Here is a 261,609-nt window from a genome sequence, read left to right on the forward strand (position 1 = left end):
AACCTGTTTGCTTTTTGTAACAATAGCACATTAATAATGTTCCGACTATGAGCATTTGAGCATTTGTGGTAAATCAGAAATTGATATTAATGATAATGGAGTTGCCTTTTACAGTACTATAGGTGTCATTGTTCTGTTCTTCCTGTCTCCTTCTGTCTTGTCAGCTACTTGCCCATTGGCTAAGCTCAACATGAGGGCAGGGTGATTAGACAATCATTAGATCCAATAAAACATTGCTGGTTAGCCCTTGGTTAACGTTTGACCAAGACAGGATGGGACTGCTGGAATCACTCTGAAGTCTGAGGAGTGAATCGCTCGGTCTCTCCAGTAAGGTAAGTCTCCTCACTCTCCTGGCTCCCAGTTTTGGATTTGTTTGGTATTTGGAGAAGATTTCTGGGGTGTGAGTATGGCACAAACTGGACTACATCTGTTGGTTTTCACAGACTGTGTTTGACATGTTGGATGCTTTAAGTTTGTCGAGGGGGTGCTGTGATCTTGACTTGACTTTGGCAAGCCATTTGTGTCGGGTGTTTGCATGTCTGACAACAACCATTGCTTCTTTTTGTCTTCCTTGGATTGTTCTTGGTGCCTAGCATTGTGTGAAATTTACCTGCATTGTTTTATTTAGATTTGGTGTCAAAGAAGCTGAAATCTATTCTGACAAAGGTCATTCAGTCATTAAAGGAGAAAGGGATGGCCTTCCAAACCACCACCCAAATCAGTGTGTCATAAAACTTTGCAACTTTGTCCATCAATTCTTTCTTGGACAAATACAGTAAATAACTCATTTTATAATATATTTCCCTCACTGTAAGTCAGTTAAATCATTGTAAGTAGAAGTCTGTCAATTGGTTAAGTCAACAAAGACTTGTTAGTTAACCATATGTCTGTCAGAAGAGGTAATATGGGACCAGAAATTAAAAAAATTATAGAAAAAAATTATAGTAACAAAGTAAAATTCGTGTTTCGCTAATAAAGAGTTTCAGTTGATGTTGGTGGGCTTTAAAAAGCGTGTGGTGCTACAAAAAGGTCATTCGCTACCACTCAATGTCACCTTCACTTTCTGTGGCGGCTGACTTCCCCCTTCTCTCTCGCCAAGTTCAGGAAATCTCAGACTGCATCAATATGTTCCTGATATATTTGTACAACAAGGTTATTTTATGTATGTTGTGTTAGTCTTGGTTGACATTAATGACTATCAATATCAAAAGCAGTGCCAAAAGTAAAGGTTATTCTTTTGGGTAGCTGTTGTCATGTCCACACCCACTGGGATCTGAGTTACAGACGGAATAAAGTCACAGAGGTCAGACGTTGTAATAAAATTCAGATTTTCAGTCAAATTAAACCCAGACACTCACACAAGTTTAATTGTTTTGGGATCAATTGAGTTTTATTAATTCCTATCCATTCTTCATTATTTCTACAAGCACAAGATGTGAATTTAGCAGCAGCGCAGAGTGAGTATGATGCTTTGTAAAATTTAAATGCGTAATTTAAATCCTCCTTTTCATGTCACCTCTCTGCCTCCTCAACCTACTTCTTTCAACTCCAATCTCCCATATCTCTTCTCCTCCTCCTCCTCCTCGTCCTCCTCCTGCTCTTCCTCTCCCTTCCCAGCCTGTGATCATGACACCCATGGTGCATCTGTTGTTGCTCCCACTCCTGTTCAGCATTGTGAGTACATAGCATTGCCAACTACTGCTGCAGTCCTTCATATTCATAAATACTCAGATACATGAACCTGTTAAAAGATCTGTGAAACAGTCAGTGTGGATTAATCCTTAGGTGTAATCATACACAATTTGTGGGACAGGTTTGCGACATAGGAAGCACAAGAAAAAAAAGAAGAAACCGTCTGTAAGGTTAAAGAAACATGTCCAGGAAACAGTTTCATAACTGATTTAAAAAACTAAAAGGGAGTGAAAGTTGTTGCTAAACTGACTGTTAGTGTGTCTGTAGACTTTGCTCTCCCGTCCTCTGGTGGGATATATGATTTTCCCCACTTGTCCTGTAATTTTGGTTCAATAAATAACTGGCCCTCGATACCTGACTGCATTCAGTTGCAGTTTCACTGAAACGAAAAGGGCAAATGTGAGCGTGAGTGTGAGACGTTCAATTTTACCTCAGCCTGTACTGTATTCAGTGACCTTTGACCTTTGTTTCTGTGCTCTGATAGGCTGGTGGGAAGAATCTGGAGGAAAAGAAAGGCCCGTTTAAGAACACGGTCCTGGATGTGCCAGAGGGGACACCAGTGCCATATCCCATGTATCAGGTATTACACAAATGCTAGCAATGGTGCAAAGTAACAAAAGTACAGTTACTCATATACTGAGTATTTAAATTTTCTGCTACTCTATACATCTACTCCACAACATTTCAGAGGGAAGTATTGTACTTTTTATTGTACTTAATTTATCTGACAGCTCTATTTTTCAAATGAACATTTTATATTAAAGAACATGTGATTAAGTTTTAAAATGCACCATTAAACCCTTTTCAAAAAAGCAGTGTCTGATTTGGGTCCCTTGTGTCACGAGTCACAAGGGCCAGGTACTTTTTCTTTTGATACTTTAAATATATTTTGTTGATAATACTTGTGTACATTTACTTAATGAGGATTTTGAATGCATGGTTTTTGTTTGAAATGGAGTATTGCTACGCTGCTGTATTAGTACTTAACAAAGTAGTCGCAGTTTTGGGTACTTCTTCCATGACTGCATGCCAGCCAAGAAGGACAAGCTTACTATCGTGTACAGAAACATTATTCAAGCATAAGAGGTTTTAAGGATTTTAAGATCACTTTTTAAAGAATATATCTGTTTGTTTCCCCCTTAAATTAAATCTTAAAAAGCTACCAATTAATCTTATTGCGTTCACAACTTTCTTCAATTTTCTTCCTCCCATCTTTCATCCCATAGTTTCAGGTGACCCATCCAGGTGTGAATAATTTCAGGCTGAGTGGAGAAGGTAAGGAAGACATTCAGATTTCCAAGGATGGGTGGCTCTACCTGGAGAGTCCTCTGGACTGGTCTCGAGAAGACCATTATATGATCAAGGTAACATGGTCTGTCTTCATATAGATAAACATACAGAAAATGATACTCATGCACTGCAGTAGCAATAAAACATGTATTTATATATATACTGGTGTGTGTGTGTGTGTGTGTGTGTGTGTGTGTCTGTGTGTGTGTGTGTGTGTGTGAACATATCCAGGTGGAGGCATTGGCAGATGATGAAGTAGTGGAAGGTCCAGTTTATGTGACCATAAATGTGTTGGACGTCAACAACAACGCTCCACACTTCAACCAGAGTGCCTACACAGCTTCGGTCAGAGAAAACAGCGCGGCAGGTGTGTCTATAATTACTTAAACAAGAGGAGGAGAAACTCACAAGAAAACTATCAAAGCTAAAAGTGGCATATAGATTAAAATATGCAGAGAGTTCGTGGAATAATTGGTTTAATTGTACAGTATATGCACATTGAAGGCAATGAATTTTGAGCATATACAATCCACCACTGGCAACAATGATGGTTTTTTCCTCTTGAAGTGTTGCTTTCTACAATTTTTTTTCCTTTTTAGAGACCCTTTGTACTGTAAAGTACATATGATTAAATTTATTTTCTACATGTTTTATCCTAATAACTGCAGAGCATGTACTTAACTTTACTGGCAATGATTCTCTAAAGCAGAGCTAAGATTTTTATATTGTTTACCTACCTTCAAGGCAACCCAAAATTTCAATGTGTTTCACTATAATATCAAAATAAACCTACAGAGATGGGAAAATGTTAAAGGAAGGGAATCCATCACTGTGATTTTTTTTCTTTCTTTTTTTTCATTTTTATTATTTTGCAATAATCTGCTGCTGTTTTGAAAACTGATCTCCACTGGTGCATTCTGGGCAAGTGCTGTGGAAAGGAAAGCATTGATTTGGTGCAACCTTGGATTAAGCTCTTTAAACTCACAGACACATCGATGCGTCAATAATTATAAACTCATCTTATCTTTATTATAAATTCTAATGAATGAATGATCCCAAAGCTTCTAAAGATACCAAATATATAAAGTTGAATTTTTGAGAAATGATGCACATCCAGTGTATTTACATTTTATAGAATGAAGCTTTAATTAATACAAGCATATATGAAAAAATATATTTGTGATAATGTCAGGCAGCATCGAATAAGATAAACTGTCCACTCCTAAGCTATTCAAGAGTTAAAATGATTGTTCAGAAATGGTCTCATGTATTAGATGTAGGTGCTCTCTAGAATGCATCAACAAGAAAGAATTGTTCCCGTCAATAAAAACAAAAAAATAATGAATAAATGCTCATTGTGATGGACAGCTCAAGCTAATTTTCACTCTCTATGAGCTTATTTTTATATTGTGTTGAAATGAAGGGAAACCAATGACTGCTTTGAATGTAGGACACCTAACCTAAAACCCCAAAACCTGTAGGCCTATACTTTTGAATATGATTGCCAGCTAAATTAAGTACAAGCAATATGTAGCTCATAGGCTGAGTGATGTGAGAGCACCATTGTGGTTCTTTAAGACGCTCTACCTGGGTTAAGCAGTATTTCTGTTTGCTGTCTGTGTAAGAATGACAAACCAGCCGTGTAGCATTTATGCATCTCTGTTGTGACCGACTCAGTGCAAAATCCTGTAAAACTGAAACATCTGTTCGGGCTGTTGTTCCAGGTGTCCCATTTACCCGTGTGTTTGGGCTGGATCAGGACGACCCTGAGACTCCTAATGCTCGTCTGGTCTACAGCCTGGTCAGCCAGATCCCTAACAAACAACACATCCTCCTGTTCCAAATCAACCCCATCACTGGCGAGATCTCCACCACAGAAGAAGGTGCCACACGCACATGCCAGTTCACACACACACACACACACAACCAAATGCACAGACATAAACCCAGACATAGATGCACAGAACTGGGTGGAGTGTCCGTGGGAAAGTCTATAATCTGTCCATCTCTGCCTGTAATCTGGCAGTATAGTGACACTGTAAATCCAGATTACACAGCTCATCTTGTGTGCTCAAGATTAATGCTGATTGGAGGCAGATTGCCTAAATGTGTCGCGTGATGTTGATTACTTTGAGTGTGTGTGAGCATGTGAATGAGTCTGAAGATGCCTGTTCACACATCTGTGCACTGTGAGGGAAAGCTTTATCACATTTCTCAGACAGCAGACCCTCACGAGAGCAGGGATGTTCTTCCACTGACTCATACGAAAATACATATGTAATGTGCGGAAGCATCCTCAAAGATATTTGATGTATGTTTGTCCTTCAACAGGGGAACGGATGCTTAAGGCCAGAGAGGGCATCCATTATGGCAGGGAAGAAGATCAGAGCATTGATGCTCTGAAGACAAAGTTTAATGACTACTGTCCAGTGCAGACGATCCCCCATGAAGAAAACCCCTTCTTCACCTGTGTGGAGAGAGCAGGTCTGTGTCCAGATGTGTTGAGCATAGAACTGCAATGATTAGTCGTCTATTAATTGATCAGTCAATCGACAGTTATTATTATACTATTTTGATAGTATATACATTGTTTAACTCATTTTTTTTACCTGTTCCATCTTCACAAATCCAAAGATGTTCTGGTGATCTTAGGCTTCTACGATAGACAAGTAAATATCTCTGGATAGCTGTGATATTAAGACTTTAAAGTGTCACAAAGAGTTGAGAAATACTAATCTACAGCACGACCTGTGACGGATTAGTTTATTGTGACACGTGTGTTTTTAAAGTCTTAAAAGCCATAAATGTATTAAGCTTAAAAGCTGGTGCACTTGATGACAGTGAGTTATGGGTAATGTTAATGTAGACAAACACAGGCTGTAATGAAGAAACGACTGTGAGAGATCAGTGCTGGCTGTGTGATTTGTTGGGTGTTGAGCTGACGAGGTCAGCGGAGGAGAGTGGTTCAGCCAAATCTATGTGACTCAGTTTTCCAAATGAGAGATCGACTGAAATGTTTTGGTGATGTTCAACCCTCTAAACTTTTTTTGCCTGTGCAATGGTCCTAACTGCAAGTTTCATCTTCCTCTGTGGCGTCAGAGGTAAGGAGGAAGAATGTGGACCCCCTGGATGACCCAGACTACACCTTGATTGTGCGTGTGCAGGACCTGGGAGGACAGTCAGAGACCGCGCTCAGTGGAAATGCCAGAGTTCACATTGTTGTGCAGCAAAACCTGTGGGTCAGCCCAGGACCGATACATGTTAAAGAGAACTTGCAGGAAACGTATCCTCTGAGAATTACACAGGTGTGGTGGGATAAGCACGCCAACTCTGCACAAACCTCACAAATGCAGACATGTGAAAATACAAACTCTCACTATACCTTCTCTATATCCATTCATTAATCGCCCCCCTTCTCCCCCTCTCTCTGGATCCAGGTCCGGTCCAATGACCCTGATGCCATCTACAGCTTAGTGCAGAAAGAAAGAGAGATAAAATTCCCCTTCCAGATAACAGAAAACGGAGAAATATTCTTGACAGAGTCGCTGGACAGAGAAGAAAAAGACATGGTACATGACACATGCTTAGTTTGCTCAGTAAATCTCCCTTAAGTGATGTTGAAATGCAGACTATCATCTAGGAATTATTCTTGAACTTGGTTCTGTTTTCAGTACATCCTTGTGGTGTTTGCAAGGGATAATAACGGCAAAGAGGTGGATCCGCCCATGGAGATTCAAGTCTTGGTGGATGATGTGAATGACAATAGCCCAGTGTGTGAATCTGAGGAGACCATACTTGAGTTGCAGGAGAATGAGCCTGAAGGTAAGATGCATGTGTGATGACTACATAACCCATTCATGGGCTTGAATGGCCTCATTCAACCAAAGTGTTTCTTTCTCTCAATGCTGCTTCTCATGTTTGCTTTGTTTTCTGTTCCCTGTTTTTCTGGGTCATATTGGCCATATTTATCCAACTTGTAAGACTCCTCTGTAGAACAAACGTCAGAGGTCTTTGATGAGTGTGAGGAATAACACACATTTATCTCCTGACTCCACTCAGGTGTGGAGTAGCCTTTAAGAGCAGTGATCACGTGATCAATTGCATGTATTCTCAGAGCAGGGATATTTTAAATTGTATTCAGTGATATTCTATTCTGCAAAAACATGCAACTTTGTTTGTGTTAAATTCCTGCTAGTGTTGGAAAACTGGTGTTGGGAAACTGGCTGAAATGAGAAGACAGGAAAGGGGTGTTTTAGAAAAAAAATTACAATAAGGAGAATTAGGTGCCACATTGACAAGTGCAGACACTAAACATACATGGAATATGAAATAAAACAAAAGAAACACCAGTTCTAATCTTGATATTTCCATAAATAAAAAAAGACATGAAAAAGTGGTGTAATATCCTATTAAATGTTCAAATGTTTTGAATGATAAATATTGATTCAGTGAACATATTATTCATTAAGACCAATGATATGTATTCACCTCTGCTTCTGTACTGCAGTCATCTAGGACTTACTCTTAACCAGCTTAAGAGACCTCTGGAGCTCACTGAGATTCATGAACATTTACAAGTCATCAGGAAATTGGTAAATAGTTTTTATTCTTAAGTTCTGGCTTGTGTGGTTGCAGGCAGCCTGGTAGGAGATCTGAGAGTCCATGATAACGATGACTCTGAGACACAGAACGCTCAAATGACTTATACCATCATCTCCCAAACTCCACCCACCACACCCGTCTTCTCCATCGATTCTGCTTCTGGAAGAATTCAGGCACTGCGCTCACTGCAGCGAAAAGAACAGCAGGTCTATCACCTCAATGTTAGAGTCAGCGACCCAGGTAACACACCCATACTGTACACCTGACAGTACTGTAGAGGCAAGTCAGCATTTACCCCAAGCTGTAGTACTCACAGTATCTGTCTCACAGATTTCAGCACAGAGTGTCAAGTCGTCATCAAGGTCATTGACGTCAACAACGAGATGCCCCTGTTTGAGAAGAATGATGTGAGTACTTGAACTTGTCCCCGGGCTCTCATTTCTCATGCTGATTGGCTGGTTTTCTTCATGTTCCTCTGTTTGTTTGTATCTCTGTGCAGTATGGAAACCACACCCTAGCAGAGGACACCCCTGTTGGACACACAGTGGTGACCATCAGAGCAACAGATGCTGATGACCCAGACAGTGGCAGCTCTCAAATCGAGTTCCACATCTCGGCTGGCGACGATGAGAACATTTTCACTGTGGAAACAGACGGCAACGGCGTCGGCCACCTGCTCATAGCTAAGGTGCAGCATCTCCATTCTCTACATCTCCCCCATAAACACACGCACATGATTTCACGCAACACATTGATTGTGATCTTTAAGTTTTCTTGCTGTAACATTTTAGGTCCCTATACCTTGATAAGTTCACAATTTTTCTCCCATGGTTTACGTTTTGTATTTGTGTGATGACCTCTTGTACTTGGTTTCAGCTAAATACTAATTTACAATATATTGATTCATCTGGCAGTTTTTTTTTTATTAATAAATGTACCATTTATTTTGTAAATGTAATAAAAAGCAAAAAGCTCCCAGAGTCCAAAGGAGCATCTTCAAAGAGCTTGTTCGAACAGTCCAAAACTCAAAGATATCAGACTTATAATAATATAAAACAGAGAAAAGCTGCAAATCCTCACCTTTGAGAAACTGGAGCCAGCAAATGTTTGGCCTTTTTGCTTGATAGATGACTTAAACAGTTGATTGATATTCAAAACAGTTGATTCATTCTCTTCTGATCGACTCAATTTTTCAGTACTTCTGAAGTTAATCACAAAAAGCCGAAGAGCAGCCCAGTTATTATATGTCTTGCTGTTATAGATTAACAAGGAGAAGTCAAACATTTATCACTTCATATCTTATTATATTATATTTCTGAATACTGTCATAAGAAAATATACTTGGAAGCCCTGATAGCTGTTGTTAATGTGATGGCTGTCTGCCCTGAGGTTAAATGTTAAATGTCTGCTCAGTCCAATCATTATTTATTTTTATGTCACTTCACAAAAACCTCAACTGGCAGATAACTGCACATATTTCATGGCAACATTCTGGTGAATTATGACTCTTCATGATCTTTCACAGGACTCTGTTGTATTCACCCAAAAATATTCTCTACCTCCCTTATCCCAGCTGCTTGTTATAACCAGCCTGTTTCTCACCCAACAGCCTTTGGACTTTGAGTCCTCTTCCACCTACAAACTCCAGATTGATGCTCGTAACCCAGAGCCACTCATGACAGGCCTGGAGTATGGCAGCGAATCCACAGCCTTCGTCTCTGTGTCTGTCACTGATGTAGACGAGGCCCCGGAGTTCAGCCTGGACATCCTGGATGTGACTGTGCCTGAAAACACCACCAAGGGATCAGTGCTGCTCACTGTGGAGGCAAAGGACCCAGAGGGCAAAGAGATCGGGTAAACACACACCAACAGCTGCTCAGCATCCCAGTCAGAACAGCTTTTAGTTCAACAGCTGCATATATGAGACACTTGGTAATGTCAGTTCATGATGCAACGCATGCACACGATGGCGCAAACAATAATAAGATGACACAACTATAGACTTTTGGACTCCCATAAATTTGGAATAGTTTTAATCACCCCATGTGCATTAAAAACAGTTATCCAGGAATAACATAATTTAAGAATCTTTATATGAAGTTATGCCACAACCAGTCACAGTGAGATGGCTTGACTGTTCAGCAAGCTGAAAGCCTGTGGGAGGAAGCTGTTTAACAGTCTTCTGGTTTTAGCTTTAAGGCTGCAGAACTTCCTGCCTGATTGCGGAGGATCAAATAATTTGTGAAGTGGGTGTGAGGGGGTCCCTGACAATGCTCGGTGCCTTGTGAAGGCATTGGCTCTGGTGAAGCTCCTGAAGAGCGGGAAGGGAGATGATCCTCTCAGCTCCTCTGACCATCCTCTGCTGGGCTTTAGTGTCACTGTTATTGCAGCTCGTGTACCAAGTGGGGATGCAATATGTCAATGTATGTAAAAGGTTGTGAGAATGTTAGGGGGAGTGTTGCTTGCCTCAGTTACCTAAGAGAAGTGGAGGTTTCTCCATTAGTCTCTGTGGGATGATAGTATTGTGGATGCTGAAGTGAAATCTATGTAGCATAGCCAGCATAGGCGTCTTTACTGTCCTGGTGAGTGAGTAGTTAACAACTTAACTGTTGAAATACAGAGCTATTGCTTTCTTCCATAAGATAATGGTCTAAATATGAAATTAAACTTCCTTTGTAGTGTTCCTTCAAAACAAGATAATGAGCCCTGAATACAGGGATGTTAGGAATCTCAGTGTATTACTTTTTTGGGGGGGTGCATTTTTTGCCTTTATTGACAGGACAGTAGAGAGTGACAGGAAAGGGGCAGAGAGAGAGAGGGGGAATGACACGCAGGAAAGAGTCGGGCTGGTTGGGAATCAAACCGGCCTGCTAAGAACATCTGCTCATGTGGTACGCTCTCTAACCACTCCGCCATTGGGCCGCCTCTCAGTGTATCACTTTTAACCTTGGTTGCGACTTGTTTCCGTCAGTTCCATCCAACACCCTAGTTAAGTTTTTTAATTAAGTGATGTATTTTGGCTGCAGTAACTGCTGAGATAGCTGGAGCCTGTGAACCTAAACCCAGACTTCAGAGCATCCTCTTAGAAACCTAATGAAGGCACTATGTTCATGCTCTCTTGTAGTTTATGGGCTGGACTCTAACAAGATGTACTGAATGATAGTAGAGTGAACACAAACAGCCCACATGCTCAGGCATTGTTCCACTAGCTCAGCATTGGCTTGGTTGTTAATGTTACTGCCCCTGTTTGGACCATCAGAGTTACCCAAAACAGACTATCGATTTGTTCTGGCTACCAATATTTCCCCTGGCCATCAGTTCAGCGTCTGCTGTATTATGGATGATTTTCGCTGTGTGCGTGTTGCTTTGTGTGTAATTCCTGTTGTGTGTTGTGCAGTTTCAAGTTGGACGGTGACACTCATGGCTGGCTGGAGATCGATGCTGCCACAGGACAGATCAAGACCAAAGACAAGCTGGACAGAGAGACCGTGGAAAGTTTCGAAGTCACCGTTACTGCATTTGAGAAGGGTGAGATAATACAGAGATTCATATCACAGCTCAGCAGTTATTATATAGGCCACACAATTTCTCTAAAATACTGTTCAAAGAAAGAGCAAAAACAGGTACAGAAGTGGAATTTAATCCCTTTTAATGGCGGTAACAAATAGTTATTTGTTCACATGACAAAATTCTAAACGTGTTGTGGCATTTGACCATAAGACCTGACCACTATTTGCCATAAGAAGGTATGAGCCAGTTCACCTTTCTTCATGCTGGCTGACTTCTGTCTACAGCGAACCCAGAGAAGTCTACTGAGCACGTAGTGTCTGTGAGGCTGCTGGATGTGAACGACAACGTCCCCAAACTGACAGAGTCCAAGGCCTTCGTCTGCATCGCGAGGCCTGAACCTGTCATCCTCAAGGCTCAAGATGGAGACAGCGCTCCCTTCTCCCAGCCCTTCACCTTCACCTTAGCCCACAACAAGAAGTCACCCAACTGGGAACTGACCACTGTTGACGGTACGTTAACATACTGTAGCAGTAAAGTCATAGTGTGTATTACAAGATGGGGTTCAACTGAAAAGGTCTCAATTCACACATATAACACTCTCCTCGTTTCCTTCTGTGTGTCACGCAGGCACAACAGCTAAACTGACACTGAAGAAAAAAACAGCTGAAGAGAAAACCTTCACACTCCCCATTAACATTAAAGACAATGCAGGCATGGGAGTCACACAGGCATTTGAGGGTAAGTCTGACAACCAATACCATGAATAGATGAAAACCAACAATAAAATTGATCATAACGATAATTTCAAAGATTCCAGGACTAAGCAGCTCCACTGAACCTATGGATGAACCCGCAGAGAATTATCACCTGAAACTACAGCTCCCTTAATTTTTACACAGCTTTACAGCAAGTTTCAAGTCATTCTTTCATCACTGTCCAGCGCACAACTGGGACTGTTCTCATCGTGTCTTTTAGGGCTGCAGCAGGCAGGAGAAAACGGTTGTATTGACAGATGGACTGACACGTTGTTAGTTTTGGTCTTTTCATGGGATTTGTTGACAGTTAGAAAAATAGATTAACACCAGCCTTATCCTTTAAAGTCCAACCCCTTAACACTGCACAGCATGTGTCTAATGCACGTGTGTGTTGCTCTCTCCCTTCTACATGCCAGTGAAAGTATGTAACTGCACAGAGCTGGGCTACTGCTACATCGCACCAGAAGGCCGTAGCTTCAAATACGGAATTGGACCCACCATCGGTATCCTGGCTGGCGTCCTGGTATTCTGCAGTAAGTCAGACAAACATATAAGGGTCATACCTAGTAAGACCAACTCACACGTGACGTAGTATCCATTGTACTGTCAGATGTTATTGTCCAGTTTTATGTGGCTGGTTCAGACTCCAGTGTGTTGCCTGCTGTAATTGACTTCTGCCTCTGTCTTCTTGTAGCTATTATCTTCATCATAACGATCAAAAAAAATAATAAAGGGAACAAGAAGAAAGCGCATGAGGAAGAGAGGAACGCCATGATGTAGTGACTACTATACACACACACACACACTTACTTTAGCTTATTTTATTTTATTTGCAAGAGAGAGCTTGATTAATAGGTGCTGTGCATACTTAATTAAACTGTCAGGCGGTCCCATGCTAATCAAACATTAATGCACCTTCTTGACTTAATTTATTAAGATGTGGCTCCCAGACTTCGGTTGTTTCATTAGCAGTTTCATCATCTCACATAATTCAATTAGTTTTTGGCCCAGAGCTTGTTTTGATATTGTTGTCTGGTTTAATGTAACAGCCAAATGTTGAATATTGTGCAGCCGTTGAGAATATCTGAAATGTTCAGCAACATTTTAAACCCCGAATGCCTCTGTTGTCACAAAATAATGAACAATGTGGTTTGTAACGAGCAATCACTGCTCTGTTTCCCAATAAATGAACCCACGAACCACTTTGATTTTCACATCATCTTTGTGTGTGTGTGCGTGTGTATGTGGGCGTGCGTGTGTGTGTGTGTGTGTGTGTGTGTGCGTGGATGAACGTACGTGTCAGACCAGACGCATGGCGCTGCAGGTGTTCTGTGACATCAAACACGAGCACTCCTCAGCTTCATACTCACAGCTTCCTGTCTGCTGTCTTTCTTCAGGTAGCCTTCTGTTCAGATTTCTGACGAGCGTTTACTCTGCGTTCAAAGTCCTGTCCATCTTTCTCTGTCCCCCTTCCTCCCTCCATGCCGGTCTGCCACTGAGCATTCGAGCCCACGGTGCTGCCACAGCGAGTGATGCTCTGAGTCATCTCTTTGACAGTGGGAGACAGGCCACAGATTGTTAGTGGTGCTGAAAAGAGGATGGCGTGATTGTGGGCTTTTATGCAGCACAAAGAGGCAGTGACACAAAAAACACACTCTGAGCAGCAAAACACACACATGTTGAATGCGGGTGCCACATGTGCTGCCATGGCCACGCATCCTTCCAGTCCATGTGCCACGTGTGTGAGTGTGTGTGTGAGCGTGTGTGTTTGGGATGAGTCATCAAGCGGCCTGCTGCAGCTTTCAAAAGCCAAACAGGAAAACAATGTCAGAATCAGAGGAGCACAGCTACAGCCTCATAACAACAAACCCAACATGAAGCCTCTCCAGTGTTTATGTCTGCACTCTCTCTTCGCCTGTATCCCAGCAACACTTTCCACAACAACACACACACACACACACACACACAGAAAGTCCTGGAGGGCTGGTGGGAGAAGTTGAAATGTTGAGGGACAGAAGAGCAGAGGTGGAGGAAAGACAGGGAGAGTAAACTGTGAGATGGATGATGCGACCACCTCAGAATATCGAACCTCACCATCACCACTGCACATTACTGTCTGTTGGAGAAGCGTTTTATCCTAATATAGAAATACTAAGGGAGTTTATTGACATCACAATCACAATCAACAATGATTGCTTGACGTAACACCAGGCCCGATTGCGTAGTTAAAGGCCAGATGACTAAAATTTATTGGATAAAATGTCCATGTTTCCCAAAAACAGTCAGGAATTAGTCAGCTTATTAATAGTAATAAACATTCACCCAAAGGACGCACACGTAGGGTGATTGCTTTGCTATTTTCAACCTTATAAACACTGACAACTCTAATAATACAAACAAAGCTCTGTGGCCACTGAACATCCATCCTATAACAGGGATACATTAGTGTGATGTACAAAGTATACAGCATATAACATATTCAAAGAGAAAATTACACAATCACCTAAGTATTAATGTGAAAATATAGCATCTTTATGTGAGGTAAAGAATGGAAAATAAATAAAATGAATGAAGAAATCTTAAATTCATATATGTAGGTTATAAACCAAAACATTTTTTATTATTGCAATATTTCATTCCTTTTATTACAATATTCAAAAGTCTTTTATCTGTGTATTTAAAGAACGATGCCTAGTTTAAAAAAGAAATGCAGTTTACATTTTGATCTGTATGTAAGATATAAATTCTTTATTTATAGGTTATTACCGGTAATTCATCATCAACAAAATCTTTTGTTAATTCCTGTTTTTTATTGTCCCATTAGATATAATTAATGAAATGCTTTGTAATTACTTCCATGACACTTGTGGTCCTCCATAGGCATCAGCTCAGCCGCCCTTTTTCCACAGAGCATCCGACTGAAGTTCAGTGCAGGAGAAATGAACCTTCCTCTTATTTACTGCTTTACCATTTGCTCTGTGGAATAGAAAACACATAAAAGATCGAACTAGACATTCTGTATTTTGTAAAATGTTAAAAATGTGTCAACTGAGGACTGAAATGATACACTGCTGTAGAAACTAGCAAAAGGTGTCTCTTTTTAAATGACAGTTTCTAATCTAATCCTATTAAGACCTCAAGCGCATCAAAGACTGACAAGTTGTGGGATAGCTTTGTTTAACTGAGTGTTGAGCTGCTCACTCTTGTAATATTTTATCTCAGAGAGTCAGTTTAGTTATGTGGGATGATTTTTGTTCTTAATCCCAAATGTAAATAAATTCCACAAGCAGTTGTCACTCTGCTTTTACGAACTAGTCCTGGAAAAAACAACTGTGCTGCAGCGGAAATGAGGCACGTGAGTGACCAAAATGTGATGCGGAGGTGTGTATTTTCAGTAAACTGACTGAGAGAGTCACCTATAAAGCAAACACACCAGTTGTTCTGGACGCTTACAGTATGTCAGTGTGATGACGACCAAAAAGAGACGAATAACAAAGTAGTACCCTCTTCCTCTTCTCTCTGTGATAGAACAGAGTAAGTGAGGTTACTCCATAGTCCCCAAGGAGATGTGCAGGATAACAGTAAATAAAAGTATTTTTTTGTCAACAGTTGTGTATCAGGATTTGAGCCCAAGTAATCTTTGTCAAATCTTTCTTTATCATGTTGCTATAATAGTTTGAACAATGAAGATGATGTCCGCAAATGTTTATAAAATAACTAAAAGACCACTTGGCTATGTTGGTCAGCTACTGATTTGTACTAGATGTTGTTGTAAAGACGTTATAGCTTGTTGAAAAAACAGACAATTTATATACTCTTTTGAAAGAATAGGCTACAGTATTAAAATCCCAACTTTTCTGTCTTTAGAGGTTTGAAACTTTATAGAAAAAAATTGATATTGAATGAACTTGGATCTGATTCCAAACTCACAGTTATACAGGTACAAAACTAAAATGAATTATTACTGAAATCCGACTTTTATGGAGTCCCTAACCAACTTACAAAACCTAGATACATCAGGCTAGAGAGATAGTAAAGATCAATAGGGAGCTAAAATACATGATCTTTTAAGGTTAAGGCCTCACCACCACTCATAATTTCCATGTAGACATTGAAACATTAAAGTGCGTTATGAAGCATTTATTTATGTTCATATTTATGTTTATGTGCTCCCTATTAATGCTAAATAGAGTGGGTTAATGTACTAGTTTGAATTTATTTTTATTCAACCCAACTGACTGAAGATTAAAGGAAAAGTATAAAGTACTTTTTTTATGCTGCATTGAAGTTATTTAACTAACAATGTTATATATGGATGTATTCAGTTATATTTCGTTATGACGCTGTTACACAATACGTCCACTTGAGGGTGGTGTATTTCCAGAACTGGTATGTGTCAAGGTTTAATCTCCATTCAACTCTTGGTCTTTCTGGTAGTGCAGCATCATCTGGTGGTGGTGAAGTAACTGCCTCATGACACTAACTTTATGGATCAAACCGCTATTTAACTGGCGCATGTAACATTGAACACACTGATGTACACTCAGTAGTGAAAACACTTAACAGCCTGAGACTTGCTGATTTTCCAGGTGTTACTGGGAAGTCCTGCTGCATTCCTGTGGTGTGGCAGTGCGTTCAGATCCAGGAAAATTGTGTCAACCAAAACATACAACAGCAGTACCGGGTGGTGTGTATTCAGTGTTTTATTAAACCATTCCATATACAAAACTTAATCCACATAAGTTACAATTTATACATACAACTGTAGATATACATGTGTAACATAATGCTAAAGCTGAATAAATAATCTTAATAATATTCAAACAGCTTGTTTCAAATTTACATTCTGCTCATTCATTTGGGTGAAAATACACACAGGCACGCCCCCATGAATAGTGTTTAACTGTAGTATCAGGACAGTGGTCTGCGTCTACTTTCATCATTACTGTCATAAATAATAAAATCTGTAAGAAACAGTTAACCACACTGCTAATGACCTGTCAGAAAAAAGAACATAAGGCAAGATGAACATGCTTCCCTTTTAACCCTTCTAAGTCATTTTACTCCAGCCCCTCGAAAACAGAAGCTTCACAGCTGTAACCAGATGAGCAGACTGTGGTAAAGTTCTGTCTGCGTAGAGGTTCACTAACACACACTAACACTCTCTCTCTAGCCAAAGTAGTGCTGAGAAAAGGAGAATACTTCACTGTTAGTCCTTTCAGCAAAGAAGCACCACAATAATCAAGTGACAGTGTGACAGAAAAAGCCAGGAAATACCAGTCCACCTGTAGTGGTAGAGTTCATAACCTGATTTAAAAAAATTCTGTAAATATTTGCAGTTTTGTTTTTGCTTTGTACTCCAACCAGTGCACTGGGTTTGATATGAAAACAAGCCCTAGCTTGGTGGCTCCCAACCTTTTTTTGGCTCGTGATCCTTTAAAATGAAGTGTTGTCTGTTTGTGGTCCCTCCTTCCAGGTTACTGCTTGCTCAAAATAAGAGTTGTGAGCAGCTGAACCACATTCCGTCTTAGCTTGCGTCATTTCAAGAATTTTTAAAAGCCCACAGAGGAGACAGTTTGCAGTATTTTTAAAATAAGCAAACATTACAGAGAAAAGTCTGAGAAATAGAAAATAGATAAAATTTTGTGTAACAGAAATATTTTTTCTCAACGATCCAATATGGATGGGAATGTCCTATGGATGTGAGCTCAACGTTAGCACTTTAATTTGACACTTTTACACCTGAAATCCAGTGTGCTGGAGTAGAGTAGATATCATCATCCTAATACTCACTGCAGGGTAAATACTGAACAAAATGTGTAGGTTTGGACAGAACTAAAAATATCTCATACAATGAAACACACAAAGAAGTAAAAACGAATGCAATAGTTGTAACATCAGTCCCTCAGACAAAGAAACAGCCCACAAAGTGAAAAAGATTGTGCCTGGGATACATATGACAAAACCAGACAACAGAAAAACAGAGTGCGATGTTATCATGGCACAAACCAGTTAGAAGTCCACATCAGAAAAAAAGCAGGTCAGTACTGCAAGGCCTCTTCACTCATAAAGTCACAACCTTCACCCTCTTTGGAATTCCTGTCATTTCAACCCCGCTGAGTATTTCAGTAAACGAGGTGGTTGAATCTTTTGGCACAAAAACCTGTTAGTAACTGTGTCTTATCAGCCTTGCAGATAAGCGGGTGTGAAACGTTGCTGGAGAATATTATCATAAATAACATGTTATATAAGAGATTTTTAACTTCATAGGAAACTGGATGTTCTGAAGCACTGCATAAAAACATATAAATTCTGTACAGAAACGGAGTTACTGTAAAACAAATTCATTCAGATATTTTCTTAGTATGGCCTGTTTATCCAGAGAGTGTGCTTACGTGTAGATCTGCAGTGCACATTTACAGAAGTATGTACTCATCACCGTGACACCAGTGAATGGATTTTGAGCAGCTCAGGACTGCCCTTCCTGTCTCTGTGCTCCAATCACATGAGGGTTGAACTGAGTGATGATGATGGTGATGTCATCACGGTACATGCGAGCCAGCTCCTCAGGCAGCGACAGCATCTTTGACAGCCTCTCGTGGTCCACCGTTCCAAACTCGTTGTTTCCAACCGCGTGACGCATCAAGTGGGTCGCCACGTTCTGATCCTCGAAAGCCGAAGACACGCGAGCCTTCCTCTCTTCGAGAAGCCCCTGCATCTGTCCGAGGGTGACCCTGTAGCCTCCAACTTTGAGTGGCTGATGCTGGTGCATCCCTGTTAGATACTCCCCCACGATACGAACCACTTCTTGTCTGTGGAGGGTCTCCCATAGGCCATCAGAGCCAATCACCTGCAGGGATAAACAGGGAACAGTTGGAATCAATAAACACATGAGAGTAATATCATACCCTATTTATACCAAGATTAGCAGGTAAGAAAGAGTGGGGAGAAAGAGGGGAGAAAGAGTGAGCTGTTAGCTGCCGTGCAGACTCTCATCCACAGACTGGAGCTCTTGTAAGTGTTGGAGACTCAGTGTGCGACACATTAATCAGGGATTGTGTGTTTTTAAAACTCATTTCGGAGCTGTGCTCACTCTTGCAGGCCCGAATGCAGCGTGGCTGCAGTGTTACTTGTTTAACAGCACTGTGCTGGTGTCAGGTGTGTTTACGGTGTTTTGTGTGCTCTTAAAGATGGAAAGGGATGAAAATTAGCACATTCACCTGGGTGTTGTGTTTACATCACTGCCTAAGATCTCAGAATTAATTAGCTATGAGTGATAAAATCTATTGGTCATGGTTGTTATTAACCGGCGCATTTAATGTTTCCCATCTTAAAGTGAGAAGCCAGGTCCATAATGTGTCTTACTTTCATTCTAGCATTTAGTAGAGGGTATCAATCTCCTAGCCTGGTCCCCGACCTCTGAATCACCACCTGACTTTCGTCAAACCATTCAAAGATGTCTCATGTTATACCCACTGACAGCTGTGTTGCAGAAACAGTCTGCCAAACAAAGCTTTATAGGCAGAATTAAGAATGGGGACTCAATCTTCCGAGGCTAACTCTCCTAGATATACTTTTGTAAATAATGCAATGCAGCTTTTATCTTTTGGTAACAAAGATACAGGACGTATACAAGTGATGAAACCGGTTACTGCCTCTTCTCTCACCAGAAAGCGATCCTGTGGCCGCAGTTTGTGGTATGTGATTTCAGGTTCGGCCGTCAGGTAGGGTGGTGTGTGATAGTTGGGGGGGATAAACTTGGTGTGTTCATTTTCATGGAGCTGATCGGGTCCAGACTCCAACACGCGCTTCTGCAGTTCAATACTCCACTTGAACTTCACATCACCAAACGCACGGAATGGCATGAGGAGGCCGAGCAACCGCTCCTGATTTGAAAAAAAAAAAAAAAAAAGTTTTTAATAAATGCTGTAATAACAACCACACTAAGCGAATTAGTAGGTGCAGTACCTGTCGTATAACTGTCTTTCTCTCTGATGGAGGATGTTCACCCCGTATCCGAGCCACCTCATCATCATTCTGGGCGTTGTGGTCATTAGAGAGCGTGTAGGCGCTGAATGTACCATCCTCCTCCTGCACCCCCAACACTGCCCGAGCGTCTCCTGCATTGGCTATAAATCTTTAAGAACACAAAGGAGAGGAACAAAGGCACAAAATATGCTTGAATATATGAAGAACTATTTTACATCAGGAAATATCTGTTTTGTTAAAATGCATTTATGTATTGACTCTCCGTACAGGTCTGATCCGTCAATGTGAGCCACACAAGCTGTTGCTCCAGAAAAGGCCACTCTCAGAACCCAGTAGTGCAGGAAAGCATTCGGGTCTCCAACCTGCAGAGCAAATAATGCTGTGAGCCTCCACACATTATATGGTACATAAGGGGGGGTTCAATTAAAATTCAAAGAGGTCCAGTTAGACAAAACTGTAGCTTGAGTTTCCCTTTTTCTTCTTTTTTGATAACTCCACTTCACATCTTAACAGTCTTAACCATTTTTATAATAAACAATCTCAACACATCTTAGCAACTGAACAGCTTTAACAGCTTTTCTCTTTCTTTCCCTCTAATATCCCACTCCTAAACTTTCCACGCTTATTTCCCCATTGCCTCTTTGAGCATCTCACTCACTGACTCCAGTTGCAAAGATTGGCTCAATAGCATCATGTGACCACTGCCATAAAGGCTAGAAAAGCTGTGCTAGTTAAAATAGAAACATTTTAATTCTCAATCATTTATAAGTTATAGGTCCAGGTCCGGATAGGACAGCGTCTGGGTCCAGGCCTGGACCACGGTCCATCTATTAGTGACTTTGGTGGTACATAGTTTAAATTACACACAGGGCCAAGGACACCTGAGCTCCTCTTTAGACCATAAAAGTTTAAATTTGGATGCTCACAGTTTTTGCTCGCTGGCATGGGGCAATATTGATATTCAATATGTATCTTAACGTGTGACAGAGAATTCAAGTCCTTCACTCGGAACAAATTTAATGACATGTAATATGATTCAGACAATTTGATATCAATATGACTTAAGAGTCCATACCTGCATTTGACACTGGCAACATATTTTTAAGCATCTTGAATTTGCGCCTGGACAAATAATTTTTTAACAGTATAGGATTTACAGTATGCTATGAAAATTTACCTAGTGCAACATGTATGTAACAACACTGTTAGTAAAGTGGCAGATGGATTTTACATTAATTTGTTTTAAAAGTAGGTCCAAATGGGAAACAGGTCAATGAAAACTAAGGGAGAACCACAGCAGGTCTACAGGCAAAAGTCATCAAAAAATAATAAAATATTTAACAATATTAGTCAGAGATACTCAGTCTTTGACATGAGTAGACTACTCATCCAGAGTGTTGCTCCAGGGCTAATTTCACAATGTAAATTTGCTGAGTGAAATAGAGGAGGTCTAGACCTTCTTTTTATAGCATTTTTTACAGAGACCCAACAATTCCCACCAAGAGCAAGCACACAGTTCTCACCTGAGCCTCCAGAGAAATGTCATTGTCCAACCTCTTGAAGGCACTCAGCAGCGCCTCGTGGGTGTCTGGAACCTCGCCTGGGCTGAAAACAGAGACAGAGCACTATGTGTGAAGCAGACGGAGGAAGTCACAGGTCGAGAACAGCACTACTGGCAAAACAACAGACAGCCCAATGTTGGTGTGTGCATATTGCTACAAGGTACAGTTGAGGAAACCCATGACCTGAAGTCCCGTTTAAAACGTTAGCAAAAGCTAAGAAACTGGGCAGAAATTTATACTCCACTAAAACAGGATCTTAAATCTCAAAACTTCCTTTCTCTGTCTTGATGCCTAGCAAAAGGCCACAAGGTACAATGGCATTTTAATGGGCCAAAGTAGTACATTGCACAAAGGCAAACACTGAGCTGTGGCAACACAGTGGTGTAACCGAACTGAATTAGAAGACACACATTGTTTTGCCACATCACTGCTGTCCATCTAAAAGGCCTTTAGACTCTATCATGCAACCTCCATGCTGTTTTGCAGCCCTCACCTGGTGAGATCTATTAACTCCTGCCAGTAGGTTCGGAGGCTGTTGAAGTAGAGCCTCTGAGCTTCCCTGCTGAAGTAGTCGTTGGGGTGTTTGTGCCACTGCAGGATGGGACTAAGGGCCCGGCCAGACTCTACTGCTGCCTCGAGCTCACACAGTGTGTCGTGGGGCAGCAGAGACACTGCTATGTAGTAAAACAACCTCTCACTCAGGGCCTGGCAGAGAGGAGGAGAGTTGGAAACTTAAACAATTCCAGGTAGAAAATAATGCCAATGAAAAAGGGTTATACACAAGCTGAAAAACAGAGAATCCTCTGTATGCTAATCCTGACAGATGTGCATCTTAACACCTGTTTACATCTTATAGCCTAAAACTTTACAAAGTATGTAGCAAGTACCTGTATATTTTGGTCATTGTTACTATGGCATATACAATGGTTAAGGTGACGGTAAATGTTAAACAACTTAACAATGACAGAGGAAAATACCTTAAGTAATCTGGTGTTAAGTGGATTTGAAATGTATGATTAATTTCTAGAGTATAAACTGGTACATTCCAATTACTAAATTCCCAGATAACCTCTAATAACCATATGGGAGAAGTTCTTATGTTAAAAACATGAGGCATGATAAGAGGTTGTTGGATTTACCACCATTATGTCTTATGTCAATATTTGAAAGTTCAACGTTCTCAACTCAATAAAAGAAAAAAATCACTAGATGTCTGTGCATCTTGCACAGTGGGACATCACTGCAGGAGAACTGCTAACATAAAATGATTATTATCAAACAATGCAATAATCTGTAAAATACAATCAGAGTAAACTGAAGATTTAAATGTCAAGTAACATAGTCACACAGTCAGCCCTACCTGCGCACAGGCACAGCCAGCATGGCCATCAAACACACCCAGCAACATTCCTCGTGTCTGCAGGCATGTGGCTGCACTGCGACGGTCCTCTATAGGGGCGTTGGCTGGCAGCTGATTGCTCTCAAAACCCATGACTGATGACACATTCTTCCCATCAAACTCTGGCACCTATAATCACAACATACAACATACAACAACAACATACAAATGGCAAGATGGAAACTTGAATGTAGGAATGGCGATAAGTGTTTTTTCTGCATGCATGAGGGACCCCACAAACCTTGAAGCTGTACTCGTTGGCTTTGAGAATGGAGTTGACCTGTGGAGGCGTGAGGATGTAGCTGCGGAGGATTGAGGCTGTCTGGTAACTTCTTGAGTGCTGGTGACTCTGCCACATGTGGGACGGCCGTCGTGAGGCAGGTTGGTGTGTGATAGGAGCTAAATGGGACTGGTGTTGTTGGCATGGTAACAGACTGGAGGCCAAGACCTTGGTGCGGGGCAAACCCCTGAGCAGCTGGGATGTCACAGGCATGGCTGACGGTGCAAGGAAGGCACACACACAAACAGCACACCACAGATGTATTTACACCTATTGAAGAGGCAGTACAGACACAACTCAGAGAAACAGCAGTCAGAAAGCAACATCTGGATGTGCTTTTAACAAGATCAATTCACCTACTGAGCACAGAGTGTTCTCTCTACGCACCATTAAGCAAACAATGTGCAAACGGAAAGATTATGTGATGAGGTTTTGAAGGTGGGACAGATTGACAGTAACAAGGCCCTAAATAACCACCTGCAACAACAAACACAGTAACCTATTACACTGGCCAGTAATGCGATATTTAACCATAAAATCTGAATATTAATATATATTGCTCAATCTTTGGTATCCCTCCATCCCTGCTGGCCACCGTTCACATGTTTTGCCCATGAGCAATTTGGATTAAATCAGATCAATGGTTTAAACTGGCTGTTCATTAACTCCATGATGTAAGGGCTCTGTAGAAACCTAAACCATTGGAAATGTCCATCTTATTTCTCTGCCCCCTCAGTGGTTATCAAGCCAAACATTAAATGAAACTTAATATCATTCCCATGTGGTGAAATTTAGCAGATCTGAGGCCACCAAGTTGGGTATTTAAGAGTAAGACAAAAATGATCCATAGGTATAAAATGTGTGTAGATATCAGTGGCAGCAATGTAAAATTTATTCAAATGATTTTGGGCAGTAAAACACTATCGCTGGCAGGTAAACCTTTTTTTCCCGCCCTTTAAGTAAAGTTTCTGACACCAGATAAGAAGAACAGGAAGGGAAAGGGAGATCAGGGTTAGACAGCATGTTGGTAATGTTTTGTGGCAATGTATATACAGTAAACTGACCAACAATGTATATGACCTCAGTTGCTAGTTTATTAAATTTTATTTGGTAGCTTGAATCAATCAGGGTAGGCTCAATAACAGAAACATCTCTCTGTATAATGCAAAACTGTTCAAAAGCACGGAAAACTACATCAATCATATGTAGTTTATATCCAAAATGCTTATAAAGTTGAATCAGCACCTCTCTAAAACAGTTTCAACTAACACTGAACATTATAACCTTCATGAAGGTCGAGGTTATTGCAGGACTGTTGTATTAGACTGTTAGTTTTACCTAAGCATATCTAATAAACTGCCAACTGAGTGTATTTGTAAAAGGAAACTGGGAATGCTGAACCTAAGGTATACCACTGTAACTCTGTTGAGTGTTGACATGCCATATTAGAGCCTTATGCAAAAAAAAAAAGACTTTTTTGGTTTCAGGACAGTTCGATTTTGTTGTCCTTAAGTCTGAAGAAAATGTGTATAAGAGACAGCACCACCAGAGGATGTACTGGCTTGAGTTACAACTCTGAACTCCTCTCCAACGAGAGGTCAGCAGCGCTGCACGCCTTGCTAAAAATAGCTTTAGCCTGAATTTCAGCCCTGACATTTGGATCTTGAGAAATGTTCTGTCTGGTCATGGCCTACTGAACTGGATCCTGGCTGCGTCTCCCCATATAATGTGTCCTCATTGCATAATCTAAGTATATCTGCAGCCCCTCAGAGTGAAATCTACTTTTAGTCAGTCTCATGCAGCAGCAGCACAGATGATGATGATGATGATGATGATGATGATGATGAATCTACGATGCTCAAACGTTTTACAGAAAGTATCCAAAAAAGGCTAACCCCGCTGCGTTGGAGTAAAATGGACAGCCAAAAACCTTCCCAAACACAAACAGTGAATGAGTCATACAGACCCCAGGGGGCCCATCCCAGCTCTGAGCTCTGATAGTTGCCATGTTTATTGACATAACTAGCCTCCCCTTGCTAGTCGCAAAGCAAGTCTATACAACGCAAGCTAACCTTAGAGCTGTTAGCTGGACTTGCAGCACAGTCTCAGAGCTGAGCGGGGCTTTTAAAGGGCGCCACCATTTGACATTAACAGAAAATTAACAAATTAGTCCTCAAACGGATACGACGTGTGTCTGTCAACTGGGCAGAGCAGCCACATCCATGCTAACGGCGGCTAGTGGTGCCTGGGTTACACCCACCAACTACCGTCAAACTGACTGATGTGTGCTCACACAGGAGATGACTGCAACAGCTGAAATCCCACCAGACTCAACTACAAATCAACTAAAAGTATGAACACAGAGCAAAAACTCAGACTCACCTTAACTGATGGAGGTGGAGAAGTTACTGGAGTTCATGTCTTGACACTGATCCTCCGGTTCGTGTCATTCTGGAGCGCCGCACCGCAAACTGAACGCTGATTGGCTGAGGGCTAACAGCCGCCGTGACGCCACTCAAACCCCACATGCATGGACCGATGAGAGTTCAATTTTTAAACATCCCACAAAAATATGTTTGTAGGGGTAGAGGTTAATGCTAATGTGGAAATGATGTGAAAGTGTGTGAAAGCATGCAATAGGGAAAACTTCTTATGATTCTCATTTTGATGTATTCGTTTTGTCCTATTATTTCCCATTAAAGGGTAAGATGGCTTTGAAAACAGTTAAATATTTTTTATCAACCACAAAGAATTTTCTAACATATGACTAAGCTGTGCAAACCAATCACACACTGAAATGTGAATCCATCTGTAGCCAACACATAAAAATGTGTTTCTTTATGCAGAAAAAAATAAATAGCTAAGAGAACAAAGAGAAGAAAATTATGGTTCTAACATTTTGGTGCTTTTCAGATGTAAAAAGAGAGAACAATGCTTTCTTAAAAAATGAAGTCAAAACCTGTCTTTTTGTTGACTCTACTCAACCTGACCTCTGCTCCATCAAGGTATTTTTTATCACAATATTGATATGAAATGTTAAAGGTAGTTAAAGTTAAAGTATCATGATATAAACTTGATTAAAAAAGTTTATGTTGTCAGTTTATGTTGTGGCACACTTGTAGCACAGATTTTTCTTTATGTTCCACATTATCATGACAAATTTGGAGAAGTAATTGTATTTTATTAAAATGACCTCAAAACAAAACAAGACTGTCTTCATATCAAAAAACTTTTTAATCAATAAAAACAGCAAAATCTTTATAAAAATGACAATGTTTACATCATGACAGCAGTGAAAACATTGTATATGTAAACAAAAGTACAAAAAAGAGCTGCAGAAGCTGCGAACAGTAAACATGTTTGAGAGAAATGTTGCTAGACAACACTGACACTAGGAATTACTCAGCAGGGAATTTTATATCAGAAATCTCTCATCCACCAGAGTCTTGTTGACGAGGTTCTTCCTTCCAAGAAAGTTACGGATCAGGCGAAATAGCTGTAATGAATGAGATTGTTTTCAATACATGCTGTTTTTAGCATAGTGAAGGCAACATACTGTATGCACATTATATACTGACCATTTGCTGTACATATGTAAGCACCGCTGCAAGTACAAAGCTCTGAGATCCGAGGTCGACAACACAGAAGAACAAAGTGTCGAAGATCAGCAGAGTGGCCTCGTTTCCATAAAACAGCACGTCACTGAAAGAGTGGGCCTCATCTGAAGAGAGAAACACAGACATTATGTACACACACATACATATATATAAACAAACAGAAATGTACAGCCTATCTAGGCCAAGAGGTCATTACCACTGTAAAAGATGCTTTTTTCATTGGGTTCAAGAAACTCCATTCCTATGACCCTCTCAAACACCAGCTTGTCCTTCACTATATAGTCCATGTCAGGGTGGGCCTAAGGTAAAAAGAGTGACACAATAGACACATTTGTCAGTAAAAAGTATTTCAGGAAAACAACTGGTATACTTTCTAATCTAACAAATATTAGGATATACATTCAGACCAAATCAAACTGGACTGGGTCCTTTTTTTTTTAAGTGCACTAACGTGGTCTAAAATTGATCCCAGGAAGTGGTTCATGGTGTGGTAAGCTCTGATGTTCTGCTCAAATGGGTTTGCTGTTGACGCGTCCATCAGCCGTGATGGCCCGTTCCTCTGGAGTACAGCAGACAGTCAACCAGATAAATAAATATTAATTAATTAGAGCTTACAAGAGAGTTACAAAGATGACAAATGAGAAAGAACAGACCCTGGTGAGTGGCTCCCGTATCCTGTCATACTGTGACCGCAGACGATTGGTAAGAGACACCTGAAAGGTCTGCACATCTGTGTTGGGAACCAGCCCTCTTTGACCACAAAGGGACTCCTTCAGACAGAAAAACATAGAAATCAATAACACTGTAATTATACTACAGACAACATGCAGTCTCTTGGTGTACATACAGCTTCTCTTTTAAGATTGTTGTTCATCTCTTCCATGTTTGTATCTGCATGGCCATGTACTGAACGCCCATGGATATAGTAGCCAAAACAACGATGAGATAACAGCAGCACAGAAATCTATAGAGAAACAGGAACAAAACCCACCTATGTAAAACATTTCAGACAGATGAATTGTTGAAAAGAAATTATGCGCATTGCTACTTACATTACTGATGGAGCAGAGATCTACAAACTGACGGATTTTGTCCTCCACAAAGTGCTCATGAAACACAGTGAAGAAAATCACCTGTAGGAATTAATGATTACCTTTTAAAGGAGCTCTCCACACTTGTACTGTATATTTTCTTCATTTTTTCAAAGGACAGACAAGAAGTGAGGCAGTTTTACCTGCAGAAGTCCAATGCAGAGCCACAGTGTGGCTGCCAGACCATAGCGCAGTGTCAGGCTGTATGAAGGGGTGTATGCCTGTGAGGATCGCTGCAAAGTTGACCAGGGGTCCCTGAGGGCCAGGTTAGAGAACCCCAGTACCTGAACAACACAGGGTGATATACCAGTTACGAGGCAAAGGGACATAAAAGTTGCAAAAAAGAGTGTATGAGCTGGTGCAAAATGTACTTCAAGAAAGAAGAGCACAGCCATGATCTGAAAGGTTGGGCTGATCTTGCGGATGGTCTGGATCTCGTTCCATTCATTGGCCACAAAGTAGGTCCTCCAGATGCTGACTGGAGAAGGGTCGCGTTTTGGCTCACCAGAAGCTGAAACAGCAGTGAATATGGTGAATAAAACAGCTGTAAATTATTTTTTATGAAAACTGCAAAATATGAGCTCAGAGTAAATATGTTTGTACCTGGCACAGTTCTGCTAGCTTTGCTTCGTGGCCTCTCCCAGTCAATAAGGAATATATCGACAGACACCTGAAGGATCAGCTTGTGGAGAAACTGAACAGCCTGGGGACACAAAACAAATACTCAACAATACTTTCTAATAGAAGCACACCACCTAGCTTTCAAAAAAAATACTGCAAATTTTTACATTTGTTTTTCAGGTATCTAACCTTGAGAGCGAAGGCACAACCAATGTACGTCACAAACTGCTCCTCTTGAGCAGGCAGTGGTAACAGCACTGATACAAACTGTTGGGCCTAAACAGACACATACAAAAATAAATACTAAAATGCAGCCAACAAAAATCACATATTAATCTATGCATTTAAAAAAATGTTGCAGCAAAGATGGTAAAGAAGGGGAAAGACTTGCCTTTAATGTCTAAAGAGTGCAGAGAAGAAAAAACAATTGAAAATCCATGCAAAGACAAAAGAAACAGAGTTCGGAAAGGCAATCAAGTTTTAAAAAGGTTCAAAGGAAAAAGCTACAGAAAGGAGATTTTGTTACAAACATTAAATACCACACAAGTATGAAAATCATCAACCCTATTAAAGAAAGTCCCAAAGGATGAGACTAACCTTGTAAAAGATAAGCCAGTGAAGTCCAGTTCCCACAGTGACAGCAAAGAAAACATTGGCCAGATCTCCAGCATAAAACAACAAAAATTTCAACATTGTCTAAGGCAGGAGAAAACAGAGAGATTAACATTATTTATAAACTTTACACCAACATATAGATGGCAGTGGTTTAAATTCTGACATGTTGAAGACGCAGTACCTCCACATCAATGAGTGGAGAGGCGATCCTTCTCTTCCAGCTGACGGTCTTCAGCAGAGAGTAGAGCACGGCCACACCACCCATCACACCCAGAGCAGTCTGTGCACACAAAAGGCATTGAAAGCCACAAGTGATACCATATCATTGTGTGCTCTGACATACATAAGAACTTCTTAACATTTCATTCACGCTTCTACTCACATCTGTCTTTATGCGAGCTTCACTTTGATCCATCTCATACTCCACAGCAAATGTTGTCTAGAAACAGGTAAACAAGTTTAACACATAGTGTATGTCAACCCATAAGATGTTTTTTAGATAAAGACAGCGACTCATTTAGCCATTTTTTCTCTTCGAAAAGGTGACCTGAAAGTGTGTGTGTGCGTGACCCACTCACAGACACAGTTTGTGTATTAATATCCGTGATGGGAATATCTTTGTAGGTCACAGTCATTAAAGGGGGAAATACTTGTCCTTCCTGGGTTCTTGGAACCAGCTGGAACCTACCAAACACACACATTGGATCAAAAACAACATCACAAAGCAGTTACAAAAGGAAGCTTTCACTCTCTTTATTTTTATCATGATGGTATGCACGTTGGGAGCCCACCTAATTTTAACACTACTGGCCACACGGATGACTTTAGGCAAGGAGCCCTCCTTCTCTCTTCCACTCAGCATGTCGACAAGAAACATACGTCGAGACAGATACCAGTTCTTCATGCTCTCTGTACAAGACAAAATATATTAAATAACGCACACATGCATGTGCGTGCACACATGCAAATACAAAAAAATAAAACTTTACCTTGGTTGATGAACCGTCCATTGTATTGCTGATTATACACTAGTGTGGGCAGGGGGAGAAGCTTTCTATTCTCTTCTCCACCAAGTTCCATAAACACATCATAGAACAGCGGCTCAGGGTGGGTTCTCCACAGCTCTGCTACTGAGAGGTCACACTGCACACACACACATGCAGCTTTTAATACAACTGGGCTTTACAAGAAAGTTTGTGCGAAATCTCTAAGTTAAAGAGAGGCAGAAACACTCACACTTTCTTGGTAAGCGGTTCCAAAGCTGAAGGCTGCCCTCTGTCTAGTTGCAGTTTCTGGGCAAACCTTAAAGACAGGAGAAGAAGAGGAGAGGTGTGTGGAGTATTTATCAGAATCCTGTAACTTACTCTGGCTGTCACAGTGCTAAATACACACAGCTGATACATTCGTATTGTTAACACGCAAAAGAGTAACAATGTGTGTGATTTGGCTCTACTAGCAACCTATCCAGGTGAACCAAGCAGTTCTATATACAGTACACTCATTTGACATCTTACCTGGAGATTACTTTCTCCTACTGGTTCCCATCTGAGGAACTCTCCTCTGACATTATAGACAGCAGCACGCAGCTTAATGTCAGTGTTCTGTCAGATAAACAGAATATGTAAATTTTCTGTACTGTTTTTCTTTAAATGTTATTTTTTTTTATAATAACAAAGAAATGAAAGTGACAAGGATTTATCACTTACCTTCTTTTTTCCTCTGAAACTGAATCCAATAGGAACTGGATCGGTCTGAAGCACTCGACTGGCCAGTCCTGGCTCATCCCCATAGTAAAGCCACGGGAGATTTGCTCTCCTGGAGAAAGTGTAATGGAAGTGCTTAATGTCCACTCTGGGTGAAACTAAATTACAGTATAGGGGATTGAAACCAGCAGAGATATCACAATATTACACATATATGCCATGATAGTGTTAGATACCAGTAGGAAATGTCTTGAGTTGAGCTCGCAGCAGCCCTTGATCTGAAAATGGAGTTAAAGAGACCACAGGCATCCGTAGACACGCCGCTAAAGGAGTGCATGTTCATTACACACATGTTCCCAAGAGCCTGGCACGCCGTCAGGTTAGAAAAGACCTGTAAGCACACAACATATTTTCACAAAACGGCTAATCACACACACGTAATGGCTCAGAAAAATCCTAATGCTCCCCTAATAAAACCATTGCACATCTGTCATTATGTGCTACAGTCTCACTGCTCAGCATATTCCACTTGTTTTAAAGGTAAAAAAAGAAATATGGAGTTACAAGGCAGGCTGCAGCTGAGGAGTAGAGGTTTTTCACAAACCAGGCAGACTGGACACTGTACTTCTGCAAGGCAAACAGAATAGAAAATACAAATTAGAATATATCAGAATGGACAAAAATAAAATGAATAAGTGAGAGAGGAGAAAGAGACTCACCAGCTGAGCATAGTTGACACTGGGATTCACATTGGTGGAGAGGGTGTTTGGAGGGAAACATAATCCTCCTGCCTGGAAAACCACATACGAACCACTGATGACACATGTTCAGTTTAGTGAGTCTGTTACTGAATGGTGTGTGTAGAATGTTTTGGAGGGTACTGAGGGAAGGGGGTTGGCTGAACTCACCAGGACATTAGGGGGGTAACACTGACAAGAGGTGTTAATGAAGGAAGCCTGACATCTCTTACACCTGAAAGACAATTTTGGAGACTGTTCCATCTCTCATATAGTATACATTGAATAGCAGGCCTCAAGTCAGCTATTCTTTACACATTGTGTCAGAGATGTTAAGAGATAGTAAGCAGGCATGGAACAAATAATGTCCTTACAACGATGAAGGTCATGGGCGAGTGCTTATGTAAAACATAGAGGAATTAAGAGAGGGAAGATACACTTCAGATATGAGAGGTGGAACAACAATAAGTTGGTGCTCAAAATGATAATAAGTATCAGAGACAAAAGAAACACAACTTTTGGCCTTCAATCCTTATTAGGGGATTCTGCACTGCTTTAACTTGCTCAGTGGTGACTGTGCTGTGCTATATTATCTATTTTATATCATGATAACACCCTAAAGGGGACTATTCAATCTTCTTCTAGTGTTGTTAACACAACTACAATTGGTTTGAGTTTGAACATATTCAATAGTATAAACATAATCATCAATATTCATCATTTCAAAATTCATATTATTCCCTTCTTGCTTGTGTTTGCTATGCTGCAGATCAAATAACTTGTATACATAACATATTGATTCTATCTATTGATATACTGTGACTTTTAATATATAAATATAACAAATGTTACAGAACAGTAATATAAATTGATTTACACTGTCTATACTTTGACTGGCTTTATTCATTATATCCTGATGATCTTCTCTTATGTTGAGAGTATGAAATATTGATGATGTAATTTCTAAAAGGTATAACCTCAGATGCCGTGCTCAACTTCTGAATCTGTATGAAACAGCTGAATATATTAGTGTTTACATTGTATGGTGATGATTAGTACCTGTCTCCATTGCTGTTTGGTACAGAAAAAGCAGGGCTGTTTCCATCACATGTTTCACACCTGGCCTCATCCAAAAGATTTCCATTCACATCTCTCTCCACTGGAAAAAAAACAGGTCATATCCAGTCATATGTACATAAAATGTGCCTTTGCCTCATTGTGCTTATTCAACAATAAAAAGAATGTTTGTTAAATTCATTTCCTGCAATTCATAAATTAGTCCTGTCATTAGTGACTCACCCAGGATATTGCCTTTTGGGCACTTGCAATTCCCCTCATCAATGAGACTGCCTGGACAGCGAATACACCCAAACCCGTCTTTTGTTACTACCTGTAAAAAAAAAAGACAGCTTGTCAAGAAAGCATCATAATAAATACAATTACAACGTGTGTAGGGAGTGTGACAGCAAATAAAGATATTAGAGGTAAACTCTACATACAGGCTTCTCAGTGGGACATTGCTGACAAGTAAGGGATGCCTTGTCTGTGGTGAGACTTTGGTAGCCAGTTTTGCAAATACAGCTCAGTCCTGCAAAAGGAAGAAAACCAAAATACAGTTACTGGTCACACAGGATGTTTTATAATGTTCAGTTCAGAGATATTAGTTTATTACTAAATCCCAGCTGCATGTTCCTATCTAAAAGTAATAAAAACTAAGGCACTCCCATGAGGGTGTAACCTCATCTCCTCCAAACCAGAGTAAAGTCACTGCACAGTATCTGAAACCATTTCCTAGCTCAGTTTGAACACGTGGTACAAATATTGTTGCAATATCTGGCCTGACATTGTAAGTGCTGTTTTTGTATGAGATCAGAGAGCAGAGGTAATGAGACACTTTTTGCAGTAGAGCCTTACAGAAGAATAATGTGAAATGCAGCTTCCTCCTGTCAATAAGGACCATCCCAGCTTTTCATATAAGCCACAACGGTGAATGAGGAATTTATCACCTGGGAAACAGGAGTGCTACAAAATGGAGGTAGACGCATGCATATACACAATATTACTATAATCGAGAGAAATTATAAAATGGTCTTCTGACTAGCAGGATTTGTTTCTATACAAAAATCCAATTTTGAACTTCAGTTTGATTGTCATGCAAACCAAACGATTGATAGAAAAACAGCTGGCAAATGAAGTGATAATGAAAACGATCAGCAGGTTTTGGAGAGTATGAGTTGATTTATGCATAAAGGTGGAGTACAGTTTGTCTCTTTAAATATCTGTTCAACTTGTTTTATATATGATTTTGAATATGATGGCCATAACATGTTATCATTATCAAAATACGTTATGTCATCAATATTATAATAACACTCTATAATAATCCAAACAGCACACTGTGCGTTCAATTTTAGGGGGAATTACCCTTAAAAGATTTTCTTAAATGTCATATTACTCTGGTTGTGAACCGATCTCTAAATTGTGTCTGTATTATCTGCCATCCTTTCCTAGCTAACTGTTACCCAGCTCATTGTGGCTCCTCTGCGTCTTGTATGGTTGACCACCTCACAGATAAAGTTAATTTGTTTAAAAGTAAGACTAATAACAGTTTTTGTCGACAGAGTATGGTCTATCAATCAACTCTTGTGATGTGGTGTGATGTTAACCGACCTGTTGTGCTCCGTCGCTGATTTGGACCGCACCTCAAACACGATAAACTCGAGATATCGAAAAATTCTTCCACACCACACTCTGAAGGAGCCTTAAAGGGGATAATAAACAGCTGACAGTGAAGCAAATCTATGTATGTTAAAAGAATTAACGTTAGAGGCACTTTGTGTCTGTTAACAACAAATGGTAGCGTCCCCGTCGCCATGGTAAACAACGGTCTTCCTTTTTACCCACAATCCTTTTCTTTCAGCGTGATGACGTAGCGATCACGTTTATGCGTGCGTCACAGAAGCCTGATAAAGAACGAAGGATAAACAAATGTTTCACGAAAACTTTTCTCCGAAGTCTGAGATAATGGTCTTGTTAATTCAGAAAAACAGAGCGGATTTTTTTTTTCTGAAGTGAATACATTACACCTCCATAGGCGAGAAATGTTAGACCTGTAGCTTTCTTATTGATTTATTAGGTTTGGTAACGTTGTGGCTTTTCTTCTATGTTCAACAGATGATATCAAACATTTACATCTGGTTTTAGGGGGGAAATCGAAGACACGGGAGGAAATTAATTTATTACCGAATCACACAGTGTTTATTCTTTGAACAAGGAGTAAAAGTTTAAATCTGACATGCAAAGGGTGTACAGAACCAGAATTTTTTCTCCAACATGTTCTTTTAATCCTCTCACTCCATGCTCTTCCTAGAGGGATGCAATACTGATTGGTCAACAGTCACCCATAGTTTTGTCTGACTGGTCTATTGCTGAGTCACAACTTTAGTGGTTGTTAGGGAGGAAGTTTCCACTTGGGGAGAATGCTTGTTTCTACTCTCCCTAACCTGGCTAACCTTGACAGATAATAAATTTGCCTTCCCGAGGGCTTTAAGAATCTACAGGTCAGGATGACCTTTTTCTTCTCCACTACTTTGTTCGCACTTATGATTAAATGTACCACTTCAGTCTAACTATAAGTGATATGTTGTATTAAATGCACATCAGCGATTTTATTAGGAGGAAAATGCTTTTTTTCATTTTGACATTTTGACTCGTCATAGCAGGAAAAGCATGGGGATTTATGACTTATGACAATGTGTGTGTCCCATGACAGTATGACAGTGAGTCAGCATGCACAATGCCAGGACTCTGAAGCTGATGAAGGTCAGTGGAATTCAGCCATCATTGATTTTATTATTTGCACCAGTGCTTGTGACATATCAAAATGTCCCCTGTGAAAAAGAAGGCAAATGACACAGTCCCTGCAGATGGAGGGAAGACACCAGGGACTGCACCTCAAGAATCACTGGCCCAACCACATAGCACCACATAATTTATAAACAATCCCCCCTGTGCCCAGAAAATATGCCTCCCTCTGTCATGCTGACAATAAAAAGAAGATTCACAATATCACAGATGGGCATTCTGGAGCAGAGTGATATGTAAAGTACATGAATAGATGACTAGAAGCAAGATATTTGAGAACATGACTGGGAGGATGAGAAGAGAGATAAATAGAGTATTTTTTTGTTGCAAAGGCAAAAGCTGCAAACGCATATTCACATAGAAAAGAATACAGTGTTAGTTAAACAGAATATATGATCTTTCTTGAGGTGAGTAAGTAATCTTCTTCAGAGGAGAAGCTTTTTCAACTGGGTTGACTGTAGAAAAATGCATCTTTGTAAAGAAACAACTGCTTATCTTCTTTTGGGTTATCTGAAGTCATCACAGAATGTGAATCAGAGGGGACTTTTGGCAGGAAACGTCAGCAACGTCCTTGCAGCTGTGTCTGACTCACTTCCTGACAAAGGTAGTACATTTGCATAGTCCTCCAAGGGAGAGAGACCCACGTTCTTTAATGAGATCAAGTAAGTAAGATTTTAAAATGTAAATATTCAAGTGAAAGTGAGCTTAGAGGAATAGAGTAGATCAAAAGGTGTTTATTAGATATCTTACAAAGCCAGTTTAACTTTTTCTTTTTATGTGTGTGGATCACTGACTGTGACCCAAGGGGCACGACAGAAATTGTGAAAAGACGAACATCCTGTGTGGGTGAACCTTGCCCTGCTTATAATCTTTTCATTATTGATTGCTAGATGTTTTGGCTGAGGATTGTGTTCAGTTTTTGGCTCTTGGATCTAGCTCTTGTTGACTGAAGAATTTTGGCTTTTTATGGGGATCCCCCCACACATTTCTTTTTCTTTTTTTTTTTCCTAATTTTTAAAAATTTAATCTAAAGGTTACATTATATTCATCATGTTGAAAACCACAAATTTTGTTTATTATTATTATTATTATTATTATTATTATTATTATTTCAACTGTAACTGGGAAACTATGAAGGATGGGGATATGAAGGTTTTTAATAAAATAAGACAGTGTTCAGTTAAAATGTGTGAAAAGCAAAACATCGTCGCTGTCACGAATAGAGCAGATTCCGTGTGTAGGTCATTAGCACAGCGGTGATCACTGCAGGGATCGACATGAAATGCAGTTAAAAATCACACGGGCGTCAGACTTTAGACGTCCTGGGTGTAGCGCACACTCCGGCCCATTAGGGGGCGGGAATGCGCCTCCCGCTACATTTCAAAGTCCGCGAACAGAGAGGGAGGGAAAGCGCGCACTCCGAGCATGGGTCGGGAGAGCAGAACAATAAGAGGAGCGGATAGATAAGACCAACAACTACTGCACTTAATCACAGCGAATCTGAGACAGAGAGACAGCGACCGCAGATCCCGCAGAAACCATCTGTTAACTGTTATACTTTGTATCCGGCTGTGGTGAGTATTTGCGTGTGTTTCATGGAGACAGAAAACTTTGTCTTTCCATGTTTCCTCTTTCTTTTTTTTTTTTTTTAAGTCGTCCCGCATGGCGCACATGCTTTACTCTGGCTGAGAGTCCTGTATAGTCTACTGCTGAACATAAAACTGCTGGTTTTGCATTTTATTTTTGACGTGACCATGTTTTCCTCAATTTTCAGAAACCTTGCCTGGTATGACAAAATGACAGTCATCCTGCGATTACGAGGCCTTGATGTGAAAGCAGGCACAGAAGATATAAGGAAATTCTTTGAAAGCCTTCACATACCTGATGGTGGAGTGTACATAGTGGGGGGAAGTCTGGGAGAGGCTTTTATTGCATTTACCACTGAAGGAGATGCTCAGCTTGCCATGCGGTACAATGGAAATTCACTGAAAGGGTCTAAGGTGACTCTGCACATAAGCAGCATGGAAGAGCTGGAGCACAAATTAGAGTCACTGATAAAGAAGAAGAAAGCCTCCCCCACCAAGCTTACAGTCAAGAGACCTCAGCTATGTCCTGATGCAAATCTGCCATCTTTGAACGCCTTGCCTCATGATCACAGTAATGCAAATCCATTGTCTCCCACTGCAAGACCAGTTGATCCTCGCCCTGCAAGTTTGCCACAGTCTCTGTGTCCCAATACTGCAAATCTACAAACTTCAGCTGTGGATGCACTTGATTCCAATACTGCCTTTCTTCTTGGGATTTGTACTGTCCTTCAAGGACTCCAGTCATCCCATCAAAGAGAAAACAACGAAGTGGCGCCAAGAGTTGATTTTCCCAAGGCTGATAGCACAATTGTAGCGTCTGATGTTGTGAGGACCTCAGAACTAACTCTGAACTCAGAGCCTGGCTATGTCAGGCTCTTTGGTCTGCCAGCCTCGACTACAAAAGAAGACATCTGCCATTTTTTCAGAGGGTTGGCAGTACAGGAAGCCATAGTGAATGTGCAGTTGGGACGTGGCCATGGCTGCCTTGTGAAGTTTGCAAACATTCAGGATGCTCATGATGCTCTTTGTTTCAACCACCAGTCACTGGGCCCCATCTGTGTCGAGGTACGTGGAGCCACTGAGAAGATGTGGACTAGTGCGCTACAAGAATGTGAAAAAGCGCTAAGTGACGGGGAGAAGGTGAAACCCCACCAAAACCCCCTGAGGGAAACTGCAAATCACAAACAAAAATGCACTTCTGCACTGCAGATGAAGAGGCGATCTGTCAACCTGTTGTCATATGAATCACCAAAAAAGCCAAGACCAGGCTGTGACTCGGCAACTACCTTTTCACCCACTATGGAGTACATTGTCATGGTCAGTAAACTATCCAAAAAAATGACCAAGACTGAAATAAAGGAATTGTTTAGGTGTCCAAACATTGTACACAAAAATGTACTACATTTGCTTGACAAGGAAGGCAACAGAACAGACACAGCTTTTCTCATTTTTAACTGTATTGAGGATTATGACTATGCAATAAATCTCAATGGGTGCCATGTCGGCTCTGACACCATTGAGGTATCATCAATCACGAAGGAGATGATGAGGGCCATGATGTCCAAAACTCGTCCTAAGAATCTTAAGCATCCTCTGAAGACGGACACAAAGAAACCAAATCGAAAAAGGAAATCAGATCCACTTGAGACATCAGAAGAGGCACCAACCACGAACCCAGACTCAGCTGCACAGACGTACCTGTTTGTTAGAAACATGCCCGAAAATGTGCAAAAAAGTCAAATCAAAAGCCTTTTCCATGAATACAAACTGAGAAAAGATAATATCACATTGCTTCGTGACAGTGATGGCAAGGGTACTGGTGAGGCTGTGGTTCAGTTCAAGTCACGGAAGCTTGCGGCTCTGGCTCATAGGCTCCATGGGCAGGACTTCCTGGGGACACAAGTGCTCCTTACCCGCATAAATATGAAGCAGATGGAGGACATCTTGGCAGGAAGTGTTTAAAGAAATTTACTATTAATGCTCCAATGCAGACACTGTGGCCATGGAGGGATTCTTAGATCTTCATTTTCTCCTCAAAAAGTTTGTCTTCCAACTATATTTCTGCTCGACTGCATCAACCTACTGACTCCTCAAATGTAATTATATTCACTTGTCACTGTTAAGAACTTCAGATTCTCTCTGAACATTCAGTTCATTTTAAAATAAATTTTGTTTAAACACTGTTGTATGGCTCATTCATAAACCCAAAAAAACTTCAGTGCAAAATCCCAGCTATATAGTTGTATATGGCTCTATCTCTGCATCCAGTGTTGGATCAGGACCCACTTTGACACTGCAGCAGAAATCTAAGATGACTGGAAGGAAATCAACCACAGCCACGCACCCAGGTGTCCACTGACACTTGTTCCAGCAGGAGAGGCTTCCAACATGTCTGAAACATTTCTGGAAGTCCATTCATTACCGGAAGAACATCTTTAAAGAAATAGTTCAACTGCAGTCTTTTAAATCAATGAATTTCATATTTCAAAAACATACAGAGCATTTTTCTCCATTACTTTTAATAGAACTGAACCTTGGGAAATGAACAGTTGTCATACACTGAAATTATCAGTTGAAGTTGCTGAGAACATGCACATGTCATTTTGTGTAAAAATTTACAACTTCTAAAATCATTCCATATTCTAAATTCAAAAACATTTTAAAAAATACTACTAGGTAGCAACAGAAAAAATGCCTGAAAGCATAAAAACCAAAGTTTTCAACTTTTGGATGTCATGACTGATGACTGAAGGACAGAGAGCTGAGAGGACTGGTATCAGATCATCTGTCATTTGTAATACCTAGGTGGAACATCGGAGTATCTGGATGGACCTGCAGAGAGACAACATGCCAGAAACACATTAAAAATGGTAGAGCAAAGAAATATGCTCTTCTCACATTTTGACAAAGTTACTTTAAATACGAACAAAAGTAAGATGAACACTTTGTGCTTGTATACCTGAGAGACTACTGGAGTATCGATCACTACTGCTTGACAATCTGGAAGGCGTAGATGAGAAACCTGAAGAGCTCATTGATAAGCTGCTCAGACTAGAACCCTAAGGAAGAAAAGAAGAAAGAACAGATAGTAGGAGACAATACACATGTACACAAGTTCCCAGCTGAAAAGTCTGGACACATACAAATATGATTTTGCTCATATTGTTTTCAGATATTCAACAGCAGGTGCTGAAACTGTTACTGATGGATACTATGAAGAAAATATTCCAATAAAAAGGTGTAATTACAGTGAAACTGAACTAAGACATGGTAGGGTAGCTAAGATTACACTGATCTTAAAACCGAATGTTAAAGATTTGAGAACAGTGTTGTTTTCTTACATACCGCTGATACGCTCCGCAGTCTGTACTCCATCAGCACATCTGTTAGTTTCTGCGTCACCTTCAGCACCAGCTGTGCATCATTCTCATTTTCTATCCGGAAAGTATCCTAAAAACATTTTGTGAAGTTACTGATGGTTTGAATACAAAGAACAGTAACATAATTAACTTTTCATGATTTGGGGAGGAAACTATTGTGAGAAATGAGACACATACCAGGTAAGTGAGCAGTGTATTAGGAAGGTTGCTACTTTCTGGAGCTGCTCCCATCAAGCCTGGCTTGTCCATTGGTCTGTCCATTGGTCTGTCCATTAAGCCACTCCCCATTTGGCTGCCTTGGTACTCATCAGGATACACTCTACCTGGGTTCTCCTCCAGCAGTCCACTCCTTCCATAGCCATCTCTTCCACCAACTGGTCCAAAACCATCTCCACCCCTGCCTGGGCGATGGCCCATACCATCTGGGAAAGGTCTCCGATCCATACAAGGGTCAGGGAAATCTTGCCTGGTCGAGTACCCTCCAAAACCTGGCTCCCCATATTCTCCCACTGGGTAGTCGGAGAGAGGACCGACATGTGGAGGAAACTCCCCTGGAAACCTCGGGTCAGAAAATCTGGGAGCTGCAAGAGAGGCATGTTCATTAGATTCAAACGCACAGAATAACAGTATATGGGTGTAATATGCACACTATTACCCAGAATATTTCAAAAAACTTCAAACAAAAATAACTTACCAAAGGGTGGTCCTTTTAGTCCCATCCCTGGAGGTGGTGGAGGCATAACCTTGGGAGTAGCAGAACCTGTGAAAGGACAACAGACATGTACAGTACTCAGAAAAGCAACACACAGGAAATCCAATATTGCTAAAGTAAGTCAAAGCAGTGTAACTTACGGAGTCCTTTAAAAGCAGGTACTTCACAGGGCTCCTTCAGAATCACCTAAAGACATCAGTAACAGAAAAATGTAAAATCTGTAATCATTATGTACAAAATAAGTAAAACTCAATTCTGAAATATAAACTATGGATGTTCTTAGGAATTTCATATAAATCTCACCATTACCTTTTTGCAACACCCCCAAGCCAAAACTAGAATTATCGCCTTGCGGTTGTATGCCTCCATGACTCAGGCTATCCAGAGTCAAATAATAACCATTTCTGTGAAATTTTGTCATAATTGCTGTTTGAAATCTTGAGTTATGGCTCCGAAAACAATATGCCACTGCCATGACACAAAATTACATTTCCACTGATCATTATACCAAAGAAAATCTTGTCAATATTAAGAATGCTTTTTGATACAGAAGGGTCTGACACTCACTTTGATTTGTCCCCTCCCCTCTGATTTCTCCACCTCAGCAGCGATGTCTTTAATGGTCTTCCTTACAGCAGGGTCTTTGATGGCTTCTTCCTCTTCACAGGTGACCTTGTCAGGGTGTACCTTTTTCTGTGTACAAGGCAGACAAAAAATACAAATGTGACAAATAAATTTGCAATAGCATGTCTTTGCAGAGCTGGGATTGGCTCCAGCCCCCCGTGACCCGATTTGGATAAGCGGTATAGAAAATGGATGGATGGATGGATGGATGTCTTTGCAACAAACTAAGAAACCAACAATACTCACCAAGTACCTGAAGCTGTGTTTCCAGCCTTTCACATGAGCAACCATATCATGCTGCAGGCGGTACACAGCACAGAGTTTGCACTGGTAGTGTGGTGGTACAGATTTACTGGGGCTGCGGTACTCCCACACATACTGAAGACCTGTAGACATGTGATGATGATTGATTATGCATTTCAATATAGGATGGAAGGAGAGGAGGTAAATGCGAGGGAAATGGCCCTTCTGCTTACCAATGATACACTCTGTGACCCCCTTCAACTGTTTGCTGAGACAGGGCATGGTCTGGATAGATGTCCCTTTTGTGTACACTGGGAAAACACAACACAAAGCAAGCCTAAATAATTTCCCATGACTGAGAAACAAGTGAAACAACAAGGTTCATCTCCAGCAAACTAGTTCAGCGAGCCACTCTCTTATACATTTCTGGGGAGTAACCTGTAATCAGAATAAACTCTGCAAAGCAGATAGACAGTGTGTTGTGTTCTTACACTATCGGCGGTGTCTGATGGCCAATAAATCTTATTCTGCCTGTGTTAACTCAGCCATCATTACAAACCCAAACTCCTCATGTGTGCTTTTGTGGGCTAGGGGAAAAATGGGAGCAGCAGTTCTCGGGTACCACGACCACCATTTAGGCCCAAAATGGGCTGCAGGACACAAGCTCCTCTCCTGCGATGTTTCTCACTGTGCCCAGCCACAGAAGTATCACTTCTGTGTCGCACTAATGACGCAGTCCAGCTGCGAATGCATGATTTAAAAAAAAATAACAAAAAACAGCATAATTTGAAATATTTTGGTAAGCAGGTAAGATTTACTCAGATTAAGAAATAATGTAATCCAAGACATTATCACTCAAGCCAGTGTAGCACAGGCAACTGAAGAAAAAATAAATACTGCAACCAGCAGTGTTAAAAATGTTTTATGGAGAAAATACAGTGTTTATGCAACAATCACAGCACAAAACGTGCATTAAAAGTTCATCAGCAACCATTGCAGAGGCATGGTTGCTTTACTATATGTCCCGCTGTTTTAAGACCATGTGCATTTCTAGGGACTAATTGAGCTTATGGTGCTGGTCTTAAATGTGGCAACATCTTAGGAGAATGGGTTGTCATTTCTGAAACTGTTCAGTATATTTAAAAAAAAAAAAAACAACTAAATGTTGAAAATTGGATGTTCTAAATAGGAAACTTGTGGAAAGACACTGGAAAATGTTTTGCAAGATTATTTCTGCAGTGGCAAACACTGATTTCCGAAGACCAAAACCATGGGTGGTGCCACAACATCCCCCACCTCGGAGAGTGAGCCTCTAAGAGTGGTGAACATGTCACCACCAATGACATGAAGCAGTGAAATCAAGATCTCAAGCTTCAACTCTCAGCACTGGCAGTAGCACCGTGTGTGCAGGACTTACCTATATCAGCAGAATGCTGCGGCTGCTTTCTCTGTCAAAGAAGGGAATAAACCCACATGAAGGAGAGAGACACATAGAGGCATTAGTGACAGGATGACACTGTGCAGAGGACTGAACTCCTCGTCCATGTCCACTGCACTATAAATGCCACACAGCCATTATTTTCCTTATTGTCCATGACCCCCGCATCAAGCAGTGACAGTCACAGACAAAAATGCATAAAAGATTTTCTAAATATTATAGTTGGGAGATTGGTTAATTCTCATGAAATGAGAATATAGAACAGCAACGCTTAATTACTTGTTTAATAGGTAAGAAAGATAAATAGCGGATACACTGAATGAAGGAAAAAACACAAAGTTCAATATGCAAACACAACTACATCGGTCACGATAAAGACAACTGAGGTCAAGACCTCAGTAATTCACTCAAGAAAATGAAACTAAAATGTTGCACCAAGTCTACCACTGTGTGTTGTGGCCTTACACGCAGTGTGGTGTGTTTGGGAGCCCTGAATCTTAATTTAACAGATGAAAACAGCACACATGATGCGATAACAATTAAACATTCAAGAGGAGAATGATGTCACTTTGACTCATAAGCTGTATAAAATTTGGGGGTCGTTGCAGCTGGAGAGAGATGCTGATGTAGCAATCACTTGGGCTGGGGGCACCTGTTGAACAAGACCATGTTCTCCCAAACATACCCTTTAAGCCTTGCAGTAAACAAGCGGAGACAGTAGACAGAAACAAGCAAGTAATCACAAGGGAAATTCAACATGCTGCATGTAGCTCACACACGTAAATTATCTGAATTGAAATTAACATTCCCTTGTGTGTTTTCACTTATATTTTATTGGTGTGTATTGATCACAGCAGTTGTACTGTTTTGCAGCCAATTTATATGTATGTTTTCTGTAACAATGCAAGTAACTGCTTTTGATACAAACATTTGAAGGGATCCCTCCAGGAGACCTGCTACATGTTAGGCCTTCTTGGTTTTGAGCATGACAGTACTCAGATATAAAAACTGAGCAGCCTGCCATAAGATACTGGTTCAGAGAACCAAGTCCACATCAAACATAAACCTCAATGTCAAATTTAAAGAGAGGTGATACAGTTTCTTAACAACACAGAAATCCTTGCACCCAAAGAATGGGTGCCAAGAAATTCCTTGAAACCACAGCAGCACTAACAGGCTGCAATTGAGAGGTCCAGACCTCTAAGTGTGGTCTTCAAAAGCCAAAGTGCAAATACAACCAGGCCTGAAAGCACAAAAGCTGGCATCAAAGTCCACCTGCCAAGGACTGCTGCCACCTGTCTCTCCATCAGGCATCACACAAGCCAGTAAACAATATCAATAACAGGAAAACTTGGAAAAGAAATCACAGGTTTCCTTCTTGAGCGGTCAGCATCACACGATTGAGGGAATATGAGTCATATCATTTTAATGTGTTATCCGGGTTGTTTGAATTGTGAATTGTCTCATGTGGTGTTGGCACAGCCTCGGTGTGAGACTCACCCTGGGCATCCTCCGTTGAGTCTGCTGCGGCCCATTTTTTGGTGGAGCCTGGTTCACCGGAGCCTGAGCCTCCATTCTTCCGTTTCACCTCTGTGGGACAAAGAGGGTGCCCGAATAAAAAAACTGTTCACACACCAAGTCTTTATCCTTCAAGACAGAAACACATTTGTTTTACTTGCGTTGTTTCGTTTCGTCTCAGGCCCAGACGAGCTTAACTTTAGACGACCCCCCCCCCCCCCCCAACATTACGCTAGCTGTGAGAAATATCGATGCAAGTCCAAACGCCCAATAACATTAGTATCTCCACTAGTTAAAATATAACAAAATATTATCTAACTTACCCCGGATAGTTTAATGAAAACTGTGCGGTCCTCACCGAACAAGGTCGAGAGGCTGAACGCGAGTAACTCGGATGTAAAGACACAATACCGAAAGCACCTTCGGCAGCGTGGGGAGCAGTGTTTTCGCCAGTTTTTTAATTTTTTTATTTTTAATTAAACGTTAGATTTAAACGTTATTTCAATAGACTCCAGTTTATGAAACTGATTTTAAATTAGTTATCTTTAACGGTGAACTATCGGGCTTTAGAAAGGAGTGATAATAATAATATTTAGAAGGCACTTGTGCGGACAACTATAAGGTGCGTTCGTTTTACACACCGGAGTTCACCACAAAACCTTGCTGGGCCAAAATAGGACAAGTTGTCGATATTTCCCAGGACACCTGGGGAAAACGTTTGTATTTTATTCGTTTCAGCTCCAAGTTGGTGTTTTTTTGGCCTCTATGGAGTCGGAGTTTAAGTCATAGAGGTTTTATAGCCCCGCCGCTGTCATGCTCTGCACATCCGCCCAACGAGCTGTCGGGTTTGCAAACATGTACACACACGGTTAGAGGACCCACTGCATCCACACGAGATTGTGTACAGAATATATTTTTATATGTATGGGTTGTTGTTAGAGGGGTGGTATTCTTTCTCTGGACACCGATGATAATTTGATCCCAGGGCTTTTTTTATTGTGGTAAGTACAAGACAGAGCTTCCATGCATGATCTGAACCAGGGTACGAGATAGTTAGCTACAAGCTAGCTAACTAGCTTCACTTATCTGACAATACAGAACAAAAATTTAGCATTGCGTTAAGTTTGTGCCGCAAAATGTATTTTTTTTAATGCTTCAGCGGCCCAGCACTACTGTCCAAACTTATGCCAGGGGTCAGTTTTTTTTTAACTGAGATGAATACTCTCATTCAGTGTCATTATCTCACCTTCGTGTCTGGTAACAGAGACAGCAGTGTAGACAGCAGAGATGAAAGCCAAGAAGAAGAAGAGACAGGATGACTTCCAGAAGGTCAAGTTAAAGGTGGGAAAGAAGAAGCCCAAAGCAGATAATGCCACCAACACTAACTTCCGCACAAAGGGAATCCATCTATCTGAACAGCTCAAGAGAGACACAAGTGGACCCACCACACACAGACAGCTTGGAATAAATGTAAGCACCTTATCTATTTCTCTCTGTGTTTCAGTTGTCAGACATACCACCCTGTGTTCACTGAAAGTTGGTTTGTTTTTAACTTCACAATTTGTGTTCTTTCTTTCCCTGCATTTCACCAGGACCTCCTGTCTCAGCTCCACCATTACAATGCCAATATAAAACATAGTGCCTTGCTGGGTTTGAGAGAGTTGCTGTCCCTTAATCCATCTCTGTTAGAGCAGCATCTCTCTCGCCTGCTTTCGGAAGTTGCAGCTGTTTTCACAGACAAGGATGGCAGCGTTCGAGTGGCAGCTACACGTGTGCTCAGGTGAGAGGAACAACAGAAATGCAGAAATACAACAATATATTACAAACTAAAGACCGCCTTGCATTGCGACCACAACAGCTGGCACACTTTTCTAAATGTTGATGTTTTGACCTAGAAGTACATAGTAATCATTACTAAATTATTTCTACATTATTACATGGCTACTCGGTACCCAGGGGTTGGACCACCCCCTTGCTGGACTTGGCCTTCATTTTGATCTCAGCTACACACCTGTGAAGTTTCCTGGCTGCATCTTTCTCAGTTATGAGACTATTGCACAAAAATCTTTCCACAGACAGACACACACACACACACACACACACACACACACACACACATTATTAACACCTGCCAAAGTACTTAACCCTGCCTCTGTGGTAGTTCCTGCTACAGTAGGTGTCTCCAGGACCACATTTTGCCATGATGACACACACACACACACACACACACACAAACACACACACACAGACACACAAGGTGAAAATAATACCAGCCACATGCTGTCGCAGCTGGTAATGATACTCAGCTTTTGTTTATTATATCATATAACACTCTGTCTAAAATTTCTTCCAGGTTCATTGCACAGTCTGTGCCCGCAGAGCGAGTGGCCCCATTTTTCCCCCTCCTCAGTGCCCACCTGTCTTGTGCCATGACCCACATTGAGACAGGCATTCAGGAGGATGCAATGAAGGTCCTTGATGTGCTGCTGGAACACTACCCTGCTCTGCTAGCAGCACGGCCTGCAGTACTTCTCACTAACTTCCTAGAGTTGATCTCTCACAGACAAAACAGTGGAGGAGCCAAAAAGGCCCAGGATGCCAAGGGGCGGACCTGGGCACTATCAGTCAGTCTTAACAGGGCTGTGACTAGCCAGCAGTGGCGGCTGTCTGTGCTTCTCAGGTATGGAAGCCACATGTACACAGATTAAAAAATATTCTGAAATCATAATTTTTGCTGCCAACCTTGTGGTTTGTTCTGCTTGTGTTTCAGGCTTGGACGCTTTCTGCAGGCAGTAGTCGAAGAGAGACCGGTGGAGGAAGGTGACATGTCTGTTGCAGCTGAAGGAGTGTTTGGTTCCAGTGGAGAGGGACGGCTTACACCTCTACTGCTCAACTGGGAAGAGCTCACCTACAGTAAGGTTGGAGTTAAGGTGTATGAGCATTCTGGGGCCAAACCAACTCCACGTTCCTCCTTCAGACTCAGGTACAATACCACAAACTCCTGTAACCATCCAGAAAAGAAAATCTCAAATAGAATTTATATGAACACAAGGTGTAACAACTTATAATTTTCTTTTATTATCTCACTGTGTAGACCTGAGGTGGATCCTGGGGCTGCAGTGGGTGAGAGTCTAGACTCAGCTGAGGCCGTTCAGAGCTTTGCAGCTACACTGGTACCTCTTCTACTTGAAGTTTGGGTTGAGGCCAGCGTTAGTGATTGTTCCTGGAACAGCACTGAGGGTGCTCACCTGCTCCCCCCAGATGCTATGTCGGTAATGTTCCAGGTGTTGTCTATTCTGCAGCTGCTGAGAAAACTGGCACCACAGCAGGAGCACCAGGATTCGCTGGTAAGATGAGAAATGCACAAATATCAAACTGTTTTTTGTACAATAAAAGATTTGCTAAGAAAATGACAGAGTGCCTTGTGTTTGTGTAGGATGCATGGTTCCGTAAGGAATACTTGGGAGATTTTAAGCAGCACTTCATGAAAAACTTTCCTTATGGTACTCAGGATGTACCCAAACACAAAAAGAAGGTTGACCTCAAAAGGTAAGAAGTATCAGTTTTAATATGTCAAGCAGACATTCATCCTCCTGCTTCTGTTCTTGATAAATATATGTATTGTTATCTTTATGATGTGAGAGGTGGTAAAAATAATTTGAAAGTTTTGGTAAATTTCTAATTTGTCATCAGTAACTACTGTAAATGAAGATCTAAACTACCTATGATTACCTCATCTTACTGTCCTCTCTTCAGGAGTAAACAAACTGCAGCTGTTCCAGGTCTGGCTGTGGAGCCTCTGGCCCTTAATATCACACTTTGCCAGGTCATGGTGTCCCTCAGCCAGAGGCAGGGACTCAGCCGAGAGACAGATGGAGACTGGCTGACGCCACTGAGGACGTTTGTCCGAGACACTCTGAGCAGCGGCGTGAAACTGAGCTACAGGCAGCTCCACATGCTGCTGGGTACTGTGTGGAAGATGGTGCTCACGCAGAGGAGCAAAAGTAAGCATGTACAATGTATTTGTCAAGGTGTGTCTGATTCAATAAACTCTGAAGCATGAGTTCAATAAGGTTAGAGGAGTTTAGTGTTATTAATGAGGCAATGTGAGACACAGAGCATACTTGCATTTATTTTGGAGCTCGATGACAAGATTCTGGGTTGGAATCCAGATATTAGTTTGTGAACCATATAAAGACATTTTTAATGTTAAGTCATTTTTAATATTAAATCAACGTGTATGTGTGTGTGTGTGTTTATGCAGCAGTGACAGAGGACCTGTTGGCAGCAGTGTACATCTACTATAAGCAGAAGCACCTGACTCTACAGACACGATCTCTGCTGCTGTCTTTCTACAGCAAGCTCTACCTGCAGGAGCAAGGTCATACACATATAGCCAGGTAACCTCAGTTTGGTTTTCAGCATGTGAGATCTTCAACCTGAAGATGTACAGTTCTTGCATGCAACTGAATGGTCTAACAATAATCACAACAGTAGCCTCATATTGTAGCATTTTGAATATTAAATGAGACTTTTTATGTACTAAAATCCAACTTGTAGGAGAAAACATAATATCCTTGCACAGTAGTGTAATAGCACAGCCAGACCACGTGACACTAGTTTAGTTTTCACTACAGGATTTTAGAATCACTTGAGAAGGAAATTTGCAAAGATGAATACCAACTGATTCAGTGAATATTTAGACAATAACAAAACTCACTGCCTCTCTGAACTCCCAAACCTTGTTTGCAATTATTAACACTCAGCATTGTTGATGTACAACCCCATTTCCAAAAAAGTTGGGACACTATGTAAAATGTATTTGTAAACCCATCTTAACTGAAAATAGAACAAAGACAACATATCAAATGTTGGAATGCTGAAATTTAATTGTTTAATAAAAAAATATATGCTCAACTTGAATTTGATGCCAGCAACACTTTTCAAAAAAGTTGAATATCTCATAACTAATTAGGTTAATTGGCAACAGGTCAGTAAATGACTGGGTATAAAAAGAGCCTCCCAGAGTCTCTGTGCAGTGAAGATGGGGAGAGGTTCACCACTCTGGAAAAGACTGTGTGGGGAAATAGTGCAACAGTCTAAGAATAATGTTCCTCAATGTAAAATTGCAAAGAATTTGGCTGAAAACCAATATTGGATGGCTGTGATCTTCGGGTCCTCAGGCAGCAACGCATTAAAAACAGACACGATTCTATAGTGGAAATCACTGCATGGGCTCAGGAACACTTCTGAAAACCATTGTCTTTGAACACAGTTTGTTGTTTGTTATCAGCGCACAGTTCAAAAGCCAGCATGGTGTGGGGGTGCATTAGTGCCCATGGCTTGGGTAGCTTGCACATCTGGGAAGGCTCCATTAATACTGAATGATATGTAAAGGTTTTGGAGCAACATATGCTGCCATCCAGATGTCTTTTTCAGAGATGGCCTTGCATATTTCAGCAAGACAACGCCAAACCACATTCTGCGCGTATTACAACTGCATGGCTCTGTAGTAGAAGAGTCCAGACGCTAAACCGGCCTGCCTGCAGTCCAGACCTGTCACCCACTGAAAACATTTGGCGCATCATGAAGCTAAAAATATGACCAGAAGACCCCGAACTGTTGAGCAGTTGAAATCTGATATCAGGCAAGAATAGGACAACATTTCACTTTCAAAACTCCAGCAACTGATCTCCTTCGTTTCCAAACGTTTACAGAGTGTTGTTAAAAGAAGAGTTGATGCAACTTTTTTGAAATGTGTTTCTGGCATCAAATTCAAATTGAGCAAATATTTTTCATAAAACAATGGAATTTCTCATTTTCAACATTTGATATGTTGTCTTTATTCTATTTTGAATTAAATATGGTTTTTACATAATTTGCACATCATTAGATTCTGTTTTTATTTACATTTTACACAGTGTCCCAACTTTTTTGGAAACAGGCTTTTAAGATAGAGCATGATTCTGCAGCTGCACTGCCTATTCATCACATAATTCATCTAGAAACTAATTTGGGTGGGTTGTATTCGCCAAATTTGACATTTCCAGAACACCCACCATGCTTTTTCCTGTTTGAAAACTATAAGCACAGACCAGTGATTGTTTAGAAAACTTGTTGTTGTGCATTCAGTCATTCAGATTTATGATGACCATTTGTTGTACTGTCAACATGAAATGACGTCTTACTCAAGCTAATTTATCTGCACCAGTGCCAGACCACATTGAGCATAGTAATTATTTGTTAAATTATGTGATTGCTCTGCCAGGCTATAACTTCTCTGGCTCTTAATGCTCATAAGTGAAGTTGAAGATACAGAAATTGGGATTTATTAGCCGCAGGGTTTTACCAGTAAATCGTGTTCCTTTTCTTATTTTCACTAAAAAGGGCCAAAAACAGTTTTCTAATCTCCCTAATTATTTTTTAGGCCTATAAAGATATAACAACAATATATTTTACACACTTATTTATGTTTGGATGCAACAATTGATCTATCAAAGCTCAAGTGAAAATTCTTAAAATTAAAAACCGTCAGTTGTGCCTATCTCACAAATCTGTACACATCATTCCTTAATGAAACTCATTTGGTTCAAGTGCACTTCTGTGTATTATCCCTCCCTCTGTCTCCCTGAAGGAGTAAGGTGCTGTGTCGCTGGTTGGCATCTTTACCTGTGCAATTGTCCCAGCTGGGCCACCGTAACCCTGCTCTCTCTGCGCGACTTATCCTGTCCATCCAGGCTGCTGCTTCTCGAGGAAACAAGGATCTGCTCAATAGTCTGCAGACACAAGCTTGCAGGCTCTATGGTATGCACACTCAATTAGACAGAAGGACAAAGAGAAATTGATCATAGAGGTTTGGGCAACAACATCTGTTGCTGCAACCTCACTTAATATTAGATATAATTATCACATCTGTACCTCAGCCATGCTTACAAATCAAAGGAAAGAAAACTGCCATTTCACTGATCTTTGTGATTTCAAACTTGTTGCACCCCTGACTGCACTTCAGTCAGCAGCAGTCCATCAGGTGTCTGCTGGTAAATACCTGATATGCCAACCATGATTAGGGTTATAGTTAAAGGCAGAGCATGTTTACAGATTTAAACCCACAAAGAGCAGTGCAGCAGTGATTTTCTTCTCCGTGATTTAGTGTTTACTTGCTTTTTTCTGGCTCATCAAACTCAATTACTGCTCAGTTCCAGCTTGTAATTTAGTAACATTTAATTCAAGGATGCAGTAAGAGCAAACTTACTACTTAGGTGTTCACTATCTCCAGCATTGACTGAAAAAAAAAAAAAAAATTCAAATATTTAAAATGCACTTAATAAACAGTGCATAAACAGTATGGTACATGCAGAAACAATATGGCCTGATTACGAAAGAGAAAAATCTTTGACACAAGGTACACCCTGGTTTCCCTAGGAGGCGATATAACTCCATCTTTCCCAGCCCAGACAACTTTGCAAAAGTGAACTTCAACCAGAGGCGGAAAGCAGTAATAAGAAGGGCTGGAAGCCTGTCCATATCCACTGCTCAGAGGATGGTCAGATACTTAGGCTGGTGTGTGACAGGGGGGGCCAGGAGAGGAGAGAAGAGGAGGGGGATGTCAGTGTTCTCATAAAAACTGCCGCAGAGCCAGCAATTCACCATCACAAGACTCCTTTTGTTTGAGGGCTTCTGACATCAGCAAGTGCGTCAGAGACAGACAGAACACCACACACACGCACATTATCAGAGCCCTCACTGTAGTGGCCATGCCTGTCTGTCTGTCTGTCTCTTTCTTACTTGTCCAAGATACCCTCGTATTTGTGGTATCATTCAAATTTTCTTGATAGAGCTTTATGTTTTATCCTCAGAGGGTGCAGTGCATTGCTGTCTATGTGTAATAACATCTGAAGCATGTATCTGTGTTTGTGTGCGTCTGTGTGAAGATCCACAGGAAGGAGTTGTGGTGCTGTTACCAGCAGAGTCCCAGCAGCGAATGGTGCAATTGCTCTACTTCCTACCCAAGATGTCCCAGGCTCTCCTGGCCAACCTTAGCTGCTGCTGCACTGCTGGACGAATCTCTGCTGGACTCGCTGCCTCTCTGATTCGTATTGTACACCTTAGGTGAGCTTGGAAGCCTCCATAGAGAGCAGACAAACTCACTTTATTGGCATGTGTGTGTGTGTAAGGTGACATTACTGTTTAACAGCCGATGAATGCCTCAAATTTTGTGATCACAAAGCTAAACCCATCAGGCAATGGTGCTGGACACACAGGAAGCACTCTAGACAGCCACCATCAGATGGCAGTGTTGCGCTTTCAGAGACGTATCCCTAACATTTTACCTGATTTTTGTTTTTTCCCCTATCTGTTGACAGGTGCTGGTGTGGATGTATATTTGATATTCAACTTAGAAATGACAATAAAAGCATTTTTTTTTGTTCTATTACTCACCCGCAGACTACCTGACTACTGTAATAGTTTGTGTGTGGTAATGTGCATTTGTGTGTCTGACCTTTTGCTTGTGTCAGTGGGGCAGTGTTATGTATGTAATTTTAGTGGAGGGAGCGCTGAGTTCATAGTGGATTGGATGTGTGTGTAATGAGTATGATACAAAGAGCTCTTTAGGAGGCTGGAATGCAGCGTCGTCATGGAGTATTGGGAAGACTATCTGCATTTGCCTCCTGGGCTTCACAAAACGCACTGTTACTCTCACATATTTCCCACTGTTACAGATCTATCATCCCCTCAGGACAAGGAAGAATTTTTCATAACTGTGTTTCTGTGCACTTTTACAGTCAATATTATGCTCTCACAAAACTCAGCATCACAAATAATCCTAAGAAATGTGAGAAGGAATATATAAGTGAAAGATTATTATTAAAGTTATAAAATCATCAGCATTGTGTTTCATGCACAGTTTGCATCAGTAATCATATAATTGTTTACTGATTATGTTTCCCAGGTCATCTCTGAGTAGCTGGTCAGTTGGGAGCCAGGAAGCGGCTCTGCAGGACGTGGACTACATCAGCTTCCTGTTCTCCACCCTGACGGGTTTCTCATCCGACAAGCTTGCCTCCCTGCAGCAGGCCGGTGATGAGAGCGCCCTGCCTTCCTCCCCTCTCTCACCCCTCAGTCTCTACCCCACCCCACTGGAACAGTTCACACACCACTGGGACATTGTTGAGGTGTGTTCACTGACTTTCCAATTACCCCAAAACTCACATATAGTATCACTTTTTACCAAACTGCTGCCACTAAGCAACCCGTGGACACAACATTAAAAAAGAATCTAGAAGGGACAGCGAGTAGGAGGTGAGGAAGAAAAGACATTGTTTTGAAAATTAAAAAGCGTTGATATTCTGGACACAGCCGTGGTCTTTCAGTCCCCCCTGGTCTCTCTCTGTCTCTCATGTAGAGCTCAGAGGGTGGAAGCTTTATCGTGGCACTCCGGCTGAGAGGGGAACCTTTATCGCGTTGCGCAGGTTGGAGATGCGTGGTTATCGGGCATAGTGGATATGCACAAATGCTAATGAGAGCCCATGGCATGATGGGAGTGTGACATTTCTGCACAGAAATTACCGTTAACGTAACTATGCCCTGGGGCAAGTGTGTGTGAGTGTGTGAGCAAGTGGGGGGCTTATAATCACTAATTCAACTCCTCAATTAAGGCCTCAGATCCTGCCTCTCTCATCTCCCTGTCTGAGTCAATCACAGGCAAGTGGCGGGAAGGAGGAGGGAGGGCACATGTGGTGGCAAGGGGGGTGGCGGCATTAAGGGACGGACTGTGTCAACTCCGGTTGAACTAATGAGACTGTTGGATTGTTTTTAATGACGGGTAGAATGCCAACAGGTGCACAGTCCCGACACACACTGGCTCGCTGTTCTGCACTTCGGCACGCACACACATCTCAATTTGATAAAAGCTAATGAAAAATTTGATTTGGATTTGAAGTTAATGAGGAAAAGCTGAGCCTTATTTTTCACTTTTAAAAAGTTTGTAGCGTCGCAGCTTCTTAGGCCTGAAACCAATCTTGTCTCCATCCCAGGAAAAAAAAAATTAAAATGTTGGACGTTGTTAATGACTCGTGTCATTGGTAAAGACATGATGAGCCGTGAAGGCCTCACCTCATCCAGGCAGGAATGTAGAAATACTCTGTTCATGTACAGCAGGAATGTGGTTTTTCTGATAACTGCAGGTTAATGTGGTTTTAGACAGAAGATTTTCCTTAATTTGCTCCTTAATCGTCTCTTCATGATATCATTTGGGGTGTTTTTCACTGCCTGCCATTGGAAAGGCTCTTGGAAACTGAGAACAACATAGTTTCGGATAATCCATCAGTTACTGATATATGAACATTATCCCAGCAGTGTGACAGAAACCTAAAGTTAAGTTTTGGGCCTTAAATTGTATTGTATACAGAAAACAATTATATACAATTTAAATTGTATTTGAAACTTATTACACTGTATTTTTATATAGAGATTCTGCCATGTAGACCTTTATAGTCTATCGCAAAGAGTTAAAAGAAAGAAAAGAAAAATCAGAGTAGAAAACCCAATGAAATTCACCAGTTTTCATGTTGCATTGATAAGTGTGACATTTTGTCACATTTTATTTTAGAGCAGTATTGTAGTGAAGGATTCCTAAACACAGAGATGCTATTATATTAAACATAAAATCTCAGTAAGGGAAAAAGCACAAGTCTTTAAAGTTATTCATAATGTGCCTGGTTCATTCACAGGAGGTGTGCCACTGTCTGGAAACTCTGGGTTCAAAGTCTCAGTGCTTTGACATCTTGCAAAATGGCATTTGCAAATACCTGGTGAGAAACAGTTTTCATTGATTGTTACTCAGTTAGTACTATTTCCTATGCTTTATTCCTTCAACTGCTTTTCTGCATTCGGTGGAAAACAAACAATGATCCTGTATATGCTCTGTGTGTGTGTGTGTGTGTGTGTGTGTGTGTGTGTGTGTCTGTGTGTGTCTGTGTCTGTGTCTGTCTGTCTGTCTGTCTGTCTGTCTGTCTGTCTCAGACCAAGTTAGGAGTGGTTCCTGACAGTATGGCGGCCGGTCTGCTGAGAGCAGTGTCCAGATTACTGGACCTGTCCGTCCTGCCCATTGAGCCTGTGCTGCGCTTCTTGTCTCAGTGCTGCCTCAGCCTGCTGGCTCTGCTCATCACCCTGCAGCAGGAAGCACCTGCTGAAACCAACCATAAAAGGTGTGTGTTGAATGACAACAACCATTTGCTGATCTGTGTGTGGAAAAGATCCTGTTGATATGAAATCTTGACCTTAATAGCAGCAACTCGCTGTTTGCCATTGTGATGAAAGTCATGAGGATTTACAATAATCCAAAACGTCTTCTCATCACTCATTTGCAGGGAGGCGATTTGGGGTGCTTGTGTGTTAGCGTTGAGCACCGTTCCCCGTCTGCTGCAGATGGTTCTGCAGTTGTTGCGTATTGGAGATCTGAGTGAGGAGGAGCTGCCACAGCTCGGACAGATCCTGTCAATGCTGCTGCAGCACACACCGCTCCACAACCAGCTTCTGGCCAACACCGCTCTGCTGCAGGAGATCATACAACACCTCACGGTAAACACAGCAAATTCGTGTAATTGATAAAGATGCATTTAAGGCTTTTGTAAAATTTGGATGATATATAATAGTATAAGTATGATAACCTGTCATGGAGGCTGTTCACTTGATTTCTGTGTGTGTGTCTGTGTACTCTGTGTGTGTGTGTGTGTGTTTTTCAGAGGTACTCCCGGGGTGCAACCAGGGAGCAGTGGCTGACGGATTTGCTCTACTGTTACAGCCTCACTGTGGCCCATGGCTCCTCTGCTCATCGTGGAAACCTGGGGCTTCGAGACATGTACTGACCAGCGCACCCACCAGACAAGTACCTGGTGTGTTCCTCAGTTCACCCCTCGAACAGCTTACAGTCACTTTGACAAACAAAACAGTCACAGTTCTCAGCACTGATAAATACATAAGACGAAACTTTCAGACACACATACAATGGAAACTTTTTTTGAGTGACTTGATGAATACTCATATACGTAGTTGTTGTAAGGACTTCAACTGTTTTTCCTGTCTTAAGATGCCTCTACATTGCTTCATCCTTAGCCTGTTAATTGACCTTTAGCTTCTTCTGAGTGCTGTTGTTACTGTTGTTGCAGAACATTGCCCAGTTGTTATTGGAGTACCTGGTGACTTTTGATTAAAAAAAAACAAAACAAAACTAAACTTAAAGGAAAAAAACAGAATAAAGGCAAAATAAAGTTAAATCAAAGTGCACTGCCCTCTGTTTCAATTTTATTTTTTATAATGCAATTAAAAAGCGACAAACACTGAGGTATATTTCTAAAATGACACAATGAGGATTATTTTTGTGCAAATGCATAAGTAAATAAAAACTGCAAAGTTCAGAAATACACTTTTGTCTTGAGAGGGAAAGCACTTAAAGACCATACTGATGTGTAGTGAGTAACTTGTGTGTGTGTGTTTGCGTGTGTGTGTGGGGCTGCAGGTGGGCTATCTGTATGACCGGCTGTTGATAGACTGCCTCATTCTCCACAGCAGGAGGAAAGGTTATCTCAGTGTGTGTGCGAGAGCGATGGAGAACGAGGGAGATGGAGTGTGTATGTGTTCCTTCCACAATAGATGAAAGGTTATCTTTTACACACACCATTTCTGTAGACTTAACCCCACCCTGTGAGGTCATGGCTCTGATGTCATATGGCTTAATTTTAGAAAGCTTGGCACATTGAGTGAACAATGTGTATCGTATTCTATAGAGGTAAGGCTGCCAGCCAGCTGAGAAAACATCAAAGAGCAGGAGGTGTGTGTATGTGTGTATAGCTTCAATGTTTTCCCCGTCCTCTGCTCCCCTGTCCAGCACTATGTGGTCTTAGGTGGTAAGAAAACTGCTTGGCCTGATCCACCGCGTCCGTCAGGTGAACACAGTCTATACCGCTCACTGTAAAATAAGCACATGAAAGTTCATTTTCAAGACTTGAACTTGATTTTAAGTGTGTGTTGGTGTATGTACACACACTTACACTGGCTCTGGGTGCGCAGTGGCATGTCCAGGAGCAGCTGAGACTGAGAGCCCCGAAGTGAACGCCCTCGTCTGGCCATAGAGTTGCCTAAAGGACAGTAAAGAAATGTGTTTGAATGATAAATCCATTTAGTCACACCATGGTTACAGTCTCTCAATTCAACCAGCTGGTGCTACATAACAAAGCTTGGGACACTCCTGCAACTGGTCGATCTAGTCAGGTCACACACCCATGATTGCTCAAGGTGTTTTCTTTATATTGCCACCTGGTTTTCACCTGTATAACAATGGCCCTATAGCTCAGTGGTTAGAGCACTGGTCTTGTAAACCAGGGGTCGCGAGTTCGAATCTCGCTGGGGCCTAAAATTATTGTTTTGCTGTATCTTTGGTGATCACAAACAAACACCTAAATTAATAAACCACTGCCCATGTATCAGGGGAAGTATTATCACCAATTTAAGACACTTGCAGGTATTCTACTAGAGGTACTTCATTAGATTTATTTGATTTGTTTAATTTAGAGTGCGCCCTGTTTAATTATTTTATTATGTGGCAGAACAGAACAATCTTCCAACAAGTCTGAAGTTCATCATGTCACAGAGCTTAAAAATGAACTCAGTAACTCGGTGCCTGTTTCATGTTAAGAGAGCTTGGAACATGTAAACTTCAATTTGTATGTACAGTCTAAGTGATTTTCTAGTGTTCAAGTCCACAGTGGATATAAATTATTTTGGCCTTATTGAGTTTTCACAACAAATATTTGCACTGCAGTGCAGTTACAGTATTTATTTAATTAACAAATCAATCAAATTTGCACATAGCCATTCTTTAACATACTTTTATCTGTGATGTTAAAATAAAATTTTCTCCCTCCATGTGTGTTGCTATTAGTAGATGAAGAGATATTAAATATACATTTGTGATAAAATAATTAAATGCAATTTAAAAATGCTTTATGATGATTAAGCGAGCGGTGTGATCCAGTCCAGAGTTGAGTGTCAAATCTCTGTCGACTTCTCCAAAAAAAAAAAAAAAAAAAAAAAAACATGAGCAAATGTGAGCATGAGTCTCATGAATGTGTGTGTGGAGGTGTGTTGGGGCTTCTGTGTGTGTGTTCTGCAGATAGCTCTACGCAGTCGTTTGACATTCCCCCTGACAGCTCTGAACTTTTCACAGTGCCAGGACTGTCAGAGAGAGAAGGAGAGAAAGAGGGAGGTGAGGTGAGAAGGGGGAGGGAAAAACCACGTCAGAAGGTTGGGTTGGAGTGAGGCGTTTCTTTTTTCTTTTTCTTTTGGGGGCTGGGGTCTGTCTATCTGTCCATCTGTGAGCAGGGACGGTGTGCGTGCTTATATGTTTTGGCGCAGCAAGGTTTCTGTCTGTCCTGCCATCATCACCTGGTGATGTGTGATGAAGGTCAGGCCTGTCTGTGGGGCAAAACCCTACCAGAGGTTCCACACATGCAACCAGGCTGATTCTGTCCTGGTATGTGGATTGAAGCATCACCCAGACATTTACACAGCTTCCTGTTCTCAGAATTAGTCACTTACAGCGTCTTCTACACTGGTATGACAACCATCCTGATTTCCAGCTTTAGTCCCACAAAATCTCAGACACCCAACTTATAAGGGGTAAACCATCAGTGCATCACACAGGGTGGAAAACTGCTTTTGCTGTGTGATGCTATGTGATTCAGTAAACACCCTGGTGGCCTAGGGGTGTAACATGCCAACCAAGAACAGCATGGTCCCTGGTTCAAATCCAGTCATAGACCTATGATACATGCCATGTTCTGGCCACTACCTCACTGTCAAATCTCTACTGAAAGCATGAAAATGTTGAAAAACTCTAATAAAGGCACATGAATACCACCAAAAAAGTGATTCTTCACAGTACTTTAACATTAGCACCAGTGTCTGCAAGTCTTAGCACTGGCTCCCTTTCCACTTCCACTGACACTCATGCTTGAGAACTGAGAAGTCATTATTCTAGCAGTGTACCATAACCCAGATTAGTACAATATTACACTACTTGACTATTACCTGCAGCATAATTTTCAAATACCGTTTACCCTGTTAATTATGGATTTCCCATGTTGTTGCCATGACATCACTTCCTTTTTCAGTGCAGAGTTCAGAGTGCTTTCATTGGACTGAAGTAAAATGAGACCATAAATTAAAACATGCATTTAAGATAGAGAGATACATAATATCAAATAATATTAATTCATTGGTTCAGGAGGGGCGGGTGTTTTGGGAAGGGGGCTCAATGCTCTGGGGGAAAGGTGTGGGGTTCTCTACATGTGATGTTTTGTGTGTAAGTGTAATTTTCTTTTAGTGTCTAAGGATGTTTTATTTCATTGGCCTATTTTTCCTGTTGCTCCAACTGCCTATTTATAGTTAAATCAGGACCTCTTGGATTCTTTAATTACAGCCTTCGGGAAGGCAGGATTTAATGCAGGACTGTTGTATGAGACTACATTAGTTTTAGCTAGCCCTACTTAGTAAACTGACAAGAGAGGTGTGTGTGTGTATATATATATATATATATATATATATATATATATATATATATATATATATATATATATATATATATATATGGAACACTGTATATATATATATATATATATACAGTGTGTGTATATATATATATATATATATATATATATATATATATATTTATATACACTGTATATAAAGTTCATCACAAATATGGTATGCAAATTATCTCACCATAGATACTTTGAAGCACAGAGCTCTTACTCGTAGCCAGTTTAGCAGGTAGAGCTCTGATATCCATCTTCTTCTTGTTTTGGGCATAACTTGACTCCACCTCTTCGCAGGCCTTCACCTCTCTTCTTGTTCGTGTGTGAAACCTGCCGATGCATATCCATGCAAGAGCATACACATGCACGCTGTTCAATAAAAAACATCTCAGACGGTGTTCAAAGGTCCAAAAGCTGGCAAATCCTCACACTAGTACTCACTAAGCATAAACAAAGTAAACAGAGTTTATTCAAGGCAGTTAATAGGCAGCACATACAGAATATAATTGTGAAGCTGAATGGAAACAGAGGGCCTCCTGTGGTGTACTGGCAGTGTCTAAGAGAAACACAGAGTGTGTAAGAAGGGGAGAAAAGCAAAGAGAGGCTGCTGGTAGCTATTAGAGCAGCACGGCTGAACTTTTCGCCTCTTGTTAAACCAGTATGAAAGCTCTAGATTATAGCCCGTCTGTCCCCTGCATCCCTGTCTCACCCATCTCCCACGCTCTCCCCCCCACTGCTCAAGTGTTGATGGCATCCAGACCGAATATGGGGCGGTGTTACAGAAAGATGAGAACCAGTTGGCATGTATGAGGGCGAGGGCACATGTGGGCACCACATGGCAATCTCCCACAGCCACAGAAGCTTCAGCTACCGAGCACCCCTCCAGGTACGAACATAAACGCAAACACGTAAACTCACCTTCGCCAGGCTCGCTGGATGATACGTGCAGCCTCGTTCCTCCTCCTGCGCTGCTCTTTGTCATGTCCCCTGTGTGTGCGTGTTGAGATTGGTGCATGTGTGCCAGTCTTTCTGGGGGGGCTTTTGTGGTCTAAAGATGAACTACTTCTTAATGAGGGAGTGTGAGTTTGGTCTTTGGTGGCAGCCCTCTCTGTAGTCTGCTCCTTGTGGTTTCTGTGCTTTTGTGTAGAGGTGTGGCCATCGGTATTGCCGGGGGCAGGCTGCACACTCATGTGAGCGTCTCTCTTTTTTAACGGGATGCATTCTCTGGAACTGGCCTCAGTTTGGTCCACAGAGGAGACACTTGTAGAAGGAGCGCTTGTGATCGGGGAAGGTCGTTCCCTGACTTTGGGCATGGAGGGGGGTCTGGGTCTGAGGCTGGGTGGCTGGCTGCAGCTGGCAGGAGAGAGAAGTTCCTTCAGCCTGGTGGTCTGGGGAGCACTGGGCAAAGTGTCACTGGTAACATGACTGTTGTGTCTCGAAGCCTGAGGAACCTCCTGTGGTTCAGCTGCTTTACTTCTTCTGGAGGATCTGCTCTTGTGTGCTGGTGGGGTGGAATTAAGAGGCATTTTGATACACAAATTAACAAAATTTCTCAGACAAAAGTTTATTTTAATCTCTAATGCTCAGAGAATATCATAACAACGCATTATCATCAAACTGGAAGTTGCTTCTGCATTTGTACCTTTGTGCCTCTCCTCTTTGCTCTTTGTGCGCTCAGCTTTGGATGATTTCTTTGTTTCCACCACATTGTCATTCATGGATAAGTCCTCTATCATGTTGACTAGGGAGAGCTTTTCCTGCTCTGCTCTCACCAAAGAGACCTTCCTTTTCTCCGAAACCTGTTGCACAGCTTCTCTTCTCCGCTGCTCTTCTTCTCGTTTCCTAAACACAAAGAAGGTTTTGAACTTATCATGGCATTTAGGTGTGTGTGAAATGCACCACATGAACAGCCAAGGTTTGTTTTAAATATATGCACTTTTTTTGTTTTTGAAATTTGATTGTCAGCTACATTGACACTGATGGGTATATTTAGGTTAATACACATCATCATCATGGCAACAATCGGAGCAATACAAAAGTTTAGACATTTGGTCACAACTTGGTTTTCTATTGGGGAGAAAAAAAGGATTAGAAGGCAAGATGTGGTAGAATATTTTTAGTACTTTGCAAGAAAAACATCCCACAAGATTTCCATCTCAATAAAACTCCCTGCTTAAAATACCAAGAAGAAAAAGTTGAAGTCAATATGCCCTCTTAAAGCAAATTTACTTCTCAAAAGCCTCATGAAAGACAATAAAGCTGAGACTGTTGAGCAAATGACAAAAGGAGAACAAGCTAAAAGAAAAAGACAGGGGGAAGACATATGTGTGTGCTGGGATGACAGAAAGAAAGACAGATATGGAATGAGTGTGACTATTCCCGGAGAGGTGAGAGAAGAAGGACAGAGACAGATAATGAAGACAGAAACAGGAATACATGTAACGGAAAAATGCAAATGGTGTTGCGACACAAAGAGAGGGATGTTAGTGAGTGCTTCACGATGAATACAAGCATCTTCAAAACACAGGAACAATGACAGAGGCTTCAGTACATGTGTGGCTCTGTGTGTCTCCGTTCATGTAAATATGTTTGTGTGTGTGTGTGTGCGTGTGTGTGTCTGTGTGTCTGTGTGTGTGCGTGCACTTGTCGCTCACTTGGCTGCATCCTTGCGTAGCTGCTCGTGCCTCATGAGGAGCTGCTTTCTCTCCCTAAAGGCCTTACGGACGGTGTAGCCCTTGTACACAGCCTGGATGGAGGCAGCAGCGATGTCCTGGATGGCTGCTATGGACAGAGCGCCGTGCTCCAGCATGAACTGAGTCACCTCGCTGTGCCCCCCCAGCAGAGCGTAGTCCAGAGGGGTGTACCTGCTCAACACAAACACCAGTGTCATTTGCAGATCTGTTTTCCCACTTCCACTTCACTGTCTCCTCACCTCTTCGTGAATGACCCTCACCTCTCCTCAGTGTGCTCCATGTGATTAGGAAAGGCATTGTAGCCCAGCAGCAGTTTCACAGCATCCAGGTAGCCATTGTTACATGACCAGTGGAGAGCAGTCCGCCCCTGTGCACCCATAAAGAAAAGCATCCATTCACGCTGCAATTGTGTCCGAAAGCTCAGACAACATAGACAGAGGTGTTGTTCCATTTATGGCCATATGAGAAGATCCTCACCTCCTTGTCCTGTATGTTTGGATCAGCATTATTCTCCATGAGAACAGCCATGCATGTGATGTAGCCCCCATAAGCAGCACACTGCAGAGGAGTCCGCCCTGCCTGGTCCTGGTACAGCAGGAGTCAAATGTATTTAACAGTCAAGTGCAGAACAATTAAAGAGTAGCACAGGATTTATGAGGCAGATCCTGCTTTAACACTCATTGCTTGTGAAATAAACAGGGAGATTAAATTTCCACATTTATCCTCACTCAACCTTTGATTCAGCCATCCAAATAAATGGTGTTGCAATTAGTGGTGGACCAATCCGCTGTCCTGGATAGAAAGCTCTCCACAGTGTAGCCAAAGCTAACCAGCTGTGCATCATAGCAACCGTGAGTGTATATTTAAAAATATTTATATATGTAGTTGTATTTTTCCCAGTCTATGCAAGTGTGAACAGATGAATGCTGATAACATATCACGTCTGACTTTAGTGATTTAAAATGAATTCTCTGGTTTAGTACAACAGACCGCTGTTTTATCATGTTAGGGAGTGCATTAAATGAGGATTGTGGATAGAAAGCTACAGCTACACAGCCCAGAGAAACATAAGGACCGATGCTGAAAATATTCACTGAAGAGAGCTTCTGTTGTTCTCTAGGTGTATAATACACATTTATACCTGCACATTAGGACTAATCCCATTCTCCATCAGTATCTGGCAGACCTCAGCATTTCCTCCCAGGGCAGCCCAGTGCAGAGCAGTGTGACCATCCACATCTACCAGGTCCACCTGTGTAGAACCTTTATTCAGAACATTTACATTTTAGTTTAGGTATTTATTTGAGGCATGTAAAGATTTATAGTGTGCAACACTCAAATAATCTTCATTTTCTTTCTCATGGACAACAACACTGCTGTGACTCTAAATGTGAAGACTCAGAACACGGTGGCACATATGTACCAATTACTCCCACCTTTGATGAGTGTGAGTATGACGTCTCTGTGTCCCATCTCGCAAGCGCGAAACAATGGTGTGTGTTTCATCACGTCCAGAGAGTCGACCATCGCTCTCTTCTCCAGCAGCAGCTTCACTGTGCTCACATGGCCTGACAGCGAGGCCGCATGGAGCGCTGTGTGAGGACACACACACACACACACACACTTACAAAAATACCCTGAGATAAGAAGACGAGGTCCTGAATCTAACTGGATGATAAACACCCTCAGGATAACTGCTCCTCCCTCATCTGCCTCCTCTCTGTTCATTCATCCCCTCAACTGCAGGTTATCTCCGGCTGTGGTCTAAAGCCTGGTCAATGGAGGGTTAAACAGACAGAGAAATTTAATGAGGAGCTGTACACTTAAGCCTCCTCGTGGCCACTGCCCCACCCCCACCTCCCTCCAGTCCCCAGACAGTACAGACTAAAGTCAAGTGCATGGAAGTGATCTGGGCACCAGTCAGCTCCACTGCCCTTCACACCGTCTCATTAGCATGACACAACCATTGCATGTTATGCATGCATAAACAATGACTGCCTGGCTGAGCAGAGGGGCTATCGCCATGGAGATTATACGTTCAAACAGCCCCAGGGGGTCAGAGTGTGTCTGCACGAGTGTGTGTTTGTCAGAGGACAGTCCTGGCAGTGGTGGGAGTCTATTCAGCAAGCTCACACTAATTTTGCTGACAGTATCACTTCCCTCTCTCCCTCACTCTCGCAGTCTCTCTAACACCTTGGGGGGAACCCCGTGTGAGATCAGCATCATCATCATCCCTAGCCTAAAATGAGAGGGAAAGCCATGCTCTGAAAAGATAAACAGAACAAGGATAAAGGTGCATGTGTGTGTATGTACAGTAACCATGATGGTTCATGTCACCATGCCCTGGAAAAAGACAGAGAGGTGGGGCCAAAGCAATTAAAAGGAGCCTCAGTTCCTCCTCTTGTTTCTCAGGTGCTCACCTGTGCCTCCGTACTTGTCAGCCATGTTGATGTCAATGTGCGGGGTGAGAGCCAGCATGGTGCGGATGACATCATCACTGCCCTTCCCAGCGGCCCACATAAAGGCCGTCCGCCCCTCCAGATCAGGTTCATCCTTCACCGAGGGGTGGGACAGAAACACACCAACTGTCTCCTTCTCACACATAGACAGACAATTACATTTAGTTTAGTTTATCTTACTGGACATTATGAGAAGGGAGACACACATCAAGGATGAGAATTATTTCAATTGGGGTTCTTGAAGTAAAAAGAATAAATATGTTATTCCACACTAATAAGATAAATACAAACATAGATTATCATTACTAAAATCTTGCTTACTTATACTTACTACTTCTTTTTAAAATCATTAGACGTGTAGAACCGTAACATATCTTGGAACATACACAATGAGACAGTGTGTGACTCACAGCATTGTTGCTCTGAGCTCCATAGTGCAGAGGTGTTGCTCCTTGGCTGTCTGAGGGAATAGTGCCTGATGTGTTTCTCTCCAGCAGCAGGTGGACGATTTTGGCATGGCCTGAAAAACATGTTTGCATTAGTGGGGCATCAGTAAATGAGGAAGTGGGGCAATTGCTCAACTATACTGTCCCACACAGACACCTTACGCTGATGGCCCCTTTACCAAACTGTAAACAGACCAGGAGGAACCGCACATTAAGTCAACATTAGTCAACTGTCACTATTTGCTATGCAATTACTAACTATTTGTTTTGTGCAGTGCTATAAAAAGGGGTTTTAAGAACAATGAACCCACAGATATAAGACTTGTTGCTTTTTGAGCAAAATGCTAACATCACCATGCTTACATGCTAACAATGACCACATATGAAGATGCTGATGCTAAGCAGGTAGAATGTTGACCATGTTCACCATCTTAGTTTAGCACGTTAGCATGCCACATTAGCACTAATCAAAAAGTACAGCTGAGGCTGATGGGATTGTGTTTAATTTTCCAGATATTTGGTCATGAGCCTAAGTGTTGAACAAATTAAAAGTTTGAGGAAACATTAGTTGGTGGCACTAAGAGAAAAGTCAGGGAATCAAACCACCAGGGTCATTAGGAGTCCGTCTGGGCACAGTGAATGTCTATATAAAATTTCATGGTAATCCACCTCATAGTTGTTGAGTGCTGGACCTACTGACAAACAAACCAACACTGGCTAAACAGAAGTAAAACATAATTTTGTCATATGGGTAACAACTAGTTACTAATAACATTTTGGCTTTGACTCAACTAACCAGTGTAAAAAGTCTTTAAATTAGAATTTTGTTTATGAGAAAAGGGGACATAATTTTCATATAGCCTGAAATCTTTAATTTCAGAGCATAGCAGTCATTCAGGCTGCAGCAGGTCACACTCAGGATGTGTGTTCACTCACCGAGCAGAGCAGCCCAGTGCAGCGGTGTTCTGAAGAGGTTATCATAAGCTGTCACATTACAGCCCTCGTAAGATGTCAGCACCTCCACCACTGCCTCGTTACCGTCAGCAACAGCAAAGTGCAGGGGCGTCCGTCCCTCATAGTCCTGCCAGTTCAGCAGGGACTCAGTGGGAGCTGCCTCCTTCACACATGAACACACACACACACACACAAGACAACCGCAGAAAAGAAAAAAAAGACATCCAGACTGACAGGTGAGGATGATGACAAATTCAGCTGTGTGCATGTGTGTGTGCACAATGGTGTGTACCAGTATACAGCGGACAGTTTGTGTGGCGCTGGGCTCCTGACTGTGTGCGGCCCAGTGCAGGGGGATCTTGCCCTCGCTGTCTGGGATGCCGATGTTGGAATCATGCTTGATCAGGAGGCGGACGTGTTCTGGTCGGTTATAAAACGCTGACCAGTGTAGAGCAGTTTGCTATAAAAAGGGACAGACGGAGATGATGAATGGAGTTAAAAACAGAGGGGCTGTTGTAACACAAGGTTTTGATTTACGTTCACAAAATTACTCCACTACAACATGTCCAGGAAATATTTGCACAATGTGCTACACAAAGCTCATACTGAGCTATTCTGAGATTTTCTGCTGAAACCACTGTCATCTGACATGATGATGCATATTGGATTATTACAAAACTAACTACTGATGTCAGATACACATCAGCTCCAATGAGACAGAGGAGACTGTGTGTTTGTGTGTCTGTGGTCTTATCAGAAAAACACAGGACAAAGCCGCAGATTGTTACAGCGTTAATGCTGTGTGAGGGTGCCTGTGCTTGTTTATGTGTGTATGACCTCAAATTTCTACTGCTTCTAATGAACTATTTTCAGTCGGTCAGTTAGCTTTTTGCGCATTATTGGTCAAATGCCCTTACTGGCTGGTTTCTGACTGAGAACAAACTATGGGCTTTTGTGAAGACAAATAAAAAAAAACATGTATTTGAACAGCACCTTGTTTTTGTCTTGTGTGTCAACTTCTCCAGGACCAATGTGTTTGAGAAGCAAGGCGAGGGCTTTTGGGGAGGGGTGTCGGGTGGCCAGGTGGAGTGGGGTCATCTCCTCTAAATCTTTCTGCAGCCAGTTAGCACGCCTGGACAGCAGCAGCTTCAGGAAACGCACATTCCCCTGCAACACACACACACACACACAAACATTTGAAAGACTGTGCTAAAAAGTAGCTCAGAAACCACAAAATCTCCTCAGCATTAGTCATGAACCAGCAGCAATGACACACACACTCCCACACACACAGACTCCCCAGGCTTTTAGAGGTGTCTGGTTCAATCCGCAGGTCATCCATCTTCGTTCCCTCCTCCTGCCTCTCTGATCAGCGTGTGAGATGAGCTGTTAAACAGTAAACAGCGGCTCCGTGGCCTGACAGAGCAGCCGCTCTCCACCTGTCGTCCCCTCCACATCATCATCATCATCATCATCATCGTCATCATCCTCACTTTCGGTCGCTCACCACCAGGCCGCTGGGTGATGTATTGTGCAACAGCTGTCAGAGGACGGCGGGGCGCGTGCGTCCACACACAGACATGACCGTGTACACGTGTGAGTGTGTTTTGTATATTTGCCATCCTGTGACCACAACGCCACAGCCTGACAGATCTATCTTGTGTGTGAGCATGCATCCAGACTGCGAGTGTGTGTGTGTGTGTGTGTGTGTGTGTGTGTGTGTGTGTGTGTGTTCCAGTCCTCCCTATTCTCAGTCCAATTAGATCGGTAATCCCTGGCCTCTCTCGCTGTCTCAGCCACTTATTGATCAGATGTCAAAGAGACAGGGCTTCCCATCACTAGCATCCCCCAACACACACACACACACTCCCCATCTATGAGACAGACCCCAATAACCTATTACCTCCCCTCTTTCTTCAATGATATTATGATCCTGTATCAGTACACTCCCATAAAAGAAGGCACCGATAAATAACTGAGTTGTAAAGAGATATCATTAGAACCACATCCCACTGTTCTCCTGCTCTGTCCCTCTTGAGAGAACACACCACCCTGTCTAGAGCTGTTCTCATTAATATTGTCTCCTCTGACTGGTCCTAAATCTAGACTCCAGTGAAAAGTGCATTAAGCCCCTCTGCCTTCATACGTTTCAGTGGGCAAAATGCTATGAAACACTTGTTTCTCAAAGCAGAATAATTGTTTATTCATAAGAGTGTAAGTGAAAGTCAAATCTACAGTGTTTGTGTGGCAGGATTATAAGTAAGTTGACATTCCTCACCACAAGCCCTAAGGCCATAACTACAACCACTAGGGGGCACTGGCTTCCTATTTAGCTTATGGCCTGTCAAAATTTCTCTTTGCCATGAAACCTGCGAGAGATCACACCTTGTGTACATATTCATTCCACCTTTACATTGCCACCATTAAACTGTCAACTTCATGCCTAATGGGTTACCACAGCTATAATACTCAGCATTTGTGTGTGCTCTTTTGTGTGTGTGTGTGTATTTATGGACGTCCATACCTTTTGTGCCGCGAGGTGCAGAGCAGTGCGCTGGCTGTGGTCAGTCTTGTTGACCGAGGCCCCGGCCTTCAACAGAATCTCTGCACAATCCAGGCGGTCAGCCAGGACACAGTACATCAAAGGGGTCCGGCCAAACTGGTCCTCACGGTCCCGCAGTGAGGGCTCTGCTACACACACACACACATACAAACAAAGGACAGTTTAAGGTTTAAGTCAGAGTGTAAGTGTAAAATAAGAATTTTCAACACAAAATATCAACATAAAGTACAGTTATGTGGCTTGTGATAGAAGCTGTTTTAAAAAGGCACCTTGTTGTACTTAAAATGCAGTCTCTTTTAAATACATCAGTTTATTTGGAGCAGCTGAAAGTAAGGAACTACTCTAAAACTAATAACCTGGAGGGTCATGTTGCCTACTTATGAAAAAGAAACCTAAAACTCCAGCGTCTGCATTTAACCCGCCACTCTGACATTTCTGCAGATGGGCTACATGCAGTGAAACTTTCCTCATAGAAATCAGTCGTGGTGGACTAGTGGTTAAGATGCATATAATAAAATCACAATGTCCTGCCCTAATGTCCTGATGCAGACGAGAGAGTGAATGAACGAGTAGTATGTTTTTGAAGGTCCTTGCTTGTCTGCTGCTTACCTGTGATGAGTTTGAGGAGGGTGCTCCTATCGCCGTTGACAGCTGCAGCATGAACCTGCGAGCCCAGAGAGGCAGGTCCCGGGCTAGACGTCGCTGAGGCCTACAACACAAACAGATGGAAGGTCACAACTCAACCTGCAGCAACATACATTCAGCTTACTTATCAAGTTTAATACGATGACATTAAGCTGAGTCTAGACAGTTTCCTTTCCATTCATTTAGCCAGAAGCACACCCCACAAATGGACACACTTAAACTTAAGTAGTTCATGCATAATAGTATATTGTAGGCTGTAAAAGGGAAGTTTTAATAGATTCTCCTAATGATTAAAAGAAATATTCATTTAGTGCCACATCCACAGTCCCCATTTTTAATTTTGCCAAATAGTGTCATATGCACCTCCAGCTCAAGCAGTTAGTTTACACTTTTTCTGTAGCCTATGCTAATAGATAAGAGCCAGAAAGGAGCAAATATAAAATGATTATTCTTAAACACCGATCACATTTCATATTTCTCTGATAGAAGTCAGCTACACAATATAACAGAAACTTTCTGATAATGTAATAAGAAAGCTAATATTTCCTGACAGTAGGGAGTTTATGTGTGTACGCTTGTGTGTGCACTTGTGTGTCTGCTCCTGGTGAGGGGGTTAAATCTCTTCCTGGCCCCACTTAACCAGAGCCCAGTGAAAGCTGGGTAATCTGCAGACAGGAAGCAGCTGGGGAGGGGGAGACCCTGTGTGAGCGTGTAAGAGGGGGGTCTCTCTTCATGTCTTATTCATGTCTCATTAATACTGCAGCATGCCTTGCTGTGTGCGTGTGTGTGTGAATGTGAGTGTGTGTGTGGGTTTAGAGATGTGGGACAAACCCTGCGGGGCACAACACAGAAATCAATTATTGCCCCTAAACACATAAACGCTGGAGGCACAAACTCGCACCACAATCTGAGATTTCTCCAAGACATTTTCATTAACGGTCACACAAACAGATCCGATTCACTACCTATGAAACCTACCATATAAAGTGATTTTATGCAATACAACAGATAGGAATTATTGATAAAGTATTGGCAGGAAGATTACTTCAGATTACTTCACTTGAGAACTTCTAAACTCTTGATAGGAAACTGAACAATCTAAAGGGAGGAGAAAATACTCCGGTGTCCTCCATCCTTCCTTCTCATCCCCCTCTCCCTCCCCACCACCACCTCATAAAGAGTGCTCCTGTAGACACTGCGTGCAGCATGGCAATTACCCATCATACTCGCTGCTTTCTCACGCTCTGCCAAGTAGCGGCGGACACTTAATACAGGTTAGTTACTACATTTACCACAAAGTAGGTATATGTGTGTGTAACGGGGGGGGTAGGTGCGGCACTTTAAGGTGTGTGTGAGTGTGTCTGTGTGTGCGTGTTTGGCACATGTGCCATGTCATGGGAAATGATTTTCCGTGAGAGAGTGTTTTTACGGGGGCTTTACCAAAACCAACCACAAACATCTCTAAACATCTCTAATTTACAACGATTACTCAGTCAGTAATGCACGTGCACGCGCACACATACAGTCTGCAAATACTAATATCTAACACATGCAGGTACAACAGTGATGCCATAGCTACACTTCAGAAAGAGTAATATCCTGTTTCTGAGATAACATCCTGTTACACAGAGAACTAAAGGAAACAATCAAATATTTTCTTAGCTACATTTCAATCATCTCAAAAGCTCATTCCAAACTTTTTCTTTACGTTTGTTGACATATTTTGATCTTTTTCTACATTTTTTGAGTCAATATGCAAGCCCCCAGTGGTCAGAATAAAAATATGAATTGATTTATGAATAATCTTAGATGCAGACAAAAAGTTATAATTTGGCCAAACACTGGCAGGGAGGGACATGAGTCGATATTTGACCCTGTGTGAGGGACATTCATGTCGCCGAGAGCAGGCAATTAGAGTTTCATGAGGACGTGAGTGTTTTGGAAACACCTACAGTGCATCCAAATTTGGCTAAAAAGGCTTTTGCGATGCAGTGTCTGAAATCAAACAAAGGAGGGTGCAAAAACAACACCAGGTCCTGTTGAGAGGTGTGGAGTGTTCTCATTTAGCCATTCATATGTGTTCCTCAGGGAGCACTCCACTTGTTAATATGAAGACAATAACTCAGAGAAAAGCATTGATCATGGGCTGAGGTCCAGACCAAGTGATTGTACATCTGTATAAGTATTGATTCATGCTGATGCTGACATTATTTAGTCTTTATTCATATCCTGCCTCATATAACCACAGCGAGTTTAACAAAGAACCTAGACACTCCCACGAAACCTTTCAGCAACACTACAGGAGTGCCGCGCATGCACACACTGCTGCTTCCTGACAGACACAGACACACACACACACACACACACACAAACGCACACACGCACACACACACACACACCAGACGCTCGCTGTAACTAAGACTTCAGTTCATGCCATTGAGACAGACAGGCAAAGAAACCAGGGAGTCCAAGTTTGTGTGTGTGTGTGTGTGTATGTGTGTATGCTTGTGAGTGGTGTGTTTGTCTATATGTTTCTCTAGCTGTCTGTCACTCTGAAGCTGTCTGCTTTTGATAGAGGACATACCTAGGGCATGCTGGGTAAGCAGTGGGGAACAGAGCCTGAGCCTGTGGCCTTTATTTCAATTCTAGACAAGAACACACACACGTACACACACGTACACGTACACACACACACACACACACACACACACACACACACACACACACACACACTTTCTTTACAAATATGTTTTATACCATTTATACATTTATAGTGTGTTTAGGGTGCACATGGAGTTATTACAGGTGCATATACCACCTACATGTCTGTGTGTGTGTGTGTGTGTGTATCTATGTTTCAGATAGGAGATCGCGGCTGCAGGGATCGGTCCCTGGGTTTTGACTGACAGGTAAAGAGGTGGGAGGAAGGATAATATCAGCCCACAGGGATGCCCAATCTGTAAAGCCCTATTTCTGGGGGACTTCCTGGTTCCCCAAGGACCAATGAGCTGGCTCCCTCAGCTGGGGGCTGAGTCCTGGGGGCACAGCGGGGGCCAATCAGCAGGGGGGGAAAAGGCTGAGTGACACACAGATCTGCTAATTTACATCATTACCACAATGCATTCTGACAAATGAGCCCCCAGGGTGTGAGCCAATCACCTGGGAGAGTAATGCAATTAGGCGGGACCACAGCTGTCAATCTCATAGCCATGGGGGTCAGGTAGTGATGCCTGTGGCTAAAACACCCCTGCTTGCTGCCTGTCGTTCATGCACGTACACTGTCTATATATGCACACACATACTGTATATACGTATATAGACATAAAGAAAGGGAACACACAAATCAGTCACGCTGATATGAACCGTAGGATGTATGAGTGAGTGTGTGTGTGTGTGTGTAGAGGAGGAGACACAGTCTGGTATCTTTCTCTTGAGGGTGGAGGGTAGGAGGAGGGGTGTGTGACTGCTCCAGGGACCCAGAGATTGACTCATGTCCTCTGAGGACTTACACCTGAGCGTAATTGTGTGCATATCCGCATACATCTGGGTGTGTGTTAGTGTGTGTTTACATTTGCCCATGTGTTTTCACCCACTGGGGCACAGTGTTGTTTATGCTTTGAGCCTGAGCTCCGTGCAAAGACTATGACAACAAAAGGGGGAAGAGGGCGGAACCATAAGGGAGCTAAAACTGGTGCAGAATAGCCCTGCATTTGACTAGCATGTAAGGGAGCGCTGTTGGTAATGAGGCTTATCTTAGTCTCATTAGGTGTAGTGATATCATACCGGAGCACTCCACTGAGTCGATAGGGTTCTGCTCAGCATGTCGTTAATGTTTGTGGGGTGTGTGTATGTGTGTGTGAGTGTGGGCTAGTCGATGCTGCTGTGACTGGCAGACTGTCAGGCGGTGCTGGAGATTAATCAGAGGCACTAATAACACCCAGGATCTGTCTCAAAACACTTTCGCTTACCCCTTCATGGCTTCTGTACCAAATGGGAGGAAGAGGGCAAGAGTTTATAATGAAAAACTGCCTTAAACAAGCACACAAGTTCTGCAACACTGAGCACATAAAGTTCCTGTCAACTGTGTGTGTGTGTGTGTGTGTGTGTGTGTGTGTGTGTGTGTGCGGCTGCTGCTGGAGACACTCTGAGAATTAGGGGCTGTGTGTTTTGTGTCATCCCATTATATCACTAATGAGCCGCCCTCAGGAGGGAGGGGAGAGAGACAGCAAGACGGACAGAGTGAGGAGAGGAGAGAGGGAGAGAACGAGAAGGGGGAAGGGAGACAGAGAGACCAGCTTGGGGACTTTTGCCTCTTCTCACTTCCATTCCCCCTTTCCCCCACACTTCTCAGTCTAATTGGACTAAAACTGTGATCTAATTAAATGTCCAATTAAAGCGCAGAGAGCAATGTGCCCATCGGCGAATCAGAGTACAGGGACATAATCAGCTGGAAAAACAAACAAAAAAATCAATGCGAGCAATGTGAAATGGAAAAAGATGGAGAAAACAGAAAAAGGAGGAGAGGATAAAATAGGGTGAGGATGGGCAGATGAAATCAGAGTGCAGGGAGAGTGGTGTGGGTGTGTACTGCACGTCGTGTGATAGGGCACAGTGTATTACTTCTTCAGACAAGGTTACTTCAGAAAATAGTGTATTGGACAATGCACACAGTTTGAAGACGTCACATTAATCTGTCAAATGCATCTGACATTATTTATAAAGATATTTATAGACTGAACAACCAGTTAATCAAATGAAAATCATTATATTAGTCAGTAATGAAAGAAATTATTAGAGCCTTTTAAAACTTATCAGACTTAAACTCCTGACAGCTTTTTGGCTTCATTTATCTCATTTTTTATCTTCAGCTGTAAGAGTTTCTGACAGAATGATACACTTCCAGATCAGAGTAAAGGCCTTTATATGAACGTTTGACAAATAAATCAGCCAGAACAATGCTCACATCCATATCCACTAATTCATGGAATAGCTTAGAGGGCTCCTGTGCTGTTCAGTGCATTTTTTTTAAATTGGCAACTTTAGCTTCAGTTAATTACCTCAACAGCTTTTCACTTATTTGATTATTTGAAAAATAAAAAAGGTGTTTTTCTGAAGTTCCATCTAACTTATTCAAGTGCTATCTATCCAGTTTGAAATTAAATTCTGCAACTTTAACTAGGAATAATTTCAAATTGGCTGCTTTTTACTTTGACTAGATCTTGCCACCAATACTTATTTTCTACAAGTAAAATAAACTTATAGCAGTAACATACTGCCAGTTTAAGGCAGACGCCAGCCAGCTAAAACTAATGCAGTGTAATGCAATAGTCCTTCAATAAATCCAACCTTCATGTAATGCCGAGTTTTCAGAAGAGATGTGTTGATTAAACTATCTGGTCATTTTGGAGGATATACCGTAGTTCCTCATGCTGTTGAACTGTATTGCATTATACTGACAGATGTTTCTATCATTTTGTCCACCCACTTAAGTCAGTGAGGATGGACTAAATATCAGAAATACCTCTATGTATACTGCAACAGCAATATCGCTCTATAACAGTTTTTAAGAAAAACTAAACATTAAGACCTCAGAACCTGGCAGCTAGGTGTAAACTGTCGGCCTGGGCTTTATATTTGTATTTGACATCTGTATTGTGTTTTTTTTACTTGTGATATATACAAGTTTGTTGTCTAAATTAAAAATAAAAGTCATTTCTGAAATACTTCAGAATTGCACCAAAAAAGTGCCAGTTTGAATTTGAATTACTTTACACTTCAAGACAATAACTCAACAGGTAATTTTTCATACCACAGCAGCTAATGATATAAATTATACTGGAGAAAGCAATTTTGTGGTTATTGGCGTTTATTTTGTTCTTATTTCCTAACATTAACAACTAAAGAAGGACATTCTGCTCCTCTTTCTCTCCATCACTGATATTCAGACAGGGAGAAAGAGAAATCTTTCTCTGACTCCATCTGTGAGTTGCACACACACTGTGAACCCCCTATGGACAGCTTTAGCCCATAAAATATTAATGCTGGGATTCAATTCAACATTCCACCTTAATCTCCTTAACAATTAGGCTGTGTTGACTCTTGAGAGAGAATTACAAACCGGTAGTACAGGGGAGACACCAAATTAACCAACAGATACACCGGGTAACATCAGAAAATAAAACTCTTCTGGGATTTATAACCCTAAATGAGATCTGGGTAGCTGCTCTCTGTATGTTGGATTCCTACCATAGCTGCGTTGAAGGGGACACTTCAGCAGATGTTTCCCTGTTCAGTGCATCCTTGGTGGCTATGGATGCATGTCCAGGTCCCCCACCTGCCCTGATCCTGGCTCCTGCCGGGGTAGAGAAAGAGGATCACTCACATACTGAGAACTGCCCACCTGTTCACACAAATAACTGCCAGCATCATACTGCTACTGTAGTGGTTACAGACAAAGGGAGGATGCCTCAGAGTGATGGATTGTTTTTGTTAGTCAGTCCACTCTAATCTGATGAAGTGCAACAAACTTTTGTTTAAGTAATAGTCTTTGTTCTGAGCTGCGGAGCCTGTGTTAGATTAAGTAGCGACTAAACAATGGTAGAAAGTGAGTAAGTACATTTTCTCAATTACTCTTCTTAAGTACAACCTTTAGGTACTTGTAGTTTACTTGTGTTTTGCCAATTATACTACATTGTACTTCTACTCCTCTACATTTTAAGGGAAACATTATACTTTTTACTGCACTAAATTGATCTGAAAACTATAGTTACAAATACTTTGATTTTACATAGACAACATATAATAATCTTATAAAATACAATGCATGATTATAAATAAAAGGCCCTGCACACCCACACAGGTGTTTTCAGTTATGCTTTATGCTGCCTGAACCTGGTGATGGTGGAGTTGTTAAAAGCTTGGCTGGGATTTACATAAGCTCATAAATAAGATAAAGTTGTAATTTGTCCTACAACAAACTAACAGGAGCTTGAAAAAGAAGGCCTGAAAAATTACTATTTTTGACATTGTTTTACAAAAACGATATCTTTTCTGCACATGATTGTGTCTTTTAGGATCTTGGGGGATCCATAATTTAACACACTAAAGGGGCCATCATGCATCTTGAGTACTTCTTTTCCCAGCAATACATTTACACTTTTACTCAAGTAGAATTTTAAATGCAGGGCTTTTGCTCATTTCATAGTATTTTTACAGTGTGATATTGCCATTTTCACTTAAGTAAAGGATCTGAGTACTTTTTCCACCACTGCAAGTAAACACACAATTTTGCTGGATTTAGGGACTAAATTGGTTTTAGAGAGTTGTGCATCAGAGTAGCTAAAGGTTCTCTGTCTCAACTTTTGTGCTAAAAAGTCCAAAGTATGTTTTTACTCAGTGCCATAAAGCGCATTGCTAGACGGTGAAAAATAGGACGAGGAGAGTTTTACAAAAAGTCATAATGATGCAACTCCCCCCTCTTCAAGAGAAATCAGTTATTCATAAACGTAGTAAAGAACTATAGAGAGTGTGACATTGAATAAACTAAATACGACGTTAATGCTATTGTATTTTAATGGAGTATTCCCTCCACTCCTCCTTTGTTGGTGTTATATTTACCGTTTGTTTCTCTTCCCTCTCGGATGAAAATCTTTGGAAAGTTTTCTTCCCAGGCGTCCCGTTGAATCTCTCCACCGTCTGGGTCGCAAAATACTACAACTCCCATCAATTCTGCATAGTAATTAATAGCCATGATTGCAGTTTCCTCCATCGTCCAGCTCAGCTGTTTGACCGACTAAAAGACTACATTACCCATCAAGCCAAAGGAATAACAGGAAGTTTCGCTCGCGTTTCCGTGGTCACAGTGAGATTGGTTCGCCGTCGGTTTCCTGCTGCGGCGAGAAGAGCGGCGTCGAGATAGACTGGGAAGACTCAACACCACCACCACCTCCAAAATAACTCTACTGTACAATGAAACTGTTTGCAGTATCTCCCTCCCTGGATATCCGCTTCGTCACGGTTATACTGCTGGTAAGCCTCCGTCTCTCAGTTTTGTATCTCATTCTAACAGTTAGCCGCTTTAAGCTAACGCTGGTAGCTGCTAGCTAACCGATGAGTCTCTGCTGGCATGAGACGTGGCTCTTTAAAGTGGCAAAGGTGACCAGAGAGCCGGCTCACTCTCTGCTAGAGCAGCAGGCATTTACCAGATTCACCGAAGAGGCCATTGAACCGTGTTTCACCCATCGACCTCCATAACTAATCGAGTTATCCAGCTGCAGTGTCAACTCAGCCGGTAGTGTTGAGTAACGTTCGCTGTGGTGTTATAACCAACATTGCTCCATCTTATATAATCGACATGTCTGTCATTTGTATATTCAAAACTTTAAAAAATTAGCTAAAGTTGGGCAAACTTTGTTGGAGTGAAGCAGCTAGCATTAGGTGCCACACCATACTGACAGTAGGCAGATAGAGGCTAATTGCTAGCATGGTTAGTTAAAACCTTTAACGTTTATTGAAACGTGTATTGAGTTACCCTAAGCTACATTCGCTCAGGCTTGATATTTATTGTTGTACAGATTCTCAAAGTTATTGTTGGACTCTTCGTGTGTCTCTGAATGATGTTCGCCGGTTGGTGAATTCCTCTGTTGTGGCTCATTCTTATTGGCTGACAACCCGGAACTAGACAGAGCGCAGTTTGGGCCTGTCATGAAAACTTAAAACTTCTCTCTGAGCTACAGGGAAGTGTCTTCAAAGGTGTAACCGCGTCAACTGACATTTCATGCCAGTCTGCAGCTGTGTCATTCTGTATGGTGAATGAGGACTTCACAGACTTTTTGTCCTCAGTGTTGAGAAGGTTGATGTTGCAAAGGGAATCAAGAAACATTTTCTGCAGAACTGCAACAATAAGTGGATTAATTGCTAGGTTAGTCAACAGAATATTTATCTGCAACTATTTTGATAACAAATGTATTGTTTTAAGTCACTCTAAAGAAAATGACAATATTCTCTAGTTCCAGCTTCTTAAATGTAAAAAAAATAATGCTTTTCTTCATCATGCATGACAGTAAACTGAAAATTTGGGGGTTTTGGACTGTTGGTCTGACCAATTTTACAATGTCAAGACAAGTCGTCTGAGGACACCACCTTGGGTTTTGGAAAGTTGTGATGGGCTTCCGTCACCATTATCACTAATTAACTGACAGAAGAATAATTTCTAACTATTTTGATAATCTATTAATTTTTCCAGAACATTTTTGAACAAATGTTCAGAACAAATGAAGCAAACTGAAGTCATACTGAGCTCTGAGAAATTGAGATGAGGAATTTTTTTTTACTATTTTGAAATTCTGTATCAGGACACATTTAAACAACACTAAACTAATTGACATTGCAACAGTTAAACTTTGACTCCTTGCATGTGTAAAAGTTAAGTCACATATTTAGGTAACCCAGCAACACACAAAGCAGCACCAGCTCTGGCTGTGTCACTGTTTGATAAATTGCAGCCTTTTTTTAGAATCCGTGTTGATTTTTTTTTTTATCACACCCTCAAGGAGGAAGACTGTCATATATCCTGTTTGAAGAGGATCTCAGCCAGGTCACAGCAAATAGATAGTGCAGGCACAAGTTTAAAGTATTGTAATGTTACAGGGCAGTGGATGTCAACATGAAGCAGAAAAACATGGGATTGCACTTATAGCTTTGATGAAAAAATTCCGTTACAGATTGATGGTTTTAGTAATACAGTCTTCTTCTGTCATGATGTCTGCATTGTTAAACATAGGCTCTTTTAATAAGAGTTAATTCAAGCTACAATTGCTTTGTTTATTCGTGCCTCTGTTTTTTCAGTTGGCAGTCAGCACCTCTCCAGCTTTGGTGTTCCGTCCCCCATTTCACCCTCCAGTGAATGCCACTTTAGGCCTTAAATTTTCTCTGGGCTGATCTCTTTCATACAGGATTCTTTTATATAGTGCTAAAATCAGAGCAGGAATTCAGAAATCCCCAGTTTTTACATCATAATTATAACCTTTGAATGGTCCAGCGAGGAAGATACAGAAAAGATACAGGAAATAATAGTGCAAGATATCATTTTTTAAACACAAAATAGAGTTCCCTAGGCAATGGTTAATGTTATGTCGGTGAAGATAGCAACTGTAATGTGCCTTTTTTTTTTTATACATTTTTTCTGTTTTGACATTAATCACACATGAGATTCTGTGTGTGCTATATTTATGACCAAACCTCAGTTAATTTCAAGGGTTCTGATAACACAGTGGAAAACTCTTTAGCACCCTGCCCAAGGTGTAACTTGGAATTTGATTGGAATTCCATTAGTTTCGTTAATTACTATTAGACATGTTGTAGTTCTAGCCCATGTTTATTTAACAGATAAGAGAAACTAACAAAAAGAGGATGTTCTGGAGTGACTTAAAAAGTAAGATTGTAAATACAGTACATGCAGTCAAAATGAAGTTTTTGGGATGGCTCCATTGCAAACATACATCACTGCATTCTGCTAGAAAATTGATCTGTTGGCTTTCACTGTTCTACATTGTTAGTATTTCATGAAGAAATATCTTAGTTTCCTATGGGTTCTAAGGCATTTGATCAGTACTATGGGTGATACTTCACATTGTGAAAGCTGAGTCAGTTTGTAGATGTGCTAATTGACAGTATGCTGAACAACGTGTTTGTTCACCGGCTTTAGTCAACTAGTCTGTTGTCTCCCTCCCCCGCTGTTGTCTTAACCAGCATATCTGTGTTTTATCTGTGTGTCTGCAGGTGATGGGCCTCTCTACTCCAGGACTAGCAGAAATCACCAGTCTGGACTCAGGCAACATTGATGATGTCTTAAGTAAGATGTCACACTTTACTCTTTGGAAGTGGCTGAAAGGAATAGTTTGACATTTTGGAAAAGGTGCTTATTTGCTTTCTTGCTGAGGGTGAGAGATATGAAAAGATACCACCACCATATGAAGCTATGGCTAACAGCTAGTTGCCTTAGCATAATACTTATTTCCTTGTATTTCCTTCTCCCGTCAAGAAAGCAAATCAGCTTATTTTCCAACTATTCCTTTCAGGTGTTTTTGGGAATGGGAGACACCCATTCATTTCTCCATCTTTGTTACTTCTGCCAAGGATATTAAGCCCAGTGTTTCACACCGTTAACTGTCAACTAGTCTGTCTCTCTGTTAGTTAGCAGGCTATCACAAAAATATCATTTACCAGACTTAAGTGATATTTGGCTGTTAAGGAAGATCTTGGCCCATAATGTAATTAGTTGTTGGTGCAGATAGCACCATTATACCTGACACTTATAACTCCTAAACTACAAGGTCGAGAAGCAAAGTCCTGGTTTTCCCTGCCATCAGACATCTGTTCCTACTGGCCACATCTACTGCTGGCTTCTCGTAGTTTCACCAGCACTCTTACAATTTCATCCAATATTCATCATGGTTATTAACATATTTGGGATGACATGAAAGAAACGTATTCATTCTTTTTTCATTCGTTTTTTGATGTACAGTTCCCTTATGATCGCCACACAGTTTGATAGTCCTTTTCACCAAATGAACATTTAAGACATTCCACCACATAACACACACTCATTCACTGTGTGCAGATATGATATGATAGATAAATTTATGTCGCTGGTCATATGTTTCTGCTACTGAAAAGGTCTTTATGTACTTTGCTATTTTCTTTTTTTTCTTTTATTGACAGAAAACAGGGCAGTTTATGATTTATTAATCTCGTATATATATTTTAGAAGCAAAATATACAGAAATGAATGCATTCGGTAATGTGTAGAGTCTTACATTCACCTTTGTTTGTGTGTGTGTGTTACCTTGCAGATAATGCTGGGGTGGCATTAGTGAATTTTTATGCAGACTGGTAAGTGTGTTGTTTCTCTTCTAAGGTCACTCAACCTATATGTTTATTATGAAAATGATCTTTAAATTGAGTTTTGCTCATGATGCCAACATTTCTTATGGATGCCACGTGGTGCCATAAATATGATTAGATCAGTGTAATTTGCGGCAGAGATTTTATTGAGATTGAGAGATTTCACTTAGCATGTCTGTCTGGGCAGTTCTAATCAGTGGGTAATGGATCTGTTTCTGGCAAAAATCATTCAACAACATAGTCAACTACTGCAAAATTTAGTCTAGTGGAGTAAAAGAAAATTTACTTAATTTACTTACAAATTATGGAAAGCGTCTTGACCTCAGACCACTCCCCTACCCCCCTGCAGGTGTAGGTTCAGTCAGATGCTCCATCCAATTTTTGAGGAGGCATCTAACGTAGTGCGGGAGGAGTTCCCTGATACCAAGCAGGTGGTGTTTGCCCGTGTCGACTGTGACCAGCATTGTGAGTTTAACTTACCTATTTACCAGTATTTTGTTTTTTTTCTAACATTGTCAACAAAAGTTCCAAACAGCAACCTACAGATGCAAGCAATACATGTTTATTGACCCTTTTCAACGTATAACATGAAAAAATGGGACATGCTTTTCAGATTTATGTCATAATGATTTGAAACAAACACAAAGTAATCAGTCATTTTGAAGCTCAAACTGGAAAATGTATGTATTTTACATTATAGCTGATATAAATGTTGAGTCTGTTGTCCAAATTATTATAATTGTTAGTAAATGTATTCTTAGTATATGTGGTGGTTATTGTTTGTGGTGATCTAATGCCCTCAATTGCACACACCCTAGTTCTATATACAGGAAACAAAAAAGACACATGCACACGCTCTTACTATATTTGATGCACATATGTACACATAGATGCCCAGCACACCAAAGCACAGACACATAAACCACCAGCCTCAGCCTTTTGAGATAAAGCAAATTAAAGAGAATTATTGATGACCTGCAAACTGTTTGAAGACTAATGACAAAACTGCTGCTTCCTGTGAAGGCTGGAGGCTTAGAGACACCCCGCAGGGAGATTGACACCTGCCACATGCACACACAAACACACACTCATTCACTGTGTGCAGAGAGAATATTTACTCTTAGCGGGGGGCAGCTTTCATGTGGGAGATCAGAGCCCCGAGCTGACTGAAGGCAGTGTTTTCAGACTGAGGTTTAACTGCCGTCTCTGTCACTGCTCTGCTCCTCATCCACCCATCCCCATGTGTTTTTACTCTGCTTCTTCCTCTTCATCAATTGATTTGTCCTTCTTTACTTAACTTCTCCTCTGCCTCGGTGTGTAGCGGACATCGCCCAGCGGTACCGCATCACCAAGTACCCGACGTTGAAGTTGTTCCGCAATGGGATGATGATGAAGAGGGAGTACAGGGGTCAGAGGTCAGTGGTGGCCATTGCTGACTTCATCCGCCAGCAGCAGGTCGACCCTGTAAAAGAAATGCACTCAATGGAGGAGGTTAACACTCTGGATGTAAGTGGGAAATACACGTGCTGGCTGTAAAAATACTAATTTTCACATCATGAAATGAAATTGTAACAGTTATTTTCTTAACACTTTTTCTGTCTTATTGAACAGAGGGCCAAGAGAAACATCATAGGTTACTTTGAAAAGAAGGACTCCGATAGCTACCACTCATATGAAAAAGTTGCCAACATCCTTCGAGATGACTGCACGTTCTTGGCTGCCTTTGGGTGGGTCACTACACCATCTTTAAATCTGAGTGGAGTTCTTATACTAGCCATTGTTTCAATGGTCTTGCTCTGTTTATATTTGTCATGTTAAACTTTTCTTAACCACCTTTTTTCTAGTGCTGTCTCTGAGTCTGAGCGCTTCAGTGGAGACAATGTGATCTACAAACCTGTGGGCGAGGGCATACCTGACATGATCTACCTCGGCTCACTCACCAACTTTGACCTGACCTACGCTTGGGCCCAGGACAAGTGTGTGCCTCTGGTCAGGGAGATCACCTTTGAAAATGGAGAGGTTTGTTGTCTGATTTTACATATAAAGCATTGTCAGCATGATGATAATCTGTAGCTTTATTTGGGCTTTTTGGGTCTGGGATTAGATGTATAAATTTGGATATGTCGATGTACATAGATATCTAAATTGAAAAATAACCTGGGAGATACTCATGAAGTCCATCTGCTGAGCCACCGAAAGGCCCTGGTTCCATCTGTTTTTGACACTTAATGTGTTTATTGGTCTGTGTTTTCCAGGAGCTGACTGAAGAAGGGATCCCTTTCCTCATCTTGTTCCATATCAAAGAAGATGCAGAGAGTTTAGAGAAATTCCAACATGAAGTAGCTCGCCAGCTCATCAGTGAGAAAGGTACGTTTTTGTGAAATTTTGTACGTGTCAGGATTGTGATTTTCAGTAGAGAACCAAAAGCCTTCTGTGCAGAAATGGTGCTTGTGACATTGGTGATAATGTTTGCTCTCTCCTCCTCAGGGTCTATAAATTTCCTTCATGCAGACTGTGATAAGTTCCGCCATCCTCTGCTCCATATCCAGAAAACTCCAGCTGACTGTCCTGTCATTGCTATAGACTCATTCAGGCATATGTATGTCTTTCCCGACTTTAAAGACCTCGCGTAAGTACTGCTTTTTTTTAACTATGTCTATAAAATGATGTTGTTGTGCATGTGAATGCACTGTGTATGTGTGTGTGCAGAGATTTAGTTCAGAAAATAAATTATTTACTGCATGGTCTTTCAATAAAGTTTCATATGTTATGCCACTATGTGTGCCCTTCCTTCCAAAACTAGAAATTATGGTAACTGTTAATTGCAAAAAGAAATAACCAAATATAAATGAAAGCTCACCACAGATGCAGCTGTGATTAACAACATGAATCATCCACGTGTCAAAGAGCTGTGATATATTCAGCACTTTTGGACATTTTTGAACAGTGATTGCTTGATGGTGATGAGCTAAATGATATCATTTACGACTATGTGAAATTGTTCATAACAGGATCTCCTTAAATAAAGTTAATTTCATTATGCACACACAGACACACACTGCAATCCACTGCGCATTGAACACCAGAGAAATGTCACACCTCCTAAAATCTGTCCGTTATGAATGGGCCAGGGCACCAGAGCTAATGTGACGTGATTTGGCACGTGCAATAAATGCTAAACTAATCCAGTCTAATCTAATTTAATCTTATTTATTCTGGCCCCCTCCACTCTGCCTCCCCCGAGTCCCCAATCAGAGTCTGATCAGATAGACAGAAGCCCCGAGGACTGACCAGCCTCCACAACCTAATTGCATCACATCACCACTGCATGTGGCACACAGCTTGTAATTACATTAGCGCAGTGTATGTTATATATATATATATATATATATATATATATATGTGTGTGTGTGTGTGTGTGTGTGTGTGTGTGTGTTGTGTGTGTGTGTGTCTGCCTGTCTGCATGTCTGCATGCTGTCCTGACACACAGGGTTAGCTGTGACTGGGGACCAGCTCCGTCTGTGTGATATGACAATGGCACATGACCTGTCGTTAATAAGCACACTTCACAGGACACCGTTGATATGGATTAATGCTTCTTCATGACACGTCCGCAGGGACTCATGTCCTCTGCTGCTGCCACAAACTGTTTTGTCTCATATCAACGGTTAAGTCTGACCTGCTCTGTAGTTTGCTGGAATGCCTTTGTCAGGCACACAGTTAATGTGCCTCGTGCAAGAATCACTTACAAACAGATTTGTTTTTAAGTGGCAGGTATGAGTGATTTCCTTGTTTTTAGTTACTACACACAAAATTCATGAGTGGCCAGACCTGTTGTATGAGTAATGTACACATATACAACACTTGATAATAAAAACACAAATGAATAATTATAACTATATAATCTATATATATAAACTATATAATCACTATAATGTCTTAATCTAATTTGTTACCTAAACTTTCTTACATAAAAATAGATATTTAAACCATATCATCATGGCTTTCTAATTTATTGGAAGGTTTGACAACATCTTATTTATACTGTACAATTTTTAATGGCATATTTTGACATGATGACTTGTATATTTCAGAAGCTGTTTAGAAAAATTCTCCCAGTCCAGCATCTGCCTGACAGTATTACTATTAGTATTACTACTATATTTAAGAAAGACCTTTTGGTATTTAGCTTGTCAGGGAAGTGAGAGCTCAGGGGGGAGCGCTTCATGCTACTATCATAGGAAAGCATGTGCAGGCACATTCACCATGTCAAACCATTGCCTTTCTTTCTTGCTTGCTTTCTTGCTTTCTTTCTTTCTTTCTTTCTTTCTTGCTTTCTTTCTATTAAAATCTCACAAAAAAGGTGACACACAGGCTGAAATGAGCAATCTATAACAATGAGTTAAGAGAGTTTGGTGAATCCAGCTTGTCCGTAAAAACATGCCTCACAGGAAAAAAAATCAGGGAGATTTACAAGAATATTCTTGCATGACATTCACTCTATGTTTCTGTGTGTTTTTTCCAGTGTCCCTGGCAAGTTGAGACAGTTTGTGTTGGACCTTCACTCTGGAAAGCTTCACCGAGAGTTTCACCATGGTCCTGACCCCACAGACAGCACGCCTGGACAGGTCAGACAGCACCAGATGCTACAGACTCACTGAAAGTTTGGTTTGCTATGTCATGCCCAGTTTGATTTGAATTTGACTTCTACCCTCAGGAGGAGACAGGAGGAGAAGTGGCCAGTAGCCCACCAGAGAGCTCGTTCCAAAAGCTAGCGCCCAGCGAGACTCGCTACACCATTCTCAGACGGGACCGTGACGAGCTGTGACCTCTACGGCCTTCAAGTGAACCTGTGACTCAATGCCACGCCCCGGGGTCAGGGAGGGGGTTAGGGTTGGGACAGGCCAGTGGGACAGAACAGCAACACCCAACACCCTTACTGAAGAGTGAAAGATAGAGAGATGGAGAAGAGGAGGAGGATGAAGAGGGAGAAGGAGGAGAAAAACAAGAAAGGAGGAGGAGAAGAGAGGAGCACAGTCCATGACACAACTATGTTGGAATAACCTATATTTTCATAACTCTTTCACGTACAGTTTTTATTTTGGATTAGAAGGAAGGGGGATAAAGAAGAAATGTGTGTGGGCAGGGGGTTGGGGGCATTAGAACATCAAGAGAAGTGTTTTTACTTTTATTTTTTGGAGCTTGTAAATATGTTTGTGCTACATGGGAATCTCATTGTTGGTCTAAATTAAATGCAGAGTTTTCTTTATTTTATTCTTTTGTTTTTCATCACCCTGCTATTTGTAGGAAAAAAAAACAGAACAGTTCCCTCACTCCAGTTGTACGGTTCTTATCTGTGGGTAGTCCAGTTCAGCCTGTCTGCTAGGAGACGCTTATTTAGTCTCACTGACCTCATGGCTGCATCTCAATATGACCAACTCTAGTCTAATTCAGTTGTATAGCACAAGTTATAACAATATGCCTGTTTGAAGTAGCTTTATCTCCATATCTTCTCCACACACACACACACACACTCAGAGTTCTGAAGGAAAAGAAAAATGTTTTCAGATACTTGTTAGGGTTAACATAATTTCAAATCATGACTTGAGAAAGAAGATACAGAGACAGAGCTACTCCAGCCTATTGAGATGCACCCCTTCTCTCCCTGGTACTAAATGATAATAGATTATGATGTCTCTTACAGTGCCTGTAAAAAATATTTGTCCCCTTGGCTCTTTTTATATTTTACTTTTTTTTTTACAGCACTGAAACACAGAGGATGTAATTATGATTTTTCTTGTCACTATTCAACAGAAAACACTGAAATGACAAAGTGAGTGAGCTTTTCCATCATCATACTAAACACTAGTCTAATGCTGCAATTATCAAAAACACACTATCCCCACCATGAAGCCTGCTGGTGGCAGCATCATGCTGTGTGGAGGCTTCTCTGCAGCAGGCTCTGGGCAGCATGTAGAAAGGGTCAAATGGAAGCATCAAAGAAAAAAATCTTTGTATATTAATCTATTTAAGAAGAAGACAAATCTCAAACATAAAGCCAAATTAACACAGAAATGAAATGAAAACAATAATGATCTGGATTCTGGACCTAAAAGTCCAATACAGAATATGCTTGCATGACTGGAAAATGGCTTTCCACTTGAATTTCACTGAGCAAGGACAGCTGGAAGAGTCCACATAGACTCGAGGCTGAAATTACTCCCAAAGGTGCCTCTTTTGAGAATTGTCTTGAAGAACATGGAAACTTATGCAATCCCAAATATTGTCAATTTTGTCATTAATCTGTAGAAATTACATTTGACATGAAATTAATTAGTTGATCAGCATCTAAAAGTCTCATTACATCCACAGCTATAAAACAGTAAAATATGAATTGGTCAAAGGGGGATGGGTATTTCTTATAGGCACAGTATTTGCCATAACACCTATGAGTTGTGTTCCTGAGGTTCAAAGTAGAGGAAACAAATGTTTTGAAATTGTGTACTTTAACATGATCATGAATTTATGAAATGGCTGTTGTTTTTGCTGTCATCTGTTGTCAAATGTGTCATCATGCTGGGGGAGAAAAGACTGCATCCCTCCCAGTGTTTTAAAAAGTCAAGATACAAGAGGGGAATACCCGTGTGATGAATGGTGGAAATTTACCGTCTGCCACTTTATACAAGTCCTCTTAAAACTGGTTTTGTCTCTTTATATGTCTTTGAGGTTTTTGGTATAAGTCTAGATCCCTGAGATCCACTGAATGAAGCGCGAATGAAATCCAGAAGGGGAAGCCAGATTTTAAGAGTAGGGGACCCATTGCTAAGTTTGTACCGTGCATCCTGCCCTTCCATAGAGGCCAACAGATGCCTGCATAGTGACATATCAGCCTACATAGGGGAGAGCAACAGGGGGTAGTGTGATGCCATTTCTAAACCAGTCATCTCAGAGAGGAAGAGGAGTAAAAAAGTAAATTAAAAACCATTTTACAGGATGTTGTGTCGTCTGATGCTTTGTACATCCATTTCTTGCATATTTACTGTTGTTTGCTGGTCTCTTTATCTAATGAATGACATTACTGTTGGAAGGAAACATTTTATTTGGCAGTAAACCAGCATTAGTATAATCAATACATGGCAGGTTCATAACTTAAGTCACTGAAATTATCTTGACGGTGGCACTTTGGCGCTTTTTGTGCAATGTTTGCTCTCATACTTTGCAAAAACAGGTTTGCATCTATATAGAGTATAATTTATATAAACTCTCAAGCAGTGCCACTTTAATTTACATTATTAAATAAATGTAACACCGCAGTTATGTTAAGCCAAAAAAAAAAAACATTGCTCTTATTGTAGTCTAGGTAGTACAGCTGTTCAAATTGGGACGTTATTTTCTTCATAAAAGGATATTGAGTCATGATTATAAAATTGTAACTAGCAAACCTTGGTAAAAAAAAAAAAAAAAAGTGTCAGTTTGAGGAACACATTAACTTGCATTTCACAGAATAATTGGGTCTGTTAAATTGACTTAATTTATTTGGTGCCAAGGACTTCTTTTAGTAAGTGGTGCTCACAGCTATGACCCAGCAGACCCAACCATTCACCAAGAGCTGTAGTGTAAATAGCTTTGCTGTTTTCAGAATTGTGTACAAAATTAGATTTGTGTCCTCAGAGAAACACCATTCACATCCAAACATCAAAGTATCCAACTCAGTTATTACATAACCGTTTCACAGCAGTGCTTGGTAACAGCAAAGCATGGAGTCCAGTGTCAAATACTGAGTCTCTTTGAGTCTAATTTGTGCTTCTGATTGGTCGGCCAACACAGAAGCCTCAGTGATTAGCCAGCAGCTGAGGTCAGAGGACTAACCACAACCGCTTGGTCATTTGTCCTTGATGGACTCTGTTTCAGCTGGTGGTTCTGGTGGTGGTGCTGTCAGTTGTTTCATCTGTAGATCCACGCGAGCTTTGCGGTGCTTCTGGACCAGGTTGCCCCCTGCATACCCGAGGGCGCCCCCTCCCACAGCAGCAGCCACTCCTGCGGCTTTGAACCCAACCAGCAGGCCAAGTGGACCTCCTAATACACCGCCCAGCAGCGCCCCAGCAACCGGCAGCACTGCCAACTTGTAGCCCACCGCCTGGAGAGACAGCAGAATGAGATATGTTCTAGTTTAATTTAACACACACACACACACACACACACACACACACACACACACACACACACACACACACACACACACACACACACACACACACACACACACACACACACACACACACACATTTTAGAGGCATTAGTACTTTGTGGCTTCAAGACAGTTTGAGATAGAGTTTGGATGTGTCTATCCTTTCATGATCACACATCGACCCACGGAAGGAAGAAGAAAAAAAAAATCTACACAAACAAGTCTGCATGTGTAAATGTAAACCGACACTTCCATAGCTGCATCAAAGCGTTTTCATTATCTTCATTTAGGAGAAATCAGAGAGATGTGGCCTGTGTGTTATTACAGCTGTTATCATCAGAGTGGAAGGTGCTCTTTGCTGATGGCAATTAATGACTGATTCTCTGACCATCCTCACACACACACACACACACACACGCACACACGCACAGGGACACACACTTGATTAACACTTCACCATTAAATTAATCTAGTTCAAAAGCTAGCATTGCTTGTCCCCACCCCTGTGGCAGTTGAGGGAATTTAAATTTCATCTGAGCCGAGTTAAAAGGACTCTGGGTACAGGTTGTAGATGATGGGAGGAAATGCGGGTTATGTGTGACTGCACACTGCGTGCGCGTGTGTGTAATGCTGTTTGACCTGATGACAGATTACAAGCTTTCAAACACGCGAAAACATCTGACATCCCTCTCATCTGCTTTATCTCTCCACACCCCCCTCGTCTAATGTGCAGCCCACTACATCTACCAGCAACCTTACAGAGAGGTCAACCTTTGTTTGTGTCACAATTTGGGCGAATTTAATTTGAATTAATCATTTAAAAAGACTATTTTATTATTTGAGGCATTTATTCTATAAATGTTAAGATTTTAACTGTTTAAAGGCCAGTACACCTACATTACAGAAAAATGAATTTCTCACTTTCCTTCACTGGTATCTAGCCATGCAGATACTTTTAATTGTATCTGTCTGGATTTTTTACATCAGTGAGATCAGAGACTCTTGCTGCCAGCCTAGAATTTTGATGGTAAAGCTCACACCGTAAAATCAAAATCTTAATAAGTGAAATTATATTAAATAAATTTTTTAGATGGATTATCCAGAGCCAAGGATCAACCTGCTGACCAACAATAACCAACCTACCACATGAGACACATCCACATAACGAGAACTGAAAATAATATACAGTACAGTAACGTGTCTTTCTTTAAAGATCAATTTTCACTGGCTCTACTTTCTGACAAAGAAATAGTCCCAATGAAAGTTATTTTATGCAGTATAACACGAGCACAGCTTCTGGATGGGATGTTGCTGTTAAATTGGTAAAATATAATTTTTCAATACTTTGAGCATCACTAAAGAAATGTTACTCACCTCCATTGTACTTGGGTTGTGGCAACAAAAGAAACAACATGCGCAACTCAAATGTCTTAAAAGTATAATGGGTGACAACCCAAAAAAATCACAAAATTGGCAGAAAAGTCGTCTGCACTCACAACTTACTATAAATGCACAGCAGCAAACAGAAACAAATTTGTTTCAGTGTCTTGGCCTTCTCCAGGGTTTTTTAGACGCGAGTGTGACCCACCCGTTTTCTTTGTTTGAACTGCGTGAATTGGGTACTTGAAGTGATCTATACGTACTTAGGTTGTGGCAGAAATCTCACTAACCAGCACATGGCTAGATAACACTAGAGGTAAGTGAGTAAATATGTCTTTTATATGAATTGAAAGCTGTGGTAGAAGATGGCTATGAAAATGCTCTTTTTTGAATTTCAGTTGTCCAGTGTTAGTATTTACAGGTTTTCCTCAGCACATAGGAATCACAACTCTGTGTCATCACTATCTCTGATTGTCTGTAATTACAGTCTGCTTTCCACCTCTATTATGTTCCTAAAAATGCGAGCAAGACAAAGATCAAAATAGATTACCTCATCTGACAGATTAACATTTCTTTCCATTCCTTTAATCCCAAATGAAAAATATTGGAAGTTAGAAAAAACATTTCTTTAATAAACACAACACCGGAAAATAGCTTGAAGTGGTGTGTGAATGTGTGTGTGTGTCTTACAGTTTGAGAAAAGAGCATATCATTCTGGGTATTACAGATCAAAAGTTCAACATTTCAAGTGTGTAATATGTGTGAAAGGCACTGAAGTGTCCTTCTGAGTTACACTCAGAGCAGAACAGTGCAGTGTATTGAATTGACAGTGGAGGCCCAAATGCTGCTCCTGAAAAACTACTAAACAGTCATTCAAACCTCTCCTTAATGCTACACACACACTCACACATAGACCCTCTCTTGTCTCCCCTCTCGTCCTATCTCTCTATCACTCTTCCTCCCCTCCACTCCTCTCTATCCCTCTTCTCTCTCTATTTCCTTAATTGCAGCTTTCCTCCGTATTCGAATGGATCAATAGGGACAAACGCTGTGGAATGGCTGGGAGGCAAAGTGCCATCGATCCCCCTATCTTCCAAACACCACGCACACAACACACGCACATCAGATCATCAGGACACACACACACATATACACATACACACACCTTCCCCAGGCTCTTGGTCCCCTCCTCCACGTTGGCAGCGGCTGTGTTGACGTTGTCCTCTATGCTGTCAATCTTCTCCTGCTGGGACTGATGCACAGGGGTTAGACACACAAACACATATTAACATACTCACATACACACACACGTACAAGCGAGAACCAATACATACAGTATGCATGTGTGAAAGAGCAACCACCTGTCGTGTACTAAGTTTTCTTATGTGTCCAGATTGTGCTCCACGGCACAAGATAACATGGGAAGGGTGTGTGTGAGTGTGTGTGGAGGCTGTAGGTATATTCAAGAGAGATTACACTGGGGGTGGGGCCATACGGTGTGTGTGTGGCATTGTGTAGATCTCATGAAATATTCAGAGTGGCAGCTGTCTCTCTCCGTGTGGGGGCTAGATAGACACAGTGACCAAACAACAACCAGAGCACTTTTCTTCTCCTTCTCCGCTTCTTCCTCACCTTTCTTCAGAACCACTTCCTCCTCTCTCGCCTCCTCTCTCTGAGTTTACAGATTCAGCTCCGTCCATTTTACCACTCCTCTTACATTGCCATGTAAAAAATGCCTCTTGCTTTTTGGTGGTGGTTTCAAGGATTTTAAACCTATTCTGAGTGAGGATGTCAGTTTTGAGTCTTGCAACTCAGATTTATTTGCTGATTGTTTTCTCTTAATCTTTTGGTAAATAAAATGTCAGAAAGTCGTTAAATAGTGAAAAATTCCCACAGCCCAAGGTGTCATCTTCAAATGTTTTGTTTTATTCGACGTCAAGGATATTCAGTGCAAATGCACTGGAGATGCTGGAGATGTTTGGCATTTTTGCTTTACAAAAGACATAAACAGGGTGTACAACGAATATGAGCCAGAAAATCAATTCAAGTTCAGTTAGGGACCTCTGCTACATCTCTCTCTCTCTCTCTCCATATTCTTGATCTTGAAAACACTAGTTAACAAAACAATCACAATACATCTCATCCTTTTCAGGAGCTGTTGGCTCAAAAAAGGGAAATTTAACACCTACAATTCCATGACAACTGGGTAAACTCCATCTACTGAGGAAGACAGACCTACAAAGCAACGTAAGAAATTAATTTGCTTTCTCTTTTTGGTGAAAGCTAGAGCCGAAAAAATCGTTTGGTTGACTGATAAGTGGATCAATGAAAAAAGCTTGGTTTTGCAGCTATGGTGGTCTTAATAAATGGAATGAAATAAAATAAACTGAATTTTTTTCTTAGCTTTTAGTCGGACTGAAAAAGAACATTTTAGAACCATATGTCACATTCACGTAACTTGTAGTGGGAATTTGCACACTGTTGAGATTTTGCACTGTAAATAATTAATAGAAGAAATACTTTAAAAAATATTATGAGATAATTTAATACTGTATGTTAGTTTTAACCTTATTAGAAACCCCTCGAAGACACACAAAGAAAGCACACAGATAAGCAAAGAAGCACTGGAACAGCCACTAACATGACGCACATACAGACACAACCACGCACTCACACACACTCAGTATTTCCACTGTGGCTGAGTGCTGGAATATTACTCCCCTAACGGCGTCTTTCACCCTAGAGACACCACAACAACATGTCTATGCTCTTTCTGCCCCCCCTCCAACCTCCTTGCCTCTCTCTGTTTTTCTTCACCCTCACTATATCTTCACTATCACTCTCTCTCTCTTTCTCTTTCACTGTTAATCTCTCCTTCCACCCTGCCTCCGTGCTTCTCTCCCTCCATCCCTGAGGATAGAGTGATAATCTGAGCCGTCTGTTCTCCACCTGCTCCGATGCATCCCTTGTTCCTCTCCTCTCCCTCTGTGGACAACCCGCTGTCCTCCCCCAAATCCTCCCTCTCTCCCCTGTCTACTCCTCAGCCTCTCCTCTTGCCTGGGTGAAGGGCCTCTGGGGCCCCAGCAGTAGTCCTGAGCTGATCTGTGTAACCTTCTCTCAGAGGAGCCGTACCAGGCAACAAAAGCACACACTGTCAAATACACACTACTTCCTGGAAACGCTATAGGCGAACTGTCTCTGTCACATTGTTTTTGTTCACAGGGGTAGCCGTGCACACATGTAGATAGACGAATGCATACAATGTCAAAATGCAAATGCAGCAGCCTAGGAAGTATAAGGCAGAGTTGAGTGTTTGTACTCACATGGACAAGCAGACAGAACTCTGTCACCATACCACTCAGCTCCTTCAAGTCCTGAGAGGAAAAAAATTACTGTATTTATTTCATTATGATGCTTATCACACAAATCTACAGCTACAGTATGTCAACAGTGTCAGTGTTGGAGAACAACAACAGAATTAACTAATGAGAGTAAATATTAATGTGTGTTATATGTATTACAGTAAAGCAGAGTGAAATAGGTGCATCTGTAGGAACAGGTAAGAGGGGTCAATTACATTAGATGATCCTGCAACAGCCATGAATAATGTATGTAACCATAGCAACAGTTAGTACAGAGCGTACAACTTTCTTGTACTTAATGTTTAGTGCTTTAATTTGAATTCAACATAGGCCTTTTTCACAGACAGTGCCTCGGTGGGAAGAATACAGGTGTAAGCAATACAATTAATGATGACTAAATTCAATTTAGCTGCTTCAGTTTCAGGGTACTACTATTGTTCAGGCTGTCACACTGTCACACTGTCACACTGCCATGGCTTACTGGGACACTTGAACAGAAATGAGCCATCGCTAATGTTGTAAGTGACACCCTGCAAAACAACTCAACAAACAGATGGACTTGAAAAAGGCCTATCGACTGCAATTTTTGTCAATTACCTCTGCACGTAATGTAGGTTTTCAGATGGTATTTAAGAAAACCCTCATGCTATGCAATATGTCAAATACCAGAGCTATAGATAGATAGATAGATAAATATTAATACCATATTCAGCACTGATTTGTTTACTATGATTAAAGCGGGTACCGTGGTGGGTGCAGGGATGAAACAATACATTCACTTCCTTAGAAAAGGGACAACAAGACAAATCTAAACATGGAGGGTAATAATACACCACAAGAACTAAGATTTGAGTAGTACCTTACTAAATTTAACACAATTTTTTGACAGTTTTCACAATTTACACAATGAGGTGAAGCTTGACATTACTGAAGCTATTTGTAAACTCTGTCATGGATGTCACAAATACACTGTACACCTTTCACCTCCATGAATACTAAAAAGTAGAGTTTATCCAACAGGGTTAGGGTTAAAGTTAGGGCTAACCCTAACAATAACATAAAAAAAGGAATAAAATAGAGAATGATTGCCAGACTACATGGTAGGGTACTGTTAAAAAATGTTGTGTATGGAATGATAGAGTCAGCACATGTATACCTCTTCCAGGTTATCCCAGGACTCAGCTGCACTCTGATCTGCAGGGATTTCTGGAAGGTAAAGTTGTATTTGCCTGCCAGATATCAGCTCATCACCCACATCATTAATAGCATGGCAACTGCTGGACACACAGCTGGATGGCTGAGCAGCAGGTGGTGGTGATGGTGGCGGTGCGGGCTGTGGCAAAGGGTTAGAGTGCAAAAGCAAGAAGTCTTGTGCAGCGGCTGACGCTCTGTCCCTGACTGGCTTGACAAGTGCTTCCAGTGCATCAGCGTCTTCGGCACGCACCCGAGCGCACAGCTTCTCCATCTCTCTGATGTTAGCTCTCAGCTGCTGCAGGGAGGCAGAGGAGAAGGGGGTTTGCCAGTGAGATTGAGTGTCACAAATATTGAATAAAATGCATGGAACTGGGATCCTTAATTAGGGGACATATGGACAAACAAACCTGTGGTTAAATCCAGACGCACATTTACAATCGATGTCAATGGTATTAATTTGTGCTGCCGTGTTACCTGCTAATATATCAACACAGGGCATAGAAATTTTCTCTAAACTTCATTTTGCCTGTTGCCCCAGTAGGAAAGAAATAAACTCTTCTAGTGATGGGAAAGGTGTGTGCGCGCTTTGGCAGGGGCTTAATAAGGTTCAGATATGAGGCTGGGGAAAACAAGCCCCCTCATCCTGCTGTGCCCTGAGGGTGACAGGAGGATTACATCCCAGCCATCAGCCCTCCAGGCCGTGCCACGACCTGGGCTCAGGGGGTCAATGGGCTGCCGATAACGCACTCTGCTAATTACAAAACATGAATAAACAAACATGCATACACTTGGCCTCACGTGCATAAAACTGAAAAACACACTGATTAACAGCAAGACAGGCAGGTCAGACACCTGTCAGCTTGCAAATTAACCGTGACCGTAAGTAGCTTGAACACACACAGACAGACCAACCGACCACAGACTCAATAGCAGATATTCATGATACAACAGTATTGACCACACTCCCCTGTCTCACAGCATTTGCTGGAGGTGCTGTGGTGAAGGTGGGGATACTGAGTCTGCCTGTGCACTCCTCCTGGGGGTCAGCTTGGTGTTAGGCTAGTGGGAGTACATGTCAATCATCAGCAGGGGGAGAGACTACAGTCTGTCTTTCCGAAAGGAGGGACAAAGGATAAAAAAGCAAAATAAAAAGCCTAAACAGACTGACAAACATACTCAGCCATCTATTTTCTATATATCTATTGTATCTATCTATGCAATACACATATGCACACACATACAGTATATACACATCTAAAGCAGAGGAGACTAACCCCTACTCTGGATTAACACCATGAAGACATGAGAAAGCACTCTGTGTGTGTCCCTGGGATTTGTAGAGTAATGGTGAGAGAATAGGTGTGCGCCTGCTTGGAGTTATTTCACCTTCAGAGACATGGTGGCTTCCAGGCAACAACATCCCCTAAGGCATTTCACACCCACCATGTGAACAAGTACACAAGTCCTTACACACACACAAGAGATGGTCCGTTTGAGGTTTGGTAACGGTTCTTTTCTTGTCCTGATTTTTTTCTTAAGTACATGGAATTTCTATATAGAACATTCATAATTCAGTTCTTAATAACTAATTCAGTCTTTTTCATATGTATCTAGCTGTTTATGTATAAAAAACAGAAGGTAACATCTTCTGGGCAAGCAAACTCTAAATAAATAATTGAAACAGATTTATAATATTATTTTCAACCATATCACATGGCCTTCCTCAGCAGATGGAGTTGCTTAGTTGTCATGGAGAAGATCTAGTTGTTATCGTGTGACCTGGTAATGTAATAACAGTTGGTTGTTTCAGACAATACAACATTCACTTTGCTCATTGTGGTCCAGCAGGATTCAATAGGCATTTGTCTGAGTCACGTGTTGATGACTGACACTTACCTCCTTCACTCAAACATCATCATGAACACTGTCTATATTTGACTGGACAAAGGCACAACTTCCTGTCCTGCCACTGGTCATCACTTTTGATTTGCAAACTCGAAAGCACTGGTCTCTCACATATCATAAACTCAGCTCCTAATTGTCCGGAAAATGTGAGTCACAAATCATATGCTACGCTGTTGCAGGGTCATGCTTATTCAGGAATTTTGAGCCTGTGAATCACATCGTTATTTAAACAATCCTCACATTCACATATCTGCCAGGCTCAGACTTGAATAATATAGGTAATGCCTCTGTGATGACATAGTGGAGGGTGGTTTTTGGTTGAGAAGTTTAGTGTTATAGGGACACTGGAATATAACGAATAGCTTAATGGTTAACAAAATAACAATATGGCTCATATCTTATATCTATTCTAGAGAATACAATGACATTGACGGGCCAGTAACCTCTCTCTATCTGTCCCATACACAAACACAAATGCCTTTCCAGTTTACTGAGTATCTATTATTATACCTGAACAGTTCTGCTGGCATTGATATGCTCCTGATGAAGGCGATCCCATTGCTGGCTGTGTTGGTACTGTGAAAATGAAAGAAAAATTATCAGTTGTCCATCTGTTGACCGGAAGTACGAGTGTGGATGTGAGGGTGTGATCATGTGTCCAGCCAGATTTCAGCCGTCACCTTCAGTATGTTATTGTGGTGTTTCTGCAGTCTCTCCAGGTCCGTGGGTAGAGCCACTTTAATGAACTTGTGGATCGGTGCCTCTAGGCGCCTCAGTGTCAGCTTGTTGCTTTCCTCTGCCATGTGTCCTGCTGACTGCCCACAGCCAACACCTCTGTGTAACTTTAGACACTGCACCTGCTCAGCTTTATCTATCTTCCCCCACAGACACTGTAAATACCAGCAGAGTATGATTTTGATAAAATACATAAATCAAATTAATAATTTCTGTGACACATGCGAGTCTGCCCACACATCTAAAATTGGCACCTCCTTAAGATGAATACAATTTTTTTCACCATCTTCTCAGTGAAAAGAGTAAGTGAAGTATTACTTGCACATACGACATCTACGCTGAAACAATGACAGTTAGCCAACAGAAAAATGTATTGCCAATAATTTGTATGTTTGATTTATCATTCAAGTCATTTATCAAACATAAATGTCCAAAAGTCTCTGTTTCTAGCTTCTCAAATGTGAGAATTAGCTGTTCTTCTATACTTCAGATCACTGTAAATTAAATATCTCTGGCTTTTTTAATTGTTAAGGTTAGGCTGGAGAATTGTGACATGCATTTTTAATAATTAAGCAATTAATTGAAAAATAATTGACAGATATGCGGTTGTTGCCCTATATAATACTATGTAGATGTTTATAATGGTGTCAATTGATATTACTGAACTATATAGTCAGTGAGGGTTAGTTCAATGGTTATTAGAAGCCAATAATAATCCTAAGCTTCTCAGACAGTAGTATTAGGGGGAGTCGGGGGTGAGACCCAAACCCCCCAAAACATGAATAGGGTTTTGTTAACATGTTATACATTGTACATGTCAAAGAAACAGTTAAGGTAGCTAAATATTAGCGCTTTAATCTCGAAGCACCAGCCTACTGCTAACCACCTCTGAGGTAAACGAAACTTACAGGACATACGGCGACACTTACCAGTAAAAATATAATTCAAGGATATATTTTTTATTCGCTAAAGACTGATGTGAGCCTCCATCCTGATGTGAAGATCAACCTTTGCATACGGTCGCTGATTTACGGCAACGCTTTCGTTTTTGTTTCTGTCAGTTTCGTGTTTGTAAACAACTCTCTTCCCAGTGCGTCCACGAATAGTTTCCGACGTCAACCAACACCCGCAGCACACTGTGTTCCTCGTCACCAGGTCCCGTGGCAGGATCCTTTACGAAGTTAGTATGATATTTATTTATTTATTTGATCGTGTTGTGTTGTAGCAGAAAGATGCAGCATTTGACACAAAAAAGTTGGTATGTAACAAAAACATCTTACAAATCTAAAATTCTGTTTAATTTAAATTACAGATTTCTTCTGAGGACACAGAAGTAAAGTCGTAACATATCTCAAAATGTAGGGTTGAATGACATGAGTAGTTCATGTTGTGCTGTAGCACACATATAGGCTATATTTTAGGTATTCTGACATAATATTTAGACTAAATATCCCTAAATTTCACTTTTATTTGACAAAACACTAAACAAATTGCAATAACATTGTTTTTGTGTTCCTCACTTTGACTAGAATGAAGAAAGTTACAAGTTACAGAAAATATAAATGAATGGTTAAATTAATAAATAAAATGAGATATTTCTTGAGATTTTAATTTTTTTTACCTTAAACATTTTTTTTTATGGCAAGTCAAAATTGCCTTAGGTGGGTGGGGTTTTGCTTTAGGTCTTTGGACTTTCCAAAATCCTTGCTACAGCTCCGCTATGGGGTCATAATTCTTTAAATGAAGGGCAGTTATGAAAGTGACTGTGGGGTCACTATATGTCACGATTACTCATAAAAACTACACTGACGGAACATCAAAATAATGTGACCATGGTAACATTTCAAGCTGTGGCAAAACACAACAAACTCCTAGCCCAGGCATCATTAAATAACAGATATGAATATCATATACCATTAAGGTTATAGAAAAGAGATTCGCGGCTTGATTTAATGTGACATATTTTCTGTTTTTTCCATTTAGCTTTAAACAGTTGGCAGCAGATATAAATAGCATCAATCCTGTGGAAAGAAACATTAAGTACGATATTTTTGTTTGTGCTGTGTCTGGAAGAGAGACAGAGAAAGAAATGGGGTTCCCCCTCCTCTACTCTGAGATTAGCCTACGTGAGTGGGTCTATTGCATGTTTCCATTTCTCTTCTTCAGCACCTTTTACCTTTGACATTTAGGCCAACCCCCCACACACTCTTCCCTCAGCGGATGCTCCATGCGAGGGGCCACAGTAAAACACACAGTCCCCAGCTACAGGGGATTTCCCCTGGTGCTGTACACATGTTGTATATGTGTGTGTGTGTGTGTGTGTGTGTGTGTGTGTCTGTCTGTCCACTTCCAGGGGACTCCCAGATTTGTTGCAGACTGAGGGGGAAGAACAAAGCTGACAGCAAAAGTCTAAACAGCAAATCATCAAAAATGTTTGGGTTCGTATATCTGCCCCCATGTTTGTGTGAGGAAGAGAGAAAGTGTGTGTGTGTGTGTGTGCGTGTGTCAGGAGGACTCAGGTGTCCATCGTTTCAGTCTAATCCAGGAAGTTTGTCAGCAGGGAACGCCATTCATGTCTTACCTCCTGCATCTTACTGTTTTGAAAGCAGGTGTGATCAGCACATCCTGACGTCTCAGTGGGCATTTTGACCTGTCATAGTGGGAAAAGCACAGAAGCACAGGTCTTACTAATAACATTAACGGTGGCTTTGTTTTAATACACGTGTAACAGTGTGACAGGGGGCCAGCATACGTAATACCAGCACCCTGAAACTTGAAGCAGCTAAATGGAATTCAGCCATCATTCATTTTATTGTATACGCCTGTGCTGTGACATATCAAAATGTCTTCCTTGTACAAAGTCTGATATCATGACAATTTGACAGAGGTCATCAATAAGAACTACATATCAACATTACAAATGGAGATTTTTATTTGCTGCCAGGGTATTTTTTTAAAGAATATATTTGGAGTCTCAAAGGAGCCGTTCGACATTTCTGAATGGATTAGGATAAGTTATGACCCCACAGATAGAAAAATAGCTGCTTTAAATGTATGTGTGCATATGTATTTGTGTGAGTGTATATGATCTAACGGGACCTCTAATTAAGACTCTGGGTGTATCTGCTATCTGTCAGCACTGATCGATTAGCTGGTAGACTGACAGCTCACTGCACGTGTGTGTGTGCATGTGTGCAAATGCACATTTTGTGTATGTATTTCCCTCTTCAAGCAGAGCTCTCTGCTTTGTGGTCATGTTGTTTTACCTGACACTCAGAAATGCCGCTGTTGTAGCAGGAGGATTAACATGTAATCATTTGCACGCACGCACACACACACACACACACAACACACACACACACACACACACACACACACACACACACACACACACACACACACACACACACGTACACACGGTGCATGCATGCTACTATAAAAAAGGTGTGAATCGTCTTTTCCTGCATGCTGATCAAACACAGACATCACAATCCTCAAAAGGGGCATGAGGTGCTGTCTGTCAGATAAACCCACACATGCACATGCACAGCATCACATGCAGAAAACATGCCCACGAAGTTGAGGTGCGCTCTCTGGTTATTCTTTATCACTAAAAACCATTTGTGTTTCCTTTTTTTATTAGAAAGGGACAAATGTTAATATCTTGAGACAGAAGCTTTGGTGTCATGTGGTGCCACATCATTGATTGTATATGGAGAATGTACAACATGGTGCACTCCACACTGATGTACTCACTCTGAACTTTACTCTGGTACACTCTTCTCTCTCTCTCGCTCTCTCTCTCTCCTAACACACACACACACACACACACACACACACACACACAGATAGAACTCCTTCACAATTTCACTACCACAGTTACTATCAATCACCTGGCTGTCCTAGAAGAGTGTGTGTGTGTGTGTGTGTGTGTGTGTGGTGTGTGTGTTAGTGTTCACGCTGTTGCGCAGGAGGGCAAGTGAGTGATGGCAGTGACAGTATAGACGGCATGTGCTGTGAAATGTCACCATGGCGATCGATGGTGTTTAACGAGGCTGGAGGCTGATCTGGACCTCATGCTAACATGAATCTCTCCTCTCCTCCCCCTTCCTCCCCCTCCTTGCTCTCTTAATCCCCCTCTACTCTCTCTGAGAGCCCAAGGGTCCCTTGGGAGAGAGACGAGGCCTTTTACCTGCCAAGAGGCTTTTGTGTCTGAGCAGACACACGCGCACACACACACACACACACACACACACGCACACACACAAACGCACACTGTATAAAATCCGCTCAAATTTGCTAGATTACTTTTAAAAAGTCTTTAAATGCTCTAATGTTAAAATGTTTTTTTTCATTTTGTGTGAAAGAGTAAAGTCATTTTAAAGAATCAAAACACAGGACAAGGTCAGGCAGATTAATCAGAACTAGTTTATGATTTCAAAGTGCTGAACATAAAATCCAGTGAACCAAAGAGAAAGAAAAACGAACAGGAAACTCAAACCAAAGAGGGACATTGAAAAAACAGCAACTTTTTTTCTTTTTTGTTTCTCTTCTTCAAAAAACAATGCACAACTCGTACCACAATATTTGAAAAAGCTAAAAACACTTCAAAATATTAGTTTTTTATATATATATATATTTATATTTATATTTATATCTATATAATTTGCTTTTTTTCATATTTCAAACTGCTGCCATGAGTGTGTGAGTGGGTGGTGGAGGCCCAGGGAGATCCCCATAGAGCCGCAGTCTGAGACACAAACACAGGTCGAGCTGTTTTGACAGGCTATGGCAGCTCTTAACAGCTTATAACACACCATGCATATGATCCTGGCTTCTCTAAGCGTACACACAAAGACAGTATGCAACCATGTCCTCCACACTCTCACACGGCCTCTACAATAGAAACAAATAGAAAAAGAGCATGACTGCGGAATGTTCCACCCCTAGACGTACAGCTATCTGTCGAGCACCCTCCTCTCCCCGACTCCCTGCTGTCCTCCAGGTGAGCAGGTAGGGTGTGTGTCTGTGCCTCTAGCCCTTCTCAGGGTGTAAGTGCTTCAAAAGCCAATTTCTGTCCATATTCATTCCTCCGTACTCCTGTTCAACCTATGATTTCAAAATGAGTTGATAAAAAAAAAAAAAAAAAAAAACGAAACAAAAAAAAAAACATACTAAAGCAAGTTCAAGTCTGGGTGACTCAGTCATCAATCGTTAGTGCACAGTATCTCCACTGCTGTCTAAAGCCAGACGGAGACTGTCTCTTTTTTCTTTTAGCTACTGACAGTACAGGACAAGTCTTTGTATTAAAATAATTTAGAGTTTGAAATTAAACCATTCCTTCTCCATCTCTCTTCCTTTTGTGGTGAGATAGCACTTAAGAAATTGCACTTGGAATCAAGAGCCCAACTCAGCAGCCACTTCCACGTGTTTATGAAATATCTGTGTCCTGCTTCGTGATGTTTCTGCATGTCTATGCTTACACTTACTGAACTCTGACATTTCAGTACATTTCGCTATATGAAAACGCCCTCTTCTTCCTTTCAGCAGGAGGAAGTAGAATGCACAGCGACTTGTGTTTCACTGGGACATCTTCAACTTTGATAACATTCGATCACAATGACCTCCCCTTCCCTCTGTACGAAAAAGAAGTCCTCAGACCAGATGAGCCAGGCCAAAACACAGATAAACAGTACTTGATGTTCTTTGTTTTTTTGTTTTTTTTTGTTTTGTTTTGTTTGTTTTGCTTTTTGTTTTTTGCTGGATGAACTGCCACCCAGACGGTGAGAGGACAGTAAAAAGTCATTTTTCTGTCATCCATCTCAGCCTCATCGTCCTCCCCCATGTGAGAAAAATAGGAGGATCAAATAAAAAGTGATAAAGCGTTTGAGTAATTGTCTTTTATACTGGTGAAAAGCATTTAGTCGGTTGTCCGTTTGAGTGAAAAGGCGTTCTTGATTGGTTGTCCTGTTGAGTGAAAAGCATTTGATTGGCTCTCTCTGCTCTGCATCAGTCAGAGGGGAGTGAGTCTCTCTTCTGGATGTGTGTGCGTGCTCCTTGGGAGGGAAAAAGGCCTGAACAGGACATGACATGGGTCTTTCTCTGTGTGGTCATCTCAGGCTGTCAGTAGGGCAAAGTGTCCAGGAACCTGTCAATCAATGGTGGAGGCGGTACCAGATCCTCCAGCTTCAGGTAGAAGATTCGTTGAAGGCCCTGGGTTCTCTGGGAACGGAGCTCTGCCCTTAAACCCAGAATACGACTCAGGGGGGGTGCAGCCTTGGACGAGGAGGAGGAAGGGCCACAACCCAGGTGGTCTCTGAGACAACAAATCACTTTATTCTGCAGCTCCTCAACCCGCTTTGAGTCCTTCAGACCTGGGACTTGCTCTGTGGAAAGACGGACAGAGATGTTAGGAGAATAATTCATTAAACGGCAAAAATTAAGTCAGCAGAAAAAAGAAATACACACACACACGCACACACATATACATCAGAGCTCATTCAGCTGAAAAAGCATTAGCTACATCTTCTTTTATATTGAATTCCACCTCATTAGCCTGTATGGCTCATGTTCTTAACAGGCCTTAACCTGTCTCACTCACTACAGATCAATACACAGTCTAACCTAATAAGCCCCCTGCACACTGTTTACGTACTCACACACACACACACCATACATATATATAAACATTTGCACAAACACACTCACACAGACACACAAATAGTCCCTGCAATTTAAGACAATGACAGAAACAAAAGTGCTCAACAATTAGCTGATTATTCGGCCCTGTGAGCAGCCAAATGAAATTAGACACACACACACGCACACACACTGCTGCCCATAGCAACTCCAGTGGCACCCGCACCAAGCTTAATGTGACACTAACTCATTCTGTAGAGAACAGGGTGTCCAGCCCCACACACACACACACACACATACACACACACATAAGCTGGTTCATACTGCAGGGAGGCTGTCGCTAAGACCAGTCTCACTTTGAGGTATCCATTATCTGAAGCTTATTTATTGTTTGTTTATGGGACTCTTTTGTTTGTTCTGTGTTTGCGGCTGCAGAGTCACTCCAGCCATCCTTTCACTGTGGCTTTTTAGACCTCTCACACACTCTCGCCTCCCTCTCTCTTCACTCTCCCTATCCCCTCTTTCTCTATGTACGCGAGCTCCTGGGGAGGGATCGATGACTGCCTTTCTGCACAGGCCACTCTGAAGTGGTCGATTGCCTGGTGGCTCTGGCGGCTCTGTCGTGGTAGTGCGCTGTGTGCTTTGCCGAGGTGGCAGAGCGCCACTGAGAACATCGCAGACGCCATTCCGGAGCTGTGCTCCACGGTGGGCTGGTCGATCAAGCACAGAGTTAAGTGCTCCCCCAGAGAGTGAGGATGGGGTTGGAGGGCTTAGACAGAGGAAGAGGAGGTGGAGGAAGAGGAGGAGGAGGTGGCGGGGGGCATGGTGAGGTAAGGACGCTGAATGTGGGGGGAGGCGTATTTTACCCATTACACATTTATGTACAGATTCACTCTGATGTGAAGGTGCAAAAAATGAAATGTGAACACTTAATTGCGCAGGCGTCCTCTGTCACCTTGGGCTACACAGGTAATTGACTATTTCTAATGCATTTCTAATGTGCTTCACTGACAACTAAACTCTTGTCTCTTCTGTTGCGTCTCAGATGTGTGTTCGCAGAGGAAGCTGTAACTCTCCCTCCATTTTTCACACATGCACACTGATTAGAGGGCCAGGTGTGTGGCAGGTGCAGCAGGTGCTTCTGGGTATCAAGTTCTGGTTTCAGGCAGGGATGTGTGAGAACACACATGCACGTGTGTGTTTTTCAGCGAATGTGTGACATTAGTGGATGTGTCCACCTGATCGCTGTCACACTGAATCACCCACAGACAAAGCGCTGGACAAAGGGAAGAAGGTGTGTGTGTGTGTGTGGATTTGTATCAGTATATCTACGTAAAAACAGCTCGTATGATTGACAGCAGTTGCTTGTGTGTCGTAGAGAGGGACGGCTTGGTGCGTTTTAGCAATATGCTTTTAAAGGCTTTGAAAACAGGCTGCTATTGTTGTTCATTTTATTTTCTCCTGATGATGAAATCTGATGTTATTGGCTTGTGTTTTTACCTGTGAGCAGTACGAGGGCGGCCAGGCAGGCGAAGGCAGAGGCATCCAGGTTTAGGCTCTGGAGGTGGGTGGAGAAATCCCGGATGGAGTCCAGCCACTCTCCGAACCCACGAAGGCACTGGAACCTGTGCAGCACCAAGCCGTTACAGAACACTAGTTTATCCTCTGACAACATCGACCTGAGAAACAGGGGAAAAAAGGAGATGAAGACTCTGGTTAGATCTCTCTTCTAATGAAATGCTGTATTTTCCCTCATGTATTGTAAATATGGCTTGAGATACTGGGGCAAGGAAACAATTACAATAAAAACAATGAGAAAACCTGCCAGTATGCACACTCACACACAAACGGGACACACATCAAACACAGGCATGCAGCTGATTAAGGTTGTGTTTTCCAAATTATAGCATTTTAAAACATTCCTGTGTTTCCTTCTGGCAGGGTGGGGTGAAGGGTTAGGGCAGAGGGCTGCTCTATGTGTGTGTGTATTTGCAGATAGGTAAACTCTTATGGCTTTAATGTGCCCAGGCTGCGGTGTGCAGTGGAAACACAAGGCCTTAATGAGGAAATGAAAAGGCTTCTCAGATGTATTTAACCATCAGTTACTCACGACACACAACATCCCACTCCTTTACCATCAAGCAGGGAGGGAGAGAGAACAAGCAGTGAATGAGGGAGGGCTATGACTGGCCTTTATTAGAGCCTGAAAGAAGAGCATGGCTTTCTGCAGAAAGCTGGTACAGTGTTTAGTTGGTGGATCTCAACTGGACAACAAAGGGCTGCATGAAGCTTAGACAGAGTGAATATGCAGGACAAAGGCGGAAAGGCCGAAGTGGGTGGTTGGAAAACAGCTGATGGTGAGAATAGCGAGAGAGCGAGAGAGGGAGAGAGGAGGGGAAATGGGGGAAAAGAGGGGAAGCCTCAAATTACACCCTGCACAAACATTGGTTTAGCAGTTATGAGGAGAGGATGAAATACCATTTGTGTGCAATTATCCTTACTACAGTTTAAAAGACGTACTCCACCCACTCTCAGCAGAACACAAGCAGATGGATGCTTGCACATCATCAGCTCTGTCAGTCGTACGTGTCCGTAAGAACAACAACACCAAAACCAATTAATAATTAACAACTAGCTATCAGGATCAAAACGTTAAGCCCTGAACTAGAGACAGTGGAGAAAGATGTAAATGTCGAGAGAAGAGATCGAAGAGGGGCAAAGTTCATGCAGGCGAGGATGTATAAGGCAGGAAGAGACCCATCACCTGTTACTGAGAAAGACTAAAAGATGATTTTCTTTTTTTCACTTTTACTCTCCATATCCTCTCCTAGGCTGAGGGTCAAGTCAGAAACCCACATTCTTGACTCCCTCTCAAACCACCTTGCATTAAGTATAAAGTATAATATTTTTCACTATTTGTAACAGCTGTATGGCTCCTGGGAACGCTCCCTATTCATTTTCTTATTTGCAAACTGTCTCAAAGGTGTACTGTATTCTGAAGCTGCCCATTGCTTTAGTGCACTTATATTGAGCAAAACTAAATCAAGTCTGGCATCAGTTTTATGGCTGTATCATTATTTTACATTTTAATGTCAAAGAATCATATTAGTCTGCATGTTTTAATACACTTCCTTCAAATTTAGTATTAAATAGTTTTTATTGTACGCAACATTATGTATGAAATGAAGCCATTTCACTATGTTTTAACTGACAATGTCTGCATTGTCCTGATTAAGTAAAACTCAGCCAGCAAGCACACTAGGCAGGATAAAAACAATGTTAAGAATTATTTCAAAATAATTTGACCCGTGTCTGATAGTAGCACATGAGCAAAACTATACAGACAGACTGGCAGACAAGCAGCCAGGCAGATGCACACACACACAGCTGGATGTCTGCCACACATTCCACTCACCCCTGACGACACTGTCACCACGGTAATCAACCAATAACCACAGAAACTGTTTGGTAACGGGGTGCTTACAGCAATGCCGGTCCAGAGGAGCGGAGCAAATTTACTCTACACACACACACACACACACACTCACAAGTATACAGACATACGCTTGCAGGGGCAAGGGGGGGGGGGGCATCTGAGTAAAACACGGGGTCAGTGCAGGGCCGCGTCAACAGTGAGATGGGAGTGTGGACCACATCCTTTGCTCTCACGGAACAGAGAGAAAGTAAGACAGTGCTGTGTTTGTGTGTTTTCCTCTGTGCCGTGGGAGTTTGGCTGATGGGAAGATGAGCAGTGTGTATCAGCATGTGTGTGCTTGATAGAGGCCCCTATGAGTCCACCATTAAGCATGAGTCAGAGTCCCAGCCGGATCCCCCTCCTGCTGGGACTGTGATGCCACCACCCATCCTCTACCCACCCTGCACCTGGACCCGCACTGGGAGGAGGAGAGAAGGTTGGGATTCTACATCATCAGTGTGTGTAAGTGCGCTTGCGTGTCTGCCTGTGTTAGTTTCTGCCCTAGATGACAGCGTGGACAAAAGGATGAGCTTGTAGCTCGACCCCCCCTCCTCCCCATAAATTTAACCAGCCACATGCCTTACGGGAGCAGACTGGTAACCCAGGGCAGCTCTGAAGCAAAGATGGGTTGGGGCAGCCATAAAGGCACCACAGGTATCCACAAGCGAGACACACATGTGCTTTCACACACACGCACACGCACACACACACACACACACACACACGCACACTGGATGCATGAGGTAAATTAAGTGAATTCCTTGTTTATTTCAGTCAGCTGAATTGAATATGTATTTTCTTCCATTAACAGTCCTTTTCAGTTCCTCAGCTGACTACCTCTCAGATGAAATTGATCCTGTCAATTCACAGTTCACAATGTCAGCACAGTTTTAGCCTGCACAACACACTGAGCTCTCTCTGCGTCAGATATCAGACGAGCCGAGCGGAACTCTGTGGGTGTAGCTGCTGTCATAGCTACAGACTCCATTCATAATTTGGTTCATATGGCGATTACTCAGCTCCACTCCTCCTACTCTGGAGATACACCAACACAGCAGCACACAGCTCTGCCAGCACAGTTACACACTGTACTGTAATGGTAAAGGATATCAACTGCCTGTTGGTACTAACACAAAGTGAGATGCCAAATGAAGTTAAGATGCTGATAAAGTCGTAAGTGTGTCCAAAACTGTTTAGAGGAGGTGTGTGTGTGTGCGTGTGAGCGGAGACTTGTTATAAAAAGTGAAATTCAAAGTGTTAAAGTTCTCATCCATTGTATCAAGATGCCACCATCTCCACCCTCGTACCTGTGAGCCAATCGCAGGACGAACAACTCCAGAAAGGCAGAGTCTATGAGCAGGTTCTGATCGTCACGCTGGAGTTCAGAGAAGCCGGGCAGCCGGTCAGCCCAGCACCGCGTGGTCTCCATCGAGATAGTGAGCAGCCTGTAGAAGAGCTGGATGTGCTCGGCATCTGAGGAGGCGGAAGGAGGGTCGGCAGCACTGAACTGAGGGACGTAGAGAAATAAGTGAAAAAACAATAAAAATGCTGTAGTTCTCAATAAACACATACATTTCTGGCGGGTGTCGGGTGTACCTGGCTGTAGTCGAGGTCACGGGGCGTGCAGTGGGAATAAGCTCTGAGCAGAGCGGAGAGCAGACTGAGGGGTGGAGAAGGAGGGGATGCTTCTGTCTGCAGGGGGCTCTTTGGTTTGGAAGGCAGACGGCCTCGGCGCCCCTTCAAGCTATCAGTACGTACCACTGTGAACCAGAAATGATAGAAGACAGGACGCATTAATGGAGAGGTTGTTCAGTTGAAGCTGGTATTAATTACGCGTGCATGTATAAAGACCATCTATTCTCTCACTGATAGGCTTGTTATCAGTATTATATTGCAGTGGAATTATGTCTGAAGGGAAGCTCTTTCCACAAGGAGCTCTCCAACATTCCCACAATACCTACACAGGTGGCTACTAGCCAGCAGATGGCAGTGAAGCTGTTCTAACTGCAGACGTGTTAATGGGAGAGAGAAGTGTGTGTGGTGTGTGGGTTTGTTTTGCGTTTATGTGAGTGTGTGTGTGTGTGTGTGTATGTGGGTGGGGGTATTACATGATGTAAGACAGGTGAGAAACCTCAGGGAAATGAGGGCAGTATGAGGTACCACGCTGATTTTACACATCCCCAAAACATCTCTATGCAGCAAGTCAGCTAAATGAGGCCCGATGACACAAATGGAAAGTTGGGGAGTGTGAGAATCTTTGAACTTGACGGCCATCTCTCTGTGTCTTTACAACACTTTAAAATCATCCCAGGTTCAGAGGTTTGAACAGGTGATGGGCATGGGTGGATTTGCTACTTTGCTTCCTCCGCTGGGATGTGTGTGATGCTGCCACAGGCCAGGTCATTACTGGCCTATTAAACCGTGATTGCGGAGACAAACTTTCTCTTCATGGGCTGGAAGTCAGATTTGTGCTGCACCATCCTGGTATGTGTTCTCCCTGACCTGGCTTAAGTGGGTATCAGGAGCGTGGCCTCTTACCTTCTTTCACCATGCCCACACTCAGACACTTCTGAAAGCGGCAGTACTGGCAGCGGTTGCGTCTCCTCTTGTCCACAGGACAGTTCTTACTGGCCAGACACACATACTTGGCGTTTTTCTGCACGGTGCGCTAGAGAGAGAGAGGGAGAGAGAGAAGAAACAGGCATACCGATAATCAGCCTCCAAACACAATCATCCACCTAATATGTGATTTGTTTAATTCAATTTCAGTTTTTTTTTCACCCCCCCCCCCCCCCCCGCCCCATCAAAGAACGAAAGCAGAAGCTCGCAGGTCAGATTTTAATTACGCGCTGAAAGGCGGCGGTGACATCAGTATAATTAGATAAAATTAATTTTCCAACAAGGCTCGCCTGCAGGAGGGACGGTTTTATTCATTCTATCAGCGGCGGAGCTGACAATGGGGAGCGAGGGTCCCAAGAGAGGGGCGGGGGTGGGGGGGGGGGGGGGGGCGGCATCGGCCGCACGAGCTGCGTGATCAGATTGTTTGTGAAGCTCGCGGGTCAGCTCGTGGCACCTCCGGGCTCCTCGCGCCTCTCTCAATGGGCCTCGCGGGAGCTGTTTTCTCCTCGGCTGGCTCGCGCGATTATTAGTGACCTTATTAAAATGAAACGTGGAGGGGGGGGGGGGGGGGGGGGGGGGGCTCCACGCGTGGATGAAAGAACAACAGAGAGTCAAAGCCGGTGACGCGCCGGTGACGCGCCGGTGACGCCATGAAAGTTGGCGGACACCTGCTTGACCCACAGGCCAAGCGTCAGCCCTCCTTGTTGCCTTTTTACCAACTTTACAGGCGCATCTGGCTGAAGCGTTGAGACTCTTGAGCAAGCCTTAACTCTGTTACACAGAAGAATTTCATTTACAAAAAAAATAAATAAATTAATTATAAAAAAAAAACAAAATAAAAAAACTGTACATTTCATACGTTGTCAAACCGTGACTCTAGTCCAGTCAGGCGAAGCAGCGCCACGACCGACTGTAAATTAAACAAACGGAACCCACGGGAAGTGTTGCGGCCTCCCCTCTTCTTTAACGCCTCTAAAAACATCAAAATAAATAAATCCAATTAGGAACCCCGGGCGCCACACATGCCCGTGCCCCCGGGAGACCAATAACACACCAATTATTTCATATGCTCCGGCGCGAGTGCGGAACCGGCGCGTAATGGGCGCCTGCGCCGGATGAGAGTGGTTGCCATGGCAGCGCAGATCACTGTGGATGTCTCCCGCTCATCCCTTCAATGGTCAGTGACCCGTGCGAGCGGGGATAAGTTAGTTATGGTCATTAATGTGGTTGAGGGGGAAAATAGCATCCGTTTAGTGGGAGTCCGAGAAAGAGAGGTTGGATGACGCACAAAGCCTCAACATGCCAGCGTTTATTTACACCTCTGCAACTCTGAGGCCAGGCCGGAACAAAGTTTAAAGACGTTAATGCTGTCTTTCTTGTTGTCCAGCAGAAAAATCTAATTAACACGCCTTGAGCTCTGTCAACTTTTTGTGTGGACTGATACTTTGAGGTTTAGATTTTAAGGATAGTCTGTTCATTTTTTCTCAGCTCCACTTTTTGCAATAAGAGGTGGTGTTTTTCCTGCAGGGTACTGGGGGTTCAGGGGAAAGAGGTGCAGGCTGAGTTAAGCTGGTAGTTGTTTTAGGAGGAGGTTTCCCCCTCAGTGACCTCAGGGTCTAATTTATAGCTGGTTCCCAGAAAAGACTGTGTTTGAAATGATCAGTTAAGGTTCTGATAAATTAAGCTCTCATGAGTGAGTGCCAGCCTGTCTCTCCACTGCTGTGTGTGTGTGTGTGTGTGTGTGTGTGTGTGTGTGGGGGGGGGGGGGAGGGGGTGAGATGCTTGTGACTTTGCTTTCTAATAAGCAGCGTGGAGCATGACTGGCATCTGAGCAGAGACACCACATATCAGAGCTAATACTGTGTAACTCACTAGTCTGTGATACTCATCAATGGGCTCCCTCCATATATATGTCGGTGAACACACACATGCACACACACAAATCAAATTATCTCAATACAATTATCAAATCTGTAGATCCCTCTTGTGCTCTGTACATCGTCTGCTATTTAGGCCAGTCTAGAAGTGCGTAGAGTATACTTTAGTCTACTTTATTTAATCTCATCTGTCCTGTAATTTTGTCCTCATGCCAGCTACTGAATTTCACTATGGGGACAAAATATGACAAATTTCAAAACTGCTTGCTCACAGAAACTGGAATTTTAGGGTGGCAGTAGCGTTTGTGCGGGCAAGGACTCAGTTCAAGTGAAAAAAAGAAGAGTCAGAACTGCAGAATGAGTTGTACGCACTAAAAGCACATTCACAAATGAACACACGCGTAAAGAAGCTCACATGCTGCGTGTGTTGTGGGGGCTGGACGGAGGCATGCAGAGGCAGATTCTTGACATGTAACATGTGCTAATAGCCTTGGCTTAAATTAAAAGCCTTTAGGGACTTTGTTCCTCCTCCTCCTCCTCCTCCTCCCGCTGTCTCTTCTTTCCCTCCTCTCTTCGGCTTCTTAATCAGAGGTAATCAGACTCTCTCTCTGTTTGTAGAGAAAGTGTATGGGTGGTTTGTAGTAAAAAAAAATATGTGTAGGTATCTGTGAGCTCATTTTATTGTTTCCTTTAGGGAATAACCTGATTAAAACTGCACATACACATACATACATCTGTGTCTGTGCATATGTGTAGGTGTTATCTTGTCGTATTATTTCCTGAATGAATACAATTATCAATGTTTTTCAGTGTTCTTTCACCACCAGACTGCCACCTTCCAACCTTTTTCTGACTTGTATGCTGTGCAAGCAATGGAAAATAAAAATCATGTGTAATGAACTGAGCTGAGGCTGTGTTTTTACTGATAAAAGCACAGCAAAACGAACTCACTGGTTAGGACCGTGGATGCATAAAAACAGGTCACATTTTAATGTTCTTTTTTGTTTCTAACACAAACATTGTATTACACTAACAGCTGACATCTAGTTTTTAATTTTAAAAATTCAATTCTGAATAGATTCACTGAATTAATGGAAACCAGTGAATGGAACACATTATTCTGCCAAAATAATTAAGAGGAAAAACTAACTACTTGTTTAAGGGCTAAAATTAATTCATAGTGAAAATGTGTTTCAAATTGCACAAATGAAATAACAATAATTTACAGCAAACCTCTACTAATAACTATTCAGGAATAATTAAATATAATCAGGAACATATTTTTAGGGGACAATAAAACCATCTGGATAATGGACATAATGTGCCTGATAATATGAATATGGAAAAAGGACACGTGTGAAAGGCGTGTTTTAGTTTCTGCTGTTACATCCTGTATTCAGGTTGTAACAGACTGAAAAATATGCACAAGATACTGTATGAATAAACATGTTTTTCTATGTGTGGATGTGTGGTTGTGTGCATATGTTGGGGTGTGCATGGCTGGTTGCATCTGCATGTGTGTGTAAAGGAAACATAGTGAGGTTTGACAGGCTGTGTGGCTGCCGAGTGCTACAGCAAGCAGACAGCCCGCGGCCTGCTGCCACCAGACGCTGCTTTCATTAATTACTAAATAAAAACAAATTGTGAAACTAATTGAAAAGAAGGATAATTCATTTCCACCTACCAGAGGCATTATTCAATTACCTCTGTGTTTGCACCCTCCTTCTTGCTGTCTCTTAATTTCGCTCTCTTGTCTCATGCAACCAATAGAATGCTTAACAAGTGTGCCAGAAAACTTTATAATTCAAAAACTGTGCAAATAAATGACTTCAGTGCCCTTGAGTTTGAGTTTACTGTAATCTGAAAGAAATGCTGTACCACTTGCACATGTCAGATAATTTTGTTGATGTCTGTCGTGTTATATGACTTGCTCAAGGAAATTGAAAAACCTGTCTGACTAAAAACTGTCTCTTGGTGATGTTAAACTGAATGTTGTGTGTGTGAGCACGTGTGTTGTAACATGGGATGTGAGACGCCTAGATGACAAGTGTTAGATTGAATCACTTGACGGACCAAATTTCAAACTGACTCATATCATCCAGAGTGTTATGTCAGCGGATTGTGGTCAATTTTGTGGCCACTGATTTACTACAAAGACACTGAAAAGAAAATTTAATTTCAAGGAGGATTCCTTTTTCACGGCACTCTCACTGCACTTTATTTCTGAGTGGCTGAGCATCAAGCATGGAGGGCAATTTTCCCTGGTTGTCTGAGAGAGAATATATGTTTTTATCATCCTGAGTTCTCAGGCAACACAAGCAATCACACACAGACACCATGCATACGCACACTTTGCCCACTTGGTTGCTCGGAGAGATGACCCCTGTGGGTGTGTTGTGCTTTCGTAATGACTTTAAAGATGATTTAGAGCACGGAGAGAAGGGTGTAGAGTGGGAGCGAATTGTTTCAAATGAAATACGTAAGTTAGTTTACAGCCAGTTCACAGATACTAGGTGATATTTTAAGGGGGAATGTCAGTTATGAATGTGAGTGTGAGCGTCTGATTGTGTGTCTGTTGGTGGGACTGAAAGCACAGAGGTCAGAAACAAGAGGAGCGGACTCTTTGAAAGAGCTTGGGCCACATCTTATTAGAAACTACAAGATCCACTTATATAAATGAGTTAGCCTACTCCAAAAAAGGACAGAGTCACTGTTACAGTTTCAAGCTTCGATGATAAAAGTAAAAGTAAAAGTTTGAAAGTAAAGGTTTTTACCTTGAAGAAGCCTTTGCAGCCCTCACAAGTGCGTACGCCGTAGTGCTGGCAGGCTGCATTGTCCCCACACACTGCACAGGTGCCCTCTCCTTGGGGGCCACGTGGGGGAGGCGAGGGCAGGCTGTCTCCTAGTAGGGGGCCACAGGGCCCAAGAGCCAGGGAGCGGAAGGCGAGGCTGCTGCCCCCGGCCCCACGGTGCAGCTGGTACATAGGTTGCTCCAGGGGTGGGCCGTGAGGATGGGAGACTGAGGATGAAGAGGAGGAGGAGGAGGAGGAGGTTCGAACCAGTCCTCCTGCCAGACTCTCATAACCGCCGACGCTGCCGCCACTGTGGGGTGGCGAATGCTGGTAGAAGTGCGGAAAGCGGGGCGACTTGAGGGGGCCCGTCTCCAGGCCGGAGCCCAGAGAGTGGGGATGCGATGGAGGAGCCAGGGGGTGGTCCTCCCACAGGAAGGAGGTGCCAGGCTGGGGAGGTAGGGACGGGGTGGTGGGAGTGGAGGGGGGAGACTGTTTAAAGTACATGGTGGAGGAGGACATGGCCTCCAACGCTGGAACTGTCGGGTAGCTCTCCTCCTCCTTTTTGATGGTGGGCCTTTGTGTAGGCATCTGGTAGAGGCAGGAGGACTTAGGCTCGTAGCTCCCCTCCACAAAGACGTTAAAGCTGGGGAGGGAGGTGGTGGCAGCGGCGGCAGAGATCTCACCCCCGCCCAGGTCCAACTTGGTGTAGTCAGGGGTCATGAGGTCAGAGCTGTAGCTGTCGCCCTGGTAACTGAAGGTCTGACCAGAGTAGGCTGAGCCTGGAGGGGCGGGCCCATACTGAGCCTGCACACAGGGCATGTCTGCCAGGGAGACAGAGCACACACGTAGGTCAGAGCTGCGTGGCACATCGGACCACATGTATTCCAAAACCTTTCAATCAAAAAGCATTTTTATGGTGTTAGTAGGGTACAGCTGTACGGCAACAATCATTAGTCAGAGGAGAAAGTTTAATGACACATTAGTTAAACATTGATTTGAACAGAGATGCAGGACTTCAAGAAGGAGACTGCCCACAGACACACAGTCGAGGAAGAACCCTACAGTGAATCTTCAGGATAAAGACTCTACCAGTAGCACATGCACACAAAGGTAGTGCTAAACACTGCCAACAATTAAACAGTGAATGACATAAAAAAAAAATCTGCACAGCTCTATTGGAACAGGCAGTTTTTTTCAGCCCATCACAGATTTTGCAATGTTGTAAAAGTTTTCTGAATACACCTTTCAAGGAATAAAAAAAAAAAAAAAACTTTGAACAAATCTTTCCATTTACTGCCATTTACTCAATTTCCTGCTTTAACACTTCAACACTTCTTGCACTTCACTGAATAAGTATAGCAGAAATATTTGGAGCACACAAACACACACATTCAGCCTCAAACACTGTTGATTCTCCCGCAGTTAGTAGAGTTAGAGAAGCTGAAGTTGATCAGTAACGCAACAACACAATCCAAGTGTGTGTGTGTGTGTGTGTCTGCATGTATGGTTGGATGTACTGGTTAGTAAGATAGCAAAGCAGATGAAATAACATTAAATAATGATGGAACCCCATGGTGGTGCTGGATGCTTACAGAACCCACACATACACAGATACACATACACAAAAATACATTCACGCACACACTGATAAATGCAGACACACACACACACACACACACACAGACATATATAGTCCCTCTAACTGCAGCAGACGCCAGTCGGCATGTCTTGAGTTTTCCCCTTGATTTAATTCTGGCACAGTCACAGCAGCAGGCCACCACCACCACCACATCATCTGTGTGTGTGTGTGTGTGTGTGTGTGTGTGTAAGTGGACTATATGGTCTTCCCTTATCAAACCTCTGACGTAATACACTCCACTTGCATTTACGTGCGTGCACGTGTGTGTGTGTGTGTGTGTGTGTGTGCATGCTGAGTGTGTGCGGGCTAATCAGTGATGAGTGTCAGCGCAGTCAGGGTTTGTGGTGTTTGCTCGTCGCTCCTGAGCAGGGAACTGTCAACACAGCGCTGCTCCCATTGACGCCCAGCATGCGCGCTCTCTGCCGTAATCGCCCCTGTTCCCTGCGCGTCATGTTTGTCCAGTCAAATACGGGCCATATCGGCCCCTGCTGTTGTTAAAGCGCTCACAAAATACCTCCATCCAAACGCACTCGCACACACTCAGTCTCAGAGGATTCAAGCCTATTACCTTTTATTAGCGGCTCGAATCCGGTTTCAACTAAATAAAAGTCCTCTAACCCTCGTAAAACCTTTTCTTCTTACTTAAATAATTTCTACTAATAAGATAATAATAAAATATTTAAAAAAAAAAATAGCCTACAACTTTTAGTTTTAGTCATATGAGGATAGTGATCATAGTGGAAGCAGACAGTGACTCAAATTCAATTACCTAAGGCCAGTGTGCGTTTTGGCTGTGGGGGCTCAAAAAAAAAAAAACAAAAAAAAAAAAAAAAAAAAACCAAACCCAAAAGGATGACTCAAGGCTTTAATTAATCTCGCTCATCTAGGCAACATAAACTTTATTTATTCATTTTTTCGTTCCTTTATTTATTTGATACTTCGGTAGATCTTGAGTTGGTGTATTTGTCATAACTAAGAGAGCGGACATCTCAGAGTGGTGCTAGTGAGAAAAAAAATATAATGATCCCACAGTTATTTGAAAAGAATCCCAGTCTAAAATCATACATTTCTTGGGTAATGTTAAAGTTAAAGCATGATTATTTTCTAACAATTTACTCTTAGGCATGTGGGACATAGAGAAAGAATTGCAACATGTCTCAATGGGGATATTAAGATGCAATTTTTTTTTTTTTTAATTGAGGATATGAGTCAAGCTGCAGGCCTACGTGTGTTTGACGTCATGAGGTTTTTTTTTTTTTTTCTTCTACGAGTGACCAGCGCTTCAACCCACGTGGAAAAACACACATGCAGCATTATGGGCGTCATGGGGCCTTTCTGGGCTATACCTAAATACTTTTACATCTGATTAGGCATCAGGGGAAGAAGAGAGACACATGAGAGAAAAAAAATGAACCGTGAGAGGAGGGGAGTGCTGTGGCATACTTTGTGGTTCTCTCTGTGCTATGTCAGTAGGTCAAGCCTCAGATCAGTGTTGGTGTATTAGTGTGTGTGCGCTGTGGAGTGGGGGGGGGGGATTGTTCAAAACTTTTTGCACCTGTCATTTACAGTATGTTATAAGCAGCTACATGCACACATATATTTTCAAATACAAAGGCTTCAAGTTGAGTTTGTCTGAGACTGAGAAATGTTGTGAGGCAAATACAATAGCCTATAGTTGACAGTTGGGCCTACTTCAAATGTGTGGATTATGATGTTTGTCCCTGCGTGTGTCAGGTGAGGAAAGAAGCTTTTGATGAGTTGTTTTTTCATACACACAGGTATGCACACACACGCACACACACGCACACACACACACACACACACACACACACACACACACACACACACACACACACACACACACACACACACACTCACACATACTTTCGTCACTAATGATCAAGATGTCAACATGAACCTGCATATGCTCACTCTGCCAATAACATGCACCCTTATCCTGAGAAGAACCTGTAAAACCACTTGCGTCGGCAAATATATCATCCTCCTCTGTGCTTTACATTTGGTGGTGTGCCTCGCTTTCACTCAGTAACCCACACACACACACACACACAAACACACACACACACACACACACACACACACACACACCCACCCATGCAGCCTGTCTCTCACACACAGTCATCTCATCAATACAAATAGAGTTGTATCAGCTGAGCATCTTTATTTTCACGTCACCAAAGCAATTCTGCAGGGGGACCTTCTACACTCCAACACCACCATCAGATTACGTTTTTGTTGCACTTGCATGCAGAGAGGTGTGTTCATGTGTGTGTGCAAGCAAGAGGACAGACAACCCAAGCAGAGGCAGACACAGGTGGTGCAGCATAGTGAGGCGAAGGGAAACAGTCTCTAACCTCGAGGTGTGCATTTCAACTGGACAAACTGCAGCTGTTCCAATAACTGAGTGCGCTTGTTCATTGTCAGAATGCCATAGATCTAACAAATAAAAACATGAAGGTGCAGACATGAATACAAAAAAAAAAAAAAAAACACAGGATTTTTGTTTTCTTTTTTGGTCAGTGATTTGGGAAATAAATAGTTGGAATTCACTGGCCTCTCACTCAATGAGTAAAGTGATTTTCACACATAGACACACACACACAAATACACACACACAAAGCACAGAGACACAATTAAACGTCCCGTAAACGTAACGTTAAATGGCCTATTTATAAACATCTACATTTCTATAGTTTGGAGTGTCTTATTTCTGCCAGTTTGTCTAATGGTTGAAATGTCAACTCAGTCCGCACTTGCAAGCCGACACACAGTAAAAATATCACCAGCATGTTCTTCAAATGTATCATTTCTTATTGAATTTTAATAAGAGTAAACAGGGGAAATGAGGGAAAATATAGGCTGTTATCTAAATTCCGATTTAACAACCAAGTCGAAAGTAGACTTTCCGGGACGATTAAGCATTTTTTTCCTGCACTAAAACATAACCAAACAGCTACCACACCACAATAAGTGCACAAAAAGAGACCTGCGCCACAACAGTCTCTCTCACTACAAAGCATCATCTGAAAAAAAAAAGAGATGGAGTGAAGAGAGAAAGAAAGAAAGTAAGAAAGAAGGAAAGTAAGAAAGAAAGAAAGAAAGAAAGAAAGGCGGAAAGAGAAAGTAAAAGAAAGGGAAGGTCTCAGGTCCCGGTCTGTACCTGGTGATAGGGCTTCGCGCTGAATGGTGCTGGGTGTCCGGGATTGAGGGGTGGCGTGGCTGCGGCCGGGACAGGGCTCCTGGAGCGGGGAGGGCTCGGCAGTCGTCGCAGAGGAAGTGTCCGATCGCCGGGGCTCCGAGCTCGGCTGGGCGCGCTCTTCCGAACCTGTGTCTGGAGGAGAGACGTCTGGGTTACAGCCAGTGCTGCGGTGGCAGGCTGAAGAAAAAGGTGGGTATCGCCCTCTCCACCCAGCGATCATCACCGCTCAGAGACACTGTCGGCAAGTGATACTGATGTTTTAGTATTTTTTTTCATCGGGAATCATATCTTTACATTGCTTACCCAAACTTGACTTAGGAAATTTTAGGTGAGGTTGGACTTAACAACATTCCCAACACCCGAAAAACATTTGGCTCATGGAAAGGTTACTTCAATTTCAATAAGCTACTGTTTAATTTTACAGTTAAAAAAAAGTGAAAAGTATTTTCGAAAAATCTAATCTGGCCGATCAAGACAGTATGAAAAGAAGCAGACAGATGAAAGGGCTTGCAAACTATTCTGCGCACATCAGAACCAAATGCCATTATACCGAAGCGATCATTGCAATTATCCATGCAAACTCATAGGATCACAAAGAATGAGGAAGATTTACACGTTTAAATTAAATATAGAGCAGTTTTGACACTAAATATGACTTTGAATCCATGCTACAAAGAGAATATTAAGAACCACAACTGAGGACTTTTTGCTCATTTCAAGACTTACACTTACGTGGGCGATAGGTTTCATTCTAACACTAAGCAGCGCTCCGTTATTATTATAATTTTCATTTTGTGCTGCAAAAGCCCAATTCAACCCGGCTACAAAACTACACACATATTCTACAAATACAGACCTACAAAAGTGCTAACTTTTATAAAAGCAGTCTGTGCCAGTGGATCCAGGCCATCGCTTTTCTTGCCTCTGATCACCACCGTATTCGCCTGCTCAGGGTTCATCCAGAGGGAGCGAGTAATGTGGAAGTGTGGAGAGTCGGACCCGAAACCAAACCAGCGGACTCCTGTGCGCCGTGCGCCTCCAACTCCCTCTCACTGCAGCAGGGCGCACCGTGGCCGGTGGATTTCAAGGCCCAGAGCGCCCCCTTTCTGTCACACACACACACACACACACACACACACACACACACACACTCTTAGAAAGAGACTCTCTCTCTCTCTCTCTCTCTCTCTCTCTCTCTCTCTCTCTCTCTCTCTCTGTCTTTTGCCAGAGACCCTCCAGGACCCTCTAGGATACGGTCAAGCCAGGAGACCACTCAGTCTCCCAGTATGCATCTCAGTACCGACTGCTGACAAGACGCGGGGGCTACAGGCACCTGCAGCCCTCTGTCATTTCTTAATCTTTGTGTCAACTGATCAAACCTCTCCACTTTGTGTAACATAGTGGGGGCACTTCTCCCCATACTCTGGACTTGGAGACCCTCTCTGAGACGGAACATCAAAGCTATGAACTCTTTAGATGGTTCTTTGTGCAGGACACGTCTGTTATACAAATCGAAAGCTCCACAGAGGCTCCCAATATGTTGAAATCAAGAAAAAACAAACAAGTCATGCTGCATAACATTTATTTGATTAAGGATGATTTGGAACAGTTAAGTCATTATTCAGTTATGTGTGTCACTTGGATGCAGAAAAAAGCAAAAAAAAACAAACAAACAAACAAACAAAAAAAAAACATAAAAAACAACTAGTTGGTTGTGGTAGCAGCAGAAATAAGATATTATATTATTTGATGCAAGCCGAAGTAGCCTCGTTGTCACACACTAAACAAATGAAGAGCGTAACTGCACGTAAAGGCGCTCCTGTCAAAACCTTTGTGGAGGGTTCAAAACTTCCATATCCACTTGTAAAAAAAAAAAAAACAACGCATTTTTCTGCAAAGTGAGACACTCGGTCTGTTTGTTTTGCTCTAAATGAACAACCCCCCCCCCCCCCGGCTTTCTTCTCAGGCCGAGCCGGCCGGTGGGGCTCTGGCCCTGCGCGCACCGGTAACCAAGAGAACGACGTAAGAGCTGCAAAGCACGCCGGTAGCCCCCGGTAGCCCCCGGTAGCCCCCCGGCCCCAATAACCGCGGACAGCGCGAAGCTTCCAGCAAACAGAGGCAGAGAAAAGAGAGGACATAAAGGAGAGACAGGAGAAATATGTGAGTACTGTAAATCAGCGCGGAGGGGGAAGCTGTCAGAAAGTGCCTGCGTAAACCTGCGTGTGTGAAAGGCAGAGATGTGAAATCAGCAAGTTACTAAAGCGCCTTAACGCAAATATATTATATGTATTGGCTATTGGCTCTGGAATATAAAGTACGTGGAGAGCCCGAAGGCTTGGCAGCAGCTATAGAATACAGTACCTGTGTTGTCCTCTGATGTTTCTAGGAAATAGCCGACTTCACAAAGGATTTCTGAAATCTGATGTACTATGGCTTTCTCGTGAATGGCTATGGGTGTTTTTCCTGCGATCCATGGGAGGAGAGGCCGTGTCCCCTCAAAGACAGGGGGGCTGCTAACATTTACAACTGGCCACCAGTCATCTCAAACTTTATATGAAGCATTAAACCCAGGAAAAGTGGCCCCAAGGTAAAGAGTCATATGGCATATGCTTAGGCATAGACTTGCCTATCAGTGACATGGCATATAAACACAAACACACCCACTATCCCACAAACACACTCCACCATGTCATACTTAAAAATCCCTCATTAACAGCACGACCTCCCCAGAAAATCCTACATGAGTCAAAAAACCCCACATGGCATGAAATCAAAGGGCTTTAACTCTCCTCTCTCTCGGCTGCTGTCTGAATGTAGGTTAGTCTATTCTCCACTCAGACCATTAGTGCGTCTGACTCCACTTTTCATTGTGCGAGTGAGAGGCATCTCATTTCCATGACAACCAGAAAGGATATGATACCTTCCCAGCACAAATTAAATTGGATTTCAGCTTCATTTGCTCTTGGTGACAACACACACACACACACACACACACACACAGATATACAATATGAGCCGCTGTACGCGCACAGGAGCCTGACATATCAACAGGTTACAGGCACAAAGTTGGATGGACCAGACGCCGATGATGAGATTAAAGTAGCCTATAAATGGACCATGACACAAGGTTTAGGAAATATAAGCGAAACTATGCATAAAGCTGTGCGTTAATGTTTGGTTCCGTGTCAGTCCGACAGTCTAACAAGTGTGCTGTACGGCAGAATATCACCGATTCATTCATTCACGGTTTACTTACTGGTTTGCTGTAGCGGTTCCGTCTTTACATGTGGTAATAACCTCGCATGAAGTATCCTATTTCCATCCAGAGTAATCACCAAGAGTCGAAGAAATGAGGAAAAAAACTATTTAAAAAAAAAAACTCTTAGTCGTATTTGAGAGGTACAGGATGCATCGGTGGCAAAAAAAAAAAGTTCTTCCTCTTACTTTTCTCTGAAGTAGCCTAGGACAAAGTAGAAAAAAAAAATGAAATAACATCAAAAAAAATGAAAAATAAAAAATAAAAAAAAAACTCCCGAGCGTATGGAGTGTGTCTGCGTCCGTGAGCTGAGCGTGTCAGTGCTGATGGGTGCTTTGCAAAGTGTGGAGTTGTAACGCGGGTTTGTTTATGTGCGCCGTCTGAGGGGAGAAAGTCAAATAGTGCATTTATGTGGGCTCTGCCTCCACATAGAGCGGTTGGTATGCGCTACGTCAATGTGACGCCATGGGAGAGGTGACGTCACTCAGACTAGCGCTCTCCCTCTCTCTCTCGCTCTCTCTCGCTCTCTCTCTCTCTCTCTCTCTCTCTCCGTACAGTACCAGACACATAAGCCTTGCGCGCCGTGCCAGAGACTGAGAGAGAGAGAGAGAGAGAGAGGGAGGGAGAGAGAGGGAGAGGGAGGCAGTTGGTTTGATGGTTGCAGGGGAGGAAGTCGAGGGGGATCCGGCAGGCGAGCTTGCACAATTACTGATTATGGCGGATATATCCCCGAGCATTTGCCAGGCTTTTCCCTCAAATGTGAGGCTTAGCATTACAATCTAGAGTACATTTTAAAGCTTTAAAACAAAAACAACAACATCGAAATATTAATTTGCTTGAAAAAAACAAAACAAAAAAACAAATCTTATCAAATCAAATAGGCAAAATAAAAGGTCAAATCACCTACTTTGTAGTACAATTTTAAGGTACTTTACTTCAGTATTTCCATTTTAAGCTACTCTATAGCCTACTATTTTAGAGACAAATACTGCACCTCTAACTCCACTACTTTTAGGTGAAGTTGCTAATTTGCAGATTCAGATTCTACAAAGGATTAAGTATAAAATTTGATGTATTTTTAATTAGCTCCACTAGGACCAACTACAACATTAAAATGCTACTTCCATATGACCGCAGAGCAGTTGACCTCTCTCTGACCTGATGACCTACTGAAGCGTCCCATCTCCTTGTCCTGCTTTGTGTGTTTTTCATGTGGTGACAAAGAAAAAAACTATTATTCTTACTCATATTTAGAAAGACTCTTGCCTGGAGCTCATGTCATAGTTCCTGGGTCACATGAGCGTGTGAGTAAAGATATTCAATATAGTCTCTGTTTACCTTGAGGCCATATTAAGAATCTCTCTCGTGTTATCTTGTCATGACAAATACCATTGTTTATATACATCAACCGATAAGACATCTGAATTGCTTCTTTTAGGTTAATGTAATGATCTTTCTTTAACCAAAGTTATTTAAAATCACTTAATTATTTTACTTTATTATTTGTAATTTAGTCTTTATCAGGCCTTACAATGTTATTTGGGTAAGTCAACTGATGCAGCTGAATGATTTCACCCTTTTATCAATGCAAATCAGCCACAGTCTGATGCCAGTGTCCAGTGTGTCCTGGCACAAAGGAATTTGCAGTGTGACCAAATAGGATAATCTCATCCTATTAGCAGAATAAGTTTTTAATCCAAGAGATTACATATTGGAACTTGTCAAAACTTTGTTTTTGAAATTTCAACATCACATTTTAGCCTCCCACATGTATAGTCTATAAAATAATGAGGGAACAGTAAAAGTCCTGAAACACAAACAAACCGTGACTAAAGTTAATTTGACTCTGTTAAGGGCCATCGCAACTCGCTAAAAACTGGTGGTTAATCTTTTTGTGATCGCACACACATGTGGTCAAGAGGATAAATCCTGCCAGCAACCACGTACAGCAGACGGACAGGTACGAGAAGAAACAAGCCTTGCAGCGTTCTCGGCAACCTCAGAATTAAAAAAAAGTGCCTCCGGAGCCGCCGAGAACAATAACCCACAACAGCCAATCAGGAGGCGCGTATTTTTCACTCGGCGTCCTAATTCTGACCAATGATGAGCTCCGGGGGGCGGGGAAACCCTTGACGCACTGAGGCTCGTGATTGACGCAAGCTTTGTTGCTAAATTTAGCAGCTGGCGGACGGAGGCTGAGTGAGATAGCAGAGAGCCCATTCATTGTGCCGGGGCGGGCCCGACTATTTTAGCGTTGTGATTGTGATCCAGCCAAGCCAAATATAGTCGTAGACAGGTATTTTTAGCCGTAAACCGTGCCCCCGATTTCATTCGGCTAAGGCAACCTGAGCGGTTTGGGATACAGTTTGAGCTGAGCCCCGGCTCCACAATCATCACACTTATTGTTAAACTGTTATCCAGAAGGGGGATAGTTTTACAGTCAGCTGACAGAGAGAGAAAACAACTGTCGGAGCTGACGAGAGTAAAATCTGACCGCCACTGGCTCTCTTATCTGTCTCTCTGCGTGGAAAAGGCTGGAAAAGCGGGGAATGAAAAGACCGTAGATCCGAAGATATTTAGCCTTCGGTTCGTCAAGCAGACACATACAACAGGTTTGTGAATGTGATGCCTTGCAGCTTCGCACAGTCGCGCCGCTCCTTCCTCACCAGCTGCGCACAGACCCGAGGCGTCTCTAACTGAGAGGACCATGCGGGAAGAAAGTGTGCAACTGAAGTCAGGCTACAGTGGGATTTTGTGGCAGTCAGGACGAAAAGTTTTAGCCTGAGTGCATTTTGATCATGAAAAACGAGCCGTGAAAGGCGAGTGTGTACACTTTACTCACTCATAGGTAGGCTATAAAGTACCCGTCCTCCCTGGGAATCCCCTCCTCCTAGTGTGTTACACTCTGAAACAGATAACTCTCTGGACTTCAGATAAGGAAGCCTCACATTTGCTTTTGCGTGTGTGCAGAGAAAAAGCCCTTTTTGACCAGCAGAACACGCAGTGACCCAAATTCTCCCTGTTTTTCCATGAGGCAGCGGGCTGTATTCAGTGAAATGTGCAGGGGATCCAGCTTTCCAGTGACTTCCTAAGTTGGTTTGTAGCGTGCTTTAAGTGTGACTGGTGACTGCTTAACTCTGTGGCCAGTCTGACTGTGCCAGGATCAGCTGCAGGGCATGCAGATCACATGCCACCAGGCCTTACACTGTTGGAGCCTCAGAACACTCCAGCATTCACAGTGCACATTTTTGTAATTTAATTTAAAACATACACTCTCACCTCAAATCTGAACACTATTAATTAAAGCAGTCTCTTCCATCTGATGGTGGTTACCATCGGATGTCATCTTAGGTGCACAATCTTTAGGGTGATATGCACCCTTCAACCTGACCTCATCACTTAGTTTTTTTCTGCTTTTTGATGTGTTTCATATCTGTTTCTCATGTGCCATCTAATCTTGACAATTTCCTATAAATGATAAATTCCCCCCCCCTACACAGTTTTTGTTTTTAGGGCAAAACATATCCTATAGGCATAGATCACAAGTTCTTCTGCATTTCCCTCTTGTCAGAACTGTGAAGCAATATCTGTGTCATCCAGGGTAATGTCGAAATAGATCATTTATTTTATAAAAGGACCTTTCATAATTTTATTATTACTGTGACGTATTGTTTATCATTATTGTTCCTCGCATGTTGGTCATGTTTCCTGCCAGTGTCTTGGTCGTTTTAGGGAAAGATTTTGTGAATTGATCATTTATCTTTAAAAGTGAAGCATTCAGAATGGTCTAACTCCTCCTCTTCCCTGTTTGTCTTCTCTCCTCTCTGTGTTTCACCTGTCTCTCTCTCTCTCTCTCTCTCTCTCTCCCTCCCTCTCTCTCTCTCTCTCTCTCTCTCTCTCTCTCTCTCTCTCTCTTCCTGGCTGGTCAGGGTATCAGCTGCCTCGGCTGTGACCTCACCATGGTGACGTGTAAATCCAGATTAACCTGCTCTCTTATTCCGCCAGACGTGGAAGTGATTAGAGATTATGACCGTGTCCTTTTAATAGAATTGGACATGTGGGTAATCAACTGCGTCCACCAGCGTCTCGTGTCAGGTGACTGACTCACACACACACACACACACGCACTCCAGCGCTTATTTTTGTCACAAAGGAGAACATTACATTGATTTGCACAAATTCCCTGGCGACTCACCCTACTCTAAACCATGACCAATACATGCCTAAGCCTAACCTCAACCAAACACCAAGTTATGAGGCTAAAATTGAATGGTTTACCTTGTAGGGACCAACTTTTTGTTCACAAATGGGCGGTGAGTCCCAATAATGTAACTGTGATTGTGAGCTGAACAAAAGCAAAACATTCTGACACCTTTATGACAGTATTCAAATCTTGACCCTGAAGCAAATGTATAACATATATTTTCATACTGTTATATATCAGTGAATTTCCTCGTGTGCGTGGTGGCTCTGTTCTTTAGTTTTGCTTCACCACAGCTGAAAATATATTTCCATACTTCAGTCGATGTGCTATCTTACCACCTAGGTGCTGAAATGAGAAAATGAAATGAAGGAAATGTAAAAGATAACCCAGCAGCAAAAATGCGTTATTGGAAAAGCCCATAATCTGGTATGTGTGAAGAAAAACCACATGCCTAAACTTGAATGAAGTGTGTGCTCCTCTTCTTTCTCTACGTAGTCAGTACCATGTCATAACACTGGGGAACAATTTGAAAAAAAATTTCTGTTGAGTTAGATTTTTATGCTGATTAAAACTAAAATTGGCACGCTGATTCAAAAATTGCAGTCAGTTTTTTTCTAGCACGTCAAGCTTTTTCTCCACAGCTTACCCTCCAGATAAGCAAAATTCCACTGATTAGCTGTAGTAAGACTTGCCAGCTGATTACGATTGGACTCATCAACAGCTACGTGGCAACTTGTTTGTGCAGTCACAATTGAGACAGTGCGGTGAGAGGTGTGTGTAGCTTCCAATAGGTCAGTGCTATCAGTATCTGCAAACAGAAAGCTAGCATAGTAGGAATTAAGAGGATTTGTGCTGGCTTTTCTCTTAACCTTGTAACCATGGGCATACCGTTGTAAGTTCTATTTCGTTTTATGCTGTTTTTTTAGTTTTCAAAGCTTGTAACTATTACATCTTAGTACAGTATTTTTCATATTTTTTAAGAAAACGGGGATCCTATAGTTCAAAAACTTGACATGATAGAGAAAAACTGAGATCAGTTTTGGATTCTGCACCCAAAAATTAGTTAAAAACAGCTGTCAGACCTAACTCAACAAAAATTGTGTTCCCCAGTGTAATTCATCTCTTTTTGTATGAAACTTTAAGGACACCTAGATCCTTAAATATTCAAAATTTTCTTTAATGCTTCCCTAGGTTCATTCCCCATTTATGCATTACACTGTGGTCAGAGCAGAATTGGACAGGCCATATTTCTAAACATATTTTGGTGAGAGGCAGGTTGAACTTGAGAAACATAACCTTTCCACAAGTTAAAAATCATTCACCTATTTATCAGACACTTTGTTCTCTTTACCCTCTGTCCCTGTTGGATCCACCTTTCTGCTGCTGGCATTCTTCCTCTGTGCATTTATATTGAATTTTAATTGAAAGCTTTATTGTCGATGCACCAAATAGTACAACGAGATTTGCTGCGCAAAACCCAGAGAAAGGCAACAGTCAGAACTTGCTGAAAACAAGGTCACTCCCATTGGCAATGGGTTTTGTTTTTTTTGTTTTTTTTGCAGGTTGAAGTTCATTGAGACTGAGTTCCTCACAAAGTGAACAACATGGCCAATTTGTGCCAGACAGCAGGAACATCTTGGGTAAATGGTGAGTGAATTTTGGTATCACTATTTTCTGCCAGACAAATTGAATCTTACAAATCAAATCAATTCTTTTTGTTCTTGAGCTTCTTTTTCTGCCTCTGTTTAAAACTAATTATCCAGCAATAAAGAATCGCACTGACAGGTTGAGTGTCTTGCTGCCTCTGTGCAGAGCTGTTAAACCTCTGCAGGCTTGTCAGTGTTGTCAGATTTATGACAGAGGAAGTTAGGGCCTTTGTGTAAAAAGTGCTTCAGAGATGCCACCTTTCACAGCAGTGCAGGGCTGTAGTATATACAGTGGCGTAGCACCTTTTAGGCCTCTTGTACAAAGCTGCTGACTGTATGGTGGAGATAATGCACCGAGACACTCTGATCTCTCTCTAATCACACGGCAGAAGTGAAAAGTGATTGTGTCAGTTTGAATGAGCTCTCTATGTCTACGGCAAAGGCACCAGCACTCAGCACTCTGGTGACACTGGAGAAAGAGGAAAGCAGAGAAAGAGAGAAACAGAGGAAGGCTTTTATCATCGTGTCACCAAATCTGCTCCAACTGTACGTCAGAGTGCAAGCGAGGACGGGAAGGGGTGGGGGTGTGGGGGAGAGGATTGCTGGCGCAATGGCAGGGTGCTCAATGGTGGCATTCTTCCCTTTCTGTGGGGACACACACACACACACACACACACAGATTAAGCTCAAACACACACATACACACACACACATAAACAGCGACACCAGGGGATTCCCCCCGGGAGTACCCAAGTGAAGTAACACAACCCATCACTGCCTTATCACACCAGTGCCCAAAGACAGGAGAGAGGGATTGTGGACCATTTTATGTTGTTATCATGAAGCATTTTTACACTTTTTCTTTTGTATTTTAATGTGTGTGTGTGCGTTAAAGGAGGGAGAGAAGGGTAATGCACAGCAGCTTGTGTGTAATGTTCTGTAGTTTCCCTCGCTTGTTTGATGGCAGATTTATCACCTTTCTTATTATTACCCTGCACTGAAATGTTACTGCGTGATTCACCGCTTTGTGTAAATTTTGGAGGGTGTGTGGCAGTGAGAGTAAAACCCACTGGAGTGCTTGTTTCCTTTGTGTGTGTGTGTGTGTACTTGTCTGTACCTTTGAGCATGTGTTTCTATACAGTATGTGGACATATTTATGTATATGTGCTGCAGTGGCAGTTTTACAAGACCACCACCGCGCATCCATACATTTTTCTCCAGTGTAAAGGTTGAGCAAGCACATTAAAGGGGACGTCTGCAGTGACTTCATTTGCATGGGGACAAAGTGAGATACTTAGTAGACTCATGCATTTTTGCTGTCAAGCCCACATCATCCTCTGTGCACATGTGCATAGTCAGGGGGTGATTGAGTTGCAGGCTTGCTCTGGCAGTAGTGGGAGGTGAAAGAAGAATCACCTCTCTTTACATCAGTTCAGAAATCTTTCCTGAGGCACTTATGCACAAGTTTCTGTGTATAAAAAGAACAGTATATATATATATATATATATATATATATATATATATATATAAAAACCCTGTCTGTAATACATACACAGTTGAGAGACGCAGGTGTGTGTCAGGCAGGATCCAGCATGTTAGATGCTATTTCATACCTTCTTAAGTGACCTTCACTAGTGCCACCTGCCAGTAGGAATTTCTTGTGTTTCAGCTTGATTTATCAGATTAATAAGTGCATTATATATTGGTATGATTTAAGAGCGAAGTTAAGAGGTGATACAAAAACTTTAGCATTGCCAGGCTTTGTGATACAAAGCTGTAATCACTAATCAGTCAAACTGGCTTGACTCCTTTATAACTGTAATTCTGACTATTGCAAGTTCGTCTACACCCTTCAAGCCCGGGCAAACTGGCCGACAAGGCAGATTATCTCCATTATTAGCCAGTCTGCAGGGCTGCCATGTGTTGCGGTGTAACAGTTGCCAGTTGCAGAATGCAGATGCACAAATATGCAATCAAATGGTAAACAGTATTTGTTCCACATTTAATGAGACACTGCAGCAGCAGAAGATCAGTAATTAAATGTAAGATTTGTATTGTGAGGATTGGACCATTGATAGATGTGTTTATCAATCATGTCAGTCATACGTGGACCAAACAGGTTCTGTACAACATGGATCCCCATATGGGTGATGCTGCACTTATGATGTGCAGATGTTGACTTTAGAGAAACACAAGCAGCTCAAATATCAATACATAATGCAAATGTCAAGGCTGCTTATTCATATCCAGGTGTCCCTGACAAAGCAGAGATCTCTGGCACCAATGTAGACCCATCAATGCTTATGCAGTCTATGTTGTCAGCCTGACTTAGTGTGGCACATATTGTTTGCCAGGCTGCAAAAAAAAGAAAGAAATTAAACCCTGCAGACATTGAACCCAATGGAATTTAGACGTTAAGCAATTTTGGTATTGAGCAATGGCATCAGATGAGACATTTTTTTTGAGCACATGCCTCCTTGTTCATGGTTTTGGATTCTTTATTCCAAATGCGCCTGGTTTTCAATTATCATTCTGTGTCTGTTTTCACTTGTGTCATCTTGGATTAAAAAAAAAAAAACCCAACTCTCAATCAGTACCTGTGTACCAGTGAGAAACCCAGCCACTGACCTGTTATGTACTCATATCACTATTGTAGGTATTAAGTTTACAACTCAACTACCAGTGGTGAATTTAAGTGTGAGTGGGTGTAATTTGTAAGATAGTGTGTTGAAATATGTGAACAGTGGGTGTATGAGTCACCTTAGTGTGGGCAGTTGTTTAAAGGCCATTTTCTAGGAGATGTCAGAAACAGGAACGTGTATTAGTACAAGTGTGTGTGTGTGTGTGTGTGTGAGAGAGAGAGAGAGAGAGAGAGAGAGAGAGAGAGAGAGAGTGTGTGTGCGTGCGTGCGTGTGTGTGTGTGTGATGTGGTTTCGTCGTTTGAGTTAAAACATTGCAGGACTCCCCCTATTACAGTGTTTAGATCAAGATAACAGCCATTAAACAGACAGATTCTCTGTAGCGATATAGTAGGTGTCCACTTGAAAACACATGGTGTGTACTACAGCAAGTGATCGAAGAGTAACCAAATATTTGCATGCAATCTATAAATAAACTTAATATAAAACATGCTGTTGAGGATCTCGAATGATACAGTGCATGTTATTTTAGAAGAATTTCAGCTGCATGCAAAAGTGTGTATATGTATTTGCAGACTGATTGAGGGTGTACTTGTACTTGTGTGAGAAACAGTTGCCCTTTAGTTATTCACATCTGGGTGCTGCTTTGGGAAGCCACTTGTGCCATCTGGCTGGATGCCCTGCACACCTTGACTAGTTTCACCTCTGCTCCAGTCCCACGACTTCAGCCCAGGTATCTGTTTGAGAACTTGTAATTGCGGTTCAGGCTTACTTTGTATAAATGCATGACATTTTGACATTTTAATGAACTGAGTCAGTGTCTTCATCGCCCTTCAGATGTTCAACACTTGAGAAGAATATGTGTTTTTGTGTGTATATTGTGTGATTTTTACTTTGTGTAAAAAGTAAAAATCCAAATATGTGAGGTCTAAATATGTGCTAGCTGTTTGACGCTTTGCTGCGTCTCAGAGTAATGTCATTCTGGGTCACGCATTGACCATATTGGCATTCACACTGGCAAACAGGCACACACACTTGCACATACACGCACACAAACACACACACACTCACAGAGATAAACAAGTGGTTGCATTTCTGCATGAGTCACAGTCGTGGGCAGAGGTGGAAAGTTTCCTTGTTTGGGCTATTCCCCCCTGCTGACACTTTTGATACTTATTTTGAAGTATCTGATGTGTTTGTAGTGGACAGCAGATTCAGCTCATACCTTCTTAGACTACGTATATCCTATCCACACTCCCTCTCTCTCTCTCTTTATTGACACACATGTACATCACATATCACATCACTGAATATCAGCACATTGTCATAGAGCCATACATACCACCTCTCTGTGAATGGAAAGGTCGGATACCCGATCCACCTGTAGTGTGATGAGCTCAGAAGTCCGAAGGGAACTCGGAGCAGAGTAGAGCCGCTGCTCCTTTGCATCGAAAGGAGCCCGTTGAGGTGGTTTGGACATCTGATCAGAACGCTTCCTGTGCACTTTTCACTGGAGCTCTTCTGGGCATGTCCAACTGGTAGGAGGCCCTGGGGTAGACCTGGGAGTGGAAATTCCTTGGAATCCCCTAGGGAGGCATTGGAAAACAATGCTGGCGAGATAAGAGGGACATTGCTGTTTCCAGCTTCTCAAACATATGGATTTGTTGCTAGTTTTATTATATGATAGTGGAATATTTTTTGGTTTTGGGCTATAGGTGAAATCAAACGTTCAGACGTTTCATAGGCTGAATCTTCTTAAATTATAGCCTGGTTAATCGGGAAAATAATTAGCAGATTACTTTATAATGAAAGAAATGATGCAGCACTACTTTTAATTTCTGAGAAAATAAGTCTTTGACAAATCTGCATTATTCAAATCTGCTCTCTAGGTGTGAAAATGTGTGTATGCCAGGCTGAAAAAAAAGAAAGACAGATGGGGGGAAAAAAGAGGGCGTTCTCGTCTTGCGGTTACACACTTTCACACCTGGAAAAAAAAGACAGACTTAGTCTCGGTGAAACTTCTTTTAATTAATAAAGGTTATAACATTTTGCATTATAATACCATAACGCAGTAAAAGGACAAAATCATCTTCTCTGATGTTAAATTAGCATAATAAATCTTTATGTTTACATGTTAATTGTCAGCATATTAAAATGTCTTTGACTTTCCATTGAAAGTATTTGGTTTTGTCACTAAGTTTGGTAATTATTTATATTTGCAATATGGGGTTATAAAGGTGTTCATGATTATTCATCTATTTTTCGATTATACACCTAAAGATTAACAACACTACCAGTCATGCTTGCATTCACCCTCTTTCTCGCAGTGTGTGATGAAATCTTTGAGGGGCTGTGCAGTGAGAGTATATAGTTAATGAGACATAAAAAGTTCATGCTTTACAAACCTCAAACATGTGCTGCTTTGCATGAAGACAGGAAACAGAAAATGCTGGCAGAAAGGGAGAAACTTGTCTAATCATGTCTTTGCCCGTGGCAGTCTGTGAACACACGTGTGTACTTGTGCGTGGATGCTTACGTGTACATGTATCATAAAAGCTGACCGTATTTTACAGGTTGACTCAAAGTATGATCCATTTGTCAAAATCCTGTTAACCTTTGATATTTTGGATGGTGTGAGTGGATAGGATTAAGACAATTTTTCGGTGTTGTGTCACAGGTTTACTTTACCATACCTTACCTTTATTAAAGGTCAAGGGTGATTGATTTAGAAAACTGCCCTTTGGGGCTCTATCGTTATTATTTTTTTGTAACTGTCGATACATATATACATTTGTAAGGACAGTTACATTTTTCTCCATAGAAAAAACAAAAAACAAACAATCAAAACTTTTAAGTGATAAAAACAAATAATCCTTTTCAGGTTTGTCAGTAGGGAGTTTTCACACCTGCATATTTTGGTACACATGGATCACGTCCTGACAGCTCATCACACCATGAAGCTCTGGTGAAGCCTCATTTTTTCTAAATTAGGCTGTAGCAGATATAAAGAGAAGAAACCAGAGAGAAAATCAATGATTATATGAAGAGTTGACATTTGTTGATATTCATCACAAAATGTCCTTGAGATGATTGACGTTAAAAACATCCCAAAAATAACTGTGAATCAGTTATGGAAATATGCACATTCTGGGATAGACTGAGGTTAAAAGAGAAAATGTGCTTCAGAGTGATTCCAAACTTTCTCTAGTAACATCACTATCACATGACCTTATATGACAGACAGCCATTCAGTCAAAGCCAGAAACAAAGCAACATTTTCCCCTTTTATCCAGGTCACATTATGAGAGGTGCTGGTCTTCTGGTCTGCTGGTTTTCAAGATGAAAACTCAAAAGTCATATTTACTGTTGGTAATGGAGCATTCATGTTACAGGCAGAATTAAAACATCATGGTAAAATATGTACTGTAATTAGACTGATCATAAATGTCAGAAAAACATGTATTCAAATGCATAATAAAACATTAAATAAAAAGTAAAGAAGAGTTTGTTCTTCAGCTAATTCTTGATACCTAAAATATGTATTTCTTATATGAATGAATTTATAGTGATTAAAGTGTAATATCTCTTCATTAAGTATTCAGTGATGTACTAAATTACACATTATACACCGTAGTAGGATACTTTCAGTTCATCCAGGACTGACCTTGAAAAGCCTCATGCAGTCGCTTTTATGACTGCCAGCCTTGTCATCATTAACACCAACACAAGTCTATAAGTTTAACAGTATTTCATTCTTTATTCTTCATTTTCTTGTTCGTTATCTTTTTATTTTGCAGAAAATAAAAGTCATTGTGCTACTATGTGATAACATCAACGTCTCATTTGTGAGTAACATCTCATTATAGGTTACATGAAAGGATTCATTTTGTTATTTTAGTTGGCTTCCCCTCAGCCTTGACCTTTTCTTTTAAAAAGTTCACCTCTTATGAATCACTGCATCTCAACTCTGACATTTAAATTTCTTCTCCTTCTCACGATAGAAATCTGGTGCTAAACGATTACCTGAGTATGAGAGGCTATATGCATCATGGCATATCCTGGCTGCTGCGTGGGCCCCAACCAGCAATGATCTTAACGCACCCATAGTTGCCATTGTGATATTCCCAGAAGTCCTTAGTGTGCAGTGAGAGACACTCCCAGATATTTCCATAAAAAAAGATTTCCTCAGGTGAGAGTGGAGCACCAGGACTTCCCTTCTGATGCTCGGCCAACTGCATACCTCAAGAGCAAGTATTTACGCTTGCCACTCCCTATGACTGGAAGTGCTGACATTGTGTGGGAGTGTAGCGCCCAAAAAAGCTGACATAATCTCATGCTGATGTAAGATATTCAGAGGGAGTTCCAGCATCATGTATAATTTTCAGGAATATTGGAAATCAAAAATCTGTTTAATTGTAAGTGTACCCACATCCAAACACCCACCTGGTTGTGCAATGACAACATAGAGAATTATACTTTAAAAAAAAACAAACATCTTTTTGATCTTTTTGCATCATTTGGAGACTCTGATTTTCCACTTACGCTCTCAGCGTCCTCCCCCACACACACAGAGATGACCACATAACAGAGCTCCAACCAGACTGAGGTTCCTGAGGTTCGGAGTTCTGCCATGTCCCAGACCACCAAGGTCCTGCTTTCTCTCTTCAAGCCTTTGATACTTGCACAATGCTCTGCTGCAACTACCCTTCACTAATCTTTTGATACGTCATGACATAAATCTTGGGACACATTGCTTGAAGTAGTGACTGGGAAATTGAAAGTGTGATAAAACAGGGGAAATTGGGCAACCACAGTACATCAAGTGAAACCATCTTATTTGGTAGATAAACCTTTATTTTTTAAATTATTTTTTGGTTAGTTTTATGCATTTATTTGACAGCCACAGTGAGGACTGAAAGGAAATGTTGGGAAAGAGAGTAGGGGAACGACATTCTCAGGGCATTTACGCCCACATGGTATGTGCCCTAACCACTCTGCTGTGGGGGCACCCCAGATAAATCTTTTGAAATGTTTTTCTTACATTAGATTGAATTCTTTTTAAGTACAGGTTTTGAATAGGATCAATAAAAGTTGCTCTCCAAAAGGCAGAGAAATGCACCTTCTTCAATGTTAAAATTAGTTTTTTTATTCTAGCATTAACACTTTCTGGAACAAATATTTTCACCTTTACATATTTATTATCTTATCATTTGGAAACACTACGGCTGTGAGCGTAAGGAAGCTGCGGATTAGTCATTTGATATAATCTAATTTTTGATAAATGGGTCCTTCATCCAATTATCATTATTCCACTTCTATAATGTTATGGCACTTGCAAGAGAATGGTTGAAAAAAGAGCAATAAAAATCAAAGTAGCAAAGGTCAAAGTATTCTGACTATTAGCTTCTTTTAAGGGTCAAGCTCCAAAATACTGGATCCTACAATTCCCATAATGCAACTCAACAGTGTGATGACAGGGGTCAAATGGGTTGTTTTTTCAAACCTGAGAGAGCTTCTTTCCGAGCCACAGGAGATACCAAAGAGCTGTTTTCACAAGCTGAGTAAACTCAACTTCATTGTAAAATTTGCACCTTTAAAAATATGGAAATAGAAGCCTGTAGTTTAGTTTGCCCAGATATCCATCTTTAGAGAAATGTAAAGGTGTATCTTCCTAACTTTGAGCTAAAATTGTATTTCATATACCCAAATTACCTAGGAAGCAACCAGTGATTTTGATGGGTAATAGTCATGCCACAGTGAGCTGTTTCCTTGGAATTAACCTGCATATTCATGTGTATCTGTGAAATATCAGTGATTGTGTGCTGTTAATCCTGCGGTGATAGTAGGAGGGACTGAAAGAGCAGCTTTAGTGCTGTCACTGGAAGATGGAGACAGCACTCTTCCCCTCTCTTTTGGTTGAATAATCTGCTTACTCACCGGATGTGATTCACCGAATTAATGCTGTTAGAAAGAAGGTTCTGTTGTCTAAATGTTTGGTCAGTAATGTTGTGTAATGTTTGGAAAGTTGTGTGCTTGTGAGATAAATTCATTTGAGCCCTCAGTCTCACTGGCTGCTGTGCTGCTTTGAAATCCTAATTCAATAAATGGCAGAGGGGTCATTACAGAAGTACAGATATTTTTGCACACGCAGTTATTGTTATTATGTTAAATTATACTGTGACCACAGTTTTTGAATTAACTTATATAGAACTGGAAGGATCTAATAATAGCCATAATAGCTCCAAAATTTATATGTAGTTAAAATATGATCCCGGGATATTAGTAAATGATAATGTGCTTTGCACATTTTTTTTTCTTTGAAACCAGCAGCACCATTCTTTCTTTAAGGAATTTGCTGGTGCATTGCTATGGTTCTTGGCGCATTGCCACCATAAGCACTATTCAACACTGCTTTCAGGCTTATGTTTTTTACCGCTGCACAAGGAATCGGGCAAAACATTGTTAAATAAAAACCTGGATGAACTTTAACTGGACCATGACTCTGTGTCGTTCGATAAGGCAGTGGCCAATCAAATGTGTGTAAGCGCACATTTTTTTGTAGGTTAATTTGCATTGTATTTTAAATCACTGTGCAGTGTTTTGCCATCTGAAGCCTTAAAACTCATGGATCTGTTTTGCTACATTGGCTTTGTAGGTGCAGGGTTGTTTTCAGTCTGAATTTCCACATTTCTTGTCTGACCTGTTTGTCGTCTTAGTGTTTTAGGCTTTGCACACAAGGCAAATTTGCATGCACCACACACCCTCTGCAGTCATCAACAATGTGTATTGAGTCACCCTCATCCTCATGGAGTGACATGCTTGTCAAAACATTGCTCCATAGTGCCACCGGTGGTCAAAAACACCAAAGGGTACCTTTAATTTACTTTCTATATGCTCACACACATGTTGTCTGAACATGGCAGCATGAAGCAGAGAGGCTGCTCTTATAATCTCTCAGACAGTTGCCAAACCAGACTTGGGTCAATGGCAGGTCATGACCTCAGACTAACCCTCTTAGCCAGTGTCAATAGCCCCCTCCTCCTTTCCCACAGCACCTTCACCATCACCGTCTCTATTACACTCTCCTCCATACTCTCTTGCTGTGTCTTGCGACAGTTTCCTCTCTGTGTTGCCCTCTCTTTACACTCAGTGCTCACTCCTTCTTCTGCTCTCTCTTTCCTCTTTCCTTCTCTTCTTTCCCTCCTTGTGTTCCTTCGCTCCATTAGGGGGGAACTTCCACTGCAGCTTCTATCCAGGAACAGGCTTCCACTGTGGAAACACAGCTACATAACATTGCTCCGATTCGCTTTCCACACCAAGCAGGGGAGGGGGAGTTGGGCTTCATGTCACTACATCCACACACACATGCACACATTTCCACAAGTACATGACTATAGAGGCGCATGTACAGTACATCTCTGTTATTTGACTCACACCACACTGTGATATTATTCTTTTTGTTGATTCATTTTCTTTTTCTTACAAATAATTAAAAATACCTCAGCACAGTATGATTTTATGGAAAATAAAGAAAGATCTCCTTTTATCTGACCGTCCATCATTAGCGGCACTCCCATTCAAATGACAGAGTTGAACGTCCAGCGAACATCTGAAACAACTGCAGCATGCAAAGCAGAGGTCTATATCTGTCACTGTGTGCGTGTCGCTTTGGATCTTCTCCTGAAAGACAGCTGCTATAATTGGTCACTTATCAGCATTAATGGATGGACAAGACACGTACGTAGGTAGGTGCTTTAGAAAGAACACACACGTGCATACACATACCCAGGAAACACAGAGAGTCACCATATTCAAAACAGACAGGAATAGAAACAGACCACATGAAATAACCACAGTGGCGTAAGCAGTAGCCATTACCTCAACAATAACCATGACCAAAAGTAACCCTCATTGTGTCTGTGTATGTGTGTCTGAGTGTGTGTGTGAGTATACAGGAATATAGTCTACAGCTGTCAAAGATGCCTTTTCCACAGTCAAGATATTCCTTTTCTCCATGAACATATCTGGTCCTTATATAAGGTATGCCTGGGACTTACATAATTCTTGGCGCTTTAAGTTTCTGTGTGTGTCTGGAAAGCTTGTGGAACTGCAATTGTGTGATTGTATGTGTGTATGTGTGTCTCTGTGACACTCTGGAAGCTCTCCTGGCCACGGCTGTGGAAATGCTCCACTACCCCACTCTGCTCAGTGGAGACTGGGTTTGGAGAGGTGCATGGATGGAGAGATGGATGAATGAACGAATGAATGGGGAGCGGGGGCTTTGATGGTTGGATGGTGAAGAGGAACAGTTAAACTGTGGCAGTGGCAGAAAGAGAGTGGCAAAATGAGTGGGGGAAAGTTGAGCTTATTCCCATCTTATGCAAACCAGACCTCTGTTGTCACTTTGCTTCAGGGTTTGACTTGATGTGACAGACTTATGTCACTGTCACTGTCACTGTTCATTATGTTTCTTGTTTTTTTTTCCATCGCAATGTATACAGTGCAACATGGTGTATATAACCAGTCAAAACAAGCAGATTGAACTTTAAACTCTCTTATTAAGTAGCAGCGAGTTATGATTTTAGTGGTCGGTCCACCAGTTTATTCCAGACAGAAATTTCTAAGCTACTAATGGATGGATTTTTTATAACATCACCATGGGGTTGGCATCGTTGGCTTTTAGTGACACGTCTTTGCTCTGAAACTTGGATTAGATATCCATGATGCCCAGAGAATGAAAGTGAATAACTTTGCTAATACTCTGAACTTTCCTCTAGCGCAGCCAGTAGGTCAAAGTTTTCACTTTAACTTTTCACTTGAAATATGCTAATGGGTTTAGTGATGTCCTAAACTTTCCTCCACATGGTTGATATTTGTGATTCTTAGTGACAATAATTGAATGAGTAGTGTGAACTGTGGTGCAGACATTCTGGATGAATTGTAAAATCTTTGGTGATGACTTTTAATCTAGTGTCATCATCAGGTCAAATTTTTAATGTGTCTAATACTTTAGTTTATGGCCAAATACCCGCAAAACTAATGACATTCCCATCAGCCTCTGCTGTGCTTTGTGTTTAATGCTAATTAGCAAATGTTGGTGGATGGTTTGTGTACACTAGACGATAGTTTGTTCATTTTGACTGAACACTGATTTTGTAATTATACTGTATCTAAATGTTTAACTAAGTCAGTGCAGAATCTCATTACTCAATTTTATATTTATGTTTTGGTCTCCAGGCCCCATATACAACATGCTGTGTCGTAAACCTGTGTGTTAAAAAACTTAAATTTCCTTATAAATATTATTTGTAACACCTTCTCCATACTTTTTAAATATGTTTTCAGTACACTGTCTAATTGGTATAATACTTGCTTGGAGTCTCATGCCAGGTCATATGACTGTGCCTGTGATATGTAAATAAAATATTTGATGAACTAGTATCTATTTTCTCTCTTCTCTTATGTTTGAGGAAGCGTGACAACATAGGTGTTAAAATATTCATCTACTGTATTTTAGTGTGCAGAAGTCACTTTTTCTTCTGTATTGGAGGGACTGCCCTCACTTTGCATTATGGGAAGCCCCATTTGGAGCCTGGTATGGATTTGCATGCTGGGTGCAGGCTGCGGTAATGTGAACTAGTTCACTGCAACAACCTGCCCGACTGAGTGCTTGTCTGCCACTCTTCATGACACTAATATACCAATAGGTTATTATTTGTCAGATTGTCTGTGCTGTGCCTCTCTTAAGTCCTTGTCTTCTGTTTCCCATAGTACATTAGATAGGAATTCATCTCGAGAGCCTGTGTGTGTGTGTGTTACTTGTAGTGGAAACTCTTTGGGAATCTGTGCCATGGAATGTCTGGGCAGGATTCCCTCTTTTCCCCAGCGGAGCAGACCATTCACACACGACTATCTGTACGCAACAGGAACACGTAGCACAGCACAGCATGGAGACACATGTCCATTTGTGAGATCCTTGCTTTGGGCTACTCAGTCCAAAATTTGATTTACATGTTACCAAGGATGTGTTACCAAATCACTAAAACATAAACTGCCTCTGTCTGCCTGATTTTTCCCTTCTCTGTCTGACTTCTGACTTCTTCGCTCTCACTTTCTCTGACTTATTCTTCTCCTCTCGCTTCCTCTTCTTCCCCCTTCATTGGAATGTAACTTCAGATTGACCCCGTGACTCATCTCTCCCACGCTGACCACACCAGTGCTGTCTGTCCTATACAGACGCAGTGCTGACCTAGACTCTCATACGGTACACGCATGCCAACACACACATACACACACGCAATCCTACACACACACGCACTGTTGCGTCACTCTCCTGTGGTGTGGTCTGTAACTACTAGACAGCTGTTCCTGCTTAGCTGTCATGTCAGCCATGATGTCAGAGCTTTGTTGTGTGTGATTGGCTGACGTCTGATTGTGTCCTGTGTATGTGGGAGACTGTCGCTCTTTGTGCCATAGAGAGTCATGGTCACGGACAAAATGGTCAACTGGTCTGCACCCTCTTACCCTACAGTAGAGCACTTACGTCTTACTTGTCACCACATTTTGAAATGTGTTGCACTTCTGTCACGGGTGAGTTTCATTGAAACAGATACATTAGTGAGCCAGAACTCAGATGGGCATGTGTGTGATAAAATGAAAACATTGCGCTTCAAAGTGAAACTGTCTGTAGTTTTAGAGGTGAAAGATCAGAACACAGGAGAGAGGGCTGAAACCTACCGGTCTTGTTTTAAAGGATAAGTCCAGTTTAATACAATATGGGGCTAATTTTTGTAGTTTTGGCTATCATTTATAGCAGTCATGGTAAAATTATACTCACTGAAGTAATTTCAGTTAAGACAAGCATCAAAATCATTGTGGAAGAACCAGTGATATTGACTTTGTTTATTCTTCCTCCTTGTTGAGACCTGGTGCCTACATTACCCACTATGCAACTCAGTCACTGACAGTTTGATTGGAGATTTGGGTGTGTTATTCTAGTAGCAGCAAATGTAGCGTTGAGCCGCTGGCCTCAAGCAGAGATGAGGAGTCACCTACAAGTGTCTGGTAACTTCACTTCTTTCTAACTTCACACTCCCAGATTTTTTTTTTAATTTATCGTCAAACCTGTAGTCTGCTGCTCCAACCAGTGCCGACTCAAGTGGCATCACTTGAGGCAATTTATCAGACTTCCTCTGGCGCCACAGAAGGTTTTATACAACTATCCTCATATATGCAGTAGTACTCCCCAAGACCTGCAAACAGACTTTGATGGGTGAAATCTGTGGAGCTCCCTTTAAAAATCAAAAGTGAGCATGTATGAAATGTCCGTGATAAACAGTGACAGCAAAGGAAATTTGTATGTGCAAAACTATGGCAAGTACATTAAGTTTAAAGCTGAACCAGAAAGTTGGTCTGCAAACTGTGATGGATGTTTACAACAGACAGTTTGTGTAATCATTTTACAGTTACAATTATGACGCCCTGTGTGATCAAAGCTGATCAAAGCTGATAGCTTCACTAGGATCTAATCAGGTACTAGATATATTGACACAGACCTGAGACCACAGCAATACAATGGGATCCAATTATTCTTAGAATATTTTGGACCTGGCTCTGACTCTGGTCCTGACTTAGGTTAATTAAAACCTTCAGTTCATATCCAAAGGTTTATAAATAAAAGTGGCTTTTAATATGGGTTGAAAAATATCAATGGTAGGTGCTGAAGCAGCAGGAGTTACTTTAACAAAAACCTTTTTCTTCTCCAAAAAATGGTCAGAGACAGTGTGTAATTCACTTATTTAAGAAATACTCCATTGCGCCACATTAAAAGTGTGTGCACTTGTGTGTGTCCAGTCATGGTCACCATGGTGAAGTCCTACTAAAAATCGTCATGGCAACTCAAGCCATCGACAGCCATGTTGTAAGCCAAAACACGTAACTGTCTCCTACGCATCAACAACATTCACACATGCGCTCATGCACACGCTTGTGCACACACACACACACACACACACACACACACACACACACACACACACACACACAACAAAGACACCCACGCGCACAACGACGTATATGACAGATTTAAAACTGAGTGTCAAAATAGAGTTGCTTGTTTATGAGATAAATTAATATGTTGTTTACTCCACTCAGACTGATGTAAGACATGAGAGATCCTGAAATACAGCTACTCTTACTGTCATCCACTGTTTTTGTCTTCTTTTTTCTGTATGTTCTTTACGCTGCTTGTTCTTTTAGCATGTACGCATTAACAAAATATAAATCAAAAGCCAAAAGATGATAATTCAGGATTTTTTATTTTTTAAATAGACTGTTTTTGACATTAAAAAAAAAAAATCCAAACGTATCTGTGAGAGAGAAGTACCAGCAGCAGTATGTGCCTGAAGGTGATGACGTCCTGAGGGCTCTCACCACCAGCTCACCCCAGTCACCTCTAAACACAAACACACACACACACACACACACACACACATACACACCCTGCCCCCAGCTTGCGCACTGCTTGATGGTTGAAATAGACATACCCCCCCCCCCCCATCCGCTCCCGTATCTGACCCATTTTCCTGTGTATACTGTAGACGCTGGTAAGCAGACCTGCCACCCACCCCTCCTTGTTTCCAGTGGGGTGGAAAACACTACTGGAGTGGGGAAAAAGAAGGGTGGGAGGACAGGGGCAGTGGAAGATGAGCAAAGGGGGGGGGGGGGGGGGGGGGGGGGGGGGGGGGGGTGAGTACGTCCATTAACCCTCCCAGAGGAACACCCCAGGGGTGCTACGGGACTGGCCTTGCGCCTGTGCTAAATGTGTGTGTGTGTGTGTGTGTGTTTTTGTGCGCTTGCTTATGTGTTAGTGGAAGATTGGAGTTGGTTCTGAAAAAATCCAACTGTGCATCGAAAACATCCTCTCTGTTTCTCTCTGTCTCCTGTGCCCAAAATATTTGAAAACCTTTCTGTTCTGTGTCCACTTTCCCTCTACTGGTTCCACCTCGTCGGCTACTGACTTACACTCTACATTCTGCTGTTATCTATGTTTTATTTATGTCTGTTAAAGTGGTACTGCAGCAGTTTATATGTTTTTGGGACCTGTGTGAAAAAGGGTCAAAATTGTTGTAGAAGAGGCTGCGGTATCTTGACTTTTAGTCCTTAGTATGAGTTAAACTCCCAAAACACTTCGTCCCACATTTCCCAAACTCTTGGTTGGTTATGCCAACTTTTATTCCCCAAGTCCAAGCTTAGATCTGACGTCACTTAGTAATTGTTCTCAGATTTGACAAAGCTCTTCCACATAGACATTATACAGCTGTTTCCCCAGGCTGCATGGGTACTCTCCATGTTGTGTAAATTGACTTTGACTAATTGTTGGAATGCTCTTTATCACAGCACATTCAGACTGATTTCCCACCCTCCAAGCAGCCGTATAAGCAGTTTCCATTAATTTCGTTATGCTAAAAAATAATCACCTCGTAGTGTCATGAAAAGTTAATGAGACAGGAGCCACCATAGAAAACACTGGTCTGCCTTTGTTGTGTTATCACAGCTGCCTCGGCATCATGTAGTGATGCATCTCTGAAATGGAACAGTTTGGAAAACTCCTTGTTTGTTGATACATTCATGTGCTCGTAGGGGAACTCCAACTCTCAATCTTCTGACATCAGATACAAAACAACAACCTTAATTTGGCACCATGACGTAGGCATTTATTCACTGCTTTGTGATTCCTTTGGTTTTGATTTTCTAACATTACAATGCTTTTTTTGTTTTGCAGCCAAATGTCAAATCTTAGATTTTAGAGCTTCCTTGAATGCAGTATACAGAGTATTTAAAACAGCGTGAGTTTGGAACTCAGCACTTACTTTGAAAAAGACAGAAAAGCAGTTGAATTTTTATTGCAATAGATTATCTGCAGCATGTACAGCAAGTATGGACAATTAGATTTTCCTATTATCTTGAAATAACAAATGGCTGTCTAGCAAACACAAAATTGATTGAAAATCATATGGTATATCATATGGACAAATACTTTTCAACAATATAATATGGGACAGCAGATAAAGGCCTAAAACATGGTATGGTTTTAAACAATAACAAAACAGCACTCAGTGCGTTATTGAAGCAGAATGTTGAACTGTGATGTTTCTTCTAACACGAACATTAAATGGGCCTAAATTTTGAGTTTGAGTGGAAAATGAAAACATTGAACAGATTGGGTACCGCCTACGTTTCACTAATCACGTTGCACGAGAACCGAGGCCAGCTCTGTCGATACTCACACAGTCCTGTGGGGATTGAGGTTTAAACTGTTGGACTGGCAGCACCCAGACAATGTGTCAATTCGCTGGTCACATAGTGAGCAGACTTTTGGTCCAGTGATCAAGGTAGTGACAACGTCGCCCACTCCAGTCTCACTTGTTAGTTTCAACCTGCCACCATGTGATGTAAATGGAAGTGAGAACACCCACTCTCTTCTCAGTGCCATGACAATCATATGACATCAGTATTGCAATGACACTGCTTTATTATCACCTGGACTGTCCTGTGAGGGGAGATTTCAGAAGGCAGGATTAAAACGTTTCTGATTGACTGGTTAGGTGACGGAGACTTAAAACAGTGTGTCGGTGTGCCTCTGTGTCAGTACACATGGAGAGAAGATATTTTACCTCTTGACTTCATATATGACATTTTGTTCTACTGCATGAATGGAAACAGGTGGAAGTTCTGGGAGGTCTGCACGCCGTTAAAAGAACATTACCTGCAAGTGATGATTTCTTTTTTTTTTTTTTTTTTTAAACTTTGACACATTGCATCATATCTACCTCCGTGTACCTCTGGAAGACTGTGTGGGTGTTTGTGGCAAGGAAGTGTGCACTTTCACTGGTTTTCAGTGTGTGTGTGTCTGTGTCTGTATTTTAGGTATGTGTTAATCCTGGAAAGAAAAGTAAGATGGACACTTCCGCTCTTTTCTAAAAATAGACCTTCCATTGCAGCTTTCATCACTTCCTCTTTCTGACACACAATGCATACACTCACACTCACACACACACACACGCACACACTCACGCACACACACACACGCACACACACACACACACACACACACACGCTTAACAATGTCCTTATCTGGCATTGCATGGTAACCGTGTTCTGTGTGCGTTTGATTGTGTGCGTTTGATTGTGTGCGTGTGTGTGTGTCTGTGTGTGTGTGTGTGAGTGGAAAGTGGTTTGGTGTAATAGCACAATGTGTGGGCTGAGAAACAGCTGGTGACTCTAGTTAACGTGCATGGATGCATAGAGTGCTGTGTTGCAAAGGCTCACTATGTAGGTACATCTGTGATAGCACATGTATATGCATTTATGAGTGTGTGTGACAGTGTGTACGTGTCATTGTGTGTGTGAATTACTGAGAAAGACTGAGAGTTGGAAAGTGGCGTCTCACCACGTGACGTAGGTTTCTGGTGTTTTCCAAACCAAAGAAGTGGAACCAGCAGTGACGAGGATGTGATGTCATCATCAGGCTTTCTTTCTCACTCAAACTGCGGCCCCACGTCTCACGCTACTCTTTTGTCACTTTCTTTTTGTCTGTGTCTATACTTCCGTCAATCTTTGTATCTGTCTCTGTACAGTATCTGTCTCTCTGTGCAATTTTCTGTCTGTTTCTCTCCCTGTCTTTATCTCTTGCTTCCCCTCTCGTTACACTGTAGGGGTGTAGGCGTTCACTGTCTCTTTTTTTTTTTTTTTTTTTTTTATGAATGGGATGTGTTGTTTACTCTGACAGAGTTATTTCTGTCAGCGCTGATGATGAACACATACAGTGTCACCACACTAACTTCCTCCTCTATCGCCCTGCTTCCTCTGATTGGCTAAGGCTCTCCTCTCAATGGCAAAGGCTGTGCGTCTTTGAGGTAGCTGTGAATGTGTATTTTTTTTTGTGGGTGTATGTGTGTGTGTTTGTGTGTTTGTCTGCACGTGGGCCAGAGTGTTGAGGGGTCTCTTTTTCAGAGATAATTGATAAAAAACATCCTGTTTCCAAGGGAGAAAGAAACAGCTACATTTTTTTTTTCCAAATGATGTCACCCAGCCCACACCAAAAAGAACAAATTTATATTTCAAAGTATGACTGCTCAGCCTCACAGCTGTCAAGTGATTTGCGTCTTTCTTGAAAATAGGGAACAGATATTTTAACCCAAATGAGAAATGTTACATTATGCAACCATGAGAACAAAAATGAAGCTCTGTTGTTTTTTGAGTGCATGCCTTTCCCTGTTGCAAATTTAAGGTTTGTTGTTGTAATTTTCCCTAATTCTCACTGAAACAAGGTTTAAATAGATTTTCATCCAGATTCTATGTTCCCAACTAAAAGTTTATTGTCTCCTGCAGGAATAAGCTGCTGATCACACCGGTTTAAAGTAAACATAGCTGTCTTGGGCCGTGATTGCCAAAGTATTTGGAAGGTGCGGTTTGTCCTAGAAATTGTATTTTTATTATCTGACTTTGACATGGAATTTTTTCTCCATGTTCATATCACTTTTGTCATTTATCACTGCCAGCATTGGAATAATGTGATTTGCATGTTTCTTAGCAGGTTTCTTCACCTGCTGACTGAAGTGGTTTTTTAAAATCCTGTCAAAAAACTTTTTGTGTAACCGTCTCAAGGCCTGAAAAACTAAATTGCACACACAGCACATGCACATGCTTGTATGCAAACACTGACATACATAGACAGTGGCCAGAAGGCATCTATGCTCAAATACTCAAGAATCTGCCATGGTTTGGATAATGCATACATGCTGTGCCTGAGGTTATAAGTTTTTGGATGAGAATTTCAAAAGACAGGTGTAGTCCTGTACCTAATTACCCGTGTACTGTAAATACATATGAACTGTGTTTTTCTGGGTGTGTGTGGGAGGAGGTGTGTGATTGGTGTGTGAATGAGTGGGGCTTTTAGATTTAGGTTTAAAATGACAGAAGTTGTGTCAGAGGGCGCGGGGGGCACGCTGACCTCGAGTTGATCCTTTTGTAATATGACTTTGACGAAAGATAACGTGCTGAAACGGGCCTCATGTTTAAATTCCCCATGGTGAGATGTTGCTTCATGGATGGTTCAAATGAAAAGCTGAATGTTTAATTGGAATGCCATGAAAGATCTGCGGTAACACGTCACATACAGCGCTTTAAAACACAAACACACACTATGAAGCTCTCAATATTATAACTGGTGTCCTCTTCTGTGCACTGTTCTCTGACTCATTCAATCACAATGTGTTCTATTGTTAACAAACACTCCTCTGTGTTTGGTTTGTGTCAGTGTGTCCTGAAGAGGTAAGTGCAATGTTGACTCCAAACAATAGCTAAACTCTACATTTAAGAGTGTTGCAAGATTAAATTTTAGAGTGTTTGTTCAACCAAATTACTAAAAACATATTGAAATAGTTTTAGTCTTGTTTCTCATGTTATTAAATACTGTATCTGCCTCTGAGATCTGCAATGGTGAAGGAATTTACTCTTCTGACGCTCTGTCTCCAGAAAAAAATAGTCCTCATGATAACTGTTAATACTGCCATCTGTGAACCAGAGTGACAGTTTCAGCAAGTGCCTTGAAACTACATATGTTTATGTTTAAGTGACAAGGCCCTGTAGTAGAAGTCGTTATGATGGGAGAAAAGGCGTAAGTATAGTGGCTTTAGTATAGAGTGACAAAGTCAACAAGACATGAGATTGTTGCTTGTTTTCTGTTTCCAATCAAAACTCAACTTTTTTTTAAGGCCTGATCATGATCATTTCTTGACCTTAACCTTAAAATGTGTATTATTGTAATGTTGATGAAGTACTCATTATAACCCTTTAACCTAACCAGGCCTGACTAAACCTAACGAAACCTCAACTGTAGCATTGTCACAAGATAAAACCCATATTTTTCAGCAGTCATTTACAATGGTTTTGGAATACACAGACAAATTATGTTGTCTTGCTGACAGGGGTGTCAGATTAGAAAATGCTTCTGTGTGTTATTTTGGAGGGTGTGGACAAATGAGGCATTTTGTCATTTAATTTGAAGGACTTTTTGGTACTGGGGTGGAGGCAGGAATCTCTGGTGTGGAAATCTCCAGGATATAATAAGAGAGCCAGTCAGTCTTGCTGCCGCTTTGCGTCAGGTTCCCATCTGCCCAAGAAACATTTTCCCCAAAGACCACCATTGTTACAGATAAGACATGTAAGACACCTCATGTATTTTTGCAAAACTTTCCAAGGACCTAGAAAATTGATATATATATTTTTATGTGCATGACATCAGCTCAATGTAGAGTTTAAGGGCTGAGGTGGGGCCGGACCAGAGGGAGAAAAAATAATGTACATGTGCACACAACGTAGAAGCAAGCCAAGGAGTGAGAAAACCTTTCTGGGCTTATGTGCTGGGCAAGCAGTTTTCATTCAAATGACTGGGCACCACCTCAGAGTCAAACACACAAAGATTTAGGCCAAGTTGTAATGAACATTAGAAACAAGGCAGCTACTTGATACTGGGGGAAATGTTTGTAGTGAGCTACGTAGCATGTGGTTTATCTCTGATCATTGTCTGCTTATGTTCAAGTAAAGTCTAATATAATCACTGTCTATTGGTTGTGAATGTTTAAAGGCTTGTCTTTGTGTTTTATAGTCAGTTAAAAAACAGTATGTGATGAGGTTTTATGATTTTTCTGAACAAGTTCTCTTTCTCTGTCTCCCTCTCTGTGCACCGTCAGATGTTTCTATTGCCAAAATTCAGTATTGACATCCAGTTTGAGTGTTTCTCCTCCAATGCTCTTTCCGGTTGAGGAACAGTAGTTTTTCTGTCGATGGGGCTTATGGATTGGCACATTCAGTATCCCTGCCCCCTCTCATTCGCCCACACATGCAAACACTGCAGGAAAAAACTGGATCTAGACTTTATTGCACTGGTCAGGTGACAACAGGGAGACTTTTTGAGTTAGAACATTATTGCGCAACACTATAAACTAACCATGGAATTGTTTTAAAGTTGGGTCGTACATTGTACAGAACTTAAGGACAGACACACAGAGAGCTCTTTCACATGAACCACAATGCATCACGCTTGTCAAGGAATGTGCATGTTCTTTGTGCATGGATATTTAGATTTAGAAATCAAGAGACATAACCTTAAGGCCTCGCTATAAGCTTAAGCTTTAACAAACAATTCTTTAGTTACAGACTAGAAGAACATGCTGTTTCCCAATGAACATCGTCAGCAATGACACCCCTGCTGGTTAGTGAAGCATAAGAACAGTCTTTGTGTTTGCCCCATGTGGAAATTAGTTTGTGTCTTGAGTTGCACACTCAGCACATAAATCCACCCAGTTACAGGTAGACTGGCAGTTAATGAAGTTGTGGGTTTATGTATTGAATTACCAAAGTCTTTTCTCAATGGTGCATAAAGATAAATGCACACACGATAACACACAGGATTCAGTAATGGCAGACTATTATACTAGATGTCTGGGTGAGAAGTAGGTCACACCCTTTGATTAACACAGGTTTAACACATATTCAGAAATGGACATTTTCACCTGTAGGCAATTTAAAGATCTATAGCAGCTTATTCTATTTTTGCAGGGTTGTGCAGGCCTGGAGCCTATCCCAACTAAAACGGGCAGAGAGGCAGGGTACACTCTAGACAGTTGGGTAGTCTATTGGACTGGCAACCTGTCTAAAATATTGACCACCATTCACACTCAGACTCACACCAACAGTAATTTAGTGTCAGAAGTTAACCTAACTGTCATGCTCTTGACTGTGAGAAGAAACCAGAAGAACCTTGAGAACCAGGGATCTTCTCATCGTGAGGTAACCAACTGAACTATAAGGGTCCTAACCACTGAGCCACTCCAGTGCCAAAAAATAAAAATTAAAAATACCAACTGAGTTATGTAATCCTGGTAACAGTTACACTTTCTTGCGTTTCATGGGGATTTGGGGGGGTGTCCTGCACAGTAGGCTTCATAACCAGAGTTAGAGACTCATTAACAGCTTGCTCTGTTGGATCCCGTCAGGTTAATTAGTCTTTTCCTCTCTGTGTCTGTCCTCTTCTTGCCCAGTGACGTCGTACGCGTGCTGCTGATGGAATCTCCAGGTTGTCGCTGCCATGGCAGCAGGAAAAACCGAGTCATCGGGTCACAATGGTGACCGGACAACTGTCTTAGAGAGTGACGTCACACACACGTCTTACTCCAGCAGCTTTACTATACACACCGCGCACACGGTAAGCCGGGGAAACCCTCACCCACACACACACACACACACACACACACACTCACACACACACTCACACACACTCACACATAGTCACACTCACTAATCCAATTAGGATATTAGTTAGTGGCAGCCTGGCCCAGACCTCCTCGGACACATGCTGATCCACTTATTACTGGATGGATAGGCTGGGCAATCCCAGTGTTTCCCAGCTCTTAAGCTGAAGTGGCACTGTGCCACCACATCAGGAAGACACCTCATACGCACAAAGGATCCCCCTGCTATTTTTGTGGACATAAACGCTGCCTGCCCGGTGAGTCAACAAAGACAAGGAGGAGGCCAAGAAGTGACTTCCACTCAGTCAGCAGTGTTGCTGAGAGTGAACCGGAAACTCAGAGCTTAGCCAGGGTAAGACACTTTCCCCTACGCACGGCCCTGTCTGCACAAAACTCCTAATCACATGCCAGGAATAGTCACGGACATGTACACTCTGGAAATTATTAGCAGGAATGAAGAACAATCAACGGATGGAAGACCTTGGGATGCTGCTTTCACCCACCATACATGCGCTACTTTTCCATGTGCTAGAAAACCATTGATACCATTTGTAGTGAGTGTGTGTGTGTGTGTGTGTGTAATTGTGTATTTTCTGAGAGCCTCTTCATTAAACAACACACCAGAATGAGGGACACTCCAAACAAGGCCACAAGTCCATACAGAGGCTCTTACCCGACACTCACAGTGTAGTGAGGCTCAGCAGAGCTGTTATATTCTCTTTTATTCTCTTCTACACACAAACGCACACACATACACACTCCGCATACCACATTGACAGCACAAGCAGTGTGATTGTGTACAATGGTCGGTCCTCTTTTTATGTGATGAACTATGCTTTGGATGCTGAAGTCATGCACTCACATGTTTACGCCACATGTACGACAAAGAAAGAAAGAAAGCAAGAAACAGAAAACGCACTGCAGGCAGGAAAAAGATGTCTTTGCTGTGTCTTGGTGGAAGATGAAAAGATATTCAAGTTAGTTGTGTCTGTCATGTGTCATGTCAGGCCCTCCCTTATGCTAATGTACTATTTATCTGTGTCATAGAACCATAATGATGCTCAGTGCAGAGAGGCCGCTGAAGCACTGTAGTGTGAGTAAAGCTCTGCTGTCCACTCCACAGCCAGCCTCTCTGTCTGTATGCCCCACTGTCTTTGTTGTTTTCTGTTTGTCTGTCTCTGTTTCTGCTCTTCCCTGTCTCTGTCTGTCTGTCTGTCTGTCTGTATTTGTCTGTCTGCCTCCCTGTCTCCACACTCTCCTCCTTTTGTCTGTTTCCCTGTTTTTATCTGTGTCTGTTTCCCTGTTTGCCTTTGTCTTTCACATCCGTCTTTGTCTGTGTGCATCACCAATTTTTCATTTATACCCTATTATTTTTATTTCCTGGAAAATGATATATTGAAAATGTTTTTTCATGATGTGCAAGAATCCAAACCACATTATATATATTTTTTTTAATGTGGGAATTTTTCATTCTTAATTTTTATTACTGAAAAACAGAAGTTTGACTGAAAAATCTGAAATCTGTGTGACAACCTGCTTATGAGAACACCATTTGCAGGACTAAACTCACTGTTTAATCAGACATTGTTTTTCTCACAGTCTTGAAGGGACTCTGGGGGATAATCACTAACTCATTTGTGTATTCACTCGTCTTTCTTCGTACATTTTTATAACTGGAAGGTTTTCAGAGTCGTGCCCATCACAAGGGAACATAGTTTACTGTAAACTGTTGTGTTCAGCATGTTCTTGCAGCAAGAAACACAACAACCTTTGTGTCTGTGGCAAAATCTGAGCATTGTTTTTTGGTGAATGAGAGTTTAAAAAAAGGAAAACAGTGAGCCTTACGCATACTGTAGTCTGTGTGAATATGTGTGTATTATACTATCTCATCCAGTTGCGGACAGCTCCCTGTGTTTCCCAGGCGAGCAGCATATGCTATAGCAGTTGTCCAGTGTGAGTGAATGGCTTGTCTCACATGGAAAGTGAAGGGTGGAGAGAAACTGAGGTTTCATCTTGAGGGGATGTGGGGGGATAGCACATAGCCCTGGGGAAGTTTAACGATGTACAATTCAAGAAGTGTGTGTGTGTGTGTGTGTGTTGTCTGCCTGAGGTGAACCAGAGGATGTTGACGCTGATGTGTTCTGATGGACTCACACACAGACACAGACCCTGCCTGTGACTCACAGACGAGACGCACGTATCCCCTCTGGGACAGCCCGAGGACGACACACACACACACACACACACTTACACTCTCACACTCACACAGACATACATATGCTTGCCAGGTTAGATATCTGCCAGAGCCACTCATGGGTCTTGTTCTAGGAGGAGAGAGGGATTCAAGTTGGGGAAGGGGGTGGGCGGGGGGAATGTGGGATTCGTCGGGACGTTTGACTGCAATCCTTCAGAGACTGAAGCTGCAGTTGAAGCATCTCATTGTGTCTCTGCAGATTTTTGCTGCAGTGAATTTTTTTTTTTTGGTGAAATTAGATTGGGACTTCTTGGGGTTTCTTGCTCACCTCTGGCTCACCCCCTACATCGGAATAAATGTGTGTAAGCACAATGTGGACAATGTTCTGTCCCTATAGTGTGGGCCATGAATAGTCCTTATTGAGCGGCTGTGTGGAGTGCGAGGGAGTTTTCTGGGTCCATGGCTGACTTCTCTCAGGGCACTGACCACAGAAGTTTAGGACAGCAACCGGAGGGTGCAGGCTTGATAAAGATGGATCATGAGGCTGGATGAGAGGAGCGAGGCGGTACTCAAGTCATAGCTCTGAGCCAAAGACTTTGCCTCATTCTCTCCCTGACTCACTGCACATAATCAGACATTAAGACATGAGTAAAACACTTACATTAGCCATTGCTTCGCTGTGGATGAGGAAGATCGTGCGTGCACATAGAAATGTGCGTGTACATTTGGAAAGAGAGAAGGAGGAAGATACAAACACACAATCTTCCAGACACTGAAAGAGCCAGAGGGTTAATATGAGCTGTGTGTGACGCCAACCGTATGCTTGTTATAATAGTGCTGGGAGCCTCCAAGTGACAGATATCGCTCTCTCACAAACGCACACACACACACACACACATCAACACAATGACTGATCAGTAGTTCATTTTGAGATCAAAGCATTTGTCACAAGTGACTGCCCATTTATTAGGAAAAACAGAAAATGACTGACATCAGTGCTGCTATTTGATGTTTCATCCGCTCCTCTAAAGTCTTGAATCCATTAAGTTCTTTTAGGCAATGATGTCTGTGTATGTGAAGGTGGTAAGAGGAGAGATACGGGATCACAATGTGAGCTCACTCAGCACAAGAGAGCTATACAGTAGTTGGAGGTTAGACTTGGCGAGACTTCCGTGTCTTTACTTTGTCAGTAGTAGACAACATGTGGAGACGGAGTCTTGGGCAAAAATGTCCTTGAAGGTTGTTGATGTGACTGTTAAATTTATAGCACAGCTGCCAGCTATTCATTCTTGAATGTATCTATTGTCCCCCATTCGCCACTGTAGGTGAGATGTGGGAACTAGTGACGAAGGGATTCTTTCCAAAGCATTCTGAGTGTGGACAAGCATGAATGTGTGGTATATCATGATTTAAAGCTAAGTCAGAATTGGACAAATGGAGAGTTTGTTTGCCAACATGCAGTAAAATGTATTATATCTTTGTTTGAAATTAAGTTAATGTGTGTGTGTGTGTGTGTGTGTGTGTGTATTTGTGGTGAAGAGTATGTCCCTTGCTCACAGAGGAGATGAGGAATGCGCACAACCAAGGGTATCAGTTTTTGTTGAAAAGTGTTGAGGACATAAAGACTCAGATGAAAAAAAACAAAACATTTTTGAATGGTGGTCAACATATATAAGGTCAGTGTAGATAATTACGTTGGGGAAAAAAATTGCATAATGACACATCAAAAGGGCATAGCCTAAGTTACTACAGAGGCGACAATATAAAAATACTCAGCATTAAACGCACAATAACACTGACCTCACCAGTAACACTCATCCATTGTATATGGATCACATCCAGAGCTGCAACACAACATGTCTACTGTAGAAAATAATCCTTTACAGCCGCAACCTGCTACTCCTAACTAACTAACTCCTCCTGCCTAACTCACTACCTGTAGCATGTATTTGGGCTGCAATAAAATGCGAGTACTCTTCACTCACACACTCGAGGGAGAGCTACTTCCCACAACACCTGATGAACTACGTCACGCCCACACAGGTTACCCACAAGGCTGTGTTTTCTTAGTGTGTAAGTAAACCTTTCTCAAAGCGGTCTTACTTGTTAGTTAACATTTCTTGGTGCAAGCTATTTTTTGAGAAACATTTTAAACAAATTTTGTTTTTAAAAAGTGATGGTGACAAAATCGGCAATTTCAGTTGCAAAAATTAACGGGGATATGTCCCCAGTGTCCCCAGTGTCCCCAGTGTAAATCACACTTATGCCCAGAGCTGATTTCTCATGAGCTCTGTGTTTGTGTGAGATGTGTGTGTCATGTTCTTTCTATCTTAACCGCTCTAACGTTCCACAAGGTGTGCCTCTGTGCCGCCTCTGGCATCATTTTAATATCAGTTCCTGATGTGCCTGCCTGGTGAACCCGATCCCTGTCCATTGTCACAGCTGCTGTGACAAAAATCACAAGGACACAGACACACAAACAGATCCTGAAACAGGGACAGAGTTGTTCCAAACAGTGTGTTAAAGGATAAGTCTGGTTTATTAAAACAAATTATTTTCATAGTTTTTGCCATCATTTCTATTAGTAATAATAATATAACGCTCATCAAGTTAAAGGTGTAATCCACTGATTTTGTGCATCAGTGCCTGTCAGTACCCCTAACTGTGAAAACAGTTGTGTAATGTCTTCTGTGTCTCTGGGGTGGCTTTATAAGGTCTCAGAAAATAACCCTGATGATGTTGTCACAGTCACAGTTACCTGTGCTGTGGCTTGGTAAATGCTCCCAGTTATTTAGATAAACTGGTGCCATGTCGTTCAACACATGACACGTGACTGTTTACCAGCTATTAGAGGTGTAATGAATTGCAAGTGTAGGATCAAGTGTTTTTGGACCTTGAGCCATACTACAGACTGAAAGTCAGGATAGTTTGACCTCTGCTGCATCACTTTTGAACTCTCTATTGTTAGTGTGTCTTTATGGAACAGCAATATTAGACCACTGGAGAACCTCCTTATACTAACACACCTGCCATACTGACTGTCATTGAGAACTCACAGTTTTCCTGTGGATTGAGGGATTATTTCTGACATCCTGGGCGCACTCGCTTTCTTCTATCTCCAAACAAAGTGGTTTAGATAATTTGGCTAAATTGTTGACTTGCTAACAAACAGTTTGATCAATTTACAAACTTCACTAAAGTGACATTGTCACTTTAGTATGAGATCTGAGATACTTTACTTTGGTGTGTTAAGTGTTATCAAGATTCTTAGACACATTGAGTGCATGCCATGGAAATAAGATGAAAAAAAGAAGTTTTAATTAACTGGAATCATCCTTTAAGCTGTGGTTTTGTAGATCAGTTAACTATTCTTGTGTTAACATTTGTCTGTCTCTGGTGTCAATACTCTGTAAATGGATTTTGAGCTAACAGCTGTGATGGTAACAGTGACAAAGAAAAAATGTGTCACCGCTCTGATTCAGCCTCCATCGCTCTCTTCACTTTTCCCCTGCATTCCTTTCATCTGCGAACCTATTTCTTTTTTCCCCTGCATGACTTCATGAGTGTAATGGCAAATCATAGATTTTGTTTTATTGCACTTTGGACTGCTATTAGGTAAACGTCTGCAACACTCATCTATAGTGAGGGATAAACCTGACCACTTAGGTATCTGAGGAATCCACAGCATCATCACATTCTGGTCTGATAACAGTGGAACAGCCTGATTCCTATCACCTGCGATGTTGTAATTGTCTCTGTCTGTGTGTGTTTTTGTGTGTGTGGGAGTGAGACCTGTTGTGTCCTCATACCATAATAGGCTTGTCCGAATAACTGTCCCATAATTCTAGTCTCGTGAGTAGATACAGCCGGCTCTAGCCTCAAAAGGAAGAGAGAGAGAGAGGGGGAGATAGGAGCTGTAATTCTCACTTTCACTCTCAAACGCGCGCACACACACACACACACACACACACACACACACACACACACACACACACACACACACACACGCACGCACACACACACTCGCTGGACTCTAATTCACCCTCTGTGTCAGACATCAAGGTTTCCGGAAGGAATTCCAGGCATCCCGGGAACTATCTTCCTGATTCCTAAAGGCTTAGCATTATGCTCATCCTGTCTAGATCCTCAGCCAAGAAACACACACACACACACACAGAGTCCAACAGGCCCAGATATCCACTTGGACGAGCTGAATTTACGTTGTGACTGAGCAGCGGGGAATGCTGTTGTAATCCTTGCTGTGCTGAACCACAAGTGATTTATTCTATCGGTGATGCTGAGCTGGCACACATATACGAATACACACACACACACACACATATCCACGCACACACTAACTGGAATACCACAAAGACAACAAAATATGCACCAATATGTTGGGAGAGAGGGAGAGGGAGAAAGATAAAAGATAGATAGGCTGTTGAAAGATGGTGTCTCACTTAACTCAAATTTGTGCTTTGGAGAGGAGAGGTGGGCTCTCGCTGCCCTCACCCTGCCCTCATGCTCGTCTGTGTCAGACCCACAGACTCTCAGGTTCACTTTTCCAATGTAAGGGTAAAGTCAGGGTCTATACTCCTCTGTGTTTAGACAACACAGAGTCAGCTGGTGAGGGGAGAAGGGACTCCAGAGGTTTTCACTCAAAAGGGCCAAAAGTAAGTGGACACCCAAACCCTACACCAATATGTGATGATTGAACATCTCATTCTAAAGCCATATGCAGCTATAACAACCTGCAGTCTACTTCTGGTTTCAGTCTTTTTACCATATTTTGAAGTCTGATTGCAGGGACTGATTTTTTTTTTATTTCTTAATGGGCCTGGCTTTTGTAGAGAGACTTTGTCATATTTAAACAGGAAGGGGTCTCCCCAAACTGTTACCACAGAAGCAGATTTTTATTTTTTAGTTGTTCACTTAACTGGAACTAAGGGGACTAGCCCAGATCATGAGTTAACAAACATCAAATAGTCACATACAAAAGTATATGAACAGGACTGTCATACATTCATACCTATAAATACTTTGTGTATTTATATAAAAGTACATGTAGTTTAGATTAGTGGATTCATGCACAGGCTGATGACAAATTAAAGGAAACAATTAAATAACTGGATGTAGGAGTATAAACACAAATGCTTCCATAAAGATCTCCAAATGGTTTGATGAGCGTGATGTGAATTTTATGCAGTGACCGTTGCAGTCATTGAACGGCTAAAGGACGAGATTTTGGACAGACGTGTTATTGGGTGTTCAGATCAAAAGCAGTGCTGTACTCAAAAACACAAGTGGATGTGTTGGTGGGGATGTGTTGTTTCAGGCACCAGTGAGATGATAAAATATGAAAAGGCCGGTTTGAGTGGTAGATCCATGAGTTTAAAGGCTTGTATCAGCTCCCACATCACTGAACAATAGTTTATAATAATATGATGAGGTACAAAGTAATTTACAAAGTAGTATTAGAAAAGTGGCTTGCAGTTATACGATGTGCCAAAGCAAACCATTGCCATATGAAGTCAAGTTGCGTTAATTCAAGAGTAGAGCCAGGTTCAACTTTCTACACTTCTCCAATGTCTTTCTGAACACGGCTTTAGACAAAAGTCTTATGCAAAGGATCACTGAACTGCTCTGGCAGTTTGTTGTGGCCCAACAACACACTAACAGGCTTTCTGTTGCTTTTTCTGCTAATTTGTTTGTATGTGTATGCTGAACATTTCTCGTGTGCTCCCTCTGTTGCAGCGGCTGATTTTCAGCGATTTGAGTGTGAACCATCTGAATATAATCAGAGATATTTCACTCTCATCGCCAATTCCCACTTGCTCGCTCGCTCAAATTTGAGATCTCGCACTCCATAGTGGACGACGGGTGAGTGAGTGCTTTGGAGTGTGCGTGAGTGTGCAGCCGGTGGAGTGCTGTGTCCATGAAAGACTCTTCTTCTCCCCACTTGGCGGGAAGAGAAGAGTGGGCTGCCGCGGAATTGAGAACCCTCAACCCCTTCACTACAGTGTGAGAGAGCCACTGGGTCCTCGCTAAGTGCTGCTGGGCACTATTACTGTGAAAAGGACCCCTCTCTAGGGTGTCCTTTCAAGCGTCTGCTGAACGGGACACTACCGAGAGCCATGGCCAACTAGTGTGTGTGTGTATGTGTGTGTGTCTGCGTGTGTGGGTTAGTGTACTCACTTGTATAATGCGTTGCTGGGAAGGTTTGTGCAGCTGAAACCAGATCAGGTATGTGTGACAGCCACCGCGTGAGTGTGCGTTTATAGAGCAGCGCGTGTGTGTGCCAGGTTACAGTATTAATAGATGGCAGTGTGTTTGTACAGGCCACTAATAGCCACATGGCTGATATTGGTGGATCAGTTTCCATCACACTCTGTGGCGTAGAAGCGCCTGATTCAGCAGGTGTCCCCCTGAATGTCCTCGCTGTTCTCTGGCTCCTTGAAAAGTGTCTCGGTGTCCTGAGGAGGGTTTGCCTTGTGATGTGGCCTGACCGCTGATCTGCCAGGGGTCACATCAGTTGTCTGATATTCATCAGCAGGGATCTTCATCAGTCAGAAGGAAGGAGCTGAGGCTCAGGAGGAGCTGGAGAGCCTTGCAAATGCTTATAAAGCAGTTTATTCATTGATATTTCATCCATATATTCCATTAATAGAGCAATAGAATTAAAAAAGGGATATCAATGATAACAATATAATTTTAAAAGGGATATTTACCATCGTAGTCCTTATTGTTTTCATGAAAAACAGACGACAGACCAAAAATAAAAATAAAAAGAACTGGAAAAAATAAAATTATGATTAAAATTAATACAAAAGGGATATTTAAAGGGGGGTTCTTCGTTCAATTCTCTGTTTTACCAATTGGCTCTTCATTTCCTTTTCCATTTGCCATCTCTATTAGCATTGATGTGGAACTCTGGGACCTTGTTTTGGCAAAGCTTTGCTAATCTGCTGTGAGAGCTCTCGTTGGGTATCATCTGTGCTTGTTGGGAGCATGTACTCTTGAAACCTTTAGGATGGCACTGATTCATTTGTGGTTGAGGTGTTTTTTGGAGGAGAGGCTAATGGAGAAGGGAAGGGAACTTGAAGTTAGTAGACAAAGCTAATTAAGTGTATCTTGAGTTATTTCTACCATGTTTCTCGGTATGGTAAAATATAGCACACTGAAGGGTTTGAATCCCAGTGTGCATGTCCATGTTGGAAATGTGAGTACTTGTGAAACTTCAGTATAATTTGCGTAGCTTGGATGGAAATTTGCCAGAAGCCATACCAGATGAAAACCTGCTATTTAACTCTCAAACAGCAAATTTTAAGATTTCTAAAGGAACTGATGCATCTTTACATATTTCATAGTTTCAGTGGCAACATTTTTTTTTAGCACTGGTGGGGGGAAAACATCATATGATTTGCCTTGTTAGGCCTTTATAATCATCAGCATGGACCTGTTATCCTCATTAGTAGTGCATGCGTAACACCCAAAGTTCTCTGTGCTGTGGATTAAGAAATACTATGAATCCTGCCTTGTTTTTCTTTTTCTTGTTTTTTATTTTTTAATGGACCACCAGGCATTTTTGAGTTTATCTACTGTAACTGGTTTTGTAGTCAGTTTTATCACATTCCGTTCAGGAGAATGTGGTTTTTCAATTGAAATTTATTTTATAAACACATTTTATATAAATACATAATTTTATAAATTGTCATCATAAAATGTTGAGCTGGCAGTGAAAACATGTTAGGGATCAAAGTTACGGTGACACTGGAAACTGATGGGACGTGTTGGGGAGAGTCAGTAAGTAACGCCATAGGAACCGAAAGTCTCCTCAACTTATGAGGAGTTATGAAGACTTTGACAAGTTTAATCTGGGTCATGTAATTTGTGGAGGATCATGTTTCTGTCCGCAGCAGTAACCTGACAGGTGGTGTGATCATGTTCGAGACACATATGTGTTTGTGTGAGCACTCATATACACATGTTACACAAGCCAGTAATTACACTGTCAGGAGGAGGCTGAGTGGAATAATACACACATGAATACAGTATGAGAGTGCACATACGCACAGACACACACACAGACATACACACACTTCACTTAAACAGCATCATGATTTGGCAGTGGGCTCCTTTTCCACCTCAGGTCAGGCTTAGTTCATGCACAAAGAGTGAATGAGTGTGTGTGTGTGTGTGTGTGTGTGTGTGTGTGTGTGTGTGTGTGTGCGCGTGCGCGTGTGTGTGTGTGTGTGCGTGGTAACCCTGCTCCAGTTTTATTTTTAAAGTGAGCTCAGACAAAGGCCTCCAGTCAGACTGCTCTAAGAACAGGACCTTGGGAACATGACCAGTGACTGTTGTGTCACTGTGTGTGTGCATGTGTGTGTGTGTGTGAGAGAGAGAGAAAGGGAGAGGGAGAGGGAGTGTATCCGACTTTTCTCTTGTAAAGAAGTCGCTTGTTCAAGCTGAAAAGGAACAGAGAGGAAAAAGCTCTTGAAAATCCTTGCCAGATGTGCAAGCGCACAACCACACTCTCTCTTTCTCTCTCTTTTTCGGTCTCTCTCTCTCACACACACGCACACACACACACACACACACACACACTAACATTGTGCCCTTGAAAGTTGGCTTAGTGGACATTTGAATGTCAAGGGACGTCACTGTGTGATGTAATAGGAAGGATTTTATTAGCGATAGGAGCAATTTACCCACAAACACACACACACACATACACAAGTGTTATGCACAGTGGACACAGTGAGTAGACTTTGCCTACATTCAGAGCACACCACACCCAGCAAAGCACTTTCTCAACAGGTTTGTGGAAAAGGAAAAGAAAGAAGCAACGGAACAGAAAACAAGAAAATAGAAGAGAGGCAAGAGGAAGGAAGGGAGGAGAGAAAGGAGATGAGGGAAGAGTGTGTGGAGAAGAGATTGAAAAGATAGGGAGAAGTGAGGCGAGGAAACGAGGAGAAGAGAATGAGCGAGATGAGATGAAAGGAAATAAGAGGAGAGGTAACGAGAGAAGAGGGGAGGACAGGAGAAGGAAGAAAGGAGTAGAGGAGCATAGAGCAGAATAAAAATGCAACAAGAGGGGAGATGAAAGGAAAAGAGATGAGAGAAGAGAAAAGAAGAGAATGGGGAATAAAAAAGACGAGAGAGGGGAATCCATAAGATGAGAGGAGAGGCAAAAAGATGGAAGGGAGGAGAGGGGATGGGAAGGAGAGCAAAAGAGGAGGGAAAGAAGAGAAGAGACGATCACATCCCTCTCAAGACTTCTCCCTTGTTCTCTTCCAAAGCCTCTCAGACCTGCAGCCACCAGAGGACTTGGGGAAGCCTGGCCTCAGTTACATCACATCCCACACACACACGCACACACACTCACACTCACACAACGTGAGCGTAATCTGTCCCATAACTACACCGCTGCCAGCCCCCGTCTTTCCTTTCTTTCTTTCTCCCTTTCTTCCTGTGTTTTCAAGTCTTTTTTTCCAGTGCTCATGACGCACTCTGGTATAATGAAACTGTTAAAAGGAGTCCGGTAGAGGCTGGGGCTGAGACCAAGAGGGGGTGGGGAGGGTAGGGGGGAGGTGTAAAGTGACACCACACCAGGGCACTATATTTACAACGTGCCTCTGTAACACACAGCCTATTTATAGCTGCCAGATCTTTTCTCAGCGTCTGCCGCACACTGTTGCACCGTCACAAACACAGGCATCAGATGGCACTGGTGGATTCACACTGCGCTGCGCTGCCAAAGGGAACACGCCTTATCCTTTAGCATTTTCCTGTGCAAACCCAAACTCACCTCGCTCCAGCCACCTTCCACCCATCACACTCGCACATTCTCTCCTCGCCTCTCTGTGTGCTTTCGGTCTTTTCTTTCCTTGTCTGTCACCGATCTGTCTTTTCTTATGATGAAAGAAGAGAAGAGGGACTTAACCCTGTTTCTGTCATGGCTTGACTTTGCTATTAGGCAGGACAGGAAGACAGGAAAAACAGGTGAGATAATTATAGGGGTTTAAATGTAGTTAAGAATTAAAACACATTCATATGTTGTGGTTTTTTTGTGTGTGTGCACATAAACATGTACACCTGACCAGTGGAGGAGGATGCATTCAGTCAGGCCCTTCACTGAAGAAAAACTGGTAATACTGCACAATAAAAATACTTTACTTTCACACCTACAGTAAAAGTGCTGCATTGAAAATGCCACGAGTAAAAGTATGGAAATATTACCAGAAGAAAAAAAAAAGTATCAACAGTCAAAATACTCCCTAATGCCCTAATGAGGGATATTGTGATGCATTCATTTATAAGGACCATGTTACTGCTGTAGTGGTTTGAGGTGGAACTAATTTTAATTATTTTATGTACTTTGTGTGGTTTAATCCATAACAGCACATCGCATTTTATAAGATGATCATTCATGTGTTTGTATTTAAAATATTGATATGTAGAGTAAATTCATTGTAGTGGAGCAGAAGAAAAAATTAGGTTTTAACCCTGTTTGTGTCATGGTGTGATGTGATGTGATTAAATGTGGTTAAGGCTTATACACACTTTCATATGCAGCACTTTTGTACTTTATACACAAACACACACACACATCTGACTCTCAGGTTTCTGGTACAGGAGAGGAATTCATTCATAGTATCATGACTGCCCCCTCTGGACTGTTTCACTGTCTGTGTCTCTGTCTCTTAGTAAACAAACATCACTAACACGCACACACTTAAGTAAAAAGCCAAATTACGCATTTGGTCATTCACTCAAAAGGAGGCCAGAAAAACAATGTTCTCAGAATTTTTCAGAACACACGCAATAACTCAACACTTCGCCCAGAGACAAATTTTCACATCTAATTCTGACGTCCTGAGCTCAGTGTTTTCATCAGCCTGTGGCCTGAGGGGTGATACTAAAATTAAGTGTCCTTAACACCATTACAAAATCCCAGCAGGCCCTTCATGTGAGAATATTTAACATTTTTTCTCCCTAAGTAAAATATTTTTTGCCTCAGTACACTGTTTTCATATTCAGCCTTTTGTAATCTCCCTGCCTGCAGCTCCCAGCAGTTCACTGGTCCTTACAGAGACACTGTTGTGTGTGTTCGGTTGTCAGAGGGAACAAACAAGGTTAATATCAGCTGTGTAGTTGAAATTATATGAATATATTACTTTGGCCTAAAGGCTCTTTTTTCCTTCATTGATGAGTATAAAGATAACCATAACTGTAACAACATTTAAATTAAGAAAAGTGAATAGAACATCTGTGTTTAGAGTGATAGCTATAAATTGAACAAATCCATAACATAGCTGTATGTTTAGTTTGACCTCGCTGGGTAATTCAAGTGCATAGACATTTAACATGTACAGCCATTTTAAATGACGTGGTGTAAGGGTTTGCCAGTGTACTGCAGCTTGATTTCATTCACAAAACCTTTGCAATGGAAGAGTATGAGTGCTTCAGCCAAGGCAGTGTAAGCAACTGGACAAACAGATCCCCGGGGGTCCCAAAAGCCCCTGATTCACTGCATGTCAACTGGTTTTAGTATATAGTGCTGATTCAGACCCCTTCACTTTTTGCACACTTTATTGTGCTGTAGCTTTAATTATAAATTGAATTGTAAATGGATAAAATTGCTACACTCAAAAATCCATAAAGACAAAGTGAAAACGTGGCTTTAGAAATGTTTGCAAATGTAAAAAAAATCAAAAACTGAAATCTCTCATTTACAAAAGTATTTAGACACTTAATTCATTATGTTGTAGAAACTTTGTCTCATCAGACCAGAGAGTCATTGTCCCTGTTTGTCTATCTTTATCTCTCATACATTTTATTTAAAGTTGCTTCCGTCTAGCCATTCTACCATAGAGGCCTGATTTATGGAGTGCTGCTGAGATGGTTGTCCTTTCGGCAGGTTCTCCCATCTCTCCACACGACTTCTGAAGCTCTGCTAGAGTGACCTTTGGAGTCTTGGTCACCTCCCTGACCAAGGCCTTTCTTGCCCGGTGACTCAGTCTGACCGTACGGCCAACTCTAGGGGGAATGTCCTGCAACATTCAAAGCTTTAGAACTGGTTTAATACTCTTGCACCAATCTAGTGTGTTTTTTTCCTGACATGCAGTGTGAATTGTGGGACCTTTTGCTACAGTTAAAATCAATTTCTAGACACATCCCAGAAAAATTAAAGCAAAGAGGATGCACCTAACCAAAATCTGGAGAGCCACAGCAGAAGGTAAATGTGATATTTCAGTTTTTGATTTTGAATAAACTTATAAAAATTCTAAAAGCTTGTTTTCACTTTGTCATTATGGGTCACTGAATGTAGGTTGATGGGTAAAAACATCAATACTTTAAGAAGTCACTGTACAGTGTGTAACAAATCACTTTATTTGTCCTCAAAGTGTAATTGGTTGCACAAACTAAAAACACAAAGCACACTGGATATAAATATAAAACAGACACGGGTAAAAACAGAGTGCACAATTTAAAGCTGTTTAAAAATAAGGTAAATTATGGCTAAAATAGAAATTAATAAGATATTCAGAATTTGGGTCTACATGCTCACGTCCCTACAGAGTGAAGCTGGGAGATAGTTGAGAGAGGCTCAGAAAGAGCTTTTGTACCTGTTTATGGTCCTGCAGCAAGATCGATTTTTAAGACATTTTAATTAATTTATCTTATACTGTGCTTGTGGTGCTTATTTCCCAGGAATACACACTATTACCAGACCCCAAAATATATAGGCAGGTAGAATTATTCAGTTTTAGGAGTACTACTTGGCACAGAACAAATAGTGAAGCTGCTGTTTGTAGTCTATCGTGCGACTTGCCCTTAATGGGAATGAAGAATCAACAGAGTACACATACTTTACTGTCATTACACTATACTGTATAATGCACAGCAGACTGGATTACTGGGACTGAATGGTACTTATAATGTTTTTGCCCTGGGGCAAACAAGTTAATCTGATCATGGCTTTGGCAACATTGGGTTTCCTAGTTTTCTTAATTAACATTTTATATAAGACTTGACTTTGAGTGTGAGACTGAGAGGGAGTGAGATGTTTTTTTTTTTTTTTTTTGGTGTGACCTGTGTCTCGCTGTTTCTTTCCCTGTGGGGCATGACACTGAACTGTGTTGACAATCTGAGGCTGTTAAACCATAATACAGGTATGTGCTGTTGTGTTTAGTGGCTGTATGTGTGGGAAAGCTGTAGTGAGGCTGCTCTGAACCCTGAGCTGGCGCTGTTTGTTGGGCCTGTTGCCACTAACCAGACGGCTGTAGACGGAGCTGAGGTGCCTGTAGGCATCTGAGTGTGCAGGGGCTGTCGTATGTCGCTGCAGTGGTGTGAGTTAGGGTGTGTGTTTACTCAACAGGGTGTTAACGTCAGTCAAGGAAATCGATGTTTATCCTCACACGTGTCAAGAGAGAAGCATGTGAGTGTGTGTACACCACTTTGCTTTGCCATCATCTCTCCACTGTCCCCAAACACACAGATACACACACGTACAGAGACTAATGTGTCCTGACTCAGCCTTTATTGAGCCAGTGTTAGTGGATATACCCACCAGCTGGCCAGTACAACCTATGGTAGTTTTCCATGTGTGTGTTGGAGGGCTAAGGGGGGCACTGGGTGCAGTTGCTCAGTAGCTTGGGCTTTCCATTGTAATATCAATGGTGGGCGGTGTGAGAGCGTCACCACTGCTTCCTGTGCGCAGTGCTACAGACATACACATACACACAGACACAAGATGATTTTAGTGACTATGTAGAACAATGTGGCGCACAAAATGAGAACAACATCACAATACATCCACTAATAACATGCTACAGTCAGGGTCGTCCCCTATCTGTCTCTCGCTGAGTCCTTTGGGGGGAGGTTTGTGGCCACTTTCCCAGCTCTCCCTCGGGAGTCTGTTCCAGCTGCTGCAGCTCCACATGGTCCCAAGCCTCAACCCAACTTCAGTGACCACGGCCGCAGCCTGTGTGCTGACATCACTGACCAGGCGTCCACGCACAGGCAGCTCAGACCAGCGCACACGCACGCCTACAGGGACGTCATGGCCGAGACGACTGACACGCAGACACATTGTTGCCTCTCTGTGGAAGCTGTAGTTCCCTGGGCCTCTGAGTTGTAGTTCTCAGGGGTAAAGCGTTATGGGTACTGGACTTAAAAATATTTATGAGTTGCTATGAAACACTGACACATTTGATGGGACACACAGGAAGAACAGACATCTTATTAAAGGTTTATTTACATTGGATTACTCTGCTAACATTTTCATTTTTGTGTGAACCATTGCAAAGTGATGTGGTTGGTATGTAATGTGAACATTTGTGGGCTATTTTAATTTGCAGCTCTGACAAACATGGCGTGGGCTTAGAAGAGGTCTTGTGCAACGTACAATAACAGCTGAGATGCTGCATGAACAGAGCTGGATATTATGTCATTTACTGGGAGATGACATCAAATGTGAGGTCAGGTTTTTGTCTTGTTAGCTTGTTATTTGATCTAGATCAGGGAACCAAGAACTGTAAGAGTGTAGCTCTGCCAAATCAGCCAGAACAAGTGAAAGCAGCTGTGTGGGTGTGAAGGGCCTTTAAGACTTAAAACACTTCTGTATTTGGAATAGATTTTTAGGTTTGTTTAGAGAAACATGTTGCTGTTCCTCCAATTAAGATGCTGAAAATCTGTTCCTGTGACAACAGCACTATTATCTGAAAATCTTATAATGATCGTGGAAGAAATTTTGATGTGTCACAGCAGCAAACGCACAGGTAAACTTATTGATGACTGAGTTCCATTTAGCTGCCTCAGTTTCAGGGTCCTGGCATTGTGCATGCTGATGTGACGACTGAGCCATTGTTACTGATATTGGTCACACCCTCTGTTTTTCCCGCTGTAATAAGTCAAAATATTTCTGTGTGCTTTTGTCACAGCAAACATTTTGACTTATCACAGGGTCGACCTCACAGGCTCTCACAATCGTATAAGTGGTGAGTGATAGTGAAGGGTGGAGTTGAGGTTCAGGACCTGAGTGTGCATTTGTGTGTTGTTGTATGTATAATAATTATGGTTAAATAAATAAAACAACCATAATGAATTATGGTTGTGCTTTCAAGCCTACATAGTTGATGGATCTGTGAGGTACCAAGCAGCATGCATGGGTAGTCCCCCCTTAGAAAAAAAATGTTTGTGTATGTTTGCGTGTGTGTTGAACTGTTGGGTGTTGGAGGATTTGTGAAAAGGGCAATCGGGATTGACTGCTATATTTCACATTTTTCTCTCTCGAGTAAGAGTTTTGCTATTTTTATTCATTTTTTTTGGCACTTGTCTCCATTAAGACTGTTGCTTCTATTTGTTACACTGTAAAACAGAACATAAGCATTTCAGAGCTAGAAAATGTAAGTTGAATAAATTTAAAATGACTCAAACGTACTTGTTTACGTTGTGTTAATGATAAAAGATGAGCTGTTTCCACTAAATTGATTTTTACCAGTGTACCAACTGATCTGTACTTATTTTTGGTCATTTTATTGTGTATAATTTAAGAAGGCATAAAATGTTAAAAAAAATTAAATAAAATAAATGAAAGATGTTGTTTTCATAAAGATTACTGTCAGCTCAGTTTGCAATTATGTAACTCCACACAACACCTGTCAGTGATGCATGGCACTGATGATTCAGAAATGTCTGAAAGCTCAATTTCCTGCTCACTAGAGTAAACTGTGTTTAAAGTGTGTTATGTAGGAAATGGTGAAAAAGTGTCCAAGGCAGAGATTTCAGACACTGCTTAAGAAGCTTTGGGATGCGTAGCACAAATTCACACTTCCCTGGTCATTGTTGGGCATCTGACACTCTCCCATCCCTGCACCACTACATCCTATCACCTTGTTTCCTTTTCCCTTCTTGCGCCTTTCAGCCTCCCTCCTTCACTATTTTGCCTCTGGCTTTACAGCCCTGTCGGTGGAGGTGTCAGAGGCAGTGGTGTCCGCCTCGCTGTCTCTCACTGGCTGTCATCCCTTGAGGTGAACACTCTCAGTTTTCATGTTCACAACTCTCACAACTCAATCTCAGCAGAAAAGAGTACAGTCAGGGGAAAATAATCTTCTGAGAAATATTGAGATGGAGGGATTGAGGGATGGAGGGGAAGAGCCTGAGGGGGACAGGTTGTCCTGTATCAGGCCTGGTTGAATCTCAGCATTGATCTCATGAATAATAGAGCTCCAGTGGCCATGCGATGATATTAAACGTGACATCTGACGACAACCTGGATCCACCACTCCTTAGAGCCACACCAGACACGCAAACACACTCTTGCACATGCGTTGTAGAGTTGTTTGTTACCTTGTAAATCTGTGACTAATCCAGTCTTTCAGTGAGAACATTTAAAATGAAAGTTTCCAAAAGGTCATTGTTAAGTTCCTGAAATGTGAAGTTGAATCAAAGTTATCTCTGTTTGGCTACAAATCACTGACTCACAACAGAATCATCAATATGAAATGCTCTCATAAAAGAATAACAGGTTGCCTGCTAAACAAGACAAGCTTCTGTGTGCTTGTATTTCTCAGCTTCTTAATAATACATAGAAAAACAGCTAAAGTCCAGCGGTGACAGCTAACACACACACACACACACACACACGCTGCCACCGTCATGTTTACTCATGTTTACTGTCTGTCCCCTGCTCATCAGTCATTCACTGTGACAAATCTCTGTGAGAAGAATTTGCAAGTCTGCATTTTTCTCCCCCTGCAGATTGTATCTTGGAGTTTGTTTTACCTGTTCTTCTTTTCATCCGTTTATTCATGCGAGCAACTGGTGAACGTCATGGGAAGCTGGAGCCCAGAGTGGGTGAGGTGAATAGACGAGGAGGGGGGAAGCAGTGGTGGAAAGTACATTTACCTATGTACTGTTTTTTTTACTTTAGTTTATGTTACTTTACACTTGTGTCACAGGACAATTTTTCTGCATAATGAATGTACTTTTACTTTTGGTACTGAAGTCCATTTCCCTGATTAATATTCTGTACTTCTACTTAAGAAAGATTCTGAATGCAAGATTTTACTTGTACTGGAGGATTTTACAGGATTGTTGTATTTTCACTGAGGTGAAAGCGAGGATAAAGGGAAGGAGTTCAGAGAGGTCAGGTAAACACAGAAGAATAAGAAAAAGAAAACGTTCCAATCATCCTTTTCCCTGACACACCACCCAGCCACAAAAAACACACCTCACCCCGAGGCTTTCGGAGAATTAGGACTGGAGGACTGGCCTGTCATTATGTTGTTATCCTCTTTATTGCCTGGGGCTTTGACATGTGTATAATCATACACACACACACACACACACAGACACACACATTCCACCCAAACCCATGCACAAATGCACAGAACCCACCCCCCCTCCACCCCCCAACCCACCCACTCCCAAACGCTTATCCTGATTTACAGTTGAGTATTATGAGGGAATTCCCTGCTCAGACCTGCAGCAGGTAGGCAGCTGAGAGAGAAAGATAGATGAGCAGACATCTCAGGGGTGTAGTACGGTATGTGCTCATTCAGCGCAGAAGAGCCAGGAAATGTATGAGCAAACCGGACTAATATGCAAATTCTTGAGTCTCGTAAGCAGAAGGCGAGGTTTACGTAACCATTCAGGAGGATGTGTAAGTCAGGGTAGTGTGTCAAGACTGTGTTGGGTCACAGCCACAGGTTAAAGGAGTGCTGACATCATTTAAGGGAGAATTATGAATGAAAGCATTGTCTGATACATATGATCATATGTAGCTATATCAAGATATATAAGCACAAGCTCACAAGCGGTAATCACATGAGATTCATTCACAAGCAGATCTCGGCCTGAGTTTGTATTTGAAGCTGTGGACATGCATTATATGAGAAAATGGTCCACATATGCCCCCACTCCAGGAACACTTAGGATTCCATAATGCACCTTCACCTGCCACAATCACTCGCACACACTCACACTCACACACACACACACACACACACACACACTACACATGCAATGACATGCCCTGGCAGCCCTGAAGGAATGAACATGTCTTAAAACAAAAAGAATATGTGCTATGTGCAAATCAGGCAGCCGCTATATGCAAATCAAGTGGCATGAAAGAAGCCGTTCCTGTGATAATGCGGTTGTACAACATGTTTTACAATGCTGTAAAATGATCACAGACTTTTTTGTTTACATAACAAATAACTGTAGATGGATGATGGTGATGAATCCACAGAGAATTATCACATGTAAATCTGCAGTTTCTCTTCCTTTATAGCATCTTTCAGCTGATTGTTTTGGTTTTCAGGCACACGGCTGGACACTAACACAACTCCAAATGAATGCTATTGTTGCTCTGTGTCTGCTGGCAGTGTAATTATGCCATTGTTGGCTAAGAATTTCACCATATCTCAGCACTGTGTTGACAACTTGTGTCCGCTGCCCCCAAGTGACCAAAAAAAACCAAGTATTTCAGGTTTAAATCCAGAGGAAACTCAGTGACTGTTCTTGATACAGGCCTTCAGGAAAGAACTGAGTTGACTAGTGAGTGATGATATTTGTTAGTTTATATCATGTTCCATGTCTGTCCATCAGACATGAGAGTGAGTGCTGCTCATATTGTATTTGACGGCCTTCCTCATTCATCAGCACTGCAACTCTTCTCGCTCATTGTGTGGAAAGCTTGTGAAATCAGAATCCACAAACCTGCCACGCCTGTTATCTACAAGCTGTTTGGCACTGCGCAGAGAGAGGGAGATACTCGGGGTGTTGACATTTATTAATGCAACAACTCATAATAAACAATAGATTTCCGATTAAATTTCCATCCACCACACCCAATTCATGAATGAGGAGTATGCACACACACACACACATGCATGTTGGTCTTTCTATAGTTGTGAGGACTCGTTGACATAATGCATTCCCTAGCACCTTACCCCAACCTTAACCATCACAAATATACACCCAATTCTAACCTTAACCTTAAAATCAGGTGTTAACCATCATACAGCCCTTTGAAGTAGTGAGGACAGGCCAAAATGTCCTCACAACGATGGTTTCAAACTGATATTTGTCCACGAAACCATGGAAAGATGCACACACACACATACATACACACACACACACACACAATAATATTTGCTGTGCCAGCAGTCCTCACAGGCAAACTGAATATTTAATTTCATACAATCACAGCTTTTCCACACCGTACACAATAGATTAAACCAAACCATAACATTCCTGTCAAAGTCATAAATCTGACAACTTAATTTCTAGGAGAAAAAAAAATAGATTATATTTATTTGTCATTCATTACTTCTACAGGATGATTAGCCAGGTGCTGAGTTTGCCTATGCTGAGATTTACGTCTCATTCTTGCTCTTTCTCGTTCAGGATATGGATCTCTGGAAATTGTTTTATTTTTATGTGATGTAGGAAGTATTTGATTTAGTGGCACAGAACAGATGAATGAGCCAAGAAACTGATAAATATGACCAAAAGCTGTTGGCTTTATCTTGCAATAAAAACCTGAAAAAGTGGACTGTGTTTGTCATTATTTTGACTTTTTCTGCCACTGATGTTGGCTTAGATTTATAACCATTTTTGACTGAATGGAAGCAAGAAAGCCCAGCATGGGATGTAACAAATATAGCAACTGTTTCCAGAGACTTATATGATAACACAAACTGAAAGCATGCTCAGGCAAACTGACTTTCAAACTACATCAATATATAATTATTTTAATGAGGAACATAATTATATAAGGGCCAGGTGATCCCCAGATTGACTGTACAACCCAGCCTCTGCCTCACCTCTCTCTTCTGGTGCTGCCCTGGAGAGCTGCACAAGGAGTGGAAAATACAGTCACCTAAAAATACACTGCACATAAACAACATGCTTACAAACACATGGGTACACTACACACACACCCTTGCGCGCACAGGCCAAGTGTCTTTAATATTAGAAAGCACAAGGCTGACACCTGAGACACTCAGTGCAGCGGTGTCACCCCACCTCCCTTAAATTAGTCCAGCCCTGGCCAGCATGTCCCTGAGGGTCCAGTTTGATCTGCTCTGCTGCAGGCTGGTACAGAGCGAGGAGCAGGCGGGTGGGGTGGGGGGTGGGGTGGGGTGGGGGTTGATGGGGGGGGGGGGGGGGGGGGGCACATGCTTATGACATCACACCCCAGTTGGCCCTGCATGCCTGTGGCAGTCACACGGGGCATCACTAGGCCTGATGTGTGTGAAAAGGTCATTGGGACTAACGTGGCCTGCATCCCGGGATTCTCCTTATAGTAGCTCCCCTTGTGCACACACACACACACACACACACAAAACTCTCTGTGGTTTATCATTTACAGCATATTACTCTACATAATGCTCAGTATGTGATGTATTTTAATTGCTCTTTGCACACAGTTTGAACCACTTTTTGAATTTTGTCTTTTAGCTAATCTGTCGCAGTGTTCTTGCTGTCTTCTCATCAAAAAGCACAACTGTGGTATTTAGTTTCCTCTCCTGTTCCTTTTAGGTTTTATTCAGCTCTCATCTTTGTCTTTACTTGAGCCTCCACATTGTTCCATTCTGTTAAATTCTTTGCATGTATCACTATAGACTTGTTAAATTTCTTTTGATTTTCTCCCACCATCGAATGTCTCCACTTGTTTCCATTTCCATGTAGTTATTCATAGCTTTCTTTCTCCAGCGCCTTCTGTTTCTTCCTCTCTTTGTTTTACCCCTTGTTTCTGCTCTATTTCTTTCAACTCTGTATATTTGTTTTCTTTCCTTTGTGCTTTTAACCTCAGCCGTTGGAGCTATATCCTTCCGCAAGATCTTAATTTCCATTTCTATTTGACTTGTCTCTCTATTTTTAAACAATTTCTTATCTTGGCAGTTTTGGTTTTTTCTGTTCTCCTCTCCTCTTTGTTTTTATACATTTGTTTTTGTTTATGTGTCTCTTCTTTCTCATGTGATCATATCCTTCAGCTCAACTGCAATACACTGGACTTATCTGATGCAATTGTTGAGCAAAATTTTACTTTATTGTGATACCTTAATATGTTCATTAGATAATATGTTATAAAGATAGGTTTATATCTTGTTTTTAACAACCAATCAATAGATCTTTTAGGTTTAAACTGATGGAAACGTCCTGTTTTGTGAGAGCTTTGAACATCATTTCACATGTAATATGAATTTTATCCATTCTTACTGAAATATTATTTTGCAGACTATTATAAACAATATGGGCAAACCTGTATGAGGTTCCACTGTCCATTCGATATCCAGAAAAGGCATGAGAGTGAGTGCCAGATGGAAATCACATCTCAGAAAACATGTAAATTGAGTTAGAATGCAGATTTGGCAGCTGTCTCGACTCATTCCTATATGACATGAGTTTGCCAAACACAGCTGCTGCAGGAATTTTGAATGAACTTGACGGAGAAGTCATGGTTGTTAGATAATTACCTTTTGCTTCATTTGTTTTGTGGACCAACTACTTTTTGCTTGGGAAAAGAAGAAGTCTAGAGACCCTATAGTGCTTATGAATGACCCGTTAAATAACTGTATTTGTGTGTCATTTGTTTGAATGGGTGTAAGTCTGTGAATGGTGCAGATGTAGACATACCGACCCTAAATACTTGAGCTGCCAATTCAGAATTTGAACTTTGACATCGAGGGCAGTATAGCCATCAATGTGTTGTGTTTGAGTACTACCATAATGGTTTAAATATTATTACCAAACACACAGTCTGTCACTGTGAATGTTCTGTTATCAACATAGATATCACTATATTTGAAAGTTTTAACATTTCAACTAGATTCAGATTTTTTTTAGAACTTTTACAATACTACATTTAGTTTGGGACACATGTATGTTTAACTTACTAGAACTGAGTTATTATTATTATTAACAACAACAACAACAATAATAATAAAAGCAATAATAATAATAATAATATGTTTGTATGTATAATGGGCTGATGGAATATAATTTCATAGAAATGTAAGCAGTTATTGAAATTTCTTAAATGTATAGACTTCACAACATTCACCTTTCATGTATAAAGCACGAGGTGAGTGTGTGTCACATAGAAGATCAGAGAGAGAGAGTGAGATGAGGTACTGATAGATGCAGACTCAGCGTTGGCTTCAAGTCTGACTCTTATTTCTATCTGAAAGAGGATCTAAGTCCAGAAAGATCAGGGAGCCTCCAGCTGGCACATGCAGACCCACACACATACACACACACACATTTAGAACCTCTCTCTCTCTGTTCCCTTTCCCTCGACCTTCATGACCCACATAACAGGACATATGACAGTGACCATGTGATCTGGATGTCAGAATATGGAGTCAGATTATTTTACAGTGAACAAGCTCTCACCTCTCACCAGATCATTCTGTGCTACTGGTCACTGGCCATTAACAGAGTGTTGCACCAATTGGCTGCTATGTTATTGACTAATCACTGCCTGATCACTGGTCTTATGATCACAACAACCAGTCCAACATGAGCACATATAATCATTCATGATGAATCATGAATAAATTCTGCTTTAGTGTTCTGATCCAGTGGTGGAAAATAGCAGTAACTAACAGTAGCTATGTACATGTATTTAATTACTACACTTTTTTAAATACCTTTTAGGCACTGGTATAAGTTATCATAATATTATTATAATAATATAAGTGCTTTCCAGAGGGGGGCAGCTGAAAGACAATGACAGGACATGAGCATCTAAGTCTATACAACACAGTAAAGATTGTAAAATGATGTACATTTCACAATAAAAGGAATAAAGCATACAGAGATTGGTTATGTAATCATTTAACAATAAAAGGTAGAATAAGATTTAATTTCACAATAAAAGGTTGTTCTGGCAGGTCATAATTTTAAAAGCAAAGTATACAAGAAGCTAATGATATATGATGCGTTCTTCTATGGATCGAGCTTCCCAACAGTATATGAAGTAGTAAGTTGTAGTGTCACCAGTGTCCACTTTAAAAGGGACATTTCCCTAGAATATGTAATTTTACTTTAGAGACTAAAACAAATATAACATTTGACTACTACACATTCTATATATCTATATTTACTTTTGAATGAATAGCAGAAGGGAGCAGAATACTTATTCCACCAGGACCAAAGCTCGTATGCTACAACATATATTGTTAAGCAGATCACTATAAATGAAATTAGTTTGATGATGGCACAGCATTTATACCATTTCACATTGTAGATCCTAGTGTCACAGGTGTCTCTACATCCTTTCCACCAGCCCTCATTTTTCAGGTCATCCCTCGGGACGCACTTGGGCAGTGAGTGAGGATCGATTCCACTTGTCTGTCCAATCATTCCACGCTTTGCCAACCGTGTGATCTGCTCAAAAATACACACACATACTTGACATGGGTGCATGCAAGACTGGGTGCCCACACACATCTACAGAAAGAATATTCTGCATAGTCTTTGACAGGAAAGAAGAGTTGCAAATCACAAGCCCTCTGCTGCATCTGCTGAGTCTGCTGCTGATAGTTGTGGTGATGGATGAGTGACAGAGTGACATAGCCATTGAGAAGAGGGAGAGGGAGAGAGACTAACTTAAATTGTGTTTTTTTTTTTTTCATGCCTAACCACGGAGCAACATGTGTCATGTAGAACAGCAAATACATGTGACCTATTTACAAGTCTCAAAAATGTCTGTCTCTGTGTTTGTGTGTGTGCACTTATGCATGCTGATCTGTCTCTATGTAAGGGGCCATCCCTTGTAAAAGTATGTGGTTTCTTTACAGGATATGAGTTTCTGCTGAAAAAGACACAGAGGAAGAGCTCTGAAGAAAGCTTCTCTTTTCTTTCTCTCTCACTCCTGTCTTTTTTTTTTCTCTACGAGACAAATGTTATCTTGTATTTTAATTTTCAAATAAATATAGGCTTCACTTGTCTGGTAACATAAGATGCACATTGATGAAATCTCTTCTGACGCAGCTTTGATGTAGTGAAAATGAATATGTATCCAGACAGCTTTTATCTACTAATCTCATGCGCAGGGGGAATAAATCACTCACTTGTAAATTCCAGTTTAAACAAAAGACACTGCAGTGTTTCTTAAGAAGTGTTCACAAACCCGTGAGTTGACTTGAAAAACTCTAAAGTCAGATTGCAGCTGGATCTGTTAAATCATCCTCCAATGTTTTTTTTTTATCTAAAAATTGTTATCTAATATTATAGATGTAATTTTAATGTAATTTTGTGCATATAACTATGAATGAAGGCCATATTTTCTCTATGTCACCCTGTAGAAATAATGGTTAGTGAATAATTGCCTAAGAACTAAAGAAAACACACCAATTTTCATGAAGTTCTGGCTCACATCAAAGAAAGAATAGAAAAGTCACACTCATAACTCAGATTCAGTCATCTATTTCAGTTTCAAAAGATTCATATTTTGTTAAACTGCCTTCTTCAGGATAAAATACAGCTTTTTAAACTAACTATGAGACTATGAGTGTCTCAAATCAGAGGGCAACCAGCTGGAAGGACACAGAAACAGTCCCTAAGAGAGTCCCTAAGAAGCCTGCAACAAAAATATTTCCACATATCTAAAAACCAACAAGCACAAACTAGAGGAACACAGAGTGAAAAGCAAGATAGAAAAGAGTTTAGTGCTTACATCTGTACCTCTGAGTGATTTAACAGCATTGTTGATACCTCTGTCTGTCTATCCAGAACACGTAGACTAAACTCTGGTCCCCGCATTATGAAATAAAAATTTCTACCTCATTTTTCTACCCCTTGATGAAATACTGAGTTGACTTGCATATATGGTGTCAAGAGGAGTTGGGAACTACAGGTTGCAGCAGTGTGGAGGGTCACAGCGCTCCACATGCTGCCTGGGCCTGTTTGACTCCTTTACACTGGGGGACCGCTTCACCGCGGCTCCTTCATATTTAATTGTTATGTTGAATTATTCTGGCTCAGTGCCGTGTTGTGCCACCGTGAATTGGGTCGTGGAGTTTTGTGAGTGTGTCTGTTTGTGTGTGTGTGTGTGTGTGTGTGTGTAGGACAGGGACAAGAGGGAGAGTGATGTGGCAGTAGTGCCTGAGTCTGCCACGAACACTGGAAACCGGTGGGAAAGCAGAGCCATAGCAACAGAATAAATTAATGAACAGGATCCGAATGCTACGTTTAGCACAAGGTACAAGATCAGACACACACACACACACACACACACACACACACAAGTACAAGCCATGCCAGCTGGTGGTTTCATATTCAACACAGATAACCTGGTGATGCAGGTTGGGCCAGAGCGACATCTCCAACTGCAAAACATCCAGCCAGCAGCTCGTGCAGCATCATGTTTCAAATTCTTCTGAATGTGTAACTTGATGTAAACATATTCAATCTGAAGCTTTTTCTTAATTCTTAACTTTGTTCCACTCAGCTCTGTTATAGTGACATTCATGTAAAAAGAATTTCCTCAACGTAAAAAAGTCAGAATATGAACCTCTCGATTGCTAAACAGCATTTTATGGAGGTGACTGTTGTTTTTTGTAACACCACACAGTATTTGACTTGGTAAAAAATCACCACAGGGACCATGTGCTCATACCTGTCCCGCACAGGCATGAGAGCGAGCATGAGACCTGTTAATCCTCCAACTCAGTGCTATTCAGAAAATAGTCTGCAGCGCCCCCCTCAGGAGAAGAAAGAAAAACACCTGGGCAAAATTTCAGTGACATTCAGGATAGGTTTTCAGTGATTATACAGATAAATATGAGTGCAAACAGTATTACTTTGATTATGCAAACAAGCCTTTAGATTAACTTCAAAACAAAGTTCAAGCCATTTATGGCACAAAAAAGTGCAACAATTGTTTTGAAGAATATTTTAAGAATTGATGTTATGTGTTTCAGAGAATGATTTAAACAAAAACTATTATTGTGCTTTGCATATATGCAGGTATATGCTTTCCTACATCAGCTGATTGTTCCAGCCTCAGACACAGTAAACCAGATTTCCATCGACAGTTATGTGGAAAAGGAAAAAGTAATTTACAGTAAATATGACATTTAGTATTTATGTCATCAGACATAAGGGCCTCAGGTTCTGATGTCCTGTTTAATGTATGCCTCCTGGTATGACTGACACTATTGAGACGTGCTACTTTTTAAAAAACTAATTTTACCTGTCTGTAATTATTATACCCTGAGGCAGCCCATACTGGAGACCACTGCCTTTGAACCTCTGAACGTTCCACTTTGATCTAGGCAAACCTCAGTTTAGAGCAGCTGGTATACATGCACAGGGGTCCAAAAGTCTGAGACCACTTTCCCATTCAAGCAAATGGAAAAATGGTCTCAGACTATTAGACCCCAATGCATGCACAGACAAGTCTGGGCTTTTCTGCTCATGCAGATAAGGTACTATAGCCTACAGTGTGTGTTGTGTAATCTTGTTAAGACTAACATTCAAAGCCATAGGACAGCAAGATTAGTTTGACAATTAAAGTTGATTACACGGTGAGTATTCAGGCAATTTTAGGTGCCATTTAGGGTTTAATGAATGAAAAGGAACATCAATAGGATTACTGAGTGAAGTTTTGCCCAAACCTCAGTCAAATAAGTTGCAAGTAGATGGAATTTGTTTAAACCAACTGTCTGAACTGTCAATGATGCTTCCTTTCTAATATTCCTGCTGTTGTGTCTCAAAGCATGACCATCCACAATGCAATCTTTGTTGAAACAAAGGATTGTAAATTTCTTTTAGGAAAAATCTGTCTGGAAGAAGTCACTACCTCACCTGTCACTAAAAATTTGGTTGAGAAACATTTCTGACTTAAGACACAAAATACCTTCCCCCAGCATCAAAACAAAATGAAATAAAGTTAAGTTTTAATGCAGTGATTTTTAGTTTTCATTTTTTTTTTAATTGTACAATATACAATCACATTTTGTACAAATGTTGTTAACAAAAAAATACAATTCAGGCTAGAGGGAGAAATGTTTGCTGAGGGCCTGAAAATAACAGTGTCTTTGAGCACAGCACTGAACCTTCATGCAGCAGTGGAGGGAGCACATGCTGATGCTGATGCTGCTGCTGCTGCTGCTGCTGCTGCTGCTGCGGGGTAGCATGGCTTCCCCCCAATCACCCGATCAGATGTTCAAAACGGGTGGACAAAAAACAGCAAGGTGGTTACCAACATCAGATGCAGATGAAGATCGTATGCTGAAGTTTTTGCATTGAAATCCAGTTTGTGTGCCTGTGTGTGTTCTAATGACAGAGGAGAAGGGAACAAGGGACGTAAGGTTGTTGTTCATTTCTTGTTTGGTCCAGGTCCAATGTGTTAAGAAGTCGAGCTGCAGGGTCAGGGGTCATCAGGTGGGGCTTAAGAGCGGGTGTACTTCCCCCAGATGTGCAGCATGAAGACTGAAGCAATGAAGAGCAGACTCATCACCAGCACTGGCACTGGGCCACTGTCACAACAAAGAGACACTGATTAACACACACACACACACACACACACACACACACACACACACACACACAGACACACACAAAGTCCCATCATTTGCTGTAACCCCAACTAGAGTGAGAGTCTTAGTGGAGTGGCTGATTTTATTGATGAGCTTCGGAAATAAGGAGGGGCTCTCATCTGTCAAGGAGGGACTGAGTGGGGGGGGGGGGGGGGGGGGGGGGAGGGGCGCATCACTAAGTAGCAGCATTGCCATGCCAACCATCTACTCCGCAGTCCCCTCCTCCCCCTGTCAGAAGGCTGTAATTGAGTTGACCTTTCAGAGTGGATCCTTTAATGAAGCTTTGAGGCCGGCGTCTAACGCAGAAACAAACATGCACTCAATATACAGCACTGTATGGCGAGTCTGCCCTCCTTCGACTGCTGGAGAGACACACTCAATAACCACCACGGCACCATCGATCAACCATGGCTGGCTATGGCCAGAAGACAGGGTGCCTTCTCTAATATTCGGGGTGAGGATGCAGCAGAATAGAAGTTTATGGGGTGAAGAGTTTTCTAAATGTGTGGTTTCCCAACACACATAATTGTGTGTATAGACACACACTTAATCAAAATGATCCACAGCTCAGAGATGATTTGTTTTACCACAGTGGCGCGTCTGCCCAATTTCCTGCCATTAAACATTCCTCCCATTCTACCCGACGAACATAAATGACATTAACGGTAGTGCAAGTGTCGGAAATCCTGTGAATTAGTGTGTTTTTTTTTGTTGAGCGGATGCAAATTAAAATATAGAAGGCTCAATTTGCTGTGTGTGTGTGTGTTGTGGATTATGTGTGTGTGGGTATAACTGCTTTACAGCAGCTGCTTTTATAAGCTGCACGTACACTTTGAGGCCTGGTGAGTCTTCTGTGTAGAAGCGCCACATGCCACCAGTGCCAGCTGATCCTGTGGTCCTGCCACCGCTGCGTGTACCACTGCTAGTGGCTTTCCTGTGGAACACACACACACACACACACACACACACACACACACACACACACACACACACACACACACACACACACACACACACATAACAAGAATATGTTGATGAGTAAAGTAACCATGGCAAGACTGGTACAGTCACAGTACAGTCATCTCATTATTATGGCCTTTTCAAGACAACTACTTTGATTCCCCCTCTTATCATCCAGCAGTTTCTCAAAATCAGAACTTTTTGATTACACAAACTGCAACATTTATCAAACTTTAAAAAACCAAGCCTCTACACCAACTCAGAAGAATCTTGAGACCATTCAATTTGAATGCAAGTAAGCCATTTACGAAAAAAAAAAAAAAAAAATCTTTGCCATTATACACTTTATTCAGAGAGTAACTCCAACTACAGTAGATAGTGATGAAAGAATGGAGTGATTCATGGCTGCTTCACTCATGTGATGAGATTAAACTGAGGTTAATGAGGTAATGAAGAGGGTGATAGTATCGGGACATAATGAGAGAGATGACAGTGAGCCTCTGATTACACACTGATTAAGCCCATAGTACAGCATCTATCTGCTGCTCCAATCTACGGAGGGAACACAAATATACAGGGAAGGACTATCTGAAATTCATCAATCACTCTTTACAGTATGATGAAATGAGCAGGCGGGGTCAATGCTGAGAGTGTTTGGAAAATAATTATGGGCTCAGTGTGTTCAGGCCAAGACAGTTGCACAGCTTATTATTCCTGCTTGATGGGAAGTGGCCACCAATAGCTTTTTAATTACAGTAATAATCAGTAGTGTGTAACATGAAGTTGTGTGTCATCTTAAGAAGAAAAGTGAATGTAAAGTATCTCAGTTAAATGTTGGGCCACTAAAAGTCTCTGTACTCTACTTTAGTGATGAACACCATTCTTCCAAAATATATTCCCTTACTGGGTGTTTTGATGATGGTAGTTAAGATTGCTGTCTAACACATCAACCAAATATCTTCCACAGCTGAAATGGATCATGGCGAGGACTACTGGGGCAATATGGTATGATTCGTATGATTTTCATACTTCTCAGACTATAGAGACCACTCGTGGCCTGTGTGGAAACATCTTCTGGCTTTTCCTTTTATTTATCTGTGTGTAGTATTCACTTGTGGAACATTTACCCTCTAACTACAGTTTGTACAAGTAAAGTGTGTGCGTACCTCTGTCTCACTGTGGAGCCTGCTGCGCGGGGAGCCACTGTCTTACTGGGGGAACGGCCAGATGCCCCAACATTGGTTGCACTTGCTGCTGGTCCGGGCTGAAAGAGAGACACCAGATTTAAAACACAAATGAGATTCACCTCACCATTATACCAGATCTCTGTCACTCACGCTGACATATTGCAAACATACACACTCACAGTTAAAACTAACTCACAGCATTCAGATAAAAAGACTTAATAGTGCCTCTTGAATTTCCAATTTACATTTGATTCTGAACTGTGCAGTATGTTCTGTCAGAGACTGGTGGTAAAGGCCTTGACTGAGTGTCCACGCTGCTCACTGCTTTCAACATCCAATATTAACATTCAGCCTCCAACAAATGTTTTCACAAAGATATACAAGCAATTAATTCTGTTCTGGACCAGCTTAAAATGTGTTATGGGACTGTTTGAGCTGCCAATAAACAGCCACGTCTACAAATGATGAGCTAGCGTTAGCAACCGAGCTAACGCATAGCAAAATGTTACTTCAGGTCTGAATGAGCAACAGAGCTGCTTAGCTTTAACAGTAGCGACTGCTGAAGATGGAGCCGAGAGTCTTACCATTTTGTTTTACTTGTCAAGATGCGAGCTGAAACCTTAAGTCCCTCTTCCAGCCGATGTCCACGTCAAATGATTAGCAGCAGTCTGTGTGTGAACGGCACAGAACTTCAGAAGAGGGCTCACAAAGCTGACGCTCATCTGAAAAGGACACGACTGCAAAACACAAGACCAGTGCGGGCGACCGAGCAGAAGCCTGATCGGCTGATCGCATACAATACAAAGAGTAATATACAAACATGACTCTAGGAGCTTATTTTTGTGAAATTTAAATCATCTATACTTTTATAAAACCAACAAAATATATATTGTATTGAATTTAAATATGTATTTTCACTTTTATTCAAAGGCAAATTGATGATCCGCTTTAGCTAGAAGGAGACGTGTCCCCTTTACGTCGGGGAAACTGGTGCCATTGTGGTTCTAATATGAAGTGCGAATAGCCTGATCTTAACGGTCGGTTTGAGCCAACATGGCGCCCCATGGATAGAGTTTCATAGCAGTTGGTCTTGCCGGTACGGGCAGCTAGAGTAGCCTAACTCCAGGTTTCCAAGCTTGGACAAGGTAGTGAAGAGATCCGAAGGTAAACTAATAATATATTTAAATTGTAACGTGGTTGTGGTGTTTAGTTATAAAGCCAACTGTCCACCAAGTTGGCTATTTTGGGTTGGGTAACAGGGTTATCATTTCATTAGCGGCAGGCTAGTTAGTATCCATAATCTTATCTCTGTAGCTAAATACATTTATGTTACCTGTTCTCAAGCAAGCAACCAAATAAATCAGCTCTGTGATTTGTGTCCTTACCTGCAATTCAGTGCCTGCCAGCGGTTTTCATCATAGTACATGGCACAGTGCTTGGCGACACTATGACATTGGCAGAGAGTAGATGTATGAACTTTTTCTGTTAAACCGTCATAGTATGCATTGCTTTAAGGGATAAAAAGTTACGAACTCAATGAAGTTATAAAACTACAAGTACAAGGATACCACAAGTTTACCGATAATGTAGCTCTGAAACGTTTCTTTCTTGGCATCAGAGCAGGTTCATGAATATCAAGTTTAAGGCAGACCTATAAGTGCCAACTATTGTGAACATAAGCTTTGTACTCTTTGCACTGTCTACTGTCTGTCTGTGCCCATAGTTATCAGTTTATTTGTCATTCTACATGATAGAGTGGTGTTTCATGTATTTCAAACCTTGACTGCAAACTAGCACTGTCTTTTTGGAAAATATTCACCAGGTTCACTTTATCCATTCTTGTGTTCAGGATGGCGCGGGTGGTGTTCCTCCATCCAGACCTGGGTATTGGTGGTGCAGAGCGACTGGTGGTTGATGCTGCTGTCGCCCTGAAGGCTCAGGGATGTAGTGTTCAGATCTGGACGGCCCATTATGATCCAACACACTGCTTCTCTGAAACCTTGGACCCAGACCTGCCTGTAGTATGTGAACACACGCCTTACTACATAATATTGTCCTCGGAAGATGCACAAAGATAAAGAATAGTGTATGTAAAATGCAAAACCTATGATAGCTGTAATTTGATTGTTTCTATTACTTTTCTAATAGGTATGTGTGGGTGACTGGCTTCCCACTAATGTGTTTGGCTACCTACATGCCCTGTGTGCCTACCTGAGGATGATCTATGTGGCCCTCTACTTGGTCTTCCTCAGTGGAGTGGAGTATGATGTCATCTTCTGTGATCAGGTGAGTTGTGTCATACAGTAACTATGTGTCTGTTTGGTCATCACTTATCCGAGCCATCTCTGTAACTGACTGTGCAGCTCAGAGAATAGCTTCCATTGTTAACAGTAGTCTGTCTCTTTGTGTCAAACCTTTTTACTATACCTTGTCATGAAGCAGACCCTCCCTTGCTTATTTTCTACTGTTTTCTCTTTCACACAAATAGACACAGGTACCACCCTTCTCTCTTGCACATAATTACAGGGAATACTACAGATCAGCTTACTATAAGTGTGAGTCTTCATTACCTAAATGAATATTACTATTAGCCAAATCATCTAATGCAAAGGTCACAAAGAGCTCTTAGAATATTTATCTTCAACATTGGTAAGCATTAACATAGTGTTTGTTTTACATATAGTGTCAGTACACACTGCATATGAAAATGTTTATCTTTCATTTTACATTGTTACTTGTTTGTTTTATTCTGTCTCCATATGTGTGAAATGATACATCACATCACTCATGACATTTTCAAAATCACACTGATTGCTATATCACACATCAATGTTTCCATATTTGTTACTGATTAGCCTTGAGGAGGGGATCATTTTTCGGAGAACACATATTTATGTTTTGATAACAAATTTTTCCATCCCAGGTGTCGGTGTGTATCCCAGTGCTGCGACTGTCCCGTCACAGGAAGAAGGTTCTGTTTTACTGTCACTTCCCAGACCAGCTGCTTACCCAGAGGAAGTCAGCTGTGAAGAAGCTTTACCGCGCTCCCATTGACTGGCTGGAGGAATGCACCACAGGCATGGCTGATATGGTACTTAATGGCTGAGGGTGGGAGGTTGGATCATACTACAGGTTGTCATGGTCAGGTCACAGGACAAGACTGTGTCATTTTATTTCGTTCTGATGAATGGCCAGAGGGTCCTGCTTGAGAGGCTAAGTCTGCAGGAGAGTCGAGGGCTAAACCTGTGCATGTCTTGAAGGAAATCAGTAAAATATTAAAATTAAACTAACAGGATAATATTATTCATTTGCTGCATTTTATGTTAAAGCCTTGCATTTTCTGCTGCGTGCTGTCAGTAAAGTGATTTCTGATTCTAACTGTAGTAACAAGTGATATGAAAGACATTTTTTGTGAATGTATGTTGAGCAAATGGTCTGTTTGCAGATGTGGCATATGGCATATTGTGTACTTAAGGCAGAGAAAATATCAGCTCAGAAAAAGTAGTACTACTTGCATACCTATATATTTTTTTTATATATGCTGTGTCCTGCAATCATGAAAAGATGTAGTTGTATATTTTTCTGTAAAGGGGTCAGGCACTACAATGGAAATACCTATCAATGTACACTCAAAAGATGCAAAATATAAAAGAAAAACTGAACTGGATAGAGGTACAGATTGCCTTCATTAGATAGAGTTTTTTGACTGTTATAATTTTGTCTACTTCCAATGCAACACATTGTTGCTTCAGTTTATACAAGTCTGTGATTAAGAGCCCAGAAATAGATTCAGGAGTCAGCTGAAATTTGTTTTTGCCCACAAACAAATTAGATTGCAGTTACATGCTACTCAAGAACTGTTCTGTTAAATACAGCCAGAACTGGTTTTCTCAGAATTATTTTTATCTCACCCAGATGTCATTTGACATGCTTCTTCCTGACTGACTTGAGTTTGTCTCTTGAAAACTACAATGCTATTGCAACCAAGTGGTGGTTAAAATGATAGCATAATAGAAAAAATCAAAATACGAGGTATATTATTGTGACTTAAACTGCTGGAATAAACCAAAGTGATTATTTAAAATGTGATACAGCCTGATCTTCAAAGACCAGCTGTTGTAAAAGCTCAGGGCCCTGATAGAAATGAAATGACATTTCAATTTTAGTCTAGACTTTAGGATAATCAAAGACCTCAGGCTGTGATATATGTGAGATCCTGATGAACTAATCTCTCTTTACTTCCTCCTAGGTTCTGGTAAACAGCCAGTTCACTGCAGGCATCTTCAGGGAGACCTTTCATAGTCTAAGCAGAGTCCAGACAGATGTCCTCTATCCTTCCCTCAACACGCGTACCTTTGACCAGCCGTCCACTGAAGCACAAGGCTTGGAAGGGCTGCTCCCTGAGGGAACCTCCTGCCTGTTTCTCTCTCTGAACCGATATGAGAGAAAGAAGAATCTGGGCCTGGCTCTGGAGGCTCTGGCAGCCCTGAAGAGCAGCCTTTCTCCAGGCCAGAGAGCAGGCATTCACTTGGTGGTGGCGGGGGGCTATGACGACCGAGTTACTGAGAATGTTGAACATTACACTGAACTGAAAGAGCTGGCAGCGCAGCTCCATTTGGAGGACTGTGTCACTTTCTTGCGCTCCCCTTCTGATTCACTGAAGGTGGCGCTGCTGCGGGGCAGCGCCGCTGTGCTCTACACCCCGAGCAGAGAGCATTTTGGTATAGTTCCCGTAGAGGCCATGTACTGCTGCTGCCCTGTTATCGCTGTGAACTCTGGGGGCCCCCTGGAGAGTGTAGCAGACGGGGAAACGGGCTTCTTGTGTGAGCCTACAGCTGAGGCCTTCTCTAAGGCCATGGAGAGGCTCATCAGCGAGCCGCAGCTCCGCAGGGACATGGGGCAAGCTGGAAGGAGGAGGGTACAAGATAAATTCTCTCTTCAGGCCTTCTCAGACCAGCTGTATGGGTACATTGTCAGGCTGAGCCAGTGATGTGAAGCTGGAGGAGAGGCGAGAGAAAACCAGCGGAATTGTGGAAAAATGATCCTCTACTGAACTGTGAAACTGACTGTGGACGACTGGGGCCTGAGTTGAAGTTTATTTCTTCTAACAGAGAATGTATGTGTATATGTGCAGGGGGGTGGTGGGGTATTATGAGGACTAAGAGGACAATTAATCAGCATTCCCTTGCAGGGGTTGCTGAGAGGAAAAAAGGATGGAATCTCTATACTAATTAAGAAAAGAGTAACGAGTTTACCTACCCTATCTCTGGAAAAATACCACCCCTGTAAGTGTGTATGAGTGCTTGTGTGTAATTGTGCATGTGTAGCAGCGTGGCAACCAAGAGCCTAGCAAATGAGTGTACCAAAAGGATTGATTGTTAGAGTGAAATGTTTTGCACTCTGTATGGTTTTTTTTTCTTGCTTTTCTACAGTAGTCTTTGTCTTTGTGTGTTTGGGGGTTGAAGAAAAAGAATGTAGTTACAACTATGTGCCATCAGGCAGTACACAGTCTCAGATCAATAAACAAGATGCTTTCCGCTACTTCCTGTCCACCCAGAGCTTAGCTTCACAAGATGCTGACAGAGTGTGTGGCTTTATTAGAGGTCTGGCTGATGGGCAGTGCGCCGGTGTCTGGGTCATTATCAGCGAGGAGAATAGCAGAAGGTCATTGTGTCTGCGCGCTGGCCTCCTCAGCCCTCTTACTGTATAGAAATGCTCTTATTGACATTCCTGAAGTCTTAATAAACAAGAGGACAAATACTTTCCTGACTCTTATGGGCTTTGCTTTGTTGTGAAGTTTTTTTTGGCCTTTAATAGAGTTTGCTAAGGACTTTGTGGGTGAGCGAAGAGACAGAGAAACATTGCTAATGCTGTGAACATATTTTATTGTGCCTTGAGTTGTTAAATGAAGCATTCTGAAAGTAGCAGTGAGGGATTTTTGAAAATCTTCCTCATTTACAAAGTTAGTGTGGCAGATGTACAAAAGAGGCACCACAGAGGATTTCAAGTTTCTGTCTCCAGCCGTTGCTGCATTATCATTTGCAGAGTTTGAGTTGTATCCGTATGCGCTTCATTCTTTTTCTTAAAGGGAATCTAAAAAAGAATTGAACATTAAGTTATGATTATTTTCATTATCAGTAAATCTTTTTTTTTTTCTTGATTAATCATTTAGGCTATAAAACATCAGAACACAGTGAGAAATGCCCATCACAATATCTTAGAGTGCAAGGTGACATCACTGAATGTCTTTTGTTCGTCCGTACACCAAAATATGTTTTAAAAAAATATCAAAAATCTGCAAATTCTCACATTTGAGAAGCTGCATTTGGTATTTTTGCTTGAAAAATTACTTAGTTAGCAAAATAGTTGCGGATGAATTTCTTTCAACTGCAGTTCTAAAATAAATTACAGGTTTATAGATCTAATGTTTATCACATCACTCAGTCACTGTGGCTGAAACTCACCTGGTTGCACACAGCGTGGCCATATCGAACAAATGTGGCGAAATGCTCACTGTTGAAGTTCATGAGGTCGTACTTGAACTCCTGGTGCAGGAAAGTCTCACAGCGATACCTCATCGTCTCCTGAGGTGATGGAGCCAGGTTGTGCTTGTTGTTGTTGACCCTGATTCGAGTTCCTGGGGGTACTTTGATATCTGTAATGCGCTGCGTGCAGATTCTGGTCTTCTTCAGAGCACGATCACCATTAGACTTTGGAACCATTTGCTGAAGGAAGCTGCGACAGGCTTTCTGTGTCATGTTCTCATCTGGAGAGAGATGAGAATGGAAACGATGAAAATAAATCTGGTTTATTTTATTTGTCAGAGTAAACTTTTCAAAAAGAAAATTCTACTGAAGTGAATAGCAGAAAAAAAATGTACTTAAGAAAAAACTAATTGATTAAAATAAAGTCACACTTCAATTTCTTACCTCCTACCCCAAAATGGATAACAAGGCCTTCTCCAACATAAACACCCCAAAGAGACAATGCCAATAATGGGTTCATGAACTCAATCAGGTCTCCAATCTCTGCTGTGGACACACTCTGATCAATCTGAAAAGAAAAAGATTAAAGTTTACTGTATCCATATTCCTTTTTTTCTTCCCATTTGATTTGCTCATTGAGTTCAGAAAAAAAAAGATATTAATAAGGAAAATCTGGGAATGAAAAAGAGGATAGACTTGAAATCGTACAATTTGTGTACTTTTTTTTTTTGACTTTTGAGAGCTACTTGGGACAATAAGGGACATTACAAGAGAAGACATAGAGTGAGATATTATTTAGCAAACAATGTCAGGCTGAGCATTAATGAATGAGCTTTAAAGAACGAGACTCAGTATGTAATGAAACTGTATAAAACTGAACTGTGTAAACATAACTACACATAAAATCAGAACTAAAAAAGTTTTTAAGTGCTAATCTCTAAAAATTCTCTGAAAAATGTACCTGTTTACACCACATCTTATACTGTAAAACATGGTTTGCAATCATAAACATGCACATACGTTGTCAGAACTATAGGGAGGTACTGCTGAAGATAACATTTTCTGGATATATTGATAAATGCTCACCTGTCGCCATGTCATTTGGGAAAAGATGCTGTTCCAGTTTCCCAAAAGATCCATTGTTGCTGTCAGCTGGAGTCGACAGACTAACTAAAGTGTTTTCCAAATGTCAAGACACTGTAACCAGCTTGTGTAATAGTTAAAACGCCTTCATCAGCCATAGATAGCCTTGACTGTAACTGTTTCAAGATGATAGGCAACCTAATAAGTTACCTATTAATCTAATATATGCTCTAATATTCTATCACACTGTGAGTCTCAGCCATATTCCATATTCAGAAATATTTTCTTTCTGTAATTTGTCTCAGTTTGTTTAAAATATGTGGCTCACCTGCACTGAGTTTTCAATTCCCACTACTCATATTGATTCAGACATTTCTGAATAATCACAGTCAATTTCAGAAGCTGAAACGCAAAGACACCAGCAGCAATACAGCTTGTTTTTCAGAACTACAAATTATTTGTCCCTATAGGTCCAATTAGTGTCAATGGCCTTGGTTTCATTTAAAATAGATAATCAGGTCTAGCATTTGGAATATCACAGAGATGTGTCAATTTATGTATGTGATCCTGATATTTTTAATGTGTGAAAACAGAATTTAAAAAAACACTTTAATTTAATATTCAGGATTGGTTTAGGTAGAAAATCCCAGTTGTCTATGCTTAAAACTGTGACATTTGTTGATGGTTGTTTGATCTGTCACCGTTAGGCCATTCAATATTAGACACAGATTAATTGTTGATAATCTATCATGTACATAAACAAGATTCAAAATGGGATACTTTATTGCCATTTGAGGATAGTTTTTAGGAATCTGTCTTATGAGCCCCTGTGTATGTTTTATAATATTAAACTTAGAAAAATATAAAAGTAAAAGTATAATCATAAAATAAATAAATGAATAAATATTGTAAAAAAGTTGTGGATAAAAGATATTTTAAGACAATATTAGTTTAGCATTCTTGACTTAGCTCTGTGGTCGCATTTCAGAAAACAGAGGAAATGTGCCAAGTGCAGTCTTTTCTTCATGACCTTAGGAAATCTACATTGCTATTGTTTTAAACTAAGAAGCCCAGTGCATGTGATTTTCATATTTAAATATTTTTTTATGAATGTAATTTGGATTAAACTGCCCAATTGATGGGAAATATTACCTAAGCTTTTGTTTTTTCTCGTTTGACACACTTTATGTTGCATAATTATAGAAATACACTGTAGTCAAGAATGAAATCATGTTGTTTCCACAGTATGCAATATACAGTGAATATGTTTTGAGTAAAAATTGGGATGATTGAAGAATGTGAGCTCAGAAATTAACCACACTACTCATTTATAGACAGCTTTAAGAATGCAAAATGCTAATAGAGATGTGTGTATCTGTGTGTGTGTGTGTGTGTGTGTTTCTGCAGTGTTTCCACATGCAGAGGTGTTAAGAGGAGATGATGAGGTGGGCGTTCCTGCAGTGATTTAGGGCCCTGCTAGGCCAGATGATAAAAGGGTCCCGTGGAGCCTGTAAGGGCGGCAAAGACACACAAACAAAAACACACAGCAGTAAACACTTACCAGGCTCCTCTGTATTGGTTCAGAGTGAATGTGTCCCACTTTACTACCTACACAGAAAGATGATGTCTGAAGTCTCTTTTCTCTCTCTACTTGTCTTTACCTCAAAGTTGTGAAGGAAGAATCGATGTCCCTTCCCTCCCCTCCACCCCCACCTCCCTGCTCTCTCAGTGCCCTGTGGTGGGGTGGTTATTGAGATCACGGTGTGTCTGAGTGGCAGTGATAACCGGTACCCAGGTGCCACTGGCACATGGTGTTTAATTAATTAATGAGACCGCGGGGTTGGTTTTCTAATTCCACCTAGCCAGCACCGAGGTGTGGGGGAGATAGCCGCGAAATGTTTAGGTGTGTTTTCAGGCAAGGAACGGAGAGATGTATGTGGGAGTGGGAGTTTTTTATGGGTGTATATCTATTTTGTTGGCAGTTTGGGAGCTGGTTCCTTGTTAGTGGAATATTAAATATGTATGGAATATTTTTACACTGACTTTTAATCACGCCTCGTGATTGGGAGTTAATCATAAGCTAAATGAAGCTGATGAGAGAAACACAGTTCATGTTAATACATCAATCTGAACTCTTCCTCCTGTACCAGTAACCAGGTCATGGACTCATTGCCTGGAAAACACAGAAATGTACATGAAATGGAAACCCAGTACAAGAACTGGATGGTGTTTAGTTCAGTGTATAGTGTGTGTTATGCAGGTTTAAATGTTTAAAAAAAAAAATTGTAATAGAGATAATTGTGACATTTCAGCAAAACTGATACAAACCAAATGGAGATAAAATCAACTCTTGTTGTATTCCACAAACATTTGGATGACCTTGCATGAGTTTACTTTGTTTTTGTTTTTTTTTGTATTGTAACTGTCCATGAGTTAGTCATGGGATTTAAAAAAGAAGTATATCAATCACAATGAATACAAAAAAAAAAAAAAAAAAAATCAGTTATCTTTTAAAAATATGTTTTTTTGTTTTTTTTTTTGTTTTACAAAATACACAATTTACTCCATGGTTTAAAGTTTTATAAGGAAAATTAGATAAAGATAAAAACAACACTTCAACCCTTTCTCAGTATTTTTTACACTATAATGTTTCATGAGAAAATCAATTCAATGCTTTATTGTCACAGTACAACAACATTTTAGTCCTATCTGATTTCAATCCACACAGTAGTGATACTTTAATACCTCAAATTAAAAAAGGACATTAGAACTGGAGATCACACTGAATTAAGGAAGAAAATTACTGAAATGAATATAAAAATATACAGTACAAATGTTACAAAAACACAAGTCTGGAACTACAGCCATGAGTTTGTACAGTGCAGTTGTATGATGTATAACATATGTATAATTCTGTGCACTGGATATCTAATGTAAGTGAGGCGTGCACTAACAGTCCTTGGATATGTGGCAGCAGCAAAAATGGGTTTGATGTGTGTTTTTTAAGCAATTAATGGTGAGAGGGACATTAGAAAGGCTGAATCTTAACAAACACACTAACCAAATCTCTTATGTCTCTTAATTCTACTTATCAAACACAAGCATACAGAAATGGAATTTCTTACAGAAATTATATAGTCTAGAAAGGTGTTTTAATCAGTGATCAATAAAAAGTACATTTAAAAAGATTCAAAACAAGCTCTAAGATTACATTGCTCAATGTATAGAACATACATATCCTTGACCTTCCCGCTCGCTCTGAATGTTTTCACATTCTGCACAGATGACCGGAGTTGTACTGTGAGGGAGAGTGCAGAGGGGAGAAAGAGCCTTCCTGTTCATGAATGATGGAATATTCCTAAAACAATAGGAAATCAGCATTTGTATTCACAGCTCATTTTTAAGAGCTGTTTTACATGGTACATGTTAGCAAATTATGTATTTCACACTTTACTGCTTCCATAAACTATTCAAATATATTAGCCTACAACTCATAAATGTTAACACTGCACAACTCTTCTACTCACACTGGCAAACAGTCGTTGGAGCTGGTATCACAGAGGAAAGGAATGATTTACTAAAGCTACATAAAACTCATCTCTCTGTGGGAGATCACAATAAAACTTCTATAATCTCTGATAGTGGAATATTATAGATAGCCCCTATAAAAATAGCTTTATGGTGCAGGAAAGCGAAGCATTACGACTTGTTCTACCCTGTGTTTTCTGGTTTAAACCATCTTAAAGCTTAAAGATAAACGAGTCCATTTAATTCACACTGGGTTTATCAATAAAAATGTTAGGAGTCTTGTTTCAGATATAAAGTTATGAGCAAATGTCCACCAGCAGTGAAGCGGTTCAGTCAGCTAACAAACAACAGAGATAACACGAAGAAAAAAAAAAACAAAAGAGGTGGGTTGCACTCTGCTCTGATAAAAGAATACGTAACTTATTGATAAGATTAAATAATCACTAAAGTTTCCACAAATCAGTGATGTGTCTCTGATGTTTATGTTAAGAGTGAGACTACACACACACACACACACACACACACACACACACACACACACACACACACACACACACTGTCTAATTATTACCCGGTTGTCATTTTCTACATCCCATCCATCCAGATACTTTACAGCTGCTCTCATTTACAAGAGAAACATCTGGTTGTAGCATCAATACCAGAAAACACAAAGTGGGAATGTTTGTTCAATTTCATAGCTTAAACAGCCTTGCAGCATTATAAATCCACTCCACAATTGGTACCCCAAAACCTCCCCTGCTGTTCAGTAATGAAGATAATCTCTTTGGTGGTATGTGTGTTTAAACCAAACCACAGACATACCAAATAAACTGCTTTTGAAAACTCTGAGGGGTAGATGGACACTAGAGGGGAAAAAATCTTACTTGGCAAACAACTGTTAGTAAAGAGCAGCATGCTCACTCTCGCCTGGTTGGTAGTGGTGGCACTATGAGAATTGTGTTCTTCTTTTTCCAGCGCTTTAAAGACCTGCACATCATAAACAACCAGCTCTGTTTTGTGAGACGCTGCTCAGGATGGATATCAGCAGGTCTACTGTCTCCCGGAGTCTCTGTCAGATAGGCCCCAGTTTGTTCGGCCAAGGACCTCCCTGCCTGATGTGATGGTTACTAACACAGGAGTGCCACAGGGGAGTGTCCTGTCTCCATTTCTCGTTAAGACCGTACAGCTCCAGACTTCCAGCATAACTCTGAATCATATCACCTGCAGAGGTGCTGTGATGATTCTGCAGTGGTGGGGTGTATTAGAGGTGGGCAGGAGTTGGACTACAGGTAACTGGTGGCTAACTTTGTGTAGTGGTACAGCAAGAATCATCTGCTCCTATATGTGGACAAGGCCAAGGTGATGATGGTCAACTTTAGGACGAGGGGAACTACAACCAAGACCGTTATCATAATTAGGTGAAGAGCCTGAAGTTATGGAGCACTGCAAGTACTTGGGTGTCTTGTATTTGGACTGGAGGACCAGGACTGACACTGTGTACAAGAAAGAGATGAGCACTTCCTGAGGAAGCTCAGATCTTTCATCGTAGGCAGCAGAAAGCTGGAGATCTTTTACCAGCAAAAAACAGCTTTTTTTTGCAGATGACCCTGTCCACAGCTGCACATCCAGCTGCAGCTTAGCTTCTGTGCCTGTACTTGTGTCTATTTTTCCAAACGGGCAGCGCACTACTCCGAATCTACTGCAGGTAATGCACTCCATATGTAAAACTGCCTCATACAACCCCACATCACATAACCCGAACTATCCCTTTAAGACAGGTCAGCAGGTCACATGCAACATAATTATACCTTCAATATATTTAATTTCTGAATTTATAAATCATATCATGAAATTTCTGCTTTAATTCATCTGCTGTGTTAAATTCATTTTCCAGTTAAGCCTACGTCTGAACACACACAGATATCCTGGCTCCCTGGTTGCTCTTCCTGGAGCAGCAGGGTGATGCAGGAGGAGGAAGAGGAGGGGGAGGGAGAGAGGAGAGGGAAGAGGGAAGAGAAAGGAAGATGCATCAGGAGAACAGACCGCCCATTGAACTTGGCTCGCTTCCATTCACCCAGTAATCAGCTGTGAGTCAGTCAGTCATACTGGCTTTAAACAAACACATTAACATTTGAGCGAACATTACAGGAGCGCTCAGTTGCTCATGCACATGCTGTCATCGCATCTTAAAGCACGCGCACGCACGCACACATACACACACACACACACACTCTCAAGGCACAGTTTAGCTCCCTGGGTGTTTCTGCAGCACTCTTACCTGCTGCATTTTTCTGAATTTTATGCTTATGAGTGTTTGTTTCTTTACAGACTTTGGCCTGAGGGCTACATTTGGTGAAGGGCTGTTGGGGACTGGCTAAGAGCAAGCACAGAAAGGGGTTTTTAATGATGAGGGGGGGAGGGTTGAGATACACGGCGGTGCATTTGTGGGGCGCGTGTGTGGAGGCAGATGTACAGTAGGAGGCTGGCTTGGTACACCCTGACCAAGGGGTACCACAGCCCACCTATGGCCCAGAAGGAACTCACACTTGTTTGCAAGAATGACACCACAGTGCTGAGCAGGAGAAGCTGAAGCAGACCCCCACGCAGCTGGGGAGGATAACCTCCGGTGATTACACTCACAGGGGTGAATGTCAATCACGCTGTCTTCCTGAATGTGTGTCTGCATGTGTGAGACAATGCGCCCCTCGATTGTTGATACAAGTATGCCTTATGTACAACCATGCATTCTTAGTGTGTGTGTGCGTGTGTGTGTGTGTGTGTGCGCGCCCAGTGCCCAGTGATGGCCTGTTAGATTGAGCTGTCAGTCGGCAGGCAGCAGATGAAGATTAATGGAGCAAGCAAACAATAAGAGGCTGGCAATGATCATAAATATGCTAATGGCCATTATCAATACACACTCACTGACATACACAAGAGTGTGTGTGTGTGTGTGTGTGTGTGTGTGTGTACAGTATTCATGCAAGATTTGAGATGGGAGGTGATTCAGGTTACAGAGTTAAAATCATTCTCCCTTTGGGATACACGCCAAAAAGCCCTACACACACACACAAACACACACACACACACACTCATTTTTAGACAAGTAGTGTGTAGACTGACTGATGGATGGGAGAGACGGGCGTCCCATGTGTTATGTTTGGGTTGTGGGCTACAAGAAGGAGGGGAGGCGGAGGGCTCATTGAGAAGACGACAAGATTGGTGTCACATTAAAATGTGTTTATTTAGTGTTTGTGCGCGTGTGTGTAGGCGTGTGAGAAGGGCAGTGGATAGCGATGATGTCTGTGCCAAGCCACTGATTAAGACTACAGGTTCAGCTAATGGCACAATGAGAGGCTGATTAAGAGAGGGAGAGATGGTGGAAAAAAAGAGCGGAGGGAGATAAAAGGGATAGATAGACAGATCTATTCACTAAATTGATGATGGGGCTCTTTGTTGTCTCATCCCATTCTGTGGTTCTCTGGGGTCCTTCCTGTGTCTGCAGCATATTCTCATTTGTTATATGAAAAGCCCCTTTCTTTATCTCTTGCAGCCTCCCCCTCCTTCCTCTTTTTCTCCCTTGCTGCCCATCTGGGTCACACAGCACAAAAGAGCAGTACAGGGGCCCTGAACTGAAACCTGGTCATCCACTTCATCACCTGAAAACATACTTCTTAACCTCCTTCTGCCTACTACTCACCTCTGGTTGTCTGCTCTCAAGCTGCCTCCCCCCCCACTCCTCTCTGCCCTACTAGGGTCTGCAAAGTCCATTGGGAAATGTTGCAGGCTCATGGGGATCTCCGACCTTCCTTGTCCTTTAAACACGCATGTATTCTACAGTCACAGACATGCGCTACCTATCCAATCCTGATGGAGGATGTAATTTGTGTGTGGCAGGATGGCAACGGATGGAGCGTGTAAAGGAGACATAGGGAAGTGGTTATGATTGGGGCTAATGAGCTCACAGGGGACGCTGGGTTAGAGGAGGCTGGCCAATGGCAGGCCTGGATCAGATACACCTATCCGGAGGGTCCCCGCGGAGCTGAGGCCCCCTGTGCCCCCATGAGAATTTGTTTGTGTATGAGTGTGTGTGTCTGGGTAGTTCTTGTTTGAAAACCCAACAGTCCCCGTGGTCATTATGCACTCATTCTGCTGAGCTGGTAGTTATAGTGCTCCACAGACAGGGGTACTTAAGCATTTAGATGTCGAATCACATTGGTCATTAAGTCAAGGTCATGGCAAACTGGTACAACTCAGAGGGACTCGCTTGTTTTTGGAGTGTTATTGAGCATAATACACTGCTCTTGGAAGAACAGAGCAAACTCATAAAAACTCAGTGATGATTGCCAACACTGCATCAGTGGGAAGTGTGGGTATGTGCGAACAGGTGTGTGTGACAGTGTGTCATTCTGTGTGTGTCTCATTACCATGCATCATGTGTCAGTGTTGTCCAGGAGGCTGAGCCTCTGCATGGTGCTCCTGGGGAGAGTTATAGATTACTGGCTGGAGCAGGCAGGGGCCAGGGGAGCTGCTGGAGCCCAGACCCGAGAACTGTAGGCTGGGCACGGCTCTCAGCTCATCAGCCTGTCTCTTGAGGCTGCGGAGCTTAACCTGGAGCAAGGCTCTGATTAACCAGACTAATGACGGTGCAGCCCCCAGCTCCCACTGCCCAACACCATAATCACTGCTTAAGGCCCTGGCCAGTCGGTGTGTCTATGGAGAGAGAGCAGTGTCACAGCTTAATGGATAAGTCTACTGACAACAAGCATTTTAAGTCAGCTGTCAATACAAGCTTTGAGAGTCACTCACATGACAGGGGACCGATGTATGCGAGGCTAGAATAAGATCAAATACATTCAGAGCATAAATACATTTTTCTGTTTGTCATCCTCTACCTGTGCATATAGGTGGGTGTGTGCATGTGAATGTGAGGCTCTGTGTTTGTGTGCTTGTGTGGGTTGCCAAAGTTGAAGGTGTTTAATGAGCGCTGATCGATGTCTCATCTGTGCCTCCTCATCTCTACAGCAAACACTTCATCAGCACAATGGAACCTTTCAGCCTTTGGTACACACTGAGACCCCAACAGACAAACTTCACAAAACAAACGAGGTATGCAAATAAGACAGACAGACATAGTTTTGTTCATATCCCACTGTCACAGAGAATTACCCAATGAGTGTAATAAGCATACACCAATAGGGATGCGTGTCTTTCTAGTGTGTTTGTGAGTGTAAAGTTGGGAGGGGCAGGGTAGAGTTGCATTTGCTCTGCAGACAGAAGAATATGCCAATAGTGCTTACTGTCTTCTGTGAGTAAAGTGATTTCTGACAACTCCTAAATGAAGCCCTGGGGGTGTGGGGGCCTGCAGCTAGATCGAGGACCTGCTTTATGACTGTTTGTGTGTGTGAGAGCGTTAGAGACAGAGGTAATAGCTTGGCGTTATAAGCGGTGTTGAGTCGATAAGTGATCTAGCTACTGTCCAGCAGAGAATGAGGTGGGAGGTATCCAACATAGAGTTCAGATGCCAAAATAAGAAAAAACAGACAACAAACACAGGTCTTCTTCTGCAGCTCTGTGAGGGAATAAAATGAAACCTGCAACAAATACAGTATAAGCCATAAACCACTAGATAGAACAGAGGGAATGCAGAGAGGTTAAATAGTTTTTTAACTAAAGGAGATATACACGTAAAGAGGAGGCAGACCTGCATTAAAAGGTAAGGCTAGAGTTCCTCCATATATTTGTTATTGTCAACGGATCCCATGAAAAGACCAGCACCAACAATATGTTAATCTGTCTCACTGCACTTTCTGACTTTGCTACCCTGAATGTGTCATTCTTAAAAATGTAATTTATGCATTTTAATAGTTTTTGCACAAGAGACTTTATGGCAAAGGAATAAGTCACATCAGGCTTTGGTGACTTACTTAATCAGATCAATTTCTTGTTAGTTTTGGTCCCCTTTGCACATTTTGTTGACAGTAACAAAAATATAGACTGTTGCCAGCTTTATCCTTTAAGGTGACAGAGGGAAATAAGAAGCAGTGGTAGAGATGATATGAGTAAGAAGGACTTGTTCAATTGGACAGTTTTACATGAGTCTGCAGGGGCTGTTATTGACTGACAGCCCTGACTAAGCCATGCACATTGCGACTGATCCCCCATAACATCCAGGGCTTACCTTGTGTGTCTGGATGCACAAATGCACAATTGTGCGTGGCTGGATGTGTACGAGGAATGCATTTTTCTATCAGTGTGTGTGTTTGTGTTTCGTTCTGCCTTTACAAGTGCTGGTTGATGGCTAAACAGACGACAGATCCAGGCATGCTCTCATAGCAGCTGTGTTTCTGAATGGATCCAGCGGCCATTGTTCTCCTGTCACTAACTCGTCTCTCAGGCCCAGGAGACACACCGCTGACATTTACCAGACCCCCCCCCCCATTCCTCCTCTTCCCCCGGCACACCTCACCCTCTCCTCATTGCTTCTCTCCCACCATCCCCTTCCTCTCTCCTGTCTTATTCTCTCCTTCTCTCTCTCCTACTGCTTCCATCAAGTCCCTCGCTCATTCTCTCTTTCTGTCACTCCATTTCTCTCTATGGCATGATGTGCGCGGACAGATGTGTGTGTGTGTGTGTGCGTGTGTGTGTGCTCGTGAAAGACAGAGTGAGTGTTTGTGTTAATGAGTGGCCCTTTAAGGCTATTAAGATAAGATTGGTATGCCCAGAGTCCCTCATTACCCAGCAAGCATTGCTCCCTACATGGAATGGTAATTGGGAAGGAGAGGGAGAGAGAGAGAGAGAGAGAGAGAGAGAGAGAGGGTTGGAGTAGAAGTGGAAATAATAGGAGGATAAACGAGGGATAATTGGTCGGATTGAGAATAAGAGGAGCGATTGATCAGGTTGATTTGTGTCTGCAGAGAGAGATGGTATGAAGAGAGGAGAGGTTAAAGGTCACACACTCTCGTATGTACACACACGTATGTGCACAGGCGTGAGACAAAAAACACATGTTTTACATGCATGAGTGGATGTTCTTCACACCTGGTCACAGTCCAGTGTAAGATTAAAACCACATATGCACACATGCAAACATACAGGAACAGGCATGAACACTCAAAGGGTAAAGGTGGTCTTTTTTTTTTTAAAGGTTTATAAACATATGGGTGTAATTATAGTATTATTTCAAACGTTGTGCAGCTGTTCATCAGTCTTCATGTGTTTGGGATTTTTTAAACCATTTACATTGCTAAGCTGTACGTTTGAGTATGTGTTTGTTTGTGTGTGATGGATGTCAGTCAGTCTTTAATCTCTCTGTCATTGTTGTTTACACTTTTAGTCTCTTTCACAGAGTGAAACACCAGCATCACCTACAGGACACAGATATTAACAGCAACATTTTTCCTGCCTTATTCATTCTTTCTTCAGCGTCTGTCCCTGCTAAAAAACTGCCTGGACAATTTGGTAACTTTTTGGCCAAATACTTAACAAAAATAAACAATTAAAGTACTTCTTATATTACATAGTTTGAGCAATAACTTTTTTTTGTTAATAGATAATTTTAACATTTTATTTTTATTTAACTAAAGTCCAGATTTTCACTATTTTGTACATAAATGTGTGCGATAATACATATACTTTGCTGTCATCAAAATTTATTACAGAACCAATTAAATATGCATCACTTTTATTTGAAGCGATCTGGGTGTCATGGTCATCGATATTATTTTTATAAGACTCTGATGCTAATTTTAAATTTCCCTGAGGTGTTCTGTTGAGCAGTTAATGGAGAGTGGACTGACTCATGAAATATCAAAGTACTGAAAACATTAATTGTCACCCATGTGTGTCTCAATGAGTCAAAGGCATTCACAAGTCTGTAATGTCTATTTTAGTCTGATAATTTATCAGACGCTACAGGTGAAGTTTCATGATTTACCAGGATTTGATCAGCAGCTATTCGAATAAGACACAAGCTAAGACACAAGCCCACTGAGGTGATTGAAATCCTTACGAATGTGATGGTAAAACTCAGAAGTGTGTCTAACTGTGTCAGTTAGAAAGCGTGGTGTTTTCAGGGATGTAGTGGAATAGAAGTGGAAGTGGAGCAGATAGATAGTATAGAGGAGACTTCTCAAGCAGACCTGGAAAAGAAATGAAAACTGTGGATTTATATCACCATCAAGTGGCAGGACTGAGTACTGCCATAGAGAAAGACCAGATGGAGCAATTAATGCTCAGTGGTCAATGGGTGCAAGCAAGTATGATCAGATTATGTATTTGAGAAGAGTTACCCCTTTGTCCGTTTGAAACAATGCATATTCAGACATTCAAATGATGTATACAATCGTGTCTACCCATGTGCTGTGTATGAATTTAGAAATTCACCAGTGCCACAGGTACATCACTGCAGTATTCCTAAAGCAGCTGGGATAAGACTCTTGGGGACACCGTGACACAAATTCACAAATTAAAGCTGAGCTGCACAATATTTAATGAATAATGCACTTGGAAGACTGCACAATCCTTTATACATTTTTAAAATATCATCCAGATCTGGACATGCATAAAAATACACATATTATTAGTTGTGGAGAACATGTTAGAGATAGTTTAAGCATAATGATGCAATAAGTAGGGCAGTAGCTATACACTGAGGACACTGAGGTTATGTCTATATTCAGCATTCAGAAACTTGGATAATTTCTTTTGATTGATTTTGTTATTTTAGATCTTGCAGGCTGATTTTAGATTTAGTCACATTTAGGCCAGTAAAAGTAAATAAAAGATTGCTCCAGCAAAATATACTCCTGGCAGTGCAGAGAAGGACTTGAAAAAGCATTTAAACCTTGATGTTTGAAAATAAATTTGACAGAAAATGTAGTAAACAGGAAAAAAAACAACAAAAAACTGAAAAATCCGTGTGAGGTTATTTTAGTAACTTTCTTTTCCATGTGGGAGACCGACTAAAATCCTGGCTGTGGCCCTGGCAATAATCATATTTTCAGCCAACTTTGATGTAGGCTATCCCGATTACTTTTTAGTCAGGCTGTTTATTTAAACCTGTGCATAGATTTTTTTTTTTTTTTTTTTGCAGAATTACATCAAAGGATACGAAACATATATGCCTACTCCAAATCCGTGAAATATTGCGTGTCATCTGTGTCAAAATCACCTCTTTGCCATTTTCTATGGGGCACAATCCCCAATTGATTGATCCCGATACACACGTACCGGCTCCTCATTGGACGTTTCTGTGACTGACTGACTGAAGAGGGAGTGGAGAGAGAGACCGGACGAAACCATTCATCCAGCCAATGCTCCGACTGAAACAAATATGTAAAGATTAATGAGCACTGGCAGCCTAGCCGTCGAGATTCGGACTTCAAAGAGGATTATGGGCGTGTATCTGAATTAGATGGTAGGATTACGAATCTGGGTAATTTAGATTTGGATTAGCTTCTTAATCACACGGTCCACGGCGCTGAATCCCCCCCGCATCCCTGCGAATAAACAGCCAAACACACAATTAGGATGCGGAGATGATTTTTGTGACGCTGCCGTGGCTACCTGCGGGGACACCGAAATGAAAACCACAACGAGGATCCGATTCGATTACACGATGGTTTAGTAGTTTTATCCTGGCGCTTTCTGAATTATTGGCCATGATTTTCCTGCGGAGGCTCGTACAGCTGTTGGTGCTGCTGATCCAGAGCGGATGGTGGGGGGTCGCGCCGAGCCCCACCGATGAGGGAGCACTCCGGGCCGGCCACGGGGAGCACGGAGAGCCGGGGCACCAGGAGCCACACAAGGACTCCTACAGCACTTTCGCCTCCGAGTTCCTGGAGTCCAGATATCTGTCCGATGATGGTAAGGATCTGGTTCGGTTTACTTAAGATTCCCAGCAAGTGGATTTTGTTTACATGCCGACAAACGCAGCTTTAATATAGAGGCACATAAGTCAGGCTAGAGACAAATAAACAGAGGCTGTAAGCAGAAACTCAACCTGTGCCGTTTATTATGTCCAACCTGTCTCCTCTGCACCGGGCCTTTCAGCACCCAGGCCAGCTCCCTGGTGGTAGCTGCCCACCCTCTCCTCCTCACACACACACACACACACACACACACACACACACAGTGCAGATGGCCTCCCCCTAGTTGGCCCTTTGACTGCCTTGAAAACAAGCATCAGTTGTGAGTTGCTGATTTTGCATTTTGCAGGTTATCCGTTCCCCACCGCCCCACCAGTGGATCCCTTTGCCAAGATCAAAGTCACCGACTGTGGAGTAACCAAAGGCTGCATAAGGTCAGAGAAGGATACATCTTTTGCCAGCTCTCTCCTTCTGAAAACAGAGCTCCAGTGCAGCTGTATTCCCCGGGGCTGCTTTATCCTAGTTGCGGTGGCCTGACTTCAGAGAATCTGTTTAGCAGGAGCTAAACATGGAAACTCTCCACCGTCTAGTCTTTGTTCTCTGAAACCTGGATGAAATTCATTTGAATAGTGCTCTACTTTGATTACTATAATATTCTGAATATTGTGAATCAAATGTTCTCCACTGAGCTCTGTTTGATGGTGTAATCTTTTAAAGTGAGTGAGCAAATATTTGTTTGTGTTTGTCTGTGTCCAGGTATGGGAAGCCAGGTTGTGATGCAGAAACGTGTGACTACTTTCTGAGTTATCGTCGCATTGGTACAGATGTCGAGTATGAGATGAGTGCAGACACAGACGGTTGGGTGGCCGTCGGTTTCTCCTCTGATAAGAAAATGGTGAGCAGCTGTACAACCTCTCTGACTGCTGAGGCTCAAATCCCTGTGTCTGATTCAGGCTTGTGTGATGCTTTAACACAACTAATTTGATTTTATTTGCTGTATCAGACCAAGTTACTTGAAATTCATGCTCAGTAATCCATAATCAAACACATGGATATGTTGAAAATGATGCAACTTTAAAGAGTTTGCAGTCAGTTAATTATAAAGCCAAATAATTAATTACACAAATATTAAGTTTGCTTTTAGGCTTTTATTCCAAAATGAATAGTCCACCTTTTACACCATGTGAGGCATTTTTTTCTAACTGTTGTATGAATGGTAAAAGCTTTATATTATGTGTAATAAGAAATGTAATGGTAAGCAGAGTTTATACATCATCCTTTAAGGCAGTGGAGGATCCCGAGATAAATATGAATGGTCACAACATGATAAGAATAATGTAGTTGTAGACATTACTTCATTTCATTTCTTACAAGCCAAGAAAGTTGGGAACCACTCTTTTAATATGTTTAATTTACACTACAGATAGTTGATATACATTACACTAAAACATTTTAGTCAACATTAATTATTTCTTTGGTGTTTTGATTAACATGCACTTTTTCAGTGAATACAATATAAAAAAAAGAAAGCGGGTTTATCAGTTATTATTGTTGTTTGCTTGTCCTATATTGGCTGTCTCACACATAGTGCTCATGTGCAGTATGGTAAACTTTTTTTATTAAAAGTTTAGATAATCTTTTTTTTTTTTCTTCAAGAAATAAAAATGTAGCCTTTTGAAACAATGCTCTTTATTTCTTGTTATTTCCTTTCTATATCCTCAGGGAGGAGATGATGTCATGGGCTGCGTCCATGATGATAACGGTCGTGTGCGGATTCACCACTTCTACAACGTCGGTCAGTGGGCCAAGGAGATCAAGAGGAACCCGGCCAGAGATGAGGAGGGCATTTTTGAGAACAATCGGGTGACCTGCCGTTTCAAGCGGCCGCTTTATGTCCCCAGAGAGGAGACACTTGTGGACTTACACCTGTCATGGTATTACCTGTTTGCATGGGGTCCTGCTATTCAAGGTGAGTGGTTGAGCATTAGCATTGACTCAACTCTTTTTTACGTTTCTTCTGCCTTTGGTGTCGCCTTACACTGTGTTACCTTCTCCAACAGGCTCCATCACAAGGCACGACATCGATAGTCCGCCAGTCAGCGACCACATGATCAGTATCTATAAGTACGAGGATATCTTCATGCCTTCCACAGCTTACCAGACCTTCAACTCTCCCCTCTGCTTACTGCTCATTGTAGCTCTCACCTTCTACCTACTAATGGGAACGCCATAGTGAAGCACAGCAGAGCACAGACTGGAGAAAAAGAGGGAAGAGAAGATGAAGCAGCAATAAAAGAAAGTTGCCATTTTTGTTAGATGCCACATTCGAGTGTGCACTTTGCACAAATAGACCCAGTGTTAGATATATGAAACATGATAGAGAATATATATACATTACTCTGAACTCATTCAGAGGGTCTTGACACATTATTAAACCTATATTGTAGAGGTGTCATGTACTGGTGTCAGTACGAAACAAGAGGTCTGATAAAAGATTAGTGTTATATTATACATAGGCCAATTATTTTCAGTATTTATTATAGCTTCCAAGTATTTAAAAAATATGAAGAGTACACATGCCAGTAAATAAATCACAAATCTTTAAAGATATTGCATGCACGGGAAAATCTGGGAATGATTTCAAAAACCCACTGTTAACTGGTGATGAGAATACAGTGGCTCATGCTGAACTTGGCTAAAACACGAAGGTTTCCTGAGGACAAAAGAAACCAAACAGCTCACAGCCGTTTGCACACAGTCTTCCTGTCCCTTTACTCATGCTCAGAAAAAAAAAAAGATGGTTTATTTGGTGGTTTGTACTATCAAGATATAGTTTCCAAGGTGTGAGGCACTACCTACTGTATGTCTTTACCATGTAAAAGATTTTCATTAACTTTTTTTTTATTTTTATGCTTGGCTCATCTTACTTTTCCATAATTTCCTTTAAGAGCTTTTTCCCCACCTTGCCCCACAGTGGCTGTTGGGTTTGTTTATCAGTACTGTGTAACAGAGAGAGACTGCTACATGACTTACTGTTGCCTACACAAGCAACAACACACTGAACAGGAACAAAGTGAGGATTGAAGAACATTTTTCCCCGGGCACGGACTAATTTTCCCCCACATTGTTAATGTAGCCTTTTGATCTGTATTAAAAATGATACTGGATATGTTAAAAAGCTTCCCACTGAAACAATCTGCCATGATTGTGTTTATTATCAATAAACATTTCAAGAAAATACAATACAGTATATTCAAGAAAATATATGAACAAACAGACAGCTCTGCCAGTCAAACAGTGTAAAGCCGTGGGACATATTTTTTATAGAATTATAATTATGTTCAGGACATTAGCTACCACTGAGACACTGATATCATACTGCCTTGTATTTTGGTGGAAATCAGGTGTTGGAAATAATATTCCAGGTTAAAAATCAGTGATTTATTAACTCAGAAAAAATTTGAAAATACAAAAAAAAACAAACAAAAAAAAAAAAACCCCCAACATTTCAATTTTGGTCTCAACCCCAACAGAAACCTTTTTTGGTGTAGTTGAGAGAAAAAAAAGGTAAAGATGCCTTATATTATTGATGAAGCTCGGATAGATGATAATAGATGCCAAAGAGGAAAAAGTATGTCTGGCAAAATATTCAAAATTGCGGGAGATTTTCTTGACGCAAACGGACGTGGCTTATATTATTATCAGCATCCACTGAACCCAGAGACACTATGGATGTATTACACATCCATGATAAACACCAGAATCTCTTTCTTCTACGCCTCATAGTTGCCGAAATATGAGCCAAAATATTTTTTGTAACATTTGTATGCTCATTTCTCACCACATGGTGGCGCCATTGCTGCCCATATTGAGTAGCTGGGGCACTGAAGTGTGGGGGTCGCTGTTTCAGCTACCAAGTTTCGGTGTTGTAGCTTGTATTGTTTTTCAGGTAAAATCATGTTTCTTCATGTTATGATCCAAAATAATAATTTTTTAAAAAAATTAAAAAAAATCAGAAAAAATTCAGAAAAAGAAAAAAATCATATAAAATATAATATAAATATAACCAAGGACACATCTCCTAAACATGCTTAATATATCAACTTTGGAACCACGTTTCTAACTGCAACTGCTTGCAATAATCACACATTAAAAAAAAAACACATTAACTACTTACTTTTTATTTACACTGCAAAGCCCACAATGCCATTGGGCATTTCGTTAGTTCAACGTCACATGTTTTCCTCCTTCACACGGCGCATCCCCCGGGCACACAGCCGAAGCGGAATCGAGGAACATGGCAGGCGAGGAGGACTCGGCGCCGGAGCCTGCCGCGGTCTCTCCGCCGGAGAGCCCTCACGCTGAGCGGCCACACTTTGTCTCCTTCTCCGAGAGTGTCCAGCCGGCCGTCGGGATGATGAGCCAGCTGCTAACCCAGCCCTCCTCCCTCAAGTTTGACAAAAACATTAAACAGGCCTTTTACAACACGGGGGCGATGATCTTTGTGGCTATCTGTTGCGGGGCGGCTGTCCTGGTCTACTTCATCCTGGAGGCCTTCCTCCGCCCGCTGCTCTGGGCAGTGCTCTGTGGCACCTTCCTCCACCCCTTCAAGTACTCCCTGGCCCGGCTCGGCCGCTCTTGGCTCACCGGCCTGCAAGACACCGGGACGCCCATCGTGGTGGGCACCCTGTTGGTTCCGGTGTGGTGCGTAAACTACGGGGTGGAGGCGATGGGCAGGCTGGTGCTGGAGAGGCTCACGGTGCTGCTGGTGATCGGGGCTGGGGCGCCGCTAGTTTACTTCCTTTACCTTTTCTGGAGCGTCATCGGCATGCAGGTGATCCTCGGGCACGCCTGTGGGATCATAGGGGCCGCGCTGGACTGTTTCCACGCTGTGTGGGTGAGTCAATGGACAGTGGCAACTGGGTATCACCCCCGCCCCCTCACACACACACACACACACACACACACACACACACACACACACACACACACACCCTTCCCTTAATGATGACAAACGGTCCTCTGTGTTAGTCAGTGTGGATGCTACAGGGTGGGCGAGGTCAGCTTTGTCAGCTGGGTCACCCTAAACCGGCCGCAGCTCAGATTGGAGGGGGGTAATGGTTGAACTCAGTATCAGTATATTTTTTATCAGTATTTATACACTATCTGTATTACAAGTGTGTGCAGAATGGTTCATTAGCCCAAAGAATCATGTCTCACTAAATATGCTCAGAGGAGTAGATTAAATATCATTTGTTTTTTTGGTTAATTTGGACAAAACAAGCAATTTCTGCATGAAAACCTGTGCTTTTGGAAACGGTTATCGGCCTTTCACTATTATCTGGCATTTTATAGACAAAATGATATATTGAGAACATTATCAGTGAAAGTAAACGATAACAAGGCAAGGTTAAAACCTAGCATATGGCTGGGCTGTGTAGACTATTTGCATTCAGCCTAGTGTCAACCAGTTTCTGCCCTTTTATCTGTTTGCTTCTCTCCTACTCTCTGTGCTCACATATATTCAGCTGAATTTAAACACAGCTGAATTCCTAATAAAGCTGTTCTCTTCTACACATTTTTCTGTTTCTGTTGTCCAACTACAGAACGATCGTGAAGAAGTGACTGAAACACGGCCCATTGAGACAACATGTTAACCTCCAAGCCACTTCCAAGTTGCTGCTCTGCACTGATAAAATATTGATTTTGTACCTGAAACTTCATCTGACAAATCACCATACACACTGAATTAAAGACAACCCCAACGTGCTGAGATTTTGAGCTATAATTAATTGTAAAATGATCATTCAGAGAGAAAGTTATAAGTGACAGAATCTAAGGCTGTTTTCACATATAAATGAACCAAATTCAGTCCTGTAAGTGGACCAGCAGAGAGGAGACTCAGGTTTTTTTTTTGCGTACTTGCATTGTGGGTTGATTTGATAGAGCCCCAGTCCTCTTTCTGTTTTGCTTTGGATTACAGCAGCTTTCACTTGGAACAAGGAGGATGCTGCTATACTGAGGAATTTGTGTCAGTAATACTTTATTACCAATTTGGTTAAATTAATAATACAGTATGGTGTATTGTTTGTGCGATTTTAGGGCTGGCCCCAGGCAGTACAAGTAATTGTTAGTTGCAACTCAAATTATGCTTTTATTTTTTTTGCTCAGAATCATTCATATGGACAGTAAAACTTTGTCAAAGTATGATACAATATAATCATATCATCATGACACAACCCCATAAACGGTAAATGAGAGTCAGTAAAGGATAATACTGGTTTAAAACCGGTGCAGGCTGACTTGGAGCTGCAAATTGTATCTTATTTCCATCTCACGGCTTATTCAATAAACCTCAAAGCAGAAAGTTGTTTTCTTGGAATATATGCCTAAATTTGTATGGCACCTGATCTAATTTACTGCAATTCCAGTGTTTGATCAATCAATACCTTATTATTCCAAAACAGCTGCAGGGGCCTGAGCCCGGCCTCGCTTTGACTAGATACAAATTGCATTAAATGTTCCTCCTCAGACAGCCTGTCCTTTCTCTAAATGCAGAGGTAGACAGACACAGGCCTTGTCTATAAATAGGAAAGAGGACACTATGTTAAATTACTTTGAAATATGTCTTTGTGTGGAGTGGAACCAGCTAAGACATCTGTTGCCAGCTGATTACAGATTGGAGCGCCACATTTCATGCTTTTCTGGAAAGCCCAAAAGCTTATGTTTTTGAAATGTGCAATGGTTTAGGCAAAAGATCAGGGAAACATTGTTCTGTCATCTAATCCTGATATAATGGTATTTGTTGTTGAGCTACTTACTGAACTGGTCTTGTTAACTTGTTGGTCCGCCGATATGTTTGGAAGCAATAACACAGGACACAAGAACATTCTTCTGATAAGTTATGATGCAAAGTCACATTTAAATTAAACAAATCTTCAGTACAATCAGCTGTGGCTGAAAAAATAGTGAAAAATGTCCATCACAGTTTCCTAAAGTCCAAGGTGCCTTTTTCAGATTGCCTGGACAAAGCAAGCACTCTGGGTTTTGAACCCTTGGTGCCATTTTCAATGATTTACAGTTACTTAAAACAAAAAAATAATGCTCTGTTGTCACATGTGAGACGCTGTTATTGGGGAATGCTTGGCTTTTTTGTTGAAAAATTACTTAAATCATAAACTGACCATCAAAAGTTCACACAAAATATTTATTTTTTATGTAATCAACTCTTTGTTTCAGCTCTACTTGAAATGTTAATAGCAAAACCCACAATAACTCAGAGTCTTAGCTTCCAATTAAATGTCGTTTGGAGTCGTTGATTTGGACAGCAGTATTTCTGTAAAACAAATTTGTTATCTTTTGTTTCCTCTCAGGTTTGCACTGTGGTGTTTGGCTACATGTTGACGGTTTGTTTCAAGTGGAGTCCCCAAACCGTGCGCTACCTGAAGGCTCTGGCTCTCCCCGTCTGGGCCGTCCTGCTCTTCTATATTGGTGAGTGGGGAGATGAGAGGACACGTGAAGAGCCTGCTCAGACATGTTTGTTGTCATTTCATACTTTAATGCAAATTCCTCCTTCGCCCCGGGGTGAGTTTTTTTCCTAGTTAAAGGGAGTTGTCTCTACAGGTCCACAAGTCCGTTAAACAGAGCGCTTGCAGGGTTATATAGTAAGATGAGGAAGTCTTAGAAGGTATTTTTAGCACACACAAGTGGCGCTGAAAAGAAGTGTTGACCTTTAGGCGTGAAATGTTAAAAGTGGCTGAGAGCTATTAAAAAGACGTTCTGCTCAAGGCAAGAACAAGCAGAAGGGAGTTTGAAAAAAATGTTCTGTCTCTCATGTGTGTCTTTATAATAATAATAATAATGCTACCAGATGTCTGGTCAAAATGATCAATCTTACTTTAACCCATATCTTACGGGAAGACATGCTTAGAAATGTGGTTCAGCTGGTCCAACAAGACAAAGCAATGCCCTAGTTGTCAGCAGCTCCACCAAGATAATAACCACGAATGTCAACAACACAACATGCAGTTTAAGAACAAGATGTTTATCCACAATAGAGAGAAGATGCACAGTTATCACCCTGATTTCTGTATCTGTTTTTAGTGTCTCTGACCGGCTCATGGAGGGTGCCCATATTTGTGGTTGTGGTTATACTCCTCATCGTGGGCTCCCAAGAGAAACCACCCGTCTCTGGCAGAGGTGAAGGTTTATGGACACACACACATTCACATTTTACCACAGTAAGAAGCCTTTACTCCCTGTCAACTGGGTACTCATACATTTGGTAAAAAAAAAAGGTGCAGGTAATTGTTTTAGTATGGGGAAAAGCAACAGAGATAAACTGTGTTTATTTGTGAGCGTATGAAGTGCTGGTAGGTGGACTTAGTTACATTTGGGTAACGTCAGGCTCACTGTTTCCAGTCCTTATGCTAAGCTAGGCTAATGTCTGATGTAGTGTCATATTCATCCTACAGACATGAAAGTGTTATCAGTCTTCTCATGTAATTCTCAACAGTAGAGTGAATGAACATTTCTCCCAAAATATTGAAATATTGCTTCAGATGAGCTACTATAGGCTGTTCAGCTATCATCCTTTTAACTCAACAGTGGAGAAGTAAACCTCCTACAATGAGGGGTTTTATAATTTGTTATTCCTGGTCCTCAACCTCAACCAGCACTTAGATTGAGATATCTCTAGTCTCAGTTGTCTTCGCCCAGCTTTTCCCTAAAACACAAGTGACCCTAGGTCGACAGTTAGTCTCTCACAGTGGACACTTGTGTTACGAACATCAGAATATAAGGACAACCAGCAGAAAGATTGTTGCTTTTTGCTCTTTACACCCTCTGCCTTTGTGAGTTACTGTTGTTTTCTGTCTCTCCTTATCTCCCCAGGAGAGCTGTCAGGGCAGGTGCTGTCATTTGCTGCTAATACTATTTACATGGCAATCTCCTGTAGCAACCTTCAGATGAAAACTGAGCCCAGTGAAAACTCTACCACAGGTAAGATAGCTTTCGTTTATTCAACTCAGTGCATTACAGAAGCTTTTATTACAGGTGCAACCATAGACTGTATATAAGGCTTCAAAATGACAGCTCACAAACCAGTGGGTGACGTCACGGTGGGTTGCCACCCGGGTGCAACTCACAGTCTACAGACTAATATAGGGGAAGTGAATATGAGACTCTGGATTTCTCATTTGCTGCACTGAGAGAATAGGCAGTGTGGTGGAAGGCTCTGCGGAGCTGATTTGTAATAACTAATCAATAACCACCTTGGCTAATCAAGCAAGTAGAGTGTAAAACCTACGGTTCCATAAGTGTTTATATGACTTTAATGAACATTAACCTGAACGTCACCATAGAGATTTACATAAGATGAATTAACTATTGATTATTAAGCACCTAACGTATTGTGTTAAACATATATTCACTGTGCATTGAACAGAGAAATTGAATCTTTGTTCTCCACAGTTAACATGTATTGGACCCAGCTTCTAGGGCCCATTTGAGGAAATACAGCTCAAGACACTTCTGCTTTGGCCTGATTACTCAGTCATGGTGGTTAGCATTTCATACACCTAACCAATATCCATCCTCATTGCTTTGTCCTTTCTTTCTCTTCCTCTGCCCCCTCCCCCTCATCTCCCCGAAGATGGTGTGCAGTCTGTGGGCCCCGTTCCAGCCACCCCCGGGTTCCCTCGGGGCTCTCGCTCATTACCAGCTGGCCTCTTCCAGAAAGAGAAGAGCTCCCACAGAGCCAGTGATATCTACTTTATTCTACTGGTCTGGGCCATAGTTCTGGTTCAGGTCTGGCTCAACCTTTGGATCCTACAGCTGCTGCCTATCCCTGTGGCTGGTAACACACGTGCAAATGTATATGAATACACACACCCTTTGATGTGCTCCTGCGTACGTTATACTGAGGCTGATGTTGCATTGATACTTCAGTGTGGGTGCTGAAGAAGCTGGTGGTCCACTTTGGCCTGAAGAGCTTTGCTGAGCGGACTCTTACCTCGTGGTGGATGGTGCTGGAGAAGTTTGGACGTGAGCGAGAGGAAGCCCTGCTGCCTGGACCAATCAAAGGCCTGGCTCAGTTCCTGCTTCGCATCGACACCAAGGTAACGCCTCTGACTGATCTACAGGTGCTGCTGGTGCAGCTGTGGTCCTTATTTCCTCTATCTTTGATTTCACACATCCTCATCCAGGCACACAGATGTTTTCTGTTACATTGTCCACATTAAAGACCGTCAGTTGCTATCAGGGCTGTTAGTTACATAAATAGGATATCAACAGGTCAATAAGGATTCTGCAAAAGTATTAAAATAATACAGCAAAAAATTGATCATTATGGTCTATATCACACTTAAAATCTGTCTTTAGGGATACTAGATATATTTGCTTCTAATAAGATATGATAAAATGGATCCTACACACTGCAGTTCCACATTTTGGCATGTTTCAGTTAATTGTTTTGGATTTCAGTTCCCCGACTTTGTTTTTGACTCAGTTTCACAGACTCTCCTCAGCATTGTTTCCAGCAGCAGCAGCAGGTGGCTGTTATCGCAGAAAAAGCTCTGCCAAACATATGCTACTCAGCACCAAACTGCAGACACTACCAGTCTGCTAGGACTATAACAAATATGTAAGGAGATATGTCACTTTGGTTTTGACAGGTTGTTTTGTTGCCCTTGTACAAAATCAATTAATATTGCTTTAAAAAGACTTTGAAAAGTATTGAATCAAATTTTCTGGCACCATCAACTCGGGGCGTAACTAGAGGTGTGTGTTAGAATGAGTGATCAGGTCTAGTGTTACATGAATTACGTTTTTCTATAATGGCGTCAATGACCTTCCTGCTGACACCTTTCACACTAAAATATGTCTTTGTTTTGAAGGTTTTGGGATGTTGTTGTGTTACTCACAGTGATTTGCATCCCACACTCCCTGTATGGTCAGTAGTTAAATCCTGCCTGTCACTTTCTGATCCCTCACTGCCTCTACCCACACGGAAGTTGTGTTCTTGTCGCACGGGTACATGTGATGACTGCTGCACAGATCTTTTTCCAGTAATAATCTTCCCAATGTCTCTTGTCTCCTCCCAAGCTCTGGCATTGGCTTAACAAGCAGGTAATGATTTGGAGGAGCAGAGTGCTGAGAGAAAGAGAGACTGACAAAAAAGAGTGTGTGTATATGAGAGAACGTGAGGATAAAGAAATAACCTGGATATATATGTGTGGGTGCGCGTGAAAGTGTGGGCACACCCTGTAGTAGCTTGGACTGGCGCTTTACCCATCCACTGCCATCACCCTCTCATCCTGTCTACATGTCTGTCCTCTTGCTGGTTTCCCGCTGCTTGCTTTTATTTTTACGGGAAGCTACAGTCGGGGGACGTGGGACTCTTTTGTCCCTCAGCCCTGTCCGTACCTTCCCTGCTTTGTCGTAACTGGCAGGTTTGGCTTGAGAGTGTATGAGCTGCATGGAGAGGAGGCTGGTGTAGACACAGCAGGGCGGAGAGGGAGTCGAGGGCAGTGTTTCTGACAAGTGCAGATGAAAAAGCCTGATTTAAAGTCTGAAGTTTTTGATGGAGATGCAGGAGAAACACTGCCCGTGGTCTCCCAGACAGAACCCTTGGAGATGTGTGATCACACTTCAGGAGCTGTAATGGTGGGGAAAGTGGCTGGGCATGGGCAAAACAATGGAAACACCAAACAGTTTATGAATATCAAAACTGAAAACAAAATGGGTCAAGTTTTATCATTTAGAAGAGCTTTAACTTCTCTATGTGGTCATGTCATCTGGGGCCTGGACTGTCTGAGGTAGGATATTAGATGCAGGGGTAAAAGGATGTGCTTTGGCATCATCTTTGCTTTAAGGATAAGACAGAAAAATTCTATATTTTTCTTAGTATCAACAAATCCCATGAATAAACCATAACTCCCTCCATTAACTTTTGTGTGTGTAGCCAAAGCCTGATACTGAAGTCCTAAAACTATTAAAATCAACACCAGCGAGCCATAACTTGGCACTGGGTGACATGTTTCTTTGTTATCATGAACATAGGCACTGTAGTTTTTTTTTTTTTTTGAGTCGTTCTGATGTGTATTAATCTGTGCCTGAAAGTAGTCTCCAGCAAATGGACAGTTTACCCCTGTTTGTGTCAGGTTTGCATTAAACTTCAGTGCACAGCTGTTTTAGGACATTACTGAGTCTTTTTTAAAAAAATGAAACAATACATCTGTGTCCTATTATTAAAGATTTACATCTTCAGTAATGGGCTTTGGGGCTGGAGTGTCACAGACAGGAGTAATGACATTGGAAAGTATTGCACATAGTTGGTTTTGGTCTTTGCAGTGTTTTTGTTGACAGTAAGAAAAACAGAGAGTCATGTCAGCCTCTCGCTTCAAAGGTTCAGTTAAGTTTAGATTTTGAGCCCTGGGATGGGCATGATAGACATTTCACATGAAACCCATTTTGAACAGTGGCATAAAAGTCCCTCATCGTGTGACATGGTTGATTCAACAGTGCAGTTATTGCAGGCATTTGACCTTATCACTTGAACAAGATGACTTTTGTGGCTTCATCACAATATTAAAATAGCCACGGGCATCAGTGGTGTCCTCTGGCTTCCTTAGAGCATGAAATGATGTAGGTGCAGGAAAATGGTTTTGATTTGCTTATCCTCCTAGCACAAGGCATTTGTTCATGTGTCCTGGTTTTCAAAGAAATGTTCATTTATGAAGCTTTTGTTGTGGTGTTTGTCGACACAGTGTGATAGCGGCATTGGTCCAGTTCAGAAAATTTCTGATTACATAGTTTGTACTTATTCATGATTTTGAAGGTTTATTAAGAAAATGTACTGATTGTGTGGCTTGTTTGGTTCTTCATTAGTGATCTCATGTTGCATTAAGCTGTGGTGATCGCCGGAACTCTTCTAAACCAGACCCTTATTTATGATTGTTACTCAACATACTAATTTACCTGTTTAACTGCCTTATTTAGTTTGTTGAATATAAAGTCTGTTTTGATGTGGTGTTTCCATTTTTTTGTTTGTAATGGATTTGATGCATTTCAGTCAGCCTGCCAAGTTTAATTCTCTTTAAGATAAGATTACATCCCTACTGATGGTGGGAAAAAAAAACCCTACAAAATCACAGATTATTCTGAGCGTTAGGATTTTATTGCAGTGTGTGGAACCTTGACTGACTACCATATAACGTCACCATCCGCGTAATGATGAAACATTAGGGCACGATCTTATGAGAAAGAGATGTCCACTAACAGAGCCTCTACCAGTAACTCACCATCAACCCCAGTAACTTGACTTTAACACATGGGCACAGATACAAATGGAGACTAAATCTGTTATAAGCTGGCTGTTGATAAAGTTTTGGAGCATTGAGAAACCTGAGTTAAGAATTGCACCACCTTACAACACACTGTACACTTTGAAAGACTGATGGGTCGGCTAACAAGACCTCCAGAATAAAGGATTTTGACAGATAAGTCATGAATATAGCGGCACACAGCCTGAGTGCTTCACTCAGTAGCTTGCACTTGCATGTGTATGTGCAGAATCGCTCACTCAGCCAACTACTTTATCGTCCTCAGGGCTCAAGGGGGCAGCTTTTAGATCCAAAACTGCCTCATCACACGGGAAGGACACAGGTTTCTCCATGTGTCTGATCACTGTATGTTTTCCACCCCTTCAGAACAGCACTGACTTTGTGCCTATTCTACCATCTCTCCTCTTTCCTCTCTTTCTTCTATTTCTTTGTGTCTGTGTGTTCTCCCCCCTCTCTGTGCAGATGATCGTGTGGTTGGAGCGATCTCTGGATAAAATCATCAGCATCTTTATCATCTTCCTCCTGGTCACAGGGACTCTGCTCATGGCGCTGCTGCTGACCGCTATGGTACTGTTTTTGTTCTGCTGAATCACGTCACTGCGTTTGAGTGGCACTGACATGGTCTTGGACTACTAAGTAACTTGTGATCTGTCTAGGTCCATCATGAGAGCGTTCACATCATTGAGGTAACCAGTAACCTCATCAATGAGACTGTCTCTAATCATCCAGAATGGGCAAAGTATGACAATTTCATCTCTTTTTTACTTCTTCAAGTTTGTCTCTTTTGTCTCATTTGGAGTCACGGACACCTTTCCTTTTTTCTGACACTGTCCTCCCCTAGTTGGCTTCCAGAGGCTCGTGTGGTTCAGAGGGCTCTCAATTCAGCTGCTACGAATGTTTATCAACATGGGAGAGAATGGATAACACAGAAGGTGGGAATAATGGCAGGCTCTGATTTATCTCTCATCAAATATGAAGAAAATGTAAATAGTTTGACAGCCGGTTATGCAACAAATCTTCATGTTTCTTTTCCTCTGTGTGCAGCTTCATAAGATGTTAGGAGACAAGGTGAACCACACAGCAGTGATAGAAAAACAAGTTTTGGAGCTTTGGGACCGACTCTACCACTCCTGGTTTGTGAAGGTAATATAAGGACGGCAGAGGTCAGGCCAATTTGTTTAACTTCTTGACGTGGAGGAAAAATGTTTTGCAGTGGCTCAACATGTCAAAGTCATAAAATATTCCATACACTTTGCAGAACGTGACCCACTCTGGACGCCACCGTGGTCAGAAGATGATGGTTCAGAGACAGAACAGCTGGTTAACGGACATCCTGGACTGGAAGGACATCGCCTCATTTCTACAGGATAATATTGAGACTCTGCTGTCTGTAAGTGTGGATGTGTTTATACACTGTCTTCTGTATGAGGCAGAGGATTGAGATACATCCTCTGTTTTCTTTGTGTCAAAAATGATATATCAGAGAATCAGTGAATGGATTTTAATAAAACGCTGTTGGGATGCTGTACTGTATATCAGCGCTGCCTCAATTAGCCTCTAATGGGTGTTATAGTAACTGCAGGTCATAATTCACTGACACATTCATAGCTCTGTCTCAAAGGAGCGCGCAGTTTTCCTGTGGATGACATGTTTACTGTTGCCTTGTTTTGTAGATCCTGGAGTCTCTGTGGGTGGTTATGAGTAGGAATGTTGGCCTCCTCATCTCCACCACAACCACCCTCTTCACTGTGTTGTTCCACAGCGGCACGGCTCTGCTCAACTTTGCTCTGAGTCTGGTATGAAACATTGACTCATATAAACCTTCTAGCTCAAAATCTTTTTGTTTGTTTGGTTTACTGGCAACATTATGAAGAATTGCCTTGCTCATCCCCCTTACTCACCCGATGTATTGAAACCAGCAAAATCTGCAGTTCCAGCTAAAGGTAAACTGGTTTGCTCTCAGAGTAAAAATAAGTCTTTTAATGGTCAACATTTTCTGCACCTTTACTCTTTTGTGATGCTGAAGAGTAGCAAGCGCAGTCGTTACAACTGATGCCTTCTTCAGAGTAAATGGTTTTTATGACTCTGAGCTGGTGACAACTGTGGCCGGAGGCATTTTATTTTCTGATTGTCTGTCCCAGTCTCATGAACACGCTCATCTCAGTAACGCTTTGAGAGAATGTCTTCAAATTTGGCACAAACATTCAGTTAACCTCAAGGATGAACAGGTCAGAGGTCAGTCCCATTCTTGCAAATGCAATGTATCAGGAACACCTGTTGGGAATTTCATTACAGATGGCACAAACATCCACTTGGATGAACTGATAAGAATTTGGTCACAAGTCAAGGTCACTGTGACCTCACAAAACATGTTTTTGCCCAGAACTCAAGAATTCAGACACAAATGTTACAAAATAAACACAAATGTTTAATAGTGACAGCAGTGACATGCAGTGACAACATTTTATATCCAAATAGTCAAAGGTCACTTTCACTGTGACACCATATATTCACATTTTATTGAATTATTTTCACTCCATGTAATTTGATTTAGTAAATAACATTAGATTTGATCAGTTAAACTCAATATATTTAATTCTATTCAATATATTTGATTGATTTAATGAAATTAATACATATTGATTTTATTGAGTAAATCTATGGTAATCTAATTTTATACTTTATTACTTTACTCAGTTAAATTAAATGGAGTTAGATTCATTAAATATTAAATATAGTTAAATACATTAAACTGATTTAAATTTACTCAATAAAATTCAGTTGAGTTCAACGCATTAAATTGAAATCAATTAACTCAATTGAATAAAGTTGATTGGTTTAAATTTAGTTAACTGCAAGCTGCACATGGTCTGGCTGACCGGGAGTTGAATCAGGGACTTACTGCTGAGGGATTTATGCCCACGTGGTATGCATCCTAACCATTCTGCCATCAGGTGATCAAATTAGATTTATTTACTCAAATAAGTGAAATTGGTTGGAATTAATTTGATTAAATTAGGTTTACCCAATTAAATTAAGTTGATTGACATTAATTATAGTCAATTAAATCAAGTTTAGTAATCTTTAGTAACCTTTTATGTTATATGTTCTTAGTCTAAATAGTTTTATTTTTATTTTTTTTACCTACCTATTCTAATGCATCATATTTGTGCTGCCTCCTGTGTGTATGCAGGTGATTTTCCTGACCACTCTCTTCTACCTGCTGAGCTCCAGTGGTGAATATTACAAACCTGTCAAATGGGTGATCAGCCTGACACCTCTCTCCCAGCCAGGACCCTCCTCCAATATCATAGGCCAGTCTGTAGAAGAGGCGATCAGGTAGTCACATGCACAAAGTCATCATGTGTGTGGTGGGAAACTCTCTAAATATATCTCAAGGAGATGATTTTTGACCTTGTCTGTGTGTTTGTATGGAAGAGGAGTGTTTGACGCCTCTCTGAAAATGGCTGGTTTCTATGGCCTCTACACTTGGCTCACTCACACCATCTTTGGCATCAACATCGTCTTCATTCCTTCTGGTGAGTCAGTGTGTCCACAGCAGATTGTGCTGGCACTATATGTGCACCTGCCAAGCCACGCTGAGTATATTCTCACTCTCTGAATCCCTCTCTCCTGGCCTGAAGCTCTGGCTGCCATCCTGGGTGCAGTACCATTCCTGGGGACCTACTGGGCAGCGGTGCCGGCAGTGTGTGACCTGTGGTTGGCCCAGGGGGAAGGTGTCAAGGCTGTGCTGCTGCTGATCTGCCATCTGCTTCCGACGTATTTTGTAGATACAGCCATCTACTCTGATATCTCTGGGTAGGTATGCACAACACCATTGGCACCAGCTCGTGTGTGTGTGTGTGTGTGTGTGTGTTTTTTTTTTTTTAAGCTGCAACATTTGGCCAACGACTTTCAACATCCCACCTGCGACTGTTAGTGTAACACATACAAGCCTGGTTGGTACCCTAACACGGCTATGAGACAAAACCCTGCTGTTGGTGAAATCTATAAACAGTCTCCTTTTGCCTCAGCCAGTTTCATAAACTGTCAGCTGTTGGAGATGGACCTAATGAAAACAACACCAGACATGGTTTATGGCAGCCTCCTGTTGAAAGTCTGTTTCCCTTTGAATAGTGTTTCCCACAGCGCTGCCCTCTTTCGCTGGGGTGACGACTTCGGTCACATTAACGTAGGTGATGGTTTAATGTTGCAGAAATAACCAGTTGGGTTTGGTATAGAGCAAAAGGAAATACAGACCTATTGTATATAATCATGTTTTAGCCTGTTGAATTCATATTTACATTATTAACTGTTTCAAAAGCATACTTATTTTGCATACCTCTTATGGTGAGGTTTATATCCTTTCAGTACACAGAGAAAAATCATCCAGGATAATCTTTAAATCAATCGTAAAGAACCATTTGCTGCCTTTTATTTTTCAGTTTAAGTTATATTCTTTTTACAGCTAAAGCGCTGGAATTTGCAGTTACAATTTGTGATGGTGCAGTCATGATTGCTGCAGCATTGAAAAACAGATATGTTAGCCACCTGCCAGAAAGTGTTGCAATGAAGAGCGACATTGTTGAGAAGTTGTTTACTTGTAGTAATACAGTTGTCACATACTATATGTATATCGAAAGAGTCATGGGTCGCTGTAAACATTCCTCCTGTTCATACTGGCCATTGGTGTCTACCTGGTAAGAAAAGGGAAGGTCTGTGTAAAAATGTTACCAAAGTTCAGCTGAAGCTAATATGAGGCCTCAGCAGTGGGTTTTGTTTGTGTTTTGTCCCAGCAATAAAATTACCAGGATGTATCCGTCTGCTGTGCCTCTGCAAAGAAACACAGAGGGAATTTCATGCCCATCTGATTTGCATAACTCAGACTGCGTAAGCCTCATATTAGCTATGGTGGATTCTGTAGCCCATTTCTTACAGCTATGAAGGAAGGAATCATTACAGAGACCCATAACTTTCTTTATCTATATACAGCATGTGATACTGTATTCAGATAGATTTGAAAAAAATGTAATCCACCCTTTAATGAGCCAAGATATAGTCCTGTAACTATGTCTTCGTGGTAACAACCATTTCTTTTCTGTGTGTCTTAGTGGTGGACACCCGTATCTGACAGGTCTGGCGGTGGCAGGTGGAGCATACTATCTGGGACTTGAGGGTGCCATCATCGGGCCCATCCTCCTTTGCATCCTGGTGGTTGCAGCCAACATCTACAGTGCCATGTTAATGAGCCCCAGCTCTGCAGTGCCCACACCGGTGCAGTCGACCTGGCCACTCCACCCCATCAGGTAAACACAACACCCGAAATACCTGAAACACAAGGCAGCCTCACATAAACACAACCACACCGTCATTGTCCTCTTGCTTGTCACGTTCAGGACCTTCACAGACTCCACCCCCTCTGTCCTGAAGAGGACCAGTGAGTGAGAGCAAGAGGGCGAGTCCCTGTGGAACGTCACCTGGCTAACTATTGGCTGATTCCTCAGGGGAAGTGCTCCCCTCCCTGAAGCTCCACCCTACACCGCCTGGCTCTACAAGAGTCAACCCCGACCGAGAAGAGATGGCGGTGTGATGGCTGGCCACCCATGATGCTGTCTGCCTACCAGAGCTGATTCTCTGAGCAAAATGGCACCAGCTGCTTTCATTCAAGACCCTTAAATTACAAATGCGAGCGTACGCCCTGATCCCAAACATGGACCAATGACATCACACTGGGCTTAATGAATATGAACGATGGAGACGTTGATGCTAATCACATCATCCTTCAGAACTCAGTGCCTAAATTGATTTTGTAATGTTGAGAAATGACTAAAATTTTCATGTGGTTTGTGAATTGTAAGATGATATATTTTATCGACACAGCCCCCTGATTTACCCTGCACACCCTGGCTGTGTTTAAGGTACAGTATGTGGTCGTGCAGTATTTGTACTCCCTACCTCTCTCCTCATGGAGGCTCAAGTAGAGTTGATAGTGAAGGCTGGCCACAGAAGTCCTCACTCCTGGCTCAAGAGAACGCGTTATCGACTGTTCATAGTTTAACTTGATTTCTTATTCACGTTTCAGTGGTAGTAGCTATGAGCCTGCATCACTACTTCTCTGCTTTAACAAAGACATAAACTCCTGCTCTCCTGAACCAGGCTTTTTAGCATTCTGTTCGTGGCTAAAGGTCTAGAGTGAAGTTTTAGTCCTGCGTTCCCTGCGTTCAGGGAATCCGGTCTGAGTTCGAGATCCGACAGTTCTGTTTCTTACGTTTTTAATTTATTTGAAGCTAAAGGTTGTTTTGTAACACACTGTGAGTGCACATATACACATGAAACAAAGCTTTTCATTTTTAACCCACTTAGCTGATCTGCCAGTATTGAAGGACATTTACACTCAGAGGAGCTTGATATTGACAAGTCTGACTGAGGATTTTTATGAGCACTTTTCAACTTTTGGTATGGCTGTGACTTACATCCCCATCACGTGATTTTATCAGTCGCTCAGACCTCACACACTTCACATCCCATAGTAATGTCTTGTCTACATATAGTTTTTACTCACCTCCTCCACTATTGCACTTGTCCACCCCATACTTTACAGTCAGAGCACTTTTCTGAAAGGAGAGTATGAAGTAGTTTACATTGCTTGAAGCTTTAATAAACGGGCTGTACAGGTGAATTGTGTATGTAATGTGACACATTGATCATTCATGGCTACTGTGTTAGCTACCTGAGGGCGAGAGAGTGGTGACGTGGTCTGGGTTGGAACAAGCGTGTGGTTTAGCAACGGTTTCAGTGTTTAACTAAAATACTGTAGTTTTAATTTCGTACTGTTGCTGTGTTTTCACTGGTTTATGCACTGACTCAATAAATATTATCATTTGAACTGCAGAAGCTTTGTTGTGTAACTCATTTGTACCAACTAATGCTTCTTTTTATCGTCTTTTTTAATTATTATGAATTTCACAAAAGTTTTAGTGAATAGTGAAAAGATGCTCATTACAATTTCTCAGGTGATGTTTTGTCAGACCAACAATCTAAAACCCAAAGATGATAGTGTTTTTTTTTTTCTCTCAGGTAAAATTCATTTCAGTTAAAGTCCTATACTTAAAATACTAATCAATGAATGGCTGCTGCAAATATTTGGCATTTTTGCTTTAAATGTAGTTCTATAAATGTTTTATTAAAAATATTGTCAATTCATTTCCTATTGATCAATTAATTAACTACTCTACAGCTCTCAGCTGAGGAGGGTTCTAATCATCATTTTGAAGGAACTTTGGCCATTTTCACTATCATGGTTACAAAGTCAGTCAGTCCATGTAAACCCTAAACAGGCTGGTCTGGAGATCTGAGTGTTTACTCATGAAGGAATTAAATAAGGCGACAAGCAAAACATCTCAGCTGCTGCTAAACTGCTAATATACTTCAATTGATTTATTAAACTAGTGCATAAGATTTTAATCATGGAGTAGAATATTGTTCTAGGTCAAATGAACATAAGAGCCAATCATGGGCAGTGACTCAATTTTGGTTCTGTAAAAAAAAAAAAAAGAAAGGGTTTACAAATGGAAATGCATTAGCAACCCCTCCAGAAAGCACTAAGTGGCCGGCAGCGGGGGACTGTGGAGCAGCGAGCTGCATTCAAAAAACGACCTTTTCCCTGGATGGATTCGAGGTAAAGCCTCCCTCTGTGTTTGTGTGATCTCAGTCAGATGCCGTCATCTGTTCTGTGAAGGCTTTACAGATTGTCAGTGTGTCAGCAAGGCTCTGGACAGATGGACAGAATAAATATCAAATCCATGGAAATCTACAGTGTGGCTGCTGGTGAAGTTGGCCATCTTTTCCTGTTAAATCTCCCATAAAACTAGATTTACTGCCTCACGGTTGGACAATCTCCCCTTTGTGAGTTTCAACAATGAATAATGGCCAAAAGTGTTTGTCAGAACATCATGATGTCACAGTGATCTTGACCTTTGTCCATTTGGAAATAAAATATCATCACTTCATTATTTTATCCTATTAAACATTTATGTTAAACTGTGTCACAATTAGCATATGAGTTATGGCCAAAAACATGTGAGGTCACCGTGACTTTCTCGGGGAGTTCCTGAGGTATTGTGTTCACCAGGCCAAAAGCATGTTTTGTGAGGTCACAGGAATCTCTGACCACCAACATTCAGTCCAAGTGAATGTTTGTGCCAAATTTGAAGAGATTCCCTCGAAGTGCAACTGAGATATCGCATTCACGAGAATGGGATGGACGGACAGCCCATGATAATGCTTCTGGCCCTGGCTGTTGCATTAATAGTGCATTTACCATCATGAAGTGTTTGCGGCACAGAATGAGCTCTCAAAGCACAGAAAATACGACCCTCCTACCTGAGAGCTGATGGTGGGTGAAACCATGACTTTCCGGGTGACAGCGAAGGATATTTCACTGTTAGAACGGCATCAAGCTTAAGTGACAGACTTAATTCAATTCACTGAAGGAAAGAGGAAGTGGTGCCAGCTGTCAGCAGTACATATAATACTACATAAAAAAAAATGTTAATAGCTTATTTGGTGTACTTAATTTTCCAAAATGTAAACAAATATAGCCTAAAAACAATAAAAATAACACATAACGTAACATAACATAATTCCACATAACTAAGTGACATTAATGTCTGCCACTGTCTGAAACTCTTCTCATAATAATCATGAGATCTTTTCTCCTAATGATGAGACAATGAATCACAGTTATGAAATCAGGTCTCCAGACTTTACGGTCTCTGTACCACATGGAGGCTGCTGGTTGCGGCCTCTGTAACATCTGATAGTTAACATAACAGCTTAACCGACATGACAGCATCTCCCTCTGAGCAGGTAAATGTTGGATTTGTCCCATTAAAGTAATCAACAATTAATATTATCAGATGGCTCTAAATTCATGATGTAATGACACTGTTTGTCTTTTTTTTTTTTTTTTTTATACAAAAGATTGCTATTGTACTCAGTATTCTCAATATAACAATACATCATCAGCTAAATCTCTCTCATACTATAAAGTAAATGACTATTGTAATAAACTGTTATGACATAATCTAAAATGTATAACTTCATTCTTTGCGAGAAAACTTTCAACTGATGTGTTGCAACATACGACCACTTCCACCAAACCAAAGACGAGTCTCAAATTATTGAGAGTCAGCTCAGAGTCTGAATAATAAAACGTGAAGCTGATTCCACGAACAAGCATCAATAAAACACTAAAACAAACAAATTAGATGGACACACACCTCTAAGTTTCCCCATGGGCCACAGTCTGATTCGACTTTGATACATTTTCTCAGATCAAACACTCAAACATAGTTCTTCAGAGGCCTGCAGCACATAAACCAGAGCGAGGTGATCCTGAGCTCTAAATCTCCTTATCTGCAGAATCACTCATTTCATTCACGAGGAGGAACAGCGCGAGTAAGAGTGAGACGTCTGCTTGAAGAGGACTTTTCTTGGATCTACGCAGCAGATTTAATCTTCACTGAGGACCAGAAGAAAGCAGAGGACCAGAATTCAAGTTCACACACATTTACGCCTCTCTGACTCCTCAGGATGACTCAGCAATGTGACCTGGAGAGCCTGTTTTTTGGTCTTATTTCAGCTGGAACCATTGCTAATCTGTAGTGAGAAGTTTACTATACCGGAGATGCTCTCAGAAAACAAATGCAGACACATCAATATGTAATATTTAAGATCTGTATGCAAAGCACTGTTGTCTAATATGTCTTCCTGATGGCTCTTGGTGGACCTAATCCTGACGAATGAATAATTCAACAGATCAAGTCAAGGAGTTTGAGTAATCCACTCTCCACAAAACATGTACTCAGACTGCAGCCTGACTCTATTACCCTCACACTGCTGATGATTAAAAACACAGAGCAGTCCCAGTTCCCCACAAGACTTATCTTGTTTCTGCTCAGACTCAACCCTTCCAAGCAATGTGTGTCTCACTGTGGGGAGATAAGAGAGATTAATCTTTTTTTTTTTTTTACACCCATGGTTGCCTCATGCAGCAGTTCAAGCCTCACCTACTTTTCCTCTTTGTTTTGAAATTGAACTCTTGAAGCAGCAACATCAACCATAAAATCTCTGCTCGATATACATCACAATTATTAAAACAACAAATTTAATAAACTAGAAAACAATCTCAACTCAAGGTCTACTTACGTGCTTGTTCTGGAGCTTTTGACCGTGTCACACTTCTCAGATAAGGTTTGCTTAGTTGTGATAGGGGCACTCTTAGGACTTGTTGTCCATGTTGGCTTAAAAATTAAGCTTGACGGTTCATTTTCAAGCACTGACCAAAAAAAAAAAAAAAAAAAAAAAAGAAACTCTCTTGTTCTGGAGCTTTCAACTGTATCACACAGAATGAAGCATGTAAGTGGATCTTACAGGTACCTCATGATGACCCTATTCATGTTCTTACAAATAGGTCCTCATTTTGTTTGTACAGTGCACACTCTCAAAAACCTGCCTTACAGTCAGTGTCACAAGTAACATAATGTTCCCACAAAGGTAATCAAAAAGAGGACCGCAAGCAAACAAACATGCACTTAAGTGATTTATAACAATTTAAAACAAAGCAAAAAACAAAAACAATTTATGATGAAGGAAATGCATTACTTTAGCATTAGTTCCTTTCGGTAAGAAAGACTGAATCAAAACAAAAGTGTCGTTTGTTTATAAGAAAACTCTTGAGTTTAAGTGGTCAACTTCTATTTTCAAGAAAAGAGCATTACCTCAAATTTAACAATCCCCATTTGTTTATAGTGTGTTTATGGAAAAATACAACGTTAGCAGCTATACAGTCCTGATTTAATATTTTTTTTAACTCTAAAAATTCCCCATTCGTTGGGCTATGTACTTAAGTCATCAAGTTAAAGTCAAAGTTAACTCACGGTTTTGTGAAATAATGAACTTATCTTCCTACATTAGAGCAATTATCAGTGCCCATGGTACACTGATACTGTTTGTGACGGAAAAGAAGTTGTGTTTTATAAGCATGTGTACAGACAGAGGCAGAAATCAACACTGTCCTTGTATTGTTCTGTAAACTTTTTCACCTTTATTTTCTACATTTGGATCAGCTCAGTGTGGAAGCCTGGACATGTCAGTCAACTGCAAACCCCCGCCCCCCAAAAATCAGAGCAATCGATACACCCCCTCTGTCTCACAATCAAAAAACGTTCACATCTTAAACACAGTCACTCACCCAGACATGAAGAAATAAAAAAAATAATAAAAAGTCGACAGCCTCCTCTCACTACTGTGTCCACAACAAAGATGAACCAAGGACTTGTCCTGTGTGTAAACCCTTCCTCCACTGGAGGAAGCTGAAATGGTTAAAACCTTTATGAAACCACCTCCCCTGCCCTGCCTCGCAGCCACAGGAGTGATACAAAAAAAGTATAAAGGAAGCATGATGGTTGAAATGAGTCACTGATGTAACTGTTCAGTCTGTTTAGCTCACTGAGATACAAATTGTGAAATATTGCAGATGAGCTTGTAAAGTGAGATATGTAGTTATGGATTAAGATATGTCATCTGCTGCTGCTGTGCTCTTAGTAATCCACAGTTCAACCCTTTTCCTCCCCTTCTGCTCTCTACAATTATTATTCTGTCCCTGATTAATTCTCCAAAACACACCTCAGCGGTGTCTCTTTGATTTTCTAACAACCACTTTCTAGGCATCGTTTCCTATTGTAGATATGTCCTCAGGAGAGTGCGGAGCCTCGGCTCTGTTCAGCAAATAAAAGCAGCCTTTGCTCTTTTTGTACATCGGAAGCAGGAGTACGCTGATCTGCTGTCAGTCTATGCTACGGGCTCTTGGTTGTCTGAGAGCTGTTTGTTCTAGTAAACAGGAAACTGATGGACTGGGATTAGTACTGAAGACACGCTCACACCCACACCAACGCATCCATCCACACACTCCACTGGAGGAAAGAAGCCCTTGGAGTGTATTTTTTTAAGAGGTCATTGAGAAGAAGATATGCCAAAATGGATTTAAGTATCAGGCTAATGCAGCCTTTTTCCTATATGTATACAGGATGTGTGTGTGTGTGTATGTGTGTGTGTGTGTGTGTAACTATGCAGTGCCTTATGGGAGAATTCCCTATGGTTTAACACTACATCAGGCAGTGAACATCAGTTACATGTGCAGAGTCCTGTGTGTGTGTGAATGTGTGTGTGTTAGCTCTATGTTAAACATCTTTAAAGACAACAGAGACAGACAGAGAGACTAGGGTTACTGCTCTGTGGCACTCTCACAGGACTGTAGAAACAGACAAAGCCATGTAAAAACTGGACATAGAAATCTCAAGATATCACAAACATCATTATCTCTATCACTAGAACTCTGCTGATGGCAGACGTAGGGTCCTCATGTTTGATCCTCTTGTTTTTTTTTTTATGTGCGGTCCCTTGGAAAATCCCTCAGCGAGGAGGCTTCAGTCTGTAGGATGAAATGCTGAGGAGTAACACCAGAGGGAGACATATACTGCTGCAAGACTGTAGGAGGGGCCCTGACACATGCATACATGACAGTCTCACACATACACACAAGCTCACATACTCATGCACCCTTCTTCATAGAGTTTACCAGAGTTCATTTTCAAAATCCATTACAAAATTAAATAAAAAAAGAAAAAAATAAAAGAAAAAAAGAAATCAACAAGGAATTCAGCCCCCTTCTCAAAGCATACATTCGTCTCAGAACACACACACATTCACACACACACATACGGACACATAAGTGCACACACTCTCATAAGAGGCAGTCAGTAAACCTTAAGTGATGAGCTGAGGGGTGGACTGCTTCGTCCAGGGGAGGTGTGAGTGCAGAACCTCGACTCCACCAGCCAGTCTCATATTCACGCCCAAGAGCGAGTCACTCAGCGCAGTTAAAATCTCTTTTTAAAAACAAAACAAACATAAAACAACAGCCATCATCCTCCAGAGGGAGTCTTTCCTCTCTTCCTGCTCTGAGGAGGGTCGAACACGCTCCTCCTTCTGATCTCTGGCAGAGGTAGTACCGTCCAATCCGTCCTACTCTCTTCCCGAGTCCCTTCATGGGAAGTCTTTCCTTTCTTGGTGCCCAATCTTAATAAACATGTCCGTTCCCCTCATTGCTTACTCTGGGCAGCTGTGTGTGTGAGTGTGTGTGTTTGTGAGTGTGCGGAGTGTGGTCAGAAGACCTCTGGTAGTGTGACGTTGCGGAGCAGCCACTGTTGAGAGCGTGTGTGTGTGCAGTCCCTGACGCTGGGCACCTGGCTGTCCTCCTCGCTGGCCTTGTCCAGACACTGGTTACTGTTGACGTGGACCAGAGTCAGCTTCTGCACAGCAGAGAGACACAGAGTGGGTGTGTGTGTGAGAGGATGCAAATCAGAATTTTGACAGGTTCATTTGAATTTACATGACCATATAAATAAACCTTTATTCAAACAGTTCATCTGTAAGTTTCCTAGTTTCATTTTCTGTCTCAAAATGAGACACAATACGGTTGTGGCAGTCAGTGTGACGTATGCTGTGGCTGTGCTGGGTAATGTGTCAACTAGGATATCTTAACCTAAAACTGAAGACAATAAATATCCCACTGATGAAATTACTGACCTTGCTGGTCTGAAATATGTGCTGTCATATTGTTTGTGTACTGGGAATACACAAGGCTCATTATTTTCAGTTAAAAATATCTGGGAATTTATCCATTTTCCTTTTGATTTATGAAGGAACAATTGAAAACTATAAAAAAATATATACAAAAATCAAATCAGAGCAAAAATATGATTTAAAAGTCTGGTGTATAATCAGCACCTCATTTGTGTTTTTCCCCAGTTCTTCCTGTCACTTTCTATTACACAATACATTTTCTGAGCCAGCTCATTGCAGGAGGAACTTGTTTACTGACAAAAACTGCTTCTTTTGTTTGTTTTATTTGAATGTTTTATCTATTTTTTTGGCATATTGTCTCCTTTATTGTTTTCATTTCACCACTGTTGCTTTTTTTATTTATAACTTTCCAGATTTTTATGGTGTAAATTAACAACTGAATTTTCTGCATGAGACCTGCATGAAAATCCTCTGTGTATCTTTTTATCTGTTTCAGTAAATCTCTACATTTATTATTTCCTCCCATACCCCTAACAAGTATATTTGCATCATTTCTTCTACTCACCACAGGGTCGTACTCCCAGAGCTGGTTGCCTTTGAGGTGGTGGCACTTGAGCATCATGACGGGTCCGTTTAGCTTGGACACGTCTAGACACAAGTCGTCTGTCCTGATCTCCTTATTAGCCGTGTAGGAGAAAACCTGCCATGTAACATGAACAGATTTCAGCTTTTAAAACTAATTTGTTGCATTTTATCACATTTTACAAGCACTTCTCTCTTTCATGATTACTTCCAGGAATGGCTACAGGGTGACTGCAGCAAAGTGTTTACTGTTTACATAAACATAGATAATTTTTTCCATTTTGTGTCAGTATTTATTCCTTTATGTTGTATTTTGCTCTGTCTTCTGTTACCTGGTTGCCTCCCATGCCGTGGCAGTTGAAAATGCCGACCTTCTCATTCTCCTTGCGGGCCATGTTGTCCAGGCACTGGTTGGTCTCCACGTTGCGTATCTGAGCCAAATACACACAGAAACCAGAGTCAGCAACACTGCTCCCTGAGCCTAAAATTACACATTTTAATTCAAACTGATTTAGATGCTTTGTGTCCTCTTGGATTTGAAACTTAAGACAGTGAGTTGCGAATGCATCTGTGTCTGTCTGTCTATCTTATAGTGAATGACGGCATCTATAATGCTGTGACTCAGATAGTGTTGTGTGTGTGTGTGTGTGTGTGTGTGTGTGTGTGTGTGTGTGTGTGTGTGTACCTCTCCCAGCGAGTAATAGTGCCTGGGGATCTGGGAGTCAGGGTAGACGTTCTCCAAGTACCAGCTGAAGGGTTTACATTGAAGCTTTTGTCTCAGATTAGTGCGAGACGTGATGTCACCGTAGTCCACTTTGGTCACACCTGGACACACAAACACACACAGACATTAAAATAAAGGTCAGTAACTACGGCACCAAACTACACTTACATAGTCCTGGGTTTGTTGTTGAATGACTTTTAAATGCATTTTTCCATTTAAGCATTATTTAAATGGTGTCATTGGTAAAGCAGAACAAGGCCACACCCAAACACACACCCAGTGTCACTGAACTGGGTCACTTGCTTGAAAATGCCTGATGTTGAAGGGCTACTCCAGCAAAAATCGATTTGTTGATTTGTATCAAATCATCTTTAGATTAGGTGGAGCTGGCTCCTTTGCAGACGGCAGTGGGGGCATGGATTCATGACCATTACAAAAGATTCCAGTAAAGACAATAAAATCTAAACGTTTCAAACCAGCTTTGCAAGCCACTGAATGAGCTGTGACAGAGAAAGAGCAGGAAACAGGCACTTCCAGATCTCTGACTTGCTGTCTCTAATTTTTTTCCACATTTCAAATTTGTCGGCTGTTTTCCCTGTTTGGAAAAGCAACTGAGCCAATCAGAGCTTTGTAGGCATGATAAAGTATGGCAATGTAATCTATCTTTATACAGGTTGTTAAAAGTCAACTCGCATGAATAATAATAGTAAAATAATAAAACTTAAATGATAATAAAATGTGCTTCACAAAAAACATAAAAAGAAACAGGAACATTAAAAATGTAATAAACGATTTTCTTTCAAAAAGAGACAAAGCTAAGAGATGTGAAAACAAAATGAATAGTAAACAATATGACAATTGATACTGTAAGTAAGGTTAAAATATAGTTTTTTGTTGTTTTTTATCTTAAGCTTGTTTACGTGATTGATTTGTTAACTGCCAGTAGCTCCTTCTGTGTCAACTTTAACAGAACGGATACATCAGTTACTATTAACAGGTCATGGCAAAATGCTACCTCTGCTAAAGTGAAAATGGCCAAACAAATAATAACTTAAAAATGAAATGACAATTCAAACTATCACACTACATGCTGTACCTGTAAAAGTCACTGCAAGCAGGTGGTTATGTGTTAAAACTGCAGCATCGATTACTTTCTCTGCCTGGAGGTGGTGATATCAACATTTCTACATCTACGGGTGTAAACTGGGTTTGTGAAGGAATTACGAACAGCGTCCACATATGAAAATATTCGTATATTACAGAGTTTTGCTTTACTTTTGGTTGTCTCTCCTTTGCCAGCTTGTGTGTGTGAGTGTGTGTACGCGTTTGTGCGAGTTAATATGGGGGCTTTGTAGCGTGAAATTACTCGCCGCCCCCCCTGTCCTGCACTACTGGGTCGCAACTGCAATATCACACTGTCACTGGGTTAATGGATAGATCACACCTGCCACAGAGATTAACCTCAACACATGAGCACATACATGCATACTTGCGTGAGCACACACACACAAATACACACACAAACACACATGGTCCAACTCACCAGGAGAGATGATGTAGAAGAAGTTTTTAAATTCATCCATCCACACTTCTGCCAGGCGTCGGTTGTTTTTGTTGATGATCTGTCCCGTTCCTCCAGGGAACGTGTAGGGTGTTGCCTTTCTAAACACGTGACCCACATGCGAGCATGTCACAATTTCCAGAGTCCCACCGCACTGCCAGATCTGTGAAGACAAACATACACAAGTATGGTTTACTGTGTACAATACAGACTCACTACAAGGCCTGAACACTGAATGAGCAAACAGTGCTGGGAGATAGATGACACAGAATGGCCCTGTCTGTGTTGTGACAGCCAGAATAAGTTTGATTAAGAGTCAGCCAGGATGACAAAGTATTAGTGGAGTCGACAATTTAGTCAGAGTAGTTAAACTCTCAAGTGTAATGTGAATGCATGTGTGTCTCTGGACCTGAGCAGACACTCCTGAATGCCTGCCATTGAATGAAGAATACAGTCTTCATTCGGGTGGATGCCGGTCTGTTCACTCACTCTGAAAGAGATTTCTAGGTTCTCTCCACCCCAGATGTCCATGCCTGCATCATAGGTGCCGATCTCCTGGAAATAATCTCTGTCTATGGAGAACAAGCCGCCTGCCATGGTGGGAGTCCTGGACAGAGGCAGGAGAACAGGGTAAATTAAGAGTGAGGTAAGTCAGTGCCACTTCACCCACTTAAGGCCTGCTCTCTAAAGGTCACACAGTATCTACAGATCCCAGCAGGGTTTTATATTTCACCGCTCTCACCCCCGGTTCATTTTCCTGTTTGTCCATGTTCTGTTTTTCTGCTCACTTCTGTTGTTGTGATGGTCATGTCAGTGTTTCATGGCCTCAAAGCTTGCCTCCTATTTCTCTCACTCAAAAAATTGTTTCCTCCCTTGAACATCAGGATTATTTTTCATGCTGTCTGTTATTGCTTTCATTTCACATCTAAGTTTGCTTATCCACACACAAAACCTGAGAGAACAATACCCGAGTTTGCTTGCAGCATTTGGCTGAAAGCAGGAAATAATAAGTTATGCAGATGTAAAGAAAAATAAATACCCCTGTGTTAAACAAGACAGATAATAAGAGCATAACTAAAAGTAGTGAACTGTGGCAGTTTTAATTATGCGTGTGTGTGCTTTCCTTTGTACTGTAACATATCAAAGCTCTCTAACTCAGCTCAGACTTCAACACATCACAATAAAGCAAACAAAACCTACTAATTTACAGTGAATCTTTGACATGTGCAGTGTAGCAAAACACTATTTCTAATTAAAGCCATTTATATAAACAGTGAGTGTTTACCACTTAAAAACACTGTTTATATACTTACTAACACACCATGACATTGAAATAAATGCTAACGCTGCCACAATAAATAAAGAAAGGAAAAACATACATAAATAAAAGGCTAGTAATTTGTACTGAGACTGTGAGTGTGTTAAATCTCTCCACTTTTCTTCTGGAGAAATTTACAGCATCTAATTGACCCAAGGTCATTTAATATGTTCAGAGGATTTTTCATAAGTCTTCCTTATACCTTGGATACTTGGTGTGATTTTTTCTGGCCAATAGCTGTAAAGACAATCTTCCCAAGTGACCTCAGACTTTCGCACAGTACAGTAAATTACAAGGTAGAAGAGCCTCTAACAACCAGTTTAGCTGCTGAGGTTTGCTGCTGCACGGTCACTCTTTGAGGCCTCTCGGCAGTGTGTGACAGCAACAGGCCTGCAGCTTGCTAAGCACTGGCTACTGAAGAGCAGTCCCCTTGATAACCATATAAACAGCCATTTAACAACAAATGCGAAATTTGACAAGTTGAAATCACACCATTGTAGTCCACTGATTTGCCACTGCCACATTCTCTACTATGTGAACTAGAATGGTGCTTAATTGAAAGTCAATACACAAGCCTCCTTCTGAAATCTCTGCTGTTTATTGTGCTTACCATATAGCTTTGAAGTCTTCCCAATAATGTGTAACTGCTTTGATACAGGGCAGCGTTTATGTAAATTGTGTCATTAGTGTAAAATACTTCTTAATTTCCTGCCCTACCACTACAACCCACTTTTTGTTTTTTAGGCCACTTACAAGACACCCTTAGGAAACTTTTGTCACTCAGAACTGTGAAAAACAACTGAAAACAGGGGCAAAGAGTGTTACATAAAGGATATTATGTGTGTGACCTTGGATAATGGCGTCAAGCATGCTTTGAAACAAGAGCAGGAAGAAGAGATGATAGACAGGCAGGAATTATCTTGATTTTACTTCCAAGGCCTGGGTCATGAGAAACGGTACATGGAACAGAATCACACAGAATCTTACATAAACATCTTGACTTTATCTACAGACAAAAGTTCACTGTATTCTTTCAGTATTCCTGCCTTGAGAACATTTCATGATTATTAACTGTTGAAAATTAAAAGGGGAAGTACGATGCATACATCATTTGTGAATGCCTATCAGCGCTGCACTGACACAGGCAGTGAGTATGATCATGAGTGCCATAATACTGACATGACTCAGGCCTGGCCCCTGTAGGGAAAATCTCTCTTTGCTTGACCCAGCAGAGGTCAGAGGTCATCATCAGCTGAATAACAGCGGCCCTTGAGCTGGTAGAGATTGAACAACTTTCTGAAGGACTTTTAAATACTGCAAGTCAAACCCAGACGATTCAGTTACCAGTTCGTCCCGCTGTATCACCCACCTGACAGGCAGTGTGCGGTCTCCTTTGCGGCGGTCCATCTCTCTCTGGGGTACAGGGTACCAGCGGAAGTTGAGCTTCCAGTTGAAGCCTCCGTAGGTCATGTCGGATCCTGCCATGTACTCAAATGTATCATCACTAATCACGTCGATGATGGGGCACACCACCGTTTTCCTAAAGAAGACACACACACACACACACACACAGACACATGCAGTACATCAGCCTGCTGTTCATAACCTTGGGTGGTCATCAATCATGTCTAAGTGCTCATCTGCAGGGTGTGGCACCTTCAGAACCAAATGCATTATAACAACAGTGCATGCTGTGACTTTCCATCTGCCATCACTCATTACTCATTACACCTTCTTAAACCTTATGTGCTTTCTGTGTGTGTGTGTGTGTGTGTGTACCTGATTGTGGGAAGCAGTAAACAGAGAATGAGTAATTAAACATCAAATAAACACAAGGACAAGCCCCCTGCAGGCTGAACAATAGTCTATTGATTTTTTTTTTATGCTTGCCAAAGGTGTGTGCGTCTTTTGTGTATGTGTGTGTGTCTCACTTGTCTTGCTTGATGCGAGCGAGCAGAGGCTCAAGCCATCCTGTTGTGCATTCACAATGAGCATCCAGAAAGGTTATAACCTAGAAACATGGAGAGAAAACATTAGACAAACCAAACAGTGCACACACCATATGGAGAGCAGGTCACTGGGTATTGGATGTCACATTTGTGCACGCACACACACACACACCTGGCCAGTGGAGATGGACGCTCCTTTGAGACGAGCACGGATCAGTCCGGACCGTTGCTCCATCCTCACGACTCTGACAGGGACTTCAAGCCTTCTGACATACTGCTCCAAAGGTCGCTTTAGGAAATCTGAAACACACAAACAAACACATATGAATTCAAAAGGATACAATATACACACATAAACCCACACACAAGACAGACAAAAACACACACAGCAGTGGCTGGCTTACAAGCTGTTCCTCCAACCTATTCATTTTGTACCAGCAGAGATCAAAGGTAAGTGTGTGCTTGTACTTTTGCTTGTGTGCAGGTGCCTTAGCATGCTTGCCAACACCCCTTCTACCTGCAGAGAGCTCCCCTCACTACACTCACCAAAACACAAACACATATACACACTCTAGTTGCACCATCAAACCTGAGGTCCCATAGGGTGTAATGGTGCTGTGTGGCGGCGGCTGGGGGGGGATTGAGGGTAATAACAGAGTGTAATCCCTGCGGCTGGCAAATTAAAGACCTAATCTCCCCCAAACAGGGATTAACAGCATTGCACAGAGTAGAGTGGCACACACACAGCACATATATGCTGACTGACTGTTGGGTACACACACACAGACACACAGAGAAACCCAGCAAAATCATACAGCAGCTCTCTAAATAAAAATAGGCTAAGCCTCAAACAAGAGGCACTGGAGGAATTATCTGCAGTGTGTGCGTGTACATACCTCTCTCGCTGGCATCGTCCACCAGGACAATTTCCTCTAGCAGTGTGTGTGGAGAGCGGTCAATGACGGAGTGGACAGTTCGCAGCAGTGTGCTCCACGCCTCATTGTGAAATACAATCACCACGCTGGTACGAGGAAGATTATCGGGGTATAACTTGTTCTTGCACCTAAGAAGAGAATATATAACAATCAGAATGAAGTCTTCAGTGACAAAAACCTTTCAGTGCTGATTGATACAAAGATACCTAAAGCAACTATAAATCAGATTAATCAAAACGTCATAAGGTACAAAAATAGACTGGTAAGACAATGACAGCCACATCGGCAATAAGTAAAGATGTAGACTTTGAACACAGACAAAACTGAGCTGACAGAGACAGAGGGAGAGAAGAGAAAAACACTCTGGTAGAGACATCACAATCCAGCCTCTGTCTGATTGTAAGAGACTGCTACAGACAGAGCTGCAGCTAAAGTGAGTCTGCATGAGAGAGCTGAACAGGAGGGAAACTGTTGGGACTTAATATCTACTAAACCTCATTAGTCAGTCATGGAATCACTGCGTTAATTAACTCATCATTTATGGCCTCGTGAAAAATCATATTTTTATCGACTTCAAACAAAGAAAACTAAGGGTGAATAATGAGTGAGCAACTGAGCATATATCCCCAAATTTAGACACACACACACAGAAATGGTGGGTAAGCACGATGACAGTTGAATAGTGTTGCTAATTAGAGTGTGAGTCATTATCAAAGCAGTGCAGAGCGCACACATCAGACTCTGTTATTGAGAGACAGAGAAGGATGTAAATGTGTAACAGAGGAGAGCAGGCATGAGTGGACAGAGAAGAGAAGATGGATATTAGTGAAGTGAAGACGGGGCTACAGACATATTCAATAGTTCTCCAAAGTATTCCCTGAGAGATACTTTGTACTTAATGGCCTAAATGAGTAGTATGATAATTCAAAACAAAGTTTGAGTAGCTTAAGTGACACCTGACCACTTGCTAAAGCAGAATTAGGGCTTTAAGGTTAATTTTCTGCCTTCGAGGTAGCCATTGATTAACGTTTATTTTATTTTTGCATGAAAATGAGCTTGCAGAGATTGGAAAATTGCTTGACGTAGCAAGCATAGCAGTAGTTGGCTTCATTTTATCAAAAGAGGTCTGTCACTGTCTTAACTGTCTGTTAATGCAGTACTCCTCCCGGTCTGGTTATTTTATCTATAAATGGATTAGTGAAGTGAATTTCCAGAAAATCTGCTTCTGTGTTTTAAGACATTTATCACATTTGGGATTTATCATAAACTGTAACAGAAGATTTTATCCTCAATGCCCTTCCCTAGCTTACAGCTGGTAAACACTTTTATTGGTTTGGCTAACAAAATCAGTTTTGAGGTTACAAAAAAGACAATCTTTCAATTTGTGGGTTTCTACATAAGAGTGATTGATGACATTTTGGGTAGTTTTATTTCAGTGTTATGCAGATTACAGTAGATGCTGTAGAGATTAGTGCACATTCATATAATGCACTGCAACACTCATCTATAAAAGACAAATTACCACAAGTGTCATTTTGCCACAAAAGCTTGCCACATCCTATCAACCTATTTTTAAGGCATATGTGTATTTCGTCATCAACTCACCAACCAAAATAAACAATTAATTTTCAAGGAAACAGCTTTGAAAGCATGCTCTAATCATTGAGAATAACACAGATATTACAGATGGATTGATTTGCACAACAGATGGCACAAAATATGGACACATCTATTCCAAATGAATGTTAAATATTACTCTCCAAAAAAACAAACAAAAAAAAACAAAAAAACAACAACTCAGTTTTCCTAGAGAACACATGTGGACAGGAGACATAGGCACACATCTGTAGTTCAAGAAACACTGAAGCCTGCCATGAAACCTGCATTCAAACTGTCTGACATTTCACTGCCTCACAGTCAAAGAACCTGTTATCTCTTGATGACAAAACTGGAACCAGCCTGTGACTTCCTCCCTCTGACAGATAAAGCTCTCACAATAGCCAAATGGAATATGATCTCTCTTCCTCCAACCTCGTAACGCCCTCCCTCCCTGTGATCTTCCAAAGCACTGGAACGCTTCCTTTCTCTCTGCTGCTGATTCTGACAGAGGGAATGTAACAGCGACAGAGAAGAGGAGGTCAAGCATATACTCCATCCTGCAGCTGCTTCTGGAGCATGTTAAATAACTCACACAGTGATTCTCAGGCTGCAGTGCATGCTAATCCCCTCTGCAAGGAAGCGAGGTTGATGAGCACACAAGATGATTCACTGTAAAAACAGAGACACCCTTGGAGTCTTTCAAATTTTTTATACGTCAGTTCATTATTTCTCGGTCCTCTGTTTCACAAGCACAAAAAAACAAAAACCCAAGACTTTCCAGCTGATGGAAAACAAGACCACTGTGTTTCCACCAGACCAACATGTGTTGACACATGCGCGGGCGCACACACACACACACACATGCACACACACACACACACACGCACACGCATGCACACGCATGCACACGCACACACAAACACACACAAACACACATTATGTCACATGATGTGGATTTTAAAAACTGAGGACTTGTTGTGAGTCCTGTGTATCCAAACAGCCAGGGTGGTGGACCAACATTTGGCAACAGTAACACAGAGTAATGAGCTAAAGGCCGCTTCTACAGCCTGCGGATGGAGGGAATTTTTGGGATGGGCGGGCAGACTGGTTCTGATTAAACAGCGTCACTCTTGCAACATTACAAACACACACAGACACATGCGTATACATATAGAGCATGTTTTCCTAATGTTGAAGTCAGAATCTAAAAAAGGAGAAAATGTCAAGTTTTCTGAAAGGTGTGGTCATGGAAAGTATTTTCATATACTGCAGATCCTCCCAACCACATGTACACAAACACAGACACACACACACACACACACACACACACACACACACACACACACACACACATATATACACATAAAAACACAAGCATTTAGACTCAATGGCTGTACTGCTGACAATAATGAAAATAAAACATAAGTGAGTTTCTGCTTCCAAGTTTCAGCTTGTGGAAACCCGTTTAGCTATGATGAATTAATTCAGTTTCCCTAAAAACCTGCAGCGTGCACACACATACACACACACACAACAAACAACAAACAAATAACAAACATACACAGAAACAAACACAAACGTACGCATACCTACACACACAGGCACACATTCCCTTGCTCGATATTGACTCTTTCTTATCTCCTAATTGGAAAAGCAGATAGACGGAGAGAAGGCTGAGTGAAAACACACCTAGTAATCAACTCTCGCTCAAAGACTAAAACCCATTTCACGGATCAATGTCCTCTTTCTTTTCTGCCTGTCTAGTGTGCATGTGCCCCTGCCTGTCAGTCTTGCGTCTGTCTGTCAGTCAGTCTTTCTGTCTGTCTGTCTCTCTGAAATCCTTCGTTACTGACCTATGCATGTTCCTCTGCTGAAGCGAAAAAAGCGGCAAAGGCGGATGGAAGGCTGAGCTGGTTTCCACCTGCTTGAACTTGAACCTTGACATGTCTTCCATGCCGCTGGCCAGATGCATGTCTGTCTGCTGTTATGACTGCTTCCCTTTCTGAAGACTGAACAACCAGCAGCCACTGGTACTGACAGACACTTCAGTAACACTAAAATCCTCATTACAGACAAGCAGATCTGTGAATTGCACATGTAACCTAGTGTTACTAAAGTAAAATAAACTACTTTCTCATTATTACCCTTAAGTTAGCTTAAGGCATGGAATACCAGAAGTCAACATGTGCTGTTAGCCTCAAGGCCTTGTGAAATGGCGTCATTGCTTCCTTAATGTCATGTATTTCCTGTTGAAACAGGAAAGTGAGGAATAAATCTTTAGGGTCAACCAATGGGCTGTTAGATACTGAGAGAAAGGCAGTTCGATTTGATAGGACAGGCAGGAAGGCAGAACTGTTGAATGATCTGTCATCATTTTATTGGTTGGACCTTTTAGTAACACCCACTGGTGCAACATGAGGTCCCCACATATTAATGTAGCAGTTAGCTGTATCCCACTTCGTCAGTATATACAAATGCTAAGTAGCTTTTAAGTCTGTATTCTGTTCACACTGGAAAAGTAAAATAATCACACAGAACACCCAGTGTGCATAGTACAGGGACTTTCAAGGTATACTTTGTGTTCACACTGATTTTTAAAGGCTTTAGGCCAGACTGACAGCCATTTTAAGGAGTAAGTGACAGGACAGATGATTGGCTACAGGGAAGCTGCTCACCCTTCCAGGCGGACGTCAGGCAGTGAACGATTGAGGGCAATCATCTCAGAGGCCATGAGGTTGAACTGGTTGATCTTAAACATCTCCTTCATCTTCTCCTGGTTCTCCTTAGGGATCACCACAGGCTTCCCCCCTTCACCGGGCCCGTCCCGCGGCCTGGTGAGGGCATCTACAAAAGAAGCACACACAGATTGATCAGAGAGGATGCTGGAGAATGTGTGAGAGTCTGCCTCTTTGATCACGTGTGTGTATGTGTCAATATACACTCACCGTCTCTCCCGGGCAGTCCTCTCTCTTTCTTGTCGTCACACTTGTTGCACTCGCTGAAGTAGAGTAGAATGAACATGTCCAGCATCACCCACACCAGAGAGGTGGCTAAAACCACCTTACAGTAGGCAAACCTCCGCATCCTAAAAATGTAATCAAAGGAAAGGAAGACAAAAATATTAAAGCTCTGCCTGAGGTGAGGAGAGATGGTGAGCCCGGAGCTTCGCACACAATCAGAGCCTTTTTCAAAGCTCTGCAGAGATCACTCATTTTTTCTCATATCTCCCTTCCTTTTTACCTCACTCCTTTCAACCTCCACCCCTCCCACAGCTCTTTGCCTGAGTATCTTCTCAACACCTCCATCTGTCCTTCCGTCTGCCTGTCTGTCTGTCTGACTCTCGCCTCTTATCTGTCAGCTGTTTGCCAGCGTCTCTCCAAATGGTCACCTCCACATTTTTGTGTTACATCACTCCAGGAAAAAACCAGTAAATCTGTGATGGCATTTGTAAAAGTTTATTAGTTAGGTTAGCATCTGGCGCCATTATAAGCACACTGAACATCTGTGTTTTGGAATGGATGTTAGTGATGCTTTAGTTGCTTTCAAGTGTCAGGCAAAGTTACACAGCAGAAACAGACATCTACTGTATCAGAGTTCCAAAATACCCTGCAGTGTACAAACCAATCTGCCCTTTGTACATTTAACATACCAAATCCCTTTGTGCTAAAGTGCAGTCACACACACACCCCTGCAGGTAAGTGCATGCGAGAGCACACACACACACACACACACACACACACGCACGCACGCACGCACGCACGCACGCACGCACGCACGCACGCACGCACGCACACACGCACACGCGCACGCACGCACACACACGCACACACACACACACACACACACACACACACACACACAGAGCAGAGAGAGGAGCTGTGATAGTAATTGCTTTTCTTTGGCAGGGAGCAAGAGACAGACACATTAAAATTCCTCTGCTCCCCTTTCCTTCTCTCCTCCAGCACCATCTCTCCTCTCTCCCTCCGATTCTCTGCCTCAATGATCCCTCAGGTTGCAGCAGCAGAAGGGAGAAAATTAATTTGGCCACGCTGATTTCTCTTGTGCCCCTGGGAGGAAAAAAAAGGTGCTTGCGCATAGCTAGTTTAGCTTAGCTTAGGTTAGCTTTGCTTAGCAGCCATGGAGGAGGATGGAGAACTGCAAGGCAGCATTTCTAAATTCCACCTGATAGGATTCTGGTAGCATAAAGTGCCGTGAACAGCAGAAAACAAGAGTGAAGATGTGTCTGTTCTCTAAAAGTTTGTCTTTTCTCAGACTTTTGTGCCTGCAGAGCCAAATAGTTTCAGTGTCCTGACAATACAGTAGTTTGACTAGTTCTAGTTTAATCTATGTACTTAAAAGTATCCACGCTGCAGCAGAGCATGATATACATTTTCTCCGTACAGAGATATATAAAAAAAAAAAGGGGGGGACATAATATTGAATAGGGTTCCACCACAAATTGCCATGATAATCATGCTACTTGTAATGGCAGGTGAATGCTGCAATAAATGGCCAATAACATGAGCACTGATATGTAACAAGGCCATGCCAACTGCTGCAGTTTGACCAAAAGGAAAAAAAAAAATACTGGTCTCAAATGCAAAGCTGACCCCAACTGGAGACTAAAATTTCACAGCTCTTGTCAAACCTTTAAGGAAATTCACTGAAACTTTGTAACCTTGCAAGACTGTATCTCTTAGGCTGACAAAGAGAAACTGGTGCAGAGAAACCACCAGTAGTTGAGCGCAATACTTTGATCTGTAGTCCCACCAGGAAGAAAAGAGTTTCATCAAATCAATTACACCACAGTTACGTGCAATGAAGGATGCAAACGTGCAAGTGCATAATGTAATATCAGTTTACAAATCACCAACCTGGTATGCAGTAGATTGATTTAAATTTAAAATCTGACCATTGGTTAACAAGTCTCTTGGTGAACTGGCCATTTGACGTTGGCCTTTTTCACTTTATCAGTATTTAGCTTTGCTGTCCCCAATCTCTGGTCCTACCTCCTAAACAATCTCTGACACACTGAAACACAAGATGGCTTAAAAAGAAAATGACACTTGTTTTAAGTTTGGGGAAATGGGTTTAGGAAAAGTGCGAATGAAAACACCAGGAAAAAGCTGGCAAGTGGATCATGAGATAGGATTATTTTGTCAAACTACAACTTTTTAATTTAAGATGCTCTAATGTTACACAACACACTGTCTACTCTGCAGCTTAAAACCAATACATGTTTTGCATTTATATCATTATTATCTACCTATTTGTAACATACTTTTTGTTTATATTTGCCATAACTTTTTTTTAAAAACATGACTATAACCCACCTACCTTTTAATTTCTCAAAGTCACAATTGTCATTTATCATCCTCATACAAGGAGGTCCTTATTTGAGTTACTAACAGATTAATACAGGTTCGTACTAAGCAGTTGTAAATGCCTACTGTGTATTTCTTTACAGTTCATCTACATTAGGTGACACTTTTGACACTTTTGACACCTGGCATCCTGTGCATGTGTGTGTGTGTGTGTGTGTGTGTGTATGTGTAAGAGAGGAAAATGGCTCTCTAGCTTCTGTGGCGTTGCTGTTGTCGTCTTGAGTGTTATCAGTGCAGCATGTTCACACCGCTGATTGTGGTTGTGTTTCTCACACATGGGTGTTACTCCTAGTGCAGTGAGTGTCAACACATGGGTGATGTCTGAGTGCTACAGAAAACTGCCATGCTATGCGATGTTGAATGTTACCGTATCTCTTCATAACACTCATCATTGCTTTTTTTCTACATCTACTGTCTTTGGTAATTTCTGTATTGTTTTGTTAAACAAGTTTGTTACAGTAAAGCACAGGTTTCATCCATTTTTCCCACCTCATCTCTGACACACTTAAAATTCAAAGACAGCCAGGAAAACAGCTGAAAACCAATATAAAACAAAATACACACACAAAACCGATTCTCTTACATTCCTTTGAGGTAACCCTTTGGAAAAGTCATGAATCTCATGGACATCCTCAAAGATTTCATCAATTTACAGTCTCACTGTTTGGATCACTCCTCTCAAAATGCTTGAAATTCCAGCACCAGTGGGAAGCCCTCTGTTTCTCTGACCACTGCAGGATTGTACTGGCCTCACTTGACCTCCACAAAGTAACATGACACAACCTAATAACACAGCAGAAGCTTGTATACATCTCTCTTTCCATCTTTCCTGGTGCACAGACAGAGCAAGGCACATATGCCAAACATATAACGGTGCAATAAGACGGAGAGAGACACCGACGTGGAAGCACTCTGTCAGAGAAAGACACAGATATATTCTTGCTCACAAAGTTGTGTCAAAATGCTGTCAGAGGGATGTCAACTGGTTTCCCCGAACGCCATTTGATCCTGGTGAACATAAAAGAAGTAGACAGCAGTGCTCCAAGCAGCAGTGGAGAAGATTTATAAACATGTACATTGACTAAACGCACACATATACACACACCTTCCCACTGTTGTCTCTCAGCCATGCCCCTTCACCCACTGTATTTCTAATTGGGCATGGCAGAGGACACCTCAGGTCTCCTCTGTGCTCACGGCAGCCCTGGGCCTTGATTCTCTGTGTGTGTTGCATGTGTGTGAGTGTGCGTCAGTTTAGTTTATGTTGGTCGCTAGTCTCTTTGAAGTCTCTTTTAAACAGCCTGGCTCCCTATGACATTAAACAGACACACAGTTCTCCATCCCTACATCTCTGCGCTCTCTCCCTAATCCATTAACATATCACGTTCCCTCCATCTTTCTTTTATATCTCCATCCTGGGCATCTCACCCTTTCCCTCTCAGCCACCCCACCCCCACTCCTCTGTTCGTCTCTTAGAGATGTCGTCTCCTTTCAAGAGCGGTTGCCATCACTACTTCTCTACAAGAACACAATTTCCCCCTTCACATCCTTCTCTGTGTCTCTCTTCATATCCCCTCCTCTCCTCTTCTCCACAGGCTTAATCCCCCTTTAGAGATTGCACAACCAGTGTTTCTCACAACCACTTGGAAAAAACTCTGCAAAGGAAGAGGATCCAGGGCTTCACTCGCTTCACAATTTATAACTGAGAGCAAGGAGCCTCCCTTCTGGGGATTTAATGTTTATATCTCTGAAAGAAAATTAAGAGGAAGAGAGGGAGATAGTATTTATATAAGAGAGTGCCAATAAAAGAGAAGGATTTTTGTGTCGTTAATCAACACAAAGTTTGTGCTGCTAATTCATATAATGAACTTCTATCATAGTTTATTTGTTTGCCCTCTGTACAGCCTTGTTTATTTTTTATTATACAAAACCACTTTTTCCGTCATAAACAAACATGTATAAATGCATGTTGCTACTTGGCACATCTTCAATGGAAAATAAAAGAGATGATGCTACTCAAGTGTGTGAGGTGTCCTTGAGTCATGTGGACTTGATAAACTCAACAGTTTCCAAGACATCGCTGATGGGGATGGTGATTTTCTGAACAGTTGTAATGCCTCTCTCAACTGGAGCAGAACAAGGCACAGGCTAATATTAGGGAAATGAAAGAGAACAAGGTGGCCCGCAGCCCGGTCTCCATTGCTCTCTGTGGAGTAGCTGAGATACACAGTTACTCGAGGCAAAAAGGTCGGGGTCACTTCATTTCCAGGTCATAATCTCAACTGCAGAACATAGACTGGTCCCATAGAGGAGGACATCGAGATAAGGACTGGGACAGACAAAGGCAGAGAGAAAGACCTGACATATTTCTGTAATGCATTTGACTGCAGTGCTTTATAGCACAGGTGGGTCACTTTGGCTGACTCAAAGACCACCCCCACTAACATACCAAAGTTATTACGCTTTTATGAGATAAAACATTAACTTTTTGTGAAAAAGAGAAGAGGCATTTTTACCCACAGCAGATACTATAAACAAATATTTCAAGAGTCTGACTATTGTTTAATATGTAATCTGTAACTAAATCAATCACAGACCAAGGTGTAAGTGTCTCAGCTTGGCTAAACATCCTGGGGGAAACTCCTGATTTCTGTGCATTACTGGCGATGAATATTAGGGCTGCCCCCTAAATGTTGATGATCCCCCCTGAGCCCAGTGTGACTCTTGACTTGACAAAGTACATTTTTCAAGGTCAATGTCAATAATGTACCTTAATACTGAGTTTGAAGTTTTATTGACTGCATTTTTACTAATTGACAAATACATATTCTAAAATTTAAGGGCTCCTTTTCAAAAGTGCTGTGTCTTTACATTAAAAAAAAAAAGCCTCAAATATCAAGTACTTGTTACACTTGACACATTTGTACTCTCTTGCTACAATGTTAATTCCATTTTCTGTCAGAAAGAGTGTGAGAAAGAAAGAGAGACACGGGGAGAGAGAGAAAACCGAGTTTAAAAAAGGCAAAGAGTAGAACAGATAGGACTGCCCATGGCAGCGTAAAAGTCCCTGTTGAAATTGATTACAAATGCAAAGCTTGGCACAAGCACAAAGTGGAATTAAACACTTCAATCTCCAATCACTCGGGCATTTTCAGCCAAAATCAATATACATTACTGTCACAGACAGTGTTCCTTTGACGGGTGGAGAGAACACTGCTGCCTGGCTACATCAGCAAACCACAGATACATACACAGGCACACGACAAATTAAAAAAAATAAAATATGACATAAGAACATTCACTCCAGCATCTTCTGTCTTGGTCTGTGTGACACAGGTGTGTTGTAATTGTTCTTTTAACAACTCATAATCCCACATTTTTTCTCCATTGACATCTATTCCTCTCTCTCCAGCAGACATGATTTCACCTCACAAATATGCAAAGGTTCGGAGCAAAGGCTTTGATGGCACAGTTGAAGAAAATAAAAGCATAATATAAAAATTTACACAATTAAAACACTTCCACAGACTGTGTGTTAATTGTTGTTAATGCATGCATACACACAGATCAAATCACCATACTTACAGTCTGAGCTGTTTGACCCAGCAGGTTTGTGTGTCTGGCCTCTGCTGTATTTCAGCTCTGCTCCTTCTACTACTGCTCATGCCAACCAGGCAGGATTTACAAGGCTCTGGCGTCACAGCAGGGTTTCCCTGCCTACTAACCACTTTAACAGTCTACTTTGATTTTTTTTCTGAACATAAAACCAGTCTTTTGTGGCTATTTAAATACAAACTGTTTTATAGTACCATGAGCAAATAAGGGCAATGTTCCTCACTCTAAATGCAGTATTTTTAACTCTCAAGTAATGTCATTATAAAGTTTTTCTTCTTCAAGAATTGTTTGGTTTTACTTGTACTGGAAAGGCTTTGAGAGACAGCTATGCCCCACTAGAATAAAAAAAATTTGCTTTCCAGGCAGCCATTGGTCAATACTAATTTCAGCACAGTATAAAAGTTATGCAAGACCCTTTAACGGCTAAATACCAGAAAAACACATAATGACCAAACATGGACATCACTACAAGGATAATATGGTTTTGAGAGTTCCTTGCATTAAAATTGTCTCTGTTCAGCAGCCAAGTATTCTGATACTGTTGTTAATCTGCATCATTATACAATGATAAATCATAACAGAACAATGAGTTTATATAAGAATGCCACCCACAAGCACCCACATCGGATTTTATCCAAATCTGTCTTAATACAGTCAGGTTTTGCACTTGAAAATCAGACCCTCACCATGGCAGTGTTATTTCATCTACTCTCACCAATAAATTGCAAGCAATCTCTTTCTCTTGAACATGCTGTCTCCTTGTTTGGCCCTTTAAAACAATATCCAAACACCATAGTATTTATTGTGTGCTCTTACCCACCTACCTACTGTAAGAACTAAGAGAACATGCCTGATAAACACAGTCCAACAACTGCAACTATTGGGTAATCAATAAACCCTACACAGACAAGCTGGTACAAGTCAGACATCTCATCAAGAGTTGACACAGTTTCATTCTCAAGAAGGAGTGCAGCAAAAATGAGAACCAAGATCATCCTTAAACTGGAGGCCCCACATTCAAGCCATTAGTCAGCACACATCTGTAATGTGCTGAAGCAAAACAGTTTATCACCAACTATGGATTTGGTTTGCACTGTATATCACATCTTAACAATCACTATACTTCTTCCATGCAATAAATCATTAGTAATCAAAGCACACAGTAGTGAGGACTCTGCGGGGAGAAGTAATCCTCCCACCATAATAACAGAATTCAGATGGCTTTAAACATAATTGAACAATATTAAGTATTTCAACAATAACAATAGCTTCAACACATAAGGAGAAGGTCAGGATAGTGGAGCGAGCTGCACCAACAAGTGGTTGTTTGTATGACAATACCACTAGAATAATAGTAGGGACCACCAGGGTATGTTTGACTCATCAGTGGCAAATCTGCTGTTGTACATGTACAGTGTTTTAGTTTATTGTTTTGTCTTTATGTATATATCTAGATATTTTGTATAGTTTTAATAATGCATATTTCTAACATATGATGATGCTAAAAATGCATGTTCTGATCATACAAAACTAACAGTCCACTGCCAGGGGTGCTCAAGATGCTTTGGGCTCACTTTTAGGGAGCTGTCATGCTGCTGTGCATGCACCTGGAAGCAGCAGCAGCAGTTTAGAGTAGCAGAGAGCAGACGAGCAAAACGAAAATCAAATGTCTGAAGCAGAGCTTGTAGCTCGTATAGGATCATTATCTGTTGTATTTTGGATTAAGGTCAAGTGATGTTATGCAGGAACAGATCAAGTGAACAAATCTTGCGTCTGTGCCACAGAGTAACACACATAATTGTGATCCCAATATTGATCAAAATAATCGGATTATCATTATCATGCAGCCCTGCGGAAGATACTCCTTTGGTTCATCTAACTGCTGAAACCTCACTCATATTATTGCTCAGAACCAGACAGTATGAACAGGAGGAACAACATTGGTATCCTTCTAAGACAGACTTGAAGAAACATGAATCTATCCTTAGACCCAGCTAAACTTATAAAGGTTGGCCTCTACACTTGTATGTGTGTCAATGAGGTACTGATACTGAGGCATGAGAGACACAACTGATAGCAAAACAGCTGATCCAAATAACCTCAGTGTGCTGCCTGAACTAACATGCTTCATTTCATACAGCCCCATCATTCCTGGACACATACCTGTCTAAGTGACAAAAGGGGTCTCTGGTCAGTTGTGAAAGGTGCTCCACCAGCAGGGTGGGGGGGGCGTCAGGGATCCCACTTCCTCCTTCGCTTGTCACTCAAACATGCTCCTTGAAGAGACAGGAGAGAAGCAGACAGGAAAAACCTTTTGTTTAACTACAGATGTGAAAAAGCAGTATGCACACTAAGCAGTTGTAGAGATATGTATGACTCTTGTGTGTCTTGTGTGTCAAGACTACTCTAAATAAAAATTGTCTTTTTGTTCATTTCTCTCTCATACATTCCAGTTACAGTATGTGGAGAGTCTGAGTGCGCTCTGATCGCACCTTGGGGGACAAAACCTGAAAACACAACCACAGGAAGACGAGAGAGAAGTTGTCACTCAACTGACTCAAACTCTCTTCCTGGCTGTGCACACGGAAGAATAACACTCATCTTTCTCATGTATTTACACAGTCAGAGTCACAATGTCACAAGGCATGTTTCTAGTTGCGCCAACACTTCCCGGCATGAGTGTAAATGCATCATCAAACATGTCTGAAAAGTGGACTTTAAAATGTGTCAGTCATTTACAAAATCATCAGCATAGCTCTGTATCTCTCTGTATTGTGTTATAAATCCATCATCCACCCGCCTTCCACACCCACCCAAAGGTTAAACATAGCTAAAGGCACTTTGCCAGCCTTGGAGCAGGATAAAAAGAGAGGGAGGGAGAAGACAGAGGGGTGAAGGGGGGAGGGAAATAGGGATGGACAACTGACGGATTCTCAGAACTGCTCATTTCACTGGATTAATCTGCTATTTTTAAAAAATCCACAGAGAATGAAGATGAGACTGAATATGACTCAGTGTGGGTGTATGTGTATATGTTTGTGTGTCTGTGTGTCCTTCAATCTGGTCCTTGGCCTACTTTAAAGCCAAGTCATCATTCTGGTCCATTGGGACTTCCAATTGCCAGCCAGTGTATGTGTGTGTATTAACAGTGTGTATTACAAGAGAAGCCATACCATAAATCTCTTCCTGCCAGCCCACACAATCCTGCGTTAGTGAGTGTGAGGAGGCTGTACTGCAGTGCAGGTGTGCTTCAGTATGTGAAGGGTCGTGGCCACCAAAGGTGTCTGTCTGTCTCCTCCTGTGTGAGTCATCATTCCTCATCTCCTCCCTGCTTTTCTTGCTCTCTCTCTCCCTCTCCTTCTCCCTCTCGCTTACACACACACACACACACACACGTGATGTCGCAAACTCTTTCTCCTTCTGTCTCTCTTTTCTATACCTTTATCAATCACACACCTCCTCAAAGTTGGAGTGGAACGTAATCCATCTGCAAATTGGCAGCAAGACAAGTAAGAGTTTCTGTACAGACTCATCAGATTCCCCTGACAATCACAAAACAAGTCTACAGAACAACACACACACAACACCTTAATTCAAATAGCAACCCAGCTGTCTGTGTCAGCAGAGCGAACCTCTTCCTCTGCCCATTTCATGCTCTAGTCCTTCCATGAGTGGTGTATGTAGGGGAGGAAAAAGACCAACAGAACAACCACAAAGGGCAAGATAGACAGACAATGTCTCTATTGTCTGTCCCCTGAGATTGAGAGTGAACACTGTACAACATGGGTTCACAATGTTGTACTTAATTATTGCTGTGCTATTAAACCAAATTTGAATTTGAAAGTTTGAATAAGAGAGAGACTCAACGTCTGTGTGTTTAACTGGGCTCCTGTCCAGCAGTGCAGCAAAGTTGGGAGGTCTTCCAACATATGCAGCTACCTCAGCTTTTCCTACACCTGGTCATGAATTGTTCTGTTATAAAATGTAAACCCTGACCTCATACTGTTAAAAACACAAAAAAACTGCTATAATAGCTACTGCTGCTCTAAGACAGACCTGATTAAACAAGTTTGCTGGCTGTCAACCCAAAGACGCACATAGCTCATGCCCCTAGTACATCAAGATGTGATGTCTCAGTGGTTAGGCTAACAGATGGACACTTAGTCAGATGTGTAATGCAGACCAAGTGAGCAGAGGTGGACCTGTCCAAACAGTGAGCTGTACCAGTGGAACATGACATTATGTGGGCCAATGCCACACTGACACAAGTGTCCACAGAGCAGAGACAGAAACCTATTCCATGTGTGTCCACTGAGATGCAGTTAAAGAGGATTGGTGTTGTGAGGGCTAGTAACTCTCATGTCTATTAAAGACGTTCTCTGTAGGATTAAATATCAGTGTGTACAAATACTAACCTTGTTAAGGGGATCAAATATTAGCCAGACGTGACTGAGCCGCATAAAACAGAGTTTTCTGTTCTGCTCCATTTATTTGCTGTTGTAAGCTTATTTTGATGCATTACACCCTCAAGTCAGCATATGGTAAAATTTAACTTGTGTTGATGCATAGCATGAAAGTATGAAATCTCACACGCACTCTAGCAGAATATAATTAAAACTAGAAGTCGAACCAATTATCAGTATGGTAATGTATTGTATTACTTCCTCTTGCAATACGTTACCGATACGCTAGCACCAAATATTGATGTTTTTACTCAAACATGCTGGCACTGTAAACAGGTTCTACTTTGACCTACCAGAGTCACTACTTTGTGCCTCCTCGTGGAGGTGCCTAATGGCTAATAATGTTAAACTTGCGGTGAAGAAGAAGAGGAAATTCATGGGCAGACAGCGCAGGGGTAGTGTATTCTTTCAAGTCAAATGTCTGGGGCCATTTCGACTTTTACAACACTCATGGCAAAAATAAAGTTGCTAAAGACAATTCGACATTCACCCGTCACACACACACTGCCAGACCAGAGATGCTGTCCTTCACACAATCGCACACATACACTTTAACTGCCCAGTGCTGTGCCAACAGCCTGGCTCTATTTCTTCCAATGGAGAGAGCAGGTCTTTCACTCTCACACACTGTCACACACCTGGGCGGGAAACACATGCAGGCTTCCTGACAAGGAGTGGACCAGTCAGCAGTCTGTCGCTAATGAGACTGAATTTGCACACAGATACACACATAAAAACATACAAATTTGGCATTTTTCTGTCAATGTCCAGTGAGGCAGTGTTACAATGATTTTAAAATAGGGAATAGAGGCCACTGGTACCATAGAGGTATTCTGTATTGGCAGATACCCTGGGCTTAGCTCTCAGAATTGGTATCCGAAGAAAAAAAAAATTCTGCTTCTTAAGCCCCTTACATTGGTTAAAAAAACCCACTTAAACCTGCTAACATTGCAATTTTGTCTGAGATGGAAAAGGGTACAATCGGCAGTCAGACATGGATCAAATGACTCTGCATTAGACACAGGTATTTATTGACTCCAGCTCTGATCAGCATTGATGTAAACACAACACTCAGGTGAGCCCACCCCTTTTCCTGCTGTAACGTCTTTCAGAGCACACAGACACTGGAGACAGACTGGTCAACTGCCCAGCACGGTGCAGTTAAACCAATTTGCATGGCGGCTAGCAGCTTACTCTTTCTCCACTGCGTCTGTGTGTATACTCTGTAACTGCATGGGATGACATTGCTCCTTGCAGTTGTGTGTGTCCTGAGTCCAAACAGAAAGGCAAACTGGACTGGCAGTGGAAAAGGGGTCAATCAGCTTTTATTAGCGGGTTTACCCGTGTTTTTAAAAAACCTGCTTATACCCAGTAATTTTGGTGTAAATACGGTATTACAGTCTTCGGTATCCCTCCTTACTGCTCTTCATTCCAGCTGTGACCAGCTAAGAATCAACGTAGAGAATGCAGCACGGCAGCCAAAAGGCTGGGTCCTCATCATCCTACCCTAATCTTGCCTGTATCTCCGACTGTACTGAACACTCCCTGTTATTAAACGTCAAAGTCTAACTGTCTTCTCCCACACAGACGCCTTTCCATTCCGCCTGGGTCGAGGTAATTCATGTCGTAAATCCAGAGACTGAGTAAGTCTAACAAATGCAGAGGTTAGGATGAGCTCATGGGTGGACTGATGAAGAAATCTCCCCTAGCACAAGTCTCTTTCAGCACGTAAAAATCACTTAAAAGATATCCTGTGGTTTATGCATGTCTACACCAACAAAACACCTTGCGAGCTGAAGTTGTTGATAAAACCTGAGGGCACTGAGGCTTCAAAGCAGGAATGGAGCCAAACAAGGTGGAAGAGCTCTGAAACGACCTTTGTTCCAGACAATTTAGAGGGTGGTGTGGACTGAACTAAGACTAAGAGACAGTCAAATCAGTCCTTCACAATTCCCGAAGCTCAGAGAGAGCACACTGTGACCAACCAGCCATGGCCAAGCATTAAACCTAACTGTTCCGCTCTCTCTCTAAAGACTGCCAGAGAAAGACACTAAAGAGAGCTCAAACTGGGTAAGACAGGAGGAAAGGTCTCTTTTCATAAGATGTTGTGGTAGCTTGCTATAAGCATGTGTGTGCAATGTGTGTGTGTTTGGTTCCCAGCCAGCATTTTGGTATGTGTTATATGGCTCTGTTTGTAGCGTATGTTGTACCAGAGGAAGTCCAAAGATGACATCTTTGGTCTTAGCAACAAACAGTGCTGTGCCAATCCTATGCCAACTGCACCTCCCCTCCACCTCCTTCCAGCCCTCTCTTCGACCTTCTGCTCTGTCAAACACCTTGTGTCTCCAGTGGTGTGGGAAAGGGAGACCCTGAAGGGCCTGCAGCACCTCGTGCATGCACAAACACCAAATCCATGCTAAATAGAGACTAGAGGAAAGGCAACAAAAGATGACAACAACAGTATCACAGGCAACTGTTGCCGTAGCTCACCATTTTTGACAGCTTTCCAGGGGAAGCACAGGGAGGAAAAACAGGAATGCCAGGAATAGAGCAAGGAGAAAATAGGTAAGAAGCAGCTGGTCCAAAGTTCCTGGACACACTACTATATCAAACTTGTCTTGGATGAATTGGCCCCCCAAAAGCCTGTTTTGCTTTCCATAATAAGGACATGCTCTGGGAGACTGTCACTTTCTAGATACACTTCATGTACTTACGCAGGGAGGGAGAGTACGTAGAGGAAGAAAGAGGGACCAGAGAACAGTCAGAAAACGAAAGATAAAAGGAGAGAGCCACAGAGAGAGACCTGCTTCCTGTTTATGGAGAGCAGAGAGCACAGGAAACAGAACAGCAGGCCACTAGTCCCCTGTTAACGGGAATGACAGTGATGATAATACACACACCACACAGATGCACACACTCACTACCTTCCCTCTTCTGTGTCCTGAGTGATTACACAGAACAGATTTAGCTCAAAACTTTCCCATCTATCTCTGTGTGTCCTGGCGACATCTGGAGATTTGCAATTTGTTCTTGGTTCCATGTCTCCCTGCTGTCGCTGCTCTGGCCAGCACCCGTGTTAACAGGATCAAGCTGAAGTGCATGCATGCCCCCAGCTGTGTGTTCAAATGCTCCCGGCAACATTCCCGATCCAGGATAGACTTCCTAGCAATTCTACGCAGCATGCAGTCTCCTTCTCTTTTGGTGTCGTGGCAAAAAGTGGATTCAACACGTTCTGTGTAAAACAGAAGCCATTTTAGCTGCATACACTGCAATAACATTAATGATCCTGAACTTAATTTTCCATTTAGTGCGTTGAATAAAGCAGGGTATTCAGAAGCTTTAAAATGCGCACAAAACAGAGGAGAGAAAAAAACGCAGTGTGCAGAAAAACATCTTCAGAACCCATTTAAAAAATGTGAACACAAAGAATACAAACAAAAATAAAGGTGAAAGGGGAGTAAAATCAAAACAACAAGAAGTGCAGACCTCCACCAAGGCCAGTGTCAAACAACATACACCAGACATCAGGGAAAAAAAAATCAAATTCATAGTAAATGATCTGCATCTGCCCCGAAATTTCATGGGTTCTTCTCTGGCCTATTCCTCATTCCTCCACCAAGTTTGGTGCAAATTGGTTCATTAGTTTTTGCATAATCCTGCTGACAAACAAGCAAAACAACAAACAGACAGGGGCGAAAACATAATCTCCTTGGCAGAAATAATTAGATAAATTCAAGACCACTGCACACAAGAGGCAGGTATGACAGACATCGCTCACACGGTAACAAGTTCCCCTCACTTCAAATCTTTTTCAAGTCAGTTTACAGCTACACCACCGGGAAAAACCCTGGCATTTTTTTCCTTTCATAAATAAATAAAATCAGGAAGATTGCAAACTATAACATGGAGTTAGACCCAAATGCACGACTCAAGGGTTAGGTTTTAGCAGCTTAGACAGTGACATTATAAAAAGGAGAGCTTGCCTTCAAAATCATCTCATCTCTTAACTGCCATTTGAAACTTACCTCCTTAATTATATCAACCAGGATTTTGCCCTGTTCTTGTGTAAACCCTGTGGCTAGAGTTTACTAACTAACTAGTGGTTTTTCTCAGAAATTGTCATGCATTTAGCACCTTTAGCACCTTATGTTGCAAGAAAGAAATTGCTGTCATTTTCAAAAGCTGCAAAGCTGTGGAAAAATGTTCAATTGTTTAATGGAGCTTGTTGGGAACAACACAGAGCCTGAAAATAAACTCTGACTGATACTTCAATGGAATTAGTCCCAAAGGAAGTGAACTGGCTGCATGGAAGTTGGACTGTTGATGTTGAGAACTGAATTGGTTAAACTTAGGTTTGTAAACAATCCCTCTAGATTAGACTATTTCATGTAGAAAAGGTGGTGAATGGAAAAATTTGACAATTTTTTTATGCAAATGTTTCAGTGATGATGCATAATTGCTTGCTCTCACAGGGTATATTGAAACACCAAATTGGATACTGGTTGTCAGAAACATTTTCTGTAAATTTTATTGAACAAACAAACCTAACTAGAGTCATAAAATGGGTTCTTGGTTTATAAATGTCTGGGAATTCATGTCTCACTTAAACGCACTGTGTAGAGTTACAGATCGATATGGCAGAGCAAGCTTTAAATTTAGTTTGGTGCAGGTTTGCCAGAAGTATGCCAATTCACTACCATGTCGGTACTTGCCTGTTTTCAAGTGCTTGCAGGAATGTCATCATTACATCAGTGGTGCGAACTGCTCTGTAATGCAAAGGAAAACTGAGGAGTGCCATAAATGTAACATACCGTTAGTAGGCCCAAAGCTAGGATGACATGATTCATGTGTAGCAGACATCCAGAGACCACCCTATAATATAACTGGCGGGCTAGTGTGCTGAGTCACTGCAAGTGTGTATGGTATCCACTGCCTCAGCCTCAAACAAAAAGCAAATCTATTGTTCTTTCAGATGAGAGAGGGACATTTTTCCTTTCACTGTTCACACTGCCATTAAAAGTAACTGATCAACAAATAAAGACACCCTCTCTAAAAGCTGCTGTCTGTCATTGGCAGTCAGCAGCATCATATAACCTACCTGTCTGTCTGCATGCTTGGTCCTCACTAATCCTGCTATTTAACACTACTGGACCAGTTGAAGTGGTTTGGTCTATGTGACCATAATTTTTTTTTTAATGGACACTTAATGGCCTATTGGCTGCTGCAAAATGCACAATCAGTGCCAAAAGCTCTAAATATACACAAACAATTCAACTGGCATATACACAGATACACACATTTCCTAACCAAGCTAATGCTATCAATATCTAATTTAAGCAGCTCCGTCATGAGGTCAATAGCCTCTATACAAACACACACACACACACACACACACACACACACACACACACACACACACACACACACACACACACACACCTAGTTACACTACATAACCTCCAATAAGCTTTCATTGTGAGTTCGAAACGTTCAGCAATAATTTTGGCTTAATGACTGCAGGTGAAATCCACTATGAGCCCCAGGCATGACTAATCTGTCCATCCTCTTTCCGATCTGGCCTTATTAAGAAGTCACACAGATTTCCATCTCTATTTCTATCACTATGCCTCTGTAAATTCTATGCTAATAAGGCCAGCTCCACACAAGTTCAGATGCTTATGTTTGATAGTTTGAACATATCTGTCTACACACACAGAAAAAAGGATAGAATTACGAACAGATCCAAAGCATTGTGTTTCAGCATAAATGAAAATGCACAGAAAATGCACAATTTAAAAAGCCATTGTACTGTCGTGAAGCATTTGTTTAGCCAGGCAAGTCCCCCTACTTTAAGTATAGAGGCAGTATCCTGCTGTTGTCTCTCTCCGCAGAGCTGCAGCCAAACTGACCCACATCTCAGCCTCTGGCAGATTACACTGCAGCCCATACAACACACACACAGAAATTCCCAGGACACATGAGCGCAGTGCGCTTGACATTTGTGGCTTGTAGAAATGCAATTTCTGGTGGCTTTGCATATACACCCATGCACACACACACACTCGGATAACAATGGGTCCTTTGTTCTGTGGTTCATCAGCTAGGAGTAACTGTTGATATGGCTATCAGTGTGACTGGGCCAGAACAACTCCACTCAAAGAGTCCTCAGACCCGCACACATGCACACAGACACTAGAACAGACACACAGAGTAGCAGACTGGTAGCTGATAACAGCCAGAGATGGATGGTTGCGTGTATGTGGGCCCAGAGGGGAGAGCTGTACCTTGGTCAGGGTGAGCCCAGGGCAGCTCTGTCACACAACTAAGACAGAGCACAGAGCTGCCACAGCAGGGGACTGTCCTTTCTGCCCTCCTCTAGTTCTCCTTCTTCTCTGTAACAAAAAGTTACAGACACATACTACAGCCATGTAACTTAAGAATACAGTCACACAT

General features: G+C 41.7%; 16 protein-coding genes, 1 long non-coding RNA gene and 1 other non-coding gene across 36 annotated transcripts in view; 9 read left to right on the top strand and 9 right to left on the bottom strand.

The window, feature by feature from the left end:
- The first annotated feature begins 245 nt into the window (after positions 1–245).
- Positions 246–13,051, top strand: cdh17 (cadherin 17, LI cadherin (liver-intestine)). The gene is made up of 19 exons (XM_071470161.1): positions 246–332; positions 1,618–1,674; positions 2,177–2,272; positions 2,919–3,056; positions 3,214–3,349; positions 4,707–4,865; positions 5,314–5,466; positions 6,082–6,287; positions 6,420–6,551; positions 6,654–6,804; positions 7,618–7,824; positions 7,915–7,991; positions 8,084–8,272; positions 9,194–9,438; positions 10,982–11,112; positions 11,379–11,603; positions 11,722–11,832; positions 12,266–12,382; positions 12,544–13,051. The coding sequence occupies exons 2-19, from the start codon at positions 1,627–1,629 to the stop codon at positions 12,627–12,629; spliced, it is 2,607 nt and encodes an 868-aa protein (XP_071326262.1). The 5' UTR covers positions 246–332; positions 1,618–1,626; the 3' UTR covers positions 12,630–13,051.
- Positions 13,052–16,534: 3,483 nt separating this feature from the next.
- On the bottom strand, positions 16,535–25,594 carry pdp1 (pyruvate dehydrogenase phosphatase catalytic subunit 1). 2 transcript variants are annotated; one of them, XM_071469505.1, is made up of 9 exons: positions 25,462–25,594; positions 23,041–23,294; positions 22,761–22,928; positions 21,894–22,105; positions 21,362–21,443; positions 20,106–20,200; positions 19,818–19,986; positions 19,517–19,735; positions 16,535–18,699 (listed from the first exon to the last, which is right to left on the bottom strand). In XM_071469505.1, the coding sequence occupies exons 2-9, from the start codon at positions 23,290–23,292 to the stop codon at positions 18,319–18,321; spliced, it is 1,578 nt and encodes a 525-aa protein (XP_071325606.1). In that variant the 5' UTR covers positions 23,293–23,294; positions 25,462–25,594; the 3' UTR covers positions 16,535–18,318. The 2 variants fall into 2 exon arrangements, with proteins under 2 accessions (XP_071325606.1, XP_071325605.1); XM_071469504.1 differs by having other exon boundaries at positions 23,041–23,349; positions 25,462–25,589.
- A 700-nt stretch (positions 25,595–26,294) lies between these two features.
- Positions 26,295–34,374, bottom strand: tmem67 (transmembrane protein 67). Its single transcript, XM_071469494.1, has 28 exons — positions 34,134–34,374; positions 32,963–33,051; positions 32,763–32,853; positions 32,523–32,622; positions 31,635–31,698; positions 31,446–31,517; positions 31,291–31,353; positions 30,963–31,117; positions 30,730–30,838; positions 30,538–30,624; positions 30,260–30,325; positions 30,013–30,166; positions 29,815–29,932; positions 29,602–29,707; positions 29,406–29,462; positions 29,205–29,303; positions 29,006–29,104; positions 28,598–28,684; positions 28,391–28,490; positions 28,159–28,298; positions 27,931–28,071; positions 27,749–27,829; positions 27,544–27,660; positions 27,350–27,466; positions 27,148–27,255; positions 26,893–26,995; positions 26,658–26,800; positions 26,295–26,575 (listed from the first exon to the last, which is right to left on the bottom strand). The coding sequence occupies exons 1-28, from the start codon at positions 34,336–34,338 to the stop codon at positions 26,495–26,497; spliced, it is 2,952 nt and encodes a 983-aa protein (XP_071325595.1). The 5' UTR covers positions 34,339–34,374; the 3' UTR covers positions 26,295–26,494.
- Positions 34,375–35,849: 1,475 nt separating this feature from the next.
- On the top strand, positions 35,850–39,094 carry rbm12ba (RNA binding motif protein 12Ba). Of its 2 annotated transcripts, none has more exons than XM_071469503.1 (2): positions 35,850–35,989; positions 37,102–39,094. In XM_071469503.1, the coding sequence occupies exon 2, from the start codon at positions 37,124–37,126 to the stop codon at positions 38,873–38,875; it is 1,752 nt and encodes a 583-aa protein (XP_071325604.1). In that variant the 5' UTR covers positions 35,850–35,989; positions 37,102–37,123; the 3' UTR covers positions 38,876–39,094. The 2 variants fall into 2 exon arrangements, with proteins under 2 accessions (XP_071325604.1, XP_071325603.1); XM_071469502.1 differs by lacking the exon at positions 35,850–35,989 and adding an exon at positions 36,757–36,901.
- Positions 39,095–39,413: 319 nt separating this feature from the next.
- Positions 39,414–45,279, bottom strand: LOC139613138 (uncharacterized). 3 transcript variants are annotated; one of them, XM_071469508.1, is made up of 12 exons: positions 45,152–45,279; positions 44,811–44,900; positions 43,290–43,320; positions 42,106–42,183; positions 41,876–42,015; positions 41,573–41,698; positions 41,146–41,191; positions 40,988–41,053; positions 40,471–40,874; positions 40,259–40,363; positions 39,873–39,972; positions 39,414–39,745 (listed from the first exon to the last, which is right to left on the bottom strand). In XM_071469508.1, the coding sequence occupies exons 2-12, from the start codon at positions 44,883–44,885 to the stop codon at positions 39,702–39,704; spliced, it is 1,215 nt and encodes a 404-aa protein (XP_071325609.1). In that variant the 5' UTR covers positions 44,886–44,900; positions 45,152–45,279; the 3' UTR covers positions 39,414–39,701. The 3 variants fall into 3 exon arrangements, with proteins under 3 accessions (XP_071325609.1, XP_071325610.1, XP_071325611.1); XM_071469509.1 differs by having other exon boundaries at positions 45,187–45,210; XM_071469510.1 differs by lacking the exon at positions 43,290–43,320 and having other exon boundaries at positions 45,152–45,258.
- Positions 45,280–45,675: 396 nt separating this feature from the next.
- tex10 (testis expressed 10) lies at positions 45,676–57,113 on the top strand. Of its 2 annotated transcripts, none has more exons than XM_071469500.1 (16): positions 45,676–45,829; positions 46,093–46,298; positions 46,421–46,608; positions 47,182–47,508; positions 47,599–47,811; positions 47,923–48,175; positions 48,265–48,377; positions 48,585–48,832; positions 49,093–49,228; positions 51,463–51,632; positions 52,760–52,937; positions 53,779–54,001; positions 55,559–55,639; positions 55,851–56,035; positions 56,198–56,408; positions 56,573–57,113. In XM_071469500.1, the coding sequence occupies exons 2-16, from the start codon at positions 46,116–46,118 to the stop codon at positions 56,693–56,695; spliced, it is 2,832 nt and encodes a 943-aa protein (XP_071325601.1). In that variant the 5' UTR covers positions 45,676–45,829; positions 46,093–46,115; the 3' UTR covers positions 56,696–57,113. The 2 variants fall into 2 exon arrangements, with proteins under 2 accessions (XP_071325601.1, XP_071325602.1); XM_071469501.1 differs by having other exon boundaries at positions 45,689–45,829; positions 47,392–47,508.
- On the bottom strand, positions 57,094–77,924 carry invs (inversin). Of its 5 annotated transcripts, none has more exons than XM_071469497.1 (19): positions 77,799–77,924; positions 76,428–76,533; positions 70,146–70,245; positions 69,498–69,664; positions 67,967–68,140; positions 67,266–67,433; positions 66,956–67,136; positions 65,984–66,093; positions 65,535–65,706; positions 64,551–64,706; positions 64,256–64,377; positions 63,592–63,699; positions 63,375–63,481; positions 63,076–63,285; positions 62,064–62,263; positions 61,340–61,922; positions 60,609–60,751; positions 57,878–57,964; positions 57,094–57,795 (listed from the first exon to the last, which is right to left on the bottom strand). In XM_071469497.1, the coding sequence occupies exons 2-19, from the start codon at positions 76,428–76,430 to the stop codon at positions 57,680–57,682; spliced, it is 2,907 nt and encodes a 968-aa protein (XP_071325598.1). In that variant the 5' UTR covers positions 76,431–76,533; positions 77,799–77,924; the 3' UTR covers positions 57,094–57,679. The 5 variants fall into 5 exon arrangements, with proteins under 5 accessions (XP_071325598.1, XP_071325597.1, XP_071325596.1 ...); XM_071469496.1 differs by having other exon boundaries at positions 57,531–57,795; positions 60,609–60,790; positions 69,498–69,661; XM_071469495.1 differs by having other exon boundaries at positions 57,531–57,795; positions 60,609–60,790.
- On the top strand, positions 58,166–58,238 carry trnat-ugu (transfer RNA threonine (anticodon UGU)). The gene has a single exon. It is a non-coding gene; the product is annotated as a tRNA-Thr (tRNA).
- Positions 77,925–78,042: 118 nt separating the features above from the next.
- On the top strand, positions 78,043–89,079 carry erp44 (endoplasmic reticulum protein 44). Its single transcript, XM_071469507.1, has 11 exons — positions 78,043–78,209; positions 80,961–81,033; positions 82,034–82,073; positions 82,435–82,550; positions 83,407–83,591; positions 83,697–83,812; positions 83,930–84,104; positions 84,341–84,452; positions 84,573–84,714; positions 86,611–86,713; positions 86,803–89,079. The coding sequence occupies exons 1-11, from the start codon at positions 78,150–78,152 to the stop codon at positions 86,911–86,913; spliced, it is 1,233 nt and encodes a 410-aa protein (XP_071325608.1). The 5' UTR covers positions 78,043–78,149; the 3' UTR covers positions 86,914–89,079.
- An 87-nt stretch (positions 89,080–89,166) lies between these two features.
- On the bottom strand, positions 89,167–99,946 carry stx17 (syntaxin 17). The gene is made up of 7 exons (XM_071469511.1): positions 99,779–99,946; positions 98,795–99,004; positions 98,625–98,690; positions 96,172–96,504; positions 94,977–95,027; positions 92,819–92,905; positions 89,167–90,222 (listed from the first exon to the last, which is right to left on the bottom strand). Exons 2-7 carry the CDS (start codon positions 98,915–98,917, stop codon positions 89,968–89,970), a joined length of 915 nt encoding a protein of 304 aa, XP_071325612.1. The 5' UTR covers positions 98,918–99,004; positions 99,779–99,946; the 3' UTR covers positions 89,167–89,967.
- A 3,313-nt stretch (positions 99,947–103,259) lies between these two features.
- On the bottom strand, positions 103,260–124,820 carry nr4a3 (nuclear receptor subfamily 4, group A, member 3). Of its 6 annotated transcripts, none has more exons than XM_071469562.1 (9): positions 124,367–124,820; positions 121,072–121,242; positions 120,266–120,347; positions 116,234–117,072; positions 111,502–111,631; positions 110,560–110,723; positions 110,271–110,470; positions 106,989–107,167; positions 103,260–105,235 (listed from the first exon to the last, which is right to left on the bottom strand). In XM_071469562.1, the coding sequence occupies exons 3-9, from the start codon at positions 120,327–120,329 to the stop codon at positions 104,973–104,975; spliced, it is 1,839 nt and encodes a 612-aa protein (XP_071325663.1). In that variant the 5' UTR covers positions 120,330–120,347; positions 121,072–121,242; positions 124,367–124,820; the 3' UTR covers positions 103,260–104,972. The 6 variants fall into 6 exon arrangements, with proteins under 6 accessions (XP_071325663.1, XP_071325658.1, XP_071325664.1 ...); XM_071469557.1 differs by lacking the exon at positions 124,367–124,820 and adding an exon at positions 121,983–123,037; XM_071469563.1 differs by lacking the exon at positions 120,266–120,347 and having other exon boundaries at positions 124,367–124,819.
- Positions 124,821–126,236: 1,416 nt separating this feature from the next.
- Positions 126,237–155,503, top strand: LOC139613421 (uncharacterized). 3 transcript variants are annotated; one of them, XR_011686752.1, is made up of 5 exons: positions 126,237–126,978; positions 128,296–128,461; positions 130,133–130,217; positions 152,961–153,124; positions 154,218–155,503. It is a non-coding gene; the product is annotated as an uncharacterized lncRNA (long non-coding RNA). The 3 variants fall into 3 exon arrangements; XR_011686751.1 differs by having other exon boundaries at positions 126,238–126,978; positions 152,961–155,503; XR_011686750.1 differs by lacking the exons at positions 152,961–153,124; positions 154,218–155,503 and adding an exon at positions 136,149–138,635 and having other exon boundaries at positions 126,239–126,978.
- A 26,411-nt stretch (positions 155,504–181,914) lies between these two features.
- On the bottom strand, positions 181,915–185,819 carry sec61b (SEC61 translocon subunit beta). Its single transcript, XM_071469443.1, has 4 exons — positions 185,659–185,819; positions 185,054–185,151; positions 183,757–183,861; positions 181,915–182,867 (listed from the first exon to the last, which is right to left on the bottom strand). Exons 1-4 carry the CDS (start codon positions 185,659–185,661, stop codon positions 182,780–182,782), a joined length of 294 nt encoding a protein of 97 aa, XP_071325544.1. The 5' UTR covers positions 185,662–185,819; the 3' UTR covers positions 181,915–182,779.
- A 259-nt stretch (positions 185,820–186,078) lies between these two features.
- alg2 (ALG2 alpha-1,3/1,6-mannosyltransferase) lies at positions 186,079–190,849 on the top strand. Its single transcript, XM_071469439.1, has 5 exons — positions 186,079–186,238; positions 186,924–187,095; positions 187,223–187,360; positions 187,998–188,165; positions 189,324–190,849. Exons 2-5 carry the CDS (start codon positions 186,925–186,927, stop codon positions 190,062–190,064), a joined length of 1,218 nt encoding a protein of 405 aa, XP_071325540.1. The 5' UTR covers positions 186,079–186,238; position 186,924; the 3' UTR covers positions 190,065–190,849.
- Positions 190,850–190,939: 90 nt separating this feature from the next.
- On the bottom strand, positions 190,940–193,073 carry LOC139613095 (phospholipase A and acyltransferase 4-like). Its single transcript, XM_071469442.1, has 4 exons — positions 192,646–193,073; positions 192,004–192,127; positions 191,539–191,840; positions 190,940–191,167 (listed from the first exon to the last, which is right to left on the bottom strand). The coding sequence occupies exons 1-4, from the start codon at positions 192,697–192,699 to the stop codon at positions 191,078–191,080; spliced, it is 570 nt and encodes a 189-aa protein (XP_071325543.1). The 5' UTR covers positions 192,700–193,073; the 3' UTR covers positions 190,940–191,077.
- A 12,384-nt stretch (positions 193,074–205,457) lies between these two features.
- LOC139613663 (DOMON domain-containing protein FRRS1L) lies at positions 205,458–209,231 on the top strand. The gene is made up of 5 exons (XM_071470473.1): positions 205,458–206,034; positions 206,386–206,470; positions 206,793–206,931; positions 207,759–208,005; positions 208,097–209,231. The coding sequence occupies exons 1-5, from the start codon at positions 205,830–205,832 to the stop codon at positions 208,267–208,269; spliced, it is 849 nt and encodes a 282-aa protein (XP_071326574.1). The 5' UTR covers positions 205,458–205,829; the 3' UTR covers positions 208,270–209,231.
- A 539-nt stretch (positions 209,232–209,770) lies between these two features.
- tmem245 (transmembrane protein 245) lies at positions 209,771–226,273 on the top strand. 2 transcript variants are annotated; one of them, XM_071470467.1, is made up of 18 exons: positions 209,771–210,933; positions 213,410–213,527; positions 214,140–214,235; positions 214,929–215,036; positions 215,689–215,892; positions 215,985–216,154; positions 217,140–217,163; positions 219,842–219,946; positions 220,036–220,118; positions 220,221–220,311; positions 220,424–220,522; positions 220,638–220,769; positions 221,053–221,175; positions 222,573–222,718; positions 222,818–222,918; positions 223,024–223,198; positions 224,491–224,685; positions 224,776–226,273. In XM_071470467.1, exons 1-18 carry the CDS (start codon positions 210,334–210,336, stop codon positions 224,822–224,824), a joined length of 2,619 nt encoding a protein of 872 aa, XP_071326568.1. In that variant the 5' UTR covers positions 209,771–210,333; the 3' UTR covers positions 224,825–226,273. The 2 variants fall into 2 exon arrangements, with proteins under 2 accessions (XP_071326568.1, XP_071326570.1); XM_071470469.1 differs by lacking the exon at positions 217,140–217,163.
- Positions 226,274–230,607: 4,334 nt separating this feature from the next.
- galnt1 (UDP-N-acetyl-alpha-D-galactosamine:polypeptide N-acetylgalactosaminyltransferase 1) overlaps positions 230,608–261,609 on the bottom strand; it is a 38,653-nt gene continuing 7,651 nt past the window's right edge. The window contains exons 1-14 of one of the 2 annotated variants that reach the window (XM_071470471.1): positions 253,867–255,190; positions 252,857–252,969; positions 244,640–244,779; positions 244,370–244,538; positions 240,057–240,223; positions 239,333–239,460; positions 239,143–239,222; positions 238,581–238,751; positions 236,383–236,500; positions 235,876–236,056; positions 234,294–234,433; positions 233,941–234,039; positions 233,592–233,726; positions 230,608–232,752 (exon numbers count right to left, since the gene is read on the bottom strand). In XM_071470471.1, coding sequence (XP_071326572.1) covers positions 232,606–232,752; positions 233,592–233,726; positions 233,941–234,039; positions 234,294–234,433; positions 235,876–236,056; positions 236,383–236,500; positions 238,581–238,751; positions 239,143–239,222; positions 239,333–239,460; positions 240,057–240,223; positions 244,370–244,538; positions 244,640–244,778 — 1,674 coding nt within the window. In that variant the 5' untranslated portion in view covers position 244,779; positions 252,857–252,969; positions 253,867–255,190 and the 3' untranslated portion in view covers positions 230,608–232,605. Of the gene's footprint in view, positions 232,753–233,591; positions 233,727–233,940; positions 234,040–234,293; positions 234,434–235,875; positions 236,057–236,382; positions 236,501–238,580; positions 238,752–239,142; positions 239,223–239,332; positions 239,461–240,056; positions 240,224–244,369; positions 244,539–244,639; positions 244,780–252,856; positions 252,970–253,866; positions 255,191–261,609 lie in introns of those variants that run through there. The other variant, XM_071470470.1, reaches the window with a different exon arrangement.

Source organism: Trachinotus anak, unplaced genomic scaffold (genome assembly GCF_046630095.1).
Source record: "Trachinotus anak isolate AG129_WGS33_773 ecotype Australia unplaced genomic scaffold, CSIRO_AGI_Tana_v1 ptg000032l, whole genome shotgun sequence".
NCBI classification, from domain to species: Eukaryota; Metazoa; Chordata; class Actinopteri; order Carangiformes; family Carangidae; genus Trachinotus; species Trachinotus anak.

Bases quoted from the DNA above. Each gene is read 5' to 3' on its own strand.
- erp44 (XM_071469507.1), top strand. From the start codon at position 78,150: ATGAAACTGTTTGCAGTATCTCCCTCCCTGGATATCCGCTTCGTCACG. The intron at 83,813-83,929 runs GTGGGTCACTAC...CCTTTTTTCTAG, and splicing joins ACGTTCTTGGCTGCCTTTGG to TGCTGTCTCTGAGTCTGAGC. The intron at 86,714-86,802 runs GTCAGACAGCAC...TTCTACCCTCAG, and splicing joins CAGACAGCACGCCTGGACAG to GAGGAGACAGGAGGAGAAGT.
- LOC139613138 (XM_071469508.1), bottom strand. From the start codon at position 44,885: ATGGAGGCTCAGGCTCCGGTGAACCAGGCTCCACCAAAAAATGGGCCG. The intron at 42,184-43,289 runs GTAAGTCCTGCA...GTGTTTTCCCAG, and splicing joins GCAGCATTCTGCTGATATAG to TGTACACAAAAGGGACATCT. The intron at 40,364-40,470 runs GTATGTGTCTCA...AAATGTTTTTAG, and splicing joins ATACACTGCTCACTTACCTG to GATACTTTCCGGATAGAAAA.
- rbm12ba (XM_071469503.1), top strand. From the start codon at position 37,124: ATGACAGTCATCCTGCGATTACGAGGCCTTGATGTGAAAGCAGGCACA.
- tex10 (XM_071469500.1), top strand. From the start codon at position 46,116: ATGAAAGCCAAGAAGAAGAAGAGACAGGATGACTTCCAGAAGGTCAAG. The intron at 47,812-47,922 runs GTACAATACCAC...CTCACTGTGTAG, and splicing joins CGTTCCTCCTTCAGACTCAG to ACCTGAGGTGGATCCTGGGG. The intron at 48,176-48,264 runs GTAAGATGAGAA...GTGTTTGTGTAG, and splicing joins AGGAGCACCAGGATTCGCTG to GATGCATGGTTCCGTAAGGA.
- sec61b (XM_071469443.1), bottom strand. The intron at 183,862-185,053 runs GTACGCACACAC...TGTGTTCCACAG, and splicing joins GGCTCCACAGTGAGACAGAG to GAAAGCCACTAGCAGTGGTA. The intron at 182,868-183,756 runs GTACGTGCAGCT...TTGTTGTGACAG, and splicing joins GACTCACCAGGCCTCAAAGT to TGGCCCAGTGCCAGTGCTGG.
- stx17 (XM_071469511.1), bottom strand. From the start codon at position 98,917: ATGGCAGAGGAAAGCAACAAGCTGACACTGAGGCGCCTAGAGGCACCG. The intron at 98,691-98,794 runs GTGACGGCTGAA...TCATTTTCACAG, and splicing joins ACCACAATAACATACTGAAG to TACCAACACAGCCAGCAATG. The intron at 90,223-92,818 runs GTGTGTGTATGT...CTGTCTCTCCAG, and splicing joins GGACCAAGAGCCTGGGGAAG to GCGGTGGGCTACAAGTTGGC.
- pdp1 (XM_071469505.1), bottom strand. From the start codon at position 23,292: ATGCCTGTGACATCCCAGCTGCTCAGGGGTTTGCCCCGCACCAAGGTC. The intron at 22,929-23,040 runs GTTTGTGGGGTC...TTGTGATTATAG, and splicing joins CCAACGAGTACAGCTTCAAG to GTGCCAGAGTTTGATGGGAA. The intron at 21,444-21,893 runs GTGAGGGCTGCA...CTCTGTTTTCAG, and splicing joins GAGTTAATAGATCTCACCAG to CCCAGGCGAGGTTCCAGACA.
- LOC139613663 (XM_071470473.1), top strand. From the start codon at position 205,830: ATGATTTTCCTGCGGAGGCTCGTACAGCTGTTGGTGCTGCTGATCCAG. The intron at 206,932-207,758 runs GTGAGCAGCTGT...CTATATCCTCAG, and splicing joins TCTCCTCTGATAAGAAAATG to GGAGGAGATGATGTCATGGG. The intron at 208,006-208,096 runs GTGAGTGGTTGA...CTTCTCCAACAG, and splicing joins ATGGGGTCCTGCTATTCAAG to GCTCCATCACAAGGCACGAC.
- cdh17 (XM_071470161.1), top strand. From the start codon at position 1,627: ATGACACCCATGGTGCATCTGTTGTTGCTCCCACTCCTGTTCAGCATT. The intron at 8,273-9,193 runs GTGCAGCATCTC...CTCACCCAACAG, and splicing joins GCCACCTGCTCATAGCTAAG to CCTTTGGACTTTGAGTCCTC. The intron at 11,604-11,721 runs GTACGTTAACAT...TGTGTCACGCAG, and splicing joins GGAACTGACCACTGTTGACG to GCACAACAGCTAAACTGACA.
- tmem67 (XM_071469494.1), bottom strand. From the start codon at position 34,338: ATGGCGACGGGGACGCTACCATTTGTTGTTAACAGACACAAAGTGCCT. The intron at 30,167-30,259 runs GTGAGTGTTTCT...GTGTGTGTGCAG, and splicing joins GAACCGCTTACCAAGAAAGT to TGTGACCTCTCAGTAGCAGA. The intron at 26,996-27,147 runs GTTAGTGCACTT...TTTTTACCTTAG, and splicing joins TGGGATCAATTTTAGACCAC to GCCCACCCTGACATGGACTA.
- alg2 (XM_071469439.1), top strand. From the start codon at position 186,925: ATGGCGCGGGTGGTGTTCCTCCATCCAGACCTGGGTATTGGTGGTGCA. The intron at 187,361-187,997 runs GTGAGTTGTGTC...TTTCCATCCCAG, and splicing joins ATGTCATCTTCTGTGATCAG to GTGTCGGTGTGTATCCCAGT. The intron at 188,166-189,323 runs GTACTTAATGGC...ACTTCCTCCTAG, and splicing joins CCACAGGCATGGCTGATATG to GTTCTGGTAAACAGCCAGTT.
- tmem245 (XM_071470467.1), top strand. From the start codon at position 210,334: ATGGCAGGCGAGGAGGACTCGGCGCCGGAGCCTGCCGCGGTCTCTCCG. The intron at 213,528-214,139 runs GTGAGTGGGGAG...ATCTGTTTTTAG, and splicing joins CGTCCTGCTCTTCTATATTG to TGTCTCTGACCGGCTCATGG. The intron at 220,523-220,637 runs GTAATATAAGGA...TACACTTTGCAG, and splicing joins ACCACTCCTGGTTTGTGAAG to AACGTGACCCACTCTGGACG.
- LOC139613095 (XM_071469442.1), bottom strand. From the start codon at position 192,699: ATGGATCTTTTGGGAAACTGGAACAGCATCTTTTCCCAAATGACATGG. The intron at 192,128-192,645 runs GTGAGCATTTAT...TTTTCTTTTCAG, and splicing joins CCCAAATGACATGGCGACAG to ATTGATCAGAGTGTGTCCAC. The intron at 191,168-191,538 runs GTGAGTTTCAGC...ATTCTTTTTTAG, and splicing joins GCCACGCTGTGTGCAACCAG to ATTCCCTTTAAGAAAAAGAA.
- nr4a3 (XM_071469557.1), bottom strand. From the start codon at position 122,069: ATGAACCCTGAGCAGGCGAATACGGTGGTGATCAGAGGCAAGAAAAGC. The intron at 110,724-111,501 runs GTAAGAGGCCAC...TCTGGTTCACAG, and splicing joins TGTGGGCATGGTGAAAGAAG to TGGTACGTACTGATAGCTTG. The intron at 107,168-110,270 runs GTACGAGGGTGG...CCTGTTTCTCAG, and splicing joins GTCCTGCGATTGGCTCACAG to GTCGATGTTGTCAGAGGATA.
- invs (XM_071469495.1), bottom strand. The intron at 67,434-67,966 runs GTGCTGTTCAAA...CCCTTTTTATAG, and splicing joins ACACACAAGACAAAAACAAG to CAAACTGCTCTACACTGGTC. The intron at 66,094-66,955 runs GTGAGTGAACAC...CATGTTTTTCAG, and splicing joins GCACTGGGCTGCTCTGCTCG to GCCATGCCAAAATCGTCCAC.